The sequence below is a fragment of the Hesperophylax consimilis genome, chromosome 5, assembly GCF_061612785.1.
Source record: "Hesperophylax consimilis isolate HC1 chromosome 5, BYU_Hcon_1.0, whole genome shotgun sequence".
Lineage (NCBI taxonomy): Eukaryota > Metazoa > Arthropoda > Insecta > Trichoptera > Limnephilidae > Hesperophylax > Hesperophylax consimilis.
In genome coordinates this window covers 38,507,153-38,795,510 of record NC_142840.1, presented here as the reverse complement: position 1 = coordinate 38,795,510, position 288,358 = coordinate 38,507,153, and the positions used below count along the sequence as shown (strand labels likewise).

The 288,358-nt window shown below is 34.0% G+C and overlaps 2 protein-coding genes and 1 long non-coding RNA gene across 5 annotated transcripts; 1 reads left to right on the top strand and 2 right to left on the bottom strand.

Moving 5' to 3' along the window:
• Positions 1 to 66,469: 66,469 nt before the first annotated feature.
• Positions 66,470 to 80,295, bottom strand: LOC149423933 (venom metalloprotease inhibitor-like). Of its 3 annotated transcripts, none has more exons than XM_089631865.1 (4): positions 80,115 to 80,278; positions 76,288 to 76,461; positions 69,566 to 69,736; positions 66,472 to 66,691 (listed from the first exon to the last, which is right to left on the bottom strand). In XM_089631865.1, exons 1-4 carry the CDS (start codon positions 80,197 to 80,199, stop codon positions 66,681 to 66,683), a joined length of 441 nt encoding a protein of 146 aa, XP_089487991.1. In that variant the 5' UTR covers positions 80,200 to 80,278; the 3' UTR covers positions 66,472 to 66,680. The 3 variants fall into 3 exon arrangements, with proteins under 3 accessions (XP_089487992.1, XP_089487991.1, XP_089487990.1); XM_089631864.1 differs by having other exon boundaries at positions 69,566 to 69,739; positions 80,115 to 80,275; XM_089631866.1 differs by lacking the exon at positions 69,566 to 69,736 and having other exon boundaries at positions 66,470 to 66,691; positions 80,115 to 80,295.
• A 27,542-nt stretch (positions 80,296 to 107,837) lies between these two features.
• Positions 107,838 to 213,674, bottom strand: LOC149423931 (zonadhesin-like). Its single transcript, XM_089631930.1, has 39 exons — positions 213,381 to 213,674; positions 199,724 to 199,900; positions 198,414 to 198,593; positions 197,916 to 198,095; positions 197,243 to 197,413; positions 192,155 to 192,340; positions 190,362 to 190,535; positions 185,043 to 185,246; positions 182,101 to 182,274; positions 178,275 to 178,439; positions 177,049 to 177,210; positions 175,821 to 175,982; positions 175,001 to 175,174; positions 173,960 to 174,160; positions 173,306 to 173,482; positions 170,818 to 171,012; positions 169,970 to 170,143; positions 165,923 to 166,114; positions 165,084 to 165,245; positions 162,388 to 162,552; positions 161,200 to 161,373; positions 160,100 to 160,273; positions 158,803 to 158,976; positions 157,232 to 157,399; positions 155,716 to 155,925; positions 154,855 to 155,045; positions 147,358 to 147,547; positions 141,475 to 141,651; positions 139,222 to 139,398; positions 138,802 to 138,981; positions 131,032 to 131,208; positions 122,211 to 122,390; positions 121,526 to 121,696; positions 117,732 to 117,920; positions 114,885 to 115,058; positions 114,098 to 114,301; positions 111,928 to 112,101; positions 108,782 to 108,991; positions 107,838 to 108,181 (listed from the first exon to the last, which is right to left on the bottom strand). The coding sequence occupies exons 1-39, from the start codon at positions 213,466 to 213,468 to the stop codon at positions 107,979 to 107,981; spliced, it is 6,960 nt and encodes a 2,319-aa protein (XP_089488056.1). The 5' UTR covers positions 213,469 to 213,674; the 3' UTR covers positions 107,838 to 107,978.
• On the top strand, positions 199,925 to 206,305 carry LOC149423932 (uncharacterized). The gene is made up of 2 exons (XR_016302212.1): positions 199,925 to 201,283; positions 203,119 to 206,305. It is a non-coding gene; the product is annotated as an uncharacterized LOC149423932 (long non-coding RNA).
• Positions 213,675 to 288,358: the final 74,684 nt, after the last annotated feature.

Below are 288,358 nucleotides of genomic sequence, written 5' to 3'. Positions count from 1 at the left end.
ACTAAACTACCGTCGCTTTAACGCTAATCTCCGAAACCGCCCAACCGATTTCAATTTTTTTTTTTAATTGTGCATGGCTGTTTCCAGCTTGAAATATATTATAGTTTTTAATATGATAAGTGGGGCAGTTGTCGGTATAAAAAATAATCATTAATTTCAAAAAAATTTGGATGAAAATATTTTTTTCTAGTTTTTCATCCAAAAATATATACAACCACAAATTTTAACTACCTGACTTGTCTGTGGCAGGACAACGTCTTATATATACAAATAAAATCCATTCGAAATGGTTCTGTTAAATTCTAACTTGTTTCAAATCTTAATAGATAAAAAAAAAATTAGCCTGCGTATGTTTGTGCTCGCCAAACTCGTGTGATGTTATTAGTGCTAGAAGTGTTTAGAGATATTTAAATTTTAGAAGTCGGGATCGTAATGAGATACGAAGTTAAATTAAAGTCAATGTAATGTAGTTTTTTAACAGTAACATTGTGGTAACTTAATAACAGTAGTGAATGGTGGAAGAAGTTGTAGTCGCGGAAGACTAAATATATTATTTCTACACTGGAATGAATTACGTAGTCAAATGATAGTCAATATAATGTAGTTTTTTTATAGTAACAATGTGGTGGTATACAGCAGTGAATGGTGGAAGTCGGGAATGCCCGAGGATGACATGGCACTTTCAAGTGAAAAAAAAACTATAAAAAGTAAAAAGTTTCAATTCTTTAGAATAATATAGTGTTTTCCAATAAGAGGTGTTATTTTGAATAGCCCGCTATTTCGGTAGATGTTACTTTTGAAGCTGTCATTTTTAATTTATGTACATAATAAAGTAAAATAAAGTGATAAGTAAGTGATAAAAAGTGATGTGTTGTTTGTGGCAAGTGTGTGTTAAAATAAATAAAAATTTAATTTATATACATAATAAAATAACACCACTTATTGGAAAACCCTATATTATTTCCACCAGTTTTCAGGTACACTAGAATTCACAACCTAAAATCTTTACTCCAAACCATTCATAACCCGGAGCAACGTTGGTTACACGTCAGCTAGTTCGTAATATTTCACATGACAAAGAACCGAAATTAGTATTTTTATATTTGATGATTGACGTTCCATGGTTATGTGAAACGTGTAATTTATTCTTATTCTAGAAATAGTTTATATTTCTCTGTTTCTATTTTGACAAGTCATGTTATAAGTATTCCATAATGTTATTGTTATTTCATCGTGCAGCGGGCAGCCTCTTAGCCATGATCACATAATTTGTTTTTTGTTTTAAAATTATTCGTTATTATATTTTTGCCATGGAAACGTATTTCCTCCTAAGATTTGTACAAAGCGTTTCGGATGGACCGCCAAACATTCATACATCATTTCATACATACTCTTCTATTATTCTGACTCTTAACATGGCCCAACTCGTGTATCTGATTCGCTTGATTGTGCCATCTCTTCCTAGGGCGACCCCGACTCTGCTATCATTCGTATTTATGTAATATATTCTCCTTACACTCCTTTCTTCGCACATTCGCTCTACGTGCCCAAACCATCTAAGCGTCCCTTTCCTGAATCTTACTCATTACGCTTACATCATCCTTGCATTTTTTGCGGATCTCCACATTTCTCACACGATCATACATGGTTTTCATACACATTTTCAAATACAAAGATAATATACATTTACAGGCATTAATACAAGCATTAATATATTGAATCACAATACTAGGCAACTGCCTGTTTCATGGAGACCAATATGCTTTACTTATTTCCAATAAAAGGTAAACAATACAAAATAAGAATTTGGGCCTTACTAATAAACGTGTTTCAAACCCTACGCAATTGATAACCAACCCTCAATGCAGAGTACATGGTTGTTTATCAGCTGCACAAAATCTAAAACATCCCATTAGTAAGGGGGTAAAAATGAAAACGAAGTTTTTTATTCACGTTTTAATTTCTGCATTAAAATGCCTTTATCCAAAACATAAGAAGTTGAATATTTTCTACCAAATAAAAACATTATTTAAATAGTATATTTCCTCTTTTTGAATTACAATGCTCGAAAAATGATTAGATTTATGAATAGAATATGTGAATGTGATAATTAGATAAGATAAAAACAAGATAAATTATTGTGCTGGAATGAGATGAATGTATTAAATGTATTAAAATAAATTGCAATCGGTAACAGTGTCTGGATGGTCTTTTAGGGAGAAGTCTTTTCATTGATGTTTTATTTATTGATTGGTTGTAGACATTTTTTTGATTATTTGCGAATTTTTTTTATTATTGCGTGCTCAAAAATAATAATTTTTGAATGCGTTACGTTATTGAATATTGCTTCATTTATCAAATACTCAACTCGATAAACTATTACTGAAATGGGCGGTTTTAATGACTAAGCAGTAATTAGCTACATCGGTAACCATAAAACGAATCGTTGAATTAATGGTTCATTGAATGGATGGAACTAGCCCAAAAACCTAAATTAAATGCTTTATCCCGTCGAATTATTGTATTAATATTATAGGTACATTGCACGAGCATATAAATTTAAATAGATTATTTATGGACAAATAATTATCGTGCTTTTAAAACTATGGAAGCTGTAACATCAACATGATACGCTGCCAGAATAACATGATTAGCTTCAATTTAGAGATTGGTTTAGACATCTAATTAAATACAATTCAAAGGCACCTATTTAGAAGTGAAACATTATATTCTACTAGCATTATCAATATTTCGGCTCAATAACCAGTGTGTGTATGAAAATATTTGATTTTGCCTGTAGAAATCAGCGATAATACGCAAAGTAAATAGTGTTTATGTTTAACCTCTGTGTCAACTAAGCCTTTCCTAAGGCTTTCGGGAACTGATGTAGATATCACTGAAATTATATCGGTAAGCATGCTGAGATTTCCAGTGTTAAATGATAAACTCCTGATGGTATATTGATAGTAATTTTGAGTATCTCGAATTTCAATTTTTTAATTCAGTACAGTGAGTATACACTGTCTACATTTGTATCTACATTTTAGAGTAGGATTTTGTTAAGAGTGGGAAGAATATAAAAATAATAATAACATGTTCGTATTAAATGTGTGAACGGGGATGAAGACAGGAGTTTTTAGGATAGATCTGTGTGGAATTATATTTACTAGGTAATCAAGACATGCAAATAGCGTAATTTTGATATAAAACATCTTATATAAAACCAAGTATTGCGTAGCAAGCTTTCCTCTCAGCCGCCAAAACACTGTGCGGCACAGAATAAGGAATAACACTAAAAGTGCCTCTTGGGCGTGTTTCGTGATCTAAATATAAGCCAAATTTGGACCTATATTTCCAAGATTACGATATTCAATGGATAGGCGACATAAAATTTCATGCAATAGTAAGAAAGACAGACGGTCTAGAGAAATTGTCTAGAACCAAATTGTGTTAAGTCAGTCATACATTTGTTTCTTCTAGTTGTCCTTTGTATGCGATGCAGTGCGATATATTTGCTTCTATTCTCACTAAAATTATCAATTTGTGTATATTTAAATAATAATAAAATAATTGTTATTTTACCAAAAAAAGACATGCTACTGTAGTTTAGACTTTCTTCGATAAAAATCATTCCGTCCGGTGACGGGTATTATTTTTTTAATACATGCATTATTTGAGGCTTCATTTACATATCTTTCTTTGAATTTTAGTTAATAATTCACAAGCACATAATACTCTTAAAAGAAACACATAACTTAATAATATTAAATTTTAAAAAAGCGTTTCCCCAAGAACGCGTTGTGATTCTTAGAGTAAAATACCAGAACAATTAAATCATATTAAATTAAATGAAATATTTTCATCTGACAGAAAATATTAGGATTTAACCACGCTTATTAGAAATTCTAATTAAACAGATCAATAATTCCGTCCATACTGAGCCCATACAACGCGCTGAGCCGCTCCCAACCAGCAGAAGAGCAAAATAAAGTATTCGGGACTTTCATTTTTCAAGTATTCATTAACTTGTTAGTTGGGACGAAACCTGGAGTTGCAAATATTATATGCTAATAAGTTTATGTTTTTACTGTGGTAGCTTTGGTTAACAGTTAGAATTGGAAAAGGATTCCGACATATTATGGCTTTGAGGGGACAGTGCTGGTTATCACTGAACACAAACGCACTAAATTGTTGCGATTTCGCTGACGTAGACATGTACATACTCTACCCTGTTATACAGGGACGTATAATTGGGTAACAGGTAATTGGATAAAGGAAAAATGTTTAAGGGAGAAGCATATTATTTCGTGAACTAAACCAATCAGAGAAAAATGTTTTTTTTAACCGTTTTTATTATTGCCACCCTTTGCTACAAAAAACAAACAGAACAATAATTTATCAAAGCCCCAAGGCCTTGTAATGGATTGTAAAGCTATGCAAATTGGTCTATTATCTCTTTTAAACCTAAAAACGTTTCTGAATTGATAAAAAAATACAGAATTCCAACCATTTCACGGTCTCTTACAGATTATGAAGGACAAAACTTCCCTTTCATAGTATTTAGTTGTTTTTGTTTTCCTGAAAAACACATTCCCGGGTGAACCCTTCGTCGCCAGCGTAATTATTTAGATCATAGAGATTAGGAAATATCCTGAACCTAATTATTTTAACCCGAAGGATAATTTTTTACAGAAATAACATTTCTGAATTTAATTTCACTTGTGAATTATGAACATTTTTAATACTTGAAACTTTGATTTTATTCTATATGGGTAATAACTTCTCACTTAATTTTCTATTTAACTTTACAATTATTAATAATTAATACCGGACAAGTGTCCCAACTGCTCCCAACCATCTGAAGCCAGAGAGACAATGGCATCACCAATTGGGATATGTTGTGAGGCTGAAGGTTGGGTTATGTGTTAGACGGTAGGGGGTACCTGGCTATTCAGATCTAGTCACCAAACACGGCCAAAGCCATTTCAAACAACGTTTCAATTCTGAATGGCTGTCTTACACCAGTGCGAATATATTCCACTCTGAAACATGCCGCATGTTTGCATTATTTTAAATCAATAAATTGCAAAATATAATAAATTAATAAAATAAAATTTTGCTTGTGCACTCCAGGATTTGTACTCCCGACCTTCGAGTTGCTAGTTGAGAGCCTTACCCCTTGACCACCGAGGCTGTCAAAAAAGATTGTATATAGATCAGTCAGTGGCTGAGTTGGCATCGCGTTTGGGTCCTACCCAGGCATCGTGCGTTCAATTCCTCATTTTGCTAAGCTCTCAGCCACGACACAAGCAACATTCTCCTCTTACTGTGGTGGTAGTAGGAGATTTTCAAATACTATCAATTTATTCGTTACCCGGGAATATTCGTCTTTCTTTAAAAAATTATTATTATTTTATATATATATATATATATATATAAAATATGATGATACTATATTACTAGCTGACTGTATCGATGACCTCCAAGACCTATTAAATCTTGTTAATAATGTTGGTGAGCAACTGGGCCTAACAATTAACGTCAATAAAACAAAATGGATGACATTTGGACGACTAGATCACTCTGAATCAGTGATACAATTAAATGGTTGCAATGTCGAAAAGGTCGAAAGATTTAGATACCTCGGCAGTATTCTTACGGAGACTCTTGACCCAGATGTAGAGGTTAGGTGCAGAATTGAAACAGCAAGAACTGCGTTCATTAAAATGAAATCCCTCTTCTGCAATGGTAATATCAGCTTAAAACTAAGGCAGAGAATGCTAAAATGTTAGGTGTGGTCGGTCTTGTTGTATGGATGTGAAACATGGACCTTGAAAGTAAATACCATGAACAGGTTAGAGGCTTTTGAAATGTGGCTTCACCGGAGAATACTCAAAGTCCCATGGACCGACATGATCACCAACACAGAAATTCTCAGGGGGGCTAGAGCAGAGAGAGAACTGCTAATATTAATAAAAATCAGGAAAATTTCATATCTGGGTCATGTACTTTGAGGGGAGAAGTATCACTTGCTCCAGTTAATATTGAAAGGCAAGATAAAAGGTCGTAGAGGGCCTGGTAGGAGATAAATGTCTTGGCTGCGAAATATACGAGAGTGGACCGGCATTAGAAGTGTGGAGGAGCTATTCCGGGCAGCGCAAGACAAAGAGACAATTTCTAGAGTGATCGCCAACGTCGGCGGCGTTTATATATATCTTCTTTATGTGCCGTATCAGGTCCCGCTGACGTTGGCGATCACTCTAGAAAATGTAAAATTTTTTTTTTTTTTTTAAAAGAAAGACAAACATTCCCGGGTTACGAATAACCCAACAATGTTTGAAAATCTCTTACTACCACCACAGAAAGCCGAAAATGTTGCTTGTGTTGTGATGGAGGACTTAGCCAGCCGAGGAATCGAACACGCGACGCTCGGGTGAGACCCAAGCGCTATGCCCACTCAACCACTGACCGGTCAATGAGTAAAAATAAATTAAATATATATTTAATTTATTTTTACTTATCTTCGTTTAAGTATTTTTTTCGATACTATTGCGAGAAATATTCAGACAAACATAATGCAAAAACTAGTATTAAAATGTTTCAAATGAATTTAGAAAAGGTCATTTTTTTTTGTTTTTTAAGGAAATAAATATTTCTGGGTTACGAATACTCGTTTAACATATAATAAATAACAAAGCAAGAAGTGTCTTGTTTTGAAGAACCTATATTTCACATGTGGAAATTCTGTCGTGTAGTTACTTTTGTGTCGTGTACATATTTTTTGAAAATGCCGCGTTGTTCAGTGACTTTTTGCAAAAATTGTATCACACATGTGAACTTGTAGAAAGGCAAATTCTGATATCATCCGTAAGTTGAAGACGTATTGTGCTTTTCGTAGCTAAATTAGGCATAAATCTCAAATATTCGCAGTGCTAAACGCCGAAGAAAAACTAATTGCCGGGTCGCTGGAACGCTAAGTAATGAAGGGACCGTTATTTTAATGTGTGTTTTTATGTAATAAAATGAACCCCCTTGGATAATTTAAAATTTAAATAATATTTTTTTTACTAGACATTTATATTTTTTTTATTACAAGTGAATGTCTTCCACACTTGGACTTAACCGGTTTTTATTTTAATTTATTTACATTCGCCATAATATTTACTTATCTAATACATATTTATTAGACTTGATTGTAAGAAACGTATTTTAGGTTTTTTCCCCAATTGATTAAACTCAACCACACAATAACGTAAACTCTAAATGGAAAATATAGTAAATTAATCAAAAATTATTAATAATAATTCAGTATTTTCATATCTTTTGTGAATATTGAATTTTTTATTAGACATCTACTAATACCTACATTTACTAAAAGTAACTAGATAATAAAACTTGCATTTACTCATTGTAACTCGGTGATAAAACTTAAAATTACTCAATATAACTAGGTCATAAAACTTAAATTTACTCAACCTAATTAGTTGATTAAACTTAAATTTACTCAACATAACTTGTTGATAAAACTTAATTTTACTTAAATTCAAGATGGGTAGTAGAGTATAGTTAAATTAAAGCAGATAAAAATCCATCTCAATTTTCTGCAGAAATTCTCTTTCCAATATTCAATGAACATACAATAGACAAAATTTATAAAAAATATTCAATACCACAATTTTATAAAAAAATGCAGTGAAATAATGAACAATTAAAAATATCAGAATAATATTAATATCATAAAATGTATATCAAACACATTCAAAATACCTATCTTTATCTTGGTATAACGTTAAAAACCTCCCAATAAATATAAAAAAATTCATGAATTTGAGTTTAAATTGAAAAATGATCTAAAACTAATATAAGATTCCATATCTTTTACTTTAATGGATATGTACTGTTATATAAGTTTAAGAAAAAATAATCTATCTAAAATAAAATATCTAAAACTAATATAGGAGTCCATATAGAAAAATGATATAAAACTTATATAAGAGTACGTTTCTTTTACTAATATAAGAGTTCATATCTTATAAAATTCATTTCATTTCTGTTTATAAAATTCAAAAAGATTTCTTGAGAAAAGTTATCTGAATCTCAGTTTCCGATCCAAAAGATTAGCAACCTCTCTTATATAGATTATTTCTCAGAGACGAAGCAGCGTCGAATCACTTCTTACAAAACTTTTCGCTTTGTTCCACGTCTTAATGAAGGTCTATAATTAATTGTTCAGATTTCAACAGTAGGGATAAGTTAATTTCAACAATTTAGTTTTTAATAATGGGTAGCTCTGTAGCAAAAAAATTACAATGTTACGTACAATATACCAACATTAAATCACTCAAATATATTATTTTAGCATAATACATGAATTTTGATTAAAGTTTTAATCCTTCTCCGCAAGCTTCCAAGTACAATGCGTGTGGTGGTGAGAGAAGGAACATGAAATATTAAGCTCACACGGAAAGGAAATCTCAGGTTAAACATCTTACCACTTTCTTATCTACTAATGGGTTACAAGATCGATAAATTCTGAGAACAGATCACAACTTGGTTTATTATAATATTATGTTATAGCTTTATTCGTGTTAGATTTATAAGAACCTTTGATTCCACTTTCTTTGAGCATGGTTATTATTTGAGGCATCAAATTCACAATATGTAAAATACAACGTATTTTGAAGAAACTCAAAGAGAATTTTGACTTAATCGTTGAAACAACAGAATGTAAGCTGGAACATTGAGAGGTGCCTGGCCTAAGTTTGAGATATTCTGTGAAACTTTCTGTTTTCAGTGATTCTAAGAATAAGATTAAATAGTCTGAAGCCTAAGGGAATGTGAAACATAATATATAGGAATAAAAAGTGCTATAATAAGGATAAATTGTGTATAGCAAAAATGAATTTGGACGGAAAAACCGATGAACTAGTCTAAAAAAAGTAGTAAATGAGTATTACTATTGACTAAGATTAAATTAAAACATTCTTATACATTGCTAACATATGGTTAAACCGGGAATCGAACCTGGTTATTAAATTGGCTAAGCTCAGATAAAATGGTAGAGCAGGCGACTCGTGTACTATCAGGGGCGGGCAGCTTCTTTGGTCATCAGGCTCGTCCATCGGTTAGGAGGTCAAAGGGTAGGTTTATCACATAATAATAACACATAGGTAGTAAGGCACAAGGTATATTAAATGTCTCGAGAAATACAGGTTGACATAGATCTCCCTACTAACTCTCTCTACTAATTTATGACGACCGGATCAAGCGTGGATTCTACATGAATTTACGAGAATTGAACACAAGAAAAGGGGATAGGTTGAAAGCTTACGATTCGTCTTGAGGAGTGGTATGGGGCATCATGTTGAGCCAGACGTTCCCGCGCTCACAGGCGGCGGGACAGTTGAGGCAGAGATATGCACTCGGGGTTTTACACGGGAACGGGACTCCATTGAGTTAGCTCGAGCCGTAATAGTAAACATGATTGTAAGTCGATTAGCGAAATGCCTCTAGTTTGGAAACTGTTACGAGATCGCGTTCGTTATTGCGTAATTTATGCAAGTCATTGGCGGGTAGATCGTTTCCGCGAGCGACCATGCGGTCAAGGCCGAGGTCGGAGCTAGACTGTCGGAGCGCGGCGAGGCGATTAGCTTGTGGCCGCGGCGCTGCGTGTGGTCTGTGCCGGTCACGTATTTTGACCATCTGGCGGCGTGTTCGACACACGCGGTGAGGGGAAGTTGGGGAACCATGCCCTATTTAACAATAGGGAGACTGTATTACGTAACAACATGATATACAAAAATCCCTATTACGTAATAGTAAGTAAGTAAGTAAGATACAGCTTATAAAACCTGATACTTAGAAACAAGTATAGTATAGAAAAAAATATACCAAAAATTATTATAGACAAATGCTTAATACTTCTCAAAGTTATTTAAGAAAGACTTGGACCATACTTAAGAAATTATAAATGGTAAACAAATAGAAAACGCTAAGAGAGGAAGTTCAGTTTCCCCATGCGGTTGATGATGATACTCCCTAAGTCGGAAAAAAAATTAAAACAATTTTTTTGCTTAGTGTCGAAAACATAAATAAGAACATTCCATTAGTTACAGATACTTCTTTCCAATCAACGCAACGGTTTAATAGAATTAATTGATTAGTCAATTAGTCGCTGTTAATTTTATTTAATGAAAATTCTTAATATAGTGAAACCAACCATCTCCGGATTGAATTACAATAGGCATAATCAGAGATGAACTGCCAGCTATAAAAGACAGATTGGTTTCAATTATAAATTAATCACTGTTCAAGGGAATTTTCCCACATTAATAGAAAACTTTCATAATAACACTTAATAAATAAATATGAACAACTTCAAGTATCTATAGTAAAAGAAAAATTTGTAAACAGCAATAAATTATGTGATTAATAAATGGAAAACAGGTATGGACCTGGAGAAAAGCACAATAGCAATATTCTTTGAATTTAGACGTGCTTTTGAAACGATTAACGGAGAAAAGATATAATAAAATTGAAGGATATGAGAATTCAAGGCAATGAACCACAGTGGTTTATTGATTACCTAAAATATGGAATACAAAAAACTTAAATTTTAGATGCTCTCTCTGAAGAACAACAAGTAAACCTTTGAATTCCACAGGGATCTGTTTTGGGACCGCTTTTTTATTATATATATATCAATGACGTAGTGAAATGCGTAAAGTACTGCATAAATATGAAAATAAAATCAGGGTTTTGTACCTCCGTAGAACATGAAAACATTAACAGTAAAGTTACATTCCTATGTAACTATGAATTTGTATTTGTTATTTGTTTTTGTAAAAATTGCTATTTTTTGCGCTAACTCCTTCTTTAGCCAACGTTTCGGACAACGTAACAGTGTCCATCATCAGGATAAATGTGTAATTGATAGTGGTTACACATCTGCCCTGATTGGCTAAAGAAAGAGTTAGCGCAAAAACAAATAGCAAAAATACTTTTGGCCGTGAAAATCTTAAATCATATATGAATTAATAGTATAATGACATTTGCATAACTACATACCGTAGAAAATTGTCGCATCAAATAAAAATTTGTTGCTAGAAATCAACATAATTTTAAAATTAAATGTGAATCATGTAAAATTTTAAGCGTAATTATTAGAAACAAAAACGTTGTGATAATACATATTGTTGTATTGACAAATAAAATTGTAAAAATGATAGATTTCTTGCAATCAAACTGAATAGTAACGGTTTTGTACGACCCATTTAAAAATAAATAAATAAAGGAAAACTTTTAAAAACATGTTTTCAAACTTTATTATCATCATTAATAATTTCTAAATATTACAATTTGAGGTTTTACTCAATTAAGTTATTCCGAAAAATAAATATTAATAATTTCATTTCTTTATTATCATCATTAATAAAAGATAACTTTAAAAAATATATTGTTAAATTTTTAAAAAGATACATTCTTTGTTATCATCAAAAAAAAATTTGATATTTAAATATTTGCTTTATTTTTATATCACTTCTTGGTTCTACCTTTTAAATTGGATACAAAGCTGCCATACTTTAATCTAGTAAATCCGTCGAACATTGAAAGATTTGAGTCTTCGGTACAATACAACAGAGGGGCCAATATCGTTTGAACCAAATCAAATTTACATGTCCAGTAATTTAATATGTTACTTCTCTTAAAGGGAATGGATACAATGGAGATTGTACTTCCCCGTGGGAATGTGACATTAGGCGAATGAATATTACAACTTTTATCACACGCTCTGAAAGCTGGACCTTTTCGGGACATAAACTCACTTGTTATTGGAAAATACTAAATTTCCCGACGACTTGTAAGTAAAAATCTTACAAACGTCCGACTATTTGAAACTTTCTTTTTCGTGAAAAAATATTGCCATTGCATAGTTATTTTCTTGTTTTTTTTGTTAATCTTTCACACCTTACTTAAAAATGCGGTGTAAATATTGAAGGTAAAAAAAACTTGACTCATTACCGAGGCGTTTGTCTTAAAGCTGTATCAAAGCAGGCACAAGGCCGGCTTTACCACATCAACGTTGAACTCATGCAGCTCAGTTCGTATTAAATTGTGTAGTAAAAAGTTATGAACATATCACAATAGCCTACATGCAGCTCAGTTCGTATTAAATTGTGCAATAAAAAGTTATGAACATATCACAATAGCCTACATGCAGCTCAGTTCCTATTGTATTGTGCAGTAAAAAGTTATGAACAAATCACAATAGCCTACATGCAGCTCAGTTCGTATTAAATTGTGCAGTAAAAAGTTATGAACATATCAAAATAGCCTACATGCAGCTCAGTTCGTATTAAATTGTGCAGCAAAAAGTTATGAACATATCACAATAGCCTACATGCAGCTCAGTTCGTATTAAATTGTGCAGTAAAAAGTTATGAACAAATAAAAATAGCCTACATGCAGCTCAATTCGTATTAAATTGTGCAGTAAAAAGTTATGAACATATCACAATAGCCTACATGCAGCTCAGTTCGTATTAAATTGTGCAATAAAATGCATCAACAGAAAATGATTACGCTGTAAATGTAACAAATGTTTTGGAAGAACATTAATTTTTACACCTCACTAAATTTGTTTTCACCACAACTGTTAGCACGTAACAGTTCGTAAACGTAAATTTTTGTAAAATCGACAGTTTGTCTTTTAACATTTTATACAGAAAGGAAAACTATCTGCTCAAAGTGAGTTTATTCTGAAGACTTTCTTCTTAACGAAAGTATAGTAACATTTTTATACTATTGCTATTGATTATAAACGTGTACGTGTCTACCTATATAATACGTATACTAGTATTCTGTGAACTGTTAGTAAAACTCGTGTCTAAAAAAGCGTTTCCCATTTTTCTCTTCTTTAATAAATAAAAACCATTTTTTCCCGGAAATCATAAGATTTGAAAGTAGGTACTTAAATACTTATCTATTTAATTATAAACCATTTATTTCATTTCAAATAAGGAAACATATTATTTGTTCGCAAAGAAAGGTTGATGGACAATTAATCCAAAATTTAGAATTTAGAAGAAAGAATTTAGGATTTAGAATTTCTTCGAGGTGGATACCATAAAATTGTAAAAATGCGAATAAAAAAGTCCAAATAAACACGACGATATCAATTCTCAAAAAAGAATCTTCACTAGACGATTAATTTCTTTGGAAACGGAACGTACAAACAAATTTAAGTGATTGAGTTTAAACATGACTTAATGAGGTAAACTGAGTAGATAAAATCGTATTTTTAAAACTCAGGTGACCAATAATTTCGTTAAGCTGTCACAGGACAGAGTTATTTATTATAACTTAACCTGGATAACAGTATTATATCAATTCATACTTTCAAATTGTAATACACGTATCAAATTCTTATTTAATGTTTATTGTATACTTGCTGATCTCTTCGGCGTTGCCCGGACTTTAATGTAGACAGTGATCTTTCTGATTTCTGTTTTGAAGGTCGAGTGTGCAAAATTTCATTGAACTCGAAATAAAACTGTAGATTTGTATAAAAATCTAATCCACGCCTCCCGCCTGCCCGCCACAGTCTTCTTTACGTTAATAGAATATCATCTGAGATCATAAAGAATACTAGTATTAATACGAAGCAGTAGTTGGAGAAGCAGATTACTTTGATTCTGCTATCATCCAACATGACATATCCAGATTTGCGTACCTACAGACACCCAAATCCGTCAGCGACTAATATTGGCCAGTTGGCCAAATAATGGAACGGATATTTCGCATAATCACTGTTTTTGTTGTTGTCGTTGTTATTATATTATTCCTATTTATATTATTTTGATGCCGAATTGAAAAAACTCACATATTTCGTCACTGAAGGCTCACTCTGATTCCATTGAAAAAATCAGCACAAAATTTTGTTACATATAAATGATAAAGTTAATACTCCTAATCTAAAATGAATAAAGCTGTCCGACAGAAGATTGGTATCTTCTGTCATTTTTCTTTTTATTATACTGGGTTTTCCAATAAGAGGTGTTATTTTGATATTCAATCGTAAAAGATTAATGGTTTCGTTGCTTGTGTGGCACGTAGCGCCGTTTTGTTGAAAGTAAACGTTATCGAGATCAATACCATCCAATTCCGGCCATAAAAAAATCATTAATCATCTCTCGATAGCGCAATCCATTCAACGTAACTGTTGCTCCAGCCTCATTTTCGAAAAAGTAAGGTCCAATGACTCCGCCGGACCATAAACTGCACCAAACAGTCACACGTTCAAGATAGAGAGGCTTTTCAACAATAACTCTTGGGTTTTCCGAGCCCCAGATGCGACAATTTTGCTTGTTGATGAAGCCACCGAGGTGGAAATGGGCCTTATCACTCAAGATGATTTGTATTTGATTCACTCAAGTGAATTTTGACAGCTTCAAAAGTAACATCTATCGAAATCATGGGGTATTCAAAATAACGACTCTTATTGGAAAACCCTGTATAATTAATTCTCTTGCTGGCAGCCCTGAATTATAGTTATTGATTTATTTCATGTTCCCAATCGAACAAAAAGTCGTAAGAACTAAAAATATCGTCCACTGCAACAATAATGTCAATACTATTTACGTTTTCCAATACCTATTACAAATAATTTTGTCATGAGATCCATATTTTCCCACTATTTCTTACTTTAAGTTTTCCATAAAAACATAATATATTCCCCCCATCTGCGCAAATAGTACCATTTCTAAAATTAAATTTTAAATTTTTCTTTATTCAGTGACATGATTATTACAATTATTAAGTATGTTTAGACCACCAAGCGAGGCACATGCCCGTGTTGTGGAGGTTGATTATATTATGCAGTGCATAAAAATAATATATCCAGTATGAAATATAGAAGACATAAAAGAAATATAAAAAATATATAATTTAAAAGAAAATAAGGAGTATAGAGTTTAAGAGAATGTAAGTAGTATATAATTGAAAAAAAATATATAAATTCAATTTACGAAATCAATGTACTAATAAGAAAAAAATACCGTTCTAATGACCTGGTATTTTTTTAAACGCAATGTCCTCTAACTACCTATATCATTTATTTTATAAATAAGTGCTCATTTTAAATGAATGCTTGTGATAGGTTCGTTTGCATTGACTACTACTTAAAACTAACAAATTAAACGTAAAACTACTTACCTACTTTGCTTAGTCTTTTCATAAAATATTTTATATTCATAATTATTGCATTCAGCTCTAAACAAGAATGTGACCGACTTTATGGCCCAACCGGAGGAAACTAATTGCAAGGATGCTTTTTCAACAAGGGCAACGCTAACATTGACCTATAATAAAAGAACCCCAATAGAAAAATTCAAATGCATCCACTCGCTGTCCTAGTTCTTGTATGTTCAATAGACCTTTTTTGCAAAACTGAGTTATGAATGCCAATATGTACATTAGCCTATTGCGCATTAATGAAGCTCAAAAAAAATATATTTTTTTGGTTTTTAAGTGACATTATCCACTCACGGAACAATGTTTTAGTTCTTATTTGTTCAAACTCCCGGATATTGAACATTAAAACACATCAGAACTTGAATTGGACTTTCATAGATCCCAGAAATGAACGTTGAAATTTGATGAATTGTTCAAATCCTCCGAAACAACCCGTCCTTAACGTTTTGAATATAATATTACGATTTACATTCTCTTTTAATATTTTTCTTTTAGTGTGATAATTATATTTTAATTTCTAATCTTTATTTTTAGTTTAAATTTATCTTTATTTAAATGTGGTTTTTCTTTTCTTTTTTTAAATGTATAAATTCTTATATTATAAAATGGGGGCCTCAGCACGGGTAAACAACCCAGTGAGGCCAACATTACTGAATTAAAATATGAAATATTGTAAAATAATGTATCAACGATAAAAAAATAAATAAAAAAAAATTTTTTTTTTAAACTTCATAGATCGTTGAGGTCTTCAATGTTCAATCTCCGAACGATCATCCCGCCGAACGTTGAGGTCTTGAATGTTCAATCTCCACTTTCAACCAATCAGGAGTCGGCTAGTTAAAATGTACGGCCATGTTGATTTTTATTTGTTTTCTAACAACCAAATTGTTCCACTAAAAATAAGTTTAATTGCGAATATATTATACTGTTATTGAACTGAAAAATGACTTCACCGACTCCAGAATCAACAAACCTTAGACCAGTAGCTCAAATAGAAAGGTAAGTCTTAAAATTATGCCATTTATAGGCCTTTTTACGAAATTTTACATGTACTTCTTGAATTTGCTAGGCAAATATACAGGATGTTTCATTTATTATTTATTTATTTACACCCTTAGGGCTTTTGCCTAAAATGAGTCTTAATAAATTATATTAGTGCATTAAATTTTTTTTTTATTCAAAAAATACAACAAAAGAGCCAGGACATGGAAATGTGCAAGAAGTCGACTGCCCTTAAAGTCTGATATTTAATATTTAATCCGTTAGCACTGCTGAGATCGCTGATGAAAACGAAGTCAAATTTTTCAATTTTGAACTCTTTCAATTAAAAGTTTCCAATTTTTAGTTTTTTAGTCACATAAAAAACAATACATAAATTCTTATTTAGGAACTCATTGAAGGTTACACCCACCCTGTCCCACCCCGGTATAGGTGACTTATGGTCACCTCTTCGGAGCTCTCGCATGAATCTAATTTTTTTGAATAAACGGCTCTACAAAGTATAAAAATGAAGCTAGACCTTCAATGTCCCCGCATACGGTGTTAGGAAGCGGTAATGCGAGCGCTTACAGGTACTAGTCTAAGAACAACACAGAACAATAAGCACCAAACAATCAGGTAACAAGTGTCAGGCAAATAGTTGGTGGAGGGAACCCACACTCCAGTACCTGTAAACACAAAGAAGAAATAAATGACATAATAGAGTAACGGGGGAGTTTCGCCGAACCACGACTGGCAGTCCTGTTGAGAGATTGGTGGTGGTTGGGGCGACTGGTGCAGGTCAGGACTTCCACACCTCTTAGCCGACCACCCGGTGGAGCCCTGAAGATAAGTATGAGAAAAAGAGGGATAAACCCTAAAGAACCTAAAGGAAAGAAGCGTCAGGAGGTCGGAGGCAGGGTGGAGGTTACCCCAATCCGCACAGTCGCCCCTCTGACCACCAACGCTCCTCAGGGGTGGCGCAGGTGATTGGCGTAGTCCCCCGGTAAAAACAAGGAAGTAAAAGAAGCTCCAGCAAAGTATGCGGGGACGAGGCCCGTTGTCCAACCCCTATTGGGGAGAAGTAAACAATACAAGACAAACAACGGAGTTCAGTTCTAGCCTGTAAACTCGTTGCCGTTAATGAAAAAAGAAAAAAAAACGAAAAAAAATACATATAAAAGAAGATAAAAGAAAGGAGAAAAGGAAAACAATAAACAATCCAAAAGTGCCGCTTAAAGACATCGGTAGATTAAGTAAAACAAAGTAGAAAGTGTAAAAATAAAATCTGCATAGTCTGTAAAGAGGACAGCATGTGAAGTATAAGATAACAAAAAAGTAAAACATAAGAAAAGAAAACTGAAAATAAGAAGAAAAATAAGAGACAAGTTATTTAAAATAAATGTAAACGAAAGAAAATCATCTGCAGCAGCTGGTACAGTAAGGAAAGAAAAATAATAAAAATAAGAAGAACAGAATAGCATAAACAATAATCGGAGAATTGTAAAAGAATTAGTCATGGAGCAGGAGCAATACACCAGGGGTTCTCAGTTATCACACTAGTCAGCGACTCTAAGCTCAGGTCATCTCTCAACCCAGATCCTAGTAAACTTCCTCAGACATTCGAAATTAACTCTGTTAGAAACAAGATCGGTGTTCCACACCGGTCTAATGGGGACATTCAGACCGAAATTATTTAGGAACTACAGTAAAACCAACTAGGCGCACAACTACCAATAATAAACACTCTTATATGCTCCGAAAGCGAGGACTTCTGCCTAGCAGAATGCGCCAATAAACAGAGCGACTCAACTTCTTATTGATTCTTCATTAGCCATCGACATTTTCAATGTCACCTACAGGCAATTCAGTAACTATCTTTTAACACATGTCACAAAATAGTAAAACTGCCTCTGTAAACTTTTTAATTTGTAATCTTCTCCATGATATATTGGTGTATAACCGTTTTATGGAGAACATGAACAAATAAATAAATGTATTGTTATACTGGCGCAGACCCATAACCCAAATCGCGGGATATTATAATTTTAGAATTTTAAGAGCTGAAAGTATTTTAAAAAAATAATATTTTATTCACGATAATCAACATAAATAATAAACTCACGGCAAATAAGACCTATCGAAAGATTTTTTTTTCTAAAGTGAACTTTAAAAATTACATTTGTCAAATGAAGGTAATGAAACAATAAAAAACAAACCAACACACATTTCAAATAAAGAGTTATTAATTAATTTATTCGATTTAATACTAATCAGTTCCAGTTGAAAATTCAACTGAAAATTGAACTTGAATAATTTTACGCATCACTCGGGATTTTTTTTAATGAAAAACCATACACCGTCTCAACTGCTTCCAACCATCTGGAGCCAGTGAGACTATGGAATCCCCAATTGGGGTATATTCATATATTCATATATTGTGAGGCTGAATGTAGTGTGGAGGGGAAGGAGATGGAGAAAAGAAAGAGAGGAGGGAGGAGGAAGGAGAAGAAAGAAGGTTAGTGAGTACCTATTCAGATCTGGTCACCAAACACGGCTAAAGCCATTTCAATTCTGATGGTAGTCTTTACACCATATCTTCCACTCTGGAACATGCCGCAAATAAACTATATGTTATTTTAATCAAATAATTTGTGAAATAACAAAAATGAATCAAATAAAATTTACTAACGCACGCCGGGGTTTGAACCCGCTACCTCCGAATCTCTAGTCAAGAGTAACCCTAGACCACGGAGGCCGTAATACGTACGGTGAAAGAATATTTCACATCAATATTTCACCGACAACCGATAGTAGTATATAAGCGGTAGGTACCTTTGTACTTGTGCGTTGTTTTCAAACTTACATAATATTTGGATGATTTATATAGAGCAGTTTTTGTGAAAAATCACATCAAGGACGTTTTTTGTATATTTTAAAGTGTTTGAAAACTGAAAATCTCCCTGTATATACAATTTACCACTAATTGGCTAATTGAACAAAAAATACCTCAAACTTATGAGAGCCGAATCGTTCAATCTCCAGACGATATATTCAATATCAAGATAATCATTCATCATTTACAAGCCATGTTGATTACCTACAGATTAAGTGAAATTAGACCCTTCATCTGAGTTTTGTGAACGTGAATATCACAGACCCAGTAGTCTGGTAGAAGTGATAGGTAGTTGATTACCTACAGATTAAGTGAAATTAGACCCTTCATCTGAGTTTTGTGAACGTGAATATCACAGACCCAGTAGTCTGGTAGAAGTGATAGGTAGTTGATTACCTACAGATTAAGTGAAATTAGACCCTTCATCTGAGTTTTGTGAACGTGAATATCACAGACCCAGTAGTCTGGTAGAAGTGATAGGTAGTTGATTACCTACAGATTAAGTGAAATTAGACCCTTCATCTGAGTTTTGTGAACGTGAATATCACAGACCCAGTAGTCTGGTAGAAGTGATAGGTAGTTGATTACCTACAGATTAAGTGAAATTAGACCCTTCATCTGAGTTTTGTGAACGTGAATATCACAGACCCAGTAGTCTGGTAGAAGTGATAGGTAGTTGATTACCTACAGATTAAGAGAAATTAGACCCTTCATCTGAGTTTTGTGAACGTAAATATCACAGACCCAGTAGTCTGGTAGAAGTGACAGGTAGTTGATTACCTACAGATTAAGAGAAATTAGACCCTTCATCTGAGTTTTGTGAACGTGAATATCACAGACCCAGTAGTCTGGTAGAAGAGATAGGTAGTTGATTACCTACCGATTAAGAGAAATTAGACCCTTCATCTGAGTTTTGAGAACGTGAATATCACAGACCCAGTAGTCTGGTAGAAGTGTAAGGTAGTTGATTACCTACAGATTAAGAGAAATCAGACCCTAAAGCTGAGTTTTGTGAACGTGAATATCACAGACCTCGTAGTCTGGTATAAGGATAGGTAATTGAGTATCCATATATTAATGGAAATTAGACCCTTAATCTGAGTTCTGTGATCGTGGAAGATCACAGAGTAGTCTCCTAAGAACTGATAGGTCTAGAAGTACCTACAGACTACGGGAAATAAGACCCCTTTTCTGAGATGATAATAATAATAATAATAAATTATAATATTTGGATGATCTTTATAGCGCCGTTTTAGTGCTAAATCACATCAAGGGCGCTGTACAAATATATAATACATTTCTAAAATTATCTATGTTATTACTTACTTTACATGGAGATAATATGCAGTACAATACTTACCTGGTAGGTCACTTGAGATTAACACTTAATTAACATTAACTAAGTGTTTATTAGCGAAATTTAGATAAAGGATTTAGGACATAATTGGATATAAGTGGACTTTCTCTCGGGAATGGTATATTTAATTTAAGGGTATGACAGCTTAAGATGCTGTAAGACTGCGATCCATTGGGTGTTCCGTACCAAGACAGTAGAAACAATTTACTTTATAAACTCCCTTATATCACACAGATACAGCTTAGGTAACCGATATGCAGAAGTATCTGATATTTTTAATACTGAACAATTAACATAGCTAATAGTTAACATTTCGTTTCCAGTATAAATTAGGTTATCATATTAGTATGTTTAATGTTTACACTGTGTAATTGTTTTTTAATCATTTTTTTGTAAAAAGTGTTTTACTCTGTATATAAGGTACTTGTACGGTAAATAAATAAATAATATGGGTATTCGCCTAGTATGGTGGGTCTGTTTTCAATAAATAGTTAAACAGACTAAATGTATAACGTTGAAGTCCTATATCCCCTCTTGGTACATTTTGACTCATTAGTGTAGTTACGGGTGAGCGATATTATGTTCTCTTCCTACTCCATTATCGATCCTCTCTCATTTAATACGACAGTCCATTGAATAGATAATTTACACTAGAAATTCCTTCCATTTAGATTGTAATGGAAAGCAATTGTCGTCAATAACTTAAAACATCTTGTCTCTAGCCCATTTAGCAAGTGCTGTGTGTTTCATCCACTTGTCTAACAACGTACATCACAATTCCATTTGAATTTTGTAATGACGATTAAAATAAGTTTTGTATTCCAAATTTGAGGCCCGAATGGCCAGACTTTTAAGTCACGAAAAACGCCCACATCGCATTTCTTTTCTTCTTCATTCTATGCGATATCGACGTTATGCTATGCTGTCGGGCAGGGGCGGCTCTGTGCATGCGCAATTGGAGTAGTCTACTCCTGGCGCCGATTTACCTAGCGACTAGCCAAGACGCTGATAACACCCAACACAACGCCTTTCAAATGTATACTAGCCTCAGGAGCTGTTTTGCGCAGGGCCGGCCCTGCTGTCACTACACTGACGTTATACGCCACAAATGGAAGTTAACATTCAATGCATTTTCAAAGGAATACGTGTATTTTGAATACCATTGGAAAATGCATTACACAAAGCAAATAATGAATGTATTCAAATGCGATTGAAAGGAAATTAATTTGTGTAATATTGTGAGATGTTTAATGTTTGACGTCATAGCTCGAACCTGGAGATGAAATAGTGCACATACGTAGTTACTAGAGAAAAAAATTCAATAAAACGATTCTAAAATATTGGATACATTATATTATTTATTCATTACCCATTTATAGTTATGAAAATCATGACCGTTACTCTGAACTAAATTAGCAAAATCTGTTCATTATTTAATTTATCGAGAGATGAAAGCCATATTTTGGCATGTTTTAATACATCGTAGAATGATAAATTATTACAAGTTGTTAAAAAAATCTTATCAAGTAAAAAAATATTCAGTAAAAAATTTAAAAAAAAACAAATAGAATTAAATTAATGATTATGAAATAAAAAATGCGATAGTTCGAAAATTATATTTGTGTTAGGGTGGCATAGCTGCATTTTTCATTTGCGCTTCAAAACATAGATATTCCTTTGAAATTTATAATTCTTAAGACCTTGGGCAAAAGCAATCATTTTATTGAAGAAATTTTAGTGCAAATTACAATAAATAAAAGAATAAATAATATAAGAAATTTTGTTATTTCATCTGTAAAGTTAAAAAATTTGTAATAAAGTTACAAGACTTGGTAATTTACTAAAAAGATGACGTTATGCTCGACTTCTGTTCAAAGATGTACCAAATGATAATCAAATAATATGGTGGAAGTTCAAATACTGGGGTTTGGAATTTGAAACTCCTGAAAACTAAAAAATCTACATTTACTAACTTACGTACACATTCCGAGGCGTTACCACTGTACATAGTTGGATGCAAGTAGGTACTATAATATGGTAACGGACATTTTGATCGTAACCAAAAAAATCGGAATTATAATTTGATTGTAAGCGCATTTGATCGTTCATGATCGTAAATAACAAATTTGATTGTAAATTGCAAATTATTTCATATAGTAAATAAATTTATTTTTTATTTTATTTGGTACAATATTTTTTACATTTTAAGTTTTCCAGTAATGTAGGCCTCACTGGGTGGCTTGCTCGTGCTGAGGCCTTCATTTAATTCAGATTTATTATTTATTTAAAGTAAACGTTATTTCATACAGTAAATTAATACTATGGAAACTTTCCTAGTTGGACAGGCAAAGCTTCCTAATATGTAATTTGTACCTACTTTCTTTTGTATTTATCTATAAATAAATCTTTTTACTTTAAGATGATACGTACAAATTATTATTTGCTTACAATCATTTGCTTATTATTTTCCATCGATAGTTTTGCTTTCGATCATTTTCTTGCAATCATTTGATAGTAACAATCATTTGATTACGACTTTTTTATTATTTTCTTTTGATTACGATAATTTGATAACTATCATTTGATTACGATCATTTGATTACGATCATTTGATAACGATTATTTAATTAAGATTATTTGATTACGATTATTTGATTACGATCATTTGATTACGATCATTTGATAACGATTATTTGATTAAGATCATTTGATTACGATTATTTGATTACGATCATTTGATTACGATCATTTGGTTACGATAATTGTATGACGATCACTTGATTATGATCGTTTGATTACGATAATTTTATTACGATCACTTGATTATAATCATTTGATTACGATCATTTGATTACGATCATTTTCCCCATAACCTTATAAAATGTGTTTGATTAATTTTTTGGCCGTTTGCGGAAATATAAATTCGGGATACTTATTTTTGTTTGATTGCAGTCAGTGGTTAGTGTGGTTTTTCTAAAACGTTTGATTTTTTAAAGTGTTGTTTGTCGGTTAGTTTCTCCTTGGCTCATTTGCAATGATAAATTTGTAAAACTGTAAGTTTACACATCTAAAATAGTCCTAAATATTTTTTTTTGCAAATGCTTTCAGATCTCAGTGGGGTTAAATAACTTAAAAAACTGTTAAAAACACATAACTCCAGCAACCGTTTAGCAAGTTATTTTTAAAAGCCTTACATTTATATTCATTCTCCTACTCAGTGAAATATGTATGCATCACACATACGCAGAAATATGTATGCATCACACATACGCAGAAAACAGAAGCGGTGCTTAAAAAATTAGTTATTATTGTTTCACGTATTTCCAAAATTATTTTGATTAGATTTTTGATTTCTCTGATTGATTGACTCGATCAGAGAAATTCTGTAGAAACAAAATCCCTTGGACAGTGGTAAAACTATATACGAGTATGTGTGAGAAATATGAAAATCCGCCAATAATGCAAGACTGATATAAGCGTACTGAGTAAGATTAAGAAAGGGACGCTTAGATGGTTTAGGCATGTATAGCAAATGAACTAAGAAAGGAGTGTAAGGAAAATACATGACGCAAATGTGAATAGTAGAAGAAGTCGGGGACACCCTATGAAGACATGGCACGATCAAGTGAATCAGACACTTGAGTTGGGCCATATCAAGAGTCAGAAAAATATAAGAGTATGTATGAATATGAACGAGGCAAAGAGTGTCTGACAAGACTGAGTTTTGTGACGGTCCGTCTTCTCTGTCTATCCCTGCGAGAGAACGGAGTGATGGTTAGATAGTTAGTTACACTTTTAAACGATCCCCTTATAACATAAACAATTGAATACACCAATTCTCAAATAAAAAACAACACAACAAAGTGTTTCGAATAATTAATTCATCATCTATTTTATACTGTATTTTTATTTTACGTCTTCTGAAAACTCGACATTGTTTTGATAAAACAAACAATGCCTCTCAATCCGAATTCTAGTATTTACATATTGAAAGCGTAATGTGAAAATTCGATCCGCCTACAAGCTTCTGAAAATTGTCTTCAATGGAAAATAGCACCGGGTAAAATGATCAGTTTTCGTGAAAATGGAAAATCTTGTCACACATTCGGCGGGAAAGAAGCGATAAGGTAAAGCCTTTGGACCAGGGGTTGGAGTGTGAAAACTATGCAAAGGATGAAACTTGAAAACCTTTGCCATGCTTTTATCCGATCGAAGAAAAACCCAATTTCGTTTAAACTGCCATTGTGCCGTATGAATATTTTAAAATTTCATTGATTTTTGAAATTGAAAACCGATTTTTTTACAGGTGCACCCTTGTAAAAACAACCCTTATCGGCAAATATATACATAAAAATCATTACAAAATCTAATTTTAAATGCCGGTGTACTCTTGCATATATTCGTTCTTCTATTGGTTGCAGCATTTAAATTTCCAAATAGATTATAAGTACAAAATATTTTGTTTTTAAATAATTTTCTTATCGTTGCCCGGCTTCTTCAAAGAGTCAATCGAAGTGAGCTGCTTTTACAAGAGTTGATCACTTTTATGAAGTTCAATTAAGTGGGAGAGATAGCTATGTGGTAAACTCAATACAAATCAATTCAATAACTTTATTCGTTTGAAAAATATTATAAAATTAAAGGAAAACAATAACTATCCTACTGATAAACAAGCTCCTACCCCTAGAAAACTGAAATAGCTGTTTATCAGCTGTGTAAAATCCAAAATACGCCCATCAGCAAGGGTTAAATATACAAAAGCATTTTTCTTCCTTGATGTCAAATGCATCAATGTTCTAAGTGATTATGTTTATAATAAAATAGGTCTCTCCGCCGGCATGAACCATTGGCAAGTAATTCATGTTAGCCGGGAGATAAAACAGTATCTGCTGCCAGTGAAGGAGAAAACCATCTATCGGATAGTGTAACTGTTGGGGACAAAATCAAGGCACCGTCGCACAGCGAATAGAAGAGTGGAAATCTGGAATACCGATTTACCGTTTTAATTTCTTCCCCTTTTTTTTAATTGCCTTGGTTTATTTTTTGAATGACACATCACAAGAGCGCCCCTGACTGTACAATATAAAGGCAGGGGAGCTATGTCGCCCCCTGGTTGGGCAGCGTTGTGAGGCGGGTTAAGATAGGGGCTGTAGGGAGGGATTTATTGATGGGGTCTTGAAGAAGCCCGGATTATTAAAAGGAGGAAAAACAGATGATGGTTACTGGTATCACATACGAGCCGTACATAAAAACGAGTCGAAGAAGCGGCCCGTTCTCATGAAGCCAACATCAACTGCGAACGGGTACTCCGCTTTCCCGCACGTACACCGGTGCACCGGGGATCAATGGTGGTAACTCCTCAGAGCAGGCTCCATTAAAATACCTGTAGAATAGACTCCTTACACAGGATCAAAGAGGTTTATCAAGTATTGCGGGGCTCCCCAGAGATGGTTCCCAAATTCAGTTGATTGCGTATTTGAGGTTTGTATAAGATCAGCAGCTAGTTATTATCGAAAAATCATTACTAGATAATTTGGTGGATGGGAAATAAAAATCAGGAAAGTTATGAGGTATATAATAATGCTAGGTAACAACAGTAATAACGACAGTCTCAAGTGTAAACTGTAAAAACAATTTTACCAAATGTACTCGTGAAGTAAATGAATTCATATGCACGTATGAATATGAAAATATGTAGCACATATATAAAGCGTTACCCAATCATAAAAAATATTTTAAATTAAATTATTTTTATACCTACTGTGACAACAATTTGGCCTACTAACATCGTTTATTAAACATAGTCTAAAGTATAAAAAGTGTTGTTCTTCATTTTCTCTGCTGATTTATTTTTCAATAAAATTACGATGGCGAGTAAAAACTCATTCCTGTTTGTTCCTGTTTGACTTGCGATTTTATGCCGTCTCACTATGAGAAATTGGCAGTGATGCAATTATTATGATTTCATAAAATCGGATTTTACCTTGAGATGTTAAAATAATAATAATAATTGAATTGTGGTTGTTCCAGCAGTGCTTCAGCCAAGATAAGTAATTTTATTACGGGAAGCCTTTTCATTTTGATTGAATTGCAAAATCTTAAAAGCGTTTTTATCAAAAATTTATTAAATCTTGTGACTTAGTTACAATAATATTAAATATTATATTGAGAACTTTTATTATACACCGCGTTGAACGCCAAATTGGAGGGGGTTATTTTTCATGAAAAAATATTAATTAAATTATTTCATTAGTGTTCAAATACAAAAAATGTAAATAAATTTCTTATTTTCTGTAGTCCACAAAACTTTTTTATAGACACATCTTTATAGTAACTTTTTCTTCCCACTCAGTCAGTTCTATTAAAACAATGATATTTGAGGGTGGCCATTTTGTCTTCTGAACACGTGAATTACTCTCAAAAGTAAAACTACAATCTTATAATTGTTTGTATTTTACTGCCCCAAACCCCAAAGTTTCGGGATACGAACATAGAACTCGGTGCATAATCGCACTATCCGACTTGTTAATATAATGTTTATTTATAATAAATATATACAATAAAAGAAAGTGTGCAATTTACGTGCCGCTAAACCTCAAAAACGAGTCCCGGTACGATCAAATGAGTTATATGGTGTGGTAGCCCTCTATCCCCCATCCATGAAGAAGGTTAGGTTAGTTTAGGTTGGAAGTTTCGCCCTCTAGAAATTTCTAGAACAGTCCAGAACATTGGAGAGTAGTCGATAACATTCTACAACATCCCAAAACATTCCGGAACATTCTTGAATGTTTTGAAATGTTAGGGAATAGTCTGGAACGTTCGGGAACATCCCGGATCATAATGAACTAAAAACGAAATTACAGGCCGTTTCCTGATAAACTTTTAGTAAATTCGTAATCGTGACAATACATTGGTATCTCTAATCTCTAACTAATTTGTGCGCTTAGTTCTTCTTAACTATTTAACCGAATTTGATTGGGTTTTCACTGTCATTTAGAGAATTTCTTTCGGAAGTTTCATATATATATAAAATGCATATTATATTGATTGAAAGTAGAGAAAAGTCTAGCAACACCGGGTACACATCAGCTAGTAACTTTTATATATTTGCTCGAAGATATTAAAATGTAAGTATTTATTAACATATTACTTAATACAAATTTAAAGATACAAGTTGATTTTTATGGTAGGAAATTTGGATAAAACATTTAAGTTTATTTTTAAATACATCTATTTAAATTTCAATTTTGTTTTCGCGAATTAATGATTGAATGAGAATCTTGATTAATTAACCCACTTTCCTACATCCGTTCGAACTGAAACTCGGCAGGTACCTGTTGTCGATTAGAACGCATTCTATCAACTTGATGGCAACCACGCACACTAACAACCGACCCGCTACCAACACAACCACGCGGACATTTTTCTGAAATTGATAAAATTACAGCATTTAATATACGCGATAAATTTCGGTCTTATCTGATCGGGATTTGGCTCGGCTGGTAGAGTTATCGACTCCATTCCTATGTAGGGAGGTTCAATCCTTAGTCAAAACAAAAAAGTTATAAAAGATTTGAAAACAGATGTAAAAAAAATACTGTGTTTTTACTAAAATGTGACTAAATATTATAAACTTTAATTGAAATCTTTTTCAATTTAATTTTTTTTTAAACTAATCAGTTTTTGAAACAATATGACACCGAACAAAAACAAAGTCTAAACGAGTTAAAATTAATCTGAAACTTCATAAACTTTATATTACTGAGATTAAAAACATGCTTCCTTATAGACATTTAAGGCGATATACGACTCTTATAACAGAGGTTTGCTAGATGCTCACATTTAAATTATTTCTGATGAACGTATTACTAAAATCTAAAATGTTTGTAGAGAAATCTCTACGGATATAAGATATGTGAGATTTTATTTTTTTAGACGATGAATTAGTAACTTCCCACGCCGAATATTAGTTTAACACAACTGCATCACTTATGTCGTTAGGATTACCACTTTATTTTAGAGTTTTGATAAGGTAAATTCGACGGCAGGTCTGTCCAATACACCAAGACCGGGCGTCGTATATTTTTGTGTGTGGCTGCTTCATTTTCGTCGTTAAGATTATGGCTTTATCTTTATTTTAGGGTATTGTCTCGTCTTAATGAGAAACTCGTGGATCATGGCATAATGTTTGGAAGCGTCCCTCCGTGTACTAAGCAATATGCATATTTATAACATTTCTTGTTTGGTGGAACTTTTCGAACTTTTCAGTGCTTCGTAAATGGTAAATTATATCTGTCACGGCTAAACATAATCTGTCAAAGAAAACAAATTGAGACAAAAATGATCTGTCCTTGATTTAGATTTTTACTTTTCGAGAAATCTTTTTTTAATGCCCTGTGCTTCCTTGAATTATCAGGAGGCAGTGAGATTATGGCATCCCCAATCGGGGTACGTTGTGAGGCTGAAGGTAGTAAGGAGGGGAAACAGATTGGAAAATGGAAGGTGAGGAAGTATCTGGCTAATTATTACTGGTCCCCAAACACGGCCAAAGCCATTTCAAGCAACACTTTAATTTTAAATGGTGGTCTTAAACCAGGGCGGTACTGAAAGTATCTTTCACTCAGGAACGTGCCACAAATATGCTTTGTAGTATTAAGAAAGATACTCTCAGTATTGCCCTGATTTAAGGTGGAAATGCGTTTTCAATCCTTTTAGCGGTATGAAAATCTCGTTTGCTTTGTTTGAATAAAATAAATGATGTAATAAAATTCCTTTGAGGTTTATTAAATGAAAAAAATTAGTTGACGAATATATTGTAGATTCTGGTCTTGAAATATGAGTGGTTAAAGGCGTTGCGTGGCCGAGTGGTTAAAGACATTCTCAGCGATTTTTACCTCTTTAATATTCTGTATCTTGTTCTGTTTCATGTTTCATTTAGTATTAGTATTATCTTTTTCTTCGATGATTGAATAAATATTTTCGCTTACCGACATTATCATTCTTGAACCCATGCAACGTAATTGAAATTAATTGAAAACGTTTTAACTTTTGTACTTGAACTTGATGCAAAGATTCATATTTTATATAATATCCGTAAGATGATTGTGACCTTCGGTAAGGCCTGCGTTAAAATTAAGTAAAAATATAACTTCTTTTTAAAAACAGATATTTAAATTTGATTTTTGTTTTCAGTAATGAATGAATGTTCATCTTAGAAGCGGAAAGCTCCCACTGCCCGACATCCATTCAAGCAGATATACTCGTTATCGATGATAATGTATTCTGTCAACTTTTGGTGGCAATCGCGTACGCACATGCTAATACATACGCATTTCTCTAAAATCTTACGACATTACAGCAGTTCTGTCCTATCCGATCGTCATTTGGTAGACTTGTTGACTCCAGTTCCAGGATAGGAAGGTTCAATCCTTAGTCAAACGATTTTATTTAAGATTATAAATTTAAAATAGATGTTAATATAGTTCAAATTTCGATGAGGGACGCGGGCTTTGGTACCGCAGGAACCATTAATTAACCAGCACCTCTACCATAGGTCACCTTAATTGGTTCACAGCGGTTGGAGACGGAGACGGCAGCGACGCCTAGTTAATGGGGACGACATTTGTTTAGATATTGGGGGCGGATGAATCTGCCCACTTACTACGTGGTGGGCCAGATCAGGAGATACTGATTGAGTAAGTCCTCAGGGAAGTTATTTCCTCTGGATCTCCTGTGTGAAAATAATCCAAAAAAATAATGAGGATTTTGATTACATCAAAACCCTATTGAAAAAAAAAAATAACAAAAAAACAATAGGATTTACTGAACACAATATTTGAAATAATTTTTTAATCTCTTTTGTATTCGTTCGCCAAATGGCTAACCTATCATATTTCAAAAATATCATAAGTAAGATTTCAGTCTCTTCAGAACTAAAACTACAGTTTGTCAGGTACCCAGATCCGTGAAACATTCCATAATTTTGAACTGTCACTTGACTCAAGTGATAAACTTTGAGCAATATATCTTTAAAAGTTGAATAAAAGGAGAAAGACTGGGTAAGCCCTTTCAATAAGGATCAGGGAGCAACTGAAAGCTTTCTTTCAGCGATAAGATGGAGCGAATAAACAACGAAGTATTCAGGTTTGTGTCATTTTCTATTTCTCAACAAACGTTTTTGTACTCGAATCAAAATATTTTAAAGGCGAAGAAATGATGCCGATTGTCTTATGACTTTTTTGCCGTGAATATAAAATAGAACAAATACAAAAAATGTGCTTCAATAATCGCAAATTTACATTGTGGCGTCAATTTTAATAGTGGTGTGTAAATTTTAAAAAAATGTTAACTTTTAAAATATATATTATTTGTAAATATATCCTTTAGTGTAAATACAAAAGTTTTCAGAAAGGTTTATTATAATGCGGGTTCCATTTCACGGGTAAAAACAGATTTTTCACATGCCTACTTGATAATATTGGTGACCCCAGACCTATAGTTGACTCCACCAGGCAGTTACTAGGTGATCCCGCGGAAAATTGAACCCCAAAAAGATTATTTCTTCTGTACGTAAATTGTTTAAGTCGGTACGCAGAGAGAATATACGGCCGTGCAACAAAAGTTCAAAAGTTTTATCTGCAAGTGTCTTCGGTGGGATCTGAACAATAATGCCGTGTCCCCGGGGGAGTATGTATGCAGTGAGGATAATATAAGCGAATATAGAGTATTTCCCTAAATAGACTGCATGTCCGGGGGTAACGTGCATAAACTTTGGGAGATGATTCTACATTATAGTGAAAGTATAAAAAACGAACAATTTTTTTTATAAATTTTAAAGTTTTAAGGTAGTTTTTAGGTTCAAAAGTTGAATTGTTTGCATTGAGAAAATAATATTCTTCATCGGAAAATATGTTTTTGTAAAGGATTTTTTTTTTAAAGTTCTTAATTTTTTTACTTCTACCGTCAAGTAGAATCAGCTCCCGTTGTTTGTGCACTTAAACCCAGGATATCCTGATTCCCGAAAGTATGTCGTATTTCGTTACTTGACCGATGGGAAAGCAAAGAATAAATAACACTTTACGGGATCAACTGTCCGGGGGATCAACTGTCCGAGGGATCAACTGTCCGAGGGATCAACTGTCCGAGGGATCAACTGTCCGAGGGATCAACTGTCCGGGGGATCATCGGTCCGAGGGATCAACTGTCCGAGGGATCAACTGTCCGAGGGATCAACTGTCCGAGGGATCAACTGTCCGAGGGATCAACTGTCCGAGGGATCAACTGTCCGAGGGATCAACTGTCCGGGGGATCATCGGTCCTGGGCCGATTGTCATTGCAATCGGCCGACATGATAATGCCCATCTCTTGCGCGACCCCACTAAGAGACAGCCTAGATTCTCACTGCCTCGTAAGCTCTGGTCCGCCATCAACAGGATAAGATCCGCCCGCAGCCGCTATGCCCATATGATGCACAAGTGGGGGTTTAAAGAGTCGGCGATGTGTGAATGCGTTGCGGTGCACACTACCATAATGTTGTCAAAAAATGCCCCTTGTATTCATTCCCCGGCGGGATTGATGAGGTCGGCATGGCGACGCCTGAGGCCCTAGACTGGTTCCCTAACCTAGATGTTCTCTTCTGACCCCCTCACTATACAAAAGAAAAACAAGACTGACCTGAGGATCAACTGTCGGCGAGCCAACTACCGGGGGCCAACTTTCGGAAGATCAACTGTCATGGAATCGATAATATTTTAGTGGTATATATACTCCCGTTGTTGAAACACTGTTATTATTGAAAATCGAATAGTTGCTCGAAATTGCCTCAGCCGTGTTGATTTATTTTATTTATATGTATATTTTTTGTGGAAACGAAGGTTCTTGTAACATTTACAGAAATTTAATACAAAATCAATTACACAAATTAATTACATCAGTTTCGATGCAGCCTCGTGTCAAAATACTTATTTTTGTCTTGAATTCATTGAGGTTTAACTGAAAAATGTCAATCTCAGAAGAAATGTGGTTTAATAGCATAGTCATTCTCCACAAAGGCTTGATCAATGGTAGGTTGGTCCTGCCTTTTTAAAAATAAAAAAAGCTTGTGCTGCCTCGCTCTGGTGAAGTTATCGGGAACATAAAACTTAATACGTTCCAGAACACTATTAACACCATTGCAATTTTTCTCCTAACGTCTAGACTATCTAGTCCTAACATTCCAAAGAGAACAGATAAGAATTCAAAACTTTCTATTCATCATCTCCAACTCCTTCCCTTTTCCACTCTCTTCAGTCTTATAACATAATACCCTAGAAAAATATGACATGGTTCCAATGGCGACGAAGAGTTGGTACTGTTGAGCTGTATTACAATATATTAAAAACGTAATGGGAAAAGAATAATTGATTAAATATTGTTTGTAATTTAGGAATATTTTAAAACACATTCGTATCTTATTATTATTAATTAATTGAAAAAAATACTGTTTCCCACTCTCTTTACTAATCTAATATGCTCTCTACCTCTATCATTCTCTCTCTCATTCTTTCTCTCTCTATCTCTCTCTCTCTCTCTCACTCCGTCTCTCTCTCTCTCTTTTTATTTTAACCTTATTCATATCGACTAATTCTCCACTAAGGTTATTTTATTACAATGCTATCCTGAAAAGGTTAGGTTATAACCGAAACTAGTTGATATAGTAATAGTTGACAAAGTAACATTTCATTTAATTATAATATCAAACACAGAGCGCTTCTTTCTTCGTTGATTAATACATCATTAGTAAAATATGTTCAAATGTAGAAAGAAAGAAAAATATTAATAGCAGAAGAGAAGATAACAAAGAAATAATTTTAGCAATGTGGGTTAAAGGTATAAGATTACCGAGCTATACAAAAATTGTGAAGATATTAATATTTAAAAAATGAGAATTACTATCTCGCATTATCAGGATTGATATTGCCAGCACATTAATCCATGTTGGTAATGGATACAGAACAAAAGAAATATATATATATGGGGTAAGAAATTAACGATGATTTATATTAATATAATGGAGGACTGTTCAAATCACTTCGTAAAATAATATTATAACGATACATCGTAACATAGATTCGCTGGAAAAATAATAATACAATCGTGATACCTGGTAGGTACCTACCAACTTCTTTCGTATTGTTTTGTAACCGTGTGTAATAAAATATTTGTTTTGGACACGGAAGTAAGGACCCATGGAAAGGCAATAGAACCCATATTCCATAATAGATAATGAAGCAAATTTTTTAACATCCCTGGAGCAAAGCTCCGCTGAAAACAAACGCTAGCAAAACTACCTACCTGTTATGTTAATGCGGAAAGAATGTACAGGGGCGCATTGGGGATTTATTTTTAATATTTTTTGACTACGATTCTTGTTTTATTAACAAATAAACATTTATTTAAAATTTAAACATACACACAGTTTAAACATATAATATACAGAAGTACATCTATAATAAAATAAAATTTCAAAACTATTTTTGCTAAAATTACTTATAAACCTACGCCTACAGTACTCGAATTTAAAAAAAAAACATAGGTTAAATATGAAACAGGTTTTGATAACATACGTCAGAAATATTATTGCAACAGCCGAGAGGTGGCTCATAAGTAACTATAAAAAATCTAGAATATCTGCATTTTATTTGATTAAATTATTTAAAACCTTGATACGTATAATACAATAACAATCCTGGTTACGTACTTATTAACTATAAAATAAAATTAAAATTTATAACAAATATATGTAAATGAATAAGTACTAATAAGTATCTACCTAGAAATACCTAAGATTCCTTTGTGTTTGAATTATGAATTTATATTTTATTTTATACGCTTTTTAAAATGTGTTGTCTTGGTGACAAACAGCTTTATTTTTTTCTCAAATTTTTTTCTTACAGGGATGTGTTAAATCAATTTTTTTCTGTAATGTTGTCTATTTCCTTTGTTTTTTTAAATATAATATCTGTATTGTCTTTTAATAGGATGTTGTTTAGACAATTTTTTTTCTGTAATGTTGTCTTTTTCCTATTTTTATATATAATATCTGTATTGTCTTTTAATAGGATGTTGTTTAGTCAAATTTTTTTTCTGTAATGTTGTCTTTTTCCTATGTTTTTAAAAATAATATCTGTATTGTCTTTTAATAATGATGTTGTTTAGTCAATTATTTCTCTTTGTCTTAATTAACCATGGTATACATGTGAGTGATCAACAGAAACGGTCACTTTTATTATTTGTTTACGAAATATCGCGAGAAAACATATCGACACCGTCTAAATCATGAAATCGGAGTGCGATTTGATATTTTGATTTCTATAAAATACAGAAAACAAGACAAAATCTTAAATATAGCGGCAATAATGACAAATAAAATTAATAAAAACATGGCTTACAAGTTTTTGGAATCTACTTAATATAAAATGTATTGCTGTATTTTTTTTTTCATTCATAAGAAAATAAGTATTCAAATCAAAAATAAGTTTGGCCTACGTGCGGGAGATTTTGGGGCTTCGTCTTAAATGCTGTGTGGAAGATCTTTTTAGGAAAAGGAAGGAGAGGAAGTTCTGGAAAGGAAAAAGGTATGAGGGGAGCGTGGTATGGATCCATCCCACCCACTGCGGTGCAAAATGATGGGAGAGAGAGAGAGTCCAGCCGGAGAGTTAAAATATCTCTCTCAACCAGTCTCTTCCGATCCGGCCCGCCACACAGTAGGTGGGCAAATTCATCCGCCGCTAAAACCTAGACAAACCTCATCCCACGGACTCGGATACCCCTTCAAAGTCACCAAACGTAGCAAACCACAGAATGATTTATGGCAGGGGTGTTGGTTATCCAATAAATTGTTCCCGGGGCGGCGGTACCCATATCTGCCTCTTTAATTGAAATGGTATGAGAATTAAAAAGTCAATTCTTTACATGCGCAGTTGTAAACAATAAACTTTTATAAACAGGACATAATGTATAGGTGTGAAAATATTTTGATTAAATAGCCCCTAACTCATTTAATAAAAAGTCAGCTGAACAAGCTGAATATCCCCAGATTGCGGGGAATTTCTGAGTATTTAAGCCGATTGGGTATTTCGTGGATGTGCGGAAAATTCTAGGATTCTACAAATAATAACTGACGTAACTAATACCGATTACGAGAGCATTGACTGGTTATCAAACCATATTGAAAAATAATTACAAGTAAGAATAAACTATAATTTATTTTCATTTCACAGAAAATATTTTGAACAAATTTCTATTCTTAAGCCTGAAGGAAAAAGAAAATCCCAAAATGACTAAATAATAAATATAAACGTTTTCTTAAGTAGAACTTTGTTTAATTTTGAATGTAAGGGAACTTGTGATGAATTTGCATTATGGGTATTTTAGAATATTTGCATTGGTAACCCTGGTTATAATATCTGTCAAATTTTTATGACTTTGTACGGCTTAAGAAAAAAGGCTAAGAAATACGTAAAAATCATTAAAATAACCCAAAGTAAACCATAAAAACCTATTTTTTCCATGTTTACTCAAACCCTCAACTTAAAAAGTTATCTCTGTTAGATATTTAAGTTAAAATCAAGTGTTGTTTTTTAAAGAGCCTTTGCAGGCAGCGGAATTCGACAAGTTTATTAAAAATTTAATCGTCAAATATATTTTGGTAGATATGTTGTTTTATGTGAAAATAAAATCAGTGTGGAATTTAAATAAGCAAAAAATATTGAACACGAATCATTCTACGTAGTGACGTCACAAGGTAAAAAGTCGGATTTGTTTATATTATTATTAAAAAACTATCTTTTTTGTAACATGATTGATCTTAAGACTGAAAGACTGAAAATGCATGCAAGTGGCTTATTATTGCCTGCCTTTGAAATTATCTCGACTTATAATAATCCCTAAGAAAGCGGATTCTTTTTGTATTTTGTGATTCATACAACACAGCTACTGCTGTTTTAAACAAAATTTATTTTAAATTCTATCTATTGATGAGGTGTTGAGAAGGATTCATTTTAATTTTAGCACGTAATGTGACGAGTGTTAAAGCCTTGAAAATTGAATCCCATTAATTTTTAATTAGTTTTTGCCATGCTTAAAAAATCTCACAATCGCTGTGCAGATGTTCACCGGTTCCATGATAACTCCGCAAAATGACAATTCAACACACATTTCAAAGGTTATATAAAGTCATCACTTTTAATGACCTTATATCACCCTTTAACGGTGTGTGTTGTTTCATTAAAATTAATGCGAAATAGGGAGAAAGTCACAATAAATTCATGTTTAGTAGTTTAATAATGAGTGCTTTCATATTGAAAAAACTTAGTAAACTGCGCCACTATTATATGGTTTGTAGGCTGTACAACTATTACATTAAGGTTCTTGGAATATTCCTATAATGATACTCCGAGATTGAAAACTTAGTTTATTGGTAACCGAGTGTAGAGAATACGTATTTACTACTTGCGAGCTGGGATGTGAGGGTGAGATTAAACTAATACATTGACTTTCATACTACTGAAATATCTCCGCCTCGTTCTAAAATGGCGGAGTCAAACATCTGACTTTATTGTCTTACAAACTTACATTACTTTGTTAGTGCGATAGTTTAAAATAAGTCTACATATGAATACATGACTTAAATGTTCGTGTAAACGCATATTTTATACAAACATTCACATAAACACGTAAACACATACGTGCACAAATACATACACATATACACATTATACAGGATTTTCCAATAAGAGGTGTTATTTTGATATTCAATCGTAAAAGATCAATGGTTTCGTTGCTTGTGTGGCACGTAGCGCTGTCTTGTTGAAAGTAAACGTTGTCCAGATTAATACCATCCAATTCCAGCCATAGAAAATCATTAATCATCTCTCAATAGTGCAATCCATTCACCGTAACTGTTGCTCCAGCCTCCTTTTCGAAAAAGTAATCTCCAATGACTCCGCCAGACCATAAACCGCACCAAACAGTCACACGTTGAGGATAATGAGGCTTTTCAACAGTAATTCTTGGGTTTTCCGAGCCAAAGAAGACGAAGCAACCGAGTTGGAAATGGGCCTCATCACTCAAGATGATTTGCATTTGATTCACTCAAGTGAATTTTAATAATTTCAATGCGTTGTTAAAGCCTGTATCGTTCCATTTTTATTTATAGCGTAGTTTCTACTTGTCAAATGTTAAAAAATGACAGCTTCAAAATAAAGTAACATCTACCGAAATAGCGGGCTATTCAAAATAACACCTCTTATTGGAAAACCCTGTAGAATAATGATAATTATCAATCAAGAACTAGGTCAATAATAATATCTAACAACGAGACATAACACTATAGATAAACTATAGAAATATATTTACAGTTATAACTAACTTTTATTAGTGATAATAGTCTAATACAAACTATTTTTTTCAATGAGCCTAGTCTTCGACACAATATTTAGTTTTATTTATTACTAAGCAATTAAATTAAATTTATACTCTTTTTAAATTTCATCAGGTAACATATTTAAGCAATTATGTATCTATAGTTTAGCGTCTCTTATTTATTTATATGCTTAAGCACGATTATTCCTCGAAACAAAGTAAAACCAGTATTATTAGTGGGGTCCAGTTAATTTATGTATAGTGCTAAAATTATATTAAGTACTTACTAAATATTTCCTACGCGTCGGTGTTTTGAATACTTTATCAAAAATATTGTATTCACTGTAAACCATATATCCTTTCTTATCTTTTTGTTGGTAAACATGTCATGCATATGATTTGAGATTTTCACGGCCAAAAGTATTTTTGTTATTTGTTTTTGGGGTGTTATGCCGTGTTGCGCTAACTCCTTCTTTAGCCAACGTTTCGGACAGCATTGCAGTGTCCATCATCAGGGCAGATGTGTTATTTGAGGTTGTGTAAAAATGTGAGCTTATGTATGAGGTTGTGATACCGTGTTGCCAGCTCCAACCCTCTGAGCTAACATTAACGAATTATTTTTTTATTTATTTAAAGTGGTTTTCTTCGTTTAGCTCTGGTGTAGCCGTCAATTACCGGATACCAAGAACTATTGAGCTTAGCTCCATCGTCTCTATTAATGTTTACGGGATTTTTATGTATTTCAATGGCCTCCGTAATCAGCCGTGCTCTATAAGTTTTGGGTCTCCCCAGGATTTCAGGAACAAATCCAAAGTAATGCCCGGTGTCAATAAAATGCTCGGCAATTGCCGATTTGTCAGGGTGGCCGAGTTTACAGGCTCTGAAGTGTTCTGAAATCCTTTTGGAGATAGTCCGCTCTTTCTGGCCTACATAGACCTTGTCACATCCGGAACAGCTGAGTTTATATACTCCATCTGTTTCCAGAGGTAAATTAGTCTTTGCAGACCTCAGTAAGTCCTGTATTTTTGTTGTTGTTCTGAAGACAGTCTTGATATTTTCTTTTCTCAATAGCCTGGCAATTCTGTCTGTCACATTGTGCACATAAGGCAGGAAGGCACAGCCTTTCGACTCTTGTTCAATTCTGTCTTCGTTTGGTGCAGATTTGGCTCTTATGATTTGCCTTGTCTGACTTGCTGGGTAGCCGTTACGCTCCAGTGCATCGGTCAGCTTCGTAAGTTCCGCTCCGATTTTATGTTCTTCACATATTCTGGTCGCTCGGGTCACCAATGTATGGATAAGTCCTCTCTTCTGCGCTGGGTGGTGGTGCGAATCAGCGTGTAAGTACCGATTCGTATGGGTTGGTTTCCTATATACAGTATGCCCTAGGCTACCATCGCTTTTTCGCATCACCTCCACATCTAGAAAAGGCAGGATTTTATCTTCGTTTTCCAGTTCCATTGTGAATTTAATTTTGCTGTGGAGAGAATTAAGATGGTCCAGGAATTCGTTTAGTTTCTCTGTTCCATGAGGCCAAATGGCGAAGACATCGTCGACGTAGCGCCACCATACTTTAGGGACAGCCGAAGCTGTGTCGAGTGCCACTTCTTCAAACTTCTCCATAAAAAAGTTGGCTAGTACTGGCGATAACGGACTGCCCATCGCAACTCCCTCCAATTGCTCAAATAGTTCACCCTGAAACGCAAAGTATCCCGTTTTGAGGCAGTGTTCAAAAAGTTTGCAAATGTCTTCCTCATATATCTCCCTGAGCATTGTCATAGAGTCTTCTAGAGGCACATTTGTGAAAAGTGACACGACGTCAAAGCTGACCAGAATATCTCCTTCCTCAGTCTTAACTTTCTTAAGCTTGCTGATCAGATCTGTGGAATCCTTAATCCACGATTCGGTTTTTCCAGTTTGCATCTGCAGTAATCTCGAGAGGTATTGGGAAAGTTTGTATGTAGGAGCACCAATAGCGCTGACAATCGGTCTCATTGGGATTTCCTTTTTATGTATTTTTGGGAGACCGTACAGGGCAGGAGTTCTAGAGGCTTTTACAAAAAGCTTAGACCAATCCTCTTTCCTGATGCTAGAAGCTTTCACTAGTTCCCTTGTCTTTATGTCAATCTTGTTGGTGGGGTTGTTTTTAATCTTCTTATAGGTGCCTGAATCGCACAAGAGGTCTTCCATCTTCTTTGTGTAGTCTGCCGTATTAATCACAACAGTGGCATTTCCTTTATCGGCTGGCAGAACCAAGATTTCCTCATTGGCGCGTAATTCTTTTAGGGCCGCAAACTCTCCTTTCGTGATATTGGGGCGGGGTATTTCAGCCCTTTTCAAAATATGGCAAGTCTCTTGCCGGATGTCCTCTGCTTGCACCTCTGACATTTTGTGTACTTTCATCATTGTATGTAGTGCAGTCTCTACACCACATACGATGGATTCCACAGGTATCTTTTTGGGGGCCACTGCAAAATTCATCCCCTTTGCCAGCACAGAAGTTGCGTCTGGGCTCAACGCAAGGGTCGAAATGTTGATGACAACTTTATTTTGATCGAGTTGTTTTCGATCAACTTTTTTGTCTCGGTTGAGCCTTTCAAACTTTTGTTTCTGTCTCGCATCTGTTGACTGCTTAGATCTTACTGCTTGTTGGTAAGTCATGTTGTCAACTTTTCTCCAGTCTTCTTCGGTAAGGGTTGCACTTAGGTGCAGATGTAGAGCGAAAAGGTCCCGAGATACTCCATCCAGCTCGCCTCGCACATTGTGGATCCTCTCCCTTAATAGTGCAGCCTCCGCTCTTTGGAATACTCTATCTGCTTTCCGGGATGTGATGTGTCTTTTTATTTGGATGTGTACTGGTACAATTAATTCTTCTTTACACCTCTTGAGAAAAGCAAGGCTGCCCAATAAATGGTTCCTTCTCTTTCTCAGATTCTCCAATCGTCGTACCAGTGTGTGAACTTCCTCCCCATAGAGGTTCGTCAAATATGATTTGAGATTTTCACGGCCAAAAGTATTTTTGTTATTTGTTTTTGGGGTGTTATGCCGTGTTGCGCTAACTCCTTCTTTAGCCAACGTTTCGGACAGCATTGCAGTGTCCATCATCAGGGCAGATGTGTTATTTGAGGTTGTGTAAAAATGTGAGCTTATGTATGAGGTTGTGATACCGTGTTGCCAGCTCCAACCCTCTGAGCTAACATTAACGAATTATTTTTTTATTTATTTAAAGTGGTTTTCTTCGTTTAGCTCTGGTGTAGCCGTCAATTACCGGATACCAAGAACTATTGAGCTTAGCTCCATCGTCTCTATTAATGTTTACGGGATTTTTATGTATTTCAATGGCCTCCGTAATCAGCCGTGCTCTATAAGTTTTGGGTCTCCCCAGGATTTCAGGAACAAATCCAAAGTAATGCCCGGTGTCAATCAAATGCTCGGCAATTGCCGATTTGTCAGGGTGGCCGAGTTTACAGGCTCTGAAGTGTTCTGAAATCCTTTTGGAGATAGTCCGCTCTGTCTGGCCTACATAGACCTTGTCACATCCGGAACAGCTGAGTTTATATACTCCATCTGTTTCCAGAGGAAACTTAGTCTTTGCAGACCTCAGTAAGTCCTGTATTTTTGTTGTTGTTCCGAAGACAGTCTTGATATTTTCTTTTCTCAATAGCCTGGCAATTCTGTCTGTCACATTGTGCACATAAGGCAGGAAGGCACAGCCTTTCGACTCTTGTTCAATTCTGTCTTCGTTTGGTGCAGATTTGGCTCTTATGATTTGCCTTGTCTGACTTGCTGGGTAGCCGTTACGCTCCAGTGCATCGGTCAGCTTCGTAAGTTCCGCTCCGATTTTATGTTCTTCACATATTCTGGTCGCTCGGGTCACCAATGTATGGATAAGTCCTCTCTTCTGCGCTGGGTGGTGGTGCGAATCAGCGTGTAAGTACCGATTCGTATGGGTTGGTTTCCTATATACAGTATGCCCTAGGCTACCATCGCTTTTTCGCATCACCTCCACATCTAGAAAAGGCAGGATTTTATCTTCGTTTTCCAGTTCCATTGTGAATTTAATTTTGCTGTGGAGAGAATTAAGATGGTCCAGGAATTCGTTTAGTTTCTCTGTTCCATGAGGCCAAATGGCGAAGACATCGTCGACGTAGCGCCACCATACTTTAGGGACAGCCGAAGCTGAAGCCGAAGCAAAATTAAATTCACAATGGAACTGGAAAACGAAGATAAAATCCTGCCTTTTCTAGATGTGGAGGTGATGCGAAAAAGCGATGGTAGCCTAGGGCATACTGTATATAGGAAACCAACCCATACGAATCGGTACTTACACGCTGATTCGCACCACCACCCAGCGCAGAAGAGAGGACTTATCCATACATTGGTGACCCGAGCGACCAGAATATGTGAAGAACATAAAATCGGAGCGGAACTTACGAAGCTGACCGATGCACTGGAGCGTAACGGCTACCCAGCAAGTCAGACAAGGCAAATCATAAGAGCCAAATCTGCACCAAACGAAGACAGAATTGAACAAGAGTCGAAAGGCTGTGCCTTCCTGCCTTATGTGCACAATGTGACAGACAGAATTGCCAGGCTATTGAGAAAAGAAAATATCAAGACTGTCTTCGGAACAACAACAAAAATACAGGACTTACTGAGGTCTGCAAAGACTAAGTTTCCTCTGGAAACAGATGGAGTATATAAACTCAGCTGTTCCGGATGTGACAAGGTCTATGTAGGCCAGACAGAGCGGACTATCTCCAAAAGGATTTCAGAACACTTCAGAGCCTGTAAACTCGGCCACCCTGACAAATCGGCAATTGCCCAGCATTTGATTGACACCGGGCATTACTTTGGATTTGTTCCTGAAATCCTGGGGAGACCCAAAACTTATAGAGCACGGCTGATTACGGAGGCCATTGAAATACATAAAAATCCCGTAAACATTAATAGAGACGATGGAGCTAAGCTCAATAGTTCTTGGTATCCGGTAATTGACGGCTACACCAGAGCTAAACGAAGAAAACCACTTTAAATAAATAAAAAAATAATTCGTTAATGTTAGCTCAGAGGGTTGGAGCTGGCAACACGGTATCACAACCTCATACATAAGCTCACATTTTTACACAACCTCAAATAACACATCTGCCCTGATGATGGACACTGCAATGCTGTCCGAAACGTTGGCTAAAGAAGGAGTTAGCGCAACACGGCATAACACCCCAAAAACAAATAACAAAAATGTCATGCATATGTCTAATACAGGATATTTCACAATATGATTGACTGTTACAGAATTGGTGTAGACGCTTCCTTGAATTGCTTTTCTTCATGCGTAATTGTTTATTTTTTTAAAGTGTGTTAGATAAACATAAGCGAAATGTTTATTTTGGCAGTTCAAAGTAGTTACCTAAGCAAGCAATCATAAGTTTAGGATAATTAACAGAGTGTAAATAATGCTAAACTTATTTCAATCACATACCTAACTGTTGTACGGTCCCTCGTTGTTCTCTGGAGGCTTTGAGTCGGGAGTAAATCGAGCTCTTTGAATAACTTCCTTTGTCTTCTAAACAAAGGGGTTTGTCGCACAGTAGTTTGTATATTACACTCGAATAATAAACACGTATGTAATATTACTTGTATATTGAAAAATTGCAGTTAAATAGTTCAGATGAACTTGTATTAAAGGTGAGATGATGTTAGATGCTGGCTGTTAGGCCTTTAGAAATGGAAGACTTTTGGCAAGGAATTGATGATAATATTTTTCAATGATTTTACACAGTTTTTCTCGTAAATATAGACAAAATGATACACAGACAGTTTTAATGTATAGAATTGAAGGTAAAATGTGACACAGACGTGAAGCATAATGTTAAAGAGTTCATAAACAGAAATGAAACAAAATTAATTAAAATATAAAATTACAGCAAAGCATTGAAGTTAAATATTGCAAAAGGACGACACAACAGACAACAGCCACTGTTACTAAACAAACAAAAAATTCACGCTTAACTGTGCACGATGGAAAAAATATTAAATTAAGAATTTCTAAATAGTATAAAACAAAGTGGCTATCCGCTATCTGTTTGTGGCCTTAGTTCTTCTAAACTATGCAACGAATCATTTAGAGAATTTCTTGGGATGGTTTATAAACATTCATATTATATTAATTTTAAAGTAAATAAAGGTCTCCGACCAACGCCGGGTATACGTCAGATAACAATAAATAAATTAAATTAAATCGAAGCAGAGATTTACATTTCGTTTGAGTAGATTTGTTGTTCTGCTTTGCCGAAAAAAATTCTACTAGCACATTTTATTTTAATTTTTTTTTTTTTTTAATATTTTTATTTATTTTATAAAATACAGTATAATGTTTAAATTTACATAGTAAGAACATATTTCTATAAAAATTAACATGTTTACCTTTACAAGAGTCTAAAACTCGTGTGTAAAGGGAAAATAATAAAAACTTAACATACATATTATGTAAATAGAAGAAAAAAAGAATCATAAAAACATATAAAGTGAAGAGATTTTAGTTTTTTTATACAATAATTTATAAAATAATAAAGTGAGATATCATCGTCATTCTTATTCGTTAAATTATTTATTGTAGTGAAGTTAATTTTATTTTTAAATTTATTAAAGTCCGGTTCTAATCTCATCTCTGTCGTTAATTTATTAAACCATACCACTCCAGTGTACGTGTAATAGTGTTGTGCAAAACTGGTATGCATTAATGGAGTCCATAAGCGACCCATTGTATTTTGCCTATTGCTCTCGACACGAACCATGGCATGGTGTGACTTCTTATACAGATCTTTGTGGATTTGAAGTAGCGTATTTTTTGCATATGTATTTTTTAGTGATGGGACTTGAAAATCTTGGAAAAGTTGTAAGGTTGGGTAGTCTGATGGTTTTTTTATTAATTTTTTTATTAACAGCCTTTGAGTGATTTCCAGCGGTAAAAGTGATGATTTGATGATTTATTACATTTGCTCTATAAAGGACGAACTAAGAACGACTAAAAAAATCAATTCTTTGTCATCTTTGGGGATGTTGTGTGGAGGGTCTTTTTAGGGAAAAGAAGAAGAGGAAGTTCTGGGAAGTAAAAAGGCATGTGGGGTGTGTAGGAAATTTGGGGTCAATGCATCATACGCCGCCAAGATCTAGACCAACCTCACCCCACGAAAAAAAACATATATATATATATATATATATATTAATTTTAATGAAAAAATTGTGAAATAACACAAATTAATCAAATAAAATTTACTTCCGCACGCCGGAATTTGGACCCACTACCTTTGGCTCGCTAGTCTAGACTACCGAAATGTGTTAAATTTTATATATTATTGGTAAAATGATTAATAAAATTTAGTTTTTGATCAAACGATACACCAGCCATTAATGATTCCGGGAATCGGAAAATTAATAAAATCTGCGTAGCCCACTCCCCTAACCTTTTTATTTTCACGTTTACAAGATCCTATAAGATTCTTTTCTCCAAACAGGGTGCTCGGAAAAATAATATTTCACGGCAAATCGTTCCACAGCTGAGCTGTTAAACTCAATAACAAGTCGTAGATACAACCCATTCTCGTATGACAAATGTCATCCGTATACATATGTTAAGCGTCTGTTTGGCGTGTTTCCCGACTATGCACTATTGCCGAAGGGATCAATGACGCTAGTTTCTCGGGATATCTTCCATTGTAATACCGGTAGAACAAGGACAGCATATGTACCTGACGCCTGTTCTACAAAGATTGCAATCCGTTTGTTAAGATAGAGGAATCCACCAAACTGACTGTCCTCTTCATGCATATAATTCATGTACATAATTCAATGCGTACAATATCAATTATTATATCACATTCATTGACCATAAAATCACTAGAAAGAACATTTTTTATCCCACGAAGGACTTATTTAAGGACTTCAAGGAGCAAAGTACTCAATATAAAATCCCTATACATCAAACACTTATCCTCCTACTACAAATTCAAACATACTAAAAAAAACATTTTTGAATCAACCTATAACACAAGATATTCCAACCAATCCAACTATAATATTCCAGCAACAAGAACTTCAATGGCTCAATTACAATTTAATTTTTTTGCTACTAAAATCTTTAAAAATTTACCAATAGAAATAAAGTCATTTGCCAAATACGACAGTTTCAGGAAGGCGCTTAGGGATTTCTTGATGAGTGAGTGGGATAGTGTCGGTAACCTGCTTCTCGTACTCAGATAGAGGTGTATATATGTGTTAGGAAGAAGATACATGTATGTAAGTATATGTATGTTGTGTGTATGTATGTATGTATGTATATGTATATGCATATATGCATGTATTAATATATACTTGCGTGTGCATGTATGTACATATGTGTACTACTTTATTTATTTGTGCGTATGTTATTGAAAACTTTGGCAATTTTCGTTAGTAACTTTCCAATTTTCTAATTTTTTTTTATAATTCTACCACAATATGTTTACACTAGACTTAAATTCAAACTAACCATTCCTCCATTGGGCAACATGAAACAGGCAGCTGACTAGTATGGTGCTCTAATGTATCTTCTCTAAATAAATTTATTAATCATGTAACATGTACTTATAAATAAAATAAATAAATAAAAATAAATTTCACATGCAAGCCAACTTAGCAAATAATTTGTTAAATATTCATTTTCATCGAAAACTAATTTTCTTACTGAAGACCATAAAATCAAGTCCCAGCGATACCCCGTTTGTCTTCTTCATTCTCACGTGTTTTATTTTAAAAAGACAGAAGATACTAGAACTATGACGTCACGTACAATCTCTCACTGGGGCTACTATAGCTTAGTTATAACGCCAAGTTTACCGCGAAAACCCATCTGTATTAATTGCAACTGGCTTTTGAATATTCTGAGAATGGTATATTTGCCTAATAAATAGCAGGTAACATATTCTATTTAATTAGTAAATTCACTGTATCGTTTCAAAGTTTCTCGTGTAATGCATGAGATATATTTAATTTTACAAGCTAAGAAGCGAAAATAATTTATTAGAAATACAAAACAGAAACACAAATTCTCCGATAAGAATTTAACCCATAGAGCCGTACAATTAGAGGCGCTATTGCATATGTAAGAATTATGTGTCGTGGCCGACGAATTACTCAGATTTATTATTCGTGGTAAATAACACACTTAGGTAATTTTACTTCTTTATTTATATAAGATGTGTAATCTAAGGTTGTTGTTCCGTTGTAACTGAGACAAGAGTGAGACAATGGACCACGTACGTACTATATTTACTTCCATTCATCTGTTTTTCTCAGTCAAGCGGTCTCTTTCATATCCGCAAACGTACGATTACCACACTAATATCTCATAGAAACAAATTCCACTATTAGGCTGAGACCAGACTATTGTAATTTTGTATGTTGTGAGTCGTGTAATTTACGCTGCATTCGATTTCATATAAAAGTTTGATTTGTGCCACACGGCTGCCGACCCACTAGTGTAATTACGCGACTCAACTCACAAAATTACACCCGTCTGGCTTCAGCCTTAGAACGCGATAAGCAGTGCGCGTAGACCGGAATTGAAAGATTTACTTAGTGCGTTCGGAGAGTTGGAGGTCAGTTGGAGGTAAAAATTAAATTTGTTTTTATGTTTCATGTCTCATCTAAATATAATTTATCAATGAGTTAACCTAAAATTTTATGATTTTAATTAACGGGGAGACGACATGCAGATGGGATTAGATAATAATAAAATTACATATATGCGCCATTTTTGTTGAAATTTTATTCTCAGGAGCACACCTGATACATTGATAATTTTGAACATAGGTAGTAGAATTGTTTCTAGTTTAATGTAAGTGCTTGATTTGATATAGATATTTGTCCCTACAATTCGTATTAAGTTTTACGCTTAATAGTAAAACTTTAACATAGTTAATTGAAAACTGAAGAAACGTGGAACTTAGGGAGAAGTCAAGGTTAGTTTAAATAATATTTTTTCAAGTTAAAATTTGTTACTTCGCATTTATGTCCAAATTTTCCATTTTTTGGCAATTAAGGATAAAAAGACGCTTCATCATGCTTATAGCCTTCCTTAGCCTTTCTTCGTATTTATTTCTCTTCCAAACAATGATAGTTTATTTTCTCTTTCCCCTCTCCACTACCTTTAACCTTGCAACATACTGCAAACTCGCAGTTGCCACAGCCCCACCGGCTCCTGGCAGTTGCGACTCTTATGCGATATTCACATAAAAAAGTACCTTCTATTAGACTTCAGGGTCACCGCCCAAAAAAATAGTCATGTTTCTAATCCATTGTTACTAAACTGAACAATATTCCATTTTTAAAAAAAAATGATAGCAAATCTAAAAAATAAATCCCACGAACATTTCAGCTTTCAAATACAAAGGGGGAAAAAACAAATCAACGCCTTTCAATATTTTCTTAATATTTGAAGGCCTCTCGACAGTACTTACTTGTTGAAACAGACATCTTTTCTGTGTTTATTTGGCAGGTGCCTACTTTAATGTGTTTTCCTTTTTTGAAAGGTTGGTTCCTTTTTTAATGTAGGTCAGTAAAATAATGTGGGACAATTTTTTTATTTTATTCCTTATCGAGTGTGGACTAAATTTTTGGAAAATAGCTTAAGATGTTATATCTTGAACCACAAATGAAAATGTACAGAATTATGAACACAAGGAATCTTTGAAATATTCACGTTTAACATTTTCAAAATTCACGTGATGAAAATCACGGTACTAGCGCGAAGCAAAATTATTTACTATATAACGAAGAGATTAAATAATGTTTTTGTAACAGCGAGAATAGATCATATTTCATGTATTGACTTTGTTGGAATACAGTATCGATACAAAGCCTGAAAGTTTAACTAGTGTTTCGAAGTTTTCACATTTAAAGATGAAAATAATGCTCGAGGTTAAAAAAAAGAAAAAAAATACGAAATACTCAAAATATTGATTGTGATAATGGAAAGCTTCCAGGCGGTAATAATATATTATAAAGGGAGTTTTTTTTAAAACAAACTTTGAAACAATACCCTAAAATCAAGCCAAAATCTTAAAGACGCAAGTAAAGCAACCATATATAAACATATGCCACGCGGCTCTGATGTATTGGAAATACCTGCGGTTGAATTTTCCCTATCAAATATCTAAAATAAAGTTGGAATCCTTACGACATAAGTGATAGAGTCGGGTAAAAATAATATGCGACGCGTGTCCCGGCGTAATGGACGGACCTACGGTGGACTTTGCTCTAACAGGTTTAGAAAATCTATCTTTGCGTGAGGTTTGTTTTAATTATTTCTAATTAAAGTATTACTAAAATCACAAATGTTTCTAGAGGGATCCCTTGGGAAGTTACTAATTCGCCATCTCGAAAAATAAAATATTGTGCTTACCGCTATTTTTATAGTTGAAAAACGTTTTATAAAATTTTAAAACCGTTTAACATAAAATATTTTCATGGTATGAAACATTTAAGAATTTAGTAATATATTCATCAGATATAATTAAAATATGAACATCGAGCAAACTCATGTTATTATAAAGTATTTTTTTTCACCTTAAGGGCTTTCGTGATAATTGTAACCTAACAAAACTACAGAAAATATTTTTTTTAATAGAAATCCGCCCTTCCTTTGCAAAAAAAATTATTTAGTTTTCCATGGCTAGCTTTTTGTTGTTGATGTCGATATTGTTAAATACACGTTAACCAACGAGAGAGTTCAATGCTTTTAATATCTAATTTTCTTCTCCTTCCTAAATCTTTATTTCAGCCCTTTGTCCCATACATAACATACCCTTGAATTGGGCATAATCATAATCATAATCAAGATATTAAGATTTGCCTTTTGAATACTAATAGCACGAGCTCCGAACCAAGAAACATTTTATTTATTAATATTATGTCTTCTCCTGTTCGTAATCATTTTTGTAAAGATTCCATTTATTATAATATCATAATTCTATTCCGCAAATGATGTATCATTTACGGAGTCAAATTATGATGTTTCCGTCATATTCATGGCGAATTGATTATGCTTAGACAACCCAATAATTATTGGAACCGACTACTAACTGTATACAAACTGTTGAACTTAAACATTTGTATCTCAGTTGCCCTCCGAATAATAATATCATACTAGCAGTTAAAAACCCGCTCCGCGGGTTTTTTTCTGCTAGGCCCTGCGGGCGGCACTTGCTTGGGCTTCGCCCATTTTAAGTGATATTAACAACAGTTACATTTAATAGATAGATATTAGGACATTCACATAGAGAGAGTGAGTATATATATTGTTAAAACACGGAACAGGAAGGAGATAATTAATAATAACATGCTAAATTTACGCATAATAAGAATGACAGTTGTTTAAATAAATGAAATTTTACGTATTTGTGATGGATTATTTCAAATGAAACACTATTATTGACTACATGTCTACAACTGATATTAACTGTTATCTTAGGTACCTAATTTAATTAGCTCATAGGAGACTTGCAGTGCTTAAATATGTGTTACAACCGTCAATGTCTATAAGTTGAATCAATATCGTTTAGTTTGTCACCATTAAAGATAGTTATAACAAAGTTCACTTAAATAACAGATTATTACATATTTATTAATTGTACCAGTGTTTATGAATAAAAGGAGGGGAATTGTGCGATGAGATCAGCAGTCGGTTTAATTAAAAGGTGTTAATTTTACTCCAACTGGTGGTAATTCTTTACCTACAACTGTTACTGTATCTAATAAAGTTTAAAGTTAGATTATATATACAACATCATCAGGAGAGTAAAAATTTATACATAAAAGTAGATTATTACAATATAGCGCCCCTGAGGTGATATCTCACAAAAGCGGCGCTATGCAAATTGTCCAATAAATGAAAAAATATAATGTTTACATTTTATTGTGTATACACCGAAGTCAAAAATTAAATATAGATTGCAATTGGGAAAGAAGAAGTGGAAGAAGGGGGGAGGGGTAAGAGTAGGCTGGGTTTATAATAATTAGGAATTACAATATCGTTAGACGGGAAAGACCAGTTGAGTGGGAAAATATTTAAAAGAGAGTTTATAAAAAAATTCTTGTTAATTATATCTGCTTTTATATTAACATGTTTCCTCATTTATAAAATTTCAAAATTATTTATAGTGAAGTATTTTAAGACCTGAAAAAAACAAATAGCATATAACCATAAAACAATATATTCATAAGACAAATAGCATTTAATAACGGTTATTCTAATAAATTGATAGTTGAAATACTAAATAAAAAAATTAAACATATTCTCTTCAAACGGTCTTTGAAATAGTGAATCTGAGTTTGCAAATCATCTTTTGAATAATGATCACACTTTCGATAAAAAAAATCAGGTCTTAAAATACTTCACTCAGGATATAAAGCACCGCAAATAAATAATTTTGAAATTTTAGAAATTAGAAAACATGTCAATATAAAATCAGTTATAATTAATAAACAAAAAAAATATAAATAATAATGAAAAATGCCATTACAAAGTAATAAGCTTCCAGAAGAAATCTTCTTAGTAAACGCTTGTTAATCTAAGTAGTCAAATATTGTGAGCTGCATATTTAAATATTCGCGCCATTCATTTGGTTCGTTTTTAAACCGCCAGAGGTGCGCTCTCTGTCGGCCATCTATAGCCGTGCGTATCGGCCATTGAAGGAACGGGTGATTTTTTTTATAAACGTCAAGCATAATTACGTAACTGTGGATAATTTTCATTGTAATGTAATTAATCCAATGGATTATGAACTTTCTAAAACATATTTTCTTCGATATTATCCAAAAATTATATGAGCAGAAACGTTGCTTTTGAATAAATCTCGTATTATTATGAGGCGATCCTATTTTAGTATGAAATCGTGTCTTAATTTTGAAGTTAGCGGAATTTAACCGAAACAGACAATTTAAATTTGACCAATCAGAGGGCCTACACCGTCCAGACGCTGGAGTATTAATAATATCAGATAAAGTGATTGCCCTTGCTAGAATAGATGAAATCAAATACTTGGGTACTATTTTTGACAGCAATTTGAAGTAGAAACGATATATTATCACCACAGAAAACAAACGGTAAAATACGGTATTACATCCAGGGGAGAGCTACCGCTGATGCCATTGGTTCCATATTTGAAGCTCAGAAACAAATTACACATAAAGATAATTTTAAAACTACCTTATTACCAGCAGTTTGGACGAAATCGTTAGTAGAATCTGTTTTTTAAATATTAGGCAACTTTATTAGCCAAAAACAGTATTACTTGACATCCAAATTGTCCATTCTACTTGTGTAATTCACGAAAAACATGTTGACGTATTTAAATATACTTTTAAGAATAGTTAATTTTACAAATCCGTCTGACACTTTTAATACATGACTTAAGTTGGAAGTTTTGGCAACGCAAGCGTATTTTCCGATTCGAAGTCTGAACTTCCGCAGTCATGTCTTATTTTGCTAACTCCAGGTGACATTTTCGCTGGTTTTGTGGTCTGTTTTCAGATTACAGCTGATATTATTTTATGATGTGTCTTTGCTGACTACAAAAGTATAAAATGTTTTGTCTGCACAAATTGTGAATGGATAGATTTAATCTTTAAGAGAAGTCACATGGGAAGATATATGGGAATATTTGTATTAAAAAATATACAATGGTATAGTTTAGTAGATTTAAAACTGAATTCGCCTTTTAAACGCCAGGTGAGAACTTTTATTTCTCTCGGAATTGAGTACAATACATAAAGACAATATAAATAAACGATGAAATTGATAGATGTTAGAAAACATTGGTGAAATGTTATTATACTCTTCTGCAATATCAAAAATATATAATAAATGTTTTACGAAAATATTAGATTGGCAAATCGTTTGAATTTCTTCATTTCTTTTTTCAGCTACAACAACATTATAAATGCCATTTTTATAATATTAAAACACTAGTTCACCCACAAGTCACGAGCCTTCACTACCTACAAGTCTCTTCTTGTGCTATTTTTTATTCTATGTGTACATCTATAATATTTTTCCTTTTCAAGACTGGTAATAATGAATCCCTTCATATTCTTTACCTAACCCACCTCCCTGCATCGGCCAACTGGAAGATTTCGCACCGCTGACTTTACTTAGTACCGGTTAGAGGTAACACAAAAGAATATATTGTTCATCATTCATTGCATCAACTTTCCTTTTGAACTGTTTTCCGGTTTCCACTTGAAATGTTTTGTTAAAAAAAAAAGAATATTTCTGCTTATAATTTCTGAATATTTTTTTATACTCTTATAAAAATAACAAAACCCAGTGTAGCTGTTCCAACCTTGGGATACATATTTACACAAAAGATCAGTAGAATAAAAAATAAAAACACGAAAAGGCCTTTTCGATAAATTCACCGGCTTCAAGACTGCTCTCAAAAGATTTTTCCCTTTCTTTAATTTACCGATAAAAATCTACATTTAAAGAAGTTTATTAACACCATTGTACTTACCATTGTGACCACGCGTTCCGTTCTTAGGGACCTTGTCCCATTTCCGTAGATCGGTGTAGAATAAATCAGTGACCGACTGCCAACGAACTTCTAAATCTGCTCAATTTAAGAGTACCGACTCGACACACTAGACATAAGGACCTATTTCAAACAAATTTTGTAGCAAACTCGACAGGTTCTTACTTACATAGTTAGCAAATGAATATACCAATGATATAGACATTTTAAATGTTACATATTCGATGTTTAAAACATACTTTTTTGACAAGATATATAATCTCAGTTCCATATTATTATTTTATTTTTTTAAATTGTCCAACTGTTGAAACCACTGTTATGTAAAAAAATATTTTTGCAACAACTCTAATGTACAAAAATGTTAATATTTCAATGTAACCAGTGTAAAAGTCCCAAGGGCATATCAAAAGAGTAAATAAATAACATCTAGCTATTTAGATCTGGTCACCGAACACGGCCAAAATCATTTCAAGCAACGTTTTAACTTTATTTTTTTTTATTTTATTTTATTTGGGAAACAAACAGTTATACAAATATATTTTAATACAAATCATTTTTACCAAGTTGCATAAACCAGTAAAGTTTCCACAGAAGATTCATTTTATATATAGGTAGAAAAACATAGGAATATAAATAATACAATACAATATAAATACTAACTAGTAGAAAAGGAAAATCTCCAAAAAATAAAAATAAAAAGACTACAGATTCAACCCATACAAAAACAATACACACACTAACACTACAAAGTTTCCCGCAACGATCGAACGCTACTCTCTTAGGAATGCTATGAATCCTGTGAGGCTCGTATTGAACACATCGATATTTGTGCATAATCTATTAAAGGTGCTACAGCTTCTTCTTATAAATACATTTTCAAGATAATTAGTATTGCTCTTGGGAATATAAAATGTGTCCGGAGATCGAGTTACTCTTAATGGACATCTGAAATGAATATTTTGTAAAAGGTATGGGCTATCAATAAAATAGTGGATTATCTTATATAGCATTACTAGGTCTCTGATATCTCGGCGTTGATCAAGAGTTTTAAGGTTCATGGACACATTGTTTTCATCATTTCGCATGCGATAATAGACATATTTCAAAAACTTTTTCTGAACTCTTTCTATGTTTGATTTATATGTAGAACTATGAGGGTTCCACACTGTTGATGCATACTCTAGGTGGCTTCGGACGTAAGATATGTAGAGAATCTTAAATGTTTGTGGATTTTTGAAAACTGAACATACTCTAAGTATAATAATTATAATAATTCTGAATGATGGTATTACAACAGGGCGATACTGAAAGAATCTTCCACTCTCGAACGTTCAACAAATATACTATATAAATAGTAAATTATGAAATAACACAATTAATCAACATTTTACCTAAATTAATTATTGTTGATCAGTTGTGTAAAATTCAAAACACATTTATTGTTAAGGTTCTTATTTAAAACTCCAAACAGATTCTTTTCCCTTCTTACCTATCTCACACGTCCTTAAATCTTAATTAATTATAATTTTTTTGATCTTTATTATTCAAATAATGTAATTATCACTTTCTGTAACTATTGTTTTACATTTATTTGGTTTAAATTAAATTTCTGGGTGTTTTCCCACTGTTCACCAAACGTAGCGAACCACGCTTGGTGACATATAACAGGAGTGTCGGTTATCCAATAAATGGTTACTGGGGCGGCGGTACCCATACACACCTCCCAAATTGAAATGTTTGCCTTCCAAATAAAATATATTGGGTTTTGTAATCAATGAATCATAAAGAGCAGATTCATAACGAGCTGGTTATCAGTTTATGAAGGTCGTAGAACGACAGACTATCCCTTGCTTCATTCACATTTACACATGTTTGTTATATAAAATTATATGATTTCTGTCATTTAATCTCTTAACATTCGTTATATAACGGTGAACTTCTACCATCTACTTCTTCTTTCAGAGTTATTCTACCATCCTTTTCTGCGGAAAATATTCTCAGTAATCTTTACTCTCTGCATCCATGTGCATGTTCGAACCATCGAAGCAAACGCAGATAATCCTATTAAGAATGGTTATTCTATTCAGATATTCCGTTGTGTAATTCGTCATTCATGAATTCAGCACAGAAACGCCTCAGGGATCTCAATTCTACTAGATTCAGTAGAAATTCTTCTGCCAGTTCCATCCCTTGCGACCATGCATCTGATTTCGTAACCGAGAGCAGTCACACTTCTTAACAGATTTACGTTAGCGATTCTGTCATAGATTTAAATGTCAGTCCTTCATTATTTGAATTTCCCGAATTCAAACTTCTGGCAATGTAATGCTAAAATTTTTGTTATTTGTTTTTGGGGTATTATGCCGTGTTGCGCTAACTCCTTCTTTAGCCAACGTTTCGGACAGCATTGCAGTGTCCATCATCAGGGCAGATGTGTTATTTGAGGTTGTTTTTTTTTTTTTTTTTTTCTAGATTCTTATATTATTCCATGAAGTGGTGAATCATTTAAATTTACTGAATTTAAAGTTAATGTTCTTTATACAAATAGAACGGCGTCATTTGCGCCTCACAATTTTTACCTCATATGGGTTTATTTAAATATTACCTGGCTTTTATAGACTTAGAGGCCTTGTGTTTTCTGGGTAGGGAAAAAATTTGTTACCTAAAAACCCTACTAAAATTGCATGTATTATCATCCAGCATCAGCACCAGCGGCGACCTACAGCGGCCATATATTACATACGTGTCTGTTTGTGTTGTGTTGGGATCAGGGGGGAAATTTGGCTGCGTCCTATTGTGGGTATCCTTCCGCATTTGCGTGATAGAGTAAGGGAAACCGCAGAAAACCTTACCCGGAAGGAGCGGCCGAACGTCAACTTGAAACGTATGCGGCCTTCAGTAACATCGGTATATGATGTCCTGCATTTTTGAGATGTGTGTGTGTGTGTCTGTTTTTATGTTAATATATACTTATGGGAAGATAAAAAATAAACATAAATATGCATACAAATTATAAAATATTATATAAATATATAAATAGATATATAAACATTATATATTTAGGAAGGAAGTCGGGAGTTTAGGAAATACCTACTGCTCGCTATTCGTCCGCGTCTAATTCTGGTATGTACCATATGTGGTCATGGTCCATGAGGATGTGTTTAGGTAGTCTGTGTGAATATTTGAATGTCAGGTCGCTCGGAGCATTGTATTGTCCTATGTCTCGTATGAGTGGATTTTTACTAAGTGTGAGTGATTTGTAAAAGCGTTCAGTCAGTCTGTGTGTGAATTCGTATAGAGTTGGAATTTGTTCTCGTTCGTGTAATCTCTTCAAGTTTGTTCGGAGTCTCGTGTTGTATGTGATTTTAATGCAGAGATTTTGAAGTGTCTGTAGATTCTTGTGGTCTGTGTGTGAGATGCTGCTCCATACGGGAATCGCATAAGAGTACCGGACGAATGAGCGAGTAGTAGACGAGGAGTTTGGTTTTGGGAAGTAGCGGACTCCGTCTATTGAAAATTGGCTTCATCATGCCGATCGCTTGTCGCGTGCGCGTGTGCATCTTTGCTTGGTGAGATTTCCAGTTGAGGCGGGAGTCCATGGTCAGGCCGAGATATGTCACTTCATCTTTCCATTCAATGCTGTGTCCTCCCATTTCGATGTTGAAGTCAGGTGTTTTATTTACACGTTTTCTCGTGAACATGATGGCTTCGGTTTTCGCCTCGTTCAGTTTCAGGCGCCATTTTTTGTAGTACTCTACGAGCGCGTCGAGCGCCCTCTGTAGGTAAATAGCGGCCATGTTCGCTTTCAGCTAGGAAACGTATAGTTTGACGTCATCTGCGTAGATAGACAGATTGCATCTCTCGTCTCGGGGGATGTCGTAGGTGAACAGAATGAAGAGAAATGGTCCCAGTAAACTTCCTTGCGGCACGCCTTTTGTAATCTCACGCATTGATAGTACGTTCCTTATGAACACTCTGAACGATCTATTCTTTAGGTTATTTGTTTTTGGGGTTTTATGCCGTGTTGCGCTAACTCCTTCTTTAGCCAACGTTTCGGACAGCATTGCAGTGTCCATCATCATGGCAGATGTGTTGCAACACATCTGCCCTGATGATGGACACTGCAATGCTGTCCGAAACGTTGGCTAAAGAAGGAGTTAGCGCAACACGGCATAATACCCCAAAAACAAATAACAAAAATACTTTTGGCCGTGAAAATCTTAAATCATATTTATTCTTTAGGTATTCCTGTATCAGTCTCGTTAGGTATATGGGCGTGTTAGTGCGGTGCAGCTTATGCACGAGCCCGTCTATCGATACGGTGTCGAATGCCTTCTCTAGGTCGATGAGCGCAGCAGCGGTGAAGCGATGTTCGTTAAATTTTCTTGCGATGTATTCCGCTACTCTGGTGAGTTGATGGGTCGTGGAGTGCCTCTTTCTGAAGCCGAACTGCTCGCCTGGCAAAGTCTTGTTGTCGTCGTGGTGTGGGACAAGCCTGTTGAGTATAATTTGTTCAAATACCTTGCTCAACGTAGATAGTAGGCTAATCGGCCGGTAACTTGTCGGCTGCGTTCTATCTTTATTCGGCTTTGCGAATGGCAGCACGGTCGCCGATTTCCAAATCTGGGGAAAATGCCCGGTCATGAGGCAGGCATTGAACAATTTTGTTGTGTAGATGATGGCTTTTTGAGGGAGATGTTTGAGTAAGATGTTGTGAATTTGATCGCTTCCCGGCGCCTTGTTTGTTCTCAATCGCCTGATTGTGACAGCAATCTCGCTCGGCGTAGCAAAATGAATATCTTCAGCGTTTGTCTGCTCTGCTTCCCTCAAGTCTCGTAGAGAGTCAGCTACGATCCGGTCCGTAGCCGGGTCGGAAAGGCCGTCTGTAGCGGCGTAGGCTCTCTCGAAGCCGTCGGCGAGTGTGTCAGCTTTTTCTTGTAGCGACAATGCCGTCCCAGGGCCGTTCAATTTCTGTAGCGGGGGGATTGTGAAGTCTTTATGTCTCAGCGCGCTAGCCATTTTCCATAGGGAATTATCCTTCGGCGTGAGCGACGCGACTTTTTTGTCCCAAAGTTCGCGCTTGAGTTCTGCGATTTCGGTCTTGATTTCCCTCTGCAGGCTGTTGTACGCTGTCTTGAAGTATTCGTCACGCGTGCGGTGGTACATGCGTCGCAGGCGATTTTTGTCCTTGATGAGCGATAAGACGTGTTCGGGAAGCTTGATCGTGTATGAATGAACTTCTTTGAGAGGAATGTGTGTATCTTGTGCTGTTTGAAGAATCTCTGTGAGAGTGCTTGTAGCTGCGTCGATTTCTTGTGGCGAGCGCAGAGTTCCCGAAGTGAAATGAATTCGTTCGTTGACTTCTTTTTTGAATCCTTCCCAGTTCGCATCCTTATAATTGCGCTGTTTTCTGGGGGTCCTTGAAGTTGTGCCGCCTATAGTAAAGCTCACGGGCAGGTGGTCCGATGACAGCTCGTCTAATGTGCGCAGTGGAGATATTATCTTAACATTTTTCTCGAGTACTATATCCAATGTACTCGGATATCTAGATAGTTGCGAGTAGTACGTAGGTCTGTCGGGCGCCATTATCGAATAGGTATTTGTCTGCATGTGTGTAAAGAGCGTATTTCCGTTTGCATTTCCTCTGTAGTTATTCCAATAGTTGTGTTTGGCGTTCAAATTGCCTCCCATCACAACAATTGGTCCCAGATTAAGCAATTTATTGAGGTCTTCTCTCAGTAGTTTACCTTGAGTGCAGTATACGGCGATGATGGTATGCGCTCTACCCTCTATGGTGACTTCGATAATCGTGGCTTCAGCGTGCTTCAACTTCGGAGTGGGTATTCTTGTGGACGTCATAGATTGTCGAACGAATATTGCGGTTCCTCCGCCTGATCTTCCCTGTCGGTCGTCTCGAAAAATCTCGAAACCTTGCACTCTTAGCGGTACGCTTGGATTCAAGTGGGATTCTGATAAGAGAATAATGTCAGTGTTTAATTCGTTTGCCAAAGCGAGCAGTTCGTCTGTTTTATAGCGCACGCTAAATGCGTTCCATACGAGGACTTTCACCGTCTCGGTATTAGGCATCGAGGGTGTCTAGAAGCTCTATCAGGATGACGAGCTTGTCTGCTCTTGATGTGCAGCGGGCGAGCTGTGATCGCATCCTCAGGAGGCCTTGGAGCAGGGCCATCAAATCCAGGTTGTCTTCTGAAGAGGTGGACGGGCGCACGGGCTCCTGTTGTGGGCGGGGCTGGGGGCGTGGCTGTAGGGGCGGCGCGGGCTCGCACTGCTGTTGTGCGGGGGCGGTGCCTCCGGCTACGTTGGCCCATGTGCGTCCATCCGTCCTCGGCTGAGAAGGTGGCCTGCTCGGGTTCTGTTCTGCCGGCGGGCGTTGGGCCCTTCTGGCAGGTCGCTGCTGTATGGAGGCGATGTACTCTACCCGCTTGGGGCACCCTCGGTAGTTGGCGGGATGCGGGCCTGAGAAGTTGCAGCATGCGGCGGGCTCGTCTCTCGTCTTCTTGGGGCATTCTGCCGAAGCATGCTCCAGTAAGCATTTAACACACCTCGCTGTGTGTGAACAGTTTCGGGACCCATGCCCGAAGTCTTGGCACCTGTAGTACTGGGTGCCGTGCTGTAGATGATTGCTCCTGTGTTTTTGGAGTCGAATGCGGCAGTGGCATAGGTATTTGACGGGCGCGCGAAGCTGTCCCATATTGACTTCCTTATTGAAGTGAGCGAGGTATAAGGGAATACTCAATTGAGGCGGTCATCTTAACCACCTTCACTGCTGGGAATCCTTGTGATTCCAGATCTGCCTTGATTTCTTCCACTTCAACGAGCGGCAGGCCCTTGATCACGGCCTTTTTCATTTTTTCGGCTTCGGCCGTGAATGTGTGGAAGCCGCGAGCCTCCGCTCGCAGTCCATTGGTGAGGGCGCGATGGTCCTCCATCGTGCGCACGAAGATGTTGGCCGTGCCGCCCCTGTTGTACCTAAAAGTGAAAAGCTTACCAGCCCCCAGATGTCCTTGGACCGAGGCTGTTATCTGGGAATGCGTCATGCTCCCCAGGGTCATCACCACCGGGGGAACGTGGTCTCTCCTGCCAGCACCTGCGGGGGAGAAAGTATGATTAGTATTGGCACGCTTTATACGCGGCGCGCCAGCGCCTTCGCTCGGGCAACTCTTCAAATCGGTTGCCACACTGGAGCGGTTGTGGTCTCCGTGGGGACATGGGCCTCTACACGGGGTTGGACGGCCTCGTCCAGTCTCCATCATGGGGGGCAGCCGTCTCCATCGGCTGCTGCGGCCTCGGGGGCGCCACGTAGGCCGACGCTGGGCCTATCGGGGGGCGCCTGGGGGCAGGACCGGGTCCTGTTGCCCAAGAGGGGCCTGCTACGGGCTCCGTCATCTCCGTTTCATCGGGCGTCGTGAGAGACGTGGTGGTAGATGGTCTCCGGGTCCTTGGGTCCTCGGGGCGGGGCTGTGGTGCGGGGATCGTAAGGCGCACGGTCCCGGTCTTCCTGCGAAGCGCAATTTGATGAGCGCCGGGTGGTACCACGACCGGGGAGTCCTCGTGGTCAGCGGGGAGCATCCTCGTCGGGAACATCTTAACTTGTTGTGAGCGGTGACTCCTCTTAAAAAGGGAGCACGTCTCGGGAGCTTGCGGGCGGTTTGTAGGGGCCAGCGTGGATATTTGTGTATCGTAATTTTTTGCGTGAAAAGTTGCCTTGATAAAGGCAGTTGGGGGGCGCGAGCGCCTTCTCGGTGGGCTGTCGGGATTCCTCCGGCCGGCAAAAGTAACGCGGCCTGGCTGAGTACTCAAGCCAGACAAAAACGCTTTTGTGGTTGTATCACAAACCACAAAAAACTGCGCAATCCTATCTATCTCTCTATCTATTTGAGGTTGTGTTAAAATGTGAGCTTATGTATGAGGTTGTGATACCGTGTTGCCAGCTCCAACCCTCTGAGCTAACATTAACGTATCATTTTTTTTTTATTTAAAGTGGTTTTCTTCGTTTAGCTCTGGTGTATCCTCAACCTCACAACCTCCACAACCTCATACATAAGCTCACATTTTAACACAACCTCAAATAACACATCTGCCCTGATGATGGACACTGCAATGCTGTCCGAAACGTTGGCTAAAGAAGGAGTTAGCGCAACACGGCATAATACCCCAAAAACAAATAACAAAAATACTTTTGGCTGTGAAAATCTTAAATCATATTTAATGCTAAAATTATACATTTTAGATGTCGGGTGTGGTTACCGCCGCCCCGGGAACCATTAATTGGGTTAACAACGCCTCTGCCATAGGTCATCCCAAGGAATTAGCAATGTTTGATGACTAAGCAGTTCATGAGGTTTGTCTAGGTCTTTGCGGCAGATGCGTCTACCCACAAGCTTAGAAGAGGTCGGTAGAACGAAACCGTTACACTTTTCCAGCCGGACCCTCTCGATCCATCGTCTTACACCGCAATGGGAGGGGTGGATTCATACGTCCGTCACTTCTGGACACACTAACCCCCCAGATTCTTCTAACACCCCTCTTACAGTATTCCTTCCCAAAACCTCATCTTCTTTCTTTCCTTTAAAAGACCCTCCACAGAGCATCCCTAGATATAGACCCTGAGATAAATTATTTTTCTTTAAGAGCCTCCTGTATAGCTTACGTAAAAAAGATATGAAAAATGGCAATGAGAAAAGTGTGTGTATTGCATTTTTATTTTACAATTCAAATTTCACTATGTACTTATTCTTAAAAAATATTTTATTTTTATTTTTCTGACAATATTTTAAACAAATTTTCAAACGGTTTTTCGTTGTGTGCAATTCGATACTAACAAATAAGTAAGCGATTAAAAACATGTCTTTCTTTAAGCCGATTAATGTTGCATCTCGATCTGATTTAAGAAATATTTATTTAGAACATTTCAATGGATTTCTTGAATCATGCGAATCCTCAAAGATGACAAGTCCTGGATGAAAAATATTTTTATAGGGATTTCCAGTGTGGAGTTAAGCCCCCGCATACATAATTTCTACTGATTTATAGCAAGTTTCTTGTTAACTCTATAAGTTTTTAAGTTCCAAAAAAATATATGTTATTTTTGAAGATAATATAAATACATTTGTTATGCCGAAACGTTATTTATATGAAATTCCCTCGATAGAAAAAAATCGCAAAGCAAGCTCAGAAAATTATTTCAAACACGTTTTGTTCTGTTATTTAATATGATATAGGCATAAAAAATTAACATCGTATATTTAAATGCAACTGAAGCATTTTTAGAGATGTTTTTGCTCTATTTCAAACGAGCCATGTTTTATTAAATATTGTCACCATTTTTGCTTAATTACTATCGTTTTTTTTAATATTAGCACGCTCTCTCTAACATTCGTATTTACATAATTCATTTTCAAACCAACTTTGAACGCTTACTACGGGACTTCAAAGTAAAATAATAAAATGATAAAACTAAAATTCACTCATGATATAATATATAATCTGTGTAATCAAACAACAAAACCTTTCCAACTCTCTTGAAGCCTCGCTCCATGAGCTCAATAAAATTAGCATTGTCTGGATAATTTACGTAAACACAAATAATATTCAGCTCCCAACACAATTTTCATCACGAACTATGTTTGCAAAAACAATTTCAACTATAAAGATGGGTTTCACTGTCAAAAATTGCGAAACGTTTTCACAACGATAAATTTCCAACCGAAAACAGTTTTTTATTCTTTTTATCTATGGAGGTAGGTATAGGTGTCTTCGTAATGGTTCATTTGGATATTTACATTTATCTGCTTTATTACTACTAATGTTAAATTTTCACAAAATGAAACATCTCCCTAAGAAAGTGAACTAACTTATGTGTAGTAATATAATTTAAAAGCTCAATTATTATCTTCTTTCAATGTATCTAAGTACGAAAGGCCCATATTCATATATTATATGCCGAAGAAACTTTATTTATGATTCCCTCAAAAATTTGGTCTAAGTATTACTTATCTGTTTTGAATCTACTATGTTTACATGTCTTCGAGAACCTTGCATAAGTTTTTATTAACTATTGTGTTTATTTTAAATAATTCTTTAGGTACATACTTTGAATTATAAAGTACACAAATTATTTTTAGTATTAATAAATTTTACTGTTGAAAAACGCATCTAATTCTTGCGACTTTCTTTAATATGTAATTGTTGTACATTATGTTCCTTTTTCTCAATTCTGAAAAAAGCGGGTTGGAATCGGTGAGTGCTTACTGATAGATATAAAATGTAAACATTTAATATGTTATTTGGCACATTTAACAAATAATGTAGAAAATTGAAGTGTTTTCAAGTGATCAAATTTTAAAGTGTTTTGCATAAGTCCAACGTAAGCTTAAAATATGTTTTTACCCATCGACTAACTCCTGGTGTAAGGGAAAATTTCTTCTTTTACTGATTTATTTTTGACACTGAAATGCTGTTCGAAACGTTGGCTAAAGAAGGAGGTACCGCAACACGTCATAATACCCCAAAAATATATCACTGCAATACTTTTGACCGTGAAAATCTCAAATAATATCTGAAAATTTCTTCGTTGAATTTATTGACTAATATGTTCCACGAATCGTAGGTAGCTACTAACTTGTGGGTATTTTATGATCCGTTCATTCTTCCCAAACGTGGTTATGAATAAACGAATAGCACGTAGATGTAGAGTAGGTTTTATCGGAGAATTTTAGATTATTCTGGAAGCTCTTTCCAGTAAGAGAGTTTTCAGATTATCTTTCATAAATATCTTATCTGACTCAATTTTTATGGACATTCGTTGCCTAAAAGATACGAAAAGATAGTACAAAAATTAATAGTACAATTAAACGATTAGTTCCATCAAAAGAGATAAAAATATTTTCATTTTTTTTATTGATAAATAAATGAAGTAAACAAGATTGGATTATATTTATGCTGTTGTCAAAATCCGATTAATAGTGAATTTTCTAAAACAATTCCAATTAAATTACGGAAGGGTACATTCCTAGCCACAAACATCATATTCCAATAGAGCCTCTGGAGGACTTATTTGATGGGGCGTTCATACATTATTATTTTATTTATATAAGATATGTGCTTTGTTTGTCTTTAAATAATAAAATAAAATATTTTTTCCTCTCAGTTTGTCTTTAATATTTATACTTGAATGATATTATTGACATTATAAGATTACAAATTGACTGAATTTTTTTTATTAATAGTTAAAAAATATTATTATTTTTTTAATTGTGTAAACGGCATAAAAATGTAAGAGAAAGTTTTACCTTCACCTTTACCTTATTTAAACGTAAAACATCACTAAATGGTCCAAAACTGACTTAAACTTCAGTTTATGAAGTTTCATTACAAAGTAGACTTTATTTTTAAACAGTACTTTTCAGTGTGATAACAACTAACTACTACAATTAAAAAAATTATTCATATATCGAGGATGCCAAAGGGTAAAGTGCACAAACTTGGGGTTGTAATTGTATAATATGATAGTACAAGTAATAAGGAAATATAACTTTTTTCGAAAATTCAACCTTGTTAGTTTACAGGTACTTAAAGTTGAATTGTTTGTATAGAAAAAAAATTCTTTTGTGGAAAAATATTTTTTGTATGGAAATAAAACGGAATTTCTAAAAAAAGTATCCAACTTTTTTACTTGAAGGAGAATATTTCATCGCGGGACAACTTAAAAGTACATAACTCTTTATTTTTCCTGTGATTTATGGAGATGTATGCTTTATTTCCGAGAAAGAAATCATTTCATCACATTTGTAAAATAACAAAAAGTTAACCAATATGTTTTCTGGAATAATTTTTGTTTCAACATAACATAAATTGCCTTTAATAATAATTAACTTCAGAACTCAACATCCTCCTCACAATACGACTTGAGGAACCCAACATGTGCCAACCGAATTATTATTCCGAAGACCCGACAAGGAAATTATTTTAAGAGGCGGGTTTGGGTACCGCCGCCCCGGAAACCAATTATTGGATAACCAACACCACTGCCATAGGTCACCCCAATTGGTTTGCTACGTTTAGTGATTTAGTAGGGGAAACCGGGTTCATCGGGTGAGGCATGTTCAGGATGCGCTTGCCCACTAACTGCGTGGTATGCCAGATCGGGAAATCTTTTGACCCTCCAACTGGTTTCTCGACCCACCGCCTTGCGCCAAAGTGGGAGGGGTATGTTCATATATCCGTCACTCCTAGACACTCTGATTCCTAGATTCCTACCCAACCTTCATACCCTTTGGCAGAACTTCCTCTAATTCGTTTCCTTAAAAAAGACCCTCCACACAGCTTCCCAAAAGATGAAATAGGCCCTGAAGGAAATCATTTTCTTCAGGGTGGGGTTAATGTAACAAAACAAAACTAACTTGCCAATGGTCATGCCTGTGGGGAAAGCAATCTTGCTGTTGAACAGAATTAATTCAGAAATCGACATTTTTAGCATCAATGAAGCTGCCTTTAAAAGGCAAGCTCTATTATGACTAGTATAATTGATATACCCACTGTTTATATTATTCTTCTTTCGTATAGTGGGGGGACATCTAGGTCTGCGAGCCAGTCTAGGGCCTCTGGCGTCGCCATGTGAACCTCTTAATTGTTCCCAGATATTTATCGATTCCCCTTGGCCGGGAGACCTATCGGTCTTCGGCCCCTAAATAGCGGCATAGACCGTTTATGTTAATGTAAGGTTTTTATGACCAAATGTATTTTTAAAACGCATTAAAATGAACAATTTTGTAATGTTTTTAAAATGAACAAACTGAATTGAATTGAGTTATAAAAAAGGAAATAATAATAATACCTTAGTGGTTTTGTCTACACACGATCCTACCTGACATGTCGAGTTCAGCAAGTCGGATCGTGTGTAGGGCCTATTTGTATACGGCGATCGTGGTAATGGCGTACTACACATGACTTCGTATTTTTGGAAATTCAATAACATAAGAATCAATTAATAATAAGACATTATTTATTATTTTTGATGATTTAATTATAAGTAGAAAGTTTTATTTTCTCTCGTAATTCAAGAGATTGGTTATTTTTGTAATGAAGCAAAATATTTATAGTTATTATTATATTGTTATTTTTTTGTGAGTGTTAAGTCATTTCTTGAATGGATATCATTACTTCATTAGATGAGCGTTTATTTCTCTTCACGTCTATGCATAACCTCACTTTTTAGCTGAAAACAAAAAGAAACATAGTTTTTATTATTTGCATGTTAAATACAATGTAATCAGAGTTAATAAAAGCTCAAGTTGTTATTGGAGTTAATATATCCCTGTCACATCAGGAAACTATCACTCGAATATCATCGTACAATCGCACTTTTGAATTGAAAAAAACATATCTGGATCGTACTTAAACATTTTCAGTGTTACTTATAAAGTTTCCCTAATACACCGCCGTAGCGTTAGTATAACTATACGAGAAATGGATATACTGCTCGGGTTAAAATCTTTACTCATAATAACATTCATTCCAGATTTTTTAGACTGATCCAAACTTTGTTCCAAACCTCAAAAACACGGTCATTTTTACATTTCGCGTTTTGTTCCAAATTTCACGTATCTTCAGATGACTTTTATAATCTCATTGATCCAGTTGGTTTTTATTTGCTTCGTAATCCGGTCAATTCGTTTATTTTTCCCGTATCTACTTTAAAAAATCGATACTTCTATTCAAAATATCCCTCCTGTAGTGCTGCAAATGAAACTTTTCATGAAACAATTTCTAGGATTCTTCATATTTCCAGCGATTTTCTATACTAAGGGGTCAGCCGAAATAAATCTACTAATACGCTCTAATACGCTACTAATACGACCGGTATACGCATCCACAGCGATTATGAGTAACATTTTCACTAATCCCGTGTTTATACGCTAGTATATTATTTATACTGCGATTATCAGTAAGACGGCATGTAATTATGAGGGTTAATAAAAATGGTAGCATTGAAGAAGAAGATAATACTAATAAATAAAAACAAAACATGAAACAGAACAAGACACGGAAAAAAAACAACGGTCACAACTAGGAGTCGAACCCACGATATTTTTTTTACCGGGAAGGGCATCTTTAACCACTCGTCCATTGGAACATATTTATTAAGCGTCTTATTTATTGATATCATATTTCAAATTCAGAATTAACATTACCATTTTGCAAGTAGAAGTAGTCACATATTTAAAAAAGAAAAACGTTGTTCCTAAAAATTATAACTGTCCCCAAGCGTCTTTTAATCAATGAGCTATCTCAATCACTTTCAGACCCTTTCGTATTTATCTTATATGCAAAGCAATGAATTATTTAACAATTTGGAACAAGTCATCTTAAAGAATTAGAACAATTCATCAAAATTCAAAGTTAATGTTCAAGTTCTGTTATTATTTCATTTCAGTGAAACAACTGGCCCTTTTTTAATTAGCTCCATACATGAGGCCCTTAGAAAAACAATTTCCATTAGGGCATATGTCATCTTTGGGGATGCTGTATTACATTTCAAGGAAAAGAAATAGATAAAGGAAAGGAAGATCTGGGAAGCAAAAATGAATTAGTGGTGGGAAGGAATCTGGCGGTCAGTGTGTCAGGAATGACGGACGTTTGAATTCATCCCTTCCACTGTGGTGCAATGCGATGGGTCGTGAGAGTTCTGCTGGAGAGATAAAAAGATTTCCCTCAATCATTTTATCCAAAAATCCGACCAGCCACACAGTAGGTGGGTAAACGCCCCCGCCGCTAAGGGGGACAATCCTCACCCCCATCAACCCGTGCACTGCTGTTAAGTCACCAAACGTAGAGAATACTTGAGGCAACCTGTGGAGTTGTTGGTGTTATGACTTATTATCTAATGGATGGTTCCTGGGGCGGTGGCATTCCCGCATTTCAAATTGAAAATTTATTCTAAGGACGGATTGTTTCGGAGAATTTGAACAATTCATCAAATTTCAACGTTCAATTTCAAGTTCTGTGAAAGATTTTTTCAAGTTCTATTTTTATTTCAGTTTTGTCAAGCAACTAGCCTACAATGATATAATAACGGAACTTGAATAGGACTTTCACCGAACCCGAAAATGAACGTTGAAATTTGATGAATTGTTCAAATTCTCCGAAACAACCCGTCCTTAATGCAATAGTAATAGAACTTGAATAGACCTCTACAGAATTAGAATATTCATTTTGAAATTCGAAAAAACTAGTGGCCCTAGTAATATATATCCCTATCAATACGAACATTGCAGCATAATAACATGATTTAATGACCTGAAAATATTTTAAAACATTACCGTAATTATAAGCGGAAAATGTTGCTTGTCAATAATAGAGGACTTACTAGCTACTAACCGATATGCCAGAGAGCTATCAGATAGAGACGATCACCTTCATTATACGACAAATTTTACTGTAGGCGGTTTTAAATATGTTTTTTTTATTGACAATTAGGGTTTTGGGTTTTTGCTACGTAACTCTGGTTCAATGATCTCAAATTAAAAAATATAAACAAAACCAAGAACGATACAAATCATTCCACGAAATTAGCGAAAGAATTACCCGTCAAATACAGATACATTTATTTAAAAATGTCTTTTCAAAGCGTGGTTAATACTAATATACTGAATAAAACCAAAAAAAAAGTTTTATTCAGTATATTACTTTTCTACCCAGGACCTGGAGTCAACCTCACCAATGGATCAGGTAGAATCAACAGTTTTTGTACATTTTTTAACTGCTGTAATTTCATTCGATTTCAGAGAAATTCGTTTATGTCCGTGTGTGTACGTGATTAATACAAAAAGTTGATAAAATCCACTGTCATCGACAAATAGGCTATTTGAGAAGTTTCAGCTCGGGAAGTGGATTATTTTAAGGTTTGTATTCAATTAATGCCGAAAACAAAAGCGACATTTAAATAGATGTATTTAAAATTCTGACAGCTGGAGATTTGCCTTGTTGAAGCTCAGATATTTATTAAATATCTGTATTAGAGTTAGAAAATCATTTCGTTTTTACGGGTTCATATGTTTATTGCATAAATACAACAGTTTGTACGACTTACGGCACTCGTCGGGTAAACTGCAAATTCCATTATTCCTAACATATCCTTCCTTACAGAAACACCCAACTTGGCACACCGCGATGCAAGCGAAAGATGTGTCTTTATTTTCACATGTTGTTTCACAGGTTCCACATTCTGTGTACTGTTCGTTGGGGCCGGGACAAGTATTAGCTGCTAGAAGATCAAGAAAATTCATACATAATATCGAGACATGTATATAACACATCTTATTTAGTATAATGGATCTTATTTGTACAGCATTAAGCCTCCTTTCATCATTGCGCTGCCAGATCCATGCCTATCTGTCATACGGAACTCCATTGAGGACTGCCAGCTTCGCTTCTATGAACATGTTTTCATTAGTGCCAACCGCGTTCAGTCCTCCATTAATGGAGTTACCTGCATTTATGTACCTTTCTTTCCATATGTCCATCAGCCTTCCCATATCTCGTAAACATACTTTCCAAATTCATCCACCTGCTCCAAGTATTCATTATTCACAGCTATATACGATAGTGTTTTCGTACTTTCTCTTTCAAACACCATGACTAAGTCTAAAGCCAAATAAATCTGTATTATTTAAAAATATATATATGTTATTACTTTAACTTGTCTTTGTTTTATTCCGGGGATGTATAGGCCTGAGCAAAACAAAGGAATTAAATAAAAAATATTACAAAATGTGTGAAAAATGGTGAGGTTTGGTTGTGATATTTTACAAAACGAGCATTTTTTAGATTCAGAAAAATACTGCAATGTTAAAAAAATCTTATTTACAAAATAGTTCGTTCTATCGATAGTTCTTCTTTGGACGGCTTAAAAAGATAAAATATTTAATTTTCAGTGGAATTGTCAAGGGGGGAAAAATATAGGTCCATAAAAATTTCGGTTTTTACAGTAATTACAGTTACATAGAAAACTAAAAAAACACGAAAACAAAAGTGAAATTTAAATAGATGTGACTAAAAATCGTTACTCAAATTCTTTACTTCATTCAGAAAATCGATATAAAATATCGGTCATTACAGCATATTTTTATCAAAGCTTTAGTTCAAAAGCGCAAAACACATAACTTATATAATTAGAATAATTACATAATTAGAATAATTACATAATTAGAACAGTTACATAATTAGAATAATTACGTAAATTTAAAATAACAACGTTTATTTTAACCACTATTTAATAAAAAATATCAACATGTTTCAAAACAAAATTAGTAAGCAGATAAGTACCTACTGACAGAAAATAAGGGTAAAAGCCCTGATGAAGCTTGAGATAAGCGAACTAGCGTCCAAATTCACTAAAAAATACTGTGAAATCATAATTTTTTTTAAAGTGGTGAATTGCAAAATTGAAGTATTTTTTTTTTATTTAATTTTAAAATAATAAAGCTTACGTGGTGCGTACGCAGATGCGCAAGTCAAAAAGGCCAATCCACTTAACAAAATGGCAAAAATAAACAATTTATTTGCGAACATTTTGATGAATACTTATTTCTTGTATTCGACGTTGTTCCACCGTTGAAGACAATTTAAGAATAACCGAATGCAGAAGCGAATGTTTTCATTTTATAATCCACTGACAGAGCCTTGGAGGAAATAATATCGCCATGTCTATTGAGTACCTACGTGATTCGTGAGGTAAACATGGTTTTTAGTATTTTATTTTTGACTTAATTAACTCCCATATCACCTTCAAAGTTAATCATAAATGTCGGGGTTTTTCCATTGTTTTTTCCTGCTATGGTCTTTTCGCAGAAAATGATTGCTAATCTTCATAATTAATTGTTTCCAGAAGTTTTTTCTCACAACACATTCTCTACCTTGTGGTATTTGTTATTTGCCTTCATAAATTGAAACTTTTGAAATTCAAACTTTTTATGGTAGTTTTCAGGTAAAAAAATCTATTTATTGTTTGGAAAAAGCTATTACGGAAAAAAGGGTATAAGTAAAAAATCTATGTACATAATTAAAGACCTCCCGAAGTTAGTGCACTTCACCCACCAATATAAAGAAGAATGACCCATTGTGAAAGTCAACTTTGTTTTAGTACAAATCTACAGTTTTATTTCCAGGTTGATGAAATTTTGCACATTGACCTTTTATTGAGTCTCAAAATTGTTTCAGTGAGAGCAATTCTGTGGTACAAAATTATATTTGAGCATGTCAATAACCCTTTATATATAAACAGACTAGAACACAATTATAATACTCGTTTTAACATTAATGAAGGACTTATTTTACCTAAGCATACTAATAAATATGGACAAAGAACGATAAACTATATGTTTCCCAGTTGTTTTAATAAATTTCCTGCTAAAATTAAAAACCGTGCCCAAAACAAACAATTGGTAAACTTACTGAAGACTTGGTTTACTGAAAGAATTAATTGGTATTAGCTTACATTGATGTATTATTCTAAAGACTTTTAAAATTGTTATTTATGTTTTCATAATTTTCTTTTGCTATATTTCTGTAAAATTTTTAATTTTTTGTTTTATAGAATTGTGAAATGTAACTGTAAACTTACTATAATAAAATTTATAATTTAAAGAACCCGTTAGACAAACTGCTTAAAAGTAGTTCATCGGGACTTTTTTGCCTTATATTTGTAAAGATTGTAAAATATTTAAAAAAAAAATAAAAAACGAAATGTCAGTGTCTGTATGAGATTTCTAAAAATAACTCCCATCCACTTTTTCTACCCTTAAAGCAGAATTACGACACTTCTTGATTAAATTTTGCACACTTGACGTTCAAAATAAGAGGAAAATTATCTCTGCCTTGTTTATGATTTCGAAAAACTCTGAATAACTCCTGGACAACTTCACAACATTGAGACAAATCTAACAAAAATTGCAAGACTTTTAGCTTCCTTGACAAAGGGAGTGTTCCCAATAAATTTTTGTTGGGAAGCCAAATAGTTAAGTTTTAGTTTAAAAATAAACACTACGGTTTTATTGACTAAAAGTTACCACACACTTATATTTAATTGGCGTTGCATTGTTTTTATGCAGGTATATCTGCTACAGCACAAAATAGACCTCATACCTCTGTTCTGAATTACTTAAATTTTTTAAGTTGTGTTTTATTGCTCAGATAAATTACGCTTGTACAGTAATTCATTTGGTATGCTACAGTGGGGTTGTAGATCAATTTTTGCAATTAAATGAACTCAAAATTGAATTTGAGGTGGGCAGGTGTGCAAAATTATTTTTTCTTTTAGTAATAATTTCTCACAAAACCAGTATTCTTTAGTTCTATTATATTGGTCTCCGAATTTCATAAAAATGTTAAAGGATCTTCGAAAGAAACTGTCAATTCTAGATACAATTTATGTGACATGAGAGAGTTGTTTAAATATATATTTAATTGATTATTGTTTTTACATTGGCTCCACACAAGATGCCTTTTTCCCTCAAGCTATGGGTCTTTTTACGCAAAGTTTTGGTAAGAAGAGAGGTATGAGATGTGGGTATGAATCTGAGGGTCAATTTTTGCAGGAGTGACGGACGTATGAGTCCATCCCTTCCACTGCGATACTGGAGAAGTCAAAAGGCGTCCCTTGACCAGTCTCTCTCTATTTGGCCCGCCACAAAGTAGTTGGGTAAACGCATTCGCCACCAAGACCCTGTAAAACCTTACCCTATGAACTCGGGCACCCCTGCTAACTCATCAAACGTAGCGTACCACTTAAGGTGACCTATGGCAGAGACGTTAGTTATCCAATAAGTGGTTCCCGGTGCGGCGGTACCCATACCCGCCTCCCAAATCGAAAATTAATCCCTCATGGAAAAATAACAGAACTCAAAAATATAATTGAAATTTAATTAATTTTTCCAGTTCTGTAAAACCAAAATCCCTTTATAAGTTTTCTTTGGAAATAAAGACAAAGATTTCTGTGTGACAATAAAATTACACATTTATACCAGATAATATTTGAAAACCTCATACCACCATAATTATAAGCCGAAAACGTTATATGTCAATGATGGAGGATTTAACTAGCAGAGAAATTGAACCCACGACGGCTAGCTGAGAAAGCGACGCATTGGTCAACTCAGGTACAAACCGGTTTATCCTTTTATCAGCTAGAAACGTCCACTTTCATTTAGGCAGGCGGTGAAAAAAACACCTATTATTGATTTTTTTTCTTGATAACTACAACTTCAGTGCTGCGTAACTCTAATTCAATGAACTTCAAATTGATTTGGATTAAATTTCAATTTTCAACATATTCTAAAATATAAATGAAACGAATAAAAACACACAAATCATTCCACGAAATTAGCGAAAAATCCTAAAAGATCCGAAGAGATTTGCTACGATTTTGCAATGTGTTGTCAAAGTTCTGAGATATATTTTACATCTTTGTCTACTGATAAGATTAGTTTTTCGACGATCATAAATCATTTAGGTTTTATGCGCAATTTCCCAAAGGAGTTTGAGACAAATTGAACAAAAGCGGTGCGGTGGGGTGAATTTGATACAAAAAATCTATTAAGGCTTTCGTGATAAAAAGCTGTAAATCATGGGTTAACCTGATGATCAAAGCAAACGTATGTTTTCTTTGTGTCTAGTCTCAGAAAATACATTTTCATTGTCTTTGCCCTTTGCGATATCGTTAAATAAGGATACGAAAACATCATTATCATCAAATATGTTTTAAAATGGATGTGATCGTTCTTTTTTTTTCTTTGGCAACTGCTGTATATTTAAAACAAATGACCTTACAATATATATAGACGAAATGTGGAAATCTCAAAGTGGCTAGCCAAAAGCCAGAAAATAGTACTGTTTCGATTTCCTAGCTTTAATGGTGAGTGGTTTATTTATGATTTAGTAGGTACTATTTATTTATGTTACTAAACAAAAGTTAATTAATTCCGTCGTATGTGATGAGAAAATGTTTTCAACACTCGTCAAACATTAGTAAAAGCCGAGAAATAAGATTTCATTTGTAAATACACACATTTTTTTGTGCCATAAAAAATACAATTATTTCGATTGTTTCCCGTAAATTTTCAGCGTTATCAAAGAAAGAGAGACAGCGAACGTAGCAACACTTACGTATAAGAAGGACAACATAATAGCAGTGGTCGTCTTATACAGTATTCCGTGTTCGTCTCATAGTTTAAGCATGTAAGCATATCTTGTTATCTCATTCACACCCGTGGAATGTAGTATTCGGCACAAATACGAAAACGCCGCCCGTTATCGTTTGTTTCGCACATATAAAGAATTTACTGGAAACTTGTGTTGTAAGTGTTTCTTACTTTCCACATTTTATCTTGAGTTTGTGAGACAGACGAGTCTAGTTAGATTATAACGTCATTGTTTAAAACTCAATATTTTTTTCAGTTGTTGAAAATTTTGTTAGAAACACATATACAAATCACCCCAACAAAAAATTGTGTGTTTTTTCAATATGTATATGGCATGGGTATGTAGAATAAAATCTTATTTCATGAAACAAACTGTCTAAGGATTACGAAATTTTATCGGAATGTAGAAGAGAATCTGAGTTTATGGCAAAACACATCTAAGGATTGCGCCATTGCACTGGAATTTAAAAGAGAATATTTTTTCATGACACAAACAACCTAAGGAATCCGCAATATTGCTGGAATCTAGAAGAGAATCTTAGTTCATGACACAAAGTATCTCAGGATTGGGCAAATTTACCGCAATGTAGAAGTGAATCTTAGTTCATGGCACAAAGTTCTCAGGATTGCGCAATTTTTCTGCAGGCGGAGATAATAAAACACCACTCACTTCTCTTTCTGATGTTGGTATATTATTTTAATACCTCGCTTTTTTCACATTTTAAATGACACGATTTAAAGAATTTGATGTACTGTTGATTGCGAGTAATTTTAATTATTTACGAGAATGAATGCAAATCTTATAATTTGAAATTAACCTACATCCCGACATCCGATCGAGCAGAAAATCGGCAGAGTTATTGTCGATGACAATGCATAGTATTAACAATTTTACGTATAAAACTTACACATTCAGAATCAGCATTCGTCTGTTTACAAGAACTTTTTTTCGTTCACTGGATTTTCATATTGTATGTTCTACTTGTATCGCGATTTTTATATTTTATTTGTTCAACTGTGCAAAGTCCAATATTTGATTGACTGAGACATTGAATAATTCTTATATTTTTGGACTGAGCTAATAATAACTCACTTAGCCAATATTCACCTTCGCCACTTAATTATTATAACCACGTAATTTTATTTATTAAATTTTATAAATTAAATAAAAAAATTAAACAAAATTTTTGATTTTGTAATAATAACAAGATTAAAATGGTTTAGTTTTAATTTTGTACCCTTGATATGCTTGTGCTAAGCGAAACGGGTCGGTCGTAGAAAATTAATTAAATAAAGTTTTAAGATTATTACCAAAGTAATTGTTTTATTTACATTATTTTTATTTTACTATAGTTAGTTCTAAAACTTGATTTTAATTGTTTGATATGTTTATTGGTTATAGATTTTTCATGGTAAAAATAGTTTGCAAAATAATACTTGATGCAATGAGACTTACATTTCGCAGTATTAATTATTAAATTAATTCAAAATCATTGGTAGTCACTCCTGTCGATCAGATATTATATTGTATTTATATTGTTCATCACGGTTATAGTCCACCGGTATGATTCTCAAACCAAGTTAAAGAAGATCAATATTTGTAGTTGTAACTTACGTGGGCATTTGCTGATGGGAATGCAGACGTTGGCCGAGTTCCTGGCGTACCCATCGTTGCAGTAGCACATGTTGTTGCAAACGATATTGATAATTTTACAAGTCTCTCCGAGTGTGGCGCAAGTTGTATCACAGGCCGAGCCGCACGCGAAGAATTCGTTCTTTCCGCATTTCACTAAAATTAAAAATAAAGAAATATTTAAAGAATGGCAAATGCGCAAACTGCATTAATTGAGGGCTGTCCACAATGGAGTGCTGATACCCATCCTTATGTATGGCAGTAAGGAGTAAAACTGGCGTAGGAAGTATTAAAGAATGTGTGAGAGATTTATTTATTTATAGCGCCGCTTTTGTGAGATATCACCTCAGGGGCGCTTTACAGTTAATGCAGATTTTACAAAAAAAATATAAATATTACAAATTGAAATTGAAATTAAGTTGAATAAAATGAAGTACAGAAACAGGTGACACGAAGATGGAGAATCTGCTGCAAGAATCCTAGGTGGTGAGGAAACTGGACCAGCTGCTGCAGCGAGAGAGTGCACCGCTTCCACCAACAGCGCCAGCACGAGGTTCGTCATCCGTACAGGTATGTGTCTGCTGCTAATAGAGCGCTGACACAATATCCTCTCATGGATTCCAGACCTTGGCAGCACCGCTGTGACATTCGACGAAGATAGAGGATGGAGACTCTGCAGCAAGAATCCTAGGCGGTGAGGAAACTGTACCAGCTGCTGCAGCGAAAGAGTGCACCGCGCCCACCAACAGTGCCAGCACGAGGTTCGTCATCCGTCCAGGTATGTGTCTGCTGCTAATTAAGCGCTGTCACAGTATCCTCACATAGATAACAAACCTTGTCAGCACCGCTGTGACGTTCGGCAAGTCCATCTCCTTGTACACTTGTTTCTGGTGATTATGTTAGTGGTGCATTATCCCGCAATAAAAGGCGATGGACGGGATAATAAATTACCCTGGGCACTTTTTAGGGCTTTCAGAGTTTCCAAGAATTCAATTGAAAACATCTGGCGTACCTACAGTTACCGATTCTCGTCCCAAGTTCATCTTCAGCGAACTTAGAATATTTTTAGCACAATTTTCAATTATTCATTTTTAAAACACTGCACTCTAATCACATTACTATAAAGTTCTGATTACTAATTCGTAAGTTAATTTAAAATGTTGATTCACTGATTTTTTAAATAATTTCAAAGGGATGTTGCCTCGTTTCCCTTGAAAATACTAAAAAAAACACAAAGCGGTTGGAAGACGGCATGACGCGTCCAGCTGCCACAAAGGACGCTAACTAACTTGATGTGGAGATTCTCTAAAAATACAAGAAAGGGACGCTTAGATGGTTTGGGCGTGTAGATCAAATGAACGATGAAAGTAGTGTGAGGAGAATTTATGACACGCGAATGTAAGTAGTAGAAAAAGTCGTCGACGCTCGCGGAAGTCATGGCACGATCAAGTGAACTAGATACTTAGTCGGGCTATGTCAATAGTATGTATTACTCAATGTATGAATGTGATTGAAGCAAGCAGTTTGTACCAAGGCCGAATTATTTGGCGGTGCGTCCTCTCTGCCTACTCCTTCGGGGAAACAGCGTCATGGGTAATTAATATAAATACAGCCGCATTCATTATTACCAATATTCGAACCGTTTTCAAAGATCATAGAATTATTTATTAAGAAATATTTTTTTATTAGAGTATATTTAGGAAACATACAGATGTGAATAAGTTTAGCATTTAAGATTTTGAATATAAAATAAACCCGTTAAGTTCCATTTACAATATTTTTTATAGTTACAGGTTAGGAAGAAAGTAGATATTTAGAGTTATAAGTGAAAGAAAAAAATATGAAAAGGGTAAGTGCATTGTGGGGTTAATTTTATTTAAAACAAATTTAATAATCAATTAGTAACACAATTTATTCTAGAAAATTACGGATCACCGAATTAATTATTAGTTAATTTCATAATAGAACTAAATATTTTACATACACTGTCTAAACAAAAAAAAAATTCAATTATTTTGCGTAAATGGTATTATAATAAAATTAGATTCCTACTCACTAATATTACATTAAAGGTTTGCCAATCGCTTTAAGGTGAATTCTTATACTAGTAGATAACTAAAGTAAGATAAGTAAAGAATAATAGATAACAATAATATTTTATAACTTATATTAAGGGTACTATTTATCATTATCCAATTTCAGGGAGTTAATTTGCTTTTTGAATTGTTCATATTTAAAGTTTCGGTTACCTTAATTTTGTTTTTGGACAAAAATATATTGTACCATCTCCAGAGATGTGCAAAATGGGTACACAAAACCATTTGAAATGCAGAATGGAAATGGGTCAAAACTTTTCCATTTGAAAATGCAAAATGCAAAATGGTTTTTAGAAAAGCATTTTAAATGCAAAATGCAAAATACCTATTTTCAAAATACATTGAAAATGCAAAATGGTTTCTCAGGTCAAACAATCAAAATAATTATAGAATTTTTAACAATTTTGTCATTTAATAATGGACATGAATGTAGAAGAACATATTATTTGATGGTAAATCCAAAAACACCACGACTACAGATTATGAAATCAAAAAAAATTTGCGCGGGACTAATGTTGACTAACGTAAAAACATAGAAACTGCTATCTAACATTTGATATTACAGCGTCATGGCCCCATGTTCAGTATTTGAATCAGTATTTTTTGTAATGGTATCACTCAATTGCCAGGGCTCCTACCAGGGAGCAACTTGACAAATGTAAATTATCTCTCATAGCGAGGTTGAGGACCAACTGATATTTGGGGCTTATGAAAAAAAGATGAGTGGAGATAGTAGGAAGAATGTTGCAAAAAAGCATTTAAAATGGAAAATGCATTGAGAAAAGCATTTAATATGCAAAATGCAAAATGGTTTTTAGAAAAGCATTTAAAATGCAAAATGGAAAATACCCATTTTGCATTTTGCATTTCCATTTGAAATGGATTTATTTGAAATAAAGCACATCTCTGACCATCTCACACCCAAATACAAATAGTGATGCTGATCGTTATTAGCATTGTGAAGGCTATTAGACCCTTTGTTTTGAATCTACTGCTAATGCTAATCTAAGGGTTCAATTATATTGATGAAATATTCTTTATAAATTTTATATAAGGCGTTTTTCTTATACAATTCTGTGATCGGTTGGTATATTAAATTCCCGAAATATCTCTAAATTTGGGAAATTGTATGGTTTCTTAAGGATAATTTAAATAATTAGCAACATGTTTCAAAACCAAATTATTACGTTTAAGAAATGAGATCCTTTAAGATATATTAATCCGTGCGGTTAAAACATGTATGATCTTGAGAGAAATGTGGAGATCCACAAAGAATGCAAACTTTATGTGAGCGTAATGAGTAAGATTAAGATAGGGACACTCAGATGATTTGGGCGAGTAGAATGAATGAACGATGAAAGGAGTGTAAGGAGAATATACGAATTTGAATGGTAGAAGATGTTAGGGACGCCCCAGCATGGCACGATCAAGTGAATCAGATACATAAGTGGGCCATGTCAAGAGTCAGAATAATAGAAGAGTTTGTTTGAGACGAATGAGGCAATGAATGAGTGTGTTCCGTTCTCTCTGCCTACCCCTGCGGGGAACGGCAGATGGGAAGATAATTAGTTAGAACAATAAACAAATAAGTACCCATATTAAAAGAGCGGGAATTAATTAGTCATCTTGCATAAAATAAATGAAAATATTTTTATTTATTTCAATATTTAACTAACAGTTGTGTAAACAAAGTTTGTTATTTATAAAGCTTACGTGGTTTGGTGACTGCAGATGCGAAATTCAAAAAGGTCAATACACTTAACGAAATGGCAAAAATAAACAGTTTATTTGCAAACATTTTGATCAATACGTATTTATTGTTTTCAACGTTATTCCACTGTTGAAGACAATTTAAGAATAAACCAACGTGAAGGCGATTATTTTTGTTTGATAACCACTGACATACAGCCTTGGAGGCAATAATACAGCATGTCTATAAAGTGTCTACGTAATTCGTGAGGCAATAAGGTTTCTAGTATTTTATTATTGATGACGTAAACCCTCCGTTGCTCGGGGCTATGAATGGTTTGAAGTAGGGAATGCAATCCCGCAAGAAAATGTCAATCCAGGTATTTGCGGGACTGAACAACCTTAGTCCCGCTGGATCCAGGTATTTGCGGGATCCAGCAGAGTGGACTTAGATATCTAATCAATCGTATGATAAAGACCTAATACCTCGATCTACCAACCTTCTTTTAAGAGTTTTAAATTTATACCTATAATAAAACAAGTTCTTTGGGACATTTTAAATGATTTATTAATAGGTATACCTTTAGTTAGACATAGGTAAAGTTTAAGTCATAAATTGGCAAAGAATAAGATATGACATTAATTTACATAACATACCCGCCTCGGAACAGACTTTGTCTACTGAGGTGGGTAAAAGAAATCTATGTACACAAATGAAAATAAAATAAACGCCCGGATTGCCGGCACTGAAACTGAACTGAAACTTAAATTTAAATAATAACGTTCACACGATAAACAATATTCTTGTACAGTGAGCATCATAAGTTTAATTAAACATTATTTTGGAAATAGCTTCGTAAAAAAGTTAAAGTATTAATTGTGCCATCTGATAAACGGCTTCTGATATTGGACACAAGGTATCCAGCGGCTGAAAAAGCTCGTTCAGCTTCCACGCTGGTTGGCACAATAGTCATTAGCACATTGTAAGTGAATTGAAGGTATGTGCCTTTTAATCCACCGGACTCGAAGTAATTCAGAGTAAGTGAGGGTAAATCTGTAGTTGCTCTCTTTCAGCTTTAAAAGATCTTGAATAACCATCATTTTTAGTGTCTTGCCGTAATTCATAACCATTAATTTGATTGAATTAGACGATGTTGGTAAGTTAAAACTCCCGGCTTTAAAAAGATCTCGCAAATCCGACGAGGTACAGAAAACTCGGAATGGTAAACCATTTTTAGACACCATTCGTGATACCCTCTTTTCGATGGTATTGTTTTCGCTTGAAAAATGGTCAGTGATTTTATGCTTCTTTGCCAAAGTTGATAGTTGAGGTTCACAATGAGCCGATGTGGAAGAACTGGACGTCGATGCAGTTGTAGAAGCTTCTCTGTGATCCCGCCAGTCCAGCGGGATCCCGCAAAATTTTCGACCGAGATTAGTCCCGCAAAATGTCTGCGGGATCTCGGAATTTCGGGATCCCGGTATACCGGGATTGCATTCCCTAGTTTGAAGTAAAGTCTAGAGGTTGTGAATATTCGTGTACCTGAAAACTGGATTATTTTAAAGGTGACAACGATTTTATTCTAAAGAGTTTATATTCACTTGATCGTACCACGTCTTCCCCGGCGTCCCCGATTTCCACCACTCACTGCTGTTTATTATATATTTACTATTAAAAAAAAAACTAATTTATATTTTCATTCGACTCCCTAATTCATTCCAGTGCAAAGATAATGCGTTAAGTCTTTCTCTGGCATCCGACATTTTATACCATTCACTACTGAATACCATATTGTTATTATTAAAAAAAAACTAATTTATTTCGACTTTTATTCGTCTCTAGGAAGAGATAATGTAAAAAAGACAAATATTTCTTTTAAATTGCTACCTTTAAAAAATAGGATTCAGTTACATAAGTTGGCAAACAATCCAATGTGGAGAAAATAATATTCTTCTGTGGAAAATTGTGTTTGTATGTGAAAAAAAACAACGGGTTTTTGACAAAAGTTAATTGTATTTTTTACTTCTACCATTATGTTGAATCAAATCCCGAGGTTTTTGTGTTAAAAACGTTAGTTTTTTGTTATTCTATTCTGGGAATTAAAAGCAAGTTCAAAATTATATTTTTATTCTACGAACGAGGATGGGACGTATTTCTTCCAATTTCCTCAAATAAAATGACTTTGTTTTCTAAATTTTGATTTCTGTGAAATTTTTAAAAGTTTAATTTCTGGAAAGTTTTTTTTTTCAACTTTGAAATTAAAATAATACAATTTTTAAACATTGAAATACATCATAACAAATTATTATAAGCAATAATAACTCGCCTGAAATATCCACACAAATTGAAATTATCAAACATTGATTTTTACTCGGGAGATATTTTCAATTTGTATGGATAATTCAGGCGAGTAATTATTGCTTATAATAATTTTTTATCATTTATGTCATGCATAAAAAACCTTCTCTTAAAGACAGACATCAGTTTATCTTAAAAAAAAATAGTTGAAACACGTAAATCTAAAATATAAATCTACTTTCTAAAACTGTTTTTTTTGGGACATCTTCAAAATAAAGAAATATATGGAACATTTAAAATACCTTGGAAAACTTTTCAAAATTCGGTAAGAAATTATAATTATTTCAAGTTTATACAACAGATAAACTTTGGATAATCTTTGATTATCTTTGGCTGGATAAGCAATTTATATATCTTTCCGTGAACTGTTTTATGTATGTTTCTTTATTAGATTTCTATATTTACTTTTTACAAACTCGGTAATTTTTTCACGATGTTTTTTAATAATGCTGTTAGTGTCGTCATTGATATATCTAAAATGGTGAAGTACCGGACAAACAATATCATTTCAGGCGGCCAAAATGGTGACGTACTGCGTAAACAACATCACTACCGGACAAACAACATCATTCAGGGAGTCGATTCTCGGTTAATTCTTTGGACTCGAACAACGAGTGGTTCGACCCACTCGTTGTTCGAGTGGAATGACTTTGACGTTTGGCGTAGGCGTATGTAAGTATGAACCTTCGACAAGGCTCAAAAATAAGAACCTTGACCAACGTGTGTACTTTCGACGACGATTGCGAGCGACCTGGATTAGAGAATCGATACCCAAATAGGCAAAAGGGAACTACGGAACGAACAAACTATCTATTTGATATGATTTTCACGACTACAATAGTATTATCGTAATTTATTTTGGGGGCATTTTGCCGTGTTGCACTTCCTCCTTCTTCAACCGATTCGGACAGCGTTATAGTGTATAGGTAAGACATAAACGGATAGTGGTGAAGTGCGTGTTTATGTAAGTAGAAGTATTCAGCGCGCTTCAATCCTCTTAGTGCCGGTATTTCCGTATTACTATTAGTCAAATTTATGTGGTTTTCGACGTTTTGTTTTGGTATAGCCGACAAGTACCGGAAACCAAGAACTATGAAGATTAGCCCCGTCTTCTCTATAAGTATTAAAAGTTTTTTGTAAATATCAATTTCCTCCATGATTAGGCTTTCTTAATGTGTTTTGGGTCTTTCCAGGACTTCAGAAACAAATCCCAAGTAAAGTCCAATTTTAATAAAGTGCTCGGCAATTGCCGGTTTGTCAGGTTCGCCGAGTTCGCACTCTCGAAATTTTTCTTAGATCCACCTATTTAATAATTCGTTTTTTTTTATCCACAGAATCTACCCTGCCACCTACTGCGAAGAAGCGGTCAAATGGTTAAAACCGTAAGTTGTTTTTTTTCTTTTACACCATTCCGTTTTTTAATCACACTCATCCAAAAAATATATTTTTAAATAGTTAGATCACATATTTTTATGAATATCCTATTCCTGTAAACCAGGGGTGGGGGACCTTTTCGCCGTCTGGGGCCATTTTGATGTTTGTAATAATCCCGCGGGCCGCACTTAGATTTTAGATGGTACTGTAGGTACTTAGTAATATAGATAGGTACTGTAGGTAGACACTAGAGTTAGGTACTGTAGGTTAGTACTGATACTGGAACTCTTTTTCTTTACATATTTAATCAATGGAACCGTTAAGTACCCGAGCAATTATTAGTTGCCTGCAACGGGCAAAAATCAAAGTTTTGGCACACACTCGTTGCTTTATCCACATTCAAACAAACGTATTAAAATACGTTGTTAAATATTTGTAGGAACACACTCCTTGCCTCATCCACATTAAGCACTAAAACACATATTATTGTTTTCGTACATTAGTTTACACAAATATGTTTTACCTTTTAGTTGCCTGCAACGGGCAAAAAGTTATGGTATATTTTGAAAGCCTGTAAACAGTAAATTTTGTATTTTTGATTTGTTCCTATTTTTTTCTGTCTTGTAAGTATTATATCTTGTTTATGTATTTCGTGAGCGCACTAGATTGCTTTTCTTTTAATTTTTGTTTATATCATATTGTTGGTTAGAAAAATAGTGAAATTGGTTATGCTAGTCCATGTTTGAGATCGAATGTGACGTCATCGTTCTACTATCTTCTTTCTTTTTCGTTTACAAAAGAGACTCGTGAGAAGGAAGAGGACGAGCGTCAATAACAATTAAGAAGGCGGATTTGTGTACCACCGACCCACGTTTTGAGAGAGGTTAGTTTGGGGAGACCCTTTGATCTCTCTAACTAGCCCCTCGTCCCATCGCTTTGCGCCCCAGTGGGAGGGATACATTAATATCTCCGCCATTCTTGGACTCACTGATTTCTACATTCCTACTCAACCTTCAAACCGTTAACCTTCCCAGAACTTTTGCTCCTACCTTTCCTTAAAAAAAACCTCCACACAGCATTCCAAAACATGATATAGGCCCTGAGGGAAACTATTTTCCTCAGGGCCTCCTGTGTGGAGTTAATGTTAAAATAAATTACTTCCGTGCGAACTCTCGCTGGGTCTAGTTAAAGACCTTGAATACTTATAAACTCTTTTGATATTCCTAATTATCTTTTTAAAAGTCTAAGCTATCTGTTTATGTTGATTTAGTTTGAAATGTAAAGTTATTCGAATGAGTAGACGTGGTACTTCAAATACGATATTTAAATGGTTTGCTGTTTTTTTACGTTGTTTATTTAAGATGTAATTGCTATTTAATGATTATTTTTCTGTTGATTTTAGAAATAAAGTAGGTATGTTTCGGAGAATTCGAACAATTCATCAAATTTCAAAGTTAATTTTCAAGTTCTGTGAAAGATATTTTTAAGTTCTGTTTTTATTTCAGCTATGTCAAGCAACTAGCCTATAATGATATAATAACAGAATTTGAATAGGACTTTCACAGAACCCGTAAATGAACTTTGTAATTTGATGAATTGTTAAAATTCTCCGAAACAATCCGTCCTAAGAGTTGATGCTGAGAAAATATTTTCAAATTTGGTTTTCGATTAAGGTGGCAGAAATAATTTTTCAAAATTTGAATTATACCTATTTCTAACGTGAGAACGTTTTTAAAGAGGCTTCCATACCAAGGCCCCGCCAGAGTTGGCGGTGAAACCCTTTTATTGTCAAATATTGAATAATTTCTCGTGGCCCAAGGGTTGTGGCGCCAAGTAGTGTGTATATTCTAAAAATATACCTTTTTCGTTGCTTGTTTGTGCTCATTGCGGAAAAGAGGGGTCAGATAAGAGCCTTGAAATTCACTGAGCTATTCGTCTGTGACTGTGCACATGATTTATTCGTTTGTCGCCGTATACATCTTTAGGTGCTCTGAGAAGTAAATATATATGAAAATATTACAAATTGTTTAGTGAAAAAGGTGTGAGGGGTGATAGTTTCCTTTTTTCACATAATGCATATATTCATTACTTGAGAGCGTGCAGCGCTAGAAGCAGCGGGAAAGGGCTCGATGCTCAGGCCGGTTCGTACAAAATCAAACAAGATGAAGAACCTGTCAACATGTTTCGCGCCACCTATCGCGTACACAAATACAGAAAACGTTCACACAGTGCTTTTCCTCTTTGCTTGGCTTTTCACTATAGCGAGTTGGTTGACTACATGGGCCTACCTGGCGACTGAAGAGTCCCGATGGTACTTCTTGGCGACTTCAATCTTAATGAGGACGATCGACACAAAATTACAAAACACCTGAATAAATAATTCAGGCTCGAGCTTAAGATTGACTAATTCTTCTTTTTATTTAAATTACTTTTTAACGCTTCCAATATTTTATTAATTGGCCTGTTGGACGTAAAAGATTATAGGGCAAATAGCACCTAACCCCGACATTACTAACACTAGTAAAATGTGGCATAATGCAGTGGTGCTTTACGTTCTTCCTTAGCTAGGTTTTGAATTCATTCGCAAATTTCAAAATTCATAACTCGAGAATAACCACCACCAAAAACAGTAAATAAGCAAACTTAAGAAAAATGTCAAACTCAGATTAGATCTTACTTCAAACTGTCTTATCCAAACTTTTATTTACTTTCCTCTAAAACTTTCAGTAAATATATTTTAACTTATGACGTGAACTCCGTGAACTGAATGTCGTGCATTTTGAACTTCGACTTCCAGGAATTCTTCTGTTTGAGTGGAATATTTCCCGACAGAATACTTTTATCGGGTTTAAGGGAGACTCTTTCTAGAGAAGTCTTTACCGCAGAGTAAATAATTGAATATCTTCAAAATTGAGACCTTCTGAAAATTGCCAAGGGGCAAGTTTATTAAATACAGAAGTTAGCAAGAGGTAATTAATTAACTGTTTGGGGAATAGAAGTAGGTTAAATAAAGAACAGTTCTTGTTTTTGAAATGAGAATTTGCTTGTTCCTACTGGGATGTCATTTAACCAGTTCCTACCATCACCTTGCTGGAAAAGTTTTTGAAATTTGGAACAATGGCAACAACGTAGTGCAAATTTGAGTTCATTTGTTTTGAAAATAGAAGAAGGATTGGAAATGGATTGGGACTACGTTGGAAGCAAGATGTTGATGTTTTTGGTGTACATAATCTAGTTTAAAAGTAAAATAAAGGAAGTTGACTATTTTGAAAGTTTTGTTGTGGCAATAATTACCTCGAGGTATCGCGATGGAACTCATTATATTGTAATTGTGCTGTGTGCTCTTTCGCAGATATACAGTGGTAAGTAATTGGTCATCCCGTTTTTCCTTCTGTCATACCTTGTTTATTCCTACACATACTATCACCGAATTACAGAGTTCATTTCGATTAATTTGACTTATTTTCAGTCCGTTTCTATTTTCATCTGAAGCTGATATCAATAAGCAGTTTCGGATGCAACAAATTTCTAGCAACATTTAAAAAAAATTTAAATCATTAATTTTCATTACTGACGAGGTAGAGAGAATGGACGAAAAGTTCTAGGGGCGTCTGAATTGTCTAGCTGAGATAAGATCAATAACTTATCTCTTTCTTGAACCGATAAAAACGTCAATGAGGTCGTAAGGTCTTATATCAATTAACAACAATATAAGTATTCAATCGGTATAAATCACACGTATAATCTGTTAAATAATATACACGATGTCCATAAACTCGTCGACATAAAAAAATACTTCTTCTATTAGAATATTTCTATAATATTCTTTTATCAAAAGTTTTTAATATACCTTGCAGCTGTGTCTATGCTTCTACGCATTTAGTACGTTAAACAGCTGGTTTTAAGCTAAATACCTTAGAGCTGGGTCTATGCTTCGACGCATTTAGTATGTTAAACAGCTGGTTTTAAACTAAATACCTTGGAGCTGGGTCTATGCTTCGACGCTTTAAGTACGTTAAACAGCTGGTTTTAAACTAAATACCTTGGGACTGGGTCTATGCTTCGACGCATTAAACGGCTGGTTTTAAACTAAATATCTTAGAGCTGGGTCTATGCTTCGACGCATTCAGTACGTTGAACAACTGGTTTTAAACCCCCATCGACAGATTTTTTTTAAATTTCAACTTTAGATTCGATTTACTCGAAAACGAAAGCTCATATCAAAAAATATGCTGAAAGTTGAAAAGAAAGTGATTGTTATTAAAATTACATTAAGATTGGATGTAAAATCTTCACAGATTAAAAACGCAACTGAAAGAAAGCAATCCTTAGGTGATTTGAGATTTTCACTGCCAAAATTATCATAGTGATTTATTTTTTCTTTCTTTGTTACTCCTTATTTCAACGTTTTGGACAGCATTATAGTGTCCATCATCAGGGCAGATGGGTCCCTAAAAATAAATCACTAAAATCCTAAGGTATATGTTACTCCACTGGAAAAACGAAGAAAAAAAAACAATTCCAAAATTGTAAAAAAAATCTATTTTTAAATCAATTATTATTTTCTTGTGTTGTTTTATACATACATGCATTACAATATTTATGAAATGCATTTATGCAGATGCGACAATTTTGCTTGTTGACGAAGCCACCGAGGTGGAAATGGGCCTCATCACTCAAGATGATTTGCATTTGATTCACTCAAGTGAATTTTAATAATTTCAATGCGTTGTTGAAGCGTGTATCGTTCCATTTTTATTAATGACGTAGTTGCTACTTGTCAAATGTCAAAAAATGACAGCTTCAAAAGTAACATCTACCAAAATAGCGAGCTATTCAAAATAACACCTCTTATTGGCCTGTATATCTTTATAAAAAAGGCCGAAAAAAGTTCAAGTTTCCTACAAGGGAGTAAAATATATACCATAGCCTTGAAATGAAAATTGTTATGAAAACTAAAAAAAAAATAAGATTCCATTTCTTACTTTCACTTGTCATGATATCTCTGAATCTGATGTCTTATATATTTTCCTGCAATAATGTTTACAAAAACGAATAAGTATAAAAAACTATTAAAATTACAGTTGTGAGAAAAACAGCTACGTGATTGAACACGGGTGACATAATATTATATTATACTAGCGGACGTGAACCCGGCGTTGCTGATGATTATTCTCAGGAAATAGACAATATGGACATTGGACATATTCCATCGCCTACTTTTCTATTATAAGTTTTATATATTCTATCGACCTTTTTAAGACATACTATTCCGTGGTACATTATTTCGACTTTTCTCACTTTACTTTCTGTAAATAAATAAGCATGTATTGTATTTTTTTTTTCTTAATTACAGTCAAACCTCTATCAAAATCCGTGCCATAGTTTAGAAGAACTAAGCGCACAAAAAACAGATGCGATAGATACATATCGACTTTTTTTTATGCTATTTGGAGATAAAAATATTATTGCCTCAAAAAGAATATCACCCTTTAAAATTTAATTTAAATTTAATACATCTGCTAATGCTCGTGAAATTATAAATATGTCAAATTTCCTAGGTCTTAAACAAATTAATAACGTATACAACTCTAATCACCATTTACTAGATCTTGCATTTAGTAGCGATCCTTCAGTAAAATTATGTAAATCCATAGACCTCCTTCTTCCCGAAGATTCCCACCATCCTCCCTTAAATATCACCATTACTAACAACTTCCTAAACATTTACTCTAATAGTGTTCCTAAATATTCATAAAATTTTGCAAGGGCAGATTATCCACTCATAACAAAATACTTAGAAAGTACAGACTGGTCCTTTTTAGACAAAAACACAAATGTTAACCAAAATCTTGAATCTTTTTACTCCATCATCAACACGGCTATTGAAAAATATGTTCCCTTAATTCAATTCAAACCATCAAAGTTCCCCAAATGGTTTAATAATGACTTAAAACACTTAATAATTAACAAAAAAATCTGGCACAAAAATTTCAAAGAGAGCAACTCTATCTCAGACTACAAAATATTTCATAAATATAGAACTGACTGTAAAAAGCTCTCCAAAAAATTATATCAAACATACGTACTCAACACAGAAAAGTCTATTCCTTCAAATACCAAAAACTTTTTTACACATGTAAACTCACTAAGAAAAAACAAACCTAGCCTACCAACATACATGTATTTCGAAGGGAAAAGTAGTAGTGATACTAATGACATCGTTAATTTGTTTGCCGACTTCTTCAAAAATGTTTACGATAATGACATCCCAAATGTTCAACTTCCACCCTTTCATCCAAAGGAATCGATCCACATTCCCGCTTTACATATAAATGTTCCTGATGTTATATGCAAAATAAAAACACTCGACTTAAAGAAAAAAGCGGGTCCTGACAAAATTAGTCCTGCCTTTCTAATTAACTGTGCATCAATAATAGCCAATCCACTATGTCATATATTTAACCAATCATTAAATTCTGGCTGCTTCCCCGACCTATGGAAAAATTGCTATCTAACACCTGTATTTAAAAAAGGCGATATTCATGATGTCACTAATTACCGACCCATCTGCATGCTCTCAACTATCCCCAAACTGTTTGAAAAACTTATCCTCGATAAAATCTCCATACATATTAACAACATCATTGTAACTAATCAACATGGATTTATGCCAGGCAGATCCACACTAACAAATCTCTCTTTATATGAAAATTTTATAGCATGTTCACTCGAAAACAAAACCCAAGTCGACTCAATATATACAGACTTTGTAAAAGCGTTTGACAAAGTTAACCATAAAATTCTTCTCAATAAACTTAGTCAAATCGGAATTGAGGGTAAACTATTGGAATGGATAAAAAGCTACTTAACAAATAGAAATCTACAAGTAAAAAATAATTCTAACCTTTCACACAAATTCATAGCTACTAGCGGTGTACCCCAAGGGTCACATTTAGGCCCAATACTGTTTCTCCTTTTCATAAACGATATTGTTACTGTATTTGATAAAAATGTTGAAGTGCTACTTTTTGCCGATGACCTTAAACTATTTAAAATTATAAAAACAATAAATGACTGTATTCAAATTCAATTAAATTTAAATAAACTTCAAGATTGGTGCAAAACTAACAAACTTTATCTCAATATTAGTAAATGCCACATTATAAGATTTTTTAGAACAACACAACCCCTTAACTATCAATACAAAATTAATAATGTTTCTCTCGCCTCTGTAAGTGAAATTAACGATCTCGGCATTATTTTCGATTCAAAATTTAACTTTCTTTCACATGTAGAAACAGTCACCAACAAAGGATTAAAAATGCTCGGCTTCATTCTCCGAAATGGCAGAGACTTTAAAAATATTTCAACACCAAAAATCTTATATTCCTCACTTGTTCGAAGTCAAATCGAATATAATTCTCCTATTTGGTGTCCTTACTTTAAAATCCACTCCGACTCTGTTGAAAAAATTCAGCATAAATTCCTAAGATACATTAACTATAAACTCGGTCTACCTATAGAATCAATAAATTACAATCACTTGATGAAAGAATTAAACTTACTTAAACTCTCAGATAGAAGACTTATTTCCGATTTGACTTTTATTTTTAAAATTGTCAATGGTATTATAGACAGCCCTGATATATTAAGCCTAATTACCTTCCATATACCCACTAGAACCACTCGATCCAAAATTCTTTTTAATTTCAATAACAATATCAGGACTGAGTCATTTAGAAACTCGCTTATACCTAGATTGCATGCAGTTGGCAATGCTTTCTCAGAAGTAGTAGATGTGTTCAACTGAACGGAATATAGTTATAAGAAGGCTATAATAACATACCTCTGTCGTAATTATCAATGTTATTAGGCATAATACCATTCTATTCATAAGTTATCACAGAACCTAAACTATGCACTTACATCAGATATCAGACAGAAGAGTGTTATCTAATAATTTTATATACTTAATCAAAACTATAATTTTTCCCAAAATTATTATGAGATGTCTTACTGACAGCCCTGTTTCAATAGAGCTAACTCTTAGTTCTCAGCAAATTCAACCAAATTCAATATTGAAGGTAACAATAACCTCAATACTAAACTACTGTACGGATTGAAAATAAAAATGCTATTGTACCTATGTATACCAGATGTTATTCTTGTTTAATTTTCAACATAATTTCTCAGTAATTATTCTGTTTAACATAATACTGTTTCGCTCCTGTGAACCACTGTAAACGTAAATCATGTATATTGTAAAAGCCTTTTACGGCGTCTAAATAAATAAATAAATAAAACTAAGTGCTTTTTTAGTTTTTTTCGTTCAAACCTTGAAACATCAAATGATATTAAAAAGAAACGTATTGTTTTCAAGCGTAATATTATACTGGAAGATACTCTCAGTATCGCCTTTGTGAAGAATACCATTCAGAATTAAAACATTGATTGAAATGGCTCTAGCCGTGTTTTGTGACCCCTCTCCTCTACCTTCAGCCTCACAATAAACGCCATTGTCTCACTGGCTCCATTGGAACTTTCGTGCGGTATTCGCATAAAAAAAATAACCAGAGCAATCAATAAAATGAAATGAAAAATTTAGAAAATACCCAAAAAATACCTGTAACCAATATTTTAAATATTTTTCGAAACTGATATTTCTAACACATAAAAATAGGCACTAAGCAAAAAAAACAACCATAACAAAAATTGTGTTATGAAAATGTTATTGAAATGATGAATATTCAAATTAATTACAAATAACAAAATAAGATTATTTTCGTATTTTATTAAAATACGCTTTTTGTAAGGCATTGCTTTACAATATTAGGACAGATTTTCGCAGAATATAAGCAATATGAATATTAATAAACAGTTTTTTCCTTACAAATACTAATTTTTTTCAAAAAAGGTATATAAGTATAATATCGGATTGAATCATCAGTGAAATATTATATTTGTATGCCTTTCTCGAAAGAATTGAGTTTTTAAACAAACACAACAATTGATTCATATTCATATTGCGTATTTACGGGAGCAAACAAATAATCTACCTTAACATTGTAAAGCAATAAATACATTGCAAAAAACGTATTTTATTAAAATAAATTTATAAACGCTATCTATGAACACGTAGAATATAACGAGTGTCGCGTTTAACATTAAAGTAAACATTTAAAAAATAGCCAATGCTTAGTTTTTTATGTGAAACCACACAAGAGTCCCAACTGCTCCCAACCGTCTGGAACCAGTGAGACTATGGCATCCATAATTGGGGAATGTTGTGAGGTGTAAGCTAATGGTAAGGGAAAGGAGATGGGGAAGAGGAACGTTGAGAAGTTTGGTTCAGATCTGGTCACCAAACACAACCAAAGCTATTTCAAGCAAATTTTCAATTCCAAATGGTGGTCTTACACCAGGGTGATACTGACAGTGTCTTCTACTCTAAAACGAGCGGAAAATATACATTATATTATTTTAAATTAGTAATTTGGGAAATAACATAAATTAATCAATAAAATTTACTTGCGCACACCGTTATTCAAACCCGCGATCTTCCGCTTGCTAGTCGAGAGCCTTACCCCTCGACCACGGTGTTTGTGGGGTGGCATTCCTATCACTTTAAAAATTAATAAACGCGCAGATTTCGGTAACAGAACCTGAATCAAATAATTTGTGGAATTATTTAATTAAAAGTGTACCTATTTCTCGGTTGCACTGACGACGCGCTCAATTTATTTGATTTTACTGCACCAGGGTTCAAAACTATACCAATTTCTACTGATAAAAGAATTTCATTTGAATATTTCGCCAATTCATATCCAACCTAGCCAATCCAACCGGAATCTGAAAGTATTATTATTTTAATGACTGTACGTACAGCTTAGGATTATTGTAAACGGAAGTGGTGCCCTCTATTATTTTCAAAAAGAACCGTTGAAGTTTTCAAACCACCGCATCGTGTTTTTGTTATCAGCTAGCGCAGTTTATTGTTACTAACACCCCTTTCAAGCTATTGTTGTGCGAGGACAGCCAAGAGTCATTTGATAAATCAGCGTCCATTTCACCAAAAAAACATATTCCTGACCTTAACATGAATTATGTATTTATGTCAATGGTCCTGAAGTGTGTTAATAATAATTAGGAATATTTATTTAATATGGGCATTGGCAATATCAAATAAAAGCAATTTGTCAAAATACTTTCGTTATTAGCACACATATGGAAATAGTATATGTATAAATAGTCTATAAATGGCTTCACCATAGTCTAAAAATGCATTTAGAAGGCAAAATAGCTGTCATGCGTGGTAATAAGCAAACAAGAAATTCAATGTAGGCGCGTTTCTTGGTCCAAAAGTCTGACAAATCAGGCCTTAAATTTTCAATACAAAACTATTGTGTTTCATCATAATTATGAAATTCAAATAGAAAAGCAATACACGATGTCAGGCAATTAGTGTAAGGAAGGCTAGAACAAAAAGGGACAAAAGTCAGTAGCGGAATTGGTTTCCTTTCAAATCTACGTGGAAGACATTCTTGTGTTTTTTTTATTCTATGTTTATACACGACGAGTAAAATAGTATATTAAAGATAGTATGACTTAAAAAGGAACTAATTTTCCTGTGTCTAAACTCTTTTCTAGGGCTTTATATCTATTAAGTGATTAAAAGAAAACTTACTTGCCTATAAATTAAACAACAACCTTATTTAATTAACAACTAAATCTTTTAAATAAATTATAGAATGTTTATCACAAATAACAGCTAAGCATAAAGCTATTTCTGTATTTATATTATATGCCCTTACGGGCTTTTACAAACATGTAATATATGTACAAAATAATTTAGTGGGAAAGTTATTTTTTTTTTTTTTTTTATATTAACTCCACACAGGAGGCCCTGAAGAAAATAATTTCCCTCAGGGCCTATGTCATCTTTGGGGATGCTGTGTGGAGGGTCTTTTTGTGGAGAGGAAGGAGTGAACATGGGTCTCGAAGAGTCCCATGTTGTAGGAGGGAGGAAACACAGAGGCCGGCAGTTCGTTCCACAGCCGAGCTGTTGAACTTAAGAACGAATCGTAGAAGCGACCCGTTCTCATGTGACAAATGTCAACCGTGTACAAATGTTGGGCGCGCGTTTGGCGTGTATTCCGACTACGCACCGGTGCCGAAGAGATCAATGACGCTAGTTCCTCAGAGCATCTTTCATTGTAATACCGATAGAACAAGGACAGCATACCTACCTAACGCCTGTGCTCTAAAGATTGCAGTCCGTTTGTTAAGATTGGGGAATCTATCAAACGGACCGCCCGTTTTTGCACAGAGTCAAGGGTTTTTTTCGGGTATTTAGGGGCTCCAGACCAGAGATGGCTGCCAGATTCGACAGTAGGGCGCACTTGCGATTTGTACAGGGTCAGCAGTTGTGTACTGTTAAAGTATCTGCGGGCCCTGTACAGTACGCCCAGCTTCTGAGAGGCCAGCTTTACTCTGGCTTCGATGGAGCCCCCGTACCTGAGCTGGTCACTTATAGTTACACCAAGCATATCAATGGAAGGCCTGTTCGGAAGATTGATTCCGTTGAAGGAGACTAGATTATCATTTAGATCCCTTTTAGACGTAATCAGACAGGATTGGGTCTTTGAAACATTAAATTCGACGAGATTATTTTTACCCCAGGAGGAAATACTCTCGAGGTAACCGTCCATTCTCTGCTTCAAAGCCCTCCGAGCCGTTGAAGTTTGTGTGCCCTTTGGGGGGTTGTCAAACAAAAAGCTATCATGAACTGTACTGTCATCCGCGTAACAATGAATCGTGAAGTAAAATTTGCATTCAAAATTATATTGAACCCGTGCAGAAGACATTGATGCATTATATTTAAATAAGACATGAAGCTAAAAATCGTTTCCTCATTTTTACCTCCAACTCTGACACCGCTTATCGCGTTATAGTGGAATAAGAGGTATAAGTTTCGACTTGATATTAGTAGGCAGTAGCGCCTCCAATTTTAGCTTTATGGCAGAAGAATAACATTATGCTTACCTTAATTATTATTATTATTATGGAGGTAAGTAATTATACCCTTCTTGCAACTATATTCCGTGAAGTTGAACACGTATACGATTTCTGCGTATTGCCAACTGCAAGCAATCTAGGTACAAGCGAAAATCTACATGACTCCTGATATTTTTGTTGCAATTTTAAATAATTTTCGATCGAGTAGTACTAGTTGGTATGTTAGTGACGATTATGCTCAGTAAAACAGGGTTGTTTATAATTTTTTTTAATAAAAACATCGCTTCCTTTAAAAAGCGTATATGTATGCAGATATTAAGCAAAAATCCTGTTGATTGTTAACAATAACAAACCTAATACTCTGTAACTATTTTCTTAACAAATAAATAAATAATACCTACTTCTTTTTGTATGTAATTTTATGTACCTTTTATTTTTGTCATAATAATAACAAACTTATGTACATTTATAAAAGCAAAATAAAAAACAAATTTTATATTTTAAATTACAAGAATATTACCTACTTTTATAAATCGCTAAAAAATGTTTTACACCACTGCCAACCGGTATGCTTCGAGTATGTTTGTAATTATGTTTTGTGTATTATTGTGACAACTATAATTGCTGAATGTACTGTAGCCTGAGCACAAATAAGTATTTTCTGGTTGAACTCCTTTATACAATATACAATTTACTTATCGTATACTAATACCTACCTGTGTTGTGCCTACTTACGTCTTTCATGCTCAGCTTATTATTTTATTTACTATGTTATACTTCTTATGATGCTATATACTTGTTAATAATGCTCTTGTATGATTTACCTTGCATGTAAAAGCCGTCAAGGCGAGAACAAACAAATAAATAAATTTTGTCATGTATCACATTTAGCCATTCACATGTAATTTTGTAATTTTGTAATTGTTAACATACCTACTAGTTTATCTCTATTTTATTGCACTGAATTAACTCTACCTTAACTTATCTATTCACCTACTTTCATTTCATATTATGTTTACTTTTATTTTTATTTTTATAGTCTATCTTTTTCCATTTAAAAATGTTTCTGTATGTTATGTTATGTAAAAGCTTGTTATGTAAAAAACTTGTTATGTAAAAGCCCACCAGGGCGTTGAAATTAATAAAATAAATAAATAAATTCCATTAATAATATTAAAACTATGGTATGATATGTTATTTGTTGTTCTCATCCCTTACATAGTCTAGCTTACATCTGCATGCGGGGTTGCACACAATGAGGTGCAGCTGATTGGGACACAAAGTCACCATTCCAGAGAAGTTGCTGCTGCAGCTCAGGTCCGTGGGGGCAAGAGGAAGGACATGCGCTGAACACTTCATTTTCTGCAAACTTTTTTGCTAAAAATAAAAACTTATGAACAATTTTTTTATGCGAATTTTTATCATTTTTTTTAAATACACAGTAAATAAGGAACTCATGTTTTTTTTTAACAATATTCACATCAAAGAAATCGTTTTTTTGTGTCGTGAAAACACTCCAAATCATTTAAAGCCATATGATGTCATAATGTCTGACATTTTCCAAATCGGTTTAAAAAATTGAAATATAATTTTTTGTTCACATTTGCTCCTCTCTGAGGGAATATTTTTTCCTCAAGGCCTATTTCATATTTGGGGATGGTGTGTGAAGGGTCTTTTTATGCAAAGGAAGAAGAGAAAGATTTTGGAAGTAAAAATATATGAGGGGTGAGTAGGAATCTGTGGGTCATTGTATACAGGAGTGACGGAAGTATGAATGCATCCCTCTGGGCCACCATACAATAGGTGGCTAGTACCTACCTAAACACACCTTGCCCCACAAACCCGTGCACCTCTGCTAAGTCACGTAAGTAGCAAACCATAATCGTACAACAAAACTTGCAGGTACATGAATCGCCGTTATTATTTATTCTACCTGAATTTATTCCTGCATTCTCGCATTGATGTATATACACCAGATCGATAATTACCGCGTCAAAGCATTGCCACTGCAATTAAGGCCACAGCCAATTTTGCCGCTAATGTCAGTTCAGTGCTCAATGAGACGCCGACCGAGTTAAACCGAGCGACACGCCGTCAAAACTATTTCCAAAATGGGTAAATGCGTCGTTAAAGAATGCAATTCAAGGTCACAAAAACATAATAAATCATGCGGAATTACTTTCCACTCGTAAGTTTAATGTTTACATATTCACATTAAGTTAAAAAACGCTAAAATTTGAATAAAATATCGAATACTATAAATATGGGTTCAGTGTTGCCACTAAAAATTCGTTTTGGTTTTCCCACATTAATGGGAGAATACATAATTTATGGAATAAGTTACCTCTGATTTTAAATATTTTTGAAATAATATTAAATTATATTTTAATCTTCGTACAAAAGAATTCTTTAATCTTATTTTAGTTTATTAATGAATAATCCAGTAATTATATTTTTTTACGTATTTTATATTAATAATTTTGCAGTGCACCTAAAGATCCAGCACGCCGTGAGAAGTGGGTGGAAATTATTCGATTACTCAGAAAAAAGACAGACTGGCTGTCTACTAAATCTACAGTCATTTGTTCGAAACACTTCCGGGATCAAGACAAGCTAAGACCAAAAGGAGATGTTTGAGTATTGTATGCTAGGTATAATACAAAATATTGGAACAAAAAATGTCTTTATTATTTAATTAATTATGCTTACTTTTAGTCATATAATAAAAAAACACATATAAAAATAATTTTAATTAGTTTATCTTATTACAAACTAACTCTAAAAAAATACTCTATTTTATTGCTTGTCGGGTAAAATTTCAAATGGTAGGCAACACTGACGCGCCAGCGCAGGTTTGTGTTTCTGTCGTTGTCTAATCGTAGCGGCAGCATTGTACTCGTGACTTGTGTAAGTGAGACAAATATATGTTTACTTTAAAATGTTTATTGGTTTCAAAGCTACGTCGTCGCGGTTTTAGAGTGGTCATGCTTTTTTTGACGCGCGGTAATGAAGTTTGCTTCTCTATTCATATAACTCAATGCATTCTCGTATCTTATAAATTGCGAAAACTCAAAATATATAACTATTAATTTTATTTACCTATTTGGGCTTTCACATACATAAATTAAAAATATTTAAAGATATAAGTTCATAATATATACATTATAATAATATTTTATTTGGTATACGAGTATATGTATTATATTTTTTATCTTTATATTAAATAATATTTCTAACGAATTATTAAAAAAAACAGTTTATTTATTAACAAGTGTTATTATTGTTACGCGTGATAGTCATTTCGTCTACCGAAGGCATTATCAAACTGTCAGTATCATCAAACTGGAACAATCAGAAAAGTAAAATGGAGTTCTACAAATTAAACTTGATAGCAGTAAAAAATACTCTAGCATTATTTGAATACATTATTTGTAGCTTCGTTTCTAGTGTTGTACCTACTTTAGACGAGACAATACCCTAAAATAAATCCAGAATCTTAACGACGTAAGCGAAGCAGCCGTGCACAATATTATGCGATGCGCGACCTTCGTGTGTTGGACATAACCTGAGGTTGATTTGCCTTATCATATCTCTAAAATAAAGTAGGAATCACGACATAAGCGATAAAGTGATGTAAAAACGATAATCGGCGCGCGGCCCGACGTAACATACGGACCTACAATTGACTTTGCCCTAGCAGGACTAGAAAATCGATCCTTCACTTAAGGTTTATTTTAATTATTTCTGATCAATATATTACTTAAATCTCAAATGATTCAAAAGGGATCCCTCGGGAAGGTACAAATTCATCGTTTAGAAAAATAAAATATAGGTCCTGTTTTTACTAATCATAAATAACTTGCATTCCTGGGGATACCTCTAGAAACATTTGAGATTTTAGTAACACATTTATCAGAAATAATTAAAATTTGAGCGACGAGCAAACCTCATTTATCAGAGGACTTATGTCGCCTTATTGATGATGATGATGATGATGATGAATGCTCACTCATGGTGTTGATAAATAACCTTATATATTATGTTGAATTGTATCTCTGTTATGTTGATAAATAATAACTAGATAGTAGTTGTGAACAATAGACCTTAGAACGTCGATATAACCTTATATATTATGTTGAATTGTATCTCTGTTAAGTTGATAAATAATAACTAGATAGTAGTTGTGATAGTAATAGACCTTACAACGTCGATATAACCTTATATATTAAGTTGTATTGTATCTCCATGATGTTGATAAATAATAACTAGATAGTAGTAGTGAACAATAGACCTTACAACGTCGAAATAACCTTATATATTATGTTGTATTGTATCTCCATGATGTTGATAAATAATAACTAGATAGTAGTAGTGAACAATAGACCTTAAAACGTCGAAATAACCTTATATATTATGTTGTATTGTATCTCCATGATGTTGATAAATAATAACTAGATAGTAGTAGTGAACAATAGACCTTACAACGTCGAAATAACCTTATATATTATGTTGTATTGTATCTCCATGATGTTGATAAATAATAACTAGATAGTAGTAGTGAACAATAGACCTTACAACGTCGAAATAACCTTATATATTATTTTGTATTGTATCTCCATGATGTTGATAAATAATAACTAGATAGTAGTAGTGAACAATAGACCTTACAACGTCGAAATAACCTTATATATTATGTTGTATTATATCTCCATGATGTTGATAAATAATAACTAGATAGTAGTAGTGAACAATAGACCTTACAACGTCGAAATAACCTTATATATTATGTTGTATTGTATCTCCATGATGTTGATAAATAATAACTAGATAGTAGTAGTGAACAATAGACCTTACAACGTCGAAATAACCTTATATATTATGTTGTATTGTATCTCCATGATGTTGATAAATAATAACTAGATAGTAGTAGTGAACAATAGACCTTACAACGTCGAAATAACCTTATATATTATGTTGTATTGTATCTCCATGATGTTGATAAATAATAACTAGATAGTAGTAGTGAACAATAGACCTTACAACGTCGAAATAACCTTATATATTATGTTGTATTGTATCTCCATGATGTTGATAAATAATAACTAGATAGTAGTAGTGAACAATAGACCTTACAACGTCGAAATAACCTTATATATTATGTTGTATTGTATCTCCATGATGTTGATAAATAATAACTAGATAGTAGTAGTGAACAATAGACCTTACAACGTCGAAATAACCTTATATATTATGTTGTATTGTATCTCCATGATGTTGATAAATAATATCTAGATATTAATTGTGAAGAATAGACCTTACTTCCGAATTTTTTTCTAATGTTCTCTTATTTAATAAATTAAAAGGGTAGGTAGGTACCACAGTATTTTAAAAAAATGCTAATGAAAACGTCCTAATAAACACGACGCTTTCGAGAGATATGATTTGTAATTTTCACGGCCAAAAGTATTTTAGTGTTTTTTTGGGGTATTATGCTTGACTAAAGAAGGCTAATAGGCTGCTCCGGAACGTTGGCTAAAGAAGGAGGTAGCGCAACGTGGCATAATACCCCAAAAAATCACTAAAACAGTGATGTTAAAAAAGTTTTTTTACTGAACTATTAAAACGGAAATCATCTTGAAGCTGAAACGAAATGTAAAAATAAATTTACAGACAGACGAAATGCAAAATAGTCGAGTTAAAAAATGACTTCACTACCAAACCATAAAACATCCTTGACTTCTAAAAATACTTTACCAAACCTAAAATTAAATCGTTCAACAACAATATATTCTTACGTTGCTTTATTTTTGGGGTATTAGGCCGTGTTGCGTTACATCCTTCTTTAGGCAACGTTTCAGATAGCATTACAGTGTCCATCATCAGGGCAGATGTGTAAACACATCTTAAAATCTTTACACTTTTTGGCCATGAAAACCTCAAATCTTAAATAAAAATCTTTTCTTTTTCAAAATAATATATAATTATGTATACTATGCTATTTTTTGAATCTGGGATCATTTACATGACAAGAAGACGGCTTACAAGGGCGAAAACGTTTCGCACGTTTTCGGCAAGGTCAAGACCAATAATCCTGTTGACAGTAATCCAGTCACGGCGCTGAAATGTACACTCCCTTAGCGATTTGTTTTAATGAATATTTCAAGAGTTCCGCCACGTCTTCTGATACTAGAAGATATGTTCCTATTAGCGGTGAACTTTTAATGGAAATCGATGGCTTGTACCGTAAAAAAATCAGGTAAACTTCTTTTCAATAAATATTCAAAATAGGTATAATTATTTTTAAATTGAATATTATCCACCCAAATTAATAGAAGAATTCATCAAGGAAAGGGTATCTGACCAATTTGCACGGGGCCAAGAGACGCCTTGGCCGTCTCCCTTATTGTTAATAAAAAGAATTTGACAGTATTACAGGTAACTCGCATTGTAATAATCACTATTTAGTCCTGGAAAAAATCTGCTTAAGAATTACTAATCATTTTTCGAAGAAAACTTCTTCTAACTGCTTTTCACTTTGTGATGGCATTATTTATTTTTTATTAAAACACAAATAACATTGTTTACATCACTTTATTTCGATACAAAATCTCAACATGTTTCATGAACCAAGTTCACTTCATCAGGAGCACAAGTATACTAAAGTTATAATTAAAATTAGGTCTAGAAAGAAGAGGTAGAAGGAGTGGGGAGGGGTAAGAGTGGGGGAGGGTTATTCAAAGTAGGAATTAAAATGTCATTAGACGGGAAAGACCGGGTAATTGGGAAAATATTTAAAATGGGGTTTATAAAAATTTTTTGTTTATTAATAATATCTGCTTTCATATTAACGTGTTTTCTTATTTCTAGGATTTCAAAATTATTGATTTGAGATACCTTGTAACCAGAATGTAGTATTTTAAAACCTGAATTAATATCGAAAGTATGGTCGTTATTTAATAAATGATCCGCAAATTCTGATTCACAGTTTCCCTTTAAAGCCCTAAGATGTTCTTTAATTCTGATCTCAAAGTTTCTATTAGTTTTTCCTATATAAAAGGAATTACAATCATTACAGTTGAGTTTATAAACACCTGATTTTTTAGTTTGACTATCAATATCTTTATTATTAAGAATATATTTTTTTAATTTGTTATTCGTATAAAACGCCGGTTGAATAGTGAAGGGGATGTTTTTATTTATAATTTTGGAAGTATCATTATCTACAAATAGAATTCTACGCCATTGTTTGTTTGTATCTTTATAAATAGGATAAATATAAAGTTTAAAGAATTTATGTTTAATTTTTTTATTTAGTATTTCATCTATCAATTTATTAGGATAGCCGTTATTAGATGCTATTTGTTTTATGATATTTAATTCTGAGATATAATTAGGATCCGACAAAGGAATCGAAATTAATCTATTAAGCATAGAATGGAAAGCTGCGACTTTTTGAGAAAAGGGATGATTTGATGAATTATGAATGACAATATCAGTGTACGTATCTTTACGGAAAATATTAAAATCTATTTTATTACCTTTTATTATTAAATTTAAATCTAAGAAATTTAAACTCTTATCTATACCTATTTCTAATGTAAATTGAATATTTTTGTGTATTTTATTTAAAAAGTTTAAGAACATGTTCAATTGTCTTTCTGTTCCTAACCAAATGCAAAAAATGTCATCCACATATCTCTTCCAACAATATAAATTTTTAAGTAACAAGGCACCGCTATTAAAAATCTTATTTTCTAAATTATTAATAAAAATGTCTGCAATCAAAGGACTCGTACTGTTCCCCATGGCCAAGCCATCCTTTTGTTTAAAAATTGTATTGTTAAATTGAAAATAATTTTGTTTAAAAATAACTTCGAAAAATAAAATGAGGTCATGGATAAGGTCTTTCTGTAAGTTAGATGAATTTAACAAATTATTGATGATGGTTTTACTTTCTTCTATTGGAATACTAGGGAATAAATTTACTACGTCAAAAGAAACCAACATAGCATGATTAGGAATTTCCAAATCCTTTAGATAATTGACTAATTCTAACGAATTTTTAACTGTGTATGTTGGTTGAAATATATTAGCATTATTAATGAAACATGTTGAGATTTTGTATCGAAATAAAGTGATGTAAACAATGTTATTTGTGTTTTAATAAAAAAAAAAATTACTAATCATTTTTACAATGTGCACCCTTCGGCGGTCAACGTATGATTCATGAAGTGGTGACGTAGTATATTCAGAGCATTTTCGAACCCTCCTGGAGCCAAAAATATAATCACGTGGTTTACTTCCAGCTCGTTTTTCGATCGATCATTTTTGATGTCTGTGTTGAAAGCAATGCTATTCAGGTAATATACGCTTTTTCACGAACGACTATCGATTAAATAATATACAATACTCTACAAAAATCAAACGTACGTATAGTACAGTTCGGTTTATGACCAACCGCACATATCATGTGATATATATTTAATACACATAAGTACAATTTATTTCCCAACATTACAATATAAGTAATGATTCTTCAAACATGCGATATCTCAACTGTTGTTTTACATGTAATTCATAAAATTAAAGTATTATTAATACCGAAATAGGATATCTCTAACTATAGACCTATATGTTTGCAGTCGTCAATGTCTAAATTATTTGAATCTGCTCTGTTCTCTAAACTCTCGCCTGAAATCAATAATATAATTTCGTATCGTCAACATTGTTTCATGGCAAATAGATCAACCCTAACAATAACTTAATGATTTATCAGGAATATTTATGTAATACTAAGAACAAACGTTTTCAAACAGACTTAGTGTACACTGACTTTAGAAAGGCTTTTAACCTTTACCGTGCCGTGCTAAAAACACCTTCGTCGTGCCGTCGTGTAACACAGCGTTACGAAATTATTACGATTTCTTTTCTCTTAATTCTCCTTTTTACAAAGCACAATTAACATTATTAGAAAAAACGTAGAATATTACGTTATTTTAAAATGTTTAAAGGATTAATAACGAAAATCCTAAAATAAAGTAAGTAATAGTATATTAACATAACTCAGTTAGCAATATAACCACAAATTGCGAAAGTAAATTATTCCTCCCTAGTCATTTAGAGCAATATTTTTATTTTATTTTTTTTTTTTGCTAGAGAAATCACGATGAGTTACTATACTCATTGTAAGATGAGAGGAACTTACAATACATAGGTGGAAGTTAATATATTTTGATACCAAAATAATAATTTTAATACGAAACATTACAAAATGAAAAAGGAAGTTAAATAGAACAAACGAGAAGAAACAAACAAGGAAATAGACAGGGATATACACATAAGCACAAAGCCAAGGTAGGAATTTAAAATAAGGTACTTACCCACTAATGCATTGGTAGAAAAAGATTATGCTCGATTACAAATACAGGGGATAAGAAAGGAGATAGAAAGGAACAAGACAAAATACAACACTATAAGATTAAGTATTTTCGTTTTTATATTTATAAAAAAATATATTCTTTTGAAGCCTTACTTTGAATTTTTTGTATATTCTGGCAGTTTTTATACATATCTGGAAGAGGAAGTTTTTAGATTCTCACGGCCAAAAGCATTTTTGTTGTTTGTTTTTGGGGTGTTATGCCGTGTTGCGCTAACTCCTTCTTTAGCCGACACATCTTCGGATCTACCGGATCTGCCCTGATGATGGACACTGCAACGCTGTCCGAAACGTCGGCTAAAGAAGGAGTTAGCGCAACACGGCATAACACCCCAAAAACAAACAACAAAAATATCTGGAAGAGGGTTATAGAGTGTGTAGTCAATATAGTTGAGAGATTTTATCCCATATTTCGTAGTGTGTGTTAGAGGAATGCGGATTTTATTGTTGTTCCGAGTATTGTGGTTGTGGATGTCTTGATTGTAAAGTAGCTTGATGTTAGTGTGGGTTGATTGTTGGGTAATTTGTAGGATGATGCTTGTGATTTCATGTTTGGGAAGGACTGTGATTGAAAGAATACCGTAAATTGAATAGATGTCTTTGACATGTGTGTCCCTTGGAAGACCAAGAACATTTCTGAGAGCTCCGTATTGGGCCACCTACAGGTCGGCTATAAGTTTTATTTAAGGCAAAGCCCCAGATACAGCAGAGATAGGATAGATGTGAATGTACCATGGCATAATACATCAAAGTTACTAAATGAATGGATAGTGATCCTTGAAACCTATACACGTAGTACACCAGTTATGTGGGGGTAATTTTCTCTTCCACCTGATTTATGTGGAGATCCCACGATAGCTGGAATTCTTTCGTTCGTTTACTTTTCGAGACAGTTGTCACTAATTTTGATAATGGGGCTACAATTTTATAATTGATAAACCAAAGTTTTCATGACAAAGGTAATAGTATTAAAGTAACAATATAGACAAATTTAATTAAACAAATTATGACAATGTTTTCAAAATGCTTAAGTCTAAGGAAGTATCATTGATTATTATTACTACGAATTTTTCCTACCACTTAATAGAGCAAAATCAAGGTCTTTGTTATATACCTAATACTTGTATCTATATTATTAAAGTTCTAAAAATTTGAATAATATTTTTTTTAAATGGTAAATACAGATAAATATAAAAAACTATTCTACACAATTTGGGCACATGATAGAAAAAATCTGTTCGATGTACTGTGCAAACCGGTTTTTGGCAATTTTCACAGAATACTCTCGTTCTTCTTCTATGTTCTGAGCATATCCTACAACATTCAGTTTTATACATACTGCCCATATTTGCGCAAATGCAGCTATTTCCATCGGAGTCAGCATGGTGGTTGACATTGCATAATCAGAAGTTGAAAATGGAATTTGACTCTGCTATTTTTATTTTTTCTATTTTCGACATTTGACTTTGCTAATTCAGTACATAATACTTTAAAAATTGTTTTCTTCGACTCCGATCTCTTACTTTCCTATCTGGATACTTCGCCATAATAATTAATGATGGATTTTGATTGAATTTTTTTTAATAATGTTGCGTATTCGCTTTTATTTCATTATACAGTTACTTTAATAACAGGTCCGTCAGCTGATATCTGCTGTATGACGCATTAAGTACGTATTACACATTTTTCGCTTGACCGCTGGTGGCTGTTTGTAATTTCGAGCCGGTCACAGTGACAAAACCTCTAAATTATAAAAAAGGGGTACACAAGGAATGAATATCAAGACCGAAGCAACAAGCTTAAACGGCGATTTATCATTTTATGTTTATGGTGGAGGTTGGGGTCTTCGGTATTTCACATTGCAAACTTTTGTGCAACATACCTTCTCGCATTATTACTTTATTTTATTAATAAAACATATCAGCAGTGGCAGCTCGTGACTTTTGGGTGTACTAGAGACTAATATTATGAAAAATGGCATTTCTGATATTATAGCTGAAAACGATTTTACAGTAAAGTCATTTCCATACTACTCAGTAAAATGTACATTAGAGACGATTTAACAATATTGAAAAGTAGATAACGCGTTGTTACACCAAGAAAAGTTGAAAACCACATGAGGTGCAAGAACTACACCAAAAAAGACAAAGCGTTTACTCAACAAGTGAACTTTGCAAAAACAACAACAAACTTTTGAAGCCCTCGAGATTTATTTATCTCGAGCGCAGTTGGTGTTGATTGCAAGTCAAACAAGAATAACAAAAACCTAACAATTCATTGTTTGGACTTCAAAGTCAAATTTATTATGAAAAATAATTAAAGTTGTACAATTTTTTATTCGTTTGTAGGTACCATGGCAAAATCAAAACAGGTTATACATGAATAACGGAAATGAATATGAGTTAAGTTTAATAAAATCGATTTCATAAACTTTTTCACAATTTTATTTTTCTAAAAAAATCATATTTTCATTAAAAAAAATAAGAGTGGGAAGGTTTAAGAAATTGATTTTATTATGACTGATGGTAAAAAAGACATTCTAAATAAAGACATGTCAGTATTTGTTTTATGTGTGTTTATTATTATTTTATTAAGTGGATATCATAAGAACCACGTTTAAAAATTTATTATGATAAATATTAAATACCACGGGCTTGCATGATTTAATTTTTTTTTTAATTTAGAAAAAATATAAGATTGATTATTTTTTAGTCGTGTATTTGCAACATTCAGTCACAGCGACGCAACTTTTGTCTGTATCGTTCTTCTTCAAGAACCCCTTCTTACATTGGCAACCCTTGGTAGGACACGCCCTCTTGCAAGGGATGAATTTAGGGTTGGCGCAAGTGCCGCCTGGGCAACAGTTAGGGTTGTCAACCAGCTCCGAGTTGCCGTCAGTACAGCCTGAAAAAAAACAGAATTTTCATAACTTTTTTTAATCTATCGCACCATTATTATGTAGATTATATATGTAACAATTCTAATAAGTTTTTTATTATTTTTTTTTGTAGCAAATATAGATAATGATATCCTCACTGGGATCTCATGTGCTGAGCCTTTCACTTTCATAATATTTGTATTTAGTAGTACGGATAATATAAAGAATTATAAATATATTACACCGGTGTTATTTTTTTCAGTTTAGTGGATTCGGGTTCAGCCTGTATTTGGTATCAGTAGGTGTATTATTATTTCTGATCGCCCTGTTTTGTATCCAGCTTTTCATTTGAGGTTGAAAAGAGAGTGAGATTTTGTTGTTGAGTTTAGTACCATATAATAAGAAGTTTTTTGGCCCAATCGTAGTATTTGTAGTAGTTTTTTTAGTATCTTTTTGACCCTGAGATCTAGTGTAAGAATGTACTATCGTATAGTTCTAGGTGCTTAAATTCTATATTCTAATAATTTCTCTATATACCTCATATGCATGTACCCGTGTTATTTATTTTAATTTCGGTGTTTTAAGTATTCTTGTTGTTGATTGTTAATAATACTAGATAAACTTACATTTCCCTGCAAGAACGCACTGTTCCTTACTGTCCCTGACATAACCAGCCTTACATCTGCAGGCGGGATTGCATTTGGGGTCCGCTGCGGACGAACACTCCGGTTGACCCAAAGCAAGAAGACTCGTGCAAGAAGGTTCTGCGGGGCAGGTCGGGGGGCAAGCCAAGTATTCCTCGTTCAAGGCGCACTTCTTTGGCGGCGGGGTTTTTGCTGTATATGGAATAAAAACAATTAAGAATAATTCAAATTCCAGATAGATTCCAAGAGCGAAATTTTGGTTTTGCTTCACCAGTGAACCAATTCAAAGCACGGCAACATTTCGGGTCTCTAAAGACTAATATTTTTTTAAAACATCGTGTCCGGGTCAGAACGTTTTTTTTTTGTTTTTCCATTGGCAACGGAAAACAAAAACTTTGTAGCCCTGCCCCAATGTTCAATGCTTTCTGAAGGCATTAAAGCGAAACAGCTTACACGTGAGATAATTTCCTAACGATAAGGGCTATTTGTAGTATTCGGACATTTTGCAAGAGGTGTTAGTACATTACGGAGATAACCGAATACTACCGAGTGCTTTCCGAACGCTGGGCGGATGGCCACTTGACCGCAGAGCTGCTAATTCGTGGGGTATTCCCCAAATTGCGAGGAATTTGGGAATTTGGTATTTTGTTGGGAGAAGCTTTTTTATTTAATTATTATTCAATAACGCCCTATTGGGCTTTTACAGAGGAGATTAATAGAGTAACTATACACAAAAATAAACAAATGCTCACAGTAAGATTAACTTCAAATCCAAGGAATTGGTCCTGATATTATAAATAAAGTCATGTTTTAAATATAAAGTAAGTATGTACATTGTACATTAGTATATGCATACAATTATTCATGTTTGTTGCAAACCAGTAAGACTGAGCACAGGAAAATAATTTTCTCTTAAGGTATATAAAAAATAAACATATTTATTAATATGTATTATAAAATAGTGTTTAAAAAAAGAAGAAAATTAAGGTCGTATCTACAGAAAAAATTAATAAGTTATGGCAACGCTGTAATTAATATCGAATTCAAATAATAGTACTTGAAACGGTAAAACAAATCAAATTATAATATACATATTATCAAGTATGACCGTACATGCATAGAGTCATTAGTATGCGTAAAACAAATAAGCTCTTCTTTTTTTAAAGCAAATAAAAAATACAAGTTTATAACTAGTAAATAGTTCTGAAATTAGTTGAAACTCAGAAAATTATTGACACCAAATATATCAATAAGTTCACAGTGTGTGTTTGCGCGGTGATGAATTCTTAGAATTGGTGAATAAATAGAGTAGTTTGAATTGAGGTTATTGTTAAATTTAAAAGTGTCCTTGCTTCTGCAGGGGGTCCATGTCAATTTTCGAAAATGGGGGTGCATGAGATGCAAATAGTAGAAACGCATTGCGCCTATACTCTCAATGGCAAGGTTTGACAAAACTTGTACGATTTTTTAAATTCTGTATTTATAAACACCATCCCAGTGATGTAACTTTGGGCATAACATCACCGAGGTCTACCCAAAACATAAATTATCCGCACGTAGTCTACGGGCCAAAAAGTTTGGGAACCTCTGGTCTATTAGTCTATACGAAAGGCATATCTATTAAACCTATGGAAAACCAGACCTTTTTTAAGGTAAATCAATAATAGAATCAAAAATGAAAGTGTTTCAAGTGCAAGCGATTTTTTGTGCACTTTTTCATCGCACACAGGTTTAAATTGCATATCAAAACATTCCAGCTAGGGCAAAATTTCAATGCCAGGAACGGTTTGTCGGCGGGAAATTGTTTTTGTCACAGGTTAAAGGTGCATGTGTGGGAATGATCTATTTTCATTGTGGATCAGTATTAGTACCCGACTACGTCTAAGATTAAAAACGCCCTTTCGAAATCATTTTACCTTTCCGAGAAATGAAAATATTGAATTTGCTCAAAAAAAATTGATCGTCGCGTCGTCTTATTTATTAACCTTCGAAATGGATTTTTTAAATCTAAGTATTAATATTTGCGCTCACCCCTCAAAAAGCTGTAAACATTTCAATAAGTACTGAAATAAAACATGTTGTGACGAAAAATTGTTGTTTATGCAGCTTAACAAAGATAATGATTTACAATTATGTTAGAATTGGAAAAACACACAGCAAACAAAGCAAAATACTCATATTAGCAAAGCATTGACAACAATAAGCAAAGTGTGCCAGATGTACAATGCAAGTAAAAGACAATTAGTGTTTGTTATATGTTTTCGCTGGCCTGGTGATACAATGGAATATGTGATTAATGTTTATAAATAAAATGAAATGCGTCATTAAAAATTCCAAGAAAAAATACTCAAAAAAAATATTACACAAAGCGAAAAATCTAAGATAAAACTGTTATATAGGAATTTAAATTAGTGGCCATGTTAATCCAGCTGTTAACTTGCGGCGAGATATTCTCTGCGTTTTTAAATTGAAATTCGCAGGTACATGTAACTGATGTAAACCATTCCGAAACGATTAACGCGCAATTTTACTGTACTGTACTGTGTAGATATATGCATGAAGACGGTAGTACTCAAAGATATTATAACAATGATATTAATAGATACAGCCAACACTTCTAGGCGATCCCGGTCAGGCATTAGTAGCGGCCAGTAGTGGAACCCACGGCATGATTTATAACATATTCATAAATACAAACCATTTTTTAATTAGCGTTTTAAATCATTTTTCCGAATCGATAATATATTATCGAAATTATACATTTTTAGAACAACGACCAGGTCATTAAAAAATAATTAAATGACATTTTAAGAATACTGCTTGTTTTCGAAAAAAAAAATTTGCGTCAGCAAAAAAAATGCGTAAAAAACCTATATTTATGCTAATAACTTCAAACGTCTAGCATTTGAAATATTATTATTACTTAATGTCTGTTGATGACCAATAAGAGCAACAACTGCCTCCTAGACCTGGAATCGCCTTACTTTTGGTAAGTATGACGTTAGGTCGGTCATCGCGAAAAAACATGTAATTTAAATTTTTGTGGTAAATCCTTTATTTCTGCAGTAAAATTAGAGAAAACTGTTTGATATGATAAACCAAAATTTTGGGATAACCATTCTACGTACGGCATTTCTTTAGTTCGATGCACTTTCCTTCGGTGTCCTTGACGTATCCACTCTTGCACTGACAACCTCTGATTTTGCAAGGAGCCTTGCAATCTGCGAATTTGGGACTCTCACAGGTTCCTCCCGGGCAGGGGTTGGGGCAACTCACTACTTCTTCATTGGGATCCTGGCAGCCTTAAAAAAAAATTAATTGAGGTAAAAATATTTCATACAATTTTTTTTTGCTAACAATGCTTGTCTTGCAATCTGTATCGATCTTGAAAGCAATCATGTATGCCTAAATTTTTAGACCACAACAATTATGAGTATTTTAGTCAATTTCAAACATAAATTGTTAAATTAAGTGGGTGTCAATAATAGTGCATACCTGAAGGGTAATCGAGGTAGAAAAACCTTTTTTCCTGGAATCCTGATAGAAAAAAACTAGAAATGTTTGAATGGGTGGAAAGTGAAATACTCAAGCCAAAAATGTGTTTATTCTTAGCGTGCCTTATATCACATACAAATATAGATAATAGAGAAAATCGCTTGGCAAACCGAGTCCAAAAGCGGTCGATTTTAAAGCAAAAATGTTTTTTTTTTGGTTAATTTTATACGGAAGACAAAGTTAACTAAGGTTAACTGTCACAGAAAATCTCAGCCATTAAGACGAAACAATATTCTAAAATATAGCCAGAATCTTAATGACGTAAGTGCAGCAGCCGTGCACAAATATATGCTACGCGTGGCCCTGATGTATTGGACAGACCTGTTGTTCAATTTGCCCTATCAAATCTCTTAAATAAAGTGGAAATCATAACAAATAAGGCGTAACGGATATGCGATCGATTTCTCCATAGCAGGTTTAGAAAATTAATTATTGCTGATGAACGTATTACTAAAATCTCAAATGACTTTATTTATTGTTGTCAAGTTTAATTTGTAGAACTCTAGAAGTTCTGCTGTGTAATTATTATTACGCGTGACAACTGTTTCGCCCTCTGAAGGCATTATCAAACTGTGGGTAGCCCACTTACAGACGATACATTTATATTATTTCTAGATAGGTATTGTTTCTGCTATCGTGGTACGAGAACACGCCGTCAGATGGAATGCAGGAAAACACTTCTTCTTGACAAATAAATTTATTAATTCACAATATAATTTCAGAGGATCTTATTTTCCTCTGCTCAAACTTAAACTGAAAGAAATAAAGGTCTAGTTTCCTTTATTCTTCAGTTTTCCCTAGGTTTACATAAACCTAGTAATTATCTCACGACTGACTGCGTAGGTACGCATGTACCTACCAGTTATATCAACACTAGCTCCTGCCTAGGTACGCCTGTACCTACCAGTTATATGAATACTGGCTCCTGCGTAGGTACGCCTGTACCTACCCGTTATAGCAATACTGTCCTTTTTCTGGGAGGTATCTGTATTTAAACTAAATTCTTGAAGGACATATTACAAAAATAAAGATGTTCCACCCGCTCGTCGGAAAACAACATTCTTAAACATAAAAAAAATAATGCACTTAACAATCCTAAATGATACAAACGTGACTTAAACAATACAAATATTTTAAAGGGATTATTTTAAGGGAGATGAAACTTTATTTTGGGGCTTTTATTACGATGGGACAGGGGTGGGAAAGATATTGGAAAATATTTTTAGGCATAATAGTTTAACTAGGGTCATCATAAAATAGAGAGCGAACAGCTCTATTTGAAAGCTGCCGCTGCTTGAAGTAAAATGTCACGAATTCTTAAATCATAAATGATACACAAACAAGACAATATCTTTATAAAAATACCAGACCAAAGAATTGTTTTATTGTAGGGTCGAATCTGCAAATGTGAGAAACTACACTAACTTTGAAAATACGAACTGTGGAAACTGACCTGAAGGCTAAATTTTATCGAGCAATATGTAATAGTCGCATTCTGGAAGATACAGGTATTTAAATAATTAATTATTTTTTTTAAATGTATTTAAGTAGTTGTTAGTCTGCCTTGAAGATGGCATACTTGTCTCAAAAATAAGTCTACCAATTCAAGTAAGGTATTGTAGGATTACAGAACAAACATATTGTTCCACGACATATTATATTAATCACATGATTTTCATAACAAGAACACACGTCAAACATACAATATCAATTAATTATTAATTCAAAAAATATTAATCTTACATTGCTCAGGTTTGACGCACTTTTTTTCAGAATTCAGTAGTAGTCCGCTCTTGCATTCACACTTGGGTATGCACCCCCACGTGTCTGAGAACAGACAGCGATTATCCGGCACGATGCCGAGGAGGTACGTTCTGCATTCCGGCTGTTTGGGACAGGAAGTTGGACACGGATTGTATACTTCGGTCTCGGGGCAAGTGAACTTGGCTGAAAAATAAAAAAAAATTAAATGTCTTTTAAATGTATTTTGAAATTAGAATTAATGCCTATGAATAGTTTTTTTTTTTTTAATATATTTAAATGTTTTTTTTAATCGTAATTAAAATGGTTTTTAAGTGTGTTTTAAATTTATTTCAAATTGTGAAATATCACACAAAAAATAATTTTAATAATTACATTTTAATTTAGAGATTTTTAAATGTATTTTGAATTTATTTATATGTTTTTTAGACGACGAACTGATATTTGACCATGTAAATGGTAATGTTATAAATGTATTTAGGTTATGCCGGCGTACGTAAGCAATAAAATGTCGCATCCGTCTGAAAAATAATTTATCTCAAAGTTTACATAAAACAATATTATTAATTATTCCAGGGCAAACCTCAGAGTTATATAGAAATTCTTGATGCACCTATCTCTGAATATTTTTTTATTATAATTTAAAACAGTTAATAATATAAGATCAGTTGATTAGCACCTGCTATAAATAATGTAAATACATACTAATAAGTTGAAAATTTAAAAACATTTTTTGGGTAAAAAAAAGGTAATTTCTCGAGATACTTACGTGGGCACTGTTCGATGAGAACACACTTGTTGTTCTTGTCTCTGGCATAACCTCTTACGCAGTAGCACTTGTCATTACACTTGATGTTTTCATTGGGGCAGATGTCCCCGAGGGTGGCGCAAGTAACGTCACAGGCAGAGCCGCAGGCAAACTCTTCGTTGTCTCCACATTTTGCTATGAAAAATAGTTAGAAACTAAAATGCCCCAATTGGTACGCCCCACCGAGGGCTAATTTGGCCATCCGACTGTCCTTTGTTTAACCCCTTCAGCGTTTGAGGGTCGTAAAAGGGTCGTTAAGGGTCCGTATAAAATTATTTTTATCTCTTTTTCTAACATTGATTTTTTTAACGTTAGAAAGAGAAATAATAATTCCTTACACTTTGCCTCAAAATACTGGAAAAATAGCCAAAATGAATAATTCATATTTCGCCCCGCTTTTGTAACAATAGGTTTAACTTTAAAAATTATTTATTATTTTTTTATTTAATGAACTACATACAAATGAACTTAAAGTTTTTTTACAATTTTCCCAAATAAAACGAACGTGTTTTCGAGATATCGAGTTCTCTCAATTTTTCTATGATTGGATTAAAAATTTAAGTAAATATGTAGTCAGCGTTTTTTACATTTTCACGTTTGATATTAAAATTGTATTATTCAGAAATAGTAATGTTTATTTCAAATGCATATTCCGGAAAGATAATTTTATTTTGTGTCTAAAACAGTATTTGATTTTAAGGAAATTTTAAAAATATATGTATATAGCGCATTTGAACTACACAAAAAACTATACAAACGTGATGAAATTACTGAAGGGTTGAGAGAGCCTTTTCTGAGAGTCAACGAATTTCTCTGATCATATCTAAAGAGTTTCTGTTTTCTCAGGAATCACTAAAATAATAAACTATTTTACTGACAACTCATACCTCAAGGAATGACCAGACCCTTGCCGAGGGGTTAGATGCCTAAAATCAAATGTCAACTCTAAAGTATTTTGAGGAAAACGATTCTGTTAAAAAAATTCACAAAAAAAAATTCCAGCTAGCGCGAAATTCCAATGCCACCAGCGCACAATCGGTTGGTCGATGGAAAAAAATTATTTTCACTGGTGTACAAACGGTTCTCTAGAGATTAAATTGTTCGTACTGAACACAACTACCTCCAGGGTCGACATCACGGATTACTTTATATTCCACATGGCAGAACAAACATTCTGGCCCAGCATAGCATGACAAGAATCTTGTAATTTTCTGCATTGGCCTTGATGGTTTCAATAATCATTTTATTGTTAGTTATGTTAATTATGCCAAGTGTATTTAAATAGGATTTTATAAATCTCATCATTATTAAAAATTAAAATAAAACTATATTAAAAATAAGATTTGAGATTTTCACGGCCAAAAGTATGTAAACTCGGCCACCCTGACAAATCGGCAATTGCCGAGCATTTGATTGACACCGGGCATTACTTTGGATTTGTTCCTGAAATCCTGGGGAGACCCAAAACTTATAGAGCACGGCTGATTACGGAGGCCATTGAAATACATAAAAATCCCGTAAACATTAATAGAGACGATGGAGCTAAGCTCAGTAGTTCTTGGTATCCGGTAATTGACGGCTACACCAGAGCTAAACGAAAAAAACCACTTTAAATAAATAAAAAAATAATTCGTTAATGTTAGCTCAGAGGGTTGGAGCTGGCAACACGGTATCACAACCTCATACATAAGCTCACATTTTTACACAACCTCAAATAACACATCTGCCCTGATGATGGACACTGCAATGCTGTCCGAAACGTTGGCTAAAGAAGGAGTTAGCGCAACACGGCATAACACCCCAAAAACAAATAACAAAAATATATTAAAAATAAATCAAACTGAAAAAGTTTCATTCACAAAGAGTTTTCTTTTTCGTAATTTAAATATGTACTTTTTTTTCTACGGAATGCTGGTTTGTTTGTTGGAACACAACTATCCATTAAACTACAAACTTTTGCCTTTCAAAGTTCATCGGTTACTAAAGAATGTTAATAATTCAATATATTGTTGAACCTTGTTGGGGAAGGCTTACTTCTATGGAGACAGTTAAAGGTGGTTATATAAAATTTTGGGGATGATAAGGAGACGAATGAATAAAAGATGAGTAGTATGATAGTTTCTCTGAAGCAGCTTTCTTGATGTAGTCAGATTACAGAGTCCAAGTAGAGTAGCCAGAGTACTTACAGTTATTGCTGACGATGAATGACATTGTCGCTGTAGTAGTTGATGTGCATCACGATGGGACGTATGTAGGTGGGATGATAATCCGTGGTCCATGATCAAGGCGATGAAGTCAGTGTCTCGACACCGCGTCGATGAATACCGGACTTGTAGGTTATGTTCACTATTGGTGAAGACCAAGGGTCATCAGGTACTCCAGTATGAAGTAAGACGAAGGTACAATAGACCTAGTTGGCTAATGATGGGCTCAAACCGCGGGCATAACCAGGTATGCTTGTAGGTATCTGCGGTTTGATTGACGTTGCGCAGGCGCGGGATGGCGTTGGAGCGGCTGCCTTTTATCAGTTACAGCTGGAAGCTTGAACCGATCTGATCGACTTAGTACTAAAGACTGACTATCTAACTCTACATTTCCCTTTTATATAGGGCATACTTACGCCTAGTATAATAGAGAAAATTCCCAGCGTAGTAGGTTGGCGCATATTTCGCCACCCGTCTTGTAGGTTCCAATGTGATGCGCGTTGCATATATCGATGTTCTAGAATCTATTAGTAGCTACCTCTACACAATCATTGCGCATACTCTTGAAAATACCTAATCAGCCTATGAATATATTTATACTTACGACAGTCTTCAAACTTGATGCACTTTCCGTGGATGTTTTTGACGAAGCCGTTTTTGCATTTGCAACCACCTCCTGAGAGACAAGGCAATCCGCAGCCGAGACCTTCTTTTACGAAGTTTTTGCAGGTCACTGGGCAAGGATCGCCACAGTTGGCGAAATAAGCATTGGGGTCTCCATCACAGCCATTATCTAAGAAATCAATTAAATTCATTTGAAAACTCGATAAATTTAAATACTCGAGTAAAAGATATCAGAAGAACTGTAATAAAATATATGACGGCCTTTAACTAATGGTTCCGTTCACACGATGCCAGCTCAACATACTGAGCCAATGGAAAATAATTCATCAGTCAAAAGGGAAAAGAGAGTATATGAAATCAATTGTGACTAAAGTAGCATAATCGGGCCTTCCCATCAATTTTCAAGTATTTTCTTTTACTTACTTGCTTGTTGGGAGGGGCTAAGTACGTTGATCGGGCGTCGCGTGGACGGAACCATTAGTTAATGATAATCATAAAAAATTAAACCGAATAAATAAAATACAAACATATTCTGGAGCACCGATAGAGAAATCGTTAAGGGTACTAAATATAAGCAGGGTTGAGGTTGATTTTAGATAATTTATTTCCGTAAAACAAAAAATGTATACAAGTCTACCGATCATCATCAACCTTTCCTAAACGACGCGATGGCTAAAAATACCCTAAAAATAGAATTCTGTTAAAAAAATTAAGATGTTTTTGAGCCGCTTGTTCTATATTGATTCTTATAAAAACACATGCCTAATTTGTGTTATCCAACCCTAAGTTTCATTTACAATTCCGGGAAATCATGATTGCTTAAATTATCTAATAGGATTCCTTAATTGCACAAAAAGCATTTCAGAAATTCTAATATCATGTAGAATCACCTCCCGAAGTTGGCATTTTCAAAACTTATCAACAAAAACACTGACTTACTTATTTCAAAACAACTAAAATATTTTTTCTGCCGCAAACATGAACTCATAATCAGTCTAGTCCAAGATACGCTAGGCGAGTCGTGATTGTGGTGAACAATAACATTTTAATGTTGTTTACAGGGCGATTTCACTTACTTCAGACACGGTTAATTGATTGAATTGCAATAATAATAATAATTAGATCGTATGTACCGTGCCGTTTTTTTGACACATAACATGAAGGACACTGTATGAATGTGACTTCCTAGTTTCCTAATTTTGAAAAACAGATAAACAGAAAAAAATACTTACCTCTCAGGTCACTTGCACTAGAAAGGGACTACACTTACAGACTGCTGTCTTCCAATACATTTTAGCTCTGCCAAATCGGAATAACAGTTCTAATAGCAGAAAACTAAAAATAATACAATAAAGATCATAATACAAAACAATAAAATAATCAACTGTATTGAGGAACCTAAAAACGCATCAAATGCATTTAATGATTTTTTCGCGAATGTCGGAAAGAAACTAGCTGAAAAAATCAAAATTAAAAAAAAATATTACTAAAAACCAGTACACAGAAAAGAAAGGAGATTTTTTTGAACTAACCAATCCGCCCAAAGCTGTACAAATTATATCAAAAAATGCGAGGTGGTTCTGCTCCGGGTTTCGACGGTCTTTCCGTAAAAACACTAAAAAGTATTAAAAATTATGTTTCTACATTAATCTCTCATCTGATAAATTACAGCTTTATAGACAGGAATTTTCCCCAGTATACACGGTGTCCGGAAACTCGTAGTACAAGCGGGAAACTGGAGAATCTACACCACATGGGGAACCCAAAAAAACATAAAGTTTTTTGATTTGAGCATTTTCAAAAAAAAAAAAAAAAAAAAATATTTTTCGGCTATTTTAGGGTTAAAGTTTTTTCTGGTGTTTAGGGTTGAATAACAGATGTTTTAACCCTGCAGAGCAGAAATATTTTATGATTACACCGGGTTAAATGAAGGGTGATTTCAAAATAATGCTTCAAATCCGAGTTTCTTCATTTGTTTTACTTTCAAATAGTTTTAATTAGTTGGGTACTTTGATCTTCAGTAATAATTTATAAGAATTTGATTAAAAAAAAAAAAAAAAAAAAATCAACTTCAAACTCGATTTACTCGATAACGAGAGCTCAAATAAAAAAAATATATACTACAAAATCGACTCCAAATGTGATGTAGATTCACCAGTTTCCCGCTTGTACTACGAGTTTCCGGACACCCTGTATATAAAAAAGCCATAATTACTCCAATATATAAATCCGATAGTACAAAAGACGTTTCTAATTATAGACCAATTTCACTCTTATCTTATAAATCGAAAATCTTTGAAAAAATTGCTAAAAAAATGTTTAATGCATTCACAGAAAAAAACTCAACCTTAAACGAAAATCAATTTGGATTTACAGAGGTAAAAAAGTACTCTAGATTCTATTTCAAAAATCTCATCTAGTATTCAGAGTACCCTGAAAAAATCAAATAAATGTACAAACGAATTTTCATTGACATAAAGAAAGCATTTGACAGCATTTCCCATGAAAGAATTGTATTAAAATTAAAAGAAAATGGCATAAACCACATAGCCCTTAACTGAATAGAAAGCTACTTAGCAGAGACACCTCAAATTGTAAAATTAAAGCCAATATTTCAAGGCATGGTTCTCGGTCCATTATTATTTCTTATATATATAAATGATATTTTCCAACAGAAACTTAAAGGGGAATTAATTTCTTTTGCAGATGACAATGTATTATTAATATAAGATCAAACATAGAAAATAGTTAACCAACTTGCAAATGAAGATATTAATGCTTTAAAATCATGGTTTGATAATAACTATATCCTTAAAGAAAATACCTAATCAGAAAGTTATTATTATAATCCACAACGAAAAATGTGATCATGTAAACTGTAAACAACACGATCATATTTGTACTGTAATCAACTCTTCTTCTGAAGATCTCGGTGTGATCATTGATCAAAACCTGAAGTGGAACAGCCACATAACAGAGCTAGAATAAGGAAATTTATATATTTATTTGTTAGGTTAAGAAATATTTTAAATGTGAAAACAATAAAAAATGTATACTATGACCTTGTCCACCCTTTGCTTATCTACGGAATCATAGGCTGGGGGGGATCCTATAAAGTCAATCTAAACTCTGTAAAAGTTTCACAAAGAATCATCATAAAAGTAATACTAAAAAAAGTATTAAAAAAAAAAATTCTAGCTTCTCAACAGAATCACTATTTAAATTGTTTCCAGTACCAAATATCGACGACATATATATTTAAGCAGGCTTCCATTATACAAATGTGCAAAGAAAAAATAAAAAAGAATACCAAGAATTTTACAAACTAATGAGAAATGGAAATCAATTTATTACACCTAATTTTAAAACAAAACCATTATATTTACCATGCCATAAAAAACTACAATAATCTTCCTTCTGAACTCCGCTGTATTGTCAACCAATAAGAACGAATAAATTAAATAAAAAATAATTTTCAAAAAAAAACTAAAATTTAACATCACGTTGAAAAATCTATATTCTGTACAAAAATATTATTACTGCATAAAACCTATGTAAGAATCATGCCCATATTCTAGTAATCGAAGTCGGTTAACTTTGCAGTTGGTGGCGTTAAAAAATAAAATTTAATTAAAATAAATAAAAACGTAAATAAATAACACGATGTTTAATGTGAAATCAGGAATCGATGTCAAATCTATAACATTCTTATAGGTAAGCTTTTGGAAACTTTAAAAAAAGCTAAATCCAATAAAATGATTTTTGAATATTTACCGCAGTTTTCTGGAAGAACGCAGACCCCTTCTTTAACCCTCAAGTACCCGTCCTTGCATCCACAGCCAGGAAACGCTGCTTCCTTACATAATGTTGACTTCTTCGGTTGGTCACAGCTGTTCTCGCATCCCCACTTTCCACTAACAGAGTAAGCTTCGTTTTTTCCGCACGCTTTAAACATTTAAATAAATTAAAACAAACAATGTTTCAAGGTAAGCTTAATATTTTGATGACATTTAGCAATACTGTAAAATCTTCTCATCACGGGGGATTAGTGTCTACCTTACTATTACATAAATTATTTTTACGTAAAAACTTTCTTCTGTAAACGGCAGTTATAGGGTAGTTTGTTATAAAATATTAAATTAAACTCTTTTTTCACTGCAGAAAAGATATCGAAAAAGCTTTCCTTCCCCAAGTTAAAGATTAAACCTTTTTAATAATACATTTCAATCTTTCGTCATTGCAAAACTTTGGTTTTGTTGAAAGTCGACAGTTATGACACGTCTAACACAAGTGAGCAAAATAATGTAGGTATACAACGCATTTAAGGCGAATATTCACAAAAACGGTGCTATACCAAATATTATTAGTAATATATGAATTGGTTAGGACAAACTTTTACACATATTGTCCCTTGTTTTCAATAGATTCATTTCATATGCACATCATCAAAATATCTTACTGCAGTTTTCTTTGGGGATGCAGTTTCCGGAAGGGTCCCTGAGGAATCCCTCGTCGCAGATGCAACCGGGATAGCACCTTGGGGTGTAGCCGCACCTCTCAATGAAATCTGGATCTGCACAAGTGTTCAGGCAGCCGTGGTTGCCGCATTGACTGAACACCTCGTTGGCGTTGCAGCTATCTGGATTCATAAGATTTTGTAAAAATATTTAGTTAATAATTCCTACAAAAATAAAATTTATCGAAATTTTTAATTGAGAAACCACAGACCATATCGTAAAAGAATGTCCCCTTTACTAGTTTCTCGGTTTCAATTTTTTCTCACTACCGTTAAATATTATCTGCATTCACTGCACTTTTACCTTCATTAATAATTCTCCTCCATAATACGAAGAAGAGACCGATGTTTATATGGTGATATTTGTATCGGTTACCTCACCGCTCTTAGGGTCATCATATCAAAACCAAACTGCACGAGTTAAAAAGCTGAGTCAACAATCAGACTTGCGAAACTTCAATTGAAATATTGGGACCGCGATACGTAAACTGCTGATAAGAGAATTTTTGCATACAGGGTGATGCAAACGTTCATACAATGAACCGACTCAGCGATCCTGCGGGTTCGACGTCCAGATGCTACTCCGACCCGTGGCAGACAAGAACAAAGGAATCAGCAGCTATATAAGCGGTGGAGAACCTAAGTACAACATTATTCCACTCAACAAGTTCGACGCGAAATCATCCCACTTGAGAAGTCTGACAATCGGCCATTATGGACGGTTTCCACCGCGTCACGCTTCGATCTTTCTTCACCACATCGCTACACACCTACTCCCGACCTTGCGTGGACTACAACCATAGACTCTTTGGGATATCACCTCAACGCCCTGGTCCTGGCTATTATTCCTGGCCAGCCTAACCCCTCTAGACCCTGCGACCAGCTCATTGCCATCTGCGCCTTGGCTCCGCGACCATCGTCGCTAGCCTGTAAGTCCCGCTCATCTGCCGACCAGGTCCATCGCACCTTCGGCTACCTCGTTCACGCTGAAGTACCCGGAAGACTCCTCGCCTTCACCACACTGGAGGTTATCCACCGCTTACCCGCCCTGGTATAAGTAACAGATGGTTACTCCTTCAGGGCTCTCACAAGGACTCTAATTTTTTTTTTGTTTAACGACTCTACATTTATTATAAAATGAATCTAGACCTCCAATGTCCCTGCATAGTGGTTAGGCTACAGGATGCCTAAAATATTACACAAAAACACAAATAACAATATTAAAATATGTACAGGTATAGTAAAATAAAATAGGCCTAAAAATAATACAGGACGAAATAACTGCTTAAAGCCTAGGCCATCTGTAGAGAAAGAAAAAAGAAAAAAAAGAAAGGAAACACATATACATTCATGTTTATATTGTAGGAATCTACTAGGGGCTCAATGACTGGAAAGGCCACGGTGGAACATTTTCCTGCTGGGGGATGTGGGCCTATAAAATACCGTGATACGCCATCTTGCAATAACATCAGCAACATTTCCAGTAAGTCCTACTCCTTAGCGTCCTAGAGTGGTCTTTATGATCCCGCGAGTCCCGGGCAATATGACCACTGACCCTAACATCATGGTCGTAGCTGATAAGGAGAGGGCGAATGGCGAGTTTCCGGCGCCATAAAACCGGATCAGCTCAGCTAAGGGAAGGTAACCCCTACAGAAAAATCCCTGGAGAAGGCAATGGGAAACCACTCCAGTATCTTTTCCCAGCATATCACTATGGAGAGAAACCAACCAATGGCCCCGAGTCCCGGGCGGCCCTTAAATGGGCCAGGGGTGCGAAGAATCTCCCGGCTCAAAATAGTGAATTCAAAAATAAGACTAGGAACATGGAATGTAAGAAGTTTATACAGCGGTAAATTGGATAATGCAATACAGGAAATGGAAAGATTAAAAGTAGATATTCTTGGAATTAGTGAACTGAGATGGACTGGCAGCGGCATACACCAACATGAGAAGGGAAATCTATACTACTCAGGAAGTGACCCACAGGACAGAAACCGTCGAAACGGAGTTGCTGTATTTGTCATGGAGAAGTATGTAAAATTTGTTAAGAATTTTGTACCCATCTCGGACAGAATAATATTATTACAATTAAACTGTCAACCCATCAACATGAATATTATTCAAGTGTATGCACCAACAGCGGAAGTGAGATATGATGGTGATGTGGAATCTTTTTATGACTCACTAGCCAGTACATTGCAAAGTTTGAAAGGAGGAGAAGTCAATTTTGTCATTGGAGACTTAAATGCCAAAATTGGTGAAGGTCGCCGCTCTCATATAGTTGGTGAATATGGCTTAGGCATAAGCAATCAAAGAGGTGATAGACTATATGAATTCTGCCAGGATAAAAATATGGTTGTATTAAATACCTGGTTTAAACTCCCGAAAAGAAGGCTTTATACGTGGAGATCACCTCAGGATGGAACAATCTATGATATTGTCAGGAACCAAATTGACTATGTGTTAGTAGACCATAGATTCAGGAACTCCGTAAAGAGAGTCACCACGTACCCTGGTGCGGACATTGGTTCTGACCATGTTTTGTTAACTGCCGATATTGTTTTACGCTTAAAACAAATAAAAAAGCCCAAAACCAAAATTAAAATGGAAATCTCGAAACTCCATGAAGAAGTGGTCAGAAATAGGGTATCTCAGACTTTGAACGATAATATTAGGCTACTCCCTTGTGATCCATCGATAGAAATACAAACACAATGGGATAACCTTAAGTCAGTTATACGTGAAACCTGTGATGCAAATTTGAAAGCTGATAAGCAAATTAGAAAAAAGAATTGGATGACTGACCACATTTTGAACTTAATGGATGAGAGACGTAAACACAAACATAATGAGACACAATATAAAAACTTACAAAGAACGATTAGACGTGAAATTAAAAAAGCCAAAGAAGAATGGATGAAGTCACAGTGTGAAGAACTAGAATCGTACAGTCGTAGTCACAATGCATTCAAACTTCACAAAAAATTAAAGGAAATTACAGGCACTTCAAGAAGAATTACTCCATCATGTTTAGTTGACGATTCCAATAAATTAATATTGGATGAAAAAGATATTTTACAAACATGGGAAAAGTATATTCATGATACATTCAAAGATATTAGACCTGACATTAATATTCCCAATGATCATTTGCATGGACCATCGATTTTAAAATCAGAAATTCTTCATGCGATAAAGACTTCAGACAATAGAAAAGCGTGCGGACCAGACGATATTCCAGTTGAGGTGTTGAAGCTCTTTAATGATGAAAATGTTGACTACCTGTTGAGGTTATTTAATTCTATATACGACACAGGGAATGTACCCCAAGATTGGCTAAAATCCACCTTCGTGACATTGCCTAAAAAACAATACCCTAAGAAGTGCAGTGACTATCGATTAATAAGCCTGATGAGTCATGTCCTTAAATTATTCCTCAAAATAATACATGCCAGGATACGCAATAAGTGCGAGCAGGACTTGGATGACACCCAGTTTGGCTTCAGAAATGCGTTTGGGACGCGTGAGGCATTATTGTCTATCGATGTACTATTGCAAAAGTGTCGTGACTAAAGAAAGGAAGTTTTTGCCTGTTTTATTGACTACGAAAAGGCATTTGACAGGGTAAAACATGCTGACCTAATGAAAATGCTTGCGGATTGTAACGTTGACACCAAAGACCAGAATTTCATAAAAAACCTGTATTGGTTCCAAACAGCAGAAATAAGACATGGGAATGAGAGATCTAATGCAATTGCCATTCAGCGTGGAGTACGACAAGGCTGTATCCTGTCGCCACTATTGTTTAATCTCTATTCCAACTATGTCTTTAAAAGAGCCCTAAGTAATACTGAGAAGGGTCTTAAGATCAACGGAGTTGTCATTAATAACATAAGATACGCAGATGATACTGTATTACTAGCTGACTGTATCGATGACCTCCAAGACCTATTAAATCTTGTTAATAATGCTGGTGAGCAACTGGGCCTAACAATCAACGTCAATAAAACAAAATGGATGACTTTTGGACGACTAGATCACTCTGAATCAGTGATACAGTTAAATGGTTGCAATGTCGAAAAGGTCGAAAGATTTAGATACCTCGGCAGTATTCTCACGGAGACTCTTGACCCAGATGTAGAGGTTAGGTGCAGAATTGAAGCAGCAAGAACTGCGTTCATTAAAATGAAATCTCTCTTCTGCAATGATAATATCAGCTTAAAACTAAGGCAGAGAATGCTAAAATGTTATGTGTGGTCGGTCTTGTTGTATGGATGTGAAACATGGACCTTGAAAGTAAATACCATGAACAGGTTAGAGGCTTTTGAAATGTGGCTTCACCGGAGAATACTCAAAGTCCCATGGACCGACATGATCACCAACACAGAAATTCTCAGGCGGGCTAGAGCAGAGAGAGAACTGCTTAGATTAATAAAAATCAGGAAAATTTCATATCTGGGTCATGTACTTCGAGGGGAGAAGTATCACTTGCTCCAGTTAATATTGAAAGGCAAGATAGAGGGTCGCAGAGGGCCTGGTAGGAGACAAATGTCTTGGCTGCGAAACATACGAGAGTGGACCGGCATTAGAAGTGTGGAGGAGCTATTCCGGGCAGCGCAAGACAAGGAGACATTTTCAAGAGTGATCGCCAACGTCGGGGGGACCTGATACGGCACGTAAAGAAGAAGAAGAATCTACATTTAAACATATATCAATATTACCGGAGAGTATTACACCCGTCCACTGGCAGTCCCATCGAGAATGTGCATGGCGATCGGTCTGTCCGTACACAAAGAACGACTACCGCGCCCCTCCGCCGGATTACCTGATTATGCCCTGAAGAAAAAGTATGTTGGGGGCGTGCCCGAAGACCCTAGGGACTAAGTGAGCGTCAGGCATTCGGAGGGTGGGCGGAAGGTTGTCGAGCTTGCTCGGCCATTCCTCAAGCCCGCCATGGCGATGGGGGAGGCGCAGTCGACTCTGTGTGAACACTTGTCCGGTGTGGGAGGCGTCTGATTAGGCAGGGACGAGGTCTATTTCACACCCAAAACGGGTTGAAGACGGTACAGGACGATTAAAGTTCAGTTCCGGCTTACTGCACACACTCCTAATGATATGTAAAGCAAATAAAAGAAGAAAAAAATGATAAAGGACAAGTTAATTAAAAACTCAAATTAAATTAATTAAATTCATTATGACGGATTGAGCGATGATGTCATCACTACCATCGCTCAAGGGGTCAGTCTCGCATGGAATCCTGCTGAAATGGAAACAATCATAACAAAAGAAATAATTAAAATAATAGCAGATGCTATGGAAAGAAGAAAAGCATTAACAGACAAAATTAAAAAGAAAACAGCAAAAACAAAAAAAATCAAATATATAATGCAAAGGTGATTGCAAACCTTGATATAAAATGAAAATAAAAAAGAAATATAAAACAGACATCATAACGAAGGTAATATGAGAGCAGAAAAAGAATTAACCGAGGAAACCAGAAGCAGTCACACATGGCACCTGAAACTCTGAATGATTTTAATCTAATCAGCGACTCTAAAATCAGGCCATCTCTCTACCCAAACCTTTGTAAACTTCCTCAGGCACTCAAAGTTCACCTTATTCGAAACGAGATCGGCATTCCATACCGGTCTTGTGATGACGTTCAGACCTTCCAACATTTCCTCTCTTGCATCCGTCAAAATCTCACAATGCCACAGAATATGTTCGGCAGTCTGGTCAGTATTGCCACATGCGCAGTTTGGATGGGGGGACAGGGCGAGACTGTGAAGTCTCCCCCTGAATTTCCCATGCCCGGAGAGAAGTTGGGTCACATGGTGATCCAGGTTTAAATATGCCCCTTCCATTCTGAGTTTAACAGACGGGAAGAATGAGTAAGTCCATCTTTCCGAATTTGACCTGTCCCATCGCGCTTGCCATTCACTCAGCGTTATTTCTTGCATCTCTCTAAGAAGAGCAGGGAGAGACACAGATCCGCCTGGTATTAAGTTAACACCTAGGTGAGTAGCAGGTCTTCCTCTGATAAGCTTTTTCTTTGTTAGCACCTCCTTAATTTCTAAATCAATTGGCAATATGCCGGCCAAAACTGGCAAAGCGTCCGAGGCAACTGTTCTATAGGCACCAGAGAGTGCCAACAGGGGGATTCGCTGGCCCCTCTTGAGTGCCGACTGGATCAATACATTCAGGCGGTGCTCCCACACAGAGGCTGCATAGGTGACTTGCGACACATACACCCCTCTGTATAGAAGGCGAAGCGCTGGAGAACGCAATCCCCACTCGGCAGTTGAGATCCTTCTCAGTTTCAAGAAGAGGGCTTGGGCCGTGCTTGATACACTCTTGACATGTGCCAAGAAAGAGGACGATCGATCCACCTTCCGCCTTCACCAGTGCTGAACAAGCCCACGAGTCCGGTCTCTATCAACGCGGTGTCGACCCACTGACCCGCATCTCGACCATTCTACCGCAGTCATCGCCGTCTACGCCTGGTATCATCATCATCATCGATCTAGAGCCATCTCCCAACTGCGCAACTTAACTGATGTGTTATACTGACTCATAATGAACGCTGTGACAACAAAAACATCATATTTTATTGTCTCACTACCAAGTCCCTATATATTTATGGTCTTCATATTAAAAATTGATTTATAGATACTACAAGCCGTCAAAAGAAATAAACGAATTAATTTATTTCGCACAGGTTACCAAAATATCTACACTAGCTAATATTTATATTTAAAGAATTTATATTCAGGAAACTAACTGAATTATACTTCTACCAAGCAACATTACAAATTTACAAAGATAAAATTCTAAATAAAACCACACCATTTAAAAATAGTAAATAGTAGTAATAAAACTCGTACAAACCTCAATTTTTCTACCTCCAAGATGTGGAAAAACAATGGAGCAATTCAACTATAAACTATCTTGGAGTGGCAGTTTTTTTAATGTTTTACGAGAAAGTATCAGAAATATATCAACACAGGCTTGTCCTAGTGAGGTTAAAAATTCTAACTTATATAACAACATAATACATAATAACACATACCCTATACACACAAGCTTTATTACGGTGGCATATCTTATATAATAATACATTTACCATGCTCACTAGCTTTATTACCGTGGTATATCTTATATAATAACCCATTCACCATACACACAAGCTTTCTTACGGTGCTACATCTTACATAATAACACATCTTCCATGCGTACAAGCTTCATTACTGTGGCACATCTTAGATAATAACACACCCCCTATACACACAAGCTTTATTATGGTGGTACATCTTATTTATTTATTTATTATTGGATAATTTGTATAGCGCCGCTTTTGTGAGATATCACCTCAGGGGCGCTTTACAGTTGATGCAGGTATTACAGAAAATATAAATATTACAAAAATAGAGTGAAGTTAAGTTAAGTAAAATGAAGTATAGGAACAGGTGACACGAAGATAGAAGATGGAGACTCTGCAGCCAGAATCCTAGGTGGTGAAGAAAATGGGCGAGCTGCTGCAGCGAAAGAGTCCACCGCGTCCACCAACAGTGCCAGCACGAGGTTTGTCATCCGTCCAGGTATGTGTCTGCTGCTAATAAAGCGTTGACACACTATCCTCTCACAGATACCAGACCTTGGTAACACCGCTGTGACGTTCTACAAAGATAGAAGATGGAGGCTCTGCAGCAAGAATCCTAAGTGGTGAAGGAACTGGACCAGCTGCTGCAGTAAGAGAGTCCACCGCGTCCAACAACAGCGTCCATGTATGTATCTGCTGCTAATAAAGCGCTGACACCTCACATAGATAAGAGACCCTGGCAGCACCGCTGTGACGTTCGGCAAGTCCATCATTTATCTCCATGTAATCCTGTTCCTGGTAATTGTTGAAATGTTGCATTCTGTCAGCAATAAAAAGCGACGGTTGGGGTAATAAATTACCCTGGGCTTGATAAAAAACTTGCAGGGTCTAAGTTTGCCCAGTTTCCGAGAATTTTGTTGAAAACATCTGGAGTGCATTTACCAATCGCCGTTCGTTTCGAATGTCCAATATTTTTGAGCAAATTTCCGAATATTCACTTTTAAAACACTGCACTCCAGTCACATATTATAAAGTTCTAATAATTATTAAGTTTATTTTTATTTAAGCTCAAATGTTGATTGATTGATTTTAAAAATAATTTCAAAAGGATGTTGCCTCATTTCCCTTGAAAATACTAAAAAAAACACAAAGCGGTTGGAGGAAGCATTAGGACGCGTCCTGCTGCCACGAAGGGCGCTATACCAATATTATGTAATAACACATTTACCATACTCACAAGCTTTATTAAATAAAACTATTATTACCTACATTTTTACATATTTTCTGTTAGCGATGTAACTTTTTTCGATAACGAAAAAAAAATTAAATATTGTTGTTGATTTTCAAAGCATATTCTTTATTAGTCGTTCACTTATTTCAACGTTTCAAAGCCGCAGTGGATCTGGATATATCATACATATATTAACATTTATCTTTTATATATATATTTCAGAAGTTAAGCATAAGCTGTGCGAATTCAGATCTCACCGTTCGAAAGTAATTGCTAAATCAAATAAATAGTTTTCTTCTTGGTACCAACAAAATTTTTACCTTTAAATATCGACGTTTTAAAAACAGAATCTTATTTCTCAGGACCTGCTTCATTTTGGAGATGCTGTATACAGGGACTTAAATTGATTACAATTAATACTCTTGCGTACTTACCACAATCTTTAGGATTTACGCAGACGCCTTTAGTGTTCCTCAGGAATCCCTCTGCGCAGATGCACCCCGCGGTGCAGATCCCTTCGCAGAGGGGGGCGATGTTGGGATTAGCGCAGGTGTTTTGACACCCGTTGTTGCCGCACTCGGAATATTCCTCATTTTCAGGGCATTCATGATCTGTTAAAAATATATGTAAAATTTTCATTATATTCTTATATATTTAATTCTTTCCTTTGATTATTGGTCAAATTTGATACCCCGTGTCAAATAAAACTGGTGATAAAGTGGCAGGTCATGGGCTTATTTATGTTTTGGTTTTTTAAAAGTCCTCATTAATTTCATGGAAAATATTAAACAAATTAAAGCAAAAATGAGTTATCGCTTCAGTCAAATTTTTCCTTTGGTTTAATATTTATAATGTGATTATATTTCTTACATTTTAACCCCTCAGGCCTCTGGCATATTGATCGTTATATTTCTTAAGGATACTGTCAGAAGGTAAAATTTTTTGAGTTTTACGCTTTTCAATAAAATCTAAATAAATTGAATATTTCTGAACGTATCCGAAAACTGAAAAACTGTTTTTGAAATGTGATGAAATTCGCTTTCAAATCGTATTATTAGAAATAAACATTTAATTTTTAAAATATTAACATTTTTTAGGCAATCATGAAAAAGTTAAAAAAAAATATATATCTAACCTTACGTTTTTTCGTATAAACACTGAACTTAAGGTACTGATAAAAAAAAGTTGTTGGGACAAATTTACTATACAGTTTTCTGTCGATTTTTCATCTAAAAGTTATTATATTTTTTTCTCAAATTGCGGTCGGAACTTTTGGTTTTATAGAGGTGTACATCTTAAGTCATTTACTTCTAGATTTGAATATAAAGCTTTGTGTTTTCTCTTTCTAAAATCGTTTAGATAATATTTCTCACCGTGACAGTGAGGGAGATACAACGGTTTCTATGGTTTATATGAGCTGTTCCCAAAAGCGAACGAATTGACTCTACGTTTAATAGTTCTTTGTTTGCAAAACCGAACAAATTAGCCTAGTGGGTTAGTATTTTAATACAAGTTGTTTTTTTTCTTTTAATCAGTCTAGTTGTTACTATTAACTATTTACTTATTTACAGCTCAGATCTTGGCTCGAATCATAGATTTTGTAATACTTTTACAATAATTTGTTGGCTAGTATGGAGTACCGCTAAATCAAAAACAGTATTTTAACTGAGTAGCGTTTTGTTATCAGGCACAAGAAGTCCTCTTTTCTGATAAGGTATACATAACCAATGATGATCTAAAGTGTAATATTGTTAAATATTTATGAATCTATATTCCTTATATTACAATTTTAAAAAAATTGAAAAATCATAAAAAAATACTGCCAAAACTCTTAGGACGGGTTGTTTCGGAGGATTTGAACAATTCATTAAATTTCAATGTTGATTTCCGGGTTCTGTGAAAGTCCTAATCAAGTTCTGTTATTATATCAGCATAGGGTAGTTGCTTGACAGAACTGAAATAAAAACAGAACTTGAAAAAATCTTTCACAGAACCTGAAAATTAACTTCGAAATTTGAAGAATTGTTCAAATTCTCCGAAACAACCCGTCCTTAGAATCTACCATGCGAAAATCTGAGAATCTCACACAAATGTATTTTTATGGAGAAGAGTTCTGAAACAGAAAAAAGCAAAGACCCGTATTACAGGAAAGGTTTTAAGGAAACATAAAACTTTACAGGAGGACGACAGGAGCCATGGAGAATAAGAACAAAATGTTAAAATTACCCGTTTTCATGAGACCGTGTACCTTCATACTGTACAAATAAACAATATTAGTGAAACATGTAACAGTAACATAAAATAATATAGAAATAAGAACAATACTACATATAAGACAAATCAATAAAACTACATTAACAACGCTACTATAATTTGCAGGATTCAAAAAAATGCTGTTATAGATTACGCTTAATTCTATAAATGGAGTCAATAAATATATCAATATAACCCCCTGTTGTCCCACAACACACGTTTAACAGGAAAACCTTAGACATAATCCATAAGAAATAGCGCATTTTATATTTTTTTCGTAACACTGAATTTAAAGAAAAAGTGCAGTAATATATCTCTCAAGTTTGTAATAATAATCATATTATTTTATTCCACGTGCAGCGGTCTTGTAATGCAATGTTATGCATATTGGTATAGCGTAAAAAAATTGAAAAAACAAGACAGAAAGTAGTTAAATCAACAATACACAAACAAATACATACAAACAGGCATACAAATAAAATAAAAGGGAAAGGTATATTAAATATCAAACAATTTTTACAAGGGAAAAACCTTGGAGGAAATATATACTGGGAATAGCATAAATAGGAGGACTTTGATGATAACAGATATCTGAAATAATTCTCACCAAAATGAATAGCTTAAGAAAATATAAAATTATCGCTATTGAGCATTTTATTGCCTTCTACAAATGAGAAGTCCAATTAGCTGTCCTGTGCACAATAGCGAAGATGGTGTTTATTGTTTATGAACTACATTTGTCTCAAGAGGAAAATTATTTTTTACGGGCTTCAGAAGGTGTCCCATAGGCAGGTAGCCAAAAAAGTGTAACTTTATGTCTCGGTACCTTAAAGAGAAGGAAATTATTTTTTAACACAAAGGTTATGGGAAATGTTTCGTTCTACTAAACTCAACGGCGCTCCAAGGTCAAAAACATGGAGTTTTTAAAAAGAGACAGGTTTATAAAATATACTTAAATATTGAATACAGGAATAATTGCATTCGCAGATCACTTATTGCAGTGGTATACAAAGCAAATCTTTTTTTTTTAAATCTGCTTTGTCTTCGCCCCAACTTTTATGTAAGGCAGTAATGCAAAACCTTTTTAGCAGGAGGTTTGATTAATCATCATCAATCAAATAATTTTTATTATTACAGATTGTTTGCGGGCCGCATAACCGCAGCTTTTCAAAAAATTACAAATTTTTAACCCTTAAGTACCCTTCCTTGCATCCACAGCCAGGGAACGCTTCCTTACAGAATGTTGACTTCTTCGGTTGGGCACAGCTGTTCTCGCATATCCACTTTCCGCTATCAGAGTAAGCTTCGTTTTCTACGCACGCTTTAAACATTTAAATAAATTAAACAATTTATGTTTTTTTTTTTTTTTTTTTATATATACAATAATATTATTATTGGGTTTATAAAAACAGTTTATATTTAAACAAGTTCTGCTGTGTAATTATTATTACGCGTGACAGCTGTTTCGCCCTCTAAAGGCATTATCAAACTGTGGGTAGCCCACTTACAGACGATACATTTATATTATTTCTATGTAGGTATTTTAATTTAAATTACTGATTTCTTAATTGATTTCTGTGTAAAAATGTTAGAAATTATTGATGGTTATTACCCTAGTAAAGTTTCCCCAATTAGTGTAATGTTTAAATTTGACTGAATGTCTTAATGTTAGTTATTCCCAAACGATGACTCATAGGGTTATTTTAATAGTATAATTAAGTACTTCAATGTGCACTCGTATTTGCACTAGGTTTGAAGATATCTAGTAGGGGTGAACGAATTATATTGGTTTGTTCATTAATTAGAATAGCTTTCGGATTATTAGAATTTTTGTTAATTTCTAACTGCTCTAAAAGATTCAGTTTACGGCCTTTATTTTGTACGTGTAACGGGGTTGGTTTATTATTATCATTAAGTGAGTGATTTTCATCTAGGAGATGTTTGGCAAATTGAGATTGCATTTTATTATTATTTTTAAAAGATCTTATATGTTCTTTGAACCTAGTGTTAAAGGACCGACCCGTTTGTCCAACATAAACAGCGTTGCATTCGTCACACTGGAGTTTATAAATGCCACTATTTTGTAATTTGAGTACCTTACTTTTTGAGTTTTTAAGAGATGATCCTAAGCTGTTATTTGTGCGGAAGGCAATATCTAAGCCACATTTTTTGAGGACTTTGGCAATTTTATTAGATGTCTGTCCGATGAATTCTAAACACCCGAATTTATTATTCGTCTTATTATTAGTCGCTGGGAAAATTAATTTAAGGTTATTTTTGTGTTTATTATTATTAATTATTTTTTCGATGTCTCTACCCTTGAAGCCATTATTTTTAGCAATAGTTAGGATTGTATTTTTTTCCTTCTCGTATGCTTTCTTGTCGAGTGGGATGTTAGTAAGCCTATGTACCATTGAGTGGTAGGCAGATAATTTATGTGACCATGGATGTAAAGATTTATAATTAATGGTCGTATCTGTAAACGTAGGCTTACGGAAAATTTCGAACGTATGTTTATTATTTTTTCTACCGATTGTTAGGTCTAAAAAATTAATTTTATTATTACACTCTCTTTCAACCGTAAAGCAGATTTTACGGTTGATGGAGTTAGCAAATGTGACAAAAAGATCTAATTGTCTGTTGGTGCCTTTCCAACAGACCAAAATGTCGTCAACATAACGAACATAGTAAATGATGTGTTTGCTAAAGATTGAATTTAAAATTTGTTTTTCAATGTAATCCATGAATATTTCTGCAAGAAGTGGACTGAGGGGCGATCCCATTGGTAATCCGTCGTTTTGTTGATAGAATTTATTGTTAAACTCAAAGTAGTTGGTTTCCACACAAATTTTAAATAGATCGAATAAGTCTTTTTTAGTAACTGGGTTTATATTAGATTCGTCTAAAATATCTTCAATGATTTTAAAGCATTCTTGAATAGGTATATTGCTAAAGAGGCTTACTACGTCTAAAGATATGAACTGGCAATTGTGCGGTAGATTTATGTTTTTTATTTTATTTACAAGTTCGAGAGAATTTTTAACGCTATGTTTTGGGGAGAATTTAGTATGTTGTTTGAAAAGAAAGTTAAGTTTTTTGGCGAGTATTGTCGTTGGGGCGTTTATAAAAGAAACAACGGGACGTATGGGGATATTATCCTTGTGAATTTTAGGTTGTCCGTATAATGCAGGAGCCCTTGGATTCATCACCATTGCACTTCTTCTAGCGTATTTATTTGGGAATATTGATTGGCAATTATTTATTAGGTTGCGCACGTTTACTGAAATTTTCACAATTATTGTTCACAATTACTAAAGCGGATAAGGGGAATTCCGTCGTTATATTAAACAAAATTGATTACTTAAATAAAGTAGAAGCATTCCTAAAACCAGAAGACTTTGAAATCTTAAAAAAGGACCCAACGGACAAAATTTCAGTAAACGTGCGCAACCTAATAAATAATTGCCAATCAATATTCCCAAATAAATACGCTAGAAGAAGTGCAATGGTGATGAATCCAAGGGCTCCTGCATTATACGGACAACCTAAAATTCACAAGGATAATATCCCCATACGTCCCGTTGTTTCTTTTATAAACGCCCCAACGACAATACTCGCCAAAAAACTTAACTTTCTTTTCAAACAACATACTAAATTCTCCCCAAAACATAGCGTTAAAAATTCTCTCGAACTTGTAAATAAAATAAAAAACATAAATCTACCGCACAATTGCCAGTTCATATCTTTAGACGTAGTAAGCCTCTTTAGCAATATACCTATTCAAGAATGCTTTAAAATCATTGAAGATATTTTAGACGAATCTAATATAAACCCAGTTACTAAAAAAGACTTATTCGATCTATTTAAAATTTGTGTGGAAACCAACTACTTTGAGTTTAACAATAAATTCTATCAACAAAACGACGGATTACCAATGGGATCGCCCCTCAGTCCACTTCTTGCAGAAATATTCATGGATTACATTGAAAAACAAATTTTAAATTCAATCTTTAGCAAACACATCATTTACTATGTTCGTTATGTTGACGACATTTTGGTCTGTTGGAAAGGCACCAACAGACAATTAGATCTTTTTGTCACATTTGCTAACTCCATCAACCGTAAAATCTGCTTTACGGTTGAAAGAGAGTGTAATAATAAAATTAATTTTTTAGACCTAACAATCGGTAGAAAAAATAATAAACATACGTTCGAAATTTTCCGTAAGCCTACGTTTACAGATACGACCATTAATTATAAATCTTTACATCCATGGTCACATAAATTATCTGCCTACCACTCAATGGTACATAGGCTTACTAACATCCCACTCGACAAGAAAGCATACGAGAAGGAAAAAAATACAATCCTAACTATTGCTAAAAATAATGGCTTCAAGGGTAGAGACATCGAAAAAATAATTAATAATAATAAACACAAAAATAACCTTAAATTAATTTTCCCAACGACTAATAATAAGACGAATAATAAATTCGGGTGTTTAGAATTCATCGGACAGACATCTAATAAAATTGCCAAAGTCCTCAAAAAATGTGGCTTAGATATTGCCTTCCGCACAAATAACAGCTTAGGATCATCTCTTAAAAACTCAAAAAGTAAGGTACTCAAATTACAAAATAGTGGCATTTATAAACTCCAGTGTGACGAATGCAACGCTGTTTATGTTGGACAAACGGGTCGGTCCTTTAACACTAGGTTCAAAGAACATATAAGATCTTTTAAAAATAATAATAAAATGCAATCTCAATTTGCCAAACATCTCCTAGATGAAAATCACTCACTTAATGATAATAATAAACCAACCCCGTTACACGTACAAAATAAAGGCCGTAAACTGAATCTTTTAGAGCAGTTAGAAATTAACAAAAATTCTAATAATCTGAAAGCTATTCTAATTAATGAACAAACCAATATAATTCGTTCACCCCTACTAGATATCTTCAAACCTAGTGCAAATACGAGTGCACATTTAAGTACTTAATTATACTATTAAAATAACCCTATGAGTCATCGTTTGGGAATAACTAACATTAAGACATTCAGTCAAATTTAAACATTACACTAATTGGGGAAACTTTACTAGGGTAATAACCATCAATAATTTCTAACATTTTTACACAGAAATCAATTAAGAAATCAGTAATTTAAATTAAAATACCTACATAGAAATAATATAAATGTATCGTCTGTAAGTGGGCTACCCACAGTTTGATAATGCCTTTAGAGGGCGAAACAGCTGTCACGCGTAATAATAATTACACAGCAGAACTTGTTTAAATATAAACTGTTTTTATAAACCCAATAATAATATTATTGTATATATAAAAAAATAAAAAAAATAAAATGGAGTTCTACAAATTAAACTTAATAACAATAAATACAATTTATGTTTCATGATATTTTAGGAACACTGTAAAAACTTCTCATCACGGGGGATTAGTGTCTATCTTACTATTACATAAATTATTTTTACGCAAAAACTTTCTTCTGTAAACGGAAGTTATAGGGTAGTTTGTCATAAAATGTTAAATTTAACTCCTCTTTAACTTTAGAAAAGATATGGAAAAGGCTTTCCTTCATCAAGTTAAAGATTAAACCTTTTTAATAAAACATGTCAATCTTTCGTCATTGCGAAACAGTGGTTGTGTTCAAAGACAACAGTTGTGACACGTCTAACTTAAATGAGCAAAATAATGTAGGTAAACAGCGCATTTGAGGCAAATATTCACAAAAACGGTGCTATACCAAATATTATTTATTTATTTATTTAATGGACAATTTGTATAGCGCCGCTTGTGTGGGATATTACCTCAGGGGCGCTTAGTAGTATATGTATTTTTGTATCAGAATTGGTTAGGACAAACTTTTAATCATATTGTCCCTTGTTTTCAATTGATTCATTACATATGCACATCATCAAAATATCTTACTGCAGTTTTCTTTGGGGATGCAGTTGCCGGAAAGATCCCTGAGGAATCCCTCGTCGCAGATGCAACCGGGATAGCAAATTGGCGAGTAGGTGCACCTCTCAATGAGATGTGGCTCTGCGCAAGTACTCAGGCAGCCGTGGTTGCCGCATTGACTGTACACCTCGTTGGCCGGGCAGCTATCTGGATTCATAAGATTTTGTACAATATTTAGTTAATAATTCCTTTATTGATATTTTTATTTGACACACCCCAGACCATATCGTGAAAGAATGTCCACCTTCAATAGTTTTAATTGATTCTCACTACCGTTAAATATTATTTACATACATTGCACTCTGATCTACACTAATAATTCTCCTCTATCATACTGTCCCTTGTTTTCAATTGATTCATTATATGCACATCATCAAAATATCTTACTGCAGTTTTCTTTGGGGACGCAGTCGCCGGAATCCATGAGATATCCTTCGTTGCAGATGCAACCGGGATAGCACCCTGGGATGTAGTCGCACCTCTCAATGAGATTTGGCCGTGCGCAAGTACTCAGGCAGCTGTGTTTGCCACATGCACTGAACACCTCGTTTGCCCTGCAGGTATCTGAATTCATAAGATTTTGTACAAATATTTAATTAATAATTCCTTATGTTTTTTTTCGAAGAAAACTTCTTCGAACTGCTTTTCACTTTGTGATGGCATTATTTATTTTTTATTAAAACACATATAACTTTGTTTACATCACTTTATTTCGATACAAAATCTCAATATGTTTCATGAACCAAGTTCACTTCATCAGGAGCTACTTATGTTATACTTATGCTCCTGATGAAGTGAACTTGGTTCATGAAACATGTTGAGATTTTGTATCGAAATGAAGATCACGTAAACAAAGTTATTTGTGTTTTAATAAAAAAAATCCTTATGTATTATCTTATTGATATTTTTGTCTGATAAACCACAGACCATACTGTAAAAGAATTTCCCCTTCAGTAGTTTCAACTGATTCTCACTACCGTTAAATATTATCTGCATTAATTTCACTTTGACCTACACTAATAATTCTCCTCCATCATAAAAAGAAGAGACCGATGCTTTTATGGTGATATTTTAGGGTCCACATATCAAAAAATGATTTGTAGACACTACAGACAACCAAAATAAATTTATTATTTTTTTTTAGCACTGGTAACCAAAATATCTACTTTTTCTTCAAGAATTTAAATTTACGAAACTAACTGAATTATAATTCTTCCATATAACATTACAAATTTACAAATATAAAATTTTAAATAAAACTGCACCATTTAAAAATAGTAGAAAACTCATGCAAACATTAATGCTTCCAACTCCAAGATGTAAAAAAATGAGGCAATTCAACTTAAAAATATCTTTGAGTAAAGTTTTTTTAATGTTTAGTATCAGAAATATATTTAACATAAAAATTTTTAAATTTCACCATAAAAACACACTGAATACTTAAATTATAAAAATAAATAAATAACGATTCCGTTGTTTTTGAAGTAAGAACTATTGTGTTAGTCTATGTTCCTATTGTCTATGTGTATGGCAACAAGTAGCAGGAAGGCGGACAGCGGAAGCGATTTACTCTTGCGATTTTACCGAAACGGGTTGGGCACCCGCTCTATAGGATCGCGATTGTCGTGGTGTTTTCTGTTTGATTTTAAGCAGGAGTGTTAAACCCAAGTAAAGAGGGTGAAGCCATGTTATTTTTAAGAACGCCGCGACGTAGTGCAATCCGACGTTAATTCTATAATCCGCGTCGGTTTTGTTGACAACCGTAAATAACCTTTGAGTCCATTCCTACTTAAATATTATATTCTCCGGATTCGTGAAAACCTTAATAATGCTAAATGCGTGATTCTAAACTACGTACCAGCTCTACCCCTTACTACTTTTGTTCTATTCTACAAGACGATGGGATCACAGAAACCGTGGACTTGGAATGTCCGGTTTCTCTGAACGATCGACAACCGTATTCCGCCTCAGGTATGGAGATCTGAACGCACCCTTTGGCGCCAGATCATCCGTTGGGAGGATGATGTGTTAAAGCCGAGCGTCTCGTTCCGGGCCGGGCTGACTTCATCGGTGGATCATATTGCAGTTTTTTAGCTAGTATAAACCTATTACGCAAAGGTCGGTCCGTGGTTAGTCATCTTGTTCTTTTATAATGTTGTACATAGAGATGTAATGTGTATTTGCTCCTAAAAATGTGTATTATAAGGCATTCTGAAAAACACTCTTCTTTGAATTCCGTTTCCCAGCTACTTACCTAAATTATGACACCACACACCAAACAATATCCACGCTCGTTATGAGGAAAAGTAGTCGATGTCTGGTTCCTCTGGAACTAATTATAGTTATATAAGGGCAAAGTCTTTTTCAAGACCATCTTTGAATTCCATTCCCCATCCACCTAGCAATATGTTAAACTATTACTATGTATATGTCTGTAGAGCTGTGCGAATTCAGATCTCACCGTTCGAAAGTTGTTTCCTAAATAAAATAAATAGCTTTTTGCTTGTTACCAACAAAATTTTTACCTTTCAATATCGACGGTTTAAAAACAGAATCTTATTTCTCAGGACCTGCGTCGTATTTGGAGAAGCTGTATACAGGGACTTAAATTGATTACAATTAATACTCTTGCGTACTTACCACAATCTTTAGGATTTACGCAGACGCCTTTAGTGTTCCTCAGGAATCCCTCTGCGCAGATGCACCCCGGGGTGCAGATCCCTCTGCAGAGGGGAGAGTTGCTGGGTGTTGAGCATGTGTTTTGACACCCGGTGTTGCCGCACTCGGTATATTCTTCATTTTCAGGGCATTCATGATCTGTTAAAAATATATATCTAAAATTTTAATTATATTCTTTTATATTTTTCGTTTGCATTGTAATATTTCAATTTTTTAATAAGTTCCTACTCGTTTTTCACTATTTTTGCGCTTATCTAAGATTGCACCACCATTGCACTCATAGTGTCTCATTGTCTACACATGAAAACGACTTTTTGCAGAGTTGTTGCTCAAAATTGAAAATGGGTAGCTACCACAATACAATGGCAAAATCTCGACACTAAAAAACTTTTGCGCTTTTGTTAATGACCTTCAAGAATTGGTCGACAATGTTTATCCCGAAATTAATGACAATAATGTTGTAAGACTATAACTTGGTTCAAGGAAAGAGCCATTCTGTTACCTACTTACAAACAAGTATAAAAGGTAAATAACTTGAGTCTCTCGAAGATTGATGCACCGACGCAGGCAGGCATGCTACTCTGTAGACACTGTGCTCATTTTCTTTCATTTTCTCAAGGAATTTCTTGCAGCCCTCTGGACTCCCCTCACATAAATTGGTTGAATGTAAGGTATCCTATTATTTTATTACGGAACCTTAATTCAACCAAATTTTGCAATGGTTCACGTTAAAAACATTTATAATACAGTGTACAATAATGACTGGATGTGGAAACGAAGAGTTTTTTTTTAATTCCCAAGATTCCTTTAATACCGACAGATTTGTCGTTTTAACTTATACTACTGTAATTTCCAGTAAAATTATCTATGAGGTGTTAGTAATTAATATTGATTTAACGTCAGAATCGAATTCCGTATAAAAATAAAGTTTTTCGGAAGTTCCTTTTTTTAGGCAACATTTCCTGTTTTTCTTCTAATGGAGCGAGAGCTTTATTCGCTTCATAAATATTATCCAAAGAATGTAAATTATTTATAATTGTTTGACAAACAAAGTTTTCTTTTAAAAAACTACTCGCTCCTTACTTTGAATGAATTATTATATATTTAAATCAAGTGATAAAAATAAACGATTTACCAATTTTATTGTGTTCATGTTCAACCACTGATATTTATAATAATATTAAAATTTAACATAATAATGGGGCAGACCCGCGAAAAAAGTCTACTGTTCACAGAACTAATAGTGTAAATACTTGTATCTAACAGACTTGTTTAGCTTTCCTCCAATTAGAAATCATATTTGTCGAATTATTTAACTAACTCTTTTTTTATGTGATTACTGCACAAGAGTCAAAACTGTTCCCGACCGTTTGGAGTCAGTGATACTATGGTATCCCCTATTGAGGTATGTTGTGAGGCTAAAGGTTGTGGGAAGGGTAAGAACATAGGTGAGGAGAAGGTAGGGAAGTACCTAGCTATTTAGATCTGGTCACCAAACACGGCTAAATTCATTTCAAGTAACGTTTCGATTCTGTATGTTGGTCTTATACCAGGGTGCTACTGAGAATATCTTGCTCTCTGGAACGTGCCACAAGTGTAAATTGTGAACCCGTGACCTTCGGCTTACCACACATGGCTTTTTGCTTTAAATAGCAATATTTAAAGCAAATATTTTAAAGGATTTTTAATGAATCACCGACAGATGTTAAAGAAGCTCCCCGAAAGTACCGGAGAACTCTGAGAAATGCCTTCTGGTCTCAGGTTTGAGGAAAGGAAAATCCTGATCTATTTCCTTCTCGTGGTGGGGAGTGAGCAACGACCTCGTGTCGGCAAATATACAGGGACCGAGCGTTGGCCGGAATAAGCTGAACACCAACTTTCGCCGTACCAAGCGTCTGTTTTCTAGGGCACTCTCTTGTCCTGGAGAAGTAAATAATCTCCAAAGGCGGAAGAACCTTTGAGGTCAACGGCATAAGATGTGGAAAGAAACGGGAAACTACAACATTAAAGTAAAATTTTCCGGAGGTAAAATAGTCCCCCGTTCGGATCTCCGGGTGAGGACTGCTCGAGATGCTAGAAACACAAAGTCAATAGCGAAACCAAAATCAAATACAAAGAACCAAGTAGCGAGATGGGCAACGTGGAATGTCCGCACATTACTGCAAAACAGCAAACTGGATAATCTGAAAGCTGAGATGCAAAACGTAAATTTGAATGCCCTAGGTATAGCAGAGATAAGATGGCCCAATCGTGGAGACTTCTGGAGTGGCGACTACAGAATCATCCACTCAGGATGCATAAAGGATAAACCTGGCCAAGGAGGAGTAGGCGTTGTGCTGTGCAAGGAGTGGGGACGACGGGTTAAGGGATACGTGCAATATAGCGGAAAAATTATTCTAGTCGAAATAGAAACAAAGCCTGTAGACACTGTAATTATCCAAGTATATATGCCAACATCTAGTCATAGCGAAGAAGAAGTAGAGGAGGTATACAATTCGCTAGATAAACTTATATCACAGATAAAAGCAGGTGAAAATCTGATTCTCCTAGGAGATTGGAATGCTGTTGTAGGAGAAGGACGTGAAGGAACTTGCGTTGGGCCCTTTGGGCTGGGTGCAAGAAACGACAGAGGAAACAGATTGACAGAATTCTGCAAAAAACACAAATTAGTGATAGCAAACACTTGTTTCCAACACCACCCAAGACAGCGATACACCTGGAAATCACCTGGAGACAGACAAAGACTGCAAATAGACTATATAATGGTTAGACATAGATTTAAAAACCAAATAAAAGACTGTAGAAGCTATTCCGGCCCAGATATAGATAGTGACCATAATATGGTAATGGCCAAAAGTCTTCTAAAACTGGAAAAAATAAAAAAGAGAAATAATTTCAAATGGGATACAAAAGTATTAAAGATAAAAGAGATCAGCGACAGTTTTAGGGAAAAGACGCAAGAGTGCAATTTAATGGAAGAGGAGAACGTGAATGAGATCTGGAAAGTGATAAAGACGAAGATTATAACTACGGCAGAGGAAACTATAGGCAAGGAAAAACCCCGAGCAAGGAAGAAATGGATAACCGATGAGATCCTAAATATGATAAAAGATAGAAGAGAGCTCAAAAATGATAAAAGAGCTGAATCACAAAAGGAATATAAAGTGCTGAGAAACAAAATAAATAGAGAGTCAAGAATAGCCAAAGAAACATTCTACCAGAATTAATGCGATGAGATAAACGACGACCTCAAGAGAGGAATTGTAGAAAGAACTCACGCTGCGGTGAAAGACTTCTTTGGGATGAGAGTTGGAAAGGGTAATGCAATAGAAGGAGAAGACGGTAAAATACTCTTCAAAAATGACCAAATAGGAGAAAGGTGGAAAAGATATCTCGAAATGCTGTACAATGGAAATGGAAATTGTGACAACTAAACATTGATAGAAAGAGAAAATGAGGTAGACGCAGATGATTTGGGAGATCCAATCACTAGAGAAGAGTTTGACCTTGCACTGAAAAATCTCAAAAACGGGAAAGCACCCGGAATCGATGTCGTTCCGGCTGAACTAATTAAGCCAGCAGGAAAAGGAACCACAGATGCCCTGTTTAAAATGATACAAACCATGTATAAGACTGGAAAGATACCAGAGGATTTCGAGAAATGCCTAATTGTCGCATTACCAAAGAAGGTAGGCACGACGAAATGTGAACAACACAGAACTCTTAGCCTAATATCCCATGCCTCAAAAATATTGACTAATATCATTCTAAAAAGAATCGAACCAAAAGTAGAGAACATCCTTTCCGGAGACCAGTATGACTTTAGAAGAGGTGTAGGAACCAGAAAAGCAATATTGTCGCTACGAATACTACTAAAAAAAAGAATAAAAAGAAACCAAAACACATTCATCGCATTCATAGACCTGGAGAAGGCTTTCGACAAAGTAGAATGGAAAAGACTCTTCCAGATTCTGAAGAGAATTGATATAAAATATACAGATAGACGAATAATCCAGGCGCTATACAAGAATGAGGCCGCTATAATTAGATGTGACAATGAAACAAAAGAAGCCAGTATAAGACAAAGGGTGTGACAGGGATGCTCTCTATCACCTGTTCTATTTAATGCTTATATACAGAGTGCGATTAATGACTTGAGAGAGAGAATGAGTCACAGAAAATGTGTAAAGATACACGGGCGAAGGTGGATATGATAAGGTTTGCTGACGATATTGCTTTGGTTGCTGAAAGCGAAGAAGAACTGCAAGAGGCCTTAACAACCATGCAAAACATTCTTCAAAACAACTACAACATGAAGATAAATAAAGACAAAAAAAGCTGCTGACCGTAGGCCGAACGCAACATCAGATGAGAGTAGAAATGGCAGGAGTTCCACTAAAGAACACCAAGGAGTTTGTCTACCTCGGGAGCAAAATAACATGGGACGGTCGGTCTAAGAGCGAGGTCGACAGCCGTATACATCAGGCTAGGCTTGCATTTAATAAAAGGTCGAAAATAATAGAATCGAATAATATAGACCTAAAACTGAGAATACTCCTCATCAACACCTATGTATGGAGTACCTTGATGTACGGTTGCGAAACATGGTGCCTATCCAAAAGAGATAAACGGAGACTAGAGGTTTTTGAGATGTGGTCCTATAGAATACTGTTAGGAATTTCCTGGAGAGACCATATTACAAATGAGGAGGTCCTCCAAAGAATCGAAGGAGGAAGACACCTGCTCAGGACCTTGTCCGAAAGGCGTGCAAGATGGATCGGCCATGTTATACGACAAGAAGGCCTCTTGCATGTCATAATGGAGGGTATGACCGAGGGGACCAACTCTAGGGGACGCCCACGCCGAGAGTATCTGGAGGACCTGCTGGTGTACGTGCGCTGCTCATCATATGCAGAAGTCAAAAGAGCCGCACAAGACAGGGAAGAATGGAAGAGGAGATTAGACGAAATTGCTGCAAACCAATCCCAGGATTGAAACCAGAGAGAGGAGAGTTAAAGAAGCTTAAAAGCCTTGCTGCTTTTCGTGGGTTATGCCTAAATGCCATAAGAAATAAGTTTTAGATGTAGTGTAAAGTGTCCTTAATCCAATAGAAATGAATAAAAGGTTTATACTTGATGTAAAAATTTAACTAAATAAAAACATACAACAAAAAAAAAAAAATTCTTAAATAAAACATCGCATATTTTACACCATTTTGATTACTGCACTAAATGAGCATTTTTCAAAAATGTTTGCGTAGAACGTGTTTTACAGTATGAGGAGTCGAAGTTGACAAAAAAATACTCATGAATCGGGCAAAAATGTTTTTTTTTTCAAATGCCATCGGCATAGTTAGTTGTATTTTGGACTATGATCGGCTATTCGGGGTTTCGTAGTAAAATCTTAGCAAATCGAATTGTGTACCTGTGGTACTCTATAAACTGATATAAGGGGTTCATTTACTATAAATTCATAAAACTGTCAATATCTCGTAAAACAACGACTTTTTACTCATGTTGTGTTATAATAATAATAAGAGTTTATTCCAGAATGTATGCAGGGGTAGTGCAATGCAATACATTTCATATTTTAAAATAACAGACAAATAATTATAAGAATACACAGATAAGCAATGCGGAATAGAAGTGAAAAATGTGCGAGCAGCCGTTTATAGAGAATATTTGAAAATGATTTTCAGGTCCGTCATGAGTTGGACACAAACCCTCCAAAGGATAAAGTTGAAGTTTGGGGTTATTGCTTTTACTATTTTCAAAAACACAAATGAAAATAAAAAAAGTTTTAGGTCACGAATACATTCCATAAATCAAACTGAGAAACAATTACCACATTCAGCAGGTCCAGTAGATTCAACAACTGCTGATGCAGATGCTTCAGCATTAGCGACAACAAAGTTTAAATTTCCGACAATCAGTAATGCCGAAAGCAAAAACAAATTAGTAGGCCACATATTGCCCGAACTCGTCACTAACCGATAACTGGTAAACAAGAACTGTTCAGCAAAAACAACGAACGGTCGTTATCCGGCTCAAACTGGGATGTGATGAAACAATACTTCCACAGATGATATTAAAAGACCATGACACTTGACTGCCCAAACAACGATGTGCCGTTTTTTCATCACGACCGGTGTTTTTATGTTGTGGATTGAACAATGTAGTCAGGTTTTTATTTGATGGGCTAGAGATTAACCACCTGTACACGGTGTCCAGAAACACAAAGTACAAGACGGACTTTTTTTATTTCAATCCCGAGTTACAAAACTCCTTGTAGGACGAGAGGAACTTACAAAACATAGATGGCGATTAATGGGTACACTTTTAAATTGGTATTGTGATATCAAAAGTTTCACATATGAAACACTACAAAAAAAGCAAAAGGGAGGTTACGTAGAACTAACAAGAAAAAACAAAAAAAGGAAACAGAGAAGGATATACACATAAGCCATATAGAAATATACACATACAGGAGATAGGAAAGGAGAGAGAAAGAAACAAGACAAAATACAACACGACAGGATTTCATATTTTCGTTTTTATATGTTTTAAAGTTTTACACTTAATTTTTTGTATATGATGGCTGTTTTTATACATATCTGGAAGAGAGTTATAGAGTGTGTAGGCAATATAGTTAAGAGATTTTATCCCATATTTCATAATGTGTGTTAGAGGAATGTGGATTTTATTGTTTTCCGAGTATTGTGGTTGTGGAATTCTTGATCGTAAAGTAGCTTGATGTTAGTGAGGGTTGATTGTTGGGTAATTTGTAGGATGGTGCTTTTGATTTCAAGTTTGAATAGATTTAATAGATTTCCTTGACATGTGTGTCCCATAAAAAACCAAGAACATTTCTGAGATTTTGGTTTTGGATCACTTGCAGGTTAGCTATCGGTTTCTTCGAGGCAAAGCCTCAGATACAGCAGACATAGATAGGATAGATATAAAATTACCAAAATACATAATACATCGAAGTTAGTAATTAAATGGGTGGTAATTCTTGAAACCTATATAGTACACCAGTTGTATGGGGGTAATTTTGTCCTCTACGATACTCTTTTTACGATACAATCTGGCCCAAATATTTTGTGTTCGTTTTCTTTTCATGACAGTTGTCACCAATTTTGATAAATGAGGCTGCAATTTTATAATTGATAAACCAAAAGTTTTCATGACAAAAGTAAAAATATTAATATAGTAGCAATATAGATTAAATTAAACAAATTATGACAATGTTTTCAAAATGGTTAAGTCTAAGGAAGTATCATTGATTATTATTAATAGGAACTATCACCACCACTTAATAAAGCAAAATCAAGGTCTTGGTACATACCTAATACTTTTAGCTGCATTAATAAAGTTCTAAAAATGTGAAAAATATTTTTTTAAATGGTAAATACAGACAAAATTTATAACTACTCTACGCAATTTGGGGACATGATAAACATTTTTTCTGTTCGATGTACTGTCCAAACCCGTTTTTTGCAATTTTCGCACAATACTCTCGTTCTTTTACTATGTTCTGCGCAAAATCTACAGCATCCAGTTGTATAAATACTGCCCATATTTGAGTTTATCGCGAATCCAGGTGTTTTCATCGGCGTCAGTGTGGTAGTTGACATTGCCTCATTAGAAGATGAAAAAATACAATCCAAAAGCGTCCAGTTGTTGCCTATGGAATTTGACTCCACTGTTTTCTTTTTTCCATTTTCGACACTTAACTTGGCTGATTCAGTACAAAATACTCATATAAATAAAGTTTTCTTCGACTCCGCTCTTTTATTTTCATATCTGGATACTTTGCGACAGTAATTTATGATGGATTTTGACTAAAAAACTTTTTATAATGTTGCGTATTTGGTTATATTTGATTTCACCATTATTTTAATACTAGGCCCGTTAGCTGATATCTGCTGTATTACGTATTTTTCGGCTTGACCGCTGGTGGCTTTTCGCAATTTCGAGCCGGTCGCAGTGATAAAACTAGTAAATTATAACAAGGGGTAAACAATGAATGAATATCAAGAACAAAACAAGAAGATAAAACAGCGAGTTACCATTTTATGTTTATGGTGGAGGTTGGCGTCTTTGGTATTCCACATTGCAATTACTTCTGTGCAACATACCCTGTAGCATTATTACTTTATTTAATTATACAAAAATGTCAGTTGACTATTATTAACAAATTGATCGGCATTAATTCATAAGCAACCCAAAAATAAACTAATTATAACTATTCTATTTGATTATTGGCTCATTGACTCTCTAGTAGAGTAGAAAACCTAGAACTAAGTACTTGCTTCTGAAAATAGTAATTTTTGATAGAATTCAACCAAGTAGAGTTAAGTACTTGGAAAAGTTAGTTCGGGTAATGGCTTACTGAATGAATCTGATAACAGAGTTGAACGTTCTGAGAGTAACTACTTTATCGTAGGTACTCAAAAGATTTTACCAAGAGCAATTCTTCGAAAACAAATTATTTTTTTCATTCCCCAGGGCAAAGGCAGTTTTTTTGGTATAATGTGCCGATTTGTTTCATCTGATAGTTTCACTCTTTATAAGTGTTTTTTATTCCAATGTAAAACTCAGTGTTTCATTTTTAAAAACCTAAGCTTTTAAAGTTTATTGAACTATTTAAAATATTCGTATTTTGTATGTTTGTAAAGCATCTTCTTCGGGTGGTATTTAACAAGAAAACTTTACCAAGAATTTTTGTAGAATTGAAGCAGGTATTTGTAATAATTAATGTGTTTATATGCATTTTGTTCAATTGCTGTTACGAGTACAAGCGCGCAAATGTTTTTAGTTAATATAATAAATTTATTCGTTTTTGTAAAACTTCTCTATTTATTATGGGCATACCTCTCCTTGGTTTAGCTATAATTTTATTTTATGCAGTTTGAACGTGCCTTAAAGTTAATGTTAAACACGCCACGGTTGACATTTGTAAATGAGAACGGGTCGCTTCCCGGAGCGGCTCGAGAGAAGAGAAGTGTCCGAAGATTTCCGTAGAAAGGGCTGCAACAAAGTAAGTATTCTCGACCTACGGCGAATAGGTTTGGACAAGATAGTAATAATATTTCTCTTGCAAAGTGGAATCATAAGTCAACGGGTTAGCTATGCGTCTCGTGTAATATTATTTTGTAATCCCTTTCGTTGTGGAACATATTTGATATAGACATTATTAGTGTTTTTTCACAGTTTAAAAGTAACATTTTTGTTTATGTATGTTTTTTGTCACTTATTGCGTTATTATCAGATCTGTTATGTAGATTTCTTCTGGTATCCCCATTCTTAGATAAAAAAAATATTCTTTCATATAATAATAATAATCTTTTAAAATGATTGACGTAATAATAAATGTGGAGTATACACGGTGTCCGGAAACTCGTAGTACAAGAGGGAAACTGGAGAATTTACACCACATGGGGAACCCAAAAAAACATAAAGTTTTTTGATTTGAGCATTTTCAAAAAAAAAAAAAAAACCAAAAAAAAATATTTTTCGGCTATTTTAGGGTTAAAGTTTTTTCTGGTGTTTAGGGTTGAATAACAGATGTTTTAACCCTGCAGAGCAGAAATATTTTATGATTACACCGGGTTAAATGAAGGGTGATTTCAAAATAATGCTTCAAATCCGAGTTTCTTCATTTGTTTTACTTTCAAATAGTTTTAATTAGTTGGGTACTTTGATCTTCAGTAATAATTTATAAGAATTTGATTAAAAAATAAAAAATAAAAAATAAAATAAAAATCAACTTCAAACTCGATTTACTCGATAACGAAAGCTCAAATAAAAAAAAATATACTACAAAATCGACTCCAAATGTGATGTAGATTCACCAGTTTCCCGCTTGTACTACGAGTTTCCGGACACCCTGTATAATAAAAGGTTGTAAGAATTGATCTTCTCTATAAATAGGTAAGATACCCACACTTATATAAATTTTATAAATATTAAGTTATAGAGGAATCTCTCGGTGAACCACCGGCACCGGCCGCGCCTGGTCGCTTCTACGAATCGTTCATGCGTTCAGCAGCTCGGCTTTGGAACAATTTCCCGGCCTCTGTGTTTCGTCCCTCCTACAACATGGGTCTCTTCGCGACCCGTGCTCTATCTTTTCTCTCCTAAAAAATATCCTCACACAGCTTTCCCAGAGGTGAAATAGGCCCTGAAGAAAATTATTTTTGTCAGGGCCTCGTGTGGAGTTCTAAAAAACAAAAAATTTTGCTATGACGTTATAGAATATTGTAAATACTGTGTATACATATTAGATATATAAGATTAATACATCATTTTTTACCTTCTTCTCATTTGAAAAGCACAGACAATTGTTTCCGAAACAACCAAGTAACCGGACTTTCTCCCCCCTCATTCCCAATTTCTACCGATTTATAAAAAGTTTCTCGTTAAATCTTCTAAAATCTAAAATCTCTAAGTTTTTAAGTCATAAAAATAATAAAGGTTGTTTTTGAAAATAATATTGCTACAAATTTTGTTGTGCCTGTATATGAAATAAATATACAGGCATAACGAATATACTATATGAAATTTCTTCTATAGAAAAAAATTCAAAATTAAGCACCGAAAATTATCAAAAACACGTTTTTTTCTGTTATTTAATATGTTATAGGCATGAAAAATCACGGTATATCTTTAAATGCATCTAAAGCATTTGTCGAGAGATGTTTTCTCTATTGCAAACGAGTCGTGTTTTATTAAATAGTTTCACAATTTTCGCTTGATTATTATGTTTTTTTAATATTAGCGCGCTCCCTCTAACATTTGTATTTACATATCTCCATTTCAAATCATTTTTGAACGCTTACTACGGGTCCTTAAGCAAACCCATCAGCCATGATTATATAATGAAGCCACGGAATATCTATCAGTCTTTATGTGAAATAATTCCAACCTCGAGTCTTAATATTACATGGGTCCAACCTCCACCCACCCGAGGCCGAAAAGCAAACAATCCTAGCAAAGCTCAGCGAATTGAATAATTTATTTACATTCACAAAATACATAATTTCGTCTTAAGATAATATTCGCCAACGATCTGTTGAAGCATAATTACCTACAATTTCATAAATAATATAAAATATTTTTTTTTGTTTGTTTTTAATCCAGCCCAACTGGGAAATGGTGCAATCCCATTCTGCCATATAACCTAAGATACTTTATATACAATCATCAAATAATAGAAAAATGAAATAAAAAAAGAAAAATGAAATATAGAAGAAAAATACATGAGAGGTATTTTTTTTTCACATTTACCCCACTCATTAACTATTTCATCATTTGGGATGCTGTGTGAAAGGTCTTTTTTTAGGAAAGGTAAGAGAGAAAGTTCTAGGAAGGTAAAAGATATGAGTGTTGGGCAAGGCAAAAGGTCGAGAGACCAGGTGGAGAGGTCAAAGGATCTTCCCGAACCAGCCTCACCCGATTTGTGATTATAATTTAATTTAAATTTAATTCAACTAAAGGGTCGTTGTATCATCCGCATCCATCGGTCGTTGAGTGGAGAGCTGAGCTACTTGGGTGCAGCCACGACCTTGTCGTTAGTTGACTTCCATGTCCTACCCCTGAGGCTGTGTAGTGGGTGGCGAAGTAAGGCGGGGAATGAGTGCACCCTCCCTTCAGTGAACATCATAGAAACACTGCAGTACTATTGAAGTTTCACAAGTTGCCTGTATGCATTGACATAGTTTAGGATTTCACATAGCTTGGCGTCTACAAAAACTGTTTAACTACTAAAGTAATTGTTAAAAATTAGGACTTGTGAACAAAAGTATACCTTAAATAATCCTAGCTTTACTGACCGTGGAGAAGGGATAAACTAGCGCCATCTAGGATCTAAGTCAGCTAATATATATTAACTCAGAGCAAATTCCAACAGTAATAGACCAATTAAATTTTTAAGTGAATCCGTACCACACGAGTTCCAATTGATCGGAGCGAGTAGGATTATGATATCCCTTTTCGGATATGTTGCGAGGCTAAAGAAGGTGTTGATGGGAAGGAGTTGAGGAAGAGAAAGGTGGGGAGTACCTGGTTATTTAAATCCCAAACAGACCAAACAAATGAAATTTGACGGCCTCCGTGGTCGAGGAGTAAGGCTCTTGACTGGCAAACTGAAGGTCACGGGTTTAAATCCCGGCGTGCGCAAGTAAATTTTATTTGATTAAAGTGTGTAATTTCACAAATAACTCATTTAAAATATTATATCATATGTTAACGGCACGTTCCTGAGTGGACGATACTCTCAGTATCGCCCTGGTGGACCACAATTCAGAATTGAAAGGTGGTTTGAAATGGCTTTAGCCGTTTCCCTCCCCACTGCCCATAACATACTCCGATCGGGGATGACATCACACATGTCACACTTGCTCCAGACGATTGGAAGTAGTTAGGAATCTTATGCGGTTTCAAACAACCTATGTATCTACCACAATTACGATAAAATTAAATAAAAATAATCGCGCGATGCAGTATTTAAGCACATGAGAGATTGACATTTGACTTTTAAAATTGATTATATTTTTAACCATTTAATTTAAATTTTGTGGATTAAAAAATATTTCAAAATCGATTTTACCCCAAATTAATTATCATATCACTCAATAAAATGTACATTAGAGACGATTTAACAATATTGCAAAGCAGATAACGCGTTGTTATACCAAGAAAAGTTACTTCTTAAAGTACACATGAGGTGCAAGAACTATACCAAAAAAAACAAAGCGTTTACTCAACCAGTGAACTTTACAAAAACAACAACAAACTTTGGAAGCGCTCGAGATTTATTTATCTCGAGCGCAGTTGGTGTTGATTGCAAGACAAACAAGAATAACGAAAACTTTACAATTCATTGTTTGCATTTCAAAGTCTTTATTTATTTTTAAAAATAATTTAAGTAGTACAATTTTTTATTCGTTAGTAGGTACCATGGCAAAATCAAAATAGGTTAACTTGAATAACGGAAATTAAAATGAATTAAGTTTAATAAAACCAATTTAACAAACTTTATTATACTTTTAATATACAAAAAAAAACATATTCAAAATAAATATATATTTTTAAAAATAAATGAAAGTGGGAAGGTTTAAGATATTGATTTTATTATTACTGAAGGAAAAAATAGACATTCTAAATTAAGATGTCAGTATTTATTTTTGTCCGTGGGTTTTTTATTTTTTTATTAAGTGGATATGATAAGAATCACATTTCAAAATTTATTATGATAGATACTAAATACCATGGGTTTACATAATTTGAAAATATTTTTTTTGATGTTGAAATAATATAAGGAACATTATTTTTTTGGAGTGTATTTACAACATTCCGACACAGCAACACAACTATTGTCTGTATCGTTCTTCTTCAAGAATCCCTTTTTGCATTGGCAACCCTTGGCAGGACACTTCCTCTTGCAAGGGATGAATTTAGGGTTGGCGCAAGTGCCGCCTGGGCAACAGTTAGGGTTGTCAACCAGCTCCGAGTTGCAGTCAGTACAGCCTAAAAAAAAAACAGAATTTTCAGTTAAATTTTTTTAATCTATCGCACCTTTATGATGTAGACTATATATGTAACAATTATAACAGGTTTTTTATTATTTTCCCTTTTTTGTAGCAAATAAATAAAATGATATCCTCACTGGGATCTCATGTGCTGAGTATTTCATTTAAATATTATTTAAATTTAATAGTACGGATAATATAAAGTAATTATAAATATATTACACGGTGTTATTTTGTTCAGTTGAGTGGTTTCGGTTTCAGCCTGTATTTGGTTTCAGTAGGTGTACGAATATTTCTGATCGTCCTGTTTTGTATTCAGCTTTACATTTGAGGTTTTAAAGACAGTGGGATTTTGTTGTAGAGTTTATTACCATAGAATAGGAAGTTTTTTACCCAATGTAGTTTTTGTAGTAGTTTGTTAAATATCTTTTTGAACCTGAGATCTAGTGTAAGAATGTACTGTCGTATATTTTGTATAGAGACAGTCCGAGGTATTTAAATTATTTATTCTAATAATTTCTCTATATATCCCATATGTATTTAGGTACCCGTATGATTTTCCTTAAATGATTTATCCGTACATATTTATTGTACCCATATGATTTATTTTAATTTTGGTGTTTTAACTATTCTGGTGGTTGATTGTTAATAATACTAGATAAACTTACATTTTCCTGGAAGAACGCACTGTTTCTTACTGTCCCTGACATAACCAGCCTTACATCTGCAGGCGGGATTGCATTTGGGGCCCGCTGCGGACGAACACGCCAGTTGATCCAAAGCCAGAAGACTCGTGCAAGAAGGTTCTGCGGGGCAGGTCGGGGGGCAAGCCAAGTATTCCTCGTTCAATGCGCACTTCTTTGGCGGCGGGGTTTTTGCTGTATAAGGAATAAAAACAATTAAAAATAATTCAAAAGCCAGAGATGCCAAGAGCGTAATTGTGGTTTTGAACCAGTGACCCAATTCAATTTTTTTGAAAAGTGTACTTTTATATATTCAGTATTATTATTATAATATTTATAAAAACAAACAGTTAATTTGTTTTTGAAAATCTGCTGTGTTATTATTTTTATTTCTGCTTTAATTCTTTCTGAGGGCATTAAAGCAAAACAGCTTATACGTGAGATAATGTCCTTACCATATGGACTATTTGTAGTATTCGGACATTTCGCAAGAGATACCCAAATTACCGAGAGCTTTCTGAACGCTGGGCGAATGGCCACATGACCGCAGGGTTGCTAATTCGTTAGGTATTCCACAAATTGCGGGGAATTCCGAAGATTTTTCCAGAATTCGTTATTTTGCGGGAAGAACCTTTTTGTGGGGAAATGCGGAAAGTCTATATATATGTTAAGTCTATCTTAACACATTGAAAAAATATATTCACAATAATTGTGCAAATGTACAATAATTTTATTTTCTTCAGCAGCAAACCTCCAAACAGATTTATTTTTAAAGCCTGAACGAAAAAGAATATCCGAAAATGGCAAGATAATTACAAAATTATGTTAATTTTGATTTAATATAGCGATAGGTCTAGCGGAGACAAAAATTTATTTAGGGAAAAGGGAAATTGCACAAAAATCTAGGGAAATTCTGAAATATTGTAATATTGTGGGGAATTATTGTTTTCTGATATTCTGGGGAATCCAGTACCGAGCATTCGAGAGAAGGTACCCCAAACAAACCCACTATGAAATATAAGAAATTTTCGGTCTGAAATCTAGGGAAATAAAAATTTTAAACTATCACTGCTCTGGAGGTAGAATTAAATATGAAACTTGTGGGTAATTATTTTTTTGTGGATATTTGAAGCATCTTTTGTGGGTATTTTAACATATGCATCGGCAACCCTTCTTGATGTCGCTCATAGCGGTCTATTAATTTCACTCTTTCACCGTTGTATTAACTAAACAACCGGTCTAATTGATATCAATAATAATTAAATTAATAGAAGTGTATGCCATTCTCTAATCACAAACGCAATTATTTCATTACTAGAAGTGAATAGGTATCCAAGAAATATGAAGATATACGACAATCGAGAACTGTTAGAAAAAATTATGATTAAATTTGAGAAGTGTTATTTACATATTTTATTCCTTAAACTTTGGACAACATCACGATGGGATCTCTCAAATAGAATACTAAAATTGTTTCATAAACTTGATATTCCAAACTTACGGCAATCTGCGAGGAGAATGCAGTTTCCGTTGTTGAGGATATATCCATCCTTGCAGGCGCAGCCGGGGAAACATTCCTTTGTACAGAGCGGAAATCTATTGTCACAAGTTGGTGGGCATCGCGTTCCGCAAGACTTGTACACTTGATTGGCCTTCGTGCATTTAGGAGCTGGAAAACAGTCAAAATTATGCTTTACTACGTCGAGTACATTTTCATAGGCAAAAGTTAATTTATCTTGCTATTATTTTTTGTTTGTTTGATTTGACACGTAAGTATTGTTTTTGATAGATTTAGCATTTTTGAAGGCCTAACACACCTCCCTGCAATCGGAAGCGATTTAGGGAGATTAGTTCTGGGAGTAAAATTGACGTCTTCTGTACACACCCGCCCCATGCCGCTAGGTGAAACTGGTCGTGCAGCAAAGCGCTTGTCGATCAAGATGGCGCTAATACTTTCCAAAGATCAGAAAATATATATTTGGTGACTCAACGCTAGCCGATCTTAAATTGTGGGTGGCCGGTCCTGATTTGGGAGCTAGACCCGATTTGTCTACTCTCGCAGTGATCAAGGAAGCGATCTAGTGCACTCCCCACCACTGTTCCGATGTTGCTTCCGATTGCAGGAAGTTGTGTAAGGCCTATTATGTTAAACTTTTATTGCTATTATTGCGAACAACCCCTCGTCGATGCTTTTTTAAAAATAAATCTGTTAGAATTTCACTTTTTTCTTGAATGAATATATGAATGAAGTGGAAACTAACCCACTTTCCGACAACAGACAAAGCTGAAACTCGGCACATACTCATTTTCGATGACAATGCATTGTATCAATGGGATCAATTTGATGGGGTTCACACATACACGTATTTTTCTGAAATTGAATGACATTTTAGTATTTTTTTTTTTTTTTTATTTTTTTTTTTATTGTTTTTGTGTTTAGTTCGTAGAACTCCATTTAATTTTTTTATAAATTTAATTTAGATTAAATTTGATAATATTATTATTAAGTTCTGCAAGTGTTTTAGTTTTTTATTATTGTGACAGCTGTTTCGGCTTACAAGGCCATTTTCAAACTGTGGTTAGTCCACATTGAGACGACGTTTTTATACTATTTCAAATGTAAATTTTGAAGGTGCATACATTGATTTATTACTGGTTACACCGATGACATGATCTATTGTTGGTTAAACCAATCTATGTTTTCCCCTCAGTAAATGGTAATGGGTTCTTAATTATTTACTAATGACTTTATTGCTATGAATTATTTGGGTTAGACATTTTAGTAGTTTATATACGAAATAAATGTAGGTCCTACCCCATTGGGATTTGGCTCAGATTTTGGCATGATTTACTCCAACTTCTGGGGAGGAAGATTTAAACCTCAATCAAACCAACAAAAACATTAAGTTTTAAAAAAAATTTCAAAAGTTCATAACAGTTTATAGCCAGTCCCTAAAGAGGTAGTTTCAATCCTCATCAGACCAAAATATAAAAAAAATATATGTATTTTAGTAATAATAGTTTTACGGGTTGATTTAGTTCGTCTAATAAATATATGTTTGTTCCACTTACGGCACTCTTCGGGTAGACTGCAAATTCCATTATTCCTAACATATCCTTCCTTACAGAAACACCCAATTCGGCACACCGCGGCGCAAGCGAAAGATAAGTCTTTATTTTCACAGGTTTTTTCACAGCTTCCGCATTCAGTGTATTCTTCGTTCGGGCCGGGACAAGTATTAGCGGCTAGAAGATCAATATAATAATTTTTTTATTTTATTTAACAACAAAATAAGTTTATAATGTTTTCCACGCTAAGATTGGGGGATATTTTACAAAGATTGGAAATATTTTGTCAATTACAGCATTTTAAACAAGATACAAAACAAATAAAAATAAAACAAAGAAGGATTGCAACCATTGTTATTGGTGTGTTGGGCCGGGGTGATTTTTTTTAAATTTTATAATCCCCATTATATTTAATCATTGACTCTATTCCAAATGAAAAAATATATATAAATATATTGTTGTGTGACGGTGTCTTCAGGTGGTTCGATTAACCTTAAAATTACAAAAAAAGATTTTTTACATGTCACTAGAGCTCCTCACAGAGGGCTATTCAAGTAAATTTTATTGTTATTATTTGTGGTGACGCGTTTTAGACTATTGTTCCTCGCTCTTACAATTATTTATAGTGTATACAGTTAAAAAGAACAGTCGCAAATTTTCATAGAAATGAAACTCAAAATCAATTCCGTGCATATATTTCTTGATGCCACACTTATTTACTTTAAAATGCTTAACACGAGAAAAGATTTGTCGAGTCCTGTGTTTGGTCGACCAAAGCAGCTTAAATACAACATGTAAATAAATTATAAAGCACCATTTGTGGGAGAAAAACGAGTTTTTATTCGTGAATAACGGAAAAGGGGTTTCAATTAAAGAAATTTGAGAAATATTAGCAAAAGATAGAAAACTTGTGGGAAAAGCTTATATTCCTGTCGTAAGCCATCAACTTTGTAATTGATTTGCGTGCGTGTATTGTTCTAATACTAGTATATTGTGAGGTGTTAAATATTCCTGTAGAGGAAAATTTTTATTTAATTTAAATTTAGTTTTTGTGTTGTCAGTACTGGGAATTTTATAAATAGCCATGGCACTACTAAAAAGTAACAGTTTAAATTATACTTCCATGGAACGGCGTCATTGGTTGAAAAACAGAAACGGTGATCTTTGTCCAAATATGGACAGCGCCCTTGAGGTGATTTTGAACAAAAACGGCGCTATACAAATCATCAAAATATTATTATTATTATAAAGATTTAAAGGTTTTTCGGAGGTAGGTATAAAATAACATAATAATACTAACGACACTCAGACTCCAAAATGCAGGTATCATCTGTATCACTCTTCTTCAGGTAGCCAGGCTTACAGGCGCAACCCTTGAGGCATATGCGTGGGCAGATTGGGTTCTTTTTGGAACAACTTCCAACACATGGCTTACAGTCAGTATAGTATTGCTGATTGGGCTTCGGGCATTTGGCTGCAGCAAATAGAAAAAAATACGATTAGCTAATCACACCTGCGTTAGACAATGAATCGCATAGATACTGACGTACATAGGTACTGCAGCCCAGAGAACAATTTATTGGATAGCCAATACCCCTGCCATGGGTCACCCCAAGGGGTTCACTACGTTTAGCAGCTTAGCAGTGTTGCCCGGGTGAGAGGTGAGGTTTGTCCAGGTCTTTGCGGTGGATGCGTTAGCCCACATACTGCATGGTGGGCCGGATCGGAAGAGAGTGGTTGAGGGAGACCTTTGGACTATTCTAGTCGGACCCCATCGCCTTGCACCGCAGTGGTAGCGTCGTATTTAGATTTCCGTCACTCTTGGACACATTGATCCCAGACTCCTACCCACCCGTTTCCAAAGAAAAAACTTCCTTAACTTCTACTCCTTCATTTTCTTTAAAAGACTCCCACGCATCAACCTCAAAGACGACAAAGGCCCTGAGGGAATCTTTTTTCTTCAGGCTGTGTCGAGCTAATATAAAAATCAATAACCATGAACTAGAAAATTAGACTGCTTGAAACCATCGTAAGCTTATGTGCGTTTAAAGACTGTGATAGGTTGGAAATTATGAAAGAATATCACATGAGAGTTTACTGACATTTATGACGAAGTAGGTATTCCATTTCAAGGATTTTTCCAAGCAGAATTTAAAGACCTGAGGGATAGAAATGAATGATGAGCAACTGGATCAAATGGAGAACATTAATTGTGAAATAGGCCTCCCTAGGATAAAGCGGCATGATGATGAAATTATCATGCCTTTAAAACATACAGATAATAAGTTAAAAATCCATATACCTACAAAATCTAATCCTATTCTGACCAATATTGCATAATGTATTGCCAGGAAAAGTATTAAAGCATTGAGTGTTTCTGTGATTTCCCAAGATACTTACGTGGGCACTGCTTGACGGGAATGCATACGTTTTTAATGTCTCTAGCGTAGCCATCAATACAGTAACACATATCGTTGCATGTGACGTTGATTATAGGGCAGACGTCTCCGAGTGTAGCGCAGGTAGTATCGCAAGCAGAGCCACATGCAAACACTTCGTTGGCCCCACATTTGGCTAAAACAAATCGAGAGTAATGTAGTTATTAGTTATAATGCAATCCACGCAATTGTCCAAACCTCAGTTCTCATAGTGGAATTGCCAGTTGATGTTTCAATTACCATTGAAAAAAATACCACTCATTGATTGACGCTGATAATGAGATAATCACGTGAGCACTGCTTGATGGGGATACAAACATTTGTCTTGTCTTTGGCATAACTTTCGACGCAATAGCACTTGTCGTTACATTTCTCACATTTTTCACAGGAAGAGACATGGGCAAATGATCAATTTGGTAGGTGGGTATGGGTGTGGGTACCACCGCTCCTTTTATTGGAAAACCAACACCTCTGCCATAGGACACCCCAACTGGTCCGCTACATTTGACTTCTCCAACTCTCGACCCATCACCTTGCGTCGCAGCGGATGGGATATATTCATATATCCGTCACTCATGAACACACTGATCCCTAGATTCCTACCCAACTCTTATACCTTTTACCCTCTATGTGGGGTCGATGTAATATAAATATATATATATTAACACCTCATATATTAAAAAAACATATTGCAACTCACCATTTATGGCAAGTGTGGAATGCGTTATAAAATTATATTTGTTTGGAGTGCAACGTTTAACGCGGAGTTACAGATATTTTACTGATTTGACAGATATATGAAAAATATTTTTGCAAAAACTGTCAATATTTTAATCCTTCGGCTGTGTAAACAATATGTATATATCTTGTCATGATCTTTTTTTATGTCAGTTTCTATATTAGTAATGTTTTCACGTACACGGCCGTTTATCAATTGAATAAAATTTTCACCTTGTTTTTTAGTAAGATCTTCAGTGTCGTTCACGCGCATTATTACTATTGCAAATCGCATGGGGCCATCGGGGATAGGCATTTTCTAAACCTACACACAAACGCTTGACTTCCATTGGCTCCGTCTCTTTAATAGTCCGCACAGTTGGCATTTTTATTTGTAGAGCCTGAAGTAAATAATTTGGTTCTGCGTACTTACGACAATTGTTAACGGGAATACATGGTCCATTGTGACGAATATATCCATCTGCACAGAAGCAACCCGAGACGCATTCCTTGGTACAGATCGGGTTTTTTAAGGCGCAAGAAGCCGGACACCTTGTTCCACACTCCTTAAATACTTCATTGGCCTTGCATTTTGGAGCTGAAAATATTGTATTACTTCAGAGTTTTACATAATGAATAATAAAATGTTATTGGTAAAAGTATTCCATTTATGTATTTAAATTAATGTATATTTTTCAAGTTTAATAATAACATCTGTGAGAAGTCAGAACTGAATAATTCTTCCACATTTTTAACAAAATTCTTCTTTCTGCCCCATTACCTATTCAAACCAGCAAAGTTATAATCTCACACAAGGCATATTCACAAGCATGATCAAATTTACATGATGAATTTTACAATCATTTTTATTATTACTTTTTTAATGTAATTTGATATAACTTACCTGCGTTTTCAAATTTCCTTCCTTTTATTTATGATGTTCATAAGACCTTACCCATTTTTTTTATTTCTGATGTTCATAAGACCTTACCCATTTTTTTTATTTCTGATGTTCATAAGACCTTACCCATTTTTTTATTTCTGATGTTCATAAGACCTTACCCATTTTTTTTATTTCTGATGTTCATAAGACCTTACCCATTTTTTTTTATTTCTAATGTTCATAAGACCTTACCCATTTTTTGTATTTCTGATGTTCATAAGACCTTACCCATTTTTTGTATTTCTGATGTTCATAAGACCTTACCCATTTTTTTTACTTCTGGTGTTCAAGACCTTACCCATTTTTTGTGTTTGTTACTTCCGATAATATATTAAATAAGTGAGTACCTACCATAACGTTCGTAAGAATTTACGAGTGCTTAAGTGATGGCCACCAATAAATAATAATATAACAATATGGATAAAAAATAAAATGTTTTGAGATTTTCACGGCGTATTATAATGGACTATTTTAGGGGTATTATACCGTGTTGCACTACCTCCTTCTTTAGCATTACAATGTCATTAGTAAACACAGAAAGTGTCGTACAGTAAACGTAGAAAACAATTATAGTATTGGAGCTGGCAACACACTACCACATCTATGGCCGGGTTCCCACTACGCCGGACCGGCAGATCTGCCGGAAACCGGACACCGGACAAGAGTGTTCACATTACACGGAGCCGGAGAGATAATGGGAGGACATCACTTCAGGATTCGAAAGAAAATCCAACTTTCCTCACCGTGTTGGAGCAGTAGATGGCAAACATATTAGAATTTTTAAACCAGCCGAGAGTGGTTCTATGTTCTTTAATTACAAGGAATATTATTCTTTTGTATTAATGGAAGTTGTTGATTCAGAGTACCGATTTATTTTTATTAGTGTGGGCTCATATGGAAAGGACTGCGATTCTACTATATTAAAGGATAGTAAATTTTGGCAAAAGATCAATGATGGTACTTTAAATGTACCAAAGCCTAGACCGCTTCATGACAACTTGCACGTGGAATTACCGTTTATACTAGTTGGCGATGAAGGCTTTGCTTTAACACCTAATCTCCTACGTCCGTATGCAGGTACACATTTGAATACTGATAAAAAGATTTAAACGAGCAGGGCGAACACGTCTACTTTCTTCAAAAAATGCGAGCCGATGACGAGAGGGGAGCCCGGAGCACGGGCGCGGCGAGCGGAGACAGACGGATACCGGCACAAACTCGTTCACATTACTCCGGTCCGGTGGTTCTACCGGCACTTTCGCAGTGACAAAACGCTCGGTAAAAATGCCGGGCTCGGCAAAAATGCCGGACCTGGGATAATGTGAATAGCTACATATAAATTGTACAGCCACTAGCCCTTCCGGCAGTTTCACCGGCCCGGCAGATCTGCCGGTCCGGCATAGTGGGAACCAGGCCTATCAGTATCATATACATAAGCACACACTTCACCACAATTTTCGTTTATTGAAAAATATATATTTCAAATTCGTTTACACATCTGCCCTGATGATGGACACTGCAATGCTGTCTAAAACGTTGGTTAAAGAAGGAGGTAGCTCAATACGGTATAATACCCTAAAAATAAAATGTTCATTAAAAAAAAACAGGATAAATTAGCTATTATATGAACAGTAGAGCTCGCGATCAAAAAGTATGTTTCAAAGTTTGTATTATTTTATAAATCAAAACCAAAATTTCCTCTGAAATCCTTAAGTTTGGAAATAGATACTTAACTGCTTAACTAAAAACAATATATAAATAAAATTATTTTATAATTTTACAACTTGTCCAAAGAAATTTCACTATCTCGATGACAATTATTTGGTCAACATTTTTCAGACCTTTAGGTACCATAATATTGATTATTCCGATTTTACATCAGCAGTAAGAACCACGATCATGCGCACTCTAGCGGTATAAAAATTTAGTATTCAACAAGGCCACCATGTTAAACCGTTAACGTAACGAACAAAATTTCGGAGGACCCTTAAATTATACATGGAAGTCAACGTTCACAAAATGTATTAAAACTTTAGTATTGTAGCACTCATGACGGCGATGGTAGTGTGTTGGTTCTTTTACTTTCTTCCTCGGATATAGCGAAATATTTTATATGTGAGTAGTATAATGGATTTTCTAAAAATATCCCACAGATTCCTATGGAATATCAGATCTAATAGACTTACAACAATGTTCCTTTTTAACACACAATTTGGTGTAGCTGTCCAACATGTATCCTGATTTACAAATGCATTTTTTCGTTTCGCCACCAGATGACTCCACTATCCCATCATAGTTAGGCTTACGTTGTATGAAGGGTTGAATCATAGCATTAGGGTCGTTACAGCCTACAAAATATTAAATATATGTGTGTGTGTTTTTTAAATCAATACTCTTCACCTCGCCACATTTCAATAATTGCTATAATAATTAATACTTTATAATACACATCGTGTATTACAGTAAGACATAAAATCATGGTAGGGCTGATGGATTTTTCGATCAGCTCTGCAATACTCCAGTAATAAAACAAATTCTGTAAAAAAAATTGATCCTGAAAGCATTTCACGTCATTATAGGAGGTTAATCTATCTATAAATTCCTATGGAATAAATCAAACAATTAAAATAAATTATATAACTGTTTCTTTAAAAAAAAATTTTTTAACCCCTCAATAATACGACCCCACTGATCCGATCGTGTATAATTTGCCAATTATGTGTGCTAGCGGCTAGTCTCGACCCACACAAATTTTCTAGTTGCTTAAAACCTATAACCCGTAACAAAAACCTATTCTTTCACATAAATCCTAAAATAATGATAATTATAATCCGAAAAAATGTTCAAAAAAACAATTTGTCGCTATTGACGGTTATCTAGGAATCCAGCCCCATGCTTTGTGAATAGTTTACAGTTATAAGAAAATGTATAAAAGTTTTTTTAGTGTTTTTTATAACCCGCACGTTTGTATCTCCTGGCTGTGAAATAGAAAATGAACTTGACAAAAACAGAGTACATTACTCACACATATCAGGAATGACACATTTGTCACCGATCCTTACATATCCCTTACGACATTCACATCTTGGAACACATTGATAATCTTGTGGTGGCGGTACACAATCTTGTATATAACCCTCCAGTATATTGTAACATTGCAAGTCAAAAGTGCAATAAGCAGGACACGGGTTCCAGACTTCGTTCTTTGGACATTTTGCTAAAAAATGAATAAGTTAATCATCCCAAATATTAAATAAGGTAATTTCAGTTAGTCGTGTTAATTTTCAAAAAAATGTAAACCGTTAATGTACGCACACAAAAAAAACTGAAACACACATTTTTTACACAATTACAATTCACCCAAGTGGAGATATTTAAAAGACCACAATTTGTAGCCAAATCCAGTTGGCTTGTGGAAGATATATAAACAAATTGTACTTACGGTATTTGTCTACAAGCAAGAAAATTGATCTTTCCATGGGTTTATTTTAATCATTTCTGATGAACGTATTACTAATATTTTAGATGTTTCTTTATGAAATACCTCAGAAAGTTCCTAATTCGTCGATCTGGTGCTTCCAACTAATTGTATAGTTGAAAAGGGTTTTATAATATTTTCAATCCATTTTATATAAAATATTTTAATGTTAAGGCACTGATTTTATTATTCTTATTCTTAGTCATGTGTCGACTTAATGCTTTAGGTAGAACTATGAAAAGTGAATGTTTCAAAAAATATAATAAAAAACACGGACATGTACCTAGCTTGTTGGTCTAAACATACCTAATAATTGTAACAACCATGTCACTGAATAAAAAAATATTAAAAAATTGTTTTTCCACATTACACACGATCTTAATGGTGTGCATTGTATTGAATGAAAATTGTTTCTCACCTGCACATTTTTTGGTGTATGATAAATAATTTTGATGATTAACTGTTACCGTAGAATGAGGTGACTTTGGATAGGGTGAGTAATTCTGGACAAGCGCATTGCGCACGACATTTCCAAGAGCATGTCATGCACAATTCTCTTGAGAAAAAATGGTTCATAGTTTTCATTTTGATTCCGGCATCCGTGACCGATGTAAGTGTGTTGTTAATTTATGACTGGTCTTCTTGAGGTTGCTTAAAAATACAGTTTTATCGAGGTTTTACAATTATGAATATTTGAATATGTGGTGTGTAAACTACAGTGAAGGTGAGTATTATTATTTTTTATCCATAAAATTTCTTATGTGTCAACCATATTATATACCACATTTGGCTTTCATCGGTTGTTTTGCTTTACTTCTTCGAAAAACAATTCAAAAACAAATCAATTCTGTTTTCTGCCCAAAATAAATTTAGTTTGTTATGCCTTGAAGATTCTTCTCCCCATGATCTTCCAGAAGTTTCTTTTCGCCGGTGATTTTCAGATATTTATAAACTTTTCTTCATCTGTCACTTTCTTGTTGTTGTTATTGTGCGTAATTTTGTGAATAATGAATTTGTTGAACAATTCCCTCCTAGAACCCTTGCAAAGCCCCCAGATCTCCCCATCTGACCTTCAGATGGTGAAAATATAGACATTTTAGACAGTGAATCGGTCGTTATAACTTCAACTAAAAAATAGAAGTTTAGCCTCTCTTCCCAATAAAACTCGTCTCGCCTTCGACTTCACGGTCCTTACCTGCACTTCCTCAAGCTCCTCCAAAAAACTTTCACTATCTTTATTCCCGTGGATAATAAAAGTATACGAATAAAAAATGAGCAAGGTAAAACCATACATCCTCTCGAATTTGGAAAATTCGTATAAAATAACAAGAACCTTTCAGTAAAGGTGTAAAAGCCGAGGGTCGATTCCAAATTTATGAATTTAGAATTCCTAACGTGGTCAGTAACCAACAACTTATGTTCTTATTTTCAAATTCAAAATTCAAAGTTTATATTCTTTTTTATGTTACTCTGGGTCTGGTTGGAGGTATCTCGATCGATCTGTCCATCCCGAAAATCCTGTCTTCACTCTCAACTCCCAACATATCGGCAATCCCATAAAAGCCAGGAGGGTAAATTAGAAGGACTCCTCTGAGGGAAACATTTTCTGGAAACCCTACTGATCTGTCGTCATCACATTCATCATTCTTCAACTCATTACTGTTTGAAATTTACACTTATCCCACCACTCAGTGTTTCAATTGCTGCCGTTTTGGTCTTCCAAAGCTGCATGAAGATCTCCGTCCAGATGTTTTAAATGTAGAGAAAATCACTCAGCTGATCAATATCATCTACATAAATGTTTTAATTGCTCGGGGCTTTTATTCCGTCATAAGCTCGTCTTGCCCAGAATAATCTCGCCAAACAAAATATTTCATTTTCTATGGGCTTTCAGAACTTGTCTTTTCTTGTTTTAATTTTTTGTCGAGAGATATCAGCTTTTATCTCTATCTCAATTTTCATTAAGAAAAAATATCTACTCAAAATTAATAAATAAAATCACTTTCCCTTTCTCTACAGCTTGAAATGCTAGCTTAGAACACCCTTGAAGGGTGAAAGTCATAAACATTGAAAAAAAAAGATAATTATGCAACATTTTTAAATGAAGTTTGCATATCTGCAATCAAGAGTTATCTTTCATGGCTATTTTTTTTAATCATATTTTGCAGGATGACTTCGGACATGTTACGAAAGTGTATAAAGTAGATTAGAGAAAGGCCGCATCAATGTTATTTTCCAGAAAATTTTGAAAAGTCGGTGTCGAAGATTCAAATGAGAAATTAACTATTATACGTTCGAGTGAAAAATATTCTGTACTTAAAGCATAATACATGAACGAATTTTAAAAACAGGTGTTACAAAAAACATAAATCACAAAAAGAAAAAAAAACCAAAATCACATTGAATAGCGAAAAACAAAAAAAAAACGAAAAATCAATAAATCGTGGAATACGTCTGTTTCCTTCCCGTTTGTTCACTTTCTTTCTTTCAATTTAGATTTTTCTATATTTTCAAAAATATTTTTCTTTTGTTTAGAATATCTGAAACATATTTTACTCAATACATTATTATGAACGAATCTCAGCACTTCTGTTATATTTTTTTTTGCCTTTTATTAATTTTTATTTTTTACTTTATAATAAATTATTTGGCAGGACAATAAATATTTTTATACATTCATAAACGTGTTTTAAATATATACTTTGAATCCTCCTCCCCACCACCTTAATATTGGTTTAATAAAACAAAAAAAAACATGAATATGGAATACCACTTGTCAGAAGTCATTACATCTGAAGTTTATTACGGTTTACAGAGATAATAACGTAGCTTTCCGGAGGTATCTTCAAGATTTTTCTCTCTGGAACTATTAGTAGTTTTTCTAGTCTACTGACCAGAAACAGAAAATCATTAAAAAATGAACAGACTTATACAGGTTTATTGTGCCAACATATTTTTTTTTCATCCATTAGACTTTTAAAGTAGCGTTTTCAGTCAATAATAGACCTGTAGACTTTACGTCCAAAAAAATAGTTTCAAATTATATTTTATTAAATCGAAAACAAAATATCCTCTGAAAACATAAGATTTGTAAGTAGGTATTGAAATATCTATATACTTAATTATAAATCATAAGTATTTTACGTAACATTTTTTTAAATTTCATATAAGGAATTAAACAATTAGTCAAAAAAAAAGTCGCTCAGGGGTTTGACGATTCTATGAACCTTGAGTATCAACATCAATGAGTATTCTTTTTTTAAACTTTCTTCAGGCAGGTAGGTACCATAATATTGATTTGACAGCTCCTAGTAGGAACCACGATCACGCGAACTTTTACGGGATAAAAAGTTAGTATTCAACACGGCAACCATTTTAAACCTTAACCGAAGCGTAATTAACAAATTTAAAACAGATGAAATTCCAAATGGTTGAGTTAAAATAGAACTTCGCCACGCTCAGTCAACAATGAAAAATTAAGCTTTCAATTTTCTGTACCATTTTGCATAACACCCCAGCAAAATAACTAAAAAATCAAAAATTGTTCCCAAATCCTGTTGACTTCTGTATACCATTACAATGAATACAACTCACGGCATTTTTTCAAAGGTATGCATTTGCCGTTGGAGTCCTTGACGAAACCTTTCTTACACTGGCAGCCCTTTTCTCTGCAGAAAATCTTACAAATAGAGAACTCTGGTTGTTCGCAAGTGCCACCAGGACAGGGGTTGGGACAGCTGACCAGTTCTGAGTTGGGATCATCGCAACCTAAAAAAAAGTTACAAGAAAATTTGTATAACGAGATCGTCTCCTGAACTAAAATTTAATGCTTTTTTTTACAAATGAATCATATTTGGTAGAGCATTCTGAAGACAAAACATTTTTTTAATTTTTGTAAAAACCGAATAGTACCGATGTCGTCAAAATATTCATTTTTGCGGCCGGACGAAAATCGTGTGACTTCAAAGGACATACGAGGCGGTACAGCAAGACTGACATTCAAATCATGAATTTTATTTACTGCTTGTGACTTCACGGGAGACTTTTGCATATATTTTACCAAAACTTTTCACTAACCGAAAAACATAAGATCCCCAACAAAAATATATAAATTTGGCTAAAAGTGTTCTGAAATAGCACGCGTTATCCCTCTCTTGAAAGACTACCATTCAGAATTGAAACGTTTCTTGAAATGAATTTAACCGCGTTTAGAGAACAGAGCTGAGTAGTCTGGTATTTCTCCACCTTCTTTATCCACATCTCATTCTCTTTCCGATATCTTCAGCTTTACACCAATTTTGATACTTCTTGATGAAGTTTTGCTGACTTGACATTCAAAATAAGAGGAAAATTACTGTCCACATCTGAACTCCGCATAAATCCCTGGAAACATATAAAAAAATTACACCCCTTATAGGTATAATTTTGAACAGCGGACTCACATTTTTCAGGAAGGACGCAGTCGCTCCCGATTCGGACAAATCCTTCTTTACATTCGCACCTCGGGCTGCAAGGGAAGTCCTCGGGGGGCGCGGCGCAGTCCCTAATCACTCCGTCCAGGAGCGCGGGGCAATCCTTGTCGAAAGTACAGTAGCCGGGACATGTATTGTAAACCTCGTTCGCTGGACACTTACTCGCTGCAAAATTAAAAACATTTTATAAGTTCTATGACAAATAAGAACAGAATCAAAACAGAACATTGAAGAAAAGTAATGAAAAGTGAAGAAAATAATACCATACCTTACCTAACCTAAACTAACAAGTGGCAGCTAGTGACTGTAGTGTAGTGCAAAGATTGAAAAATACGACTTTATTGAATTGCCGAAAATGATTGAAGTTTTTCATTTTTTGTGGGAATATTTGGATTGGCAAGGTGGAGAGAGATGTATTCACCTAACTTAATAGTTATTAATTATTATTAATAGCTGCGACAATATTAATCAATTCGTTTTTTCAGTTTTAGTACTCTAGCTCACTCTAAGGTCACGAGACGCCACCTAACCTAACCCCACCACCCTATTATTTATTTTCCTATTATTTTACCGTGTTCTGTTTTCTCATTTTACTATTTCATCCTGTTATCCATTTTAAATGCCTTCCAAAATTGGGCTAAAATTAGGCTTTTATTGATTACGTGTTGTATTTTTTCGCGAGTCCCCATCCATATTCGCTTCAAATTCTTCTAAAAGAAAAATAATCATTTCGCAGTTATGAGAAATCTAATCTCATCAAAGATATTCACAACATATTTGCGTCGAATTCCGTGTTTTAATTAACATTCTCTAAAGAATTCCTTCTGTTGACCTTTTTAACATTTACCTAATTCAGTTACTGAGATGTTGATTATAAGGTATTTTCCTAATAAAAATTGGAATTTAAAATGTTGTCAATCGATAATAGAATCTATTTATATTAGGATAGCAGCGGCATTTGCGATTTTTTCGTGATTTTGGCTCAAATTTTTGTAGAATATTTTACAAGAAATTGGTCGCTGTAGTGGAGAGAGCCATTAACAAAATAATATTAAAAAATATTATGTTGAATGATTTTCGATGTTGTCCTAATTTTATGTAACCTTCCCGTTGCCATCGGGGGTATTGAAATATCTAAAATCAATGTCATCCATGTATAATTTTATATAGAGACCTTATAGTTTTCGTATATTTGTATTCCAGCAAAACCTGTAAACAAATCCTAGATAAAAAGAGATATATTTTTATATTGTGGTATTATTCCTTTCCAAAAATAATATTTATTGCGCTCTGGAACCATACCCAAGCTGGTACCATACACCCAGCAGAGGGAGCAAAGTACAAAAGCAGGAACCAAAGCAGGAATCTACCAAAAATATTTATGAACGCGGTAATTAAGTAAAAAAATTAAAAAATTGTCGGAAGGTACGTTCGTCAATGAATGAAAAGATTTTTGTTAAAATAAATTTCTGATTGCAATAAAATTTAAGAACAAATTTCAGAAAAGCGCATAACAAAGATATAAAGTGCATGGGGTAACTGAGTCACCCCTCATCTCATGGCAACACATGTTTTGTTTAGCATATTGGCAAGCCTAGGGTTAATCAAGTATTTATTTTGTAATTTTTGCGAGTTTGTACAAATATTAAAAGCCGCCATTTTTGCTCAGAACAGAATTTGAATGAGGATATGAAAATGTACAAAATAAAACAAAGGTTTTTATTAGGGAAAAGTATCAAAACGAAAATGAAAACTTCATTACACAATAAATTTTGATGGTGAATTATTCGATTATTTATTGTGACAACGAATGATGAACAAAATGAAAAAAAGAATAAAGTGATGTGCGGTTATAAAAGGTACAGTGATTTTACTTTTCAAATAGTTGATAGAAGTGTAAAAGTAAAAACATGTTTTGTTCATTACCGTATCGTCATATTTCCTCACCTACGCAAACAATTATATTGATTTATGTTGGAAAAACACACAACAAACAACAACAAAAAATATAAATTCTGATAAAATTTATTGGCCTTGCCACAGGTGTTTCTTCTTAAATAAAAATTAACGTCTTAGGTCTTGAGGAACGTTAAATTGTGTATCGTACAATCTCACTTCATAAATTGTGACCTAAATACAAGTTCATTCTGCTATAATAAAACGAAAAAGATTTTTGAGGTTGTCAATGCCAAAAGTATCATCGTGATTTATATTTGAGGTGATATGCCGCGTTGCGCTACCTCCTTCTATAACCAGTATATTACACATTTATTACCATCTATTACACATCTTCCCTGATGATGGATACCTTTTTTTACATTAGCTCCTGACAGGAGAAAAAATATCTTCAGTGCCTATGTTATCTGGGGATGCCAAGACCGAGTTGTTTGGCGGTCCGTCCTACCGTTGCAGGCAAACGGCACGATGGTTAGTTAAATCTCAAAAACCATTTACGTACGGCATTCGGAAAGTTTAATGCACTTTTCTTGAGCATCCAAGACATATCCCGTCTTACACTGGCAGCCTCTGATTTGAAAGCAAGACATCCCGCAGTCGGCTCTTTCGGGGCTTTCACAGGTCCCTCCGGGGCAGGGGCTGGGGCAGTTTACGATTTCAGCATTGGGATCCTCGCAGCCTTGAAAAGCCAGATTGTTAGTATAGTATAAGGTTTTGATCATATTTTAGGGTTATTATGTTTTAATTAATCTAGAAATAAATATGCCATCTACAGAAGAGGTACATGATTCATCAATATGGTGATACGCAATATGCATCTTTTAATATTAATATGTAATATGTCAACCACAGTAGAGGCGCATAACTCAGCAATTAGATAATATTTCACCATCGGGATTGACACATTATTCATCAATAATGTTAGTATGTCAACAACATAATTCATCAATAATGTTATTATTTCATCAACATAATTCATCAATAATGTTATTATGTCAACAGTTCAATATAATGTTATTATGTCAACAACGTAATTCATCAATAATGTTACTATGTTAACAACATAATTCATCGATAAGGTATATATGCGTGTCAAGTAGAGTAGATCCACATAGCTTTTCATTGAAGCGCTACAATTAATATATGAAATTCTTACATTGTTCGGGCTCCACGCAATCCTTTTGGAATTTGAGATAGAGCCCGGGTTTGCACTCGCACCGCGGCTTGCACTCGTGTATCTGGGGAGGGGGGCATGGGGCCTCCATAATACCGTACACGTATCTCTCGCAAATCTCCGGTCCGGGACAGGGTTCGGGACACGCCCTGTATACTTGTAACTCGGTGCAATTAAACCTGGCTGAAATTCATGAAATAGATTTCAAACTTCGTTGCCGGCAACCCGAGAATTTATTTTATTTCGTCCTAATTCGTATTCGACGTTACCCACCTCACTAGACAAGTTCTGTTCTGAAACATAATACTTTCAACGTTCTTAGGACTAGTGGTAAAGACATGCCATGCGTTATTTTTTTAAACAATTTTGGCGTCACTTTTCGATAGCTGGAATCTTGGAATTAGTTGATGGACGTACGGCTTAAAGAATCAAAAACTTCCTACATGGAAGAGACAGATTTAAAAAAAACTAAAGGTTTGTAAATGTGAACGTAAATTAAATAAACTGCGATAGTTATGGATAAATTAAAGCTAATTGTGGGCGACGTTCAGCAATACCTATGTAGAATGTCTAGTATTCAACGTGTTTAAATAGAGTCTAATCATTTGAGGTATTATTTATTTATTTTTTCATGTTCTCCATGAAACGGTTATACACCAATATATCATGGAGAAGATTACAAATTAAAAGGTATACACAGGCAGTTTTACTATTTTGTCACATGCGTTATAAGATAGTTACTGAATTGTCTGTAGGTGACATTGAAAATGTCGATGGCTAATGCAGAATCGTTAAGCAGTTGAGTCGCTCTGTTTATTGGCGCGTTCTGATAGGCAGAAGTCCTCGCTTTCGGAGCATATAAGAGTGCATGGGATCTCCCACGAGTATAATTGTTAGGGACATAAAAGTTAACCTCTTTCAACATAGGCGGATTATGTATTGAATGCCTGCTATTGTTGGCATAAAAGTTTTAGTGCAAATGAGAATAACTTTGACAACAAATGGATTTGTTTAAATGCTTACGTGCACATTGTTGGACGGGAATGCACACATTGTTTTCGTCTCTGGCATAGCCATTCACACAGTAACACTTATCATTACACTTGACGTTGATAATGGGGCACGTATCACCGAGGGTGGCGCAGGTAGTGTCGCAAGCAGAACCACAAGCAAATACTTCGTTAGGTCCACATTTGGCTAAAACAGATCAACAGTAAAGGAGTTCTAAACCATCAAAACAGAAAGAAAAACTCCCAAAATTACAAATCCCGTGGTAATTTTTCTAGAAAACATTATAAAAATAGGCAACTGTTGCTAAAAATAACGACAATTCTGAAATTTTCAAAAGTTGTTTAAAATGACAAATTTTTGTTTTCAGATAAAGATATTAAATATACAATCGATTTTAATCTTCCAATGCCTACATAGACACCTAAAGGCATTCTTTGAACCAATCTATAAGAAGCGTGAACACATATTGTAGACCTAAAGGTGAAAGAGACCAATAGAATTATATGGATATCAAAGTCACGCGTATAGACTCTTATGATGAAGATTGAAAAGAAATAATCAAAAAACTATATTTTTACACCGAAAGATAATACCTAAGTTTGATACAGCTTATTTTATTAGCTGATATTTTGATACGAGGGTGGTCAGTTTGATGCGCGATTTCTGAACAAATATGAAAATTTGTTTAAATGCGAAAGGATTCTATGAATTATTCATTTAATATCTGGCTATTTGAGATTCACTTAACAATTACGTGGTACATTATTATCTCGTTTTTTATGTCTAACTACAAATTATGGCATAAAAATCATGTTTTTTTTTGGTCACTTACGACAATGATTTACTGGGATACACGCTCCATTTTGACGAATAAATCCAAATTTACAGAAACATCCTGCTACGCAGTCCTTGGTACAGACCGGGTGCCTGTCACCGCAGGTGGGGGGACACCTTGTGCCACACTCCTTGAACACTTCATGCACTCCACATTTGGCTAAACAAAGCAATTTTATCTGTAGGTGGATTCTTTATAAATAATAGTTAGTAAAAATGTTTGATTTCTTTATTTACAGACGGATTGAACATCTAGGCTACGATTTTTTTTTGTTTCATTCATGTACTCGATCACCTAAAATCCACCTACAATGTCGACTAAATCTGGCTGATTGTTAAAAGTACCAGTTTTTTACTCCCTACTAATCTACTCCTATTGCAACAAAATATTTCCGTCCTTGAAACCTGTGACATAATTAGGTTATAGATCGGAGGTTCACAATTGCGCTGACGATAATTCCACCCAACACCAACGCCGTTATCGTTGGCGATTTTAAACTGTTAGAAAATCCATTGAAAATAACGTCGACATTGACGCTCTTGAAAAATTAAAGACCCTAAAACAGCTATTCTTTGCATGTTACTGATAGATTTGCTTTACGCTTTGCGCTACGTATCTCCCGTTTCAGATAGGAACATCTAAAAAGTCGTCTAGTAGGAAGGTACATAAACAAAAGACGATTCCAAATTACGCATAATATTATTCACGAAGTGCAAACCGTAACACCTTTTTATGTATTAACCGCCAATAATAGGTACAAACAATAGATACAATAGGTACATAGCCAGTTGAATCATTGATTGACCCTATTTTTTGGTTCAATAGCAGTGACCGTTGAAGGAATATAGTAATTATTTATTTACTAAATTTCGGGAAATCGACAGTTTACATTTAATCAGTTTGCACATAAGTATTATATGGCCACAATTAAACCAATTATGAATTTCCTCCTTGTGACTTTACCTCTACTGGGACAGTGTAATATGGAATAAGTATATTAAATTGTAAGAAAGGAATATGAATTAAAAAATTTATACAAAACAAAAGATTATATAAAATGAAAAATTTACAAAACAATACATTTATATAACCATGGAGAGAGGTTGTAGATATAAAAAATAATTATTTCCAACGGCTAGTTATGTACATTGATACAGTCATAGTTTCTAGTCCATTCTCGCTTCACTCGTGCAAAAATGAGCTAAATTTCTTTTTAGTTACTTACGGCAATTTTTAATTGGAATACACTTTCCATTCTTACGAATGTATCCATCTTTACAGAAACATCCTACCGCACAATCCGTGGTGCAGATTGGATGCCTGTTGGAACAGGTGGGTTGACACCTTGTACCACACTCCTTGAATACTTCATGGGTTCCACATTTCGCTAAAAAAATTAACAGTATGGAAGTCGTGAATCAAATAGTATGGGATTAATTGTACGAAGTCGAAACCATCGCTTTGGCGATTCTATTGGAAACGAAAGAAAAATAGGTGATACTTCGGAAATATTGGGTAACATATGTGGGTTAATCTAATAAAGTAAATATTTATGTTTTTGACACATTGAAATAATTGTTGACTTTATTCTATTTCTGACCGGTTTCAGTCTACCGTGGCCTTTTTTAGACTGCTACAAATTTTCCTTAAACTATGGTTTGTACACACACCATTGGGGAGGAGGGTATCAGGGGTGAAAAATAATGATATTTAAAAACCTACATCCTATTAATAAAATTATTGTTTTTCACTCCTGATACCCCTCCCCCCACAAATGTTGTGTACAAATCGTAATTATATTAAATGGTAAATTATCAGTAGAATGGCCCAGATAAATTAATTTTGATTCATTTCTATGTTCCTGCTATTAGATCAAGGTTAAGTATGTATTATCGTATCAATTAAACTACGGTTTCAAGCTACAATTCTGTTATAATAGATTAAATACCGTTGGTAACTCGTGCGCTATGTTAGCTGATGTTTTTAATGTGACTCTGTTGAAATATAAAGCTAAACTAATTAAACATTTTAGCAGTCCATATTTTAACGAGGTCGATGCATTAAAGGTTTTTTTGTTTCTCTTTCTTCTTTCACAAACTTTTTTCTATTTTCTTGTTCACTTATTTAATATTATAAGTTTTCATTTCTTTCTATATTGTAAGTACTATCAAGTATTTAAATGGCACTTGTGCCGTTAATTCACATAAAAAATATGTATTCTTGACATTTGATTCGACATCATTAATTACTATTCGTAATAATGTCCCACCCTTTCAGAATAAACAAGTAGATCTATTTTAGTATTCGTGGGTTGTGTGTACTTCTAATTTGATGTAAATATAATATGAGATATATTTATCAAACAAAGATACGGTAAAGGACCATTTTATTCTGAACCTGTGGCATACCTGCTTTTTACAAAAAGGGAATAACTTGGCTCTTTGAACTTACGACAATCCTCAACAGGAATGCACTTTCCATTTTGACGAATAAATCCATCTTTGCAGAAACATCCTTTGGCACAATCCTTGGTACAAATTGGATTCCTATTGTCACAAGTGGGTTGACACTTTGTGCCACATTCCTTGAATACTTCACAAGCTTTACATTTTTTAGCTGAAAATATCAATTGTGTAAGTTTTAAGCGCCCTTGAGGTGATTTTCTCACGAAAACGGCGCTATACAAATCACCCAATAATTATTATTATTTATGTAGTCACAATGATTATTCTTCTTCACAAATGTCACAAAAATTTAGAAAAAAAATTAAAACAACATGTATTTCACTCGACACGTATTACAACAAGCATGATACCATAGAATAGTTTTTTAAAAATTTATGTGATTGGGAATCAAACGGTTATTTATATAATGAATTGCGATTTTTACCTGTCGAGAATATTCATTGAAAATAACGCCGACATTGACGCGTTGGAAAATAACACATCTTGAAAAATTGAAGCCTTTAAAATTGTTCCATGATAACTCAACACAGTGACAATTCAACTCACCTTTAAAAAGTGAAATAAAGTCATTAAAAACGATGAAAAAAATTTTTTAAACCTAACCTACTTAACCCAGTTAATAAAGTTTTTATCACTTTCCATGACTTTTTATAACTTTTTAAAGATGTGATGAATTATCATTTTGATGATTTATCAAACTAAGTTTCACCGTAAGTTTGATACTGTTGATTTCAAATGACTGAGGCAACATCATATTATGATCTTAAATATTTTATATAAGTGTATGCGGTAGTGTGAAATGTTTTGCAATGCAAATAAATAAATGTGTTCATTAATTCGCTAAAAATTCTGCCTCAATACAGGTTCACCTAGGGAGGCAGGTTATGACCTACTAAACGAAACATGAAACAGAACAAGACATAGAAAAAGGCGACGATCTCAACTGGGAATCGAACGCAGGATTTTCTCTTACCGGGGAAACGCCTCTAACCACTGGGACCTAATTTTTTTACGTCATTATTATTTTCAACTATTTTTTTCCATATTTTTAACTGCTTCCATTTAGAATTACAAAGAACTAACGAAAATAAAGAACTAAAAATATGGAATAAACGGTAAAATATAGATGAATTTACTGGTCATATAGAACTTTTATCAGTTTATATGTCTCAGTATTGAAAGTCAGTGGTATGGTTTTATTTCAAATAAGGGCTAGAAATTTACTTGAAAAAAAAACTGAATTTATGGCGTGCGATTACTCAACTCATAATCCAGTTGTTGACGCAATTACTCGTGTGGCTATATGGGATAAATATTGTAAAATATATTTAGTTTTATAACTTACCTGCTTCGCACATTTTCCTTATCCGCAAGTCGTAATAAATAATCACTCGTTTCAAGTATGTTAGACAAAGTTTTATTTTTAATTACAAATCATTAAAATATAGAAAAACACAAAAGTTAGTCACGAATCACGAATAGTCACAAATGGTTATTCCTATTTGCGTAGAGTTGTAGTAATTCAAAATTTCAATCTCCCGGTACAAATTCAAAATGGAATGGTGATTTACGATGTCAGGCAGTGTAAGAGAGACAGAGTAAAAAATATTAATTGACTGTCTCGATGAAATAGACAAAAGGTTCTCAAAGTATGTGGAAACCTCGATTTCCACGAGTGTACCTCGGTCATTCCCAAATATGTCGGCATTAACCTGCAGGAGGTCCATGTCAATGGGGGTGCATGAGATGCAAATAGTAGAAACGCATAGCGCCCATACTCTCAATAGCAAGGTTTGACAAAACTTGTACGACTTATTTAATTATTTATTTATAAACACCACTCCAGTGATGTCCAATCAATTTTTTTATCCGAAATGTATTTCTTTGGGCATAACATCGCCGAGGTCTACCCAAAACATACATTTTCGGCACGTGGTCTACTTGGAAAAAAAAATTGGGAACCTCTGGTCTATTAGTGTACACGGAAGGCATGTCTATTTAACCCGTGGAACACCTTTTTGAGGAAATTTCAAATGGAATCAAAAATGAACTCTAAGTTGTTTCAAGTGCAAGCGATTCTGTTAAAAAAATTATGTACTTTGTCATAGCATACAGGTTCAAATCGCATATCAAAAATTTCCAGCTAGGGTGAAATTCCAATGCAAGCAGCCCATGAACGGTTTGTCGGCGGGAAAAAAATTATCACTGGTGCACTAAGGACGGGTTGTTTCGGAGAATTTGAATAATTCATCAAATTTCAACGTTCATTTTCAAGTTCTGTGAAAGATTTTTTCAAGTTCTGTTTTTATTTCAGTTTTTTCAGGCAACTAGCCTACAATTATATAATAACAAAACTTGAATAGGACTTTCACAGAACCCGAAAATGAACGTTGACATTTGATGAATTGTTCAAATTCTCCGAAACAACCCGTCCTAACTGTATTCCAGAGGTTAAAGGTGTATTTGTGTGTATGATCTACCTATTCAGTGTGCATACAATATTAGTATTTAGTAGTACCCGACTACGTCTAAGATTAACATTAACGAAGCCCTTTTGAAATAATTTTACCTTTCCGAGAAATGGAAATACTGAATTTGCACAAGCAAAATGGATCGTCGCGTCGTCTTATTTATTAACCTTCGAAATTGATTTTTCAAATCTCAGAGTCAATATTTGCGCTCACCACTCAAAAAGCTGTACACATTTCAATAGGTACTGAAATAAAAACATGTTTTGACGAAAAAAAATTGTTTAACAAAAATGATGATTTACAATTATGTCAGAATTGAAAAAACACACAACAAACAAAGCAAAATACACATATTCAAACAATAAGCAAGGTGTGCCAGATGTATGATGCAGGTATATGATTTATGTTTTTTAAATAAAATTCGCTGGCCTGGTGATATGATGTAATGTGTGGTTTATATTTTAAAATAAAATCGATTGCATCATTAAAAAGCCAAGAAAAGACACTAAAAAAAACATTACACTAAGCGAATAATCTAAGAGAAAACTCTTATATTATAATGTATTACAACAGTGAGTATAGAATAGACAGTTATTATAGTCCAGCCGTAAATTTCCGGCGAGTTATTTATTTTTTGCGTTCTTAAATTAATTCTTAGGTATATGTAACTGATGTAAAAAATTCAGAAACGATTAAGTTACGCGTAATTTAACTGTACAAATGTCGTCTTGTTGGATTTGATCGTGAAGACGGTAGTGACGTCACGCCAGCCAACAATTCTGCGCGATCCCGATCAGGCCAGTAGTGGAACCCACGGCATGATAACATATTCATAAATACAAACCTTTTTTTTAAAAGAAAGACAAAAAATTCCGGGTTACGGATAATCTTAAAATATTTGAAAATCTCCTACTGCTACTACAGTAAGCAGAAAATGTTGCTTGTTTTGTGATGGAGGACTTAGCCAGCCGAGGATTGAACACACTACACCTGGGTGGGACCCAAACGTGATGTCAACTCAGCCACCAAAGCTTATTTTTGAAAATATTTTTTAGTGTCAGCAATAAAAGCGTAAAAAGCACTATCTTTATTCTAATAACTTCAAAACGTTTTTCATTTGGAATAGTATTGTGACGTAGTTTCCTTTAATGTTCAACAACAGTAACAACTGCCTTCCAGACCCGGAATCACCTAGAAATTTTGGTTAGCGTGACGTCAGCGCGGTCATCACGAAAAAACGTGTAATTTAAATTGTTGTGGTAAATCCTTTTTTTTGTAGTTAAATTTAAGAAAACTGTTTGATATGATAAACCAAAATTTTAGGATAGCCATTCTACGTACGGCATTTCTTTAGTTCGATGCACTTTCCTTCGGTGTCCTTGACGTATCCACTCTTGCACTGACAACCTCTGATTTTGCAAGGAGCCTTGCAATCTGCGAATTCGGGACTCTCACAGGTTCCTCCCGGGCAGGGGTTGGGGCAACTCACTACCTCTGCATTGGGATCCTGGCAGCCTTAAAAAAAATAATTTAAACCAAACATTTCATAAATATAAATTCTGCTAACAAATCAGGTCTGGTCATCTATATGGATCTTGGAAGCAATTATCCATACCTACATTTTTAGACCACAACTAAAAATATTTTTGTAAATTTTAAATATAAGTTGATAAGTTAAGTGTGTGTCAACAAATGTGCTTTCTTATCTAGTAAAAAAATCTTTTTTCCAGGAATCCTGGAAGAAAAAATCTAGGTACAAATGGGATTTTACGCAGTTTTTTTACATTAAGGGGAATACGTCCCTCTTACAAAATACACACTAATAAAATTGAACGAATAACAAAAATATTTTCTACGTTTTATAAATTTTAAATTAAATATTCCACTAGAAGACTTACAACATCATTCCTTATTAAATACTCTAAAAATACACACATTGGAAGACTTTTTTGCTCAAAATTCTAAACTCTAAATTCGACTGTTGCGAACTTCTGCAACTCATAAACTTACGAATACCTACAATAACAACACGACAAAATACACTATTCCACTGCAACACACATAAGCGCAATTACATTGCGAACTCCCCAATACAACGGTTTCACAGTATGGGAAACCAATACTTAGGTGATGTCGATATATTTAATATTAACTTTGCGAATTTTGTGGATCACGCAAAAGACTTATTTCAACACTATTCCTAAATGAAAGTTGTACTTTTGTAAACCAGTCAAAGCGCTGTATTTTTTAATTTATGTTCTTGTTCTTTTTATTTTTGCTTCTTACATATATTATTTTTTAATGTAATTTTATCTGATAGTATTATTGTCCTAGCGTCTGGACGATGTAAGCCCTCTGATTGGTCAAATTAAAATTGTCTGTTTCGGGTAAATTCAGCTAACCTGAAAATTAAGACACGATTTCATACTAAAATAGGATCGCCTCATAATAATACGAGATTTCTTCAAAAGCATCGTTTCTGCTCATATAATTTTTGGATAATATCGAAGAAAATATGTTTTAGAAAGTTCATAATCTATTGGATTAATTACATTACAATGAAAATTATCCACAGTTACGTGATTATGTTTGACATATAAATAATTTAGAAATTTTAGAAATTAGGAAACATGTTAATATAAAAGCAGATATAATTAACAAGAATTTTTTTATGAACTCTCTTTTAAATATTTTCCCACTCAACTGGTCTTTCCCGTCTAATGATATTGTAATTCCTAATTATTATAAACCCAGCCTACTCTTACCCCCCCCCCCTCCTTTCACTTCTTCTTTCCTGATTGCAATCGATATTTAATTTTTGACTTCGGTGTATACACAATAAAATGTAAACATTATATTTTTTTTTTTATATATCACCTCAGGGGCGCTATATTGTAATAATCTTCCTTTATATATAGATTTTTACTCTCCTGATGATGTTGTACATATAATCTAACTTTGAACTTTATTAGATACAGTAACAGTTGTAGATAAAGAATTACCACCAGTTGTTACATAATTAAGTTACATAATTTCTCGCTGTTTTGTTTCTATTTCACTATCCCAATTGTCGTAAAATAATTTTGCAATCTCTTCCCATGATCGTCTATTTGCCGTTCTATCCGGCTTTTCTCTAGAGTCCCAAAGGCAAACTCTATTTTGCGCTTCGATAATAAATCATTCAATGTCAAACATCCTGTGCGTGCGTCGTCGTCGTGCGATGCATACAAATACTTGGATTGCGACGTTGCCGATCTTCCGCCGACGCGACGGAAGATCGGTGCGCGGAGGACAAAGCAAAGGCGAGAGTCGGCGGTCCGCCACGGAGCGACCGATCGTCCGCGACGGAACGACCGATCTTCCGCGTGGTGTGCCCGCTATTTGTAATTTATATGCAATTACATGTATTGGCGTTCCGTCGCGAAAGATCCGCGACGGAATTTCCGTCAAGTGTGGCGCTGGCCCAAAGGATCAATGACGCTAGTTTCTCGAAGCATACTTTTGTTGAAATACCGGTAGAAAAATGACAACATAACGACTCAAACTACGATTACTATTGAAATACGTTTATCAAACAGACCGCCCGATCTGCACAGCAAGTGCTTTTTTAAGTGGCTGGCTTTCTAATTTAAAAGTGGTGATAATTATAATTTAAAATGATGTAACACCAATACAACAAATTATACTCGGCATCGGAATAGGAATACCTAGGTAGGAGGAAAGTACACACTTTATTTGGATTTTTACAAAACTAACAAAAAAAAAATTAAATAATTTATTTATTTAAATACAAACGGCACAACATGTGCCATAAACATAAATATGTATAAATATAAAGTTAAAAAGTACAACGTTTTAAAGTGTTAAGGTTAAATATAAAGTTAAGTATAAAGTGTAAAGTATAATTTAAGATGTAAAGGGTAAGATTAAAAATAGAGTTAAGTAAATTATAAAATAATATTATATATTTGTACGGGGTCAGCAACTGTGTACTGTGAACAATTAGTTACAAAAATAAAATTATCGGAATCAAGCTCCTTATGGTATATTTTTATATAATGCTTACCTTTTTGTAATTTTTAAAAAATGTATTATTAAGTAGAATTTAGTCTGCCTTGAAGATGGCATACTTGGCTCAAAACAAGTCTACCAATTCAAGTGCGGTACTGTAGGATTACAGAGAAAAATTTATATTCCACGACAGAATATACTAATAACACAATTTTTATAATGAGAACACGTGTCAACCATACAATATAAAATCAAAAAATATTAATTCTTACATTGCTCAGGTTTGACGCACTTTTTTTCAGAGTTCAATAGTAGTCCTGGCTTGCATTCACACCTGGGTATGCACTCCCTCGTGTCTGAGTTCAGACAGACAATATCCGACACGATGCCGAGAAGGTAAGTTCCGCATTCCGGTTGTACAGGACAGGAGGATGGACACGGATTGTATATTTCGGTCTTGGGGCAAGTGAACTTGGCTGAAAAATAAAAAGTAAATCTAACATGAGTAGGCTTTAAATGTATTTGACTGGTTTTAATATATTTTTAATTTACATTATTTAAATATCTTTTCAAAATTAAATTAATGCATTTAACAAGTATTTTAAATGTATTTTCAATTTATTTTAAATAATTTTTAAATGTAATTTAAATAAATTTTAAGTGTGTTTTAAAATTATTTCAAATTGTGAAGTTTCACATTAAAATAAATCGATTTTAAATACATTTGAATATAGTGATTTTTAAGTGTATTTTTTAATGTATTTTCAATGCATTTTAGATGGAGAACTGATATTTCAAAAATAGTAATTTTGTAAATGTATTTAATAATAATCGTGTATTTAGGCTATGCCGGCGTACGTAAGCAATAAAAGGTCGCATCCGTCTAATAAATAGTTGGTCTCTAAGTTTACATAAAACAATACAGGGTGTATCGGCACTAACCCGACAAACTTTAACCAGCTATTCCTTAGCACATTTGGAGTAAAAAATGTTATGTGCACTTTGCTGTCCGGTAACGTTTTTTTTTAATAAAAAATTAATTAAACATATTTTCACCACATGTCACCACTGTTTTATCCTTTGTCAAAATTTGAAAGCAACATCGCAACTCTCGCGTGTTGCTGCGAACGAAGCCCGTATTACATAATCCAGTACCAGAAAAGAAATATTTTATTTAACAATAATGATTATTCACATTTTTCGTATGCGAATCACTGATTGTCTTCTTGTATTGTACACATCAGTTTTATTTTTGTATCTAAATTGTTTCACCTCTGGAATGCTTTGGTTTCACCTCTTACGCGTTTCACGTATTAAATAGTCTAATTTTGAAACTAAGAAACTAATTAGTAGATTTCCTGAATTTATAATCGAAGTCCAATAATTCTGAGCACTTTTAAAAACAATTTTCCTCACTTAGGTACTTATCAATAATAATAATTGGATTATTTGAACAGCGCCGTTGTTTTTTAAATCACCGTAAGTGCTCTGTCAAAATGTTACTTGCTAGGCTATCCTACAACGTATATTTTTTAATAAATTTAGTTATTTACAACTTCGCGGAATGTGATTTATGAATATTATTGCTTATGTTAAAAGCCTTCCAGAATTACCGGAATATAACGAGCAGCTTGACACACTTAAGTTTATTTCCACTAATTTGAAGGTACAAAGAATGTATAGTTTTAAAAACAATCCCGATGAATCAAAAAACGGTTCATATAAAACTGCTGCGCAACACACTGAGACAAAGGAAAGCACTCACACAAACGTCATGACTGCATTGGATTGACCACCTGCAAATGAATGCTGCCAGATTGCTAATTTATTTAAACAATAATTATTAAATTTTATTTAAAATATCGCAATTTTTTTAAAAAATCGACAATAAATTACAACTATAATTTAAAAAAAATATTCTTAACCCCACGCTTTTTCGTAATTGATTAATTAATTCAGAATTTAAACGTTGCTTGAAATGACTAGCCGTATTTGGTGACCAGATCTGAATATCCAGGTTCAGAATTTAAACGTTGCTTGAAATGACTAGCCGTATTTGGTGACCAGATCTGAATATCCAGGTTTAGAATTTAAACGTTGCTTGAAATGACTAGCCGTATTTGGTGACCAGATCTGAATATCCAGGTTCAGAATTTAAACGTTGCTTGAAATGACTAGCCGTATTTGGTGACCAGATCTGAATATCCAGGTTTAGAATTTAAACGTTGCTTGAAATGACTAGCCGTATTTGGTGACCAGATCTGAATATCCAGGTTCAGAATTTAAACGTTGCTTGAAATGACTAGCCGTATTTGGTGACCAGATCTGAATATCCAGGTTTAGAATTTAAACGTTACTTGAAATGACTAGCCGTATTTGGTGACCAGATCTGAATATCCAGGTTCAGAATTTAAACGTTGCTTGAAATGACTAGCCGTATTTGGTGACCAGATCTGAATATCCAGGTTTAGAATTTAAACGTTGCTTGAAATGACTAGCCGTATTTGGTGACCAGATCTGAATATCCAGGTACTTCCTCACCTTCCACTCCTTCCCTTAGCCATAAAACTTACCCCAATTCAACATAAAAATTGTTTAAATTATCGGATGTAATGAAATGCATAATAATTAGACCCCAAAATACTTAATTATTCAGGGAAATAAACCCCTGAGTCATCAGTTGGAAATACCAACGACATTAAGTGAAATTAACAATGCAATAATCCTATTATTGCATTGTTTAAAATTTCACTTAATTATTAGCATTAGCAAATAATATTGGGATTAGCAAATAATAATTTACGACAATTTACTCGGAAATCAATAAAGCCAGAATAATAAAAAAAGAAAGTTATCACTTACGTCGTCTGTAAGTGGCTTTACCAAAGTTTGATAATGCCGTCAGAAGGTGAAACAGCTGTCACGCGTAATAATAATTACAACTAGCAGAACTTGTTTATAAACACACTGTTTTTATAAATTTTTTAATAAGACTGTTAAAATAAAAAAAATCTCTAAATTGAAATGGAGTTCTACAAACTAAACTTAAAATCAAATAAATTTATTGCGAAGGTTCAAAGTACTGTACTGTAATATTATATTAAATAATTTTTACGTGTTTAATTATTGTTTAAAGTCAGATTAAAGCGATTAAAAAACCCACCTGGCAATTCTTATTCGAGTTTCGTTGTTTTTACGTATTGGCGCGCTTACAAGCATCAGTCGTCTCATTTTTAACCATTAATATTTAGTGTGTAGGAAAGAGAGAAGACGCTTTTCGACACACTTGTCGAAAAACTTGTTGAATGCCGACGGGCATACTCTTCTACAGATTTTATTAAATATTGATATGTAGGTAATATTGATGTGTAAATGAATGACATTGTGAGAATTTTACCAATAAATAATAAATGAAAATGCGGACATGTAGTTTATGTTAATTTTTTTATTGGAGCATTTGTTCGAAGTGACTACCATTATTTTCGATGCAAGCGTGTAGTCTTGTTATATTTTGATTATTTAAGTTTGCAGGATTTGCTTTAATTTCTGCAGCGGCTTCCATCACTCGTTCGAGCAGTTGCTCTCTTGAGGCTATTGGCTTAGCATACACTTTTTCCTTGAGAGCCCCCCACAGGTAGTAATCCAGGGGGGTCAGGTCGGGTGATCTTGGTGGCCAAGCAATGGCCGGACTTCCACGGCCTATCCAACGACCAGGAAACTCGACATCCAAGTAGTTCCGCACGGCAATCGAATAGTGTGGTGGGGCTCCATCGTGCTGGAACCACATTCTCCGTAGTAATTCGAGGTTCACATCTTCCAGAATCTCGCCCAGTTGCACTTGTAAGAACTCCAAATACATCGGTCCATTTAGTCTGGGAGGCAACTCGATTGGACCGAGTATTTGATTTCCCAGGATTCCTACCCACATGTTGATGGAAAATCTGTCCTGGCTCGACGACTCCCGAACAAGCTTGGGGTTTTGTTCAGCCCAATGGTGCAAGTTGTGCACATTTAGCACTCCTGTTTTAGTGAACTGTGCTTCGTCGGTAAACAATATGTTTTTCATGAAGTCTGCATCTCTTATGACATTATGCAGCATTCTTCTGCAGTACACGACTCTGGAAAAGTGGTCATTCTCCATGAGGCCTTGGCAGCGCCTATAGTGAAAAGGTTTGAGCCCGTGCTTCTTCAGAACTCTCCATACCGCCATGTGTTCCCTGTGTCCTATCATCAGAGCGACCCGACGCACGGACAGCGTGGGGTCTTCGGTAATTAAGTTCAGGATTCTCTCCTCAACTGCCACAGGAACGATGTTGTGTCCTCCGCCGGCGCCTTCAATCCGTCCGATGCCACAGTCACGCAATTGTTGATACATCTGAAACAAAACAACAAATAACAACTGCTTTTATTATTCAGCTCAGTAATAATGTCAAATAAACAATCGCGGGCTTTTTCACTCATTTTATTTTTAAAGAACACTTATTTTAGGCACATATCAGAAAACTTACGTTTTCTCTTCATTTATTTCATTTTTTTATAGTAAAATGTATAACAAAGTGTTTTAAATTATAATTTTCTTAACTAGGTACGGTTGATATCTTGGATTCACAGGGGTGAAATTGAATTCAAGTAATTTAAATAATCCCATGGTGAGAAAGGGAGTGAATTCAATTGCAGTGAATGATGCATTTATTAGAGATTAAAATTAATTAACTTTTTAAAACGCCGTTTAGTGACCACTGAACACAAATCACCTAAAGTACAATTTACATTTTTAAAGTTGGTGGCCCCTTGTTATGTTTTTAATGTTCCCAGTTTAAATTTCAAAAGCGCTTTTTGGCATTATCAATGAATGTAAATAGTTTCAATAAACAATTGATAGGGTACAAACCTGGACAAAGGTAGCATGGTGTGGGACGCGTCTTCCAGGAAACCTCATGCGATACTCCCTTACGGCTGCTCGTGAATTTCCATTGCAAAATCCATAAACAAAAACAATATCTGCTTGCTCGGCAGGTGGATAATTGAGGGGCATATTTCAACAGTAAAAACTTAGATAACAAAACAAAAACGAAACTAGAAACTTGATGACATGCGAACTCCCAAAACAGCACTGACCACTGATACGAGACGGGGTGGCGGGAACCACACGGGACTTGAGACAGAATATGTGTGAAAGAGATGACAGTAGCGCGGCGTTGCCAATTATTTTACCCCTATACTGTGGACAGTAGCGGAGTGTGGAAATTTTATTTATTTTTTGTTTTTAAAAGAAAAAAAATGTTACCGGACAGCAAAGTGTACATAACATTTTTTACTCCAAATGTGCTAAGGAATAGCTGGTTAAAGTTTGTCGGGTTAGTGCCGATACACCCTGTATAATAAATTATTCCAGAGTAAATATCAGAGCTATATGGAAATTCTTGATGAACCTATCTCTATTATATATTTTTAATTATAATTTAAGATAGTTGATTAGGTAAGCTCAGTTAATTACAACCTGTTATAAATAAAGTAAAAACATACTAATACGTTGAAATTTTGAATATATATTTTTGAGTTAGAAAGAGTTAATTTCTCGAGATACTTACGTGGGCACTGTTTGATGGGAACACACTTGTCGTTCTTGTCTCTGGCATAACCATTTACGCAGTAGCACTTGTCATTACACTTGATGTTGACGATGGGGCAGATGTCCCCGAGGGTCGCGCAAGTAGTGTCACAAGCAGAGCCGCAGGCAAACACCTCGTTGTCTCCACATTTTGCTATGAAAATTACAACAGTTAACCGAAATGCCCCAATAGGTACGCCTCACTGAAGGCTAATTCGACCACTCGACCGACATTTTCGCAACGTCTATTTGTTGATCTCTTTCAACATGTTGCCTTTAAATTGGAAACAAAAAATCTATGGTCTGTAGCCGAGAGAGTCTTTGCAGAGAGTCAACGAATTTCCATGATTAGATTTAAAGACTTTGTTTTTTTCCAGGAATCACTAAAATAATCAACTATTTTATTGACAGCCTATACCTCCAGGAATCAAATATTAACTCTAAAGTATTTCAAGGGCAAGCGATTCTGTTAAAAAAATCACAAAATGTCCATCTAGCGCGAAATTCCAATGCCACCAGCGTATAATTGTTTTGTCACTGGTGCATGAACGGTTCTCCATAGGTTAAATTGTTCTTACTGAACAACTACCTCCAGGTATCGACATCACGGCTTGCTCTATATTCCACATAGCAGAAAAAACATTCTGGCCTAGTATGCTGACATGCATGCATGACAAGAGGTATGGTGCTGCTAATGAAATATCTAGGCCTCTTGTAATTTTTTGCATTGGCCTTGATGGTTTCAATAATCATTTTAGGTAAGGATTCTAAAACAAAATATTGTTAAATATCAAGTTATGTAAATTATGTCAATTGTATTTTAAAAAGATAACATAAATCTATAATACCCATCATTAAAAATAAAAATTAATCAAACAGTTGTCATTTATAAAACGTTTCATTCAAAAAGAGTATTCTTTTTTGTAAAATATTTTTTTAACTTAGATATTTAGTTTCTACGAAATGCTTGTTTGTTGGAATACAACTATCCAATAAACTACAAAAATTTGCCTTTCAAAGTTCATCGGTTACGAAAGAATATTCATAATTCAATATATTGTTGAACCTCGTTGGTGAAGGTTTACTTCGATGGAGACAATAAAAGGTGGTTCTATAAAATTTTGGGGATGATAAGGAGAAGAGCGAATCTAATGATAAGATTACAGAGTCCAAATGGAGTAGCCAGAGTAGTTACAGTTGTTGCTGATGATGAATGACCACGTCGCTGTAGGAGTTGATGTACACTACGTTAGGAAATGTAGATCACATCTCGGTGGTATGTTAATCCTTGGTCCATGATTACGGCAATGAAGTCGGTGTCTCGACACCACATCTATGAATACCGGACTTGCAGGTGCTGTTCACCACTGGTGAAGGCAATGGGTCTTCAGTTAATCGAGTACGAATTAAGCCTAAGGTATCTGGAAGCTTGGACGGGTTTGATCTACTGGGTACTAAAGACTGACTAGCGACCACTACATAGCCGCTTTATACACGGCATACTTACACCTCGTAAAATAGAGAAACTTCCCAGCTTAGTAGGTCGGCGCATATTTTTACGCTCGTCTCGTAGGTTCCAATGTGATGCGCGTTGCATATATATTATATATGGACTTGTTGTATATGACACATTGCACACATGACACATTGACATATTGCATACATATACACTTACTTTAGAATCTACTAGTAGGTGCCGCTACAAAATCATTGATTATACTCTTAAAAATACCTTATCAGCCTATGAATATTCATCAACATTTTTATACGTACGACAGTCTTCAAACTTGATGCACTTTCCGTGAATGTTTTTGACGAAGCCGTTTTTGCATTTGCAACCACCTCCCAAGAGGCAAGATTCGCATGAGAAACCCCCTTTAGCGAAGTTATTGCAGGTCACTGGGCAAGGATCGCCACAGATGGCAAAATAAGCGTTGGGGTCTCCATCACAGCCATTTTCTAAGAAATAAATGAAATTATTTTGAAAACTTGCTAATGTTACACTCATAAGGCCACTAGAGTAAAAGAGATCAAAAGAACTGTTTAAAATTATGATGGTTTTTAACTATGGTTTCGTCCACATGATGCCCGCTCAATGTACCCAGCCGATGGTAAATAATTCAGCAGTCAAAAGGGAAAATAGAGTATATGAAATAAATTATGACTATAGTAGCATAATCGGGCCTCAATGTTTTATTCTACTTACTCGCTTGTTGGGAGCGGTTAAGTGCGTTGAGCGGGCGTTGTGTGGACGGAATTTACCATTTTTTAATAAAAAATTAAACGGAATGAATAAAATACAAATATATTGTGCAGCACCGATAGAGAAATCATTAGAAGTACTAAATAAAAGCAGGGTTGAGGTTAATTTTAGAAAATCTATTTTTGTAAAACAATAAATTTCTACCAGTCTACCTTTCCTACACGACGCAAATAACTAAAATACCCTAAAAATCACAGACATAGGAATTAATAGACGAGAAGATAATGGCGAGGGGTAAAATCAACTGTTGAAGAACGAAGGGAGTGAAGCTGACTGTGATTCGTCAATAAATCAATCTGACAGTAAATAGGCATCTCGCATTATAATATCACCATTTACTTCTTAAAAGTAAAATCTGCTTTTGAATGAATAGACATTTTTACATGGGAGCGCAAATTACTCGCCACGTTATGAACAAATTTGCGAAGTCCAAATTCGGCAAAAAAATTCGGTTCTATTTTCAGAGTCGAATATTTCGTTTAAGTATTTAGTTGAGACACTTTTATAAATGTTCATAATTTACTTCCCAGCAACCAACCAGCTTTTTGTTTCGCGTCCAGACGTTTCTCGATGTGATAGTAACAACTGATTCATATTATACGATGTGAATATGCTTAAAATAAAGTAAAATAATGCTTATATATGGAATGTAATACGACAATTGGGTTTATTCTCTTTTTCACATCTATTTTTACAAGTTTTCATAGTACAAGTCAACATTTTGCCGTGTTATTTCGTAAAATGAACCGATGATGCCTCGACCATAGTTCGCACAAGAATGATGACGTCACGTTTTCAAATTTCACTTGAGGCCATACGCGAGCACAGCCGGCTCCAATGGAACCGGTATGGGGAGTGGGGATAATACGCTTTTAATCACTAAGGGCTGGTCTACTAATATTCATATGTCTATGCCTAAAAATAGAATTCTGTTAAAAAGTTTAATCGGTTCTCAAGCCGCTGATTCTTATAAAAACCAAATGTCTAATTTGTGTTATCTAAACCCGAGTTTCATTTACAATTCCGGGAAATCACGATTACTTAAATTATCTAATGAGATTCCTTAATTGCACAAAAAGCATATCAGAAATTCTAATATCACCTTCCAAAGTTGGCATTTTCAAAGCTTATCAACAAAAAAACTGACTTATTTCAAAACAACTACAATAATTTTACTGCCGCAAACATGAAGTCATAATCAGTCTAGCCCGAGCCATGCTAGGCGAGTCGTGATTGTCGTGAACAATAACATTTTAATATTGTTTACAGGGCGATTTCACTTACCTCAGAAACGGTTTATTGTTAATTGATTTGATTGCAATAATAATGATAATTAGATAATTTGTAAGGCCCCGTTTTTGTGACAAATAATACGAAGGACACTGTTCAAATGTGACTTCCTAGTTTCCGAATTACGTAAAACAGATACAGAAAAAAATACTTACCTGACAGATCACTTGCACTAAAAAGGGATTACAGTTACAGACTTCTGTCTTCCAATACTTTTAAGGTCTGCCAAATCGGATTAAGAGTACTAATAATATCTGTTTGAAGTAATATATCTAAGTAGTTGTCCCGAAAATGTACAAGCTTTGTGAAAATTGTAATTTGTCGATTTAAAAAAAAAATGAACTTAATTTCCCGTCAGAATTACGAAATTTAGTAAAAATTGGCGTTCAATGAATTTCAGTAATTCTAGTTTATGGTTTATTTGTGCGAACACAAAATGTTTTGTTATTTTTTAAATTATTTTAAGAATAAATACCTCCCAATTAAAATCTATTGACAAATGGATTCAATAAATATATCAATAGCACCCCCTATTGTCCCACAACAGATGTTAACAGGAAAACCGCGGACATAATCCATAGGAAATACCCCATTTTATTTATTTTTTTCGTAACACTGAATTGAAAAATAATTGCAGTATGTATCTCTTGAGTTTTTAATAATAATCATTATTCATAATCATATTATTTTATTCCACGCGCAGAGGTTGTGTAATGCATATTGGTTTAGCGTACAATAAAATATTTGAAAACATAAGAGAGGAAGGAGTTAAATCAACATTATACAAACAAATACATAAAAAATAAAATAAAAAAAGGAATGATACATTAAATATCAAACAAGTTTTACAAGGTGAAACACCTTGGAGGAAATATGTACTGGGAATAGCACACATATTAGTAACGTAATATGGTGCGACTTTTGAATCGGGGGGGACTTTTATCATCATGGGTATCTGAAATAATTCTCACCAAAATTACTAGCTTAAAAAAATATAGAATAATCACTATTGAGCATTTGATTGCCTTATATAATTGAGAAGTCCAATTAGCTGTCCTGATCGCAAAAGCAAAGATGATATTTATTATTTATGAACTACATCTGTCTTAATAGGAAAATTATTTTTTGCGGGACTCAGAAGGTGTCTTATAGACAGGTAGCCAAAAAAGTGTAACTTTATGTCTCGGTACCTATAAAAGAAAGAAGAAATCTTAGAAAAAAAGGTTATAGGAAATGCTTCGTTCTAATAAACTCAACGGCGCGCCAAGGTCAAAAACTTGAAGTTTATAACAAGCAACAGGTTTATAAAATATACTAAAATATTAAATACAGGAATAATTGCAATCTCAGATCACTTATTGCACTTCAATCAATTTAAAAAACTCCTTTGTCTCCGCCGCAACTTATATGGAAGGCAGTGATGCAAAACCTTTTTAGCAGGAGGTTCAATTTATCATATAATTTATATTTTTACAATTTGTTCCCGGGCCGCATAGCCGCAGCTTTTAAAAAAATTACAAATGTTATTATTAATATACTGATTGTTATTATTAATATATAGCTTTTTTTACACGTTTCTCGACTACCGAGTTAGTCCCTTGCCCGTATTCTGGCAATCGAAGTCGGTTAAATTTGCAGTCAATGGCGTTGCTAGTGTAGATTTAAAAATAAAATACCATATAAATGTCCCAACTGGTGATAAAATCATTTAGTATGTAAGTAGTAAATAATATTATAGTAGTCCTAGAAAAGAATATATTAGATATAAGATGTGAAATTTTATAACTTTTTTTTTTTTTTTTTTTTAATTATTTATTAACCAATAAATTAACATACATTTTTTTGGTATAATCCACCTCACTAGGCTGAGCCTGTTCCGAGGTGGCGGGAGTTTGATCTAATTTTGTATAATGCTAATTAATATAGAATCACAGATATAAAAAAAGATATACAGAAAAGATAAATAATTGGATAGATGAAAATTAAAAATAAAACATAATAAATAATGCAGATACAAATAAATGAATGAGAACAAAAGAGAAAAATTCAGGCGTGGAGTGTGCTATAGTTTATGGTATTGTAGATGTTATCTGTCCGCAGTATACAATGCCTTTGTTGACTATCCATGTGTGGATTTTGTGTCTTATATTTACACTTGTCGCCAGGTCTTTAATATCTTTTTCCATTAAGTTGAAAATTTTTGGGGCCAGATTATGAAAATGTCTTTGTCCATAGGTGGTATTTATCTTCGGGGTCATGTGTTGATGTCTGTTTCTTGTTTCGTAATTGTGTTGTATAGTATGATGGTTAAGTTTGTCTTTTTGGTAATATAGAGTTATAATTTTTATGTATAGTTGCTGTATGTTTAGTACGGTGAAGTCCTTAAATAACTGTATTGTCGAGAATCTGTAAGGTTTTTTTGTGATAACTTTAATTAAGGCTTTTTGCGCTTTGACAAGAGGGTCCATATTAGTTTTAGCAGCACCACCCCAACCAATCATACCGTGAGTGATAATTGATTGGGCTAGTGCGTAATATATTGTTTTTAGAGTCTTCGTTTGCATTATGTTTCGTATGTTCTTAAAGAAATATATCAGTTTTCTAACTTTACCCGCTGTTTTATTTATTTGTTCTGTCCATCTAAAATAGTTGTCAATGTAAATGCCTAGGTATTTAATTACCTGAGTTCGTGTTAATGGGTTGCATAGGCAGTTATTTTTAGATGTGCAGTCATGAATGGTTAAGTTTTCATCGAGTCTTGGTTGTCGTCTGGGATCTATGCTAAATGTCATGTACTTTGTTTTATCTATATTTAGTGTCAGCAGATTATTGTCTAACCAATATTTAATCTTATTTATTCCTTCAGTTGCATTTTTATATACACTTGTCCAAGAATCCGAAGTAAAAACAAGAACAGTGTCATCCGCAAAGCAAATAACATCTCCACTTATGTCAAGCTGACATAAGGAATTAATATATAGTAAGAACAGGATGGGTCCTAATGTACTTCCTTGGGGGACTCCGTAAGTTATGTATCTATTTGGGCTTGTTATATTGTCTACTTTTAGTGAGTGGCTGCGGTCAGTTATATATGATTTGAACCAGTTGTAAGCTGAATTTTTAATACCTATGTAATTTTTAATAACTATATAAAATATAAATTGAAATAAATAAAAACGTAAATAAATAACTCAACGTTTCATGTGAAATAAGGAATCGATGTCATATCTAAAACATTTCTATAAGTTAGCTTTTGGGACCATTTAAATAATAGCGAAATCCAATAAAAATGAGTTTTGAATATTTACCGCAGTCTTCTGGAAGAACGCAGACCCCTTCTTTAACCCTCAAGTACCCGTCCTTGCATCCACAGCCAGGGAACGCTGCTGCCTTACAGAATGTTGACTTCTTCGGTTCGTCACAGCTGTTCTCGCATATCCACTTTCCAGTAAGAGAGTAAGCTTCGTTTTCTCCGCACACTTTAAACATTTAAATAATTTAAAACAATTTATTTTTCAAGGTACGCTGAATATTTTGATGACATTTTAGCAATACTGTAAAAACTTCTCATCACGGGGGATTAGTGTCTACCTTACTATTAAATAAATTATTCTACGTTAAAACTTTCTTCTGTAAACGACAGTTACAGTGTATTTTGTCATAAAATATTAAATCAAACTTCTTTTTAACTGTAGAAAGTACATCGAAAAAGCTTTCCTTTGTCAAGTTAATGATTAATCCTTTTTAATAAATCATGTCAATCTTTCGTCATTGCGAAACAGTGTTTGTGTTCAAAGTCGACAGTTATGACATGACACATCTAAAGTGAGCAAAATAATGTAGTATTCACAAAAACGGCACTTTACCAAATTTTATTAGTGTATGAATTGTTGTATCTGAATTTGTTATAACAAACTTTTAATCATATTTTCTTTGATTTCAATTGATTAATTGAATATGTACATGATAAAAATATCTTACAGCAGTTTTCTTTAGGGATGCAGTTGCCGGAAGGGTCCCTGAGGAATCCCTCGTCGCAGATGCAACCGGGATAGCACCCTGGAATGTAGTCGCACCTCTCAATGAGATCTGGCTGTGCGCAAGTACTCAGGCAGCCGTGGTTGCCGCATGCACTGAACACCTCGTTGGCTTTGCAGGTATCTGAATTCATAAGATTTTGTACAAATATTTAGTGAATAATTAATTAAACCTTTTTAATAAAACATGTCAATCTTTCGTCATTGCGAAACAGTGGTTGTGTTGAAAGTCGACAGTTATGACACATCTAAAGTGAGCAAGATAATGTATGTATACAGCGCATTTGAGGTGAATATTCACAATAACGGCGCTTTACCAAATATTATTAGTAGTACTCGTACATGAATTATTGTATTAGAATTTGTTAGAACAAACTTTTAATCATATTTTCCCTTGTTTTCAATTGATTAATTGCATATGAACATCATCAAAATATCTTACTGCAGTTTTCTTTAGGGATGCAGTTGCCGGAAGGGTCCCTGAGGAATCCTTCGTCGCAAATGCAACCGGGATAGCACCCTGGTATGTAGGTGCACCTCGTAATGAGATCTGGCTCTGCGCAAGTATTCAGGCAGCCGTGGTTGCCGCATTCACTGAACACCTCGTTGGCCTTGCAGGTATCTGGATTCAGAGGATTTTATACCAATATTTAGTTAATAATTCTTATGTATTATTTTAATGTATTTTTATTTGACAAACCACAGATCATATCGTAAAAGAATGTCCAAAAGAAAGGTTTCGATTGATTCTCACTACCGTTAAATATTATCTGCATTCATTGCACTTTGACCTACACTAATGATTCTTTTCCATCATACGAAGAAGAGCGATGTTTTTTGATGATATTTTATGGTCACATGTAACCAAAATATCTACACTAGCTAATATCTCACCAAAATATGTTCTTCTGTTTAAAGAATTTGAATCCAGGAAACAAACTGAATTATACTTCTACCAATCAACATTACAAATGTACAAAGATAAAATTCTAAATAAAACCGCACCATTTAAAAATAGTAGAAAACTAATACAAACATTAATTCTTCCAACTCCAAGATGTAAAAAAAACAATGGGTCGATTCAACTATAAAATATCGTGGATTAAATTTTTTTTAATGCTTTACCAGAAAGTATCAGAAATATGTTATAAAACATCAAAGATTTTAAATTTAATCTTAAAAAACACACAGAAAATATAAACTAAATACTTTCACATAAATTATAAATAAAGAATAACGATTATAATAACACATCACCATATAGGTACACAAGCTTTATTACGGTTTTTTTATCACAAACATGTTTATCATCATTTACATCTTATATGATAACAATTTGAGAAACTATTACTACATATATTTTAACATATTTTCTGTAAACGATGTAAATGATGATAAACATGTTTGTGATAAAAAAAATGTTTGTGGTTGATTTTTAAAGCATATACTCGTATCTTATTAGTCGTTCACTTATTTCAATGATTCAAAGCGCACAGTGGAAATGAATTTACGAGCTGAATATATAGCATACATATATATTTCAGAAGTTAAGCATAAACTGTGCGAATTCAGATATCACCGTTAGAAAGTTGTTGCTAAATCAAAGAAATAGTTTTCTGCTTGGTACCAACAAAATTGTTACCTTTTAACATCCACGGTTTACACAGAGAATCTTATTTCTCGGAACCTGTATCATATTTGAAAATGCTGTGTGCAGTGACTTAATTACAAATAATAATCTTGCGTACTTACCACAATCTTTTGGATGTACGCAGACGCCTTTAGTGTTCCTCAGGAATCCCTCTGCGCAGATGCACCCCGCGGTGCAGATCCCTTTGCAGAGGGGGGCGATGTTGGGATTAGCGCAGGTGTTTTGACACCCGTTGTTGCCGCACTCGGAATATTCCTCATTTTCAGGGCATTCATGATCTGTTAAAAATATATGTAAAATTTTCACTATATTCTTTTATATTTTTCGTTTGCATTGCACTATTTGAATTTTTTCATAAGTTCCCACTCGCTTTTCACTATTTTTACGCGTATCTAAAATCGCACCTTTGCACTCTTATAATAGACTGAAGCGTGGCGAAGTGTGTGATGATACATCTTACATACAATATTATGTGAAAATGATTACTATGGACATAGTTACATATTTTCTGTAAATGATCTACCTTATTTTTTTAAGTAAACAAATAATTAAAAATTAAAAATTTATCCATCATCGAATTGTGGTATTAACTAAGTAGGCAGGTATTTAAGAACCTACTTAAAAATCTTATGATTTTAGGGGAACTTAGAAACTGTCGCTAGGTAAACTGTTCAAAGGACGTGGTTTATTTAACTCTGCAACTACCCAATGGATTGCCTATTCGAATTTTTTCCAGTACCTTCATACAGAGATCTGAACATTAAAAATTCAATCATAAAAGAAAAATACTAACTACCATTTTTTAGCTGAAAGCCGTACTCGACCCAAATGTATTTCAATCCCCAAAATTAAAAACTTCATTTGCACAAAATTATTGAGCTTACCAAGGAAGAACTTTTCTCTATTGAAGCATTATTAACAAAATCCAAACAATGAATAATGAAGAAAATATATTAAAGACAATCTTATCAAAAAAACTGTTTGCACATGAATTGATCTTAAAATATCCCATAACTCATTCATTTTCCATAAGTGATAATTTATTCTCCAAATATATGTACAAATGGTGCGTTTTACGTTCCAGGTCGATTTTGTTTAGCCGCAATTTTGGTTTGGATGACTTTTGTCAGTTGGTTTTTGACAGTCGTAGATAGTGGTTGATAACAATTTATTATGGAGCATCTAACGCTGCAACAGCGTGTTGAAATTATCAGAACATTTTATAAAAGATGTGAAAAAGTGGTGATATCGACTGGCCCTCACGATCCTCTGATTTAACCCCTCCTGTTTTATCTTATGGGAGTACTTGAAGCACGATAGAACTTTAATTTGAGAGCATTATTTTGAAAATATGATCGTGGATTAAGTCGTAAACTATTCTAAAGTTTTGTAAAAAAGATTATAGATTAAAAAATACATACTAAGTTAACAGTTCAAGTGTTGTCATAATTCAGTCTGAAGTTTCTAGCTATCCCTTTGGGGCATTTATTTCCAAAAGTTTCTCTGAAAGTTTCTTGCAGAAGATAATTGCGTTATCATTATATTATGATTTGCGGCAGGTAAGTACGTAACTTATCGCGACGCTTTTAATTCTTTCCTTTGATTCTAAGTCAAATTCAATACCCCGTGTCAAAATTAAACTGGTGATTATAAAGTGACAGGTAATTGGCTTATTTATGTTTTGATTTGTGAAAAGTCATCATTATTTTCATGGAAATTAATAAACAGATTGAATCAAAAATAAGTTACCGCTTCAGTTAAATTTTTCTTTCGTTTTATATTTCTCGTTACTCAAATTGTTGCATAATGTGATTGAATTTGTTACTTTTTTAACCTCTCAGGCCTCTGGCATATTGACCTTTATATTTCTAAAAGGCACTGTCAGAAAGTCGAAGAATTTGTGAGTTTTCCGCTTTGTAATAAAATCCAAGTAAATGGAATATTTCTGATCTTATCCGAAAACTAAAAACTGTTTTTGAAAGGATGAAATACGCTTTCAAATCGTGATATTGGAAATAAAAATATAATTTTTAAGGCAATTATGAAAAAGTTTTAAGTATAACTAACCTGAACTTAAGGTACTGATGACAAAAAAACTCATTGTTTAGACAAATGTACGATAAACTTTACTGTAACCTCAATTTTTCATATCAAAAGTATCATATTTTATTCTCAAATTGCGGTCGGAACCTTCGGTTTCATAGAGGTGTACATCTTAATTCTTCTATTTTTGTACTTCTAGATTTGAATATAACGCTTTGTGTTTTCTCTTTCTTAAACCGTTTAAATAATAATTCTCACTGTGACAGCTAGGGAGATAGGTACAACGGTTTCTATGGATTATATGAGCTATTCCCAAAAGTGAACGAATTGCCTCTACTGGTAATAGCTGTTTTTTTTTATTTTTTTTATAGTGAATGCCTCACAAGAGTCCCAACTGCTCCCGTCTGGAGCCAGTGAGACTATGGCATCCCCAATTGGGGGATGTTGTGAGGCTGAAGGTAAGTGGGGAAGGGAAAGAGGAAGGTGGGGAAGTACCTGGCTATTCAGATCTAGTCACTAAACACGGCTAAAGCCATTTGGAGCAACGTTTCAATTCTGAATGGTGGTCTTACACCAGGGCGATACTGGTAGTATCTTCCACTCGTAAAACCGAACAAATAAGCCTTGGAAGCATAGACATATGAATATTAGTAGACCTGCCCTAAGTGATTAAAAGCGTATTATCCCCACTCCCCATACCGGTTCCATTGGAGCCGGCTGGGCTCGCGTATGGCCTCAAGTGAAATTTGAAAACGTGACGTCATCATTCTTGTGCGAACTATGGTCGAGGCATCATCGGTTCATTTTACGAAATAACACGGCAAAATGTTGACTTGTGATATGAAAACTTGTAAAAATAGATGTGAAAAAGAGAATAAACCCAATTGTCGTATTACATTCCATAAGTAAGCATTATTTTACTTTATTTTAAGCTTATTCACACCGTATTATATGGATCAGTTTTAGAAACATATACTATCACATCAAAATGTAGCGATTCTCAAGTGTGCTCATCGTTGTTTACTGGGATAAGTAAATTATGAAACATTTGTAAAAGTGTCTTAACTAAATACTCTGAAACTAACTACGACTCTGCAAACAGAAGAAATTTACTTTGCCGAATTTGGACTTCGCAAATTAGTTCATAACGTGGCGAGTAATTTGCGCGCCCATGTAAAAATGTCTATTCATTCAAAAGCAGATTTTACTTTTAAGAACTAAATGGTGATATTATAATGCGAGATGCCTATTTACTGTCAGATTGATTTATTGACGAATCACAGTCAGCTTAACCCCCTTCGTTCTTCAACAGTTGATTTTACCCCTCGCCATTATCTTCTCGTCTATTAATTCCTATGTCTGTGCTTGGAAGTTAATATTTTATCACAGGTTGTTTTTTTTTTCTTTTATGACTGAATAAAGTTGTTATTATTAACTATGTTATTATTTACAGTTCATTTATTATCTACAATCTTAAATGTGGAAATTGTCAACTCTATGGACATACTGCGACAAAGTGTAACGCTGACACGCCAACCTGTTCCCACTGTGGAAAACCTGGACACAATCGTGATACTTGCCCGACGCCCGACAAGCCACCATCATGCGCCACCTGCAAGTTCTTCAGGAAACCGGCCACACACAACACTGGCTCCCCTGACTGTCCAGCCCGCCAAGCCGCTGAGAGACGGGAACTATCTCGTGTAAATTTTTTAGGCTGAACCGGAATAGTCATCCCAGTAATACAATTTTCTATTCCCATTATCAAAATATTTGCGGTCTCAATACTAAATTAAATGCCTTCAGATGTTCCGTAAACATAAGTCCTTATGATTTCCTATTTTTCACTGAAACACGGTTATCAGACAATATTGCTTCAACTGAACTTGGACTGCATAATTATAATATTTTTCGCTGTGACCGCTACTCCTCTTCAAACAAGTCTAGAGGTGGTGGGGTTATGATAATATGTGTTAAAAAAATACTCTTGCCACATTCTTGATTCTCGTAATGATGTATCTGAAGAACTATTTGTTTGTGTTCTGCTTGGCTCTAAGAAACTTATCATTGGTTGTATCTACATTCCCCCATCCTCTTCAACAGATATCTACAAGTCACATACTGAAGCAGTATAACGTATTTCTATAAATGCCGATTCATTAATTATTTGCGGTGATTACAATCTACCGAAGGTAATATGGCTCAATGACAATCATGGTGTGAAAACTCCTAGTAATAATTCACTTCAAGCTTCTATAATAATGAATCTATTTGCCTACTTGAACATGTTCCAACTAAACTCAATCAATAACTGTCAAGGTTACTGTCTTGACCTGATCTTTACTAACACGCCTTGCGTTTGTGTTAGTGAAGCTTCTGACTCATTACTACCAATAGATAAATATCACCCACCACTCGATATCAACTTCACTAATCCTTTCAAAAATGTTACCTTAAAATCAACAGTTACATACCACTACAAATTTAACAAAGGTGACTATACTAGCATGAACAGATATCTCGCCCAAACTGACTGGACATTTCTTGAATCGAACATCAATATTAACGATGCTACATTTAAATTCAACGAATGTATAACTCATGCCATAGACTTATTTGTACCTTAGGGAACTTTTTCCCAGCCTAAGTTTCCCATTTGGTTCAGCATGACACTAAAGAAGTTGATAATCGAGAAAAAGAAAATACACAAATTATTCAAATGTACGAACAACTTGGCGCATCACCATAAATTTTCTCAGCTAAGAGAACTATCCAAAATCGAATCTGTTAAATGCTACAAATCCTACATCGAACTCACTGAGACACAATTAAATCTTAACCCTAAACAATTCTGGAAATTTGTTAAACAAAAAAGTACTAATGATAATGATCTCCCTCCAAGTATGTTCTTTCATGAAAATCATGCTACCAACGGTCTCGACATTGCTAACCTTTTCCCTGAACACTTCTCCGTCTATTCTGATACCTCATGCACTATCCCTCCACTCAACTATACTAATACTATTGATTTAAATAATTGCCAAATCACACTTATAGATGTCTTTAACTCCCCAAAAAATCTCCCCAGCAAAACAAGCACTGGTCCTGATCATATTCCAGAAATATTACTGAAGGAATGTAAATTTACTATATATAAGCCAATTTGTTTGTTATATAACTTGTCAATATCATCTGCCACTTTTCCAGACTCCTGGAAAGTTTCTTATATCAGACCTATTTTCAAATCAGGCAATATGTCGAACGTAGAAAACTATAGACCCATATCGATATTATCCCATATTCCTAAAATATTTGAGTCAATAATCACGAAGAAAATCACACATATCTTTAAAAATGTACTGATCGAGGGACAGAATGGATTTAGATCTGCTAAATCTACTACTACTAACTTACTATCCTTTACCAATTCTATCGTCAATGGCCTAGAAGATAACTCACAAATAGATGTTCTATATACCGACTTCTCTAAAGCTTTCGACAAAGTAAACCACTAAATCCTTATGGCCAAACTATATGCTATCGGTATTAGAAACCCCTTGCTATCATTCTTTAATTCTTATTTAAGCAATAGAAAACAAAGAGTTAAATTAAACAACTTTGTGTCTAATATTATTGAAGTAACGTCCGACGTACCTCAAGGAGCACATCTAGCACCGCTTCTTTTTAACTTGTTTATAAACGACATTATTAGTATTTTTTCTCATACACGCTTTTGGCTTTTTGCGGACGACAATAAGATTCTAAAGATAATGAAAAATCACGATGACTGCCTTCTTTTCCAATCGAATATCGACTCTTTCAATGATTGGTGTAAACTTAATTGTTTGTAACTAAATGTCGATAAATGCAAAATTATGTCCTTCTATAGATCAAAAAACCGATTGTCTTCGAATACAAACTTAATAATATTTGCTTAACAACTATTACATCTATTAAAGACCTTGCTCTTGATAGCAAGCTTTCTTTTCGGGATCACATAACTGCAATCGTTAATAAATCCCTCAAACTACTTGGTTTCATCACTAGAATCACTTCGGACTTCAAAAACTTAAATACCCTTAGAACTCATTATTGCTCCTTGGTTCGCCCCCATCTTGAATATGCTTGTGTAAATTGGTCTTTTTATTCTGTCCACATTCTACGCATTGAATCTGTTCAACATCGGTTCTTAAGAGGGATTGCTAGGAGGCTAGGTTTAGAGAAGGGCAAATACTCATATGATGAAATTGAACTAACTCTAAACCTCTCTCCTTTGGAAGTACGTCGGGAAAGAAATGACCTCATTTGCTTCTTCAAAATTATAAATGGTATTATTGATTCACCTACTCTACTGCAACTCATTCCCTTCAATATCCCCTCGCAAAGACTCAGAAATAATGAACTGCTCTTCCTCAACCATCATTCGATAAATTTTGGATATTATTCACCATTGTCCAGAATGTGTAGACTGGTCAACTCAAGTCAAAACCTTAACTTTTTTGGATAAGTCTAAATGATTTTTGCCAGTCGCTAAACAAGTGACGGAATATTATAAGTGTCCTGTGGTCCTGACCCACGGCGTATTCTTGACTTGATTCGACTTGTCACTTTATTTTCTTATATTATATCTACCATATTATGTCTTTGCTTTCATGTACCTTTGTCTACTCCTGTATTTTTCATTTAACTTTATTCGTGTTATTATTTTGTAATTTGAACGATGTCCGTTAGTAAATAAATAAATGTCTTCGCTGGAATCATAGATTTTGTGATAATTTTACAATAATTTGTCGGCTAGTATGGAGTACCGCTAAGTCAACAACAGTATTTTATCTGAGTAACGTTTTATTTCATAAAAAAATTACTCCCAAAACTCTTAGAATCTACCATGCGAAACTCTGAGATTCTCACACAAATATATTTTTGTGAAGAGGAGTTCTGAAACAGAAAATTGAAAATACCCGTATTGCAGGAAAGGTTTTGAGGAAACATAAAAACTTACAGGAGGAAGACAGGAGCCGTGGAGCATAAGAACAAATTAAAATGAAATGACCCGTTTACATGAGACCGTGTACCCTCACAATGTACCGGTGTACATATCCTTAATGTTTTTTTAGTGTGAAAAAATACTGGTTCTATTTAAACATGTTGAATATTTTTGAACGGCAAATCCGGTTGTCTAATAGCAGAGAAAGTTCTTCTTCGCGAAGAGATAGATAATCATCTGTTGAACGTTTCCAGTAAAACAGCCTTTTTCAATAACCATCAACAAGTCACAGGGCTCAAACATTCAATGTTGCAGGTTTAGATTTGAACGTTGATTGTTTTTCACATGGACAAATATAGCCCTTAGCCAAATTAGCCCTTTTGCGTGTAACTTCTAAGCAAAATCTGTTTGTGCTGTATAATGAAAGAACAGCAGTAAACCTGCATAAATTCATTCTGTATTTACTGGCAGTTAAGTCTGATTCAAGATAAAAATTTATCGATATTTACAACTTGTATAATCTAAAAAAGTAATAAAATAAATTATTTTATTACTTTTTTAGATTATACAAGTTGTAAATATCGATAAATTTTTATCTTGAATCAGACTTAACTGCCAGTAAATACAGAATGAATTTATGTTATTATTATAATTTAATTAAATAATTTAATTATAATTTGTGTATATATTATTTTAAATAATATATACACAAATTATAATTAAATTATTTAATTAAATTATAATAATAACATAAATTCATTCTGTATTTACTGGCAGTTAAGTCTGATTCAAGATAAAAATTTATCGATATTTACAACTTATATAATCTAAAAAAGCTGTGCAAAATAATGGATGACATTACAACAGTCAATTTACGAAATAAATGTCAATTGGAAAATGGTGAATCGTTAGCTTGGTTGACTCCAGTCCTTGATGAGGAAGGTTCAATCCTTAGTCCTTGAGGTGATTTTTCACGAAAACGGCGCTCTACAAATAATCCAATTATTATTATTATTATTATTATTATTAAATACATCCATTGAAAAAATGGATGTATTCCAGTAAAAAAACTTTTTTTAAACTCAAATATATATATATATCGTTCAAAATCTAATATTTATCAAAATAACCTTCTTATAATACTTGATCCGAAAAAATACTTACAGGGGATTTTGTTCATTCAATCGTGACGTGTTGGTAATTAATATTGATTTAACGTCAGAATCGGATTCCGTACCAAAATAAAGTTTCTCAGAAGTTTTCCTTTTTTTAGGAAACATTTCCTGTTTTTCTTCCAATGGACCTAGATTTTAATTCATCTCATACTATCCGATGATTGGAAATTATTTATAATTTCGTAGGAAAAAAAAGTTTTATTGTCAAAGTTTTCTTGGAAAAACCATTCGCGAATACGCCATACTTTGAATTAATCATATGTGTACGTTATATAATACATCAAGTGATAAAAATAAACCATTCACCATGTTTATTCCGTTCACATTCACTCACTGATATTTAGGATACGCAGACCCGCAAAAAATCACGGGATATTACAATTGTAGGTTTTGTGAAGCTGACAGTATTGGTCTCAAAGATAAAATATTGTCATTTTTATTTAGAGAAACGATCAGAAATTTACTTTTGGAATGAACACCAAAACTGAACTAAGTGTAAACTAAAATCACGAAATCTGTCAAATATTTTAACAAAAGAAGTACGCATTTTAAGCAGGTACAGAATTATTAATTTAAAAAAAATAGATTTAGAAGTACAGATAGCGAAAAAGGTTAATTTTTTTACGTATACTGCCCAACTCAATCGAGAAATTATTTCTCAATTGATGCCTTCTATATTGCTTTTCTGATTTATTCTGCACACAATCAGTATCAATTTTTCAAATTTAACGCAAATTTGAGTTCATCGAACGTTAATAATTCATGCGGGAATATTTCACGATCCGACAGTCAAAATGAGTATTTTGGATGATTCTAAAACGAGAGTACGTTCAATTTTAACTATCGATTTGTGGTAAAATGGACTTTGTTAATTAAAGTTTTGAACTAGGAATCAATAAATGTGGTGGAAATTGTATTCGTGGGATGCAGGTAAGATGAAAATGACCATGGTATAGATGTGTATGAAAAGTGGTTAATTCAATTATTAGAGAACTGAATATGGCAATCGCTAATCAAAAGTTTCCATAATAGAGTTCTGATACCAATCGTGATGCATTGCTGTGAGTCATGGGGATGGGGTGAAAATAGATTGAATTGAATGAGGGGAAAAACATAAGAAAGGTGAAGATGGGGAAGTACCTAGCTATTCAGATCTGGTCACCAAACACGGCTAAAGCCATTTCAAGCAACGTTCAATTCTGAATGGCGGTCTTACACCAGGGTGATACTGAGAGTATCTTGCTCTCTGGAACGTGCCACAAGTGTAAATTGTGAAATAACACAAAATAATCAAATAAAATTTACTTGCGCACGCCAGGATTTAATCTCGCGACCTTCGGCTTGCTGGTAGACAGCCTTACTCCTCGACCACGCAGGCTTTTTGCTTTAGATGATAATCTTTTTTTTTCTTAAATAAAACATAGCACATTTTACAATATTTGAAAACTGCACAAAATGAACATTTTTCAAAAATATCTAGGTTAGCGTAGGACGTGTTTTGTTTAGTATGAGGAGTCAAAGTAAGTTAACAAAAAAAAACTCACGAATCTGGCAACATTTTTTTTTTCAAATGCCTCCGGCACTATTAGTTTTATTTTGGACTATGATCAATAGCAGGACTGTTCGGGGTTGCGTAATGTAAATTAGAATCTTAGCAAATTGAATTTTGTAGCTGTGGTACTTGAAAAACTGATTGGTTTATTTCTAGAAATTAATAAAAGTTCCAATATCTCGTAAATCAACGAATTTTTATTGATGTCATGCTATCCCTTTCACATCCGCATTATTCTTTCCACATATATAAAATATGTAATGCTTGATAATATTATTTTTATAAGCAATAATTGTTCGCCTGAAACACTCATCCACATTGAAAAAATCTCCTGATAAAAAATACGTGACGCCAACGGGACTCGAACCCGTGTCCATTCGATTTCCGGTCGAAAGCTCTGACCACTGAGCTATGGGGGCTTATTTCTTACCCGAGAAAATATTCAATATATGCTAGTGTTTCATTCAACAATTACTGCTTTTTACATTTTTTTTCACCTGAGAACAACCAACTTTATTTTTATATGAGAAAGGCATTGTAAGTGCTAAATCTCTCACTAGATGGCGTTGATACAAATTGTATACATTTTTTAGGTGAAATACTTGGACTTGTCAAATATTAATTATTATTTTTTTAAATATTGAAGACAATATTAGTGATTTTTAAACGCAAATCTGAAACAGAAAAATCAGAAAAGGAAACGGTCACATCTGGGACTCGAACCCAGGACAAGGGTCAATAAAGACAAGGGTCCTGGGTTCGAGTCCCAGATGTGACCGTTTCCTTTTCTGATTTTTCTGTTTCAGATTTGCGTTTAAAAATCACTAATATTGTCTTCAATATTTAAATATTATAATTTGAGGTTTTACTCAATAAGTTATTCCGAAAAATAATAATATTATTTTTTTGATAAATTAATGTTTTTAAAGACAAGATTTTATTTATGCATAGCACAAAGGATAACAATTATCTTTATAAGCAATAATTGTTCGCCTGAAACACTCATCCACATTGAAAAAATCTCCTGATAAAAAATACATGACGCCAACGGGATAATATGTTTTGTAAATGTTTTCTTCATACATTGTGTCTGCACATTGGGTTGGGTTGGGTTCACAGACATATGAATATATAGACTAGAAATTAAAGGTGAGGGGTAAAATCAACTGTTGAAGAACGAAGGGGGTAAAGCTGACTGTGATTCGTCAATAAATCAATCTGACAGTATATAGGCATCTCGCATTATAATATCACCATTTAGTTCTTAAAAGTAAAATCTGCTTTTGAATGAATAGACATTTTTACATGGGAGCGCAAATTACTCGCCACGTTATGAACAAATTTGCGAAGTCCAAATTCGGCAAAAAAAAATTTCTTCTATTTTCAGAGTCGAATATTTTGTTTACGTATTTAGTTAAGACACTTTTATAAGTGTTCATAATTTAGTTCCCAGTAACCAACGATGCGTACAGATATATCTCGATGTGATAGTATATGTTTCTACAAACTGATCCATATTATCGGGCTTTTACATAGTAAGTTGACAGTATATGTATATAAGTGTAACATGTACATGGATAAAATAGCTAAATATAATTTACTCATAAGGTAATTAGAAAATAATATGGTAAAGTAAATCAAAGTATGAAGGCTAGACCTTTTTTTTAAAGCTAATAAATATTACAAGTTAATAACTAGCAAAAAGGTCTAAAATTAGTTGCTTTTTGAAACTCTCAAAGTTATTAACACCAAATATGTCGATAAGTTTACAATATTTGTTTGCGCAGTGATGAATTCTTGGAATTGGTGAGTACAAAGAGTAGTTAGTATTGAGGTTATTGTTACATTTAAAAGTGTCTATGCTTCGAGTTTGTCTGGCAGGTACATTTATATAAATTAATTCAAATAATTCAGGGCTGTCAATGAGAGATTTGGTAATTTTGAATAAAAATAATATATCAGTTAGAACTCTTCTATCCGATAGTTTGAAAAGTCTGGTTTCGGTACGTAAGTTATTATAATTTATAAATTCGATAGGAATATTCATTTTAAAATTGATGTACCGAAGAAATTTATTTTGTACCTTTTCTAAGGCTTGAGAATGAACTTTGTAGAACGGTGACCATACTGTTGAATTATATTCTATTTTACTTCGTACTAATGAGCAATATAAATGTTTTAAAGTTAACACATTTTTAAACTTTGCCCCCATTCTCAAAATAAAACCGAGCATTCTCATTGCATCGCTAGTAATTTCATCGATGTGTAAGTTAAACTGTAAACTTTCGTGGAATAATATACCGAGATCTAGAATCTGTGAAACTCGAAGAAGATTAGCGCCATTAGTGAAATAAGAAAAATGAAGAGGATTTTTACCTTTGTAAAAACTAATAATCTGGCATTTACTAATATTTTGTTGCAAATCATTTTCTGAACACCAAACAAATAGTTTATTCAGATTCGACTGCAAAATAGCGCGATCATTATCATCTTTAATTATTTTGTAGATCTTCAAATCATCGGCCAATAACAGAACTTTGACTTTGCTAAAAATATTTACTATGTCATTGATGAACAAACAAAATAATATTGGGCCCAGATGAGATCCCTGCGGTACTCCACTTGATGCCGCAAATTTGTAAGAAGTGAATGAATCAACCTTTACCGCTAAGTACCTTCCCAACAGATAACTCTTAAACAATTCAAACATGCTCCCTCTCACTCCCAACAATTTTAATTTACGTATTAAGATTCTGTGGTTTACTTTATCAAATGCTTTACTGAAGTCAGTATATATGGAGTCAGTTTGATATGATGTGATAAAGCCATTAACGATATCATTAGTGTATAATATTAAATTGGAAAGCGTTGATCTTCCTTTAATAAATCCATGTTGAATTGGTGAGATTACTCGTTTAAATTGAGATATCAACTTGTCTAGTACTAGGCTTTCGAAAAGTTTGGGTAAAGAAGACATTATGCATATTGGCCTATAATTTGTTACTTTGCTCTTATTTCCTTTTTTGAAAATAGGCGTCAAATGACTAAACTTCCAAAGGTCAGGAAACACACCTGATGAGAGTGACTTCATAAATAACTTATGTATGGGATGTGACAATGAATGCATACAATTAACTAGGAATCTAGGTGGAACTTTATCGGGTCCTGAGGATTTGCGGGAATCGAGACTCTTCAGCTTAGACATAACGTCCTCTATAGTTACTGTACAGTCAGATATATCAAGGTTTTCAACCAAATTAGAACAAGAGTACTTACTGTCTACACTATTACTAACATATACACCACCAAAAAACTCAGCAAACAGATTAACAGTTTCCTGTAGATTTTGTGATTGTTTACAATCGAATGACATAGTACTAGGTATATAAGTTCCATTTTCTTTTTGGGATTTAACATATATTATTTCCAAAAGAAATTTGAGTCCTCTCAAATTAATCCCTCCTCTTCCATAGTCAAAATATATTTTGACTATGGAAGTGCAACGTTGAAGAATTGGATATAATATGACAAGAAGAACTGATCGGAATAAGCGCTAACAAAGAACTTAAAGGGCAGTTCTGTAGGGCCAGCTACAGAAAGAAATTTCCGTTGCTTATCCTGCTTCATTTCCCTTTGGTGTAATACCTGTAAGGGCGCCCCTGACTGCACAATGCAAAAACAGAGGAACTATATCGCCACCCGGTTGTAAGGCAGGCAAGGGAAGGGAATCTTTTTACGAAAAAAATAAATGATTATCACATGGAAAGTTAATAGTTTTAGGAAAAATCAATATTCGCAGGCAGGGGGTCTACGGAAAAAAAATATTTGGCAAGTGATCTACGGGGCGAAAAAGTTAGGGAACCTATGCTTTAAAGGATAAAGTTAAATTTTGAGACATTCCGTTTATTAAATAACGACACCTATATTCTAAAACACAAATGAAAATAAACAAAGTTTTAGCTCACGAATACATTCCATAAATCAAACTGAAAAACAATTACCACATTCAGCAGGTGCAGTAGATTCAACAACTGTAGAAATTCCGGCAATCAGTAATACTGAAAGCAAAAACAAATTAGTAGGCCACATATTCCCCGAACTGAACTCGTCACTAACCGATAACTTGTAAACAAGAACTGTTCAGCAAAAACAACGTGCGGTCGTTATCCGGATCTAACTGGGATGTGATGAAATAATACTTCCACAGATGATATTAAACGACCATGACACTTGACTGCCCAAACAACAATGTGCCGTTTTTTTATCACGACCCGTGTTTTTATGTTGTCGATTGAATAATGTGGTCAGGTTTTTATTTGCTGGGCTAGAGATAAACCACCTGTACACGGTGTCCGGAAACACGAACTACAAGACGGAAATAATTGGCGAATCAGATTTTGACTTTTTTTATTTCAATCCGTACGGGAGGAACTTACAATATATAGATGGGAATTGTTGGGAAGGAAAGAAAGGAGAGAGAAATAAATAAGACAAAATACAACACGACAGGATTACATATTTTCGTTTTTATATGTTTTATAGCCTTTCGCTGTTTTTATACAAATCTGGATGTGGAGTTATAGAGTGTGTAGGTAATCTATTTGCAAACAAGAAAAAACCAAAAAAAGGAAATTTTTATATGCTGGCTATTTTTATACATATCTGGAAGAGACTTATAGAGTGTGTAAAATATAAAGTTAAGAGATTTTATCCCATATTTCGCAGTTTTTAAAACTTTTTAAATTTTTTTAGCAACGAAGAGCAAAAAAAAAACCTTAAAAGCCAACACAGAGAAAAATCGGCATTTCTGATTTAATAAAATCCTGATCAAAACGGAATTGCAGGCCATTTCCTAATAAACTTTAAGTACATTCATAGTATATCGGTATGTCCTGATAATATACCCAGATGAAATTCAAAAATATTAGAATGTTTATGACCACGTATTCCGACATCGCATTAACACAATCGTGTTTTACTGAAGGTTATTATGAAACCTATCAATTTGTTGTTTACATGATAAATATTTTATATGATTTACTGCATAATACAGTGCCAACCGAAGGTTTTTTATTTTTTAAACAACAACAAAATAAATAACCAAAATCATTCAAAAATGAACATAATACATGGTACGTATAATTTTCCACTTAGATGAACACAACATAAGAAAAGAGAAAGTTAAATATACCAGTTTTAAAATTGCAGATGGCATGAACGTAACAATGAACAATAAATTCAGGTTCATTAAGGCGATGCCATACGTAATAATGCAAAATCATGTGTTTTTTGTTTGAAAATTTGGTCGCCTAGAAATGTTTCAGATGCTTTAATTAAATACTGCAAGTAGAATACATCTTGGCCTTTGAAATAATCGAGTATTTTTTAGATAAGTCTTTTTATAAGCCCAGAAAAAATAATGTATAAGGTCTATGAAAACTGCTTTAAAGTTCAAAATCTCCTACTTACGAACCCATTTTCGGTTATAATTTTATTGTATAATGTGTAAAATTAAGTTATTTATAAAATGATCGAAAAAAAATTAAATATTTATGCCTGAACATCCACAAAATAAAATAAAAGGCACTTTTTGGCCATGTTTTTTTCTTGCATAAATCAAAACAGGCGGATGTTGTTAAGCGGGAATTTAAACCATATCGCCATCTACGTAAGGGTTGTTATTGATAGCGGGTCAATTTAAAATATTACACGACGTAGTATAAGTATGTTTCTCTTCTGATATGTTTCTACATAATGTACGTCAAATATGTACAGCGTCCTTGGGGTGATTTTTCGCAAAGACGGCGATATACAAATTATCAATTTTTTAATTACTTTTTTACGTATTTGTTGTCTCAATGTTAGGTTTTGTTATGTTACATAAACGTGATAATGTAATTTATTAAGAATGAAGACAATATCGTACAATATACAATAGCAATTCGGCAGGCGGGTTTGAGTACGGCGACCCGGTAACCATCTATTGATCCCTAGATTCCTACCCACCCCTCATACCTATTTTCTTCCCAGAACTTACTCTCCTCGCTTTCCTAAAAAAAAACACCTACACAGCATCCCCAAAGATGACATAGGCCCTGGGATAAATGTTTTCCTAGTGGCCTCCTGTGTGGGAGCAATCGTTTAGGTCACCAATTAGAGTTGACCGAAATAATTCAAATTAAGAATGTGTTTATACGAGTATGTATACATTTCCAACGGTGATGTGATTGCCAAATATAGCCTTTTGTCTTGTTTACTGTTTTTTATTCGTTTTAGTGAGAAAGGGACAACATACCTTTACGATTACCATGAACTGTTTATAAGCAGAAAAATAACCATGTATTTATTTAAAATTATTCATTTCCGTTAATGAGGTATTTTCAAAGTTCGGTATTTTTAAAATACTTTTCTCTGTGTTTTTCTTATTCCTAACATTGGGTTAGTGCAAAAGTTTCTGTGTTGTTTGTTTAGTTTTTTTTACATTACACGGGAGGTCCTTAGGGAAAACAATTTTCCTAATGTTCTTTTTGAGGAGAGGAGGGGTTGAACATGGGTTTTGAAGAGACCCAGAGGCCGGCTTGCCACACCTATTGTACTGACACGATGTGGGTAAGCTGAGTGTGTTTTGCAAGTATTTTAATGGAGCCAGCTTTAACGATCTAGCAGCATTGATCCCCGGCACACCGGTGCACGTGAACACACGTTCGGATCGTTTCCACATAGAACCCGGTTTTGTGTACGTCGGCTCGTGTGTTGAACGAGCTCTGTTTTTCTGTTACATCCTTCATTAATAAATTCCTTCCTACAGCCCCTACTGCAACCCGCCTCACAGACAGGGACGCTCTAGTAAGGTGTCTTAGAATGTAATGTAAAAGAAATTCATAAAATTTTGTTGGATTATTTGCAAACCGGGAATATTTGCCTTTCTTTTAAAAAATATTTTAGATTTTTATTTTTTTAACAGTGAATTCCGAACAGGAGTCTCAATTAGCCGGAATCCCTCGTATCTCTATTTTGGGTAGATACCTATATTGTGAGACTGGAGGGACGCGAGAGGAGGAAGAAAATAAGATGGAGAAGACGATTGGAAAGTATCAAAAGTATTCAAATTTGGCCTGGATCTGGGCTAATTATTCATTTTAAAGTAGAGCTAAAGTTGGTTTTAGATCTTAGTAGGTCCAAAATACTTTTGAACAATTCATCAAATTTCAACATTCATTTTCGGGTTCTGTGAAAGTCCTATTAAAGCTCTGATATTATATCATTATATGCTAATTGCTTGACAGAACTTAAAATAATCTTTCACAGAAGTTGAATTTTAACTTTAAAATTTTTCAAATTCTCCGAAACAACCCACTCTAACAGTTTTTTTAACATTTTGGTATGTATTTTTAAACTTGAATTTAAAAAAGGACTAACAATTTGTATTCAAGGCCGTATAATTATGGGTCCACCCACGGACATACAAGTCCCATCTCAAAAAACGTTTATCTTTTTAATTTATCGGATCAAAGCAAGGTTTTTAATTAATTAATTAATGGTTCGTCACTTTCTTACCACGCAGTATGATCAGGTCAGAAATAAGGTTGAGGTATTTTCCAATTGGATGAACTAAACGCAAACGTGTAATTTATTCCACGCGTAGTGGGTGGAATAAATTATATCTTGAACTTTAACTCTTGTTTTGCTATGACGTCACATACATATTAAACATATTTATCCAAGATATCTACATTGTAATTTAATTCGGATAAGAATTTCACAATCTTACCTAAAAATAGCAGCCAAAAAATTAGCCTTAAGAAAATGAAGATAATATTCGAAGTTCTTTGTCTAAAACAGTTAAAAATGACGGTAGTTGGTATGGTCAAAATACTAATGGTTATAACAACGCTCCTCCAAGGAAAAAGTCCTGGGTTCAATTCCCAGATGCGAAGAAATATTTTTCTGTATTTCTGTTTCACGTTTTTCGTTTGAGAGTGGTTAATATTGATTTTAATGATTAAATAGAGAAAAACTTCTTTGTACGTTATGAACCCTTCAAAGGGAGACAATGGAGATTGTAAGAGTGTTCGAAACGTTGGTGGGGAGAAAATATTATTTGAAATAAAATAAAATCTTATTTTTACTCTTTTTTCTTATTCTTCTATAAGAATATAATAAGAATCGAGATAAAATAAAGTACATATCGATACCTTTTCATTTGATGTGTACTTTATATAATAACAAGTGGATCCCCGCAAAGCTTCGCTATTGCTAAGGTTTTTCTCGGGCGCCTCCGACTTCTTCCACCATGCTCTACTGTATACCACAATACATAAACATAATAACTGTGCTTTCAGAATTCGCCACAAGATGTCGCCACTTCCGTTGGCATTTCGCACTTGGACGGGCCCAGGCCACAAACAAATAAGCACAAACTCGACTACCAAAATTTACACATCTTCGGATCTACCGGATCTGCCCTGATGATGGACGCTGCAACGCTGTCCGAAACGTCGGCTAAAGAAGGAGTTAGCGCAACACGGGATAACACCCCAAAAACAAACAACAAAAAAACCACAATATTACTGTTAAAAAAACTACACTTTATCGACTTTGATTCGACTCCGTATCTCATTACGAATTTAAAACAAAATTATTTTTAAAATATTACCATTGATAAATCTTAACTTCTTTTCAATATTTTATAATAAGCCATATTCTAAAACTTCTGGTAATTGTTTAGTTTCGGTTGCCTCATTGTACTTTAAAATGTCTGCTCAGAAGATTCTCATTTCTGATCTCAAACTGCCTCCTGTTTTATATTATGTTTTTAGTTTTAATATTCTTGTTTTGTCCTGTCCTGCTGTTATTGTTACTCTAAATTTTGTCATCACTTTGAATAAACAGTATAATTAGTGTTATAATATTGGATCTTTATTATGATGATCTATATTATGTATATTGCCCACTGGCGAATACTTTTAAGAACATGACCACTAATACTAAATTACCGTTTTTAAGTTTGTTATAGTAAGCGCACTTGAAGTGAAATGACACTTAACTGTGCTAAATGTCATGCAACTGATAAACAACCGTTTACGATACATAAATGGATGTTTATCGTTTGTGTAAATTTTAAAAGACGTTCATTAGTAAGGCCCTTGTATAGTATTGTTTTTTGCTGGTGTATGTGGATATTCATAAGCATTTGGTTTATATGGTCGAGGGGCAAGGCTCTCGACTACTAATCCAGAGGTCGCGGGTTCAAATCTAGGCGTCAGAAGTAAGTGTTAATTACATTGCATTGTTTCAAAATTAATTCATGTAAATTAATATATAGTTTCAGATAGGACGGTACTCTCAGTATCACCCTGGTGAGAGACCACCATACAGAAATGAAGCGATGCTTAAAATAGCTTTGTCTGTGTTTGGTGTCGAGATCTGAATAGTTCTCCCCGCCTTTATCTTCCTCGTGTCCTTCCCCAACCCATCTACATTCTGCTTTACAACATACCCCGATTGGGATTCTCACAGGCTTCAGAGGTTGAGAGCAGTTGGGACTCTTGAGTGGTATTACTCTTGACCCGATTCTGAATTATGAACATCGCAAACAATAACCGCATATATAAATAAATTGACTTGTCAAGGATTCATACCTTTACTTTTTGAATAAATTCAACAATTACAGACAGGTTGTTTTGAAAATATTTTTGTCCGAAATTTCAATATTAGATAAATTGATTTATTATATTGAAATAACTCACATAATTTATAAGATTTTTTTTCACTGAATAGATAAATACGTACACGTATATTAAGGGCGTGTCTGATGTGCCCAAAGTAGGGACACATTTCCCTTATTTCGTGTGAAAATAAAACTTAATACAGAAATTCTTTCTTTAATAGGTAATCATTTTCATTGATTGTTCAAACGCCTAAAAGACGGCGAAATCAGTTTTCTTTCAAATTGGCATAGATAATACGTCTAGGGATTATTTTTTTCTATGTCTTTTGTTTATGTAATTGTTTTACCAGCTGAACAACCATTTATGATTTACGGAGGCGAGATGTATGGTGAACGAACACAAGTTCCAAAGAAGTCATGTGATCAACCAAATATTATTTCAACTGGGTAAATATTTGCTGTTGGCATATTAAGTCTATTATTACGTATATAGTCGATTAATCTTCGTTGATGGACACGTTGTACGAAATCCGACTTATTCTTTGAAAAAAATAACAATTTTATTAATCTCACCGCGCTGCAAAAAACAGAATATATTTGAGCTTCGTAACAAATATTTTTGTTCTTATTGAGGTTAATAATTTATCATCGACTATTATTTGATAAGACTTTTTAATAGTTTTTCACATTTCACATTATCACGAAATTTAAAAGATCATTCGTGAACTGCTCGTTGTTCATAGATGGCGCTAATTTAATTAATTTGAAAAACCACTTTTCGCAGGTTTTGCCTTTAAATATTAATAAGAATTGTTTGTTATTTTTTAATGATAAACTAATATTTATAAGACAAGGTTTTATGCATAGCATAAAGGATAACAAATAAGCAATAAATTAGTCGCCTGAAATATTTATACAAATTGAAAAATAATAATAGTTGACAGGTCAAAAATATTTCACCAATAAATGAAGATATCTTATGTCTCGACGCCATCTAGTGAGAAATTTAGCAATTTTAACAAAGCCTTTCCTACAAAAATAAAGTTGGTTGTTTACAGGTGGAAAAAATATAATAAGCAGAATTGTTGATTGGGGTACTAGTACATATGGAATCATTTGGCGGGTTGGAAATAAGCCGACATAGCTCAGTGGATACAGAGCACCTGACTGGACATCAAAAGGCACGGGTTCAATTCCCGTTGGCGGTATTTATTTTTACTCGGGAGATATTTTCAATTTGTATTAATATTTCGAGCGACTAATTATTGCTTATAATTATTTGTTACGAATTGTTTGTTTGCGCCCGTACATACGGAATATGAATATGCATAAATAGTTCAGTCCTTACAAAAACTCAATTCTGTCAAGAAAGGCATATAAATACAATATATTGGATTGAATCACCAATACACTATTGTATTTGTGTGCCTTTCTTGAAAGAATTGGATTTTAATACTGTCAAAACGATCTATTCGTATTCATATTGCATGAGTACGCGCGCAAACAAATAATACGTTTTAATATTTTAATGCATAACCAGCAAAAAGTGTATTTTAATAAAATAATTAAATTAACGTCACCTATGAAGGCGTAGATTATAACGATAGCGTTTAACCTTCATATCTAAACGCAGAGCTTTCAAAAAAAGTTTTTCTTAAATCCCAATCCATCCCATTGGCATAAGCAAAAAGTCGCTTACAATAATGCTTATCGCAAACTATTCTGCCAACCGAGATACTGCAGCGCTACGGAAATTTTCCTGGAGGGACGAGTGCACTCTTTCAGAACGCTTCTCCGCCACCACATGGGAAGCTTATGGCGCAGACTACGCGAATCAAATAATACTATCATTACTGCCATGGTTGCCTGTATGGAGTCTCCCCTGATAGCCCTCTGGAGACGGCCATCAGGGGTGTCCAAATATCCTCCATAAACGGCTGCTTACACACATTGTTGTGTTTATCTTATTTTCATTTTTCTTCTTTATTATTATTTTTCTTATTTTATGTATTATTTAAAAATATGGAATGTATTGCATTGCACTATCCCTGCATACATTCTGGAATAAATTCTTATTGTAATTATTATAGAACAGTCAAATTAGCCCCATCTGTGAACGATCATTTTATGAATAATTTTAAGTTTACCCTTAATGAACACACGTCGTTCTCTTGTTAGCATTAGTGAGCAAGTAGATTAGCGATAATAAATTGTTCAAAGTGACAATAAATTACAAATTCACTGACGAGCCGAAAGACAATAAAATTAAAAATATCACTATCATTTTTAACTGTTTTAAATCACATTAATCCAGCGAGAGCGAATGCACGCAAAGATGGGACACACAATTTGTTTTAGTACGTGTCTATAAATTATTTGGTCTGTTCATTTCACTTTTGTTTTTACTATCAAGTATGTTTTATTAACATTTTTAATATCAACTGAATACTCCCACGACGGCCGTGTATAAATAAATCTCTCGTACATTGTCTAATATGTATTTATTATTATTTTTGATGTAAACAAACCAAAAAGGTTTCTCTTAATTTAATGAATATTAAATGTACTGTTTTGAGTTTAAATTACTCGCAATGAAATCATAAAAACACCCATAATAATAAAACACTTGGTTCACGATTCTCTGTTCAAATCACGCTGTTTTGCTAAATAAATAATTCATATATTTTGTAATGTTACACGTTTTTTATCAAATTAAATTATTCACGATTCATGGAACTACAAAAACAGATTTATATGGCTTCAACACGTAAAAACCATTTGAAGATAACCACTATTGTTGAATATTTTTAATTGCCTTCATGATGGAGATTAATTGTCCGGTGATTATCATTCGCTTGTAGTTGAATTACCTCCAAATGGAGTCTCTTTTGAACAGATAAATATTAATTTCTATGCTAAGGAACTATATAATGCTGTTCCAAATCAATAAAAAAGCCGAAATGAATTTATTTCAAACTAAAGTACATGGCTGGGAGAATATCATGAAGACAGTGTAAGGACAACTAGAAACTAAATACAAAAATGTAAAAATTTACTACAAACCGCCTCAAAACAGAAAACCCTAGTCACGAGGACTGAAAACTTTGAACTTATACTTACAACATTTCCATAGAAATTAATCTTTCGATATATCTATATAAATAAAAATGTTAATATTTGTTTGTTTAAAATCTTAAATCTTTTAATGTTCTACACCGATTGCTTTGAAATTTTGACAAAACGTTGCATTCAAATGCGCGTGTGTACCCCGCCACGCGTTGCGCAGTCTGTCTTTGCAGACTGAGAAACAATGGTGCGTGTTGTTTTTACGTCCAAAGATTGTACAGTTTTTCAAAAAAGCATGTTTTTACCTGTCACATGTCTTTATAATAAAGATATAAACACAAAGCAAACTGTGAAGGACTTTCGCAGATTAAAGATTTTGAACAAACGAACATTAACATTTTTATTTATATTGATTTTATTATATTTGACTATTTTACCTTTATGTCTATATTACATTGATGGCCTCCGTGGTCGAGGGGTAAGGCTCTCGACTACCAAGGGGGAGGTCGCAGGTTCAAATCCCGACACGCGCAAATAAATTTTATTTGATTAATTTTTGTTATTCCACATGTTACTCATTTTAAATAATATATAACATATTTGCGGCACCTTTCAGAGTGAAATTTATTCTCAGTATCGCCCTGGTGTAAGGTCACCATTCAGAATTGAAACGTTGGCGTTGCTTGAAATAGCTTTGGCCGTGTTTGGTACCCAGATCTAAATAGCCAGTTACTTTCCCACCTTCCTCTTCCCATTCCCTTCTCTTCCCAGCAAAATTTAGCCTCACAACATACCCCACTTGTGGATGCCATAGTCTTACTGGCTCCAGACAGTTAGGGGCAGTTGGGATTCTTGTTCGGATATATTTTTTCTCTATCTGCACAGACAGACTGAGCCACAACAACGCGTGGCGGGGTAGGTACAGCTAGAAAAAAATATTGTATTTTTTTTTAAATGTTCTCTTTTCGTATGTGATTATACTCAGAGTTAAAACTACATCATTTATCGTCCAAGAAACGCTTATTTGGTTTACTAATTACGTCATCTTTCGAGTTAAATTTAAAGCATTCTGAATTTTAAATTTCAAGTCACTGATCTACATTGAGATATATACCTCAATAATTTGTCAATTTCGAGTTAAGGGTTATATAATGTTATGTTGGGGGAATCAACTATCAGTGGAACTAAATATCCGGGGGATCAAATATCCGGGGGGTCAAATATCCGGGGGATCAAATATTCGGGGGGTCAAATATCCGTGGATCAAATACCAGGGGGATCAAATATTCGGGGGATCAAATATCCGGGGGATCAAATATCCGGGGATTCAGTTGTCGGACGATAAAGCATCATGGAATCATAATGGATAATTATGACCTTTTCCATAAATTGCTAGAAAGTTAGGTTAATTATTTTTTTTCGCTTTATAATTTTTTTATTATTCTTTATATTGGCTTTCACCCATTAAGAGTGATCTTGGCCATACATTACAACATTTTTCTTATTAATAAATACAACAAATTACAGGATAAAATTGACATGATTGACAAAACAACATTGATAAAACAACATAACATAACATAACGTAACATAAATAAACCAAACATAACATAAAAATAACATAACATAAACATAACATAACATAAATGGTACAGAGCTGGTAACAGTAGATTATCACAAAATTATAAAAATAGGAACCTGTGTACAATATAAGTGGGCGCTTTTCGTTATTAAACCAAAGATTTTTCTAAAATTAGTAGCGTTTTTTAAAAATAGAATTATGAAATTGGCAATCATATAAACAAACACAGCATATGGGAGTAAACAAATGTGATTATAAAACATAAAGATAAACATAACACAAACATACTATGAACATAACATTAACATATCATAACATAACATGCACATAACATGAACATAACATATCATAAACATAAACCTACCATAAACATAACATGGGTGTAACATAAACATAACTTAACAAAAACAATACAGAGCTGGTAATAATGGGTAATTACAAAATTATAAAAATAGGAACCTGTGCACAATAGTAGTGGGCATTTTTTGTTATTAAAAAGAACAGATTTTTCCAAAATTAGAAGCATTATTTTTTTTAAAACAGTTCTATGATATGAATATAAACAAATATAAACATATAAACCTTGACAGCCACTCCAGCGTTTTCACAATCACCCTCATATTATCTCGAGTAATCCTTACAACCTGTTACATCATTAATTTATTTTTATAATATTTAATCTCATTATTTGCTTTGTTCTTAACTTCTATTTTCTATTATTTGCTGTTTACACACTCATATGCTATTACGCAATTGTGTTTTCTCATATTATATTTTATGTCTTATACTATAAATTATATTGTATAAAAGCCGAAAGGCGTAAATGATAATAGAAATAAATAAACGATGGGTGGGTATATGACGGTAATGTATTAGGATTTTCCATGCTTCCAAACAAACAAGTTCGGGTTGAGCAACGTCCATTGTTCCACCACTTAATAATAATCGTGCCCTGTCCTTTTGGCTTTGTTGGACAAACAACCGAATAACAAACAAACAAACAAACCAACCGTATTTTATAGCTTTGAGGGGGGACAATTTCAAACTAGTCAACAATATGAAATAATTATTTTGATATGCTAATTCTGATAATGTAGTGGATATGTGATATAAATAGTGAATAATACAGTCTCCTGAGGTTTTTTTTTTTAACTCTACGCTGGGAAGTAATTTTCCTCAGGGACTATGTCATCTTTAGAGATGCTGTGTATAGGGTCTTTTTGGAGAGAGAATGGAGTCAACTCGGGTTTTGAAAAGGGTAGAAGGGATGAATGAAGGAGACCGTACGACGAGTATGTAATACCTATCTTAAAACCTCTGCGTCACATTCCAAGTTATCCTTTCAAAGCAAGAAGTTTTAAATTTCATTCCAAGAAGTTTTAAATTTCATTCCAATAAGTTTTACAGTAACGCATTCTAACCCGTACGCCTGACTAATTTGTATGAAGCTGGTGATTCATATTTAATATATGTACCTACTGAAAGAAACCAAATAATGTTGGTAAATAGTGTGACGAAGATTTAGAAAAAACAAGACTTATGAAAATGGGTTGTTTCACAAACAATTCATTAAATGAATGTTATTTATTTTATATAAGTCCCATTTGCTAAAAACTGAATGTCACCCTATCTGTCTTTATTACCTACTTTGCTTCTTCTTTTGAATAATGATTAGTGATTAGTTATGGTTCAAATATTGTTACAATATAATGTCAAATTACCCATCTAGTAACACATCTAATACTTTATTTTCTTTAATTTTGAAATATTTTGTATTTATATGTAGAATTACTTTATGTTTGTGATTACTCTTATGTTTGCTTCACTCAAATGTAAATTTTTATTCTCGATACAAGCTAAGTACTAGTGAGGTTAATTTTTATATGAAAAACAAACGTGTTTTATGTATGGTGAGATGCAACAAATAAATGTTAAAATCTAGTTCTGTAAAAGTTCTGTTGTTATTTCATCGTGGGCCCGCTATTTTGCAGTTCTTTGACTATACTAGAAATTGAAAAAGACTTTCACAAAATTTGAATATTAACTTTTAAATTTGATGAATTGTTCAAAATCTGTTAATCTTTAGATTTTCGATATCCTTTTTACGAATATTTTGTTTTCATTCGTGTCCAAATATCATAACAATTTCTGAATATCTGTATTTATGCAAGCTCCCACCCGTTGACCAATATTGAATACCATCTGTTTCTTAAGTTTTCTAGATGCACCTTGGGACCGTGTGAAAAATATATTTATGTCACCCCTCCGGACGTTTCACTCTCTCCCCACTTGCATTCAAAATAATTTTTGGATTTATTTCCAGTTTCTTCGAGAATTTTTCTCGTTGATTTGCTGATAACAGTTTGTCTCTCCAAAACGTTCTGATTTCTGATCCCTAAGTATTTTTATACTATTTTTATATATAAGATTGACTATTTTAGTATGCATGAAAAGTACTTTTTTTAATAAGTAGGCTTAGAACAAAAAACGGAAGCTCGGATCATTATTCACTTCCTTCTAACATTTAATATTTAAATAAAATCTGATTTTATAAATCTTTTGATTAACGACAAATATTTGATCAAAATTCTAACATAAATATTAAGTACTATCAAATGTTAATTCTACAACATTTACTTGTTAATTATGAAACAAAATTACATTATGGAATATTACATCATATATTACATCCTCAAGTTTATCAAATGGCAGGATTAGTTATGCTTGAGGTAAGTGCCAAAATATTTGCTAAAATAGCTCAAATTACCAAATGTAATTGTTGCTAGGTCGCCAATTGCGTGTCAAATCTCAGTTTAATAGAAATGCTGTAACATTACAATATTACGAAATCCCTCCTTATTTTTTTGACGTTTATATTTACATGATTTAATTCGTAGGTTAGTTCGAGCAATGTATTTAATATAATGGCGTGATCCTACCAATAAAAACATATAGGTACGATAAAGGTGGCGTTTGTTATAAACGAAGAAAATTATTGACCGCAAACGCAATCAATTTTTATGACTTTCACTGGAGTGATTTTTATCTGTAGGCTTTTTTTAGACCTGAAAGGTTATTGTATCTTTGAGGGCAGTGGGAATTGGAAATCTTGAAAAATTCGATACTTTACTCTCCGTTAAACTAATTGAATGGCATGAGTATACAAGTGATGAAGATCCTGGGTGTGCCTCTGTCAATATAACTTGGATTCACCAGTTTCATTTCACAAAATAATGAGTATTGTAGGACTTCGACTTTTAGTCCGTTGTTTTCTTTACATTAGCTCCACCCAGGAGGCCCTGAGGAAATTAATTTCACTCAGAGCTTATATCATCTTAAAGCATGCTGTGTGGAGGGTATTTTTAAGGAAAGGAAGAAGGAAAAGGCTTATGGGGTGGGTAGTAATCTGGGAGTCAGTTTGTCCAAGAGTGACAGACATGTGAATCGGCGATAGGCCGAGAGAGTCCACGCAGCAGGTTGGTAAACGCATCCGCCGCCCAGACCTAAACAAATCTCACCCCCAATGAATCTGGACACCCCTGCCAAGTCACCAAACGTAGCGAACCACATGGCGCTTGACTTATTGCAGAGGGGTTGGTTGTCCAATAAATGATTCCCGGGGCGGCGATAACTGTTCCTGCCTCACAAATTTTGCGCGAGGCCGCCAACACAGGCTTTTAATTCTTCCTAGGTGCAGAACTAACTTACCAATGGTGATGCCCTTGGGAAGAATCACTAGAGTAATTAACTGCCTCCCAGGAAATGTGGATATTTTCCACATGTCCTACAACGTATTTAAACGTGAAATATTATTATTCAAGACTTAACATTGTAAACCTAAATTTGAAACTTTTTTCTTTGTCCCACTTGTAAACGTATTTGTTATTCACTTTTTTGTAAATTTTAATTATCGATATTGCAATGTTCTTGTTTATACTGTTTTTGCAAATAAACAAATAAATAAATTGTAAAAGTGTATATCCGTTAAATATTATTAAATAAGATAAACCTAAGGATAAACAAGACAATTTTTTATGGACAATATAAAGGATAACAAATTAATATCCTGAAACTCGCACATAAATTGAAAAATCCTCCGAGAATAAATAAATGCCGCCGACAGGAATCGAACCCACAGCCTTCCGATTGCTTGTCGGGTTCACTAAGCCTATGTCACCTTATTTTAAAGAGCCAAATAATTCAATAATTACTAGTATTTTGTTCAATAATTATTGCTTCATTTTTATTATCATAGCAGAAGCTTTTACCGCGACCTTTGCCCGATAACTCTTTAAGCCTTACTGACAACCATTAAATATTAGGAGACTTTTTTCATGTTGTCTGCGGTATTTCTCAAACCGTAATACTTTCTCCACCGGTTCATGAAAAGACTGCAAGGTCGAAAGTTCTATGACCCGAGCTGTTGTTGTTGTTTTATTTTCAGTTCAGAAACTAAATCAATTTTGGATCCATTGATTATCGATTGCGGTTTGGTAAAACCCTTCAAGCCACAAAATGAAAACTTTACAAGAGACGATTAAAACGAATATTTATGGATTCGCAAAACTAATTAAAGATCTTGAATTTATATGAAAGTATCATTTTCAAAATGTGAATGTAAAATATTTCAATTCTATTTAGAAATATATGGTATTAGAGGGTTGAGTAATTTCATTTAGGATTTTCTTGAAGTAACAAAACATAAATTTTATTTTTAATATTAAAAATGCAAACACTATACCATGTTGTACCTTTCATTTTGGCCTCCGTGGTCGAAGGGGAGGGCTCTCGATCGGCAATCCTGATTTTTGGTCACGGTTGTTTGGTTTCGGTTGTCTCCTTATTGTACCTTTTTAAAGTGTCTGCTCAGAAAATTCTCATTTCTGAGCACAAACTGCCTCCTGTTTTATGTTATGTTTTAGTTTTAATATTCGTGTTTTGTCCTGTCCTACTGTTATTGTTATTCTAAGTTTTGTCATCACTTTGTATAAACAGTGTATTTAGTGTTATAATATTAGATCTGTGTTGGATAAGGCACACTGTAGGAATAATTTTAAGATTGTTATACGTGTAGTTAAGCGCACTTGAAGTGAAATGACACTAAACTGCGCTATATAAATTCCATGTTATTATTATTATTATTATTACGGGTTCGAATCCCGCGTGCGGCAATAAATTTTATTTTAATAACAATTGTTATTTCACGATGCAATCATTTAAAATGACATAACGTATATTTGCGACATTTCTCAGAGTGGAGGATATTCTCTTGTTTAAGACCACCAGTCAATATCGAAACGTTACTTGAAATGGCTTTAGCCATGTTTGGTGACCAAATCGGATTTTTTTATTTATTTATAAATACATGATATTTGACATAGATATTTACAGATAATAGATATATTAAATCACCATACTTGTCTTAGTACTTTTCCCACCTTTATTTTCCCTATCTCCTTTTCCTCCCCACTACCTTTAGCCTTACGATTGGGGATGGCATAGTCTCACTAGCTCCAAATGGTTGGGAGCAGTCTGGACTTTTTTAGCGGAATCAACATTAAAAAAAAAATATATATATATATATATATTTCTTAGGCCACAAAATTGAGGTGGTGCGAGAGACAAAGCAGTTCCCACCCCTCAAACATTTAAAATTGAATACTGTTATGGTTTAACTTTAAAAGACAAACAGTACGGCCGGCATAGTCCAGTGGTAACGCATTGGACTGCCATTCCGAAGGTCGCGGGTTCGAACCCGGCGTGCGCAAATAAATTTTATTTGATTGATTTGTGTTATTTCACAATTAATTAATTAAATAATATATAGTATATTTGCGGCACGTTCCAGAGTGGAAGATACTACCAGTATCGCCCTGGTGTAATAAGACCACCATTCAGAATTGAAACGTTGCTCCAAATGGCTTTAGCCGTGTTTAGTGACTAGATCTGAATAGCCAGGTACTTCCCCACCTTCCTCTTTCCCTTCCCCACTTACCTTCAGCCTCACAACATCCCCCAATTGGGGATGCCATAGTCTCACTGGCTCCAGACGGGAGCAGTTGGGACTCTTGTGAGGTATTCACTATAAAAATAAAAAAAGTAAAATAACAAGTTTGGGGCACTGCCAGGGAATGTTGTGTCATAAAAGGTCGAGGTTAAGTTGTAGTAATATTGACATTTTTTGTCTACATTTTGTAGATTGCATTGATGCATTTTTATTTTAGAATCAACTTTCGGAACTTCCTACTTCTAAAGCATTGATCAAATAGAGAAAATAGAGGTAGGCTTTGATATTATTTACATTTCGAGTATCGATACCGTAATATGGAGCAACCATTTATTTAATTCTCGCTACTGCTCAGAAATAAATATTCGCTTTTTTAATATTTTTTACGGGCAACTTCTATACAATGGCGCCTCGAAAATACGTGACAAATTTGTTGGTTTCTAATTATATTATCGGCTGAATTGTGAAGCTGCTTTGTAGATATTTTCAGATAAATACATTTTCAAAATTCCTTAACGATTATAAGAGTTTCGTGTCATTTATATTTTAAAATATTGTAGTCACTTAAATATTCACAATTACATAATTTTTAATTCTTTTGGGGTGCGTATCATTGTAATTATCCTCTTCTTGTAACCCAAACTAGCTTTACATCATTTTTCTTTTTTTATATTATAGTAATGTATATCATGTATCAATAAAATAAATAAGCTTTTAAAAAGTGGTTTATCAACGTCGATAAACTCCGAAGGATGACTTTAATCACTACATTTACATGTAACATTTTTTTAGTTTCTTTAATAAATATGACATAAAATTTTCCGACACAAATGTTTTTATAAAAAGATTTTTTAGTTTCAAAGTTGAAATTTGATAAAAATCACCCCATTTTACGATATTTTTAAAGTTCCTCTTATTCAAATATATGTTGCGGATTAAGATTTATGGAAAAATGGATTTTTTGAGATTTAAATAACAGCAGAGTTGCTTCTAGAAATTAATCATCTACGAATACCTATATATCTTAGAACAACTTCCAGTTGTTGGTAGGTTCGAGCCAGGAAAAGGCTCGTACTGCCAGTGGCGTAAAGCTTCCAACCGCGGGATGAGGGGTGAAATAGCGAGAAGATGCATTCTAAGGATTTATGGGGAGAAGGATTCTGTCAATGGAAACTTATATGGGAAGTAATGAGACCACTAGGTCGAGCTGCCTGTTCTACGAGCAAAGCTGTTTTAAATTTATGTAAATAGACTAAAAATATATGCTCACGTTACAGTAGATTCTCTCTTAGAAGGGTTTTCACGCCCATCTATTGCGTGTATTGAAATCAGTTACCAAAAGTTCTTGACTTATTGTTTGGGTATTCATTCTTTACACCTCGTGTGAGTCATATGCATTTCACTTAATTAGTATAAATTTGGGTTTTATACCAAGTAGTAATTTCTTCAACACATCATAAATGTTTGGTTTCAATTTTGATTAGGTAGGTACTTTGTTTTTATTTTATGGTAAATGAAATTTGATTTTATTTATTTTTTTATACATTTTCGGGAAATCGACGGCTTACATTTTATCTGTTTGTACACGGAATAAATATATACTATTATGAAATATTATAAATTTATTACAAATATGGTCTAATTGTTCGTTTTCCTAATGAAAACGGGACTGGATGCCAATAACAAATTAATTGACAAATTTCATACCAAATAACAGTACAGCACGAATGTGTTATGAGTAAGTCGGAAAACGTGTAATTTAAAAAAAATGCGTCTCGTCCATTGTGTATCCAACATGTGTTCAGATATATTCTGAATGACTAATATTTTATAAGAAAATGGTAATGCAGTCACATTTTTAACAATATATTGATAAAAAAAGCCGCTCTCATATTTCTCCGTGAATATGCATAGTTTATGGCCATAATAAAACCAATTATGGATTTCCTCCTTGTGACTTTATCTCTTATAAGACAACATATTATAAAAAACACACAGGCATTGAACCCAACAACTCAAAACAACATCACAAAATTTGAAACTGACTACGTGAACCTAAAACATTGCCTAGAAAACCAAACGTGGGAACACCTTAAAAAAATTAACAACACTGAAGAAGCCTGGAATTACCTTATTACATACCTACAAACGCTCATCACTCAAAACACCACAAAAACATTCAAATCCTTCACGCACCGCAAAATAAGACTCAAAAAATGGATTACCCAAAGCATAATAAATAGCATTAAAAAACGGGACAAACTGCACAAACAAGTCAAACACAACCCAAATGATACTTTTCTGAACTCTTTCTATAAAAGGTACAGAAATACTTGCTCTCTAATTATACGAAAAGCCAAAGAATTATATTACAGAAACAAACTGGTAACTGCTAACTTTGACCCGAAAAGCGTTTGGTCTATTCTGAGGGAAAGTACAAATACACAAACAAAACAAAGATGATGAAATAAAAAAAATACTTATCAACGACGAAGAAGTCGACTTCCACAAAAATCCTACACTTATCCTGAACTACATAAACAGACATTACACAAATATTGGAGCTAGCCTAGCCGAAAATATAAAACAAAAATCGTCTAGTAACGATAATCAAGAAACTCAAAAAATTCCGACTCAGTGCACACACAAAAATAGTGACAGTCTATTCAAATTACATAGAGTAACTCTGGAAGACACCAACAAATTAATACATTCCCTAAAGAATAATACAACATCAGGTCCCGACGGAATAGACTCTAAAACAATAATTACACTAAGCCAACAACTACTTACTCCACTAACATACGTTATTAATCTTAGCCTGAAAGAAGGAATTTTTCCGAGCATCCTAAAAAAAGGTTTGGTTATTCCTATTCATAAATCAGGACCTAAAAATAATGTAAACAACTTTCGACCCATTACACTATTAAACACATTGTCAAAAATTCTTGAAAAAGCAATAAAAGAACAGCTGCAACAATATCTGGAAAACATGCAAATACTCTCAGTTAACCAACATGGCTTTAGAAAAAATAGGAACACAGAAAACGCAATTGCCACTGTAACCGAGTTTATTACACATAATTTAGATGCAAAAAAAAAAGTTATTTCAATCTATTTAGACTTATCTAAAGCCTTCGATACAATTTCGCACAAAAAACTTTTCAAGAAGCTAAAAAACATTGGCATAAATGGAGTAGAATTTGAATTTATGAAAAGTTTCATGTCTGACAGAACACAACAAGTTAAAATTGATAACAAGACAAGTGAACCACTCTTAATCACATACGGAGTCCCACAGGGGAGTGTCCTTGGTCCATTAATATTCCTCATATACATAAACGAATTATGTGACATTGAAATTGATGGTAAACTCGTGACCTTCGCTGATGATACAGTTCTTCTGTGTCAAGCAGCCACATGGAAAGATTTATTCATAACAGCTGAAAAAAGTTTGTCTATTGTCATAAAATGGCTAAACAGAAATACTCTTACCGTTAACACAATCAAAACAAAATATATCACACACAGTATTACACAAAGAGGTCAACCTCCGTCTAACTTGGACTTGTTTTTGCATGAATGTAAACAAACATCATCCAATTGCCAATGCGAACACATTGAAAGGGTTAAACAAATAAAGTACCTAGGAGTTATTATTGATGCATACTTACAATGGACTGACCACATTACTTTTATTACCAATAAACTAAAACGAGTCTTACACCTAATAAAATCCATTAAAAACATTTTCCCACTAACAATACTCAGATCAATATATTTTGCACTGTGTCAATCCATTGCCACTTATGGAATATTAGCTTGGGGAAGCGCTACAAACACAACAATTGACCCAATTCAAAAAGTTCAAAAGGCAATAATAAAACTCATACTGCAAGTACCATTCTACACAGACTCAACCAAAATCTTCAAAACACTAGACGTCATGTCAATAAGACAACTTTACGCCAAAACTGCTCTCCTACACCTCATCCATAATAATCTTCATATTACAAATCAAGCAAAAGCCATAATAAAAACCAGGTCCTCAACAAATAAAACACTGAACATTCCAATAACACACACCACACACGGTCAAAGACACTTTCAATACTACGCAACCAAACTTTTTAACAGTATGCCCATTACTTTGAAACAATTATTGACTACAAACACATCTACAAACTTTCTCAAAAAACATATCATAGCCTGGATAAAAAATCAAGATATTCACTTTATTCAAAAGATTATAATTCCAAACCAAACATAACCAAAATATAACAAGTAAAATTAAATATTATACACGTTCATCAAGAATTATCCACAAATTCATACACTCACATATAAAAGTGTGTTTTCATGTTTCAATATATGTCTGTGAAAAAAAAAAATAATAATAATAACTTTCTACCATAACACATAAATACCTGTCACCCTTAACCACAAACACGTTAACACCTCAGCACAGGTTCTCCTAGTGAGGTGCTCACGTTACATATAATATCACACACACACACAGTTTTACCTTAATCAACCTATGTTCTTCATTTTTTATACCTTTTTTCTTCATTTTTTATACCTTTTTTCTGTACTTTTTTTTCTCTGTACTGCAATATAAACCACTGTAATAATTTGTAAAACGTGTATTCAAGAATAGACATAAATAAAATATTATAAAAAACGAAAATTATACAAAATCGCTCATGACAAGGAGTTTATTCTGGTGGTAATTAAAAACGTCATGTTAAAACAAGATTTCATATTTCATAAAAACAAAAATGAATTTAAGATTAATAAATTTCAATACAGAATTATGAAAAACAACAATCTGCATTCAATGTAATTTATTATACGTTTGTGATATTTTGCCTTATTCGTTCTGGATAATGTCGTTAAAATTGTCAAATCCTCATAAAAACCATTGTTTGTTATGATTTACTAACGCTGCCAGTTACTTTTAATACAAACACACATGTTTTCAATTTTCGAATATGCAAACATGTAACTTGAATAAGTTCATCAGTCACATATGATGTTTTGTATTTACAAACTCTGCAAAATAATGCCTGTTATGCAAGTTTTGAATCAATTAAGTTTTCATCTGGTCCTACATATAAGACTGATTTTTTTCAAATACCCTCGTTTAAAAGTAATATATTCATTTTTGGAATTTTTAAATATTATATTTTTCATTTAAATCGAACCGCTAGTTGTTAATTTTCCGTGGCAAATTCCCGAAAGTTTTATAAAAAAAGCTTTCTATTTTTTTCAGCCAAACTTCGTAGAACTCCTTCAACGGAAAAAACATCCAACGGAAGAGTAACTGAACGTGAGTAATGTCTTTAAAGAACGTTATTTACATTTGAATTTTTTACTCAAATGAGGCCTTTACGAGAAAATTTACAAGGTTTCGAAATTTGCCTGAAAAATATGGTGTAATTATTTATCTTTTCATAATTATGTAAGAGTAGCAAAAATAAATTGAAATATTACTGACATAAAAACAGTCTTTACCGAAGAGTATTAATTAGAAATTGATTACTCTGGGAGTGAAGGCCACTCTACTTACAAACGCAAGTAAAACCCAAGTGGAAATAAAACCGATCATTATTTCTATAAGTATCGTAGAAGCATGCGGCAGCATACTCGGGGATGAAGGTCACTCTACTTACAAACGCAAGTAAAACCCAAGTGGAAATCGATCATTATTTCTACAAGTATCGTAGAAGCATACGGAAGCATGCTCGGGGATGAAGGTCACTCTACTTACAAACGCAAGTAAAACCCAAGTGGAAATCGATCATTATTTCTACAAGTATCGTAGAAGCATGTGGACGCATGCTCGGGGATGAAGGTCACTCTACTTACAAACGCAAGTAAAACCCAAGTGGAAATCGATCATTATATTCATTATATTTTGCAAAATATGTATGTATTAATGTAACCCATATGATCTATATTAAAATAATAATATAAATAAAAATAAAAATAAAAAAATTATTTTAACAAGTATCGTAGAAGCATGCGGCAGCATACTCGGGGATGAAGGTCACTCTACTTATAAACGCAAGTAAAACCCAAGTGGAAATCGATCATTATTTCTACAAGTATCGTAGAAGCATACGGAAGCATGCTCGGGGACGAAGGTCACTCTACTTACAAACGCAAGTAAAACCCAAGTGGAAATCGATCATTATTTCTACAAGTATCGTAGAAGCATACGGAAACATGCTCGGGGATGAAAGTCACTCTACTTACAAACGCAAGTAATACAAGAAAAAAAAGTCTTTCAACTATGTATCAGATATTTAATAAAAAAATCACATTTTTTCGACTCCTGAATATATTTTGTTTTGGAGTTGCATCGGTATGCTTCTCTGGTACAGATTTGACGAATGATATTAGATGTTGTTTACTCTGATAAAATCTTTATTCCTCCTTCTACTTTTAATTTTAATTATTCTTCTGGTGTTGACTTTTACCATAATATTATGTAGATCTCCCTTCAGAGTAGCTATAAAAATTATCGAGTGACATTATTGAAATCTTAGCTGTACATTTAATTCAAATAAAGAATACTCATTTATCACATTAATTAAGCCGTTGTGCAACTCTTGCAATTCTCCGTTTTTTCTCTATTTTTTCAGTTGTAAAATCTTTTCCCTCCCAGTGGAACCGGAAAACTTAACGTGTAATTTGATTCAAAAAGTTTTGCTTTTACACTTCATCAAGTTCTTCTTCCTTTGATTTTCCAGCACCATAAATATTTTTCAAACAGAGCTTAACTCTCAATGCAAATGAGCATGGAAGGAGATTTCCCCAGTTCAGACCAACAGATGCCTCATGTAACAAATTTCTCAGACAATTAAGACTTCATACTATATAGATACTTTGGACCTTACTTATAAATGTGTTTAAAAATTTTCACAACTGATTAACAACCGTTGATGTAAGGCGAGAAGTTGTTTATCAGTTGTGTAAGAATTAATGTAAAGACGATGAGTTGTTTATCAGTTGTGTACGAATTGATGTAAGAGGAGAAGTTGTTTATCAGTTATGTAAGAATTAATTTAAGGCGAGGAGTTGTTTATCAGTTGTGTATGAATTAATGTAAGAGGAGTTGTTTATCAGTTATGTAAGAATTAATGTAAAGCGAGGAGTTGTTTATCAGTTATGTAAGAATTATTTATTATTATTATTTATTAATCTTAAATTAGCTCACATCTTCGTGTGTGCTAATAGTTTTATAAACATGTACATTGTTTGGCAAACATAATCTTTCTTTTAATATTTCACTAAAGTCACAAAAAAAAGAAACATTAATAATTGAGATAGACATATTTTCTTAATTCATTTTTTAACTTATTAATATTGATGTAAGGCAAGGAGTTGTTTATCAGTTGTGTAAAAATTAATTGGACGCTTATATTAAAATCTATTTTGTGGATCGGAAAATCGTCTAAAAACTGAAAAACACGCGGTAATGCTCGATTTATTTTTATTTTTGTGTGAAAACGCATAAGAGACCCAACTACTGGAGCCAGTGAGACTATGGCATTCCCAATTGGAGGATGTTGCGAGGTTGAGGTAGAGGGGAAAGGAAGGAGATGAAAAGAGGATGGTGGGGGATAACCTGTATATTCAGATCTGGACACCAAACACGCCCAAAGCCATTTTAAGCAACGTTTCAATTTTGGTGGACTTACACCAGAGTGATACTGAGAGTATCTTCCACTCCAAAACCTGTGCAAATATACTACATATTATTTTAAATGAGTAATTTGTGAAATAACATTAATTAATGAAATTAAATTTACTTGCGCATGGTTGGATTTTAACCCGGAATACCAGCTTGCCCTTTTCCTCGACCATGAAGGCCTTCAATATTTAAATAATATTTTTATTAAATACATACAATCACCAGTTTTTTTAAACTACACGATTTATATCTAGTCAAATAAATAAGTAATTTTTATGAATAAATTAAAATATTTTTTAATACAGTCTAAATGTATGGGAAAAACGGTGAAATCTGGTGGATTCATTGGGTTTAATCCGCAGTGAGCAGTTCATATTGAAATCTGGTGGATTCATTGGGTTTAATCCGCAGTGAGCAGTTCATATTGAAATCTGGTGGATTCATTGGGTTTAATCCGCAGTGAGCAGTTCATATTGAAATCTGGTGGATTCATTGGGTTTAATCCGCAGTGAGCAGTTCATATTGAAATCTGGTGGATTCATTGGGTTTAATCCGCAGTGAGCAGTTCATATTGAAATCTGGTGGATTCATTGGGTTTAATCCGCAGTGAGCAGTTCATATTGAAATCTGGTGGATTCATTGGGTTTAAACCGCACTAAGAAGTTTATATTGAATTCTGATGGATTCTTTGGGTTCAAAAAACCACAGTAAGTTGTGCATATTGAAATCTGGTGGATTCGTTGGGCTTAAACTGCAGTAAGCAGTTCATATTGAAATCTGGTGGATTCATTTAAAATTGATAAAAAACAGTACCCTACCTTTGAAATATTTTACTTTTTTTCGTCTATAAAATTACCGGTAAGCACTGAATATTATTTTTCTATACGATGAGTTAGTAACATCCCGCGGGATACCTCTACAAATATTTGAGATTCCAGTATTACGTTTTTTAGAAAAAATTAAAATAATCCCCACGGAAAAATTTTCTGTCAAAATCCGGTAAGTTATTATATTACAAAGATATAACATTTTATTTGTTTACTTAAATTCGTTATTTTATAAGATTTTTTTATTCTAGCAGAACTGGGTGGATGGTGCTTTATGTAATTCAGTAATCACTAATGACTAAATTTCCAAAAATAAAGCATATTTATTGGGGTAGGATGTATGATTCAAGGTGGTCGCTGCATCACAGTTTTTTCATTCACTTTTAAATGCATCATCTCATCACAGGGCAATAAGTTTTCATTTGGATAATATTAAATTACATTTTTACAAATAAAAAACCAGGTTCCAGTGCTCTTCGAATAACAAAATATTTTGAACAGAATAATCGTACCTACTTTTCAAAAAATTACAAATGCAAAATCAGGGATTTATCAAGATAGCAGAAGTAACCACGATGACGATTATGTATCAAACTTAATATCATTTTTTTGTATTATGCGAGATTTCAGTAGGCTTAAAATAAAAACTAACCAATTGGGTACCATCATAGTGGCCGTGTATAGTAGTCCTACACACCTTCGCCATGTCCGTTGTTCTACACAAGTTTTACTTCGCCGATGTTTTACACACCTTCGCCATATGTGTAGTTCTACACAAGTTTTACTTCGTCAAGGTTCTTCCCACCTTCGCCATGTGCGTAGTTCTACACAAGTTTTACTTCGCCAATGTTCAACACATCTTCGCCATGTGTGTTGTGCTACACAAATTTTACTTCGCCAATGTTCAACATATCTTCCCCATGTGTGTGGTTCTACACAAGTTTTACTTCGCCAATGTTCAACACATCTTCGCCATGTGTGTAGTTCTACACAAACTTTACTTCGCCGATGTTTTACACACCTTCGCCATATGTGTAGTTCTACACAAGTTTTACTTCGTCAAGGTTCAAAACATCTTTTCATGACATGGCGAAGATGTGTTGTGTGTGGTTCTACATAAGTTCAACTTCGCCATGCTGTATGAGGCAACACGAAACAAATCTATTTATTATAAATATGTCACCACAGCGTTCTTACATACGAAAAGAAAACCACGATGAATAAATCCTATAATGACGTCTAAAATAGTTCTAATATTCTTAAAGCGTTTCACCTAGTCTGTATTTTATTATTCTTCCTAATGATCTGTTCGTAATTTATGATAGAACATTAAAATTTCCGCTTTAGATCGATTTCGTGATTTGAGATAATACGGAACGATAGGGATATTATTCTCCTGCTCAAAGCTCATGAATAATGACTACCTTCCTTGAATATGTCGAGCATCGAAGCCTATGTTAGGGATCATAAAATATCGAGAAACGTCGTATTTAGATCTATTTGCTAGTTTTAGGCTGCCTCTAAAAGAAAATAGCGTTTTATCCGACACCGAATAGATTGTCGATAACCTTCAGTAGTGAAGTTATATAAAAAAATCTACTCGTAAAACTTGCTTGGCTTTGTTAGTTTATCAAATAAAACTATTTTTGGGAAAAAGCTTGCCCTACAGAATAAGTGATAAGAGATATTGATAAATATTTTACTGAGTTATAACGGAGAAAACGTTTCACATAAATCTTGCAATTGTAGCTAAATATTTTTTTGGTTTATTTTCCCTTGTTATTTTACGAAAACAATCGAAAAAAAAATATTTCAAATTAAACCCCCGACGGCCTCCGTATTCAGATGGTAAGGCTCTCGACAAGCAAGCTAAAGGTCGCATGTTCAAATCTCGGCTTTTGCAAGTAAGTTTTATTTGATTAATTTGTGTTATTTCACAAATTACTCATTTAAAATAATATATAGCATAATTGCGGCACGTTTCGGAGTGGAAGATACTCTCATTATCGCCCTGGTGTAAGACCACCATTCAAAATTGAAAGTTTGCTTGAAATCGCTTTGGCCGTGTTTGATGACCAGATCTGAATAGACAGGTACTTCCCTAACATCCTCTTCCCCATCTCCTTCCCCTATCCATAACCTTCAGCCCCACAACATACTCCAATTGGTAATGACATCGCCTTACTGACTCCCGACGGTTGGGAGCAATTGGGACTCTTGTGCGCCATCCTTATAAAATGTATATTGCGCTGCTTTAACCCATTTACGCCTGCCGTGCCCAAACGAGGACGCCTTCAAATCTACCCACCGTTTTGTTATTATTGTGGTAAGTTTTGCTAACAGTGCATTATTGTCGAGGTGATTGATGTGTCTTACATTTTATATCAAACATTTTGGATAAAACCATTTATAAAAAGAATTTTAGTGTCATAAATAAATTGAATCTCAGAGTTGCAGTGATTACCAAATGTAAGTATTTTTTTATATGTTTACGTTCGTAAATTCTTAATTGTTCTACATAATCTTATTGAACACTTTGTTTACTTTGGAATAAGAATTTGATAAGGTAAAATATATAATTTACTGAACTGTGAACTACTTTTTTTGTTGGTGTCCCCAAATAGGGACAGTGGGCACATAATGAGTAAAATATTCTTTTTTTACAGAGTTTTGACTGCACATAAATATGTCGAAACGGCAATTTGAAGAAAGCGATAAGTATCGTGGTCTCCAGGAGGCCCTTGATGCTATTATGGCAGAAGAGGACTCAGATGTTTAATTTGATATCGTTGCTCTTCCCCCAGAACCAAGTATCCTCACTGATGAAGAAGAAGGCGATGAAGACAATATTGTTACCAATGACATGCCAAGAGATATTCCTGGAAATATCGAAGTTTTTGTAAACAGAAACGAAGAAGATTGGGACAGTTCTGATGAAGAGCCTTTGTCGAATTCCGCTAGAAGGCAACGATGCAATGTTGGGCCCCGTTGGCGTAAATGCGAGCCTAGCTACGATCACATGCCTTTTGATGAGAATAATGTACAACAACGATGCGAAAACCTAATTACTGATCTCAAAGGTAAAAATCCTGTTTCAATTTTTGAGAAGATTTTTGATCAGGAAGTAATCGATATGATTCTTCAATATTCTGATTTGTATACATCACAAAACAATAAACATGATATCAATATTACCGTTGGTGAGTTGAAAACATTTTTGGGCCTTCTATCTCTATCTGGTTATCACACTTTGCCTTGCGAACGTCTATTTTGGTCTTTCGACGAGGACTGTAATGTACCTGTTGTTTCTAAGGCAATGGCGAGAAACAGATTTTTATACATCAAAAAGTACCTACATTTCTGTGATAATACTGTAGCTGCTGAAACATCAGATAAAATGTTCAAGGTGCGAACCCTTGCTGAGGTTCTCATGAAGAAATTTATGCAATGGGGAGTGTTTCACACAAATCTGTCAATAGATGAATCCATGGTGAAAAATTTTGGACGTCATCCATTGAAATAATTTATTCGAGGTAAGCCTTTACGCTTCGGTTATAAAAATTGGATACTCGCTAGTGCTGATGGCTACTGCTACAATTTTGATATTTATTGCGGCAAGTCGCAAGTACTCACCAATGAGCCGTTGAGTACACGAGTTGTGAAAAACCTGTTGAACAAGCTAAACACAGATCCTAGAGACCATGTTGTGTTCTTCGATAATTTTTTCACTAGCTATGCATTGCTGCGGGATTTATGGGAATGGTTATCGCGCTACAGGAACTGTACGTGAGGGTAGGACCAGCAAATGTCCTCTCACACCCGTCAAGAAAATGAAAAAGAAAAGTCGTGCTGACTTTGACTACCGGTTTGACACGGTCAATAAAATATTGTTTGTTCGCTGGCTGGATAACAGCGTTTGTACAATGGGAACAAACTACGATAATGTTCTTCCGTTGGGTAAAGTAAAGCGCTGGAGCTCAATCGAAAAGAAGAAACCGATGTAAATATTCCTCAAGTATTTGTGAATTACAACAGAGGCATGGGCGGTGTCGATCAAGCCGATCAATCGAACTTCAATACGAGGCAAGAAGTGGTGGTGGTTGTTATTTACATACATGTCGTCTACACATACTTATTAACGACGTGAAGATAGACCAGCTACAATTTCGACGAACTATTGCTTGTTATTACTTGCGACAAAAAACTAATCAACGTTCTCACCCTTCAGCCTCTGTGTGCTCAATTTACAGTTTGATGGTTTTGGCCACTTTCCGGAGAAGTTGACAAAACAGTTGCGATGCACTATTTGCCATAGTAAGGCAAGTTGGGAGTGCAAAAAATGTTAAAAAAAACTTTGTGTATTGAAAAACCATGCTTCGAGAAATACCATACTGAATGAGCCCAGTGTCCCCATTTGAGCACGGCACTTTTTTTTCTAGTAAATAAAAAAAAAATTTAAAAAAATTAGATTTTTGTTAAAAAAACTCTATTCCCTACTACATAAAATGGATTTATTCTTTTTTCTGCGATTACTTTAGTCTTGGGCGTAAGTGGGTTTATTTACTGATCTTGAAATACAAGACTGGATTTCATAACTAAACGAGACTTTTAGCTCATTGGATGCAGCGTCGTCAGGGAGTGTATTTGTTGTCTGAAATTAGTTATACACTTTTTAAATACAATGCAATAAAAGATTTGTATAGTTACAAAAAATTATCTTCACACATTAATTAAAAACATAATACTGTCACCATATCAAGAATGTACTTCATTAGAGGTTCAAAGACCAAAAAAGCATTTTAAAATTTTCGAAATAGGGTAGGTATGTAAAGGAAATGTATATTACAATCTACCATACCTTAAGTGTAGGTCAAGAAAATGGATCTATGGACGATGTAAAAAATCAAAAATACGTATTTCGGTTGTTGGTGCGTAAAGTGTATGAAATTATTCACGTTCAATGTACTTAAATATTCTTTAAAATTTTCAAAATTGGAAATGATTTTGTGAATACAGTCAAGTGATACAGTAGGTAGTTACCTACTCATCGGAAAATTATGCTTTTTAACTTCTGTTTTCGGGAATGAATTATTGCAAATTTTGGAAGTTAAAATTAACCCCACTTCCAGATATCCGATCGAGCTGAAACTCGACAGTTATACTCGTTTTCAGTTACAACGCATTTTTCTTTGTTCGCATCAACGTTTTAATGGTAATCACGTGTAAAAATGCGGACATATATGCATTTCTCTGAAGTCTTCAAATTCAACTTTCAAACTTTTTACAGGGTGATGTTTTATTAATAAATATTCTTCTATATTTGAAATGTGTATTTCAGTTGTTAATTTTTTTTTAGATTTTTGGTTTCAGATATCAGAAGGTTAATTTATATTTGTCAACGCGACAATAACGCGAACATCGTTCGTCACAAGCGGACGTTTCGCGGCGCTGTCTTCTGTGAAGTAGTATTAAAAAACGTAAGTGTATTAGTTTATTTTCGATATACGTATAAATTGTAGACATAAAATCAAAACGTAGAATTTGTTCATGTAATTTGAAGGGAGCGTGTCAAAGGTGAACAAGAATGTGAATAGCGTGGAGGCAAACGTTGTTGAGATGATTGTACCTTCTCATATATTACCTTCCAGCTGAACAATATGTAGCAGGTCTTAATTATTGTAACTCATCTCATTTGCTCGCGCCCGCTGTGGATATGTACGAACGAGACAGCAGTATTATAATTACTTCCAGCAGTATAGACGAACATACGTATCGTATTTCATGTGACTAGTGTTATAGGGCTGTGCAAATAGATGTTTAATTTTAATAATAATTTGATTATTTAATTTGGCTATTATAGTTCTTCGTGAATTGAACAAATGAAAATAAAATATAATTATATATGTATATATATTTTTTTTTGTAAAAGGTAAATATATATGACTGTTTTAAGTGTTGACAATATTTTTTGTCTACAACCATTATTATTATTTATGATTTGCTTAGTTAAATTAAGTTCTCTTGAAAAATTAATTAGAGGTGAAAAATGTTGTTAAATTATATCTAACCCTAGTCATTCTTTGAATATATTTGTTAATTTAATTTAGAATTTGCCATTTTTGAAGAAATGAAAATTAGCTTATTAATTTTTTTTCAGTATATAAATATGGGAAACAAATGGCATTCCAAAACTTTCCGTCAGCTCAACAGAAAGAAGAAAAAGTATGATTTTTTTAATATCTTTATAACATAACTACTTTAAATATATTAAGACTACTGTTCACTCTAAATAATCTCAGTAATTGTCTTGTTAGTTATGTCTGTTAACACACTGTATATATATTTTTAGTTTAAATTTGACTGTTTTTGTACAGACCAATTTTTCTGAGAACTCTGGAAATGGAGGTTTTGGTGGATAACAACTTTGAAAGTTTCAGTACTGAACTAACCACGAATATAGTTGCCACGGCTGCGGCTGGTATATCTGTTTTAGCGGTAAGCAACATCAACTAGTATATGGGTTTTTTTATCTAATTGAATGTATAAGTTGTTCACATAAGATTGTTTTTTTTAGGAACAAAGTGTGGATGACATTCACGAATCTACTACAGCCGCACAATCAAGATATAAATGTCTTTTACTCGTACCTGAACTATGTACCATTTTGTAACATTGCGCAAAACAAATGCATTATATTCCAATTGCCCGCCACAAAATATAGTTATATTATAAGAAAAATGCTAAAATTTCTTTTTGAAAGGCTTTGATCCCGATGAAACTTTCACTTCACAAATCCATAAATATAACAAAAATAATTTCCGCTTCACAAATCCCATAGTTATAATATTAATACTTTTAGCTTCACAAATCCCATTAATATAATATAAATACTTTTAGCTTCACAAATCTCATAAATTTAATATAAATACTTCTAGCTTCACAAATCCCATAAATATAAAATAAATACTTTTAGCTTCATAAATCCCATAAATATAATATAAATACTTTTAGCTTCACAAATCCCATAAATTTAATATAAATACTTTTAGCTTCACAAATCCCATACATATAATATAAATACTTTCAGCTTCACAAATCCCATAATTATAATATAAATATTTTCAGCTTCACAAATCCCGTAATTGTAATATTCCTTGATTTTTTACATGTCTGCGTTAGTAATTAATAAATGTAAATAGAATGTGAAATACAGAAAAGTTAATATGTCGTTATTGGGAATTTATAAAATTTGCTTGTGAAAACAAACCACAATGCGAGTAGTTTTAAATCATGGAATGAAGTTAATCGTCGGGCAAAAAATAAACTATTTCACGTGATGGGATATAAATAAGGATTTTTTTTCAGACGTTATCGGGCTCCATAAAACCTGGTTTCCTATACACGAGTTGATAAAATATATTTATTGAGGCACAGCAAATGGGGTTGTGAGGTTGGAAGATATATGGCGGAAAATTTAGTCAAGCAATAGAAGACACATTAGAAAATATCGAAAGTTACGGAAATTCTTTACGACTTTCGGGAAGTTTATTCAAAACCCTTTTTTGTCTGCTTTTCCCCCAAAATATGATCAGTTTTATTTTTAATTGTGCTATGAATAACAATTTTTTAGGCAATGTATTTCCAAATAATGTAACCTACTAGCCGTTTACTTAAGACAATTCTTTAAAATTAAAATATTACGTCAATTATTTTGACAGGTAAAAACTGTATTCTGGACTAAGGCAAAATACAGTTTTATGCAATTTTTTTAGTCTAAATAAATGTTTTTTTAATGATTTAGACATAAGTTTCACATTTTATTACAAGTGATAAGGTGGGTATAAACAATTGTACATAGTTTGTACCTATTACGTATGATTGATTTTTAAATTAAAAGGTGTTTAGTTCCTACCATGGTGTCATTAATTTAGAACAGTGGCAAGAACATTGTGAAAATTTGAGCGCATTTGTTTTGAAAACAGAAGACGGATTGGGACTACCTTGGAAGCAAGCTGTTTTGGTTTTAGTAAAGCTGATTCTAGTAAATCTAGAAATAAACAATTACAATTATGACTATTACTCGTATTTCGGGCGCGGTTTTGAGTGAGCTAGGCCTAATTCTTAGCTAAGTCTAAGCGCGGTCATTTTTCGTAGTGGGTATACGTTGTAATCGCGCAAGTAATTGGTGAGTTATGTGCTGCATTCGTGTTGTCAACTTCTGTGTGACGAAGCATAGTGTACACACTACGACCCCTCATTAACACATAACGATTGCAAATTGGGACTATCTGTTTTATTGTATTTGTATAGCATTTTTACTCCTAAATAACAATGCAAAACAATGGATTAAAATGGGAACATTATTTTTTATACGGTATCATTGCGGCACAATTAAACATTAATTTTCTCCTTTACACGTCGGTAAAAGGCTGTTTGAAATGTTTCCTTGAGAAGGGTATTGAAATTCAACACCACTCAACCCACCAATGTCCAAATAATTATCTGTCCTTTGTGTTTGCTCCTACCTAATACATGAGTCACAGCACCCAGAATTTACAAAAATTACAAAGACGCAAAGGTTTTTTTATCAAAGCTTCTTGTTTGTTTTACAAAACAATGTTTTTGGTCGTCTATAAATATCTTGCATTTAATTTACGTTCAGATAAATCACTTATTTGATAAGGTCAATAAAAAGCAAATAATCAGGTTGCATCTTGCATCTAACTTTGGTGGGAGTCTAATGTAATAACGTACAAATCGGAAAATTGATCGATTTTTGATGATCAACAAATGATTCTCTGCCCACATATTCGTATGTCTCAAATATGTTTGTACAATGAATTCTCGGTACGAATCTTGGTCAGATTGAATGCGACGTTCTCTATACTCAATATAACTAAACTCAAATGCATTTTACATTTCTATGAACAAGCATATTCTATACATACCTAAGCACTTGAATTTTCCACGGGATCCCAAATACCACCGGCGTAGCCGATAAATGTAGAAATAAAAATGCGATGCGGCCAAAGATAAATTCTCGGAAAATCGCTGGAGAGGAAACTGTTCATAACGTTTCTTCAAGCAGTGAAAGCAGATTTTAATATTTTTGGCAAACTCGACAGTTTCAAAGCTCAGATTGCGTTAAGACCATTTGCAAGGCGCACATTGGACACCGGCATAATTACAGTGTTGTAAGGATTACATAAGTGTAGTTAGAAAAAATATATAGAAAAGTTTGTCTGATGCAATATTAAATACTTTTAACCTTTTCGGTATATTGATTTACTCAACCTTATTCTTAAGTTTATGGCTGGTTTTATACACATTTAAAAGCGAATTCAATTATAAACTTAACCTTAGTAAAAAAAATGTTTTGTCGAATAATAACAGACATTATTCTCGAATTCATCCCAATAATAAATTATTTTTTTAGAAAAACATACAGAAATTCGGCAACTTATTTTTTTTGGGAGTCTCAACAGTATTTTTATTTTTCTTAAAACTTTCTAAATATTCAAAAACTGCAAATCAATTCGTAAAGTTTCGTCCACTCATTTTTTTCATTTGCTAGATATTTCAAGAACTTTATTATTTTATAGTTTTTTATAAAATGTTTTCCTGGAAGTGTTTTTTCGTGTTTATACATAAAACGAGTAGAAATTTATTGCTCCAAGGAGAAAACTTACTGATAAGAAATGCTGTTAATTTATTTAACATCTCGTCAAATTATTCGTTTTCCTGTTAGAAATGAATAAATTGAAAAAGTTCCTAACAAAGTATTAATCAAAAACAAATGTTTTTTGAGGACGGCGAAACACGTGTTCACACAAATCTGTTATACTTATATTGTAGAATTATTAAGAAAAGAACACGTGTTCTCGATATATTAAATAATAAGAATAATAGAATATGGAATTATTGCTTGGGGAGGAGCAACAAACTCGGCTATCAATTACATAGAAACCGCACAGAAAACGATCTTAAAGGTAATACCAAAAAAACATAGACTGACTGATACAGACCAAATATTCAACAGCTGTGACGTACTAGATATACGCCAATTATACGTTAAAACACTACTAAACTACATTTTTGACAAAAAAAATAAATTTCAACATGCACAAAATAGCACTTACAGACCAGTTAGACAAGCGTACAAAGAAAACATAAAAACTCCGACAGTAAATTCAAGCTTTGGACAAAGACACTACCAATACCATTCTATAAAAGCTTTCAACAGTCTAAAAATTGAAATTAAAATTGAGGAAAATAAAAATAAATTCGCACACAAAATTACAAAATGGATTAAAGAATAAAAAAGACAATATTACCAAAATGTCATAGCATAAAATAAAAATAAAACCTACACGTAACACACAAAACCAAAATAAACACACATCACTCACAAACACACAAGATTATAATATATATTAAATGTATTATTGTATCTTATATTGTAGATTGTATTTAGATTATATTTTCATATTATAAAATGAAGGCCTCAGCACGGGCAAGCCACCCAGTGAGGCCAACATTACTGGAAAACTTTGAAATGTTAAAAAATATTGTACCAAATAAAAAAAATAAAAAATATTCTGAACGACTTATATTTAATGAAGAAGTTCGCATGCTGTCATTTTTTAACAGGTTTACTTTTCTCCGTGTAGTTAACATTTAATCTGACTAAAGCCAGCTGTCCAGCTGTTGATGCTTATTCGATAAAATAAATTACACAAATCGCTATAGGTAACAAAGCGAGAAAAAATAAAAACTTAGTTCAAGATTCTATATATTTCTTATTTGACCGGTGAAAATTTTAAGTTTTTCTGTAATGGGTCCTTTTTATAAAGCACTTTAAAATTGTGGCATGCCGACTGGTTCCAATATCTTTACGTTAGTCATAAGTACGAATGAAGACGATCGGTATATCTGCTTTCGAAACATTATAACTTTACAATTTGTAAAACCATTTTCATTTTAAATATATCACAAATCTCTCGATGTTGAATCATATCCATTCGGTATAGATCATTTAGATTACTGAATGTTAAAAAAATGTATTAATAATTCGGAGGAATGATTATAACTCGGTAACAGGTTGAGAATAAATTTAAAATGATATATTCCATCAGCAGTAAATATTATCGTATCAGCTCTGCACATGAATATTCAATAAAGTTCAAAAGAAAAATAATATTAGAGAAGGAAACACGGTTTTTTTAATACTCACCCCACACAGAAAACCCTGATGAAAATAATCTTTCTATGTCGTCTTTGGAAATTCTGTGTGGAGGTTTTTTAAGGACAGGAAGTAGAGGAAGTTCTGGGAGGGAAAAAGTTATGAGGGGTGGGTAGGAATCTAGGAATCAATATATCCAGGAGTGACGTATAAATATATATATTTCACTGCAGCGTAAGGCAATGGGTTCAGAGACCAATTGGAAAGGCCCAAAGGTCTCCCCAAACCAGCCTTTCCCAATCTGGCACGCCACGTAGCTGATGGGCAAGCGCATCTTGAACACACCTCATCCGATAAACCCGGGCACCCCTTTTTAATCATCAAACATAGTGAACCACTTGGGGTAACCTATGACAGGGGTGTAGTTTATCCAAAAAATGGGCAGAACCCAAACCCGTCTCCCAAAGTGAAAAAAAAAATTAACATTCAAGTCACATGAGATACCTTTCAGTAAAAAATAAGGGTGAATATTCAATTACCACGTAAGACGAGAAAAAAAGGCCTCTTTAAATGTTTATGTGCAACTTGGTAAGTTAAGCAAGCGAACGTAATTTAACTCGTATACGTTCAATGTCTCACGATCCGAAGTTTTCTTCCTCCGGTTCGACATTCTATCTAAGCTTTAATTGGGAGAGCATCTATCGTACTCGTCTATTGCCCGAATGGAATTTATGGAACTTTCTAGACCGTGGGAAATTGCTGAGAAAGGAACAAAAGCACGACAAATAAAAGTGTCGAACACGTTCCCTGTAAATTCCAATAAGTTATACCTGTATTTTACCCTTTCCAACGAACTTATCGGCAAAATAAGTTTTATCGTTTTTCATGAACATTTTGTAATATTAAATTACTTATATTTACGTACTTCTATTTTTTATTTACATCACACAGAAGAAATTTATTTCTTATTTTTGGAATAACTTAATGAGTAAAACCTCAAATTGTCATTTTTAATTACTGTAGATAATTTCATCTTTTTTAAAACAAAAATTTAAAACAGGAAAATCAGAAAAGGATGCGGTCACATCTAGAACTTCATTTTTTTTATCAAGATACTGTTAAAAATGTGACTGCATGACCATTTCCTAATAAAATATTAGTTACTCGGAATATATCTGAATACGTGTTCACGCAGGTGCCCTAATCCGAATAAATATAATGAACTAGATTCGAAAGTATTATTAATTTGAAGAACACGTGTTCCGACTACCTTATAACATATTCGTGCTTTACTGATAGTTTGTTATGAAATTTGTCGAATTGTTCGTTATAGGCCGGGCTCGACCCGGGTTTCAACAGGAAAACGAATTATTTTACGAGGCATTTAATAATTTATCAATAATTCATATCAATTAGTTCCTAACACTATTTTGAAAAAATTTACTTGATTTTTTTTTCATATCACTCAATTCAAAAGTGAACATGTACGCTTCTAGTACCTACCAGGATTAACTTGCGATTTTTTTAAATTTAATTTTGTTTTCACTTTAATCCTAATTTAAAAAGAAAAATTCTATTTTCCTTAAAATATCTTTTCGTCATTCAATTGATTAATTATTTGTATTTTATTATGGTAGGTAAGTATGTGTAATTTATTTTTTTCGTTACTCTAGTTTTATTAATTGCTTCCACAAAATATTATTTTCCCAGTTGGTGCATTATAATTTTAATCATGTACGACTACAATTATACGAACATGAATCTAGTATGATAGTTCAGAAGTACAAATAAAATTGTAATTTGAAAATTTGTTTTAGTAAAAAATAAATTTGATCGCCTGTCGAAAATAACTGCCCTTCTGACGGGGGTTCAAAGCAACTAACCAAAGTGTCAATTACTGCCGGGTTAATAAATTGAACAGTCAGTAGATAAATATTTTCTTTTCTTATTTTTTTAAAATATGCTTCAGGATCCATTGCCTTTCAAAACATTGTCAATTTTAGAATTTCGAATGAACACCGTTAGGAAACTTGAAACTATAAAAAAAAACTAAAGAAATAGGCATATCGAATATACGAGTAGATTTATGTATTGATACATGATGTTGGTACCTACTTTACCCCTTGTCTGATTTTTTCCTATAGTCAGTTCCGACTTTGAAAATGACCCTTAAATTTAAAGCAAATCCAAAAAACTTCTGAATTTCATTTAACTAGAGTTACAGACATAACAACATTCATTTGAATGAGTGTGACATTTTCAAAAGTGGAACTGATATATTTGTTGATTTATGTGAAAGTTATCAAATTATGAAAATAATATTTTAAAATCTAGAAGAGCGATAAAGTACCTACCCAGAAAATATATTTTACAGGACAATTATTTGTATTCAATGTGCATTTTTTGGATTCTGCGGAAATTATATATCGGAAGTAGAGAACTATATTTTCATGGGTAGTAATAACTAGTATTATAATACAATTTTTTTCTTTCTGAACGCAAAAATCGTATTCATGATTTTCAATATTCCATTTTTAAATTCCGTGTAAGTTGTCCTCCTGATTGATTGCGACCGGAAGCCTCTCTCTGGGGTGTGAACTGTAACTTAGTTTTGAAGTTCACGGACAAATGGAGGGTAGGATTTTAACAATAGAAAATACAGTTTTCTACACAGATTACAGACTCTAGGGATGAAAACAGAATAGATTTGAATAAACCTAACGAGTTGAAGAGACTAGATGTTGATATCAATTTACGTAATGAACAGAATTTTGCCTATGCCTATGACCATATACGTGAAAAAATTACAAAACAAACACACTTTCGCATATATAATGTTAGTTAGGATTATTGTTATTTATTTATACCGAAAAGTGGTACCTAATTCTAGTGCCATCCCTTAAAGAATACACATAAACATAATAAAGTGCAATAAAATGATAAAAAGTGAATAATCTGTAACATTTGAGATTGATGGGCCCAATAACTTTCTCGAGTGTTCTTCCATGTTGTAATCTGGACTCATATCGTGATTTCGTAATGAGGATAATTTTGGAATTGTTTATCTTTTTCCTTAATCCTGCCACCCGGGTTCTTATGAAGGCTACAAAACTAGGAACTACCCCTCGGTGTCGGAAGATGGAGAGAAAGACAACCATTAAAAAAATTTCAAGAGATAAATTTTAAACTGCCTTTTGAAGTGAAACCGTGACATAAATATGATTATATTAGTTATAATCTGAAAGTTGTATTTTATTATACTTAAAAAAGGAAGCTTATTCTACAATAACTAAATCGATTTAAAATGTTATAAAAATACTAGCACCAAAAATAACATTGTAATTTTTAGTTTGCGAAACTTTTTAGGGTGCTAGAAAAATGATTTTTTTGCTGAAATTTTAATTCAAATGCAGTTTTCTCATTTACTAATTAACTACATTAATCAAAGTGAGCACCATTAGAATCGTCAACCTTTTCAACTCCTGGCCCAGAGCCAGAGAAACTTACTATCATGCCACTGAGGTCGCCTATGTATTTATCTTTGGAACGAATAGAACATATTTACGTCACTAATAGGTATGCTAATTAAACTATTCTAACCCATACTTGCATAATCAAATACAATTTTAATGATGAAATAGCAAAAATTAACAAAGTTTTCGAGCCTAGAACACTGACATGATGAAATATTAAATGCGTACTACATTAATTTCTCAAAATCAGTTTAATCGTGAATTTTTAAATACTCATTTAACAGTATACAAATACAATATATAATATATAAGGCTCCCGACCAGCGAGCCGGAGGTCGGGCGTCGTAATCCCGGTGTGCGCTGCTAAATTTAATTCGATTCATTTGTCTTGTTTCGCAATTTACTCATTTAAGAGGAAGCTACAAGCCAAAAATGTGTTTATTCTTGGTATACTTTATATTGTAGATAATAGGCATTAAAATCGCTTGGCAAACGGAGTCCAGAAACGTTCAATTTCAAGCACAAAACTGTTTTTTATTTATTTTGTAAATAATTTTATAAGAAAGCAAAAAAGTTAATAAAGTGAAACTGTCACAGATAATTTTAGCTATAATACTGTAATACTTTTTTAGTTGTTTCCTTTACGCGTTCATACATTTCTTTTAAAAAAAAAAATTTTAGTTGTATACATTTATATTTTTTATTGAGTGATTTATTATTTTATTTGTATTCTACTCAATCAAAAGGATAGGAAAACCTTAAATTTATCTAAATCATATTTTTTGGTATTCATAATCTACACCAATCCGTTATAAAGATTGATCAAAATAGTGATTTAGCATTAAGCTTGTAATATTTTGCCCTTTCTACTTCAAACTTCTCCTTCTTCTCTTCTTTCTACGATAAATTTTCCTTTAAGTCCCATAGGTAACTTTTCCATAAGGCTTTGGTTATGTATATATCCGGGGTAGGAAGGTCCTCCCTGCCGTCTTTCAATCCCTTGCCTCTCTCTTTATTACACACCCCTTCAAGTGTGTACATCCTAGTTTGTCTACGTGACTTACGACCTTGAACGTACTCATTTCACGTGACGGATCAGTATAAAAAGGCTTCACCGAACGTTGTGTTGGTTTTTTGTTTCTCGGTTTAGAAACCTAGTTATCTATGTATGTGTGGTATCCCTTGGTTCTTTTGAGATAGAGTGAGTTGAATACATTACCGCTGTGTTTTAAAACCATTTTATAAACCTTATCTTCTAAGTCGCCTGCTCCCCCCCCCCCACTAGCTACTCGATTCTACCTATCGTAGGGTAATGTGAATATAATAAAGTGTTAGATTTTATATATGTGATATACATACGATAAATTTATGGTGTTAGTTGTCGGCGCCATCCATGTATATATTTTAGGAGGGGAAGGAGAGGAAAGGAAATGAATTTTTTTCAAGCTAAGATTGACTCCTCCTCTTACCAAACAAAACTGATGGATGATAATTTGAGCAAGGCGATCGATATCTGCGTGTCTGGATATCACAACCGGCCGGGTCTCCCCTTGTTCCAAATCGGCAACCTTCACGCCAGAATAAAGAAAACCAGGTCTCATCACCAATTTCAGAATTGCCCCAATCTCATACACCTCCAGGATAACCTACTTTACTGAGTGTAGAAGGGGAAAGCCATGACATCCCTTGTCACGAATCTAGTCGCGAAAATGTGACACGCAAGGTCCTAAGTTACGTGCCACCTCTAGAAAACGTTGTAACTCCCACGCCGTCGGGGATTTACATCCCTTTCTAGGTCAATACATAGATAACACACGACGATCTTGTCGACATTTAGCCTGCTTTTTAACGATAGGTTGTGTGCCTACCCATTCAGCCAATTATCATGTGAGATATATGTAAGGTCTACTCGAAATGCCAAATTTAGGATGAGGACTGTCTGTATTTTAATATTCGGTTCTAGTAATTATTTTATGAGGTTACTAGCATCCTCGTGTATTAGGTATGGGTAACTCCTACTGAATACTTATCCTCTCAGGTAGGTATAAACGGATAATTGGTTTGATTTTTGCATTTAATTTAAAGAGGCTGCCTACCTCTCGAAAGGTACCTGTTGAGAAAAGTTGTTCGGTTGGTAGTTTTATTTCGGAGATTACCATCTCCCTCTTTCGACTTTAGATTTGTTTTTGTGCATCCCAATTCGTAACTTAGAAAGTCAAACAATAGATGAAAAGTATTAAATTAGAAAGTCAAATAACAGAAGAAAAGTTTTCATTTTGTTCCGTCTGGTTGCATCCGATCGCTTTCAATTCGGGACGGCATACGCTAGCAAAACTTCCCCCTTTGACTGACTGTACACCGCGCCTCTCGGCCTATATATGAAAAGGTCATTGGCCTGTCTCTCACTCACAGCTGATTGACAATCCGTCTAGGGTATTCCTTTTAATGATAACATTGTTTGGGCGGCAGGTGTCGTAAACTTAGTTGTATCCGTCTTTTAAAAGGGGTCCTCTGGAATTTAATAAATAATATAAAAAAACTCACCCAGTTAGTCACCTCTCATTCTCAGCGTGAAGCTTACCTGGTTACACTATATAGCTAAATCACTTTAATTTTCGACCTCCTCCCTACGCTTATAAAAGGGTAATTAAATATTCCTGTAAATAAAATTGTACCTCCCTAATCTGTCAGGATTCGAACCCACAGTTAATGATATATTTGTTTCTCTGGTTTTCGGTCTCCGTGGATAAATGCCATCTCGCCAAATCAATAACCTAGCCCGATTAAACACTTCCCGCCTTTAAGTACATTCACTCTGTTTTAAAAACGCAATCATTATTTTTATTATTTTCATGTTTTTAAGACAAGCAATCTAGTTCGAACTGTATACGAAATCACGTTTAAATCAACACAACTTTATAACACAATCGCGATTGCACAACACCTGGCGCCCCTGAGGTGGGTTTTTACAAAACGGCGCTCTACAAATTATCCAATTATTATTATTGTCATTATTTTTAATTGTTTTCCCACTGAGTCGAACCACTTTCACTTCACACAAACACCGGATCAATAATCTTTCACTTTAATTCAATATTCCGCAATATTCTCTAATACCATTTGAATTCAATAATTAACTGTAATTTCAAACAACACTTCTGATTTGTATCCATTTCTCGGGGCTGTCAATGCACCCAAGTTCAAGACTCGACTGTCCCTCCGGTCTCTCCTTTCCCGTGGGAATCTGTTTACTCCAGGCCTGTCTGTCAATAAATCTTCCGTCGTTGTCTAAACAAAAAAATTTTTTGAGCACGTTCGTTTATTATTTATCGTTTATTTTTGTGGATATTCAAAACATCACAAGCTTTGCCTTAAAATAACGTAAAGTATATTTTTGGCACGTTCCAGACTGGAAAATACTCTCAGAATCGCCCTGGTGTATGACCACCATTCTGAATCATAACGTTGCTTAAAATGTCTGAACAGATCTGAATATTCAGGTACTTACCTACCTGCTTCTTCTCTAGCTCCTTCCCCCCCTTACTACCTACAGCCTCACACTACACCCCGATTGGGGATGCCAAAATCTCACTGGCTCCAAACGGATGGGAGCTGTTGGGACTCTTTTGCAGTTTCATATAGACAAATAAAAAAAGCTTCTCCTTCCAATAAATAACATACCACAATTATGGTTATCATGGTACCACATTCTCTGGATAGCTGTGACTCTTGTGTGGTAAAAAACACTTTAAATAAAACCGATTCCAACAAAAATGTTGTGAGTCAGAAAGCGTCAAGTTTTTTTCCAATAGTTTTTTGATTTGCTTTGATATTCTATCGAGTGAAAAAGTAATTCTTATTTATTCAAATATCTCACGACGCGCAACGTTTGCTCCGTCAAATACATCTCTGCGGATGCTCCAAATTGAATTTCCTGGAAAATACTTGATGAATATCTTTACTGATTTTGATCTTTTCTAGTGGAATAAATTTAATGTATTTTTTTGATGTTCACTTTCGACATTCGACTAATAATTATTAACATATATCAAAAATGTAACAATTTTTCCCGTTAAATCAAAAATCACTTTAATGTAAGCTGAACTTGGCTATTGCTATAAGCAAATACCCTATAATATTAATAATACCTCAAAATCCAGTCAAATATTGGAAATATCAACAACTCTGGCCGCTAGAGGCGCTAGTATAGCATATTGACTTTGACGTTCCTTTCAATGGCGGCAAATTGAATTTATTTAGTAATTAGTGGCGGTTTGATGCGTTTTCTAAATTTAATTTGATAAAAAATATGTAAAAATGTTAAAAAAAGTAGGTTCTGTGGGTGCAGTTTACGGATGTAATAATAATTACAAACTTCACATTTCCAGTCGTTTTTCAGGAAGCCAAGGCAGTTGGTGTAATATAATATAAGTTCGATAAATTCTAGCTAATGAAATATTATTGATTCTGTATTGACGTTGATGTTCTGAATTTATTACTGCCCAAAAATTTACGTGCATGGATGTTTCAATACAAAATGATAACAAAATTTATAATAATAACAAAAATAGTTATTTTTAATTTCCATTTGTTATTTCGGCTACTGGCATTATACCTAGCTCTCTCATTAAAAATTTAAGCGTATTAGATTTATCAAAAAAATTAAATATAAAGATTCAAAAGTCGGTCATTTTAAATACGTGTAGGATAACGAAAGATTTTTTAAATATTTATGCTGAGGGATCAGTAGGATTTATAGGCCCTGTTAGGAGTTCTACCGAGCCGAACCCTCTGATATGAAAATATCTGGAGTCGGTGAATTATTTTCCCATTTGATCTCTGGTGAGTTGACGTGTTGTACTTGTATTGTTTTGTATTTATTTTGCTTATATAATGCACTTGCATAATGTTGATTGAATAGATGATCATTTGTGGAAAAGTGTGTGGAAGGGTTTAGTTTTTCCTACGGGGAAGATTTAACCCGGACATAAAATCGGAAGTTTCAAAAATATTTTTTTGTATTTCTTGGACATTAACTATGTAACAATTTTAAACTTTTTTTTTCCAACGTACATTTGTTACTTAAATTTTGTTTACTTTGTTACCGATTTCGACACACCCGTGTCAATCTCAGCTTGATATGATTAACGGTAAAACTTTTTTTTCAAGTGATTAAAGCAAGAAAAAGCAGTAAGGGCATGTGTGGGGAATTTTTTTTTTGATTTTATTTATTAGCGTAAAATAAATAATATATTTCACATAAAATTCATTAAAATTTATGCGAGAAAACCAAGGTGCACAACTCATGCCGCCAGGGGGCGCTAGTATAGCTTGTTGCCATCAGAATTTATGGGAAATGTCGGTAGTTATTATAATTGTTGCATCCGAAACTGCTTCCGAATTAAAGTTTCTGATGAACATAAATAATGGACTGTAAATGAATTTGAAACCAAACGAAATTAAATTGTTTCTTTGAATTGGTGATCATACGTGTAGGGACGAAACAACAAAAAAAGATAATGTAGTTAGTTCAAGCACAACACAAACACGTGAGTTTCACCGCAATACCTCGAGGTAATAATAGTGGGTACAACACAACGAATGTATAAATACTTTCAATATAGTTTAATTCCTTATTTTCAATGATTGTACACACGATAAACATCAACGACTCGCTTTCAATAGTTCAATACATAAATAAACCACTGTCGTTCAATACTTTTTCTTACTTTCCAAAACAAAAGCACTCGAAATTTGCATTAAAATGTTTAGAAAATTTTCTTGTCATTGTTTTAAATTTCAAATATTTTTCCATCAAGGTTGGAGATAGGTATGAAATATATAAATAGGAACTATACATATTGTCATTTAAAAACCAAACAATAATATTATATTATATTGACCGGTCGGTGGCTGAGTTGACAGCGCGTTTGGGTCCCATCAAGGTGTAGTGTGTTCAATTCCTCGAATGGACATCCTCCATCACAACCCGAGCAACATTTTCCGCTTACTGTGGTGGTAGTAGGAGATTTTCAAATATCGTATTTTTTTTTTGTTATTTGGTGTTATGCCGTGTTGCGCTAACTCCTTATTTAGCCAACGTTTTGGACAACGTCACAGTGTCCATCATCAGGGCAGATGTGTAATGGTGAAAATTTAAATCATATATTGTCAGGTTATTCGTAAACCTGAGAATGTTTGTCTTTCTTTTAATTTTTTTAGTAGGTTATTTGCTATAGTCCTTGTTAAAATGGATATTCGTGCACTTTTTGACATACTATCTTTGTAAGTGGTCAAAGGGTCTTGACGCACTATCTTAGCAAGTGGCCAAAAGAGTCTTGACAGACTATCTTTGTAAGTGGTCAAAGGATCTTTAGGCACTATCTTAGCAAGTGGCCAAAAGAGTCTTGACACACTATCTTTGTAAGTAGCCAAAAGAGCTTTGACACACTATCTTTGTAAGTGGTCAAAGGGTCTTGACGCACTATCTTAGCAAGTGGCCAAAAGAGTCTTGACAGACTATCTTTGTAAGTGGTCAAAGGATCTTTAGGCACTATCTTAGCAAGTGGCCAAAAGAGTCTTGACACACTATCTTTGTAAGTAGCCAAAAGAGCTTTGACACACTATCTTTGTAAGTGGTCAAAGGGTCTTGACGCACTATCTTAGCAAGTGGCCAAAAGAGTCTTGACACACTATCTTTGTAAGTAGCCAAAAGAGCCTTGACACACTATCTTTGTAAGTGGTCAAAGGGTCTTGACGCACTATCTTAGCAAGTGGCCAAAAGAGTCTTGACACGCTATCTTTGCAAGTGGTCAAAGGGTCTTGACGCACGATTTTAGCAAGTGGCCAAAAGTGCGTCAAGACCCTTTGACCACTTACAAAGATAGTGTGTCAAGACTCTTTTGGCCACTTGATAAGATAGTGCGTCAAGACCCATTGACCACTTACAAAGATAGTGTGTCAAGACTCTTTTGGTTACTTGCTAAGATATTGCGTCAAGATCCTTTGAGCAGCGCGCTTGAGGTGTTTTTGCACAAAAACGGCGCTATACAAGTCATCCAAGTATTATTAAAACAATAAAAAAAGAAATCCAACTGTTATTTTATACATAAAATAGGTACCGCTTACCTGAAATCTTCGCACAATCAGTTCCAATTTTGAAAATGACGCGTAAATTCTAAACAAGTTTTAGTTCATTGGACCAGAGTTACGCGGGATGCACAGACAACCAAAATAAGTATTTTTGATTATATTAATCGAGTCTAATATTTTTGTTTCGAAGAATAGTTTCAAGTAGAAATTATCAAAGAATAAGCGTTGAAGTAGATTTCTAACGAATTCATCAATCGAAAAGAGAACTTTGAAATTTTGATCTAAATAGGCTAAACTATTTTTATCGTGATCTCGGGTGAAGACCTAAGTGTTATCACTAAGTTTCCTCTTCAATAATCTTTTCGTCTTTCAAATACGAGTCCTTATAACTTTTCTTTTTCTGGACACAACCCGATCTCTCTAAATCCAATCATTAGTTTTTCTCCTGGAAAATGGTGATACTCATCATATTTTCTGCCTGCAAAATGAAACCGACTACACAGAACCATATTACTTCTGCTTTGTAAACCAAAATGGGTGTTTTCCGTTAAGGCTCTCGCGCTGCTCGTCAATAACCGGTCTCCGCAGGCTTTCCATCTAACATATGAAATGTATTGTGTTATTATTTCATCTGCCGTTTTGTGCCACGATTCGTCCTTAACCATTTTCCAAGGACTTAGTTTAAGTATCAAAAAAACAATGAAAAGGTAAAAGATGACAGTTGCTGAAAGTTCAAATTATCAAACAACAAAATACGGTGTGGAATATTCGCATAAATATTCTTTTTAAATTAAGCATTTCACGCACTGTATTGTATTTTGAGGTTTTTTCACGAAAATATTATAAATCTATGAAAGCATTTGTGAAATATGTTTAGAAGAGATGGGAAGACAGATGGAGATATTGAAAGAAGGATACGAACAGGAAACTGCATTAATGGACGACTGAACGTGGTTGACGTTAACAAAAAATTGTTTGAAGAAGCGAAACTAGCAGTTCACAATGGAGTGATGGTACCTACCCTGATGTATGGCAGTGAAGAAGAATGAAAGTAGACTGAATGCTGTATATATGAGATCCCTGAGGCGAATATGTGTTAAACCACGTATTCAATGCGTTATGAGTAATATTAAGAAAGAAACGCTCAAATGATTTGGGCAAAGAGAGCTAATGAATGAAAAAATGAGTGTTAAGAGAATATATGACGCAAATGCAAATGGTAGAAGAAATTGGGGATGCCCGAATAAGACACGGCATGATCAAATGAACAGGTACTTGAATCGGGCCATGTCAAGCGTCATGATAAATTTAAATTTAATAAGTGTCATAAGAATTTGTGTGAGACGATGAGGCAATGAATGAGGCAAGGAGTGTTTGCCAAGATTGAGTTGTTTGGCGGTCCGTCCTCTCTGACTACTCCTGCGAGGAAACGGCGTGATGGTTAGTTAGTTAGATAGTTAGAAAAAAAAATATTATGAATAATGTGAAATAAGTAGCGCTAAAACCTTTCTCGTTTTTCGCTCAAATAGAAAACCTTCAAATATTGGGATTATTTTTTAATGATAAATCTAAGTATTATAAAAACATACGCGTATATAAGTTTATTTTTATTCATTTTCAATGTCACCCCAAATAACCTAAATAAATATATTAGGTTAAAGCTTTTGTAGCGGATTTTTTGTGGTTTTTTTTATAAAAGAATCAAATATAAACATATTCTTGTGCTTTTTTTATTTTCTCGTGGGTTTGTGATTTGCCCCTGAATAAATCCGCTGATTGAAGGAGCAGATGATGTGAAACGTCTTTTGAAAATAATATCATCATTTAAGGAAATTTCACGAAGGCTGTTCGAGAAAGGATGGAAAATATACAATTCTTTTGGGGAAAGATCAAGAGAATGGTGTGGATATGGTTAGCCTCCCAACAATGCTCTTTTAAAATCACTTTTGTAACGTTAGCAATCCGATAGCGTTCTTCCTGAAAGTGACGGTCCTGAACAAAGGCTGTGAATGCGAATGAGTCCTCCATTCCTTGCGGTCCTGCGTTGCATGGAGAACAAAGGACACCGACGTTCCGGACGCCTGTAATATTTGATCACAATTTTCCTTAGCTAACAAATTGAGACAAACATTTGTTTATTTATTTATACGCCTAAAAGGGATTTTACATACAAGTGTTACATGATGCAGTGTACATTGGAAAATATCTCTACCATATAGGCAGAGATGTGCAAAATGGGTAACCAAAACCATTTGAAATGCAAAATGGAAATGGGTCAAAACTTTTCCATTTGAAAATGCAAAATGCAAAATGGTTTTTAGAAAAGCATTTCAAATGCAAAATGCAAAATACCTATTTTCAAAATACATTGAAAATGCAAAATGGTTTATCAGGTCAAACAATTTAAATAATTATAGAATTTTTAAACAATTTTTTCATTTAATAATGGACTGGACATCAATGTAGAACAAACATATTACATGATGGTTAATCCAAAAACACCACGACTACAGATTATGAAACCACAAAAAAATTTCTAGCGACTAATGTTGCCAACTTAAAAACATAGAAACTGCTATCTATTTTATTTATTTTTATTTTATTTATTATAAGAACTTGTTGAACATTTATACATATTTTTGATAATTCAACCGCCATGCTAGGGATGTCCCTGTGTTATGGCGGGTGATATTTACAGGTTGGATTTATAAAATAAGTTAATTATAAGTTATAAAGTTATGCAATTTAGATTAAAATATAAGTTAATTAGATTATACAATTAAATAATAAGTAAGTAATAAAAATATACAAATTAAATTAAATTAAAAGTTATTAAATTATACAAATTTAATTGCATTACAAATATTAAAATCTTGGTTTCTAAATGTATTTACAGTAATAAAAATGGTATTAAATATTAATAATAATTGATAATTAGTTGATAAAATTATAATATAATTTAATTTATGTACCAATTTTTATATATTGTGGTCTCTTAGTGAACTTATCCATTTTGATATTAGTTTTTTAAATTTATGGGGTTGGGTTTCGGTTTTTAAGTTTTCAGGGAGAAGGTTAAATATTTTGGGAGCTAGGTACATGAAATGTCTTCGAGCTGACGTGGTATGTAGTGTAGGGACGTTGTAGTGTCGGTTGGTTATTGTTCTGGTGGTGTAATTGTGGTGTACGAGGGTTTTTTTCTTATATTTGTACAAAAAATGCATTAGAGTAAATTTTATGTGGAGTTGCCGTATGTTTAAGACATTGTATTCAGTAAAGAGTCGAGTGGAGGAGTATCTTGTCGGTCGCTTGTTGATAGTACGTATTATCGTTTTTTGTAATGGATCAATAAGATAATGTGCACAACCGCCCCAAATTATGATGCCATATGCTAATTGGGATTGGCAGAGAGCATAGTAGACTGTTTTCATTATTGTAGGAGTAAGGATATTTCTTAATGTTCGAAAAACATAACAGAGCTTGCGAATTCGGGGAGTTAGGCTGGCTAAGTGCTGATCCCAACGAAGATGATGATCAATTAGGACCCCTAGGTATTTTATATGGGATACTTTTTCTAAGTTTGGGCAAGTACAGGAAGAATAAGGTCTTGGACAAGAGTGAATTGTTATTTTCTGATTGTTAATAGGTTGGGTTGCAACAGATAGACTGAAGGTTAGGAATTTTGTTTTACCAGCGTTGAGTGTCAGGAGATTGTCATCTAACCAATTCTTTACAAGGCCTATGTCGTGTTGAGCTATGTCAAATGCTCCTTTCCAGTTTTTATGACGAGCTATGAGCACAGTGTCATCTGCAAAGGATATTAGTTTTCCGGTTATGGGTACAGAGTTTGTTGATGTAAATGAGGAACAAAATAGGGCCTAGGACACTCCCTTGTGGGACTCCGAATTGAATTGGTAGAGGGTTACTTTCAGCTGTGTTGTTAATTTTTACAGTTTGTGATCTACCAGTTAGGTATGAGGAGAACCAGTTAAGAGTTGAGTCCCGGATGCCTATTTGAGATAGCCTTTCTAGGAGTATGGGATGGGAAACCATGTCGAATGCTTTGGCTATGTCTAAGAATATGGCTAGACAGGAATCGCCTTCATCCAGGCTATTAGAGATGTTCTCAGTCAAATCTAAGATTGCAGATTCTGTACTAATTTTTTTTTGGAAGCCAAACTGATTGGGCGAGAGAATCTTCTGGGTTTCCAAATGGGAGATAAGTCTACTTTTGACAATTTTTTCGATGATTTTTGATAGGACACTTAGCAAAAAAATGGGTCTGTAGTTTTCGATATTTGTTTTGTCGCCACTCTTATGGATTGGGATAACCGTAGCATGTTTTAGTTGGTTGGGGAAGGTACCACTTTTGAAACTTAGATTAACAATGTGTTTTAACGGTGTGGTAATGAAGTGAGCTATGTGTTTTAGTATGTAAGGTGAAATTTTGTCATTACCTGCAGCACTATTTGTTTTTATAGAGAGTATAGTGTCAACAATTTCTTTGGTGGATGTGGGGGCTAGGATAAGTGTGGGATGTAGAAAGTTCTGTTGTCTTACCCTTGAAGCTAGAAAATTTTGGGTTTTATTTGTGGCTTTCAGAATTTTGTTGGCTAAGTTTGTGCCGATATTACTAAAATAATGGTTGGCGTGATCAACTAAGGTTTCTGGGTCTTCGTGAACTTGGATATTTGATTGAATGTTGAGTGAGGTTTTTTTTTATTTTCTGATATGTCGTTGACTACGTTCCAAATTACTTTGCTGTCATATCCTGATTCTTCAATTTTTTTCTTATAATATTTTTGTTTGGTTATTATTATCAGGTTATTGCAAATGTTACGATACTTTTTATAGAATCGTGAGAATTGGGGGTCAGGGTTAATTAGTGCTTGTTTATGGAGTCTGTCTCTTTTACGTATGCAGAAGATAAGGCCGTTCGTAATCCAAGGTTTCAACTTCTTGTTTTTGTTGGAGGCTGTTTTGGTGGGGAAAGACGCGTAATTAATGTGGGCAGTTAGTGATGCAGAAAACGTTTCAAGAGCTGTGTTGACATTTTCAGAAAGCAGGGTAGACTCCCATTTTTCTAGTTCTACTGCCTTTATCAGATGATCCATATTTACAATTTTATGAGTAGGATTACTGGGCTTAGGGGGAGGAGATTTTGAATTATGTAATTCTAGGATGGTTGAGTAGTGGTCTGTTACAGTAGATTCGAACATAATTGATTTAGCAGATCGCTTTGTTCTAACCATGATGTGATCTATGCATGTCTTAGTAGTGAGTGTGACTCGGGTAGGTATGTTGATGTATGGTATAAGGCCATGCAGGCCCATTAGGTTTAGGTATTTTGTTGTATGGGGGCTAGCTTCGTTTAGTATGTCTATGTTGATATCACCTATTATGATGAGATCTTTAGTTGAGTCTTCGATTTTTTTTTCGAGTGAGTAGAGAAAAGGGGAGACATTATTGAGCTTAGGGGAGCGATATATGGCGAAGACATTTAAGTTGTCAATAGTAACTTTGAGGCAATTTGCATGGTCAACTGAAATTTCAGACACTATAGGGTTTAAGTAAGATTTGACATAAACTATGACCCCATCGGATTGGGACATGTGCCGAGTTGTATTGAACACGGAGTAGTTGTTGATTATTTTCGGGATATAATTTGCATTTATCCAGCACTCTGACAGCACAATTATATCAAATTCATTCCCTAATTCAGTTAGGAGTACAAGTAAATTGTCAAAGTTTTTATTGAGGCTGCGGATATTCATGGCAAATATTTTTAGTGCTTTAGGTGTGGAGATAATTTTTTTAAATTCATTTATATCATTTGTCGTTTGAACCGTGATGTTAAGTAGGTTATCTATAGAGTTATTTGGGTCCATTATAAGCGTCTGTGTATGGTGGGGGCTCGAATTCATCAGTAACATTGTGAGTTAAGTGGATGTATAAAGATAAAGGAAAAGGAAAAGGAAAACCATAGAAATTGATAATTAAGATGTGTTTTTGCAGATGTTTAGTTACTCTAGTGCTTAGTAGAATTATATGAATTAACGGAATTAGAACAATAGGAAGAGTGTTAAAACAGATATATATAAAAATAAAAATGGAACAATTTAAGTTCATCGAAAAGTAAGAGACACTGAGATAATCAAAATAGTTAAAACAGGTATTTATAAAAATAAAAATGGCACAATTTAAATTCATCAAAAAAAAATATGAGGCATTGAGATAATCAAAATGGTTAAAACAATTCATCGAAAAATAAAAGACAATGAGATAATGAAAATAGTTTAAACAGATATTTATAAAGATAAAAATGGAACAATTTAAATTCATTGTAAGATAAGAGACAAATAGATAATCTAAATTGTTAAAACAGATATTTGTAAAAATAAAAATGGGACAATTTAAATTCATCAAAAAATATGAGACATTGAGATAATCAAAATAGTTAAAAGAGATGTATATACAAATTAAGATGGAATAATTTAAGTTCATCGACAAATAAGAGACATTGAGATAATCGAAAAAATTAAAACAGATATTTATAAAAAAAGAAATGGAACAATTTAAATTCAACGAAAAATAAGAGACATTGAGATAATTGAAAAAATTAAAACAGGTTTATATAAAAATAAAATTGGTATAATTTAAATTCATCGAAAAATAAGAGACATTGAGATAAACAAAATAATTAAAACAGATGTGTATAAAATTAAAAATGAAACAATTTAAATTCATCGAAAAATAAGAAAAATAAGTGACACAATAATCAAAATAGTTAAAACAGATATCACGATTTAAAATAATAATGCATAGGAAATGGTTGAAGCAATTGTTATAATTATAGTTCATGCGACAGTTAAGAGAATTATAGAAGACTTTAGTTATTTGGAGAAGTAGAGTTTTTAAAATTAATAGTATAATAATTACCAAGGGATGTAAAAAAATAGTAAATATACCACATTTAAGAGAATTAGCAACATTAAAATTATTAAGAAAAGTGAAAAAAGTGCAAGAATAAAAACAATCACTAGGATAGACGGAATCAAGTGGTTTGAAATTATGAAATTAATTAGAATAGTTGTATCCAATTTTTGAATAGCATTATTAAGAGAAGTTAAGTGAGGTAATTGATTTAAGTAAGATAATTTTATTTGATGATATGATAGGATTAGGATTATCATGGAAATATAAGGAGTTAATTTAGTTGAAATTATTTTATAATTTAAAACAATTGAATGTATCACATGTATCATACGACATAAAGTAATTGAGAAATTAAAAATATTTAAGTAAATTAAGTTTGGTATAATAATTCGATAAATTAGCACAGTGGAAATAAATGGATGAATTGGAATAATTGTAGAATAGAATATAGAATAGAACATATAATATATATAGAAAAGAATATTTGAGTGATTTAAAATGATCAGATAAAGAGGAATTATGGAGCAAGTTACGATAAATATTTGAAGCAAGTTGATAAGTTTAGTAAGATTATTAATAATTATAGATAGATTTGTGATGTGAGCAAAGTTGACTGAGAAAAGAAAATAAATAAAAATTATTGAATTATTACAGATAAGCAGATTAGTTAATGGATTTTTTGAAGTGAAACTTCTTTAGGCGCGTAATGAATTTTCGGGGACGGAGTAAAACCGAGTCACGATCGAAACGAAAATGCGGGTACCCCCACCACCGATTAAAGTTCATTTGATCTAGTCAAAGTTTTGAAGTAACATATAAATGCTTCTTAGCTCATCCCGACAACTGGCGTTGGTGGTGTAATGGTCAGCATAGTTGCCTTCCAAGCAGTTGATCCGAGTTCGATTCTCGGCCATCGCACATTATTTTTTTGTTTTTAACGCCTTTTTCATTCAATATCTTATTTTTTAGTAGGTCAGAACATTTTTTAAAAGAAAATAATATTGCAAAATAATAAAAACACTTATCTCACTGTGATAAAACATTACTCCGCTAGAGCGCGCTTTGCGTTATTGTGTTGGATTAAAATTATTATCTAATCCGTATATTATGATAATTGTATTACATTTATTTAATTAATTTATTTATTTTGATAATATGTAATAATTTTCAAAGTTTTTAAGTAACATATAAATGCTTCTTAGCTCATCCCGACAACTGGCGTTGGTGGTGTAATGGTCAGCATAGTTGCCTTCCAAGCAGTTGATCCGAGTTCGATTCTCGGCCATCGCACATTATTTTTTTGTTTTTAACGCCTTTTTCATTCAATATCTTATTTTTTAGTAGGTCAGAACATTTTTTAAAAGAAAATAATATTGCAAAATAATAAAAACACTTATCTCACTGTGATAAAACATTACTCCGCTAGAGCGCGCTTTGCGTTATTGTGTTGGATTAAAATTATTATCTAATCCGTATATTATGATAATTGTATTACATTTATTTAATTAATTTATTTATTTTGATAATATGTAATAATTTACAGAAAAAAAAATTAAAACTATCTCCCTCTGATAAAATATCCGTTCGCTAGAGCGCACTACGCGATCTTGTGTGGGATTCTATTTCTGTACATTGTACATTATTTTTAAAAATATATTATATTGAAGTGAAACTTCTTTAGGCGCGTAATTCGGGGACGGAGTAAAACCGAGTCAGGATCGACACGAAAATGCGGGTACCCCCACCACCGCTCACCGTTCACTGTCCCTCTCTCACCATATGCGCTTGTTGAGGTGGGGGAGCCGCTCACGAACGTTCTCTCTCTTCTCTTCTTTCCTCTCTCTCAGACACCAGCGAACTGCGCCACGCCAAGCATCAGCTGCTTGGTTAGTATACTGCGTCGTGAGTGTAATACGAGTGAAATACGTAATTGATTGTGGTTCATACGGTTTAACAAAAGAAGTTTCACTTCTGTCTTGCGTAGGCTTGACACACCCACTTTTTTTTTTGTTGACTTCCAGTCACATTTTTTTAATGTCCGATTCATACGAGATTCTAAGGATTTTAGAGTCCTCAGACTTACGAACATACACCTGACCATTTTTTGTCCATGTGAATTTATAGTTTTTTTTATTTTTGCCTGTTGTTTTGTTTGAGCCAGAAGGAATTTTTTTCTTGAAGTTAGGTGGTCGGATATATAGATGGGTGTACTGTGACCCATCTGAGTATGTGGTAGTCCTATGGATGAAGCAGTAATTCGGCCTTTGGTTTTAATGTGTTCTTTTAGTTTAGCCAGGAATAAATCTCGCATTAGTTTAGAGCTGAGGGTGATTATTATATCTCTTGGTTTTGAACGAGAATCATCGGAGCGGTTTCTGCCTCCCACCCGCACCACAGAGGTCGCGTCTTCGGGCTGTACTACCGATTTTATGACGTTTGTGGATAGGTTGAGAAATATAGTAACTAGATTTTCATGTGGATTTTCCGGGAAGTTGCGCAATCTAGGTTGTTCGACTGAGACTCGTATTCCTGATTATCAATTTTATTCTCCAGGTACTCCACTGTTTTTTTGAGGTCTTGTTGTTCTTTTTTGAATGTTTCGATTTCAGTTTCAATTTTTTGGTTTTGGATTATGGTTAGATCATTTTTTTTTATTAGGTCATCGTATTGTTTGCTGATGAAATCAATACTTTTTTGCGTTTCTCCCTTGAATAATTCGATTTGTGTTAAGATTTCTTTTTTAATGTTATCCATTTTTTTATCGATGTGTTGGGTTATTTTTTCAATTTTTATTTCATCGAGTTCAAGCGCACTTTTACCTCTAGTTGTCATTGTTATATTAGGTAATGTGAAGTTGATTTAAATTTTAAGTGAGTTATTTATTGGAATAGGTTATTTATAATTTTTATTTGAATAATTTATGCTTTTGTTGATTTATTTATTAAATTGTAGTGACATCTGTGGCCAAGACTTTGCAGTAGTGCTTTTGATTATAAATAAAATAAAATAAAAATAAAAATCCTGTTGGTTTGGTTGAGTTTCGAACGTCCGCCCTCCCCGTCGATATAAATTTCAACTGGTGTGACCGATTTATCCACAGGACTACTCCCGAGTTAAGAGTTAGCGACAGTATAGTTCTTTATATATTATAAATCGCCTTTGGAAGATGACAATGTTATTTTAGATTTTTAGTTTCACTGTTCAACTGTTTTTCATAAACAATTAACTATTGTTTTTTGTTTGTTTTATATGATATTCACTTTCACTGTATTCTTCACACCCACTAATTTCTTTGACTAATCGAGGTTACGACAGTTTATTAGTAAAACTTTAGTGTTGGGAATAAAAACAAAGATTTTAAATTATTAAACTAAACAACTGAGTCTAAAAACATCAATTTCAAACTGAAATAACACTTCCACATAATAAATCGTGGACGATTAATCCAATAGTATCACTTTTCACTTGTTAATTTGCGTTTTTTGTTGTTTTTTTAGATATTTTAAACAGGAGTTTTGACAGATTACGTCGTGTTGTTATTGTTGTGATTGTGAATCTATGTGTTATTGTTGTGATTGTGGATCTAACATTTAATATTACAGTGTCATGGCCCCATGTTGAGTATTTTTTGTAATGATATCACTCAATTGCCAGGGCTCCTACCAGGGAGCAACTTGACAAATGTAAATTATCTCTCATAGCGAGGTTGAGGACCGACTGTTATTTGGGGCTTATGAAAAAAAGATGAGTGGAGAAAGTAGGAAGAATGTTGCAAAAAAGCATTTAAAATGAAAATGCATTGAGAAAAACATTTAAAATGCAAAATGCAAAATAGCTTTTAGAAAAGCATTTAAAATGCGAAATCGAAAATACCCATTTTGCATTTCCATTTGAAATGGATTTATTTGAAATAAAGCACATCTCTGCATATAGGTAATAATATTTAAATAAGCTTTCAAATAATTTAAATACTAAAATTAGCCTGAGGGGTTAAAAACGCCCATTTCATATTTGTAATGTGTATTTCTTTTGTTTTAATTTCTTAATCTACACAAGTAATGTCAGCTGTCGTAATATTTCATGGTTCTATACTTTTTAGCTAACATCCAATAATTATCAAACATAATAAAATAATATCTATTGTAGAATCGAAATGACGTTTACATGTTGTTTGGATAAAATTTAAAGAATATGGAAACAAATAACATTGTGTTTTTAGAAAGTTCACCATTTGGCATTTTTCCCACGAGAAAACACTAAAACAGTGGAATTTATTACTATTTCACATATTTTCTGTAAATGAAACATTTCGGACGTAGGTACTTTATTAAGTATGCATGGGATTCATTTTATAACTCATTCGTTAGGAAAATCATGAATAATAAACACTACACACAAACGAAAACCTTGGCGAGGAATACCAACACGGCGGGCCGCGCAATGCAATTATTAAAAGGTTCTACGGGGTATTCAGTTTATTTGTTTCGCACACAAATGTTAACCGCTTTTGTGTGATGCATTGATTTTTACTTCATGGCAATGTTATTTGATTACACCTGCCTAGATTTTTTTTGAGTTAACCCTCCGATGGGCAATGTGGCCTGACCAGGCCTTTTTTTAAAGGAAAGAGAAACATTCCCGGTTTACGAGTAACTTGACAATATTTTAAAATCTCCTTATACCATCACAGTAAGCGGAAAATGTTACTTGTATTGGAGGACTTAGCCAGCCGAGGAATTGCACACACAAGCCTGGGTGGGATGCCAACTCAACCACTGACCGTTCAATATACTGACCGAGATGCAAAAGTGATTTAAAAATATCAATTTACTATCCAAATCGATGAACAGCGTCGAATGGTGATAAATCGGAGGGGACCCCACCACTTTCTTAACGGCGTTAAAAGGAAACAAATGGTTTCCTCCTTCAGCGCACACATTAAGAATCTAATTTTTTTGTTGAACGAACCTACATTTATTTTGAACGACTCTAGACGCTCCGAAATCCATGCATACGGGGTTAGTAAGCAGTATTCAAGTACCTACATAAACATAAACAAAGAAAAGAAAAGTTTGAATAGCATTCAAATGTAGAATTCACCTGAACAATAAACTTAAAATAAAAGCTACAACCCTTCATAAAAGTCTTTTAGGTAAAAGTATTTACAGCGATAATAGTAAAAAAGAAAATGTATTTAATAGATAAAAGTTAAAATAAGAAAAAAGTAGCCAGAGAAGGTATTCCACCAACCGCCATGTAGTCCCAGTGAGAATGAACCTGGTGATCGGCCCGACCGTTAACGATATCCGACTTCCGCGCCTTTTAGCTGGAATCCAGATTGTGCCTTGACGAAATGTTAGTGGGGGAGAGGTGAAAATTTCCGAAGACCCTGATGAAAAAATGATCGTCGTGTTAAAGGTGGCGGGATTGCGCAGTCACTACTCAGTCCTGCGCATGCAATTGGAGGAGGCGCGAGCGGGTCGCGAGAAATACGCTCTGGTGTGCATTTGCCGGGTGATATGCATGGACAGGGTCCGTCCCATCCCCTTTTAATGGGGAGAAAGACAACACAATATGTGTCGAGTTCAGTTCAGCAATCGCTGTATATTTGCTCCACAATGAATGGAACAATATAGAAAGATAATTATCACATTGTAAAAGAAATTTTATGTAACATTGTTAAAAATATAAGTGCGCAAAATTGATATATTGTCGAATTGTGCTATTGCCGTTAAGTTTGCGTTTAGTTGGTGGAATAAAAAAAATTAATACAAAAAATTCAACCACATGGCATGGACAGACCATCGTATATGGTATCAAAGTCGAGGTGAGTCTGCGATTCGGATACCAACAACCTGCTCGGAGGTCCAATTTACACTGGAAAACTTCCATATGCTGATCATGAAGCAAATCAAGGTGCAGGAGTGGTATTGGATTTAGTTGACAAGTAATCACTATATCGGCCGAACAGTTTACTGCGATAACTTTTTTATCATACCTACTCGACTTGGCTAGAATTCTTGTGGAAAAGGACTTTCCATCGTTGATACTGTTCGCGCAAACAGAATATATAAAGCAAGTTTTATAGCCCACACCTCTTACATGGCCTGACCAAGCAACATTGTTCATCCAAAGGGGTAAAAGTACGTTGCCCATCGGAAGGTCAGTCAGAATAATGTTTTCTGAAAAAATTTGATTTGATTCAACACTGTTACATTTGTAATTCACCTACCCAGAGGTTTGGTTTGAACAAAAAATCTATGGTTTTAGGTATCGACTTATTTAGTTTGTGCAACAGTTATATTATATTACTGTTTTAACCCATTGCTGTTTCCTACAGAATTTATTTTGAGGATGCTGAGTATGTACTGCCTTAGTTCTAAAAGATATGTCGCATTACTGCTGATAGCTTATAAGTTTCTGAACGGTTTATTATTAATACCAGAAATGGCTAAGATAAGATTTCATGTCCCGGATTATTTCACGCGAGGCCGCCAATACAGGCTTTTGATTCTTCCAGGGTGCAGAACTAACTCACCAATGGTGATGCTCCTGAGAAGACTTACATGGTTAATTAACTACCTCGCAGGAAATTTGGACATTTTCCACATATCCTACAAAAAAATTAAGTGTGTTTTTGTCCCATTTGTAACTTTTTATAATTACTTCACCTTATATTTATTTTTAATGATTTTTCAATTTTTTTGCAAATAAATAATGAATACAATTATTATATAAATATAAAAATGAAATTTGTATTATGAGCGGCAGATATTTTTTCTAAAGCCCTTATAAAAGATCACCATTCAGAATCGAAACGCTTTAAATGGCTTTAACTGAGTTTGTATAATACTTCTTCACCTTTCACTTTTACATCTCCTTCCCCTCCCCATTACCTCCAGCCTCCCAAGATACTTCAATAAAAAATTAAAAAACTACTCTCCTCATTTTCCAACCCTACCCGCTAATTAATTCTCACAACACTTCCATTTTCCAAATGTCAAAATTTCCATTTGTCAAAAGTCGGTTCCATGATAACTTAACATACGTGACGTGTTCTTATCAGTGCTCTGAATATTAACTGTATAACAGTGTTGATTTGGCGACAAGATCGACCCAAGCCTGGGAAACGGTCACCGCTGCCATTAAGGACCTCACGGACCAGATTAGTGGCCTAAAAAACATCATAACAGAGCTACATAACAAGGTTAGTGATCAATCGAACCTTATTGTTGCACAAAATACTACCGTCGCCAAACTGTCGGCGAAGATAGTTGCACTGGAAGCCGCCAGCACCTACGGCACGAGGGAGCACGCAACCAGTGGGCCGTCTACCTCGGGTAATTCTACGGAAGGATCAATCCCGATCAAGTCTTCATCTAGCGGGCCATCGGCCTTGGACGAATCGGCAGAAGGTACAAACTCATCAGCACCTCCGACAAATGAGGAATATCTCGGGAAATCTAACCCGGACGAAAAAATAAAGAAAAGGAAAAAAGAAAAAATAAAGCTAAGCCACTGAATGAACCAATCAATTCTAAACACGTTGATGATCAGAGTGAGTGGCAGGTGCAAGCACGAAAGCCGCGACATCGTACATCCCTCATCATAACGGGCACTAAAAAAGAAACGGCGTTGCGAGCAATAGAGCGAAAGCATTATATCCACGCTTGGCGCTTTAGCCTAGATACCGATAGCACACACGTGCACGCATTTCTCAAAACCATTGAACCGGACTCCGAATTTGATATTGTCTCATTGAAGGCAAAAGGGAACTACACCTCCTTCAAAATAGGTGTCCCGGAAGAAAAGAAAGATACATTCCTAGATGCCGCCAACTGGCCGGCAGGTATCGCTGTTTCTAAATTTAAATTCTTATCACCATCAAATAAAGAAGGTGGCCCACAATCAGGTTAATCTTTACCTACCTAAAAATGGCAAAATTAGCGTTGAAATACCAAAATGTGCGTGGTCTAAATACGAAAATAGGTGAATTTTCGAACAACGTTATTTCACAAAATTCTGAAGTTATTGCTCTAACTGAAACATGGTTGCAAACCTCTGTATTCGACGCAGAACTGTTGTCCACCAGCCAGTACACAGTACATCGCCGGGACCGAGAGGGGCAACGAGGGGGAGGGGTACTGCTCGCAGTACGTAAACCGTTACATTCAATAAGAGTAAGGGAGCTAGAAACAGATGGCGAACACCTCTGGGTAAAAGTCTGTAAAGATAACTTCACTGTGTTTATATGTGTAGTGTACTTCTACTGCACAGATGACAGCGAAAATAGACGTATTTTCTATGAACATTTAGACAATAAAGCCAATATATTATTAAATAAGAACATAATAATTTTGGGTGATTTTAACTTAAATAATAAACCCGAAGACGTCTTAACTGATTTTTCGTATTTCACAAACTCGAATGGACTGACGCAGTACAATAAAGTGAAGAACAGTAGCGATAACATTCTCGATCTTATCCTTAGTAATATAAATGTGTGTGACGTGATGAGAAGCGAGGAACCACTGGTGAATGAAGACCAGCATCACCCGACGCTGGACATTTCCGCGCGCCTATCAAGAGCGGTTCGGTGCAGACGAAGACCCCGCCAAAACGATCGCCGCGCCCCCCGCGGGCCCCCGCCTTCGCTCCACAATTATAATTTCCACCAATTTAATTATAAGCGAGCAAACATAGAACTGTGCAATAATATTCTTTCGCATTTTGATTGGACATTTTTGTACACCATAAAATCTGTAGACGAAGCAGTGAAATATTTAAACAATGTACTGTTTAGTATTTTTGAATTATGTATACCAAATAACAAACCCAACATCACAAACTATGTATATCCGATATGGTTCAATAAGAGCATTAAAGATAAACTGAAAAGAAAGGAATCGCTCAGAAAAAGATATCTATTGCACAAAAAGCAATCCGATTATCTGATATTTTCAGCGAGTAGATCCGAGCTAAAATCTGAAATAAAATTTGCTAAAAAACAATACATGGAAAATGTTCAGAATGGGATCAAAGACGACATAAAGTTTTTCTGGAACTATATTAGGTCACAAAAAGTTAACCCAACCTCACCAACATGCTTGATTGAGGAAGGCGTAACTTTTACTAACCCTAACACAATTGTAAATAAGTTTGCTGACTATTTTCATTCCGTCTATAGTCAAGTAACCCCTAAACTTGAAACCAATTTCCCAACAGCATCACCCTGGAACGTTGGAGATATCTCACTCGGATTGACCAACATCCAGGAAATAGAAACTTGTATCCGGAATCTCCGACCTGATAAGGCTACTGGTCCGGACGGTATTCCTCCTTCAATAATTATAAAAATCTCTCCAAATATCTGTGTTCCCCTTGCGTACATATTTAATCTCTGCATCATGTCTTCCACATTTCTACAGTGTTGGAAACTAACGAGGGTCAGCCCCATTCACAAAGCTGATGAAAAGACTGACGTCAGAAATTATAGACCAGTTGCAGTACTGTCAAAAATTCCAAAAATTTTTGAAATGATTATATGTGATAAAATCAGTCCACAAATCACGCCTTTCTTAAGAGGTAATCAACATGGCTTCTTACCGAAGAAATCAACGGTAACCAACTTACTCTCTTTCTCTCGACGGGTAGCACAAGGCCTAGACTGTAGGCATCAGACGGACGTAATTTACACGGACTTCGCAAAGGCATTTGACCGAGTAGATCACGATATTCTAATAAAAAAGATGCATAAAATAGGTTTTAATCAACCCTTACTGACATTTTTTGCGTCATATTTAAAAGATAGAAGTCAGTATGTAAATATAAATGGATACGACTCCCATAAGTTCGCAGCTCTGTCAGGAATTCCTCAAGGATCGAATCTCGGTCCCATGTTATTCCTCATTCTGATTGATGACATTCAGGATTGCATACGTCACAGCTCATGTCTACTATTCGCAGATGACATGAAACTGATGAAGGAAATCGAATCAGATTATGATTATTCGAAACTGCAGGCCGACCTCGATTCAATCATGATATGGTCGGTAGAAAATAAACTTAACTTCAATATTAAAAAATGCGTTGTTATGACTTATAGTCGTTCACAAAATCCGGTATTCTGCCAGTATAGAATGAATGGTGAAGTACTTACACGCGTAAACATCATCAAGGACCTTGGGGTGATCTTTGATCCCAAGCTGACATTTTCAAACCACATAGTCCAGCTTACCTCGGCTTGCTCCAAAACTCTTGGTTTTGTAATTAGAACTTGCAAACAATTCAATAACAAAGAAGCAATGACTTCCATGTTCAACGGAGTGGTCAGAAGCAAGCTGGAGTACGCCAGTACTGTCTGGATACCTTATCAACTTAAATACATAAATATGATTGAACAAATTCAAAAAAAATTCCTAAGGTATGTTTACATGCGATCATACGGAATATATCCGAAATTCATGCATCACGTGGAACTGCTAAAGGAGACAAATTACCAAAGCCTGGAGACTAGGCGTAATGCCGGACTCATGGTATTTGAATTAAAGTTACTAAAAAACCTTATCGATTTCCCATATCTCCTGTCATGCTGTGGATTATTCGTTCCTGATAAATACTGTCGAAATCGTAGCCACGACCTATTCTGTATACCGCAGGGTCGGACAGATGTCATTGCCCGACATAGCATGACAAGAGGTATGACCTTACTAAATGCCCTACCAGCGGATATAGATGTGTTTAATATCACTATACCATGTTTTAAAAAATATATGTACATGTATTGTTAGTTTTAATAAAATTGTACCATAATTGGACTTACCTGTCTGTCGTACAATAATAATAAAAAAATAAAAATAAAAAAAAAAATAAAAAAAATTTGATGAATATCAGACAAAAATTTTCAAACTAAATCAAAAACTTAACTTATATTTTCGTAACCAGATTTCCAAAAGAAAAATTATTGTTTACGTAATGTTTAGTTAAATAACGTTTGGCTTACAAAAATTTGGAAAATTAAATTTTGTTTATTTTATTAAAAATAGTGTTATTTACCCATTGTGTATTTTCCCTCGCAGCTTCGGTCCCTTTATGAAGCGTATAAATATTCTTACATAAATAATATGAGAAACGCGCCGCCTTAACTTACAACTGCCCATAAAAGCTCGGGGGATAAATTCATATCGAAAAATTATTGGAAAATATGGGCATCCTGCTTTTACACCCTATTACGGCATTAAATTACAGAATCAATACACATTTGAAGCCCGAGACAATAAACAGGGTGGCTGGTACTTCAAGCGGTGCGAAATATAAAAATATATAATAGAGGAGATATGTAAAAAGGTTATTAGTAACACCGTGTCAATTTCCTGATATACTTTTAGTAAATTCCTAATATATCGAAACGCATATTCATGCACCTACATTAAGTGATATACAGTAATGAAATGCGGAAATATTAATATTTTTATGAACACGTGTTGAATAATTTTTAGAAAAAAAGGGAAAATAACCAATTAATTGAAAAGATACCCCTCCACTCGACTCCTCATAGAGTATATACATAAGGTCTTAAACATACGACAACTCCACCTAAAATTTTCGCTAATACATTTCCTGTTCAAATATAAAAACAAAACTCTTTTACAACACAACTACACCACCAGAACAATAACCAACGGTCACTACAAAGTACCTTCACTACATACCACGTCAGCTCAAATACAATTTTTCTTCCTAGCTCCTAAAATCTTTAACCTTATCCCTGAAAACTTAAAAACCGTGAGTCAACCCCATTCCTTTAGGCTGGCCGCATACATACGTTTTTCGTATTCGATTTCCGAATTCGTTTTCCGTATTCGGACATCCGAATGCACAGAATCAGTAGAAAATAATTAACTGCCGCACACGTTCGTTTTAGTTCCGAACCGAACAAATTCCTTACGCACGTTCCGAATGCGAGCCGGCGCGTTCGGAGAAACCGAATGGAAAAAACCTAATAACGTCATGTGGAACGCAGCTATTGCATACAGTTTGTTTGTGCCGACGCAAACGTACGGAAATTTCCGTTCGTAATTCAGTGTTGCCAACGGATCTTGACCTAATATCGCCGTTTCTCATACATAAGGTAGCGTAAAGTAGCCGAATTTGCTGTTAAGTGGGACATGTTTGAAATTGATGTTTTTACGTGAAAATAAAAATTTCGTGGGGGGGAGGTGGCTAGAGAATTTCAAGAAAATATAAAATTTGTCCACAGAAAAATAAATTCCATAGGGGGGGGGGGTGGCTAGAGAATTTCGGGACATGTTTAAAATTGATGTTTTTGAAGAAGTAGCTTAATTGGCGACCAGTCGCCTTTTAAGCTACTTCACTTAGATTCTCGCTCTGAGTAGCCTAAATGGCGATATATCGCCCTTGTTGGCAACACTGGTACTGACGTTTATACATTCCGAATGAAGAAAAACGAACGTTTGCGCTAGTCTCACGGAATTCCGAATACGGAAAACGAATTCGGAAATCGAATACGGAAAACGTATGTATGCGGCCAGCCTAACTTAGCGGTATAGTATGTACATAATTAATTAGTATGATCTATTTACCTACTAATAATTTCTCAAATTTTTCATCTTCTTATAATTTTCTAACTTCTCCATTCTCTTCTTGCAACTCAAACTAGCTTTACATCATTTTTCTTATTTTTCTTTTTCAAATTATAGTAATGTATAAATTCTGTACAAACTGTAAAATTCACCCGCCATAACACAGGGTCATCCCTAGCATGGAGGGTGAAATATCACAAAAACCATATGTACCTTCTTAATCTTGTATTAATCTTTACTTTTATAATAACTATAAACAAACAAAAAAAAACTTTTTCTACTTATATATATAATACTTAGGTACTTGAAATATAGTAATGGTTTTATATTATCCACACTCAGGCAGTGCCTTAGTGGGTTTTCATTTCTTGTGTATACTATTTGGTAATATATATTATGTTATTATTTACTGTCTATTAATATGTATAATATATGTAAAGAAATGAAAATAAATAAAGTAAAAAAAAATAAAAATAAATAAAATAAAAATAAAAAATTCTAAAATGTTGTTAAAGTGAAAAATTGTATAATGAATGAAGGAAGTATGTCTAGGTTTTTATTTTTTTATAGGGAAATTTTCAATTTTCTACTAAAAGTACTGCATTGATAAAAAATATGTCGGAATTCTTCAGGTTTATATTTTGATTAAACATTTCGCACATTCTTCTGATTGGATCCCAGACACCACCATTTGTACGTGACCAGCTAATATAGAATAGGTCGTTAAACCTAGTTGTTCTGTGTGGTATTTATTAGTTTGAGTAAGTCTGGACAGTCGATAATGTTATTGCATTCCTTATACAGGGTCATGATATCAAGGAATGTCCGTGGGTTAGAGAGAGTGGGGACGTTATATTTCGTCAGTATATTTATGTATCCCCGTTTAGATGCGCTCATTCTCAAATTGAGGAATTCATTCGTTAAGGGACTGCAATCCCGTTTTTTAACCGGATTACTAATAAATTAAAGCGATTTTTAATAAATAAGCAATCCTCGTCTTTCTCCGTGTATTATCGAGATATATTCACCAGATAAACAGCCAACAAACTAGTTCTTCTGTCAACAGTAGACCTCGCGTCCAAAAAAATATATTTGTGATTTTCTCTTAAATCAAAACCAAACTGTAACATTTGTAAGTACGTACGCAAATTCCTACTTACTTAAATATTACAAACCTTGTATTTTATGTTACTTTTTTTCAATAATAGAACTATACAATTTGTCTATGGAAACTATCTCGATAACAATTCCTTTTTTAAATTTTCTTAAGGCAAGTCGTGATTAGTTTATTTATGGGAAGGTCTTTTCCATAATGTTGAAAAAAAATTAATAAGAAAGTGAAAATAAACATTTCAAATTTGAAAAAATCTTTACCGAATCAAAAAACGGTCACCATCTTGAAACGGAAACAAAACGTTAAAATTTACAGACGGATGAAATGCAAAATGGTAGAGTTAAAACACGGCTTTCTTACACTTAGTCAAAAATACTGAATGCAGATGAAGTGATTTCGAAAAGATATTAATACACCTTTGACGTACACAAAATCAGCAAACTCAAAAAATAAGCTGTACCTACAATTGTATCTGCTTATATGAAAGAAAAAACCCTCAAAATCTGAGCTTCATGCAATGTGTACGACCTTTATCTGTAAATTGCAGATACAAATGTTTTCAGTCCGCTTTGTAATTTCCATCATGAGCTATGGTGTTATAAATATCAATATTTACCCAACATATTTCCTATCAAACACCAGTTCCTTTATACATACCCAATCTTTATAAAAATCTCAAATATATCACGCTTTTTGACGTCACATCCCTCATTTTATCAATATCACATTATTCCTTTCCGATTATTAACCAAAGAAAATAAAATATGGAGATATTAACGGCGCGAATGATATTTCATCATAAGAAAATATTTCTTTTTCAGTTAGTTTGATACACAAGATCTGTCTTATTTTTTTCCTATTAAATGTTAATCACAAAAAAGATTTCGGAAAGAGGAAACCTTGAAACATTATGAACAAAATTCAATCCACTATTTTATATTTATTCAGGGTTATTTTATAAACGCTTACGATACAAAAATAACATCAACCATTTGATGGAATAATACAATTTATTAAATTGTTTATTTATTATTCCTTGTGGCCTGGAAGTGGAACAAGGTATTTTGTTTTTTAACACGCTTTGGCATACGATTTGTCAAATCGGAATTATCAACATTATGAGAAGTCTACCATATTGACATATTTGGTCATCTCACATTTTTACGATGACATCCTTGATAAAATCCTAATCATATATGTATGCTGAATATATGATATTATTATCAGCACGTATCTCGTTTCCTCAAGCTGATACCAATACAATTAATTTTAATGAATTTTCGGCCTTATCAGGCATTTAAAAAAAAGTTATTTGTTCAACTCCGGGGAGATACGAATGATCGCCACTATTAAAATATTTTATTTATTATTACAAATTGAAAATGAAATATTGCATCAGCAGTTAAAATATTCTCGTATCAGCTCTGCACATGAATATTCAATAAAGTTGAAAAGAAAAATAAGATTTGAGAAGAAACAAGGTTCTTTTTTTAATATTAAACTCACGCAGAAGGGCTTGAGGAAAACTAATTTCCCTCGAGGCCTATGCCATTTTTTAGGATGCTTGTAGAGGGTCTTCTTTATGGAAAAGAAGGAGAGGAAGTTCTGTTAAGGCAAAAAGTACAAGGGTTGGGTAGGAATCTAGGGATCAGTGTGTAAGTATCTCTAAATAAAGTCGCTATCAGCGTCTGTCTGTTTGTGCTCTTAGTTCTTCTAAACTACGCAACCGATTTTGATAGGGTTTTCACCATTATTTAGAGAATTTCATCCTTAAGGTTTAGATTTATGATGTTTTCATATTATATTTATAGGAATAGAGAAAAGTTGATTTAAATTTTATATAAATCAAGTCATAAAAATATATTTTCGGACACTACATTGCTAACGCTGGCTAAACCTCATGACATACATCAAAATGATCTACTACGGAATTGTATATCCTCAAAAAGGCCTACAGCAAAGTCCGCGATAGTATATGTATATCTCTTAAGGATAACCCCCATCAACGCCGGGTACACGTCAGCTAGTATACTTTAAGTTATTGACAATCTTCCTATTGGTCCTAGAAGTCCTCAAAAGAATCTACCTGAACAACTTATGGATCAAGGTGTCCATGTGTGCCAGTGTCCTGTTGTATTTACTTACTACTAGTTATCGTCAGTTCTGATTTGCTAAGACTAATTACATTCCATATTCCGACGAAAACTGTTCCATAGAAAGTTCGATTTGATTTTAACTACATTATCAGTACCGATTCATTTAGACACTTACCTGTACTCGTATATGGTTTCAATAGCTTAGTTAATTCATCCACAGAGGTAGTGGATGCATTCATTTGTTCCGATTGCACGTGGTATAATAACTTATGTATATGAAATCATTAATTTTACGTGTGGAACATTAGTAATTATACGTTTTATTCTATTATTATGTTATTTCACTGGTTATTAATTGTGTTATTACATTGGTTCTTCATTTAAGAGTCTCTACTTGCTGTTCTATTGATTGCTAATTTAAGGCAATCCCATCTTACCTCGCAGTAGTACTACGATACAGTGTATCACTACACAAACGAGAATCTCTTTAAAATGATTTTATTTTACCAAGAGTCCCAACTGCTTCCAACCGACTGGAGCCAGTGAGAATATGGCATCCCTTATTGGGGTATGTTGTGAGGCTGAAGGTAGTACCTGACTATTCAAATCTGGTCACCAAACACCGCCAAAGCCTTTTCAAGCATCGTTTCAATTCTGAATAGTGGTCTTACACCAGGGTGATACTGGGAGTATCTTCCACTTTTAAATTCCAAAAATCAAATCATCAAAATCATTTTAATTGTAAATGAAAAAATTATATGCATAATATATAATTTCCACTCTCACGTGTTTCAAATAATTTTAAGAAAGGGAGGTAATTAAAATCTGTATTTAGAAACAATGAGTTTATGTATAGTGCTAGACGCACCGAGATATCAGCTATATTAATTCGACGTTATGGTTTCATAAATTGACTCAATTTTTGGAAAAAGTAATTTTATTTTATTACGATATAAAATGATGCAGGGGTACGTTGGTACCTACTTTGTTTCTTTTTATCAACACACTCACTCAAATCCGAGAGTTAAGTGTGTTAATGGTTTTATTAACTAACAATTAAGAAATTATATTCAGGTCCGTGATGTAAAGCATGAAATTTCTGAAAAAAAAATATCAAAATCTTTACAGTAGGATAAAGTCATTATTAAATTATCATAATCTTTACAGTAGGATAAAGTTATTATTAAATTATCATAATCTTTACAGTAGGATAAAGTTATTATTAAATTATCATAATCTTTACAGTAAGATAAAGTTATTATTATATTATCATAATCTTTAGAGTAGGATAAAGTTATTATTAAATTATCATAATCTTTAGAGTAGGATAAATTTATTATTAAATTATCATAATCTTTACAGTAGGATGAAGTTATTATTAAATTATCATAATCTTTACAGTAGGATAAAGTTATCATTAAATTATCATAATCTTTACAGTAGGATAAAGTTATTATTAAATTATCATAATCTTTACAGTAAGATAAAGTTATTATTAAATTATCATAATCTTTAGAGTAGGATAAAGTTATTATTAAATTATCATAATCTTTACAGTAGGATAAAGTAATAATTAAACTATCATAATCTTTACAGTAGGATAAAATTATTATTAAATTGTCATAATCTTTACAGTAGGATAAAGTTATTATTAAATTATCATAATCTTTACAGTGGGATAAAGTTATTATTAAAACATCACAATGTTTGGAAATTATTCATCCCTTTTCTGTCTTTGTTTAATATAGTAGATAGGTACTGTCTTTCGTACCAGACATCCTTTCTCTCTCCTTGTTCAATATGGTAGATATGTACTGTATTTCGTACCAGACATCTTTTCTCTCTCTTTGTTCAATAGCTAGATAAGTACTAGTACATAGGTATATGTAGTATATCATATAGGCGTTCATGCTCACCGGAGATAGCCGAGGGTTGTCGAACGTTTCCGACTCTGCTGGACAGCGGGCGGTCGGGCAACGCGGGAGCGCATTCTCGTAAATTCCTTTCTAGCAGTTAGACTGCACTGTACTTCATAAACAACTGTATTATTTATAAACTTAACTTCGTATAAAAGAACCTTATTTATTTTATACAGTAATGAACATTACAGTTGTGATGGACTCGCCCTGGGATAAATTTTTTTATATATTGTTGATTTATTATGGTTAGAAAGAATTTTTCAGTTGATTTCACGAAGTAAGGGTTTACCAGATGTTGGCCTTAAAGCTGCTTTAGAAACAAGTGTTTAGATTTATTAGGGTAGAGAAAAAAAATAGGAACATGCACTGTATCGTCACAGACCTCCGTGATGGTCGTTTGAATTCTTAGATTTTATTCAGTGGGGTAGTAATGGATTTGCCAGAGTAGGGTGGATAGAAAAAAAAAACCTAACAAGATCGATAAGAAACAATTCGACTAGGTTGAGCGATGCTACTAAGTGGCTTTCTAAGTATGAAATACGCCGTTAAATATAGTTACGTAATTTTCTAAGGATTCAGACGAATTATAATTATGAATAGCGAGGTAAATAACATTTTAACAGGACGAGTTTCGAATTTGCCTAATTAAATTAAAATCTCGCAAGAAGATTAAAAAAATAAAACTATCACATCATAATTATTTACTACATTCTAGAATAAGGTTGGTAATTTGAAAAGAGGCTAAAAACTGGTGGGCCAACACGCCACTGGACTGGGGGTAGTCAAGTTTCATCCTTTGAACAAAGAGTTAGACATTTTACTGGAGGAGTAACAATTTATTGGTTTTGAGACGATTTAAAATTAATGTGACAGGTTCTAGGGCCATAATTGATGTGTTCCTTTAGTGCATTTCTGTCTTTTGAAAACAAAAAGCATTCAGAATTCAAAAGAACATAAATTAGAAATCGCATATGGTGATTTGGGGGGTTGGTTTGGGGAGGGGGAGTCTGGATTTGAAAGCGCGGGGAGACGGTCGAGACAGTGAGCGTTGAAGATCGGAAGGAGGAAGTCGATAGTCGTGGTTAGAAAAAGCGGTTCAAGACAGTCAGCGTTGAAGAACGGGGGAAGAAAGTCGATAGTCGTGGTTAGAAAAAGCGGTTCAAGAGAGTCAGCGTTGAAGAACGGAAGAAGGAAGTCGATAGTCGGTGGTTAGAAAAAGCGGTTCAAGATAGTCAGTTTGAAAACGTTGGGAGGCGGGAAATACAGTCAAGGGGGTCAGAGTTTCAAGGTCTGGGAGACGGTCAGGAATAATCAGGATCGGTCAGCGTTTTAAGATAGTCGAGTTAGTAAAAACTAGGAAGCGCGTCAACAAGAATTAATCGTCGGGACGCGAACACGGCTAAAATCATTTAGTGTAGAAGGTGCGGTTTTCTAACAGCATGAGTATCTTACTGCATGTGACTGTGTTTGTTTTTGAAGTGAAACTTCTTTAGGCGCGTAATTCGGGGACGGAGTAAAACCGAGTCAGGATCGACACGAAAATGCGGGTACCCCCACCACCGCTCACCGTTCACTGTCCCTCTCTCACCATATGCGCTTGTTGAGGTGGGGGAGCCGCTCACGAACGTTCTCTCCCGACACGGGACAACAATCGATGCAGTTTTTGCACGATTCATTAAGGATTTAAGTGCTCATGTATATATCTCGCACTTTAGTTACCATAACCCAATTATCACGACATTAGGAAATGATATTCATGAAATTGACAATGAAAATGGCACATGATTGGTAAATTGTCATTGTAATTTCTTTGTAATTTTTAATTGTAATATTGTTATTTATGTAATATTGTATACTTGTGAATAAATTGAAAATTTTTGGAACTATACATTAATCGAACGTCATTCATCTATAAGAAAATATTAGAAAAAGCAAATCCATGCTTCGTCGTTGAATTATTTAACCTCTAATTTTCAAACTAACCTAAGAGAGAAAATAGAGATGATGAAATGAAAATAGAGAGAGAGGAATACTAGAAGTTTCACTTCTGTCTTGCGTAGGCTTGACACACCCACTTTTTTTATAATTATTTGGATTGTTGACACTAAGATGTATCGGTAAGTCTATTATAATCTAATTATTAACACTTATTTCCCTAATGTAAACCAAATAATCCAATTGTATTTTGAAGTAGAGGTATTTAACTTGAGTACTATAGGTCCGGACCTGTTAGCAAGGGAGGCCATAAATCACCTATTGCACTGAAGTGACCGGGTCTTGGCTATTAAAAAAAGGGACGAAGAGCGGTTACCCTGAAGCCGCTTTAGATCATTCGACAATAGACATTGTTTATGAGTTAGACAATTTTTTTTCTGCAATTTAAAATGATTTAAAAATTCTCCAGTAATAATATTTAACGATTAGGTTATACGGAATTTATAAAATATATTTAATTAAATATAACTTATTCAAACATCACTCTTTTAATTCATTTTTGAATCGGAATAACGCAGCGGATCGAGGCTAGTCGCCGAGAGAGTGCATCTGTCTGGCATTCCTATTCTATCAAGCGAGATTTTAATTTTTCATAGGTTTGACGGGGACGAAGTATACGAATTTTCCGTAGGCTGTCCTATCTTACCAAAGCGACAAAAGCGAAGGGAACGAAATTTGTAATTTGGCTTGCCTAATAGGGACTTTTGTGTTAGCAAAGTCGATAACCCTGGATACCGAGATAACGTCTATTTTAGTATAGCAGCGCCGGCTTTTTCCCCTGCTATTGGTGTGGTTGAGTTATTCCCGTAAAAAGCACCGGTTTCTGTCGAAGGTGTTGGCGGACCAGCTTTAGATAGTCACCCTGAATAGACCCCTGTTTCGAGTATTTTCATCTGGTGAGAGGACGCTTTCACTGAGTTCAAATCGAAGGGAACGAAAATTGCTAATGGGCTTTCCTACTTGAGTTAGCTGGTAGACGAAGGAACGAAGCGGATAAGGGCTATGCTATTCTTGTCTGGCGTATGGAGAGGATTTTCTCGCTGACAGAACGAAGGGATCGTGACGAATATGAAGTTGTCTCGGCGCTTTCTGACGTCCTTCCTGTCAAATTCAATAAGTACTTACCCCACTATAGGAGGAGAAGTCATCCAGAATTAGGTTGGAAATTGACTCCGACTGAAACCGTTTGAGCTGACGGAGATCGGATGATTTCAGATTCACGACCTGATGATTCCAGTATCCCTGATCCTTAGCGCCGGAAGTCGAGGATATCAATTTCTACCATTCTTTGATATTTGAAGCGAACGGAGGGTAACAAACGATAGAGCGAATGACCATGACTTTGAAGTGGGGTAAAATCTCCCGTCTAGGAAACATTCGTTATGTCGGATGGACGCCCTCATCCAAATTAAATATTGACATGACTATTTTGAGTGTGGACGAAAGACTTGAAGTATGTTCTGTATTGTACATATGATAAATATGTGTCATTACCTCTACTGGAACGAGAAGCTGTATAGACTGGAGCCAGGAGCTATTTGGAGTAGCGTGACTGCAGAGGCGAAGTCGAACAAACTGAAGCTGAATTCATCATTATCCTTACGAGCGTAAACCAGAGGGGTGTTCACGGGACTCCCGAACTCCTGACGTTGCTGATGCAAACCACTTCAGTATATGTTTATGTTTGAGGTTAGTAGAGTGGACTCCTAATTTTCGGCA

Excerpts from the sequence above, each read along its gene's own strand:
- LOC149423933 (XM_089631864.1), bottom strand. The coding sequence starts at position 80,199 with ATGTTTGCAAATAAACTGTTTATTTTTGCCATTTCGTTAAGTGTATTG. Across the intron at positions 76,462-80,114 it reads ATCTGCAGTCACCAAACCAC|TGAAATGCGGAAAGAACGAA; the intron begins GTAAGCTTTATA and ends TTTTAATTTTAG. Across the intron at positions 69,740-76,287 it reads TCCCATCAGCAAATGCCCAC|CAGCTAATACTTGTCCCGGC; the intron begins GTAAGTTACAAC and ends TTGATCTTCTAG.
- LOC149423931 (XM_089631930.1), bottom strand. The coding sequence starts at position 213,468 with ATGTGGCCTACTAATTTGTTTTTGCTTTCAGTATTACTGATTGCCGGA. Across the intron at positions 185,247-190,361 it reads TCCCATCAAACAGTGCCCAC|CCAAGTTCACTTGCCCCAAG; the intron begins GTAAGTATCTCG and ends TTTATTTTTCAG. Across the intron at positions 166,115-169,969 it reads CATACCTTTGAAAAAATGCC|CAAAATGTCCAAAGAACGAA; the intron begins GTGAGTTGTATT and ends TTCATTTTTTAG.